At 44.8% G+C, this 288,358-nt stretch overlaps 1 protein-coding gene across 2 annotated transcripts; it reads left to right on the forward strand.

Moving 5' to 3' along the window:
• The first annotated feature begins 4,054 nt into the window (after positions 1-4,054).
• Cobl (cordon-bleu WH2 repeat protein) lies at positions 4,055-233,491 on the forward strand. 2 transcript variants are annotated; one of them, XM_045136083.1, is made up of 15 exons: positions 4,055-4,132; positions 72,036-72,227; positions 85,377-85,587; positions 88,366-88,594; positions 95,814-95,911; positions 98,117-98,191; positions 126,148-126,321; positions 157,230-157,368; positions 160,871-161,041; positions 200,900-201,209; positions 210,391-210,488; positions 212,386-214,256; positions 216,608-216,727; positions 217,106-217,369; positions 232,223-233,491. In XM_045136083.1, the coding sequence occupies exons 1-15, from the start codon at positions 4,092-4,094 to the stop codon at positions 232,238-232,240; spliced, it is 4,011 nt and encodes a 1,336-aa protein (XP_044992018.1). In that variant the 5' UTR covers positions 4,055-4,091; the 3' UTR covers positions 232,241-233,491. The 2 variants fall into 2 exon arrangements, with proteins under 2 accessions (XP_044992018.1, XP_044992019.1); XM_045136084.1 differs by lacking the exon at positions 98,117-98,191.
• The last annotated feature ends 54,867 nt before the right edge of the window (positions 233,492-288,358 follow it).

The raw sequence follows: 288,358 nt of genomic DNA on the forward strand, positions 1-288,358 counted from the left end.
CAGCCCCTGCCGAGGGCGCAGCTCCGGTGATTACTCCCTGCCAGGGCAAAGTGGTGGCTCGGTGCTTTTGTGTATGGTCTAACCAGCGTTTTCGGAGCCAGCGCTGCAACTACACAGGGTTGAAAAGCAAATGGAAATAGAACCTGAACAAGTCAGAGTTCCAATGAATTGATTACACTGGACTGCCAGGCACCACCCCAGACGCTTCACATGTGCTCTCCTCACTCAGAGCCTGGTGACGGAGGTGTTCTTCTTATCCCTGGGATGACACTGTTAGGCACCCACTCGCTCTTTTTCTTTTTAAATAATTTTTAATTTTTATTTATTTATTTGAGAGCAACAGACAGAGAGAGAAAGAAGGAGAAAGAGAAAGAGAGATAATAGGCACGCCAGGGCTTCCAGCCACTGCAAACGAACTCCAGACACGTGCGCCCCCTTGTGCATCTGGCTAACGTGGGACCTGGGGAACCGAGCCTCGAACCGGGGTCCTTAGGCTTCACAGGCAAGCGCTTAACCGCTAAGCCATCTCTCCAGCCCCCACTCGCTCTTTTGTGGTGGGGATGCCACCTTTGAAAAATTGTCATTTGTAATGATTTATTCTCTAATAAATCCACTCAGGCAGCCATGAATTATACCACAGACTGGGTGACTTGATCAGCAGAAATTCGCTTTCTGAGTGTCTTAGAGGCTGAGGCAGCCATAATTGAGTTACTGCTGAGGTTGCGTTTCGGTGAGAGCCGCCTTTCTGGGCTGCGTGCAGCCCCTGCGTCCAGCGTCCTCACTTCTCCTGTGTGAAGGAAGGTGGGGAATACTGAAGTCTTCCTCTTCCTATATGGTCACCTACTCTGCATGATCAGTGACTCAAGATTATCATCTCATTTAGTCTTACTGCGATGGTCAATCTTGTCAACTTGATGGGACTTACAATGTCCACAGAAAGAAATCTCTGGTCACCACAGTTAGGGACTTTCTAGATTAGGTTAACTGAGACCCTGAATGTGGGCAGCTCCTCTCCGTGGGCAGTGTATTGGGTTATACAGAAGAAGGCTAGCTGAGCGTCAGCCCTCACCACTCTGCTTCCCCACTGTGAACCGAGTATGAGTAGCTGCTTCGTGTTGCCGCCACCGTGTGTTCCCTGCTGTGATGGACTGCCACTGAGACTGTGAGCCAAAACAAATCCTTCCGCTTAGTTTGCATCTCGTCAGGTATTTGGTCACGGCAAGATTACACCTCCTGTGATGGTTTATACTGACCTTCAACTTGACAGAACCTAGAATCACCTAGGAAACTAGCCTGAAGACATGCCTGTAATGGGTGAGGGATTCTTGTGGTGAGGTTGAATTGTTGGGAAAAGACCCATGTTAACTATGGGTATCACCATCCCATGGGCTGTGGTCTTGGACTGTAAAAAGGGAGTGTGCGACCTGAGCATCAGCATTCACATGCTCTGCTTCCTGACTGTGACATGGCGTGACCAGCTGTTTCATGTCCCTGCTACCATGCACGAGCCTTATATGATGTACTATAACCTCAAACTGTAAACCGAAATAAGTCTCCCCCTTTACACTGGCTTTTGTCAGACTTTTTTTTTTAAAAAAACACACATATATATATGTATATATATATATATATATATATATATATATATATATGTATGTACATATATACATATATATATATTACACATATATACATATATATATATTACACACACACATACATACATACATACACATACATACAGAAAGAGAGAGAATGAATGATTGTGCCAGGGCCTTCAGCCACTGCAAACAAACTCCAGATGTATGTGCCACCTTGTGCATCTGGCTTATGTGGGTCTGGGCAATCGAACCTGGGTCTTCTGGCTTTGCAGGCAAGCACCTTAACTGCTAAGCCTTCCCTCCAGCGTTTTTGTCAGATATTTTATCCCAGCAATGAGAAAGGTAACTAATATATGTCCCTACAGCCTTTCTCTAAATGTCATCACAGTGATAATTAACAATTCCATCTATGATTTTTTTGAGGGGGGCACAAAATTCAGTCTATGACACATTCAAAAAGAATACCTATCTTGACATCTCAATCCATATCAACATTGTTACTATTTAGTATTGTTTAAACAATCCTTATGTTGAAGTTAAGAGTAAGGCCCTGCACAACTTGGATCTACCCTCGCTGTACTCATGTTACAGAAAAGGAAATGGATGCCTAGAGAGAAGAACTTGCTCCTGGCTGCCCTCCCCTGAGTGCCGGTCAGGCCTGAGGCTAACGTGGCTGGCACTGAAGCCTCACTGCTCTGGGAGCCCCTTGACCAGGAGGCCTTGCAGACCAGGAGCCCATTAGGGAAAAAGGACTCTCGGCTTCACCCCAGGATGGATCATAACCAACATGCTAACAAAACCCCAAGGCCCTAGACCCCACCAGGGCCACAGCTGGTGTCCTTGCCTGTTGGTGAGTGACATGCCACCTCAGAGTACATTTGCCTGGGGACCTCCGTGGAGTCGAGGCCTGATATCTGTTCTGGTTCTTACCTCTGGCCCATTCCAGGTTATCATTATGACAATGGAGTCCAGTGAAAGGAGAGGCCTCAGCGATCCCAGGATGGACTTTCTGATATCCATACTCAGAGCCGGTTGGAGGCCTAGATCATTCGGTGTACTCTTTACGGATGCTGAGTGCGGACAACATTACACAAAGTCTACTGCTCACTGAGGTCATATTCCAGAAGAGAATCCATTACAAGACATTACAAAGTACTGAATATGATATGAACATATGTATATATTTATATTCCATGAATACATAATGAATATGTCTGTATGTATATAAGTGTAAACATTTACATGCATCTTGGTTATAAATATAAACTTAAACGTAAAGTACCAAAAATATACACAGTGAACAAGGGGAAAAAAGTCAAAACAAGAGAAGCAACTAAGGGTTGAGCTGAGGGCGAGTGGGATGTGTTTTGGGACAAAAGGATTAGGAAAAGAGTGGAGGAGGAGCTGGTATCTGAACAAAATCAGTAGATTCCAGGGTTCCAGGACCCTGAAAGCTAATGCGGTGCGAGCATTTACACTCAGAGCACCCACCTGGGAGGCTGTGTGTGTGTGTGGGGGGGGGGGGGGGCTCGCCCGTCCTGGAGGGCCCAGGGCGGCTACAGCTGCGTCTGCTGCTTTGCAGAAGGGGAAAAGGCTCAGACAGTTTTCTTACGCCTGCCTTGGGAACCAGTAAAATTGGTATAATTGTAGGCTGGAATCGCATACCAACCAGGATCTCCTTTTCTTGTTCCTTTGCAGTGAACTCCAGTGGAGAGGCTTAGCTGGGTGGATCTGAATCTTGGACACTGGCTGCCTCTGCTGGCATTTCTTTCTGCTCTCCAGCTCACAAGAGGAATCAAGGCCGGGGCCACCCTGTTGTCCAGCCGTATCCAGCCGAGCAGGCTGGCAAATATAAGTCGCGTCCGGCTCTAGTGGAGTTCTTGCTGGCACAGCCGGTGCTGCCTCGGAGGTTTCTGATTCTGTAGGACACCTGCACATGCACATGCCCAGGCTCTCGGTGCTACAGGTCTGGAATCCCGTTTTAAGACTGTCCGGCCCTCAGTAGCTCTGTCATTGGCATTCACTTCTGCACAGCTACAGGTGCTCAGATGTTTGCCTAGTCCAGACCCTGGGGGGCCAGAGGGAAGCGCCCCTAAGTACCCGGGAATGGAGGAGCGGGAGCCGCGCTTCGGGAGGGAGGGCCAGCGCCGCCCAGGTAGGTGTGCGCGTCCAGGCGGGACCGTGGCCGCCCGGGAGCGCGCGCGGCGGAGGGCTGCGCCGAGGAGCGGGGCCAGGGCGGGGGCGCACGGGGAGGACGGCGGGGACAGGGCGGGGAAGGGCGCAGGGACGCGGGCGGGGGCGGGCGGAGCAGCCTGGGCGGCGGCGCCGCACCTTTCCCCGCGCCCGCCCGCCGGCCCCTCCCCGCCGGCCGCTTCCGTCCTCTCCGCAGGCCGCTGTCCTCCGCCAGCCTCGCGTGGGAGGACGATGGGTCAGCGCGGAACAAGTGGATGACGGCGGCGGCCTCCGCAGAGCCTGTCCGCCGCCGGCACCATGGACGCGCCGCGCGCCACGGCCGCCAGGCCCCCCACCGGGTAAGCGGGCGCGGTGGGCACGGCGGCGCCCTGTGGGCGCGGGGTCGTTGCTCGGGTGACCGTGGGAGGACCGGCCTTGGCGCCCCGAGCGCGGGGCTGTGCCGCTGTGCGACCGACGAGGGCTCGGGGTCCTCTTGGGCCGGGCTGGGGGGTGGCGGGGAGGCAGCGGTTCTCTGGGCCTCCGAACCCAGCCTGACACCAGCTTGTCCCCAGTGCTCCTGTGAAACCGCCCGTGGTGGCCCTGGTGACCCGCTGTTCCCTGCCACAGGAGGGGATGGCTCCCTGCCTGGCGATCAGGGAGGTGTGTGTGTGTGTGTGTGTGTGTGTGTGTGTGTGTGTGTGTGTGGAAGGTATCACCTGAGGCTTCCACGACTACTGTTCCCACCCCTACTTTCAAGCCTGGGTGTCCTTGGCAGTGTGGTGGCTCTGGGTGGGGCCACCCAGGCATGGGACCTGCAAGTCCGGGAGATCTTCCTTGTCCGAAGATTCCTCCTCGGCCCCAACCTTTACGCTTTACTTTCTTTTTGCTCTCCCCCCACGTCTTTGCAAGTTGAGGGTCCGTGTCACATGAAGCATTTTTACTTGTAGAAAGTCTAACTTCCCTAACAAAACAAACAGTCCTGCGAGTTAACTGGATCCTGGCCCGGGCCGAACCTGCCCATGGGTGCCGACCTATCCCGTCCAGGCCACGGGGTCAGCTCTCCCCTTGTGGACTTCATGAGGGCCTGGCCGAACCTTCGACCTCTTGCTCGCTGGAACAAATGTTCAGTGAGTCTTGCGAGTGGAATGAGTTAGGGTGGGCCTGCACCTGCTCGCCAGGCGACCCACTTTCCACCGAGCCACTGCATTGCGCCGGGCAGCTCTGGGGACAAATTTCTTTTGCGGTTATGTCCCACTGACTCACGCCGCCCCCATGCACGTACACAGCTGTTGCCCAAGTACGTAGACGGTTTTTAAACTAATGCTCTATTATTTCCTAAAGTTTCCATTAAATGGTAGCAAAAAGTGAGCTCAATTAGCAATTTATATAATCTTGAAGCCAAGGAATGTTAAGATACGCCTTTTCTCCCAGTGTCTTTAGATTTGGTTATATAATTCTTCGAAAATATATGTGGGAAATCCTTTTCATCCTAGGGAGCATGGAGTAGTCTGAAATAATTACGTCTTTCCTAGAGTCATAATAAACTTATTATTATAATCCAGGGGATTGGATAATTTTGTCATTATTATCTCTCAAGTAAGTATGAAAAAGAGAATGTTTAAGAGGCCTGCAAAACAGCCCAGAGTATGTTATTTTTTTAAAATGTGCAGGAGTCCAGGTATAGAAGTTGAAACTACTCTTCCCAGACTGCGTCAGTAGGGCCAGCTGGTGAACCCAGGTCTCCTGTCTTCCTCACAGAATCGCAGAGCTCCAATTAGCCTGCATTTGTGAGTCACAGAGGGAAACTAAGGCCTTGGGCTGTGCATGTGATAGAAAAACTTAAGGTTATTTCTGATTCATTTGATTCATTCACCTGGCATGCATTCACAGTGGCAAGAGACCCTGTCATGTCCACACACCCACGCATGAATAAAAATAAATTCTTTTTAAACAGGAAAGTTCTGGCTTCAGTCTGATCCCGGGGCTATCAGATTCTGCTGGCTTGTGCCTGAAGTAACTACTTGCTTTGTCTCTTGAGAATAGGCACTGTTTGCGCTGTGCTTGAGTGAAGTTTGTTTTCAGTCTGACATTGCAAAGGTTAGTTATAAAATCAAACTTTGTGTAAGTTATCATTTTCCCACGTGGTAGCAAATAACTGAGGGGAAGAATTGATATTGTTGACAGAAACTGTGAGTTACACGTGCGCTGTGTATGCTGGTGGAAAGGAGCACGTTGGAAATTCTGGAGATTGCACATTATAAAACATTCAATGGGGCATTGCTGACGAGCAGATGGGCTAGTGAATGTAAGCCATCTCATTCAATTAGTTGTAGACATTAGCTGTCTTTGTTAAGAACACAAATGCAAACCTTACATGGTTGAAAAGCATACTTTTCTTAGCAATTTTATCAAAGCAATGACTTATGAACAATTTTTGTCTGGAGAAAGTAGTCTTTTAGGAAAGATGTTGTGCAAAAAATGTCAGGCTTGATGTATTGCCGAGGGAACTTTGGAGCTGTTTCCATTGTGCCCTGCGTGTTACGTGCATGGGATCCACACACCCCGGCATGTTACGTGCATGGGATCCACACACCTGGCGTGTTATGTACATGGGATCCACACACCCTGGCGTGTCACGTGCATGGGATCCACATACCCCAGTGTGTCATGTACATGGGATCCACACACCCGGTGTGTTATGTGCATGGGATCCACACACCCGGTGTGTCACGTGCATGGGATCCACACACCTGGTGTGTCATGTACATGGGATCCACACACCCGGTGTGTCACGTGCATGGGATCCACACACCCGGTGTGTTATGTACACGGGATCCACACACAGGTCCTCATGCTGGCAAGGCAAGTGCTTTGCCAACTGAGCCGTCTCTTCAGTCCCATTTGGCTAGCTTAAAGTACGATTCACTGACAGAATAGTCAGGAACAAAGAACATGGCAAGAACCCCACAGGTGAAACCTTTAAAAATATTTTTCCCTGTACTTGTATGTTTTAGTTTATCTGTTTGGGTGATTGTGGGATGTGTCCGAGCAGATGGTTGGTGTGGGACTGCAGACTGAATTTTGCCCTGGACACTGCATGAAGAAAGAACAGGACATTTGGTATTTGGCAGGTTGATGGCTACACTTTTTTGATTTAGGAAACACTATTGTGTAGAAAAGTTCTCCAGTGATATGAAAGTTCAAAACATTGGGCACATTTGGTGAAGGGCTTTATTCAATTAGTTGGCTTAAGGAAAATCTGGTGAGGGGCTGGAGAGGTGGCTCAGCAGTTAAAGGTGCTTGCTTGCAAAACCCGCCGATCAAGTGTTTCATTCATGAAGCCAGACTCCTGTGTGCTTGTGTCAGCAGACACCCTGCCCTGCCTATACCCAACATAATAAACACAAACACACAAATAAATATTTTAACTCAGTGAGCTTGATAGAGATATGGCTGTAATTTTCAGTACATTCTTATATTTAATCAATTTATTAGAGCAAGAATTAATTTGAAAAAAAATAAAGAGGATGACTTTATTTTATTATTTTTGGAGACAGGGTCTTTATGTAATCCAGGCTGGCCTTGAACTTGCCATCTTGCCTCACGCAGGAAGTACTGGGATGATAGATGTACACCCGATGCTTACTTCACAGTGGGTAACTTAAGCCACTTATCTGCCAGCTGCCAACATAACACCAAGTGGGGAGGGGCTGCCCCTTTGGACAGTGCCACAGTTAGCCCCTGTCCCATTTTGTATCAAACCCTCATCAGTGTTGGGATAGTAAAGAAACCATAACAGCTATACGTCACAATAAAATGTTTATATTCTTAGATATTTGTCTTTTGACTGATACATTTGGAGTTTGTGCTTATAGTCTTACTAACGATAAATGATTTTATATTACATAAAACCTGACCACTGAATTTAAGCCATATTTTTAAAAGATATTACCATGGAACTATTCTTTATTTTGGCAGTCTATTTAATGCCAAAGTTAGGAATTAGGATTATCTCCATATAGTGAGCATGTCTAGGAATTTTTTTTATAGCTGTACTATTTATTAGTAAGAGGACTTGGACATTACCCAGTCACAATGTCAAATCATCATAGAATAGAGCATTTCTGTTACTTTCAGTGATTTTTGTCAAGAAAATGGAACTGAAGGGACAGTAAAAGTTTATACTCAGATACTTATGAAATGTCAAGTCTTTCCTAACTCATGCAGCCCCTCCTTGGGTCTTCTCTCATGACTCTCTCCCATGTGTGATTGAATTTATTGGGATGAACTGTGACCTGGGAAGGGTGAGGTGACAGTCCACATGTTTATGCATGCCTTAATTCTGTGGCCTCTTTAATTTGAGACTTTCAAAATGAGGTCAAAACTTGTGTACACCCAACCAGATGTCTGTAATTACTAAGAAAGCAGTGATTATAAGATACATCTAGATACCACAACTAGCTTAGGAATCTAAGCCTTTTGTACTCTCTGGTAAAATTTACAACTAAGTTTGATTTTGGAATTGATCAAGACTTTTAAAAACTGAGAGGAAATATTTGCTGTCACATCAAGTCTGAAACAGAATAATGTGCTCCTATTGAGACTTGAATTAAGGAAATAGATTTATCAGAGGGCAAGCGTGTTTATTATGTGGCGTCTCCTTGCGTGCCTTCTTGCCCATCCACGTTTAACTGTTGAGTCTGTGGATTTTATGTGTCTATTAATGTTAGTGATGTGTTTCAGTTTTCTTGCGCTGTAGGAGAAACAGCTCTGATGTTGCATGACCCACTGAAATTCTTTACTGCGTCGCCTCTGTTCCTTTCTGTACTGAAGGCACTGAATATTCATTTACATTACTGGCATATTTATAGTGGGTCTTTCTGTTTATTTAAGCAAGTTGCAGATGGTAGCCCTCGACAGCCCCTGTTTCTGTGCTTTTGCTGTCCCTCGTTGGATTCGTCACTTGTTCCGTCGTCATCGAAGGCCTCGTTCTGGTGACCGCTTTCCACTGAGCTTCCACCGCCCTCTGTCTCCCACCCGTCCCTTGCTGAGGTGGAATGACGTAGGCTTGATATGGTTTCTCATTGCTTTTCCCAAAGCTTGCTTTCAAGAGTAATGCACAGCAGCCCAGACTTGCCTTGGCGGCTGTGGACTGCAGGGAACTGACGGTGGGTTCCCAGCGTGCGTGCATTTCCTAGTGCCTGGCTCCAGCATTTTTCTTATGCTTCCGAGCAAGGCCTTATAAAAAGAAGGATTTCCCCAGCTGGCAGAAGCCCTGTGGCCCCTTAGGGTTTTAACGTCTGTCTAGTCTCTCTCAGCAGGTAGAGAGCTCTCCTGGTAGAGCTGTCTTCAGCAGACCAAGTCCAATTAGCATGTGTTCCCCAGCCAAAAGTATTTCAATTAACGAGAAAAGCTCTAAATTGACTGTCAAGATACATTTTCCTTAGGCACATTTGATTAGGCACACTCGAAAATTGCAAATGCTTTTACGTAAATGATTCTTATAGATCCAATTCCCGCCTCCACCAAACCATTGGATGCCTTGTTCACAGACTCCCATTGAAGCTTGGTGTAGTTGGCATAGGCCTAACTACTTGAGAAGTGGAAGTGGGAGGAAAACATGTTCAAGACTAGCCTGGTCAACATAGTGAGACGCTGCCTCAAGAAAGTTGAGGATGTGGCCTAACAGCTCTTTGGACTGTCATCCAGTGGTAAAGCGTTTAGCATGTTGTAGGTTCTGTTTCCCTAGCAACACACATGCGTGAGTGCACACATACATACACAAAACCAATGACAACAACAAAACCTCAGATTGACTCAATGTATCATTGAAGTCCTTATCCTTTAAAAAAAAATTGACAGAATTCCAAAAGATGAGCCCAGAGTTCTGCTCTCCACCTTTCCTCCTCCTGACTTTGGTGCCTGTCCAGTCTTCCCTGCCCAAGACGCCATCTGCTTAGGGATGTCCCCGTGCTGCTGCAGACAAAGGTGAGCCTGCGGGCTCCAGGGAGCTGGCCAGGAGCTCTGTGGGCCAGGCAAATGTCTCTACGTATTTAATCCTGTTTTGTTTTTTCCCCTGTGGGAGGCAGACAAGGAAGGTGAGCAGGATGAACATTGGAATGAGAAGATCTGGGTCCAGAGCCCGCTGAGCACCCTTCCCAGAGGCCCCGTGGGTCAGGCATCTGAGACATCCAGTCACGAGTGTCACGGGTGTTGATCTAGCACTTGCCGTGTGGATGGTGAAGCTAGAGACGCCTATGCCGTCATGTGTGCTTTGTGGCTCCGTAGTGGCCTGTGGTTTCATACTTGCTCTGATGGTATTTTCTCTCTCATGGGTCCCAGAAGACTTCAGTCCACAGAGAATTTCTCTGAAGTCTCTTTGGAGCTTTCTTCTGTCAGGAACCCTCATAAAGGTACCTGCCTCTCTTCCCCTGAATCCTGAGCTCTGTGCAGGCAGGTTTTCCTGCTCTGTGTTTAGTCATCTGTGTGTGGGACAGGGTGTGGTTTGAACCCAGTGAATGGTTTCTGCTCCTCATGTGCTGTGGAAGGAATTGGATAGATGGCTATAGGACTCTTAAGAGCCCTGATGTCACAGAATTTCAAAGATTTCCTAAAATATGATAAGTTCTTCTTTCAAAAAGAACTTTTCTTAAAAAAAATTTGGCACTTTATTTTTTACCAGACTACACGAGAACAGACTGATCAGCTGGCACTAAAACGTTTCTACTTGAACACAGGCTTGAGAGGTGCTGCTGCAGAAGCCTTCCTGAGCAACATGAAGAGATGGCTTCAGGAGGAGAGTGTGTCTTGCTCCTCAGCGTGGGTGGCCCAGAACTGGGACTGAGGTGCCACCTCGTAACGGAGCTGCCGTTTTCTCACGTCTCTCTGCCACGCCCCAGGGCAGTCCAGTGTGCTGCGGCCCTACAGTGTCTTCAGACTTAATGGTTTGGGAGTTTGGTTTAAAAAAAAAAAATCAGGTGGAAGTGATAATTCAGAGAAATGCATACTTCTGTTCAGGTAGCTCATTATCTAGTCTCTAAATATAGCTTTATTTGCTAGAATGCTGCCAATGAAGAGCAAACCTCACTACTGTTCAATAAAGAAACCATGTTGGAAAGAGTCTGGCTCTCGTGTGGCCAGGATCTAAACGCTGCCACTGCAGACAGACGCGTGGCCAAGATGTCCTCTCCGTCTGCTCATCCATCTTGCTGCCTGTCATTCCTGGGCTGAGCGCGTTTTGGGTAGAAGCAAAATCTCGTCGCGTCTGCTCAGCGCAAACCACTTATTACATCGTGATGACTCTGGTGTTCTAACACCGTCGTGGGTGTGCAGGATGAAGTGGGGGTCTCTCTTGATCCTGGCCAGATCACCTGATGTGATTTAAGAAGTGTAAATTTGGGCACGGAAATCTGAGAATTTCTCATGCTGTGTCAGTCCCTAAATTTTCCTTTCCTTTACCACTTCTCAGATGCATCTGATTGTTTCATGGGTTGACCGGCAAAGAAAGAGTTCTCAGTCAAGTTCACATGATAATTTCACAACGTTAAGAAAAGTAATGAAGGCTACTTTGTGAACTAGCCTAACTTTAGGTTGAAAACAATATTTCAATTTGGGATATTGCCCTACTTTTCAGTTTGTTTTTACTTAACATTTTATCCTTTTAGAGCAGTGACACTTTGGAGGTTATAAGTTTTTTTGTTTTTTTTGTTTTTTTTCCTAAAAGGAGGTAACATGTATTCCTCACAGGATGTACATTAAGTTAGCCACTGATGCGATGTTACTTCCTAGCGATGGGAATGGCCTTAGTATGACCTCAGTGTGATGGCATCCCACCACAGTCCTCCGAAACAGCAGGACAATAACTGCTCTCTCCAAGTTGGAGATTAGATTGCCACGTGACACTCCAGCCTGAAGTCTAGCATCCAGCTCATTATCCCTTGTTTATCGCTCTGCTTCAAGTAGAAACAGTTCCTAACATCCCCTTTGCCAAAGCCTCTGCTAGTTTCTGCAGGGCGGCTGCTCATGTCTCTTTCTCTCCCTCTGTACATACATATATACATATGTGTGTGTGTGTGTTTATGTATATATATATATATACATGCATGCACACACACACACACATGCATGCATACATACGTATATATTTGGTTTTCCGAGGTAGGGTCTCACTCTAGCCCAGGCTGACTTAGGCTTGCCTCAAATTCATGGCAATCTTCCTACCTCTGCTTCCCAAGTGCGGGGATTAAAGGCATGCACCACTATGCCAGGTCCCTGTCTATATTTCTGATGCAAAATAGCTTTTTGGCAGACTTTTGCAAGTTCCTCATGCAGGAGACTCTTGATGTATGTCACATACTTGATTTTAACAGTACTGGTGCCTTTGCAGGTTGCATAGCTCCTGACCCTCTTAGGTGGGATTTAAACGTTTATGTGTCGTGTTGTAGGAGAGGATCACACTGGGTAGTCGGCGAGCATGGTAAAAGCATGGCTGACTTGACAGCAGTCCAACGCAGACGCTCCCTCCCCTCTAGCAAGAGTTCTGCCTTGATCCTGGTTTATGAATTAATGAGCATGGCATGCCTCCCTTTGGCTCTGCTGTGGCTTTTCTCATTCTCTTATACTGACCTGGCTCTGCTTTGCCCACTAAATGAGACCTTCCTTCAAAGTAGAAGGTTGCTGTTGAACCCAAACTGATGGCTAGCTGTTTTTTTTTTTTTTTTAAGCAACAAGTCAGTAGGCAAACCGAGCTGAGTTCCACCGACCAGCTGGGTGATGTTTTAACCACCACTTCTCTTGGGTGAGTGAGCTTCTTGGCAAGGGTGTGCTTGGCATTGTTGGGGCCCCTGAGGGCAGTAATCTGCTCTAGGGACTTGTTAAGCAGAGGTCAGGACCATGTGGCATTTCAGTGTGGTGCTTCATATGGTATTTTGCTTGATGTTGTCTGTGTTCATTGGTCCACTGGTCCTTATTTATATTAGTCAGTTTTTCATTATTGTGACAAAATACTAAGAAGGAAAATGGGTTTCTTTTGACTCACAAAGGAAGTGTCAGTTTCAGTCTGTTGTCTCTTGGCCCCATTGCCTTGGGGCTTGTGGCAGCCCATATGGGGCAAAGTACACATCGCAGAAGCTATTCGCTTCATGGTAACTCGCAAGCCAAGAGACAGGCTGAGGTCCCCAGTGACCTAACTTCCTCCTCCTGGCCCTCCACCCACCCACACACTAGCACTAAGTTGAACACTAAGTGTTAACATATGGGCTTCGGGACATATTCCAGACCCAAAGGGTAGCATTGTTACACCTCCCTGCAGGAGACATCCAGGTGAGAAGCCACGGTCTTTTCCCTTAGGGCCAACGCACTTAGCACACCATAGCATTGCTTGGGGAATCTTTAGTGCAGAATGTCCTCTGCGAGTCCTTGACTCTCAGGTCCCTGCAAGACGAACATCCTGTTGTCCTTACCTTCTTCCCCGGGGGCAAAGACCCGACCAAAAGTGCAGCTGGTGGGAGGAAAGTGGTCTTTATTTATTTTGACTTTGGCTTACGGTCTCTAGCGGCAGCTCTGTGATGGCAGGGGACAGCGTGTTATGTGTTATGAACGGCGGCTAGACATTACTTTGGCCACAGCAGGTGGAAAACAGCAAGTGAGTGAGTTGAAGCCCAGCAAAGAGGACCTGCCTGTAACACCCCTAAACCTACCGTCTGAAACACAGCTCCTTCGGCAAGCCTTCACTTCCCAAATTGCCAGCAGTTGGGGAGCAAGCATTCAGAAAACATGAGTTTCTGGGGAGCCCTGATTCAAACTACCACCCATCCCTCACCTTGTGTTTTTCCAACTTGGTTTTCACTGCTCCCCACTCGTGGTGACGAGCAGCCGGAGCAGCACCCCGCCTCCACTGCGTGTGGTCGAAGGCGGGACAGGACTCCCGCTCGGGAGCCGTGGGTTTGAGGAAAGCATCGCTTCTCTACGTGTCCTTTGAGCAGCCGCCCTCGAGGGAAATCTTCTGTTTCAGGGGTTTTCTTCATCCTGACTTTCCATTTTCTGCATTTCAAACTTGGCAAGTTTCTTATGCCAGGCGTGAAAATTTAACTGAAATCTTCTTGGGAAGTAATGGTGATATACCTTTAAACTGGACAGGTTTTCATGATGAACTCTTGCCTGGGAAGGAAGGCCAGCGCACTCTTTGCCTAACATTTTTATTTAGACAGAGCTGTGGGGTTATAATAAGTACGTATTGGTGTGAAGCCATTTGTTTTAAACATTGGAAAGTGATGCATTTTTCCCCGGAGGTTACTCTTGACAAGGTTTTCCTTGTGTCCCTCTTCAGCAGGGTGACGCAGAGGGTCAGGCTTTGCTTTGCTCTGGGCTAGGTGGCTGGCATTGAGAGGGCAGGGCACTTCGCAGCTCTCTGCTCACCTCAGTAGTGAGTGTGCCAGGCTACAGAGCTGCGGGGTGAGAGGCGAGGCCGGTCAGCTTTGGTTCTGCTTGGCGGACCTGGCTGCGTCCTCTGCTCTGCGTCAGCACAGCGTTCTTGGTTCTAGACTTCTTTCAAAGCTTTTGTTCCCCTAGCCGCTGTCTGCCGCCTTGGGTGTAAGGCCAGCTCTTCTAGGGCAGGACGTGCTTAGCTTTTTCTTAGCAAGTTGCCATCCTTTACCCATTAAAATGAGGTGAGAAGAAATCTCTGAGCACAGGGTTGCTGTGACGTCAGTGGCAGCTCTGCAGAGCTGTCCTTGCAGAGGGGTCTCAGAGCTTGTGAGCTGGCACTGGAGGGTGAAAACTGGAAAAAGTGTGGAGTGGTAGAAGGACACAAATTGCCATGGATGGAAGCCCGACGAGAGATGAGAGCGCAGGCTGTTCCCTCCACTGGGCAGCAACAGGGCAGAGACTCACAGTCGGCAGCAGGTCACGCAAGAATAGCAGGTGGCTTAAATGCCAGGATTATGGATACTCCGTGGTGAGTCATGAGCACCCAGGAGTGGAGCTTGGGTTTATCTTGAAAAACTAGGTATGAGGCTAAGGTTTTTAAGTGAAATGATAGTTGTGGTAAAAAGAGAAAGGATTGTGATTAGATGGGACAGCCAGGTTGACAGTGGCTTACCCTCAAGAGACAGAGGCTTGGTTCTGTTGTGAGTGGGAAGGAAGACAAGATCAAGCTGGTATCATAAATCTCCCCTGGTTTGATGAGGTCTAGGTGGTGGGGTGGCATGACAGTACCATAGTCATGATGGAGATAGTGCAGCTGGGCATGTTTAAGCCCGAGTGACTGGAGTGGTCAGTGTGCTGGACACATAGGCAAGTGGATGCTGGTTGGAGGGAGTCTGAAGAACTTCATTCACTTTTTCATTCTCTTCAGTGCTGGGGTTTAGTGTGCTGCATACTGGCAGCATGAGGAAGACCCATGAGACAGGACTCTACCCCCTGGTGCCTGGGTCTCCTCAAGAAGGACAGATGCTGCAGCTAGCCAGAGGATCAAGGGAAAGCAGATCCAGTGTTGGCAGAAGGGGGGGGGTTGTCCTGGGCCTGTGTCCCCAGTGATAACAGTCTGCATTTGTGGGAACTGATAAGAGTAGGAACTGTCTAATATCCTTCATTAAGCTTCACAAAAGCCATGAGATTCTTCCCAGTTAGAAAGTGAGGACCTCATGAGCTCTTGCACTCTCCATGACAGGGTGCTGACAGTTCAAGTCTTATGTAGGTCTGGTTAGGATAATCACAGCTGGCACGAGTTCAAGTTCAAGAACCCGAATGGAACTCACTGGGTTATCTACTGGTCAACAAAAGACATGAAAACATCCGAGAGACAAAAGAATAGGAGGAGGATAAGAAAGGGTAAAAATACTGGTGAGTATAGCCAAAAAATATGTATGTATACATGCATGAAAATGTCATTAGGAAACCCATCACATATAATTAATATATACTAATAAAAGACAAAAATAGTGAGATGGTGGCTTAGCTGCCATGATCAGGATCGGCTAGTTGATGCATTAACCTGGTAATCATATAGCTCCAATCACATGTGCGCCTCAAACATCCACGGATAGGATGCTGGGGGCCTTGAGCCATGTCCCCTTGTGGGAAAGTGGAGAGCAGAGCTGTGTGAGCGGCCGAATGACCTGAGCAGAAGGTGGGTTGTGCTATGGGCAGCGATCAGGTCTGTGGTATGGACACTTTGCAGTTTGTCACTGTATTCTTTCCAGAGCTTCCTTTAGGGAGGCATCCATCTTGCTTGCCCACAAGCCTCCTGAGTATGTCACCACAACCCGCAGGAGTGATGGCAGACAGCAGGGGTGCAGGAGGCCTGGGAATGCACACTGCTTCCTGCACACGGTGTGACCTGCGCCGGAGAAATGGAGGTGTCCGAATAAAGCCAGGAGGTAGGGAGGCAAGTGAGCTGGATTCGAGGACAAGAGCTGTGAAGGCTCGGTCTGTCTGGAGTGAGTGAGCCTGGCAGGGAGAGTGACCCTCGCCACAGCAGCTGTCCTACCCCTTGAGAGTCGCAGCGGCGCCAGGCACACCATTGGTGAAGTTGCCTCTGTGGACGGATGTACGCCCATGGCTGCAGAGGGCTAGAATGGGGCACGTGATGCACGGAGGGCTTCTCAGCAGTTTTTGACACTCTCCTTCTCTTAGTTGACCTGTGTGATGGAACATGGTGGTCTCCATTTTGGAGGTGAGCATACTGAGCCTAGAGACACTACACAAGTGGACGGGGTGTGGCTCAGAAGCAGTGCTCCGTCCTTGGCGCCGACCAGGCCTGACTTCTGACCAGGACGCTAGCCTGGGGTCCCAGGGACATAGTGCTCGTCCTCATTACAGGCAGGCCATGGGTCTGTTCTCTGGTGTCTATGCCAATATGCTATGCATACTAACCATGCAGTGCATTTGAAACTTCAAGAAATAAGGACAGACAGAAGACAAGCAGAGCCTGGATGACTAGCCTTTGTTGATCGGTTTTCTTTTAAGTTACAAAGCAAAATTGAAGCAAAGAATGCACAAAAGTTCTTTAGAATATGATTCTTTCCTGACAGCCAGCTCCACAACTTCCAGGCAGCCTGGCGGAAGGACATGGCCTCATGGGACATCGCCTCACAGCCTCTCTTTGTCCCTCAGTGTCTATGAGGGACAAAACAGACATGGCAAAGTCTATAGAAGGATGTTTCTGATAAAAAGCAAGGCAAGACAAAACAACATGTAAAACTGCAAACAACAGCAACGACAAAAGACAAAACGTGCTGTGCTGAGGTACGAGGATCACTGGGAGTTCGAGGCCAGCCTGGGGCTGCAGAGTGTGTGCTCCAGGTCAGCCTGGACTCTTGGACTGGAGTGAGGCCCTGTCTCAAAAACAAAACCAAACAAAATGACAAAGAAAGAAAGAAAAGTGGGCTGGAGAGATGGCTTAGCGGTTAAGCGCTTGCCTGTGAAGCCTAAGGACCCCGGTTCGAGGCTCGGTTCCCCAGGTCCCACGTTAGCCAGATGCACAAGGGGGCACACGCGTCTGGAGTTCGTTTGCAGAGGCTGGAAGCCCTGGCGTGCCCATTCTCTCTCTCTCCCTCTCTCTGTCCTTCTCTCTGTGTCTGTCGCTCTCAAATAAATAAATAAAAATTTAAAAAAAAAAAAAAGAAAGAAAAGTCAAGCTTTTAAAAAGTTTTATTTTTGACAGTACTGGGGGTTGAACCTAAGGCCTTGTACATGTTAGGGACCTTTGAGTTACACCCCCAGCACTTAAATTATTTTTGATTACTATTGTTAAATCAATTACCTTTAATCTTAAGATAAACTCTAAATTTGAATAACATGTTGCTTTTTCCTGTGCTGGTTTTTATGTTCACAGATATAGAGGCTAAACATTGAAACAGCCTATTTTTACTGGAGAATGACTACTATTTAAAAAATTATTTATTTATTTGAGTGTGTGAGAGAGAGAAAGAGACGGAGAGAGAGAAAGAGAGAGGGAGAGAGAGAGAGAAAGAGAGAATGGGCACGCCAGGGCTTCCAGCCACTGCTAACGAACTCCAGATGCGTGTGCCCCCTTGTGCATCTGGCCAATGTGGGTCCTGGGGAATTGAGCCTCGAACCAGGGTCCTTAGGCTTCACAGGCAAGTGCTTATCCACTAAGCCATCTCTCCAGCCCTAAAAAATTATTTTTAAAGTAGACCATGATTACAAAATAAGCATGAATTAAAACTAACCTGTGCACTGTTCCTTCCCTGACTAAGCTCATGATATAGCGAAAACAGATCTCTAAACAAATAATTGTGACGAGGACACTGACAGAGGTGTGTGCAGAGAGCTTTAGGAGTTCCCAGGAATGAAGCAGCAATTAGTTCTGCTTTATAGGGTGGGACCCAGGTGCATCTGGCTTATTTTTATTGAAGCTTTCTCATAATATAGTTTTGCTGAAGCCGTTCTTAAATATCGCCCTCCTTGAAGACCCACATCGCAGCCAGGCTGGTGAGCTAGAAATGATGTGCCAAGAATAGCTTACGTAGATACCAGAAGCTTACTCGTGTTTCATTATGACCAGAAAGAAGAACAAAACAGCTCAGAGACGTGTAGATAACTGTGGGCCTACCAGGGTCTAAACTTTCAGGAAGTCGCCGGGCCCGGCAGGCGTGTAGGTTGTGCCCCGAGTGTTTGCACACACCATCTCTTTAACACCTGCAGGAGGCAAGAGACACGTGACAGTCAGAGGGAATGGAACCCGCAGCCCAGGAGCACGCCCTGCGCCTCTGACCTCGCACATCCTGTTTGTTTTACTTGGTGGGTCCTGATCCATGCAAAAGGAGGAACAGTCTCCAAGGACAGAAGCTTACACTTTGTTTTTATTTAACCAGGGAGCATTTTTAAAATCAAATTTGAGGCTGGAGAGATGGCTTAGCGGTTAAACGCTTGCCTGTGAAGCCTAAGGACCCCGGTTCAAGGCTCGGTTCCCCAGGTCCCACGTTAGCCAGATGCACAAGGGGGCACACGCGTCTGGAGTTCGTTTGCTGGAGGCCCTGGCGCGCCCATTCTCTCTCTCTCCCTCTATCTGGACTTCTCTCTGTGTCTGTTGCTCTCAAATAAATAAATAAATAATTTTAAAAAAATCAAATTTGAGTGATAAAGGTAAAGCTTTTAATTCTACATAACTTGGACACAAACACCGTGTGGATTGTATTTTCGAGAGGCAACACCAAAGCAGCATGTATGCTTGGCTCCAAAGGATGTCATAGTTTAGTCAGAAGCTATAACTTAGTAAGAGTAAGGAGAAGGAAATGTTGACTGTTTAGACAAGGTTAAGACCAGGTAGCTCCGGTTTTGGTTTCTGGAGACATTGATCTTACTTTGTAGTCCAGGCTAATTTCCTGACCCTTCTTTCTGCCTTAGCCTTTTGGTGCTGAGGTGATAGGCCTGTGCCACCACACCTGGCCTGGAAGTAATTCCTGACTGGTAAAAACCCTACCTTAGTTCTCAGACCAAGCTGCTGAGGTCATGCTCTGGGGTCCTTATCAAGTAGGAAAAACTTGGCTTGTACCTGGAGTTTCTGTTGGTTCTAGCAGGTCCTAATTCTCATGCTATTCTGCTGAAGTTTAGAAGCTTTTTAAGTAATTTCTTTTTCCTCTGTGTGGTTAAAGCACACTAAATTATTTTAAATTTGTTAAAATACAAAGATTAAGGTTTCATTGTGGTGTTTGAAACTAACTTTTTTGTTTCGCCCCCCACCCCTTCACCATCCCAATCGTCCTCGCTGACAGAGCAGCCGTGTGGTGTGAACGCAGAAAGGCTAAGCACGCTGATTTTAAAGCAACTTAGCAAGAGTTTTTTATGTCAGTCACCTGCTTGTATATGAAGATTGTATATGTACAATCTGATGAACGTCAAATTTGACGTATGTTGGCATCATTGAAATTATCACCACAATCACTACGCAGAAGTCTTTTTCTCCTGGTGCCAGACGTTCTGCTCTGCTTCTCTGCAGTCCTCCCTGCCCACCTCCCTGTCTGGCACTGCCCTCTCCCTTGTCCGTGTGCTGTCAGCTTGTGGCAGGTGCATAGCAGTGTTTCCCACCAAACGTAGTGCTTTGATCCTTGCTCCTGCTGTGGCGCGAGATCTGCTCTTCCCTGTGGACATGGCCTGATGTAAAACAATTCGTCTATTCATTTTCCAAGTCATGGAATAATTGGATGATTTTCAGGTGTTGCCCATTACAAAAAAAAAAGCTACTATTGGTATTTGTATAGTCTCTGGGTGACACATTTACCCTTTCTTTTGGGCAAATACTTTGAAGCTGAAGAGCTGACTCATGTAGTGTGTGCATTTAATGTTTTAAGAAATTGCTAGGCTAATTTTTCCAAAACAGTTTCCCTATTCCACATCTTACAAGTCATGAATGCAAATTAGGTATTCAGACCAGTCTTTAATTTTTGCCACTCTGGGTGTGTCAAGTTTATTGTCTTTTACATGTGTTTTGATAAGAGGCATGGCAGGTGTTTAATAACTTCCTTCTTCAATCCCACAATTATCTTTTTCAAGGGGAGGTGGACTCACTGCCTTCCCCACACTGACCCCCGCCCCCATGCCTGGCAGTAGCTTCCTCTGAGGGTACACACAGCGCCTAGGCATGGACTGTATGCCTAGCCTTGCATTTCCAGCCCAGGTTCTCTTTACTGGAACCTCGTGGGGAAACAGTTAACTTGCCTTGAGTAATCCACTGCCGCGGAGCACTTCCCTTTCCATCCCCTGGCCTATGGAATGGAAAGGCCAGAATAGGAGTGCCCCCCACGGGGAAGTGCCCAGCTCCCCTCCCCAGCCCCGCAGTGCACAGAGCCAAAAACTGGACAGAGTAACTCCTCGTAAAGGCCTTAGCAAACAAGCTCTTTTATTCTCAGATGCCTTTTTCTTTTTTTCAAAAGAGGCCAACGTTCATAGAAAGCATACACATTGAGTTAGCATGGCCAAAACATATACTTTTCAGCTTCTGATTCAATAATTTTCTCTTCACACTGCTCTCACTTATGTTTAAACAATGCTCATTCAGAATGATGAGATGAATAAAATTTAGAACAGATCCCTTTTCAGAGGACCTCTGCAAATCCAATAAGAAGCAGCCATTGCCTCCAAGGCTCATTTAATTCCATTTGGTAAATGCCTGTACATGACAAAACAAAACAAAACGAAACAAACAAACAAACAAAAAACCCCACAACTGATTGCTGAAAATTTGAATCACAGTTGTAATCATGATTACAAAACTAGAGAGCCGACTTTACAGGCAGAGCTGGCCTCCAGGGCCTCCCTGCTGGCTTTGCTGTAGGTGTGCTCTCGTGGTTCCTGTCAGTCTGGGTCATGCAGAATCCGTGCTGGGTGGTGGTGTGGTGTAGCCACGATCGTGAGGCCTGTGCTGCCCAGCACACTTCTGTGCTTTTTCCGCATGCGGAGGGGGAGGATCAACCTTACTGCGAGGTCTGTGCTTCTCACCTGGGCCCAGAAGCTTTGTAGCGTTTTCTCTTGACAGCTCCTGGTATTGCCTGTGTCCAGCGGCGCACACATTCACGACCTGACCTTTACCTAGCAGCCCCTGGCATGAATGGGATGCGGGGCTGTTGCGCCCCTCCCGCCAGCAGGAAGAACAACAACAACAGGATTCTTCTCAAGCACACTTTATTGGGAGCTCCAGACTGAAAGAGAGAAGGACCCTGACCCTACAGAGCCCCAAGCTTATATACTAGTGGTCAGATGATTGTGCAGTGTCGTCTGATTGGCTTAAGTCTCATCAGCTGACTATGCATCACCCAATCGGGATAGGTGAGCAGCCATGTTAGGATAACATCATGTGCTCATGCACAGACAATTAGGATACAAAAGCAGTAAACAAGCTGACACAGCAAAGCCTGATAAAGCCAGCAAGGCTTCCCACAGTAGCTGACACAGCAAAGCCTGATAAAGCCAGCATGGCTTCCCACACGGGGCCAGATGCAGACAGCCTGCAGTGCTCTGTGCTGTCTCTGGGAGGCAGATGTGCCCAGAGCCACAGGCGCACAGACCACAGGGGAGGCTTCTGCTTGAGAAAGAGGTCCAGGGGGCTTGTGCAGAACATCAGGGTGCACATGCAGGGACATCCTCGAACACATAGAACGAGCTTGTACATCTTCATGGAAGTGTCATTGAGCATATTAGTGGCTACTGCTTTTAATTTAGTAATTAAGTCTCTCCAAAGTTTACAGAAGGGAAAAGACTGAGCCTGACGGGACTGGCCTTGGGGAGTTCATTCAGGTAAGAGCCTCAAAAGGGTTCAAGTGGGGTAAGCACAGGCTTAGATTGAACTTTGGAACCATGCACGTCCGTCAGTGCCCTTTTTCATTGTTTCTGTTTTTATTTTGAGGGAGAAGGGGTAGTTAACTGAACATTTTGGTTAAGACAAGATGAAAAAAGAAAGATCTAAAGGAAGGTTGAGTGCACATCTTTTGAGGATGTTGACACACTTTCCCCAAGCAGCTGCCTGGGTGGTGACATTCTAGATTTCATGGTGTCTCTACTGGCAAGGTCATGGTGACTTGGAGTCTGGCCTTTCAGTCTGCCAGACCCTTGAGAATCCAAGTGTCCCAGCAATTAATGGAAAGATTTCAGGGGAAGGGAGCTCTCTGGTGGGCTAGTGGCTCACTTTGTCTAACGATTGCCAATAGCACACGGTTTATACAGTGGCATTGTGACCTGCCCCTCTCCACGATTTATGTATACTTGTGTTTGCTCAAGACCCTGAACAGTCATTACCTCTCCAATTCAGGTGGGAATCTGACCACCCCAAGGTGAAGTTGCTGCTGGTTCCAACACCTTCATAATGGATGGCCCTTTTGTCTTCAGTGCTGCCATTTTTCTTTGCACCTCATGTGCTTTCCCTGAGGTGTTCAGAGGGCGTGGACGTAAGGGTAGGAAACGTACAAACGGCGGGGCTGGGCGGATGGCTCAGCAGTTAAGTAGCTTGATTACAAAGCCTGCTGCCCCTGGTTCAATTCTCCAGCTACGCACATAAAGCTGGACAGGCATTCATCTATAGTGATAAGAGACTCCAGGGCATGCATGCAACATGCGCACATACATAAATACAGTTACAAAATTTAAAAATACAAACAGTAGGACTGGAGAGATGGCTTAGAGGTTAAGTGCTTGCCTGTGAAGCCTAAGTTCCTCGGTTCAAAGCTTGATTCCCCCGGACCCACGTTAGCCAGATGCACAAGGGGGTGCATGCATTTGGAGTTCGTTTGCAGTGGCTGGAAGCCCTGGCATGCCCATTCTCTCTCTATCCCTCTGCCTCTTTATCTGTCTGTAGCTCTCAAATAAAAAATATACAAAAATATTTGGAAAAAATACAAAGGGTAAACGGTTAAAGGAGAAAAAGACATTAACCATGGTCACACAGCTCTGTTTTGTGACTGTGCATCAGCTCTCCTCGTGTTTCCCACCAGCCAAGCAAAAGGGAAACAATAATTTCCATGGTTCCTGTCAGGGAAAGGAGGACACGTTCTGAGTCTTCAGAGGAGGCGTCACTTTTCCTGGCACAGAAAGGTAATGACTCGCAGTAGTTTGTTCTGGCCATGGCTCGTCCCTTTCAATCTGGCTTTGTCTCACCATTCTCAACGTGCACGCACCTCCTGTGTGCGGAGTGCGTTGAGCTGGGCTGCACTGCTGTGGGCTTCGGCTGAGCCCATGCTGGGGTGGAGAGAAAAGGCGAGCAGCCCAGGCACAGGGGCACCTGAGGAGGAAACCTGCCTGCGGATGAGGAGGAAGTTGGCGGTTATAGGAAGAGAAGCCAGCAGCGAACATCTGGGTGTGGGTGTACGTGCAATCCCCTGTTCCCCTGTTGCTCTGCCCATTCGTTAGGAGCCTTGGCCTCAGGTAGTGGAGGTGCTGAAGGACAGTCAGCTCCAGGCTTAGGAAACCACCTCTGGCGGCAGTGGAGAGGAGCTTAACCTGTACTGAGGAATGGACTTGGCTGTGGCAAAGCGCGAGGGCGAGGGAGAGGTTTTGATCTGGATAGTAAGGGGTTTGGCACGCCTTAGTGATAGAGCAGAAAGGCTGCAGGGGAGAGAAAGGCAACTTTGGGGTTCTGGATGCTGACGTGATTGATAATAAAGCCACGGAATAGCTACTATTAGAAGGGCCCTTTACAAACACAATGGTACCATATCCAGGGAATCCTCAGCTAAGCACAGCCCAGGTCCAGTAAACCTCAGCCATTTGGGGTAAAGATCAAAGTTGCAACTTCCATATGGGATGAGAGTACAATGGATGTGTGGTCTGCCTGGTCTGCTCAGGAGGAAAAGGGGTATCTGCAGGGAATGCAGGGTCTAAACAGGCCTTGGAGATCACCACGTGGGGCAGAGGCCAACCCTGACCAAAGGCTCCTAAAGCCACAGCATCAACTGAAACTGACCCTCTCATTTTTCCTTCTGATCCAATTGATATTTCTCACTATCTCACTTCCCTTAGGATTTAGTGGCATGGACGCATGAAGAACTTCCCCAATGTCTAGAGTTGTCAGATAGCATACAGGAAGCCAAGTTAAATGAGAGTTTCAGGACAGAAGACGTACAAGTAAAATTATGTACTAAGTATTTATTGTTTATCTGACGTTCACATTGAACCTGGCCCCCAGCATCTTCACTTGCTTCCTACCCATTTGTTTGTTGATAGTACAGACCGGCCAAATGCCTGGGTGAGGCAGCGGAAACAACACATTCACTTCTCACACGTCTGGAAGTCAAGGTGCAGGCATGCACTCATCTCACTTCTTAGGCTCTGTGCTTATGACCTGTGCACCTCCTGCAGCCTTCCCCTTGTAAAAGCATCACCTTGGCACGAGATTACAGAAGAGGTCTGTTGCAGTCAGGTTCACATTGCTGGTAGAAATCACCCAACCCAGAGCAGCTTCAGGGAAAAAGAGGTTTATTTTGTCTTTTAGGCTCAAGCGGAAGCTCCCCAATGGCAGGGAAAAACAATGGCATGAGCAGATGGTGGACATCAACCCCTGGCCAATATAAGGTGGACACCAGCAACAGGAGAGTGTGCCAAACACTGGCAAGGGGAAACTGGCTATAATAACCCAAAGCCCGCCCCCAACAATACACCGCCTCCAGGAAGCGTTAATTCCCAGATCTCCATCAGTAGGGAACTTAGCATTCAGAACCTAAATTTATGGGGGACACCTGAATCAAACCACCACAAGGCCTTTCAGGGGTACAAGAATGTTGAGTCTCGTAGCTCAAGTCACACCACTAAGCTTCCCTTTTGTGTCTGAGTATTCTGAATATGGAGTATAGTGCTTGCTCTTGATGGAGCCATGTCCCAGGGAGAAGCACATGAAGTGAGGACAGAGGAGGGCCAGGTAGAGTTCTGGGCACCCCATCTGCAGTGGGGTAGTCTAGAACCCTAGAAAACAAGGAGAAAAACCACTGCCATGAATCAGATGAGCTATTCATTGCTCACCAAACTCTGGCCCCCCACAAGTCATGGGTACGTTTGGAGGAGACTCAGTGAAGGTCAGACACCCTGCCCTGCCTGGTTTCTTGTTTTGCTGGCATCTGTATTTCATTGTCATTCAGAAGGGGAATAATCATTTTTGACCTTTGTTGACTATTTTCCATTACTCTTAGGGACAAGTTAAAAAAAAATGAATACAGTTAGCCTTTGGTATCTTTAGGTTCCTCCTCTTTAGTTTCAGCCAATTGCAAATCAAAAAAAAAAAATGTTTGGAAAAAGATTGTATCTCTACTGAAAACATGTAATGACATTTTTCCATGTCTTTATTTTCTAATGTACAGGACAAGGTATTTACAAAGTATCCAGTATTCCAAGTAGTCTAATTTAAAATGTGCAGCACAAGTTATGTGTACACAATGCATCATTACCATTGTACAGAAGAGACTTGGACAGATGAAGATTTCAGTACCCATGGGATTAAGGATACCCAGCGTCCCTCCCTCCTCCATTATGAGGGATGACTGTTGCTCCATACAATGACATTAAGTGGGGAGCTCAATTTTCCATGGGCATCCATCTTAAAGATAAGCACTTGAATCAAGTTCTCATATTTTATTTATGCTTGAAAATTTTTACTTTGGGGACTGGGGAGACATCTCAGTGGCTAATGTGCTTGCTGCACAAGCCAGAAGATCTGAGTTAAATCCTTACCACCCACGTAAATGCTGGGTAGATGTTACAGCGCAACTCTAATCCTAGCTCTCAGCTAGGGCAAACTGGCTAACTAGACAAGATCTGCATTCAAATGAGACAGGACAGCTCACACACATGCCATGCCAATACATGTACATCACACATGCATCCACAGGCCAAAACTATTTTAGAGAGAGAGAATTGGCCCACCAGGCCTTAGCCACTGCAGTTGAACTCCAGACATGTGCACCACCTTGTTCACATGGGCGACCTTGCGCTGTGTCACCTTGTGCATCTGGCTTACACGGGACCTGGGGAGTTAAATATGGGTCGTTGAGCTTCACAGGCAGGTGTCTTAACTGCTAAGCCATCTCTTTAGCCCAAAAATTACTTTTTGAGTCAGAAGTCCAGTTGAATTATTTCATTTTATAGAGTCCAGTTGACTTGGGTTTTTTTATATTGGTCTTGGAATTTTAATACCTGTATAAATCTGTTATCACATTGTACATCTGTGTCTACAGTCAGGACACAGAACAGTCCCATGACCCTGTTGACTCCCTTCTCTCAGTTTTGCTGGCAACTGCTTGGTCTGCTCATTGTAGCTTTCCAGTTAGCCACATAGCTCTTGAAGAGTGCATCCCTTTAGTCTTACATTTTTTTAAATTTATTTTTATTTTATTTTTTTAGCCTAACCTTTTCATTATATCAACTTTGCAATTCTGTGTGTCAGTAATTTTTTTTTATTTATATCATTGAGCAACAGTCCATTAGGAGGTCCCCCAACCTATATACCCATCCTCCATGGATGGGAGGCTGAGGTAGGAGGGTTGCTGTGAATTTGAGGCATCATGGGGCTACAAAGTAAGTTCTAGACCCGTTTCAACTAGAGTGAGACCCCACCTCAAGTGTGTGTGTGTGTGTGTGTGTGTGTGTGTGCGTAGGTTCATATGGCTTACTCATGACATCTTCAGTTTTGGTTAACTCTTCCCCAGCCCCTTCTCTTCTCCATCTCCTTCTCCTGACTGTACTTCGACCTTTCCACCGCAGTATTCTGTCCCTCTACTTATATGTCTAATATGATTTTAACTTAAACTCCTCCCCACTTCTGCACCTAGATATTTTTCTAGATCCTGGCCTGTACTACTGACTCTTATTTCAACTTCCATATAAATCCATAAATTCAAAGCTAGGATCTACATATTTACTGTGCTGAGGCTGGGTTTCCAGATTTAGTATAACGTTTTCCAGACCTATCTATTTTCTTGTGAACTCAACAATTTCATTTTTCTTTACATCTGAGTAAAACTCCATTGTGGGCATGTATGCCATGTCTTCGTTGTTCATTCATCTTTTGATGGACATCAAGGCTGATTCCAATTCTTAGCTACTGTAAGTAGAGTGACAGTAAACGTGGATGTTCAAGCATTTATAATAAGGTGTAGACTCCTTAGTATATATGCCCAGGAGTGATCTAGCTGGGTCATATTTTATCTTTTTAAGAAACTCAGAATTGATTTCCATAGTGAGTATACCAGTTTATACTCCCACCAACAGTGGAAAAGGGTTTCTCATCCTCACAAATATTTGTTGTCTTTTGAGATTTGAATTATTTAATGCTTTTATTTATTTATTTGAGAGAAAGAGCTAGCCAGATAGAGAATGAGAAAGAATAGGTGAATCAGGACCTCTAGCCACTGCAAATGAACTCCAGACGTTATGCACCACATGTGCATCTGGCTTACGTGGGTACTGGAGAATTGAACTTGGGTCCTTAGGTTTTGCAGGCAAATGCCTTAAGTGCAAAGACAACTCTCCAGCCCCTCATTTGAGTTTTGATGATAACCATTCTAACTAGGGTGAGATGGAATCGCAAAGAAGTTTCAATTTGTGTTTTACTGATGAAAAAATATGTTGTACATTTAAAAAATATTTATTGGCCATACATATTTTGCAAATTCTCGGTTCAGTTCCCTTGCCCATGTTTTTATTGAGTTGTTGACTTTTTATTGGTTAGTGTTGAGTTCTTTGTACATTCTAGATATCAACCCTTAGATGTTCATGTGGTAAAGATTTATTTCCCATGTGTGACTGGGTCAATGTTTCCTGTGTACAACAGCTGCCTTTCGTTTCTCCTACTCACAAGGTCCTTCCCTATGTTTGCATTCTCAAGTGTTCTTCATGCTTTTTCTTTTAGTACTTTCAGGGTGTCGGGTCTTCCATTTACGTCCTTTACCCATTCGGAGTTGATTATTTTTTCTGCAGGTTGAGAGATAAGGGTCTAAGTTCATTCGTCTGTCCATAAATATTCAGTTTCCCAGCACCATTAGTTGGAAATGCTGTCTTTTCTCCAATGTATGTTGGGCCGTCTCTCAAAAATCAGATGGCTATAGTTACATCGAGTTAAACCTGGATCTTCTATTCTACTCCATAGACCTATGTGTCTGTTTTTGTGCCAGTATCATGCTGTTGTAATTACTATGGCTCTAGTATAACTTGAAATCAAGCATAGTGAAACCTCTGACAGTATCATTTTTTGCTGAGGATAGTTTTGGTGATGTAAGTTCTTTTATGATTACATATGAATTTCAAGACTATTTTTCTGAACTGTTGGAATTTTAGTTAGGTTGCATTGAATGTGTATATTGCTTTTGGTAGTATGGTCATTTTCAGGATATGAATTCTTCCAATCTACGAGCAACTTTGCTATGAGTTGTTTACTTTATTTACTGTTTTCAAGTATTTCACTGTTTTTCTGTGTTCTGGCACCGGATGGCATCTGAAGGCGCTCACTGTCCAAGCCTTGCCCACCTGCATTTCAGCTGCACTGCGTCAGTGGCCGCGAGCATGGCAAGCTGGGTGCGAGTGGGGTGGTTCCCCGAACTCGGGACCTCATTCTCTTTCTACCCACTGCTGTTGGCCTCTCATGGCTGCCCGGTTCTAACAGCTGCACTGAGGACAGAGCAGGATCATTTTATCTCAACTTCTTTTTTAAATTTTCTTTGAAACTTCACATGCTATATGCATCCAAACAATGAAGTTTGGTTCATCTCTGAAAGAAAATAAAGATTCAAACCATGGAGAGGACATGGCTGTCATCTCAAGTGCATACTATTAAGGTAAAGTAACCAGTCTAAAACCACATGATAACCTTCCATGTTTTTGGTATTCTAGAGAAGGAACACCCATGGAGACAGTAAAAAGCTCCCTGGGTGCCAGGGTCTAGGACTGGGGAGAGGGGCGGATGCGCAGAGCACAGAGCGTGCATAGGTGTAAAGGGCTTACGTGACACAGACGAGCGCCGCGTGCTGTTGCGCTTTTGTGCTGTCCCAGGCGGTCACAGTGCAACGTAGTCTTCTACTGACGATGCTCTGTCTCACACCGGTAGGTAACTGTAATGAGGGAAGTGCAGAGAATGGGTGATTTTGTGCACACGTGAGGGAAGAGCCATAGAAAAGTCTCTGTGCCTCCTCTCAACTTCACTGTGAACTAAAACTACTGTTTGTAAACGTGTGTGTAAAAAAAAAAAATGCACATACTAAAGATTACACAGTCAAACTATTGGAAGGCCTTATTTATATAGTTGCAAATTTCCCTTAAATTACTAAAAAGCATAGAGGAGGACTGGAGAGGGCATTTGCTTGCAAAGCCAAAGGACCCGGGTTTAATTCCCTAGTACCCACATAAGCCAGATGCAGAAGGGACACATGCATCTGGAAATCATTTGCAGTGGCTAACGGCCCAAGCATGCCCATTCTGTTTCTATCACTTTCTCTCTTTCTCTCTCTCTCTGCTTTTGAATAAATAAATAAATAACTTTTTTTTTAGGAAAAAAAAGCATAGAGGAATTACATCCATCAAGAAAAGCATGATGCACTTTGGCAGTACATGTAGGCCATGCCTCCCCATGAGCATTAACTAACTTCTTTCACAGATTTCCTGCATCTCTTCTGAGAATTACCAGGATCCAGTAGGTAATTTTGAAGATGCTGAAAGTTGATTATGAATTTGAAGGGCGTACAGTGTCTTTCACAGAAGCATGTCATGTCTTATCTTCTGAATCTCTGCTTCTTAAAGAGCTAAGGCATAGCTTGCTCATGTCTCTGTGCTGGGCTGGGGCACAGGGTGAGGCCCGGGGGTAATTTGAGAATAACAGCAGCTGTACCATTCCTTATAGGACCACAAGTGTCTGAGGAGCGCCTTTCCCTGCCTGGCTCAGGCTGTGTGGGCATGGCGATTAGTCACAACCACAGCCTCAGCCCTGGAGGAGTCTGCAGGCTTTGCGTGTCACGCGTAGCTCTGCTGGGTCTGGAATTACCAGAGTTCCCGCAGTGGAAATCCTCTAGAAAAAACAGGCGGTCCATATTGACAGATATTTTCCCCTGTAGCTGTCATTTCCATGTTGCTATAGTTTTGTTTTTTTTTTTGGTCATTGTTATTGCTTTTGGAAGAACGGAATGTGGAAGAGGCTGGTGTGTATAATCCATTGGCTTGGGAGATCGAGTCAGGGATGGATCTAAATATAGCACTGTTGTCTCTGGTGTGGGTGGAGGAGGCAGTGGGAGTGACCATACATGTACATGGGCTGCACGCTCCCCTGGCCTGCGGCCACGCACCCTCCACCACTCCCTCCCCTCAACCTGCTTTCTCAGTTCAGCTCATCCCCAGATCAGATTTGCCCTCTTCCCCCGTGCGTGCATGCGTGCGTGCATGAGTGTGTGTACGTGTGTGTGCGTGTGTGTAAGAGAGAGGGAGAGAAGGGGGAAGAGACATTTAGGTTCTCGTGTTCACGGTGCTGACGGTCACTGCAGGTTCCCCCCCCCCCCCCCCCCGTGTGCTCAGTACAGTCAGGATTGCCGTCTCCTGGGGCCAGGTGCTTCTCAGACCTTTCTCTGTCGTCGTATGCAGCACAGAGATCACTCACCTTGCCCTGAACTGCCTTGTGGTGCCACAGATCCAGCCCCCTCACTTGTCTCCTGTACCACTCAGAGACAATTCTGGATCATTCTGTGGACTTGAGGAGGCATTTGATTTTCCTCCCCAGCTGGTCACTGTGGCTTTTGGCCTGGCTCTGTGTGGCTCGTTCTTACTGTGGTGAACTGGACACCGGAGCAGCTCAGCGAGGAGTCCGCGCGCCTCACCTGCACAGTTGGCACAGACTGCAGAGGGCGAGGGCACTCTGCCCTGTCGACTCCGCCTCCTTCCTTGACCCTCTTGTCTCTCAGAGGTTAGCCACACACCGGCGACTGAGGGAGACTAGGCAAGGTTACAGAATCGTCTTGATTTTGAATTAGGATGATTGGCCCACAGGGAAAAAAGACCACATATAATAACTATTTTATCCAAAGAGGAGAAGAAAAAGAAACACTTTCCTATGATTTAGCTATACCACTTTTGTCTATATGCCCAAAAGACTATATCCCACTGCAAATATTTTTGCATATCCAATGGTCATTGCTGCTTTTGATACAATGTCAAGGAAATAGAATCAGTCTAGAGTCTCTCAACAGGTGAATGGATAAAGGAGAAATATGACATGCATGCATGGTGGAATTTTACTTAGCCATAAAGAGGAAATGAAATTTGCCGAGAAATGGATGGAACTAGAAAATATTGTGTGAGTCAGATAACATGGGCTCAGAAAGACAAATAACCTGGGCATTCCCTCATGTCCAGGTTGCAGCTTCCAACCTATTTCCTTCTGTATTGCCATAGGCGTATGCGTCAAGGCCTGGGAATCAGAAAGGGGTTCATTAGAGGGGACAAATGAGGCATCAAGGAAAAGGTGATGAAGGTAATAGCATTAATGTGACGTGAAGTGAGAAGGGAAACGCTGGGGGGTTATAAGTGGGGATGGAGCACAGGGCACTGGGGAAGGGAAATAGAGAGCACTGGGGTGCAGGGCCAACCAAAACTCAAATGGTAAGAAAATATCATAAGGAAGTATACTGCTGTATAAGCTAATTAATAAATCAATAATGTAAAAATGGTTACACCCATTATACATATAATTTTTTAATTGGAGCAAAACTCTTATTTGGAAAAAAATTAAATTGCTTCAAATAAAGTTTCTCAAGACATCTTAGATTTAAAAAAAAAAATTGTTTGTTTATTTGCAAGCAGAGAGAGAGGGTGAATGTGGGTGCGCCAGGGCCTCCAACTGCTGCAGATGAGCTGCAAATGCCTGTGCCGCTTCCTGCATCTGGCTTTTAATGTGGGTACTGGGGAAGTGAACTCAGGTCATTAGGCTTTACAGGCAAGTGCCTTAGCCACTGTTCCATCTCTCTAGCCCCATCTTATATGTTTTACCTTATACATCTTAAATCACTAATTAAGATACACACCGAGACAGTAACAGTTACAGATGGAAAAGTCTGGAGGCCAAGAAGCTGGTAGTTATGTGTCTGGAGTACGGAGGGGTTTGGGCCATGAACAGGGCTCCTGCACATGTGGGGGTGTGTATAAGTCAGAAATTGTGATGTTGTGATGTGAAACAATCACGTCTCCATTCTTTTAAAATTTATGTGTGTGTGTGTGTGTGTGTGTGTGTGTGTGTGTGTGAGAGAGAGAGAGAGAGAGAGAGAGAGAGAGAGAGGGAGGGAGGGAGGGAGAAAACGGGCATGCTTGGGCCTATAGCCATTGCAAATAAACTCTAGACACATGTGCCACCTTGTGTATCTGCCTTTATGTGGGTACCAGGGGATCAAACTTTGGTTGTTAGGCTTTGCAGACAAGCGCCTTAACCAATGAGCCTCTCCCCAGCCTTAAACAAATATTTTTAAAATATTTTTTGACCCAAGCTCAAGAGACTGTCCTTTTTTATGCAAGAGAGTGAGAGTTAAAGAGAGAGAGAGAGAATTGGTGTGGGGGGGGGGGCGCTCCAGCCACTGTGATCAAACTCCAGATGTGCGCCCCCTTGTGTGCATGTGTGACCTTGCGTGCTCGCCTCTCCTTGGTGCATCTGGCTTATGGGAGGCCTTACTGGAGCGTCAAACACAGGTCCTTGGGCTTTTCAGGCAAGTGCCTTAACTGCTAAGCCATCTTTCCAGCCCCCTAAACATATTTTTATAATTTTTTAAAAATAACAGGAATGTAGCTCACATTACCATGCAACTCACCCATATATTCCTGTGAGTGTTTTCGATACATAAGCATCCACATCGCTGCAGGCAGGAGTCATAACCCTATCAACGCAGTTACGAGCCCTCCTTCACCACTGACCCTAGGGCAGAAAATGTTTAGCATGCTTTCTCTCCACCTACTTTATTCCTAAGCTCCTCGGAGGAATTTGGGTAAAGGTGGCTGTGCTTCATGCCCTGGGGAGCTGGGAGCTGGGGCAGGGCTACTTGAGGGGAGCTGATGGCCTGTCGAGTGACCTCACACTAGTATGGGCTTGCAGTCAAGGCCCAGTGGGGCTAAATGAAATGTCACTGCATCCTTCAAAGCGTTGGAAAGTGTGTGCTTATGGGATTTGGTTGACCCCTAGTTTTTAAGAGCAGAACTACCTCTCTTGGGCTCAATGTGACATGAACTTAGACCCCAGAGCATGTGTAGGATCTTAGAAGCTAAGAAGAGCACCTTCCTTGGCCTTGGCAACTGGCCTTTCACCCTGCCTGTGGGAGGGATGCTCTGTCCTGTCCCCTGGCTGCTGCCTTTGTGACAAAGTGCTGAAGTGCCAAGCCCAGGAGGCTCAAGGACTGCCTGCCTCTGTGGTGCCATTTGGGCATGATTTGAGGTTCCAGGTCTTCCCTCCATATGGTATCGCCTGCTGTACTTCATAGCTCTTACTAGCCAGGTCTCACTCTCCTACACTGAAGTCTCAGAAGACTCCTGTTTCCTATGTGTGAAAGGCCAGGCATTTCCTCGGGTATCTGGGCCAGGTGCCCTCAAGGCTTGGCTGACACCCTGTCCTGCTTTCCTCTTCCTCCTGCTAATAGTGCCTTGAGGTTTTCCCTCGCTTCTCCTTGGGCGTCCTTCTCCTGGCCCAGCTGCTCCCTCTGCCTCACCTGCTCATACGTCTTACTCTGTTCTCCTCGCACAGAATTCCCCTTATCCTTGGCCAGGATTCACAGCAGGGATCTTTTAACCATTCATGCTCTGCCTGCACAATCCCTGGCCACTTGGAGATGTTCCTTAAAGTTTGCTGGAGGTTTGTGGGCCAAAATAAGAAGGCTCACTGCTTGCAGCATGGGGAGGAAGAGCTGGAAAGCTGGAAAGCCCAGCGTGGAGATGCCTGAGAGCGAATCAGATTCTCCATTTGTGGCGACATGTGTGACATCACTGGCCGTGGGCCACCCTGACCCTGGCAGCTTCTATGGAGAGTGCCTTCCTTTCCAGATGTTTGGTGGCTTTCTTGATCATCAGAGGTATCAGGAGCAGGGGTCCCTAGACCCTATAAGAGTGGGACTCCTGGTATCTCCCATAACGATAACTTAATGGGGTCAAGGGACATTTATCTTACACAGGTTCAGACTATACTGAGGATAGTGTGGGCCATCTAGCCATGACTGAGTACTGATTAAAATATACGGCTGGGAAGAATGTAGCTCTGTTGGTAAAAGTGCTTGCCTAGCACGCACAAAGCCCTGGGTTTGATATCCAGTATCGTATAAAACTGGGAGTGGTGGCCAACACCTGGAAGTCTAGCACACAAGAGGTAAAGATAGATAGGAGTAACAGAAGTTTAAGTCATCCTCAGCTACACAGCAACTTCAAGGCTAGCCTGGGAAACATGAACTCCAGAACATGTCTCAACATGCATATATTTTCCCAAATTCCTGCCTACTGTAACTAAAAGAAGTTGTGTGGCCTTGAAGTCCAGCGCATATTTTCATGTATGAGTTTCAGGATTTTGCCTGACATTTGTATCTTCAAATGATACCTTATTTGGAGAAACCAAAGTGGAATTTGTTTTAACTTTTTTTAATTGACAACTTTCATCCAAGTATATGATATAGTTTGAACAAATCCTCAGTATATTCTTTGATCCCCACTTCCATTATATGTCTTCTTTCCACCAAATCCCTCTTTTTTTTTATTTTTTGTCCCTTTTCATCATATGTGATGGAATGTTGATGGGGCCAATATTGTCCAGGTCCTGGGCAGGTAATATCACAGGAGACCATGAATGCAATGGCCACCAAAGAGTAATTTTTATGGAAAATAATAGGCTCATTGTTATTGAAGATAAGTAACAGGAGGAATATTTTCTCTATTAACTCAGACACGTCATCCCCTCCCGTCTTCCCCCCATAAATCTGAAGAAAGAGATGTCTGCAGGAAGGAGAGGACTGCAGCATTTAGTCAGGCTTCAAGAACAGGCTGTAGGTTTCCCACTGCGAGGCAGATCCTTCAACTACCAGCCTTCGGAGTGGGTCTGACAGTGGATGTGTTTTCACCTTGCTGAGGCGGAAGATGCCCAGGTGGATGCAGGGCCTTTAGGGCACTTGTCACTGATCACGTGGTCGCTGTGCGCCAGGGTCCCTGGGCTTTTGTGTATTGGGGGAAATTTTCGAGGTCACTAGTGAATGCTAAGGTCTGGTGACAGCAGTGCGCATCGCATACTAGCTTCTGGACCTTTCTGCATCTATGTGGTGGGTGTACTTTTTTGTGCATGTTTCTCCATCCGGGACAGCAGGCTGCTACTCTGTTGGGGTCTTGCTTCCCTCCTTCCCACCCTTAAAATCTTCAAAGAGGTAATGTGATGGCCACTTGAGGTTCAGGGAACTCCATACGTCACCCTGTTATAACCTGTCCTCCCAGAGCTGGAAGCAGCAGTTCCCCACCAAGAACCAGCCACACAATGTCCCGGTTGCAGAAGAGGGAATTCTGAATCTGTACAGTGAGGGGCCTTTCAATGTCAAGCAGTGTTGCTGGTAGAGAGGGAAATATAGAATGTCTCCAGGACTTACGCTTCAAAACTGGGTGCGGTTCCGCCGTGCTCTTGCAGATTTATAACGTCCACGGGGCTCAGTGCACAGGCAGGGAGGGGTGCTGCCAGCTCCATCCTGAGGCCTGCCCAGCTGCCTGTCTCCTCGGCCCGAGCTGGCCGCCTCCAGTCGCCATCAAGTGTCTGAAGTGGAACGGGTCTGTCTCCCTTCCACCTTCCCGCAACCTCCCTGCCGCTCGGCAGCCCTGACTGCATGGACTCTCCCAGTCCAGTCCCAGAGGAAACTGGTGCTCAGAGTTCAAACACACAGCCAAACTTTTTTATTTATTTATTTATTTTTTTTGGCTTTCAAGGTAGGGTCTCACTCTAGCCCAGGCTGACCTGGAATTCACTATGTTGTCTCAGGGTGGCCTCGAACTCATGGCTAGCCTCCTACCTCTGCCTCCTGAGAGCTGGAGTTAAAGGCGTGTGCCACCATGTGCCACCTGTTCTTAGTTTAATTTGTTAACATTGGTCATGTTTCATATTGCAGAAAAAAAAAACATATAATGAAATGTCTTACTTTAAAATCAACTCAAATTGTTGGTGTCAATTAAAAGTTTGTAAAAATATTAATCTTCTCTCTTGCATTTCAAACCATGACTGATCAATGGCTTAGGCCCATGTTCACCAGAGTAAGTCGGTTGTTTCAAGCAGCATCTTTTTCTTATATTATTTTCATTTATTTATTTGAGAGAAAGAGGGAGAGAGAGGATGAGCATGCCAGAGCTTCTCCAGCCACTGCAAATGAACTCCAGATGCATGTGTCACTTTGTGCATCTGGCTTACTTGGGTCCTGGGGAACCGAACTGACGTCCTTTGGCTTTGCAGGCAAGCGCCTTTGCTGCTGAGCCATCTCTCCAGCCTGAAGTAGCAACTTTAAATTTGGAACTACTATAGGAAAGTTGTTTGTTTTTACAATTCCCCGACTGCGCAGGGAGCAAGGTTGTGTGGAGCCTGTGCATAGGAGCTCTTGGTATTGGTAGGGTCAGGTCAGACCTTACGTGTAGGTGTCTTCTGCGTCCAGCCCCTCTTCCCACCACACCTGCTCTGTGCGGCGCATTTCTGCCCTCCTTTCACAGATAACTCATGTTCTCAACGTGGCTCCTACAGTTGGGAGCCTGTTGTGACAATAGGACAAACAACTTGAGGGAGTGGTGGCAGTGACTGTGGGTGCTAAAAGTGTCATTGGAGGTGCTTGCTGATGGGGCTGTCCTCAGTGGCTGGCCCAGGTGTGGGCGAGCGCACGCAGGAAGGGGTAGTAAGTACCTGGCTGAGGCACTGAGGCACCGTGAGGCTGACGTGGGGTGTGTTGGGGAAGGAAGGTGTTGGAATAAAGGTCCATGTGAATTTTAATTCCCAGTGGGTTGGAGGGGGAACTGGGAAGGGTCTTATTTGTGGGAGATGAAGATGCCCAGCTCGAGGGACAACGCGTCTCTGTGAAGAAGTTCACTGTGTCCTTTGATGCAAGGAGAAGGCCAGGTCAGGGCACGTGGCTGAGGAAGACTGTGGCCGTGGGAAGTGGCGTCCCAGCAGCTCTAGGGGCAGGAGGTGTAAGTAGAGGAAAGGCTGCTGGGTGAAGAGCTTGGGAGGCTCGGTGACACTCTCAAAAATACGCACCTAAAATAGGTTTTCTGAGCTGCTGGCATTCCAAAGCCACTGAAGTGTTTCAGTATTTAGAACTTGTTTTTTTTTTTTTTTTTTTTTTTTAATTATCAAAGTATTTAGGCAAGTTATTTTCATATAAGTAAAATTAGTTTGTCTCTGGCAGAGCTTGTCCTTCATATTTAGAATCTAGATTTTAAAATGCCAGCTCAGCCTTGCCACTATAAATACACGCTTATGTTGCTGCTCAGCCAGCCAGGCAGAAGCGGGCTTCGAGGGGCAGGGCCCGGGTCCGGGCCACAGCGGAAACCAGGGCGGGCGCTGCGTGCTCGCTCCTCCGTTCTTCTTGGCCCATCGTCTGCGAGATGTTCTCGGGAATGCCACTGTAGGTACCCGTTGCTTTTTTGATAAATGGGGGTTGTAGGTGGTGTGGCCCTAAGTACACTTTCAACAAACTAAAATGTACTAAAATTAATTTCTTTGGAGTTGAGGCACATATTTAGCTGGCTGGCGCTTGATTTTTACTGAGAGCAGAGAGAAGGTTGTGGTTTCGTCGTCATTGCTGTGCGCCGGTGTGCGTGTGTGGTGTTCGCCAGCTGACAGCATGCAGAGAGAGCTGACGGGCCTGTGAGGCATTGAGTCCCGGCCTCCCTTCCCTGCAGATTGCGAGGCGTCAGTCGCTGTGCTAGCTCCCCATTTGTGTCGGGCTTTCACTCAGACATAGCACGACGCCCAGGACGCGTTTTTGCATGAGAACCAATGTCTGTGAAGCATCATCCGCATGCACACCTCCAGTCCCATTGGTCCGACTTGGGTAGCCTCTGACTGTTTGAGTGTCTTCCATGTCTGAGAAAACTGTCACTGTTACTTTTGTATCTAGCGTGGAACTTAGACAGTCTCAAATGAGTTTTTTCTCGAAAGAGCTCGTTCTTAAGGGTTTGAATTTGACTTTGGGAAATTTCAAATTAAAATGAGTATCTTCTTGTATTACCCACAATGAGGGGAGGGGTAACCAAGCAAAAATCTTTCCAGTACTTTTTACCGTTTTAGGTGTTTTGTGGGTCTGGCTTGTTTAGAGAGAGCAATAGAGACTTGAGGATAAGGATGCTGTCTTGGAATCAGATTGAGACTAAACATGCCACCCCTGAGCTGGGAGACTTCGTCAAGTTGAACCCGCACGTAGGAAGTGACAGCAGGAGAAAAAGTCCACCCCACTCAAGCAAGTGCGAGCTTGCGTGGCACTCGTACCCCGACCCAGCAGGGAGCTTAGGGCCCCCGAAGCTTTGATCACTGGTTGGCACCAATGGCTCCCGACTGACCGTGTATTTACATGCAGCCTTGTGACCAAGGGCCAGTCCCAGAATGTTCTGTCTATAGGTTTCAGTGTTAATTCCTCTAAAGTCAGCTCAGAGTAATGCTGATAAAATCTGAGTGTTCAATCCTCCTGGTATGGACAACCGACTTTTTTTTTTTTCTCTTTCTTTACAGTTTACTCTCTATCGCCTCATTTTTAGCCTGTCATGAATTAGCATAGATCACAGCTTCCTGAGACAGGCTGCATCTCTACCTTGTAGAATGAGTCATTAAAGCAGAGAAGTTCAGTCCAATCACCACCTTAGACTACTCTGAGTGCATTATTTTCTGGGCTGGGGGATGGGTGGAGAGCATGCATATGTGTCTGTGCGGTATTGTAGTTAACTGCTCATTGCTGAGATAAAACACCCAACCCAAAGCAGCTGGTTATAGGGTTTTTGTTTTTTTTTTTTTTTTTTTTTTTTTTTTTTTTTTTTTGGCTTATAGTCTTGTGGCTAAGCCTCATCATGGCAGGGGGAAATATGGTCTGAGCAGAGACTGGGCTTCACCTCTGCCATGGCAGGTAGAAAACAGCAGCAAGAGAGCGAGCCAGTCTCTAGTAAGTGGGAGTTGGCTATGATGCCCCTAAACCTGTCCCCTCAACACTCTTTCCAAATTGCCATCAGCTACGGAGCAAGCACTCAACACACTTGAGTTTATTTGGGGGGGGGGGAGATCTGATTAAAGCAGCACAGTAGGCATGCATGCTCTTAGGTTTTTCCTGTTGATACCTAGATATGAATGCTACAGTAAGTAAACAGGCTGACATTACGTAGGTGGAACAGAAACCTGTAACCCAGAGCTCTTCTAAAACCTCCCACTTCCTGGTGGTTCTTGAAGCATGCTCAGCTCTTTAAATATTCAGAGACAGCAATCTGTATGGAACCAGAGCTTATGAGAAGGTCTCCAGGCACAAAGAAAATATGCCAAAGCTTATGGACTAGTGCACCAGACCTGCATGGAGGTGCTCATAGCTACGGGCCTGTGCTGATTGTGCCTGGAAGTAGCAGGTCCTCCTTGACCAAAGAGGATGCATAGGAATCAGGTTGCTGCTGCTGAGGAGAACTAGTTTGCTCGTATTCCCTAGCTCAGCTCCTATACGTTGTCTGCGGAAGCCACTAAAGATAACAAACATGCATACTGTAAGTATTACATCTGTATGTGGTAAAGATTTTAAAATCTGATATTCTTGTTTGAAATAAATAAAAAAAATAATAAAATATATGTATTTACGATGCATAGCAATTTTTGAGTGAACTGATATTAAATTAATACTGAGGAAAAGAACTTTGAATTTCTCAGATATTCCTTTGTGAATCTTTAGTTTCTATATTCTCTTTCCTTTTTGTATCCTTGTTTTTCCTCTAGAAATGTTCTATTGAACTCTATTTTCAAGCTAGAGTCTGAGAGTGGGTTATTAAATTTATGCATGTTATCTCTCCCAGCAGGATGTGTGTTTGTGTGGTCTTTTCTTTGTCCAGCAGCAGGCATTATCTCTGTTGACAGTGACAGAAATATAAGCAGGCCAGGTGTTTGTCCTCTGCCAGAATTAAGGCGATGCCATCTCACCGTCATTTCCCTATGAGACTCCTAGGAACCATGGCTGGCACGCAGTAGGTCCATAGTGAGCGTGTGAATGAATGAGCATAGTAAGGAAATTTCATTTTGAAGTCTTTCAATGGGACTACTTCTCACTGCCTTAGAGCTGTTCCTGGAATAGAGCTTGTCTGTCTTTGGGTTGAATAAGCCAACTTCTCATAATTCTCTGCCTTTATTAAAAGGATGCATTTTATTTTGTTCCTGCCAAGCATAGTCAGGTACTCTTATTGGACTACGATTAGAGGTTATGCCTGGCAGATGGGCCTGAGTGACAGGACAGGTATACTATGAACAATGTCTATTTCAGAAGCTGGCTTTAAAGACTCCAGACAGAAATGTGTCTCTTGGGAACATTTTAGTCTGTTTCTATTTTCAATCTGCTGACTCCTTAAAGTTTTCCTGAGGAGAAAAGAAGAGAAAAGAAGTGAGGAGAGGAGAAGAGAGGAGAGGCGAGGGGGAGGAGAGGAGAAGAGAGGAGAGGCGAGGGGAGGAGAGGAGAGGGGAGGGGAGGAGAGGAGAGGGGAGGGGAGGAAAGGAGAGGAGAGGTGAGGGGAGGAGAGGAGAGGAGAGGAGAGGAGAGGAGAGGAGAGGAGAGGAGAGGTGAGGGGAGGAGAGGTGAGGGGAGGAGAGGGGAGGGGAGGGGAGGGGAGGGAAGGGGAGGGGAGGGGGGGGGAGAGGCCGCCCATGAGGACTCTTCTGGCCTCTGCAGGGCATCCTTCAGCTAGCACAGTGTTGTCTTTGGTGATTTTCCCCTGAGATTTCTAGTCTAAGAAACAGAAGTCACCTTGTCTGTTGACCAGTAACTCTTCAGTGGGAAGTGCTGTTAGAAAAGGAGCATGATTGTCTAATTGAAAAGATGAGCAAACAGATAAGAAGGGTTGATACAGGGCCTACAGGAAAGTAGATTCCTTATCCTGTCTCTGGTCTTCACAAAATAATGAGTAATTGCAAGACCAAGAAGTCTACATGTGCTGTTCTCAACCTTCAGCTGAGAAGCTCTTGTCCATCCGCCTGCGTGAAGAAGGCGGCAGGGGAAGGGAGTGAGGCTGGCGTGGGCTCGCCTGAGCGCGGTCTGCCCAGCCCGCGCCGCTGAGGCAGCGCCAGGCCTGCATTCATGGCTCCTGTTCTGGCCGGACTGGGCAGGTCAGGAGCCGCAGGTAGAGTTTTCATCTTGCTCCTTTTTTTATTTAAAAATTGTTATTTATTTATTTGAGAGTGACAGAGAGAGAAAGAGAGAGAGAGAGAGAGAGAGAGAGAGAGAGAGAGAGAGAGAGAGGGAGGGAGAGAATGGGTGCCCCAGGGCCTACAGCCACTGCAAACGAACTCCAGACGCGTGCGCCCCCTTGTGCATCTGGCTAACGTGGGTCCTGGGGAATCGAGCCTTGAACCGGGGTCCTTAGGCTCCTCAGGCAAGCGCTAAACTGCTAAGCCATCTCTCCAGCCCTCATCTTGCTCCTTTTGATCCTTGTAAGAATGATGTGACAAGCTCCTGTCCTCTTTCAAGTGCAGCACTTCCCTATTCTCTTGTCTTGCAGCCACTGATGGATGTCACTTCAGAGTGGATGGCCAGGTTGCCTAGGGACAGCTTCAGAGCCTGTCTGCACAGATGCATTTGCGCTGCGATCCTCTGTGGATGTTGATGCTGCTTCTTGCAGTGTGGCTCCATAACACTCAAGTCAAAGGGGAATTCCCTTTACATATTATTTGTCGTCCTAGAGTGAAGAGTCAAAAAGCTAAAATGAAATGTCAGATGACACAGGCACCCTGGTGCTCGGTGGTGGACGGCCTGACCTCAGAAATGAGGGGAAGAAGGCTGCCGGAGTTTTATTACTCCGCCACTGGACCAGGACACACGCTTCTCACTTGCTGATTTGTTAGAGCTATGTGCTCCAGAAAGGCGCCTCTCTCTCTCTCATTCTCTTTCTCTCTCTCCCTGTGCCTGCCTTTTAATCCACTGGGCTTAGGAAGAAAATATTTATTGTTTCCAAAGTTCTGTTTATGTAATTTTTGTAATACTCACAATATAGTAGTAAGTGCATATAATTCATAAATAACTAAATCTACGATGATGGAGGTGGAGGCAAATGTCTTCAGCTAGGAGAATGCTGTGGAGACTGGCTCCCTGCTGCCCTTGCCTAGTGACCAGCGTGAATGGCTATTTCTCTTGGATTGGGCCCGTGGGGTTTTTTTCCTTCAGCTCATTTCTGTGCCTCTGAGCACCCAGGAGCCTGTCAGGAAGGAGCACTTACCTATTAGAATATTTCTGGCAGCAGTTAACATAGAGAGCAGGAGAAGCTTTACCACAGTTAGCATGAAAAATCCAATTTAAAGAAATAAAGGGACTACTTTTGTTAGAGGTTTGCCTTCTAACTCTGACCAGTGTGTGGCCTCTGTGTTCTTCTGGGTGGTCAGTGAGATGAGAAGAATGCTTTGCAAATTGGGAGGGCATCCTTGAGCCCTTGAGATATTTGAGCTTTGTTGCAAAGCTCCTTGGACACTTGGACCATGATTCCAGTTGGTATGCATTTTGTTAGTAGTTACACATTATTCAATTTAGACTCATAATAAATCACTAGTTAAAGTTAAGAGCCAAGCAAGAAACACAGATGTTGAAGTGTATATTAATAGGGATATGAAAATAGGTGCCAATTTACAAATTTGCTATACCATGTTCTTCTGAGACCTCTAGGGTGCATTATAGGAAGAAAAATGCCATCTTTCATTGTCGATTTGTTCATAGTACTCAAAATAAGTTAAAAAATAGTGATATGATGGTCATTTGACCTGAAGTTTTTTCATTCTTTCCCTTTGGGGGATAGGGTGTGTCTTCATACAAGCTGTGCTGTGTGTGTAAAGGACTTGCAAGCAGGGGACGGAAACACCATTTCTCTCTTTGCCATTTATACTAAGATCCAGTTGATTTGTAAATCAAACAGAAAAATAAAAGTCTAAAATTCATATAAGTGCAGCTTTTGTTCATAATACAGATTTAATTTCAGTCTATATTTCACTATGCATTTGCTTAGGGCAAATTTCTGTAATTTTCCATTATAGAAAAGAAAAAGTATAATTTTCTTATTAATTTATCCACATATAGGATTGTTACTCACTGAATTAAAATCCTTTATGAGCATATGTCACAGTTTGTCTTTGTGTCTTGTGAATGCACCATATTTAGTATAACTATTAAATACTGAATCAATCCAAGAAGATTGATAGGGTTATAAGTTATTGAAAGATGAATACTGAGTCAAAATGCAAACAAGGGTGCATGAATAGCCCAAAGCCCATCTGTTCCTGGTTCGTATTTGAGAGTCAGCGATTAATTCATAGGTAATGGGAATTTCATGATGCTGTTTTCTTTGGCTTTGTTATTAGATGCACATTCTCTCATATGGTAAAACTAATAATCTGCCAGGCCACATGGAATGTTGATTCACAGCAGGGGGGGAAGGTTGAATTAAAAACAAAAAACAAAACAAAACAAAACAAAACAAAACAACGAGGGTGTAGCCACTTCAGCAGTCAAGGTAGGCAGGGAACAGCTGTTCTCCCATCTCATCCTTCTTTGTGGGACCAGGCAGAATCACCACCAGAGATCTATCACAGCAGGATTTTGTACATGACCCTGACGGCGTTACAGTGTCTTCACTGTCTTCTCCCACACTTCACTTTGGACTAGGATCAGCTTTCTTACCTGGACCTGTGTCCTTGCTAGAGCCAAAGCGAGACCTGTGCCCTCCCTGGTGAGTCTTCTGCCCTAATGCTCTTGGTGGTCCTTCTGTGGGACAGGGATGCGTGCATAGGTCAGCGGCTGAGGAGAGCTCGGCTCTGGGCTTCTCCCTGTTTACAGAGGTGTTTAAGCACTGCTCCGCTCCTGGCTTCCAGATCTCAGAAGAGGTCAGGATCCAAATGTCATTGGGAAACCATGTGCTGCTGTAGCAGGTGAGCGTGTGTGACGATGCTGGGAATGATAAGAATGCTCCTATGGTGGATTTTCTTGACTGGGGCATTAGAAGTGCTGCTGGTGGTGAGGAATGGCTTCCTGGACCATGCAGGACATAACATTTGAGGCAGCTTTGATTCCAACACTTTGCCTGTAGCATGTTTTATGTAATTGTGAAGCTTAGTTTTACATATGTGTGCATGTGAGAGATCCCTCTGTAAATATGTTTTGTTTCATCCCCACCCACTGTAGCCCAAACAGCACACTTGATGTCTCCAACTTGACGTGCAGGTGAACGCATGGTTTCAGGTGTTAGGGACAGAATCTTTATTGTGCCTTGTTCTGTCATGAGCACCTCTGGAAGACGGAGCTGCACAGATCCTCACCCATCAAGTCATGTCGACTTTTGACTTTACCTAAGACTCAATTTCATCTATAAAAATGAAGAAATTATCTCTCCTTTGTGGGCTGTCATGACGAATAACTGAGACACTGTTCCTGGGAGCCTATCACAGCTCCATGCTCATAGCTAGCATGCCATTGGTATTAGTTACCTCCTTTACCTTGTTTGAAATGGGGCTGGTTCTCCTATGTCAACTATTTTTGTATAGAGACACTTATGAAATGTTTGGAAGTTTCCAAAACAGTGTTCAGTAACATTAGAAGTATGTCACCATCTCTAGTACAATCCAACAAGACCAGTCTAGCCAGTTCACTGTCCCAGGCCTCCCCCGGCAGTTCTTGAACTTAGAGTAGGCTTGCCCACTGAAACCCTGAGCCAACAGACATACCTGGGTTGAAATTTCAACTGAAAACTCTTCAAGTTTTATCTAAAATCCCTGATATGTGGCTTTCATAATTAACTGCTAAAACAGGGTTCTCTGACTCCTGTGTGACCAGCTCACCTACCAAAATTGTTGTTTTTCTTTTTGTCTACAAAGAAGTGCTAGGTAGCATTAGGAGCAGTTCCCTGACAGCGGTCCCCTTAATCTCTCCGTGGCCATGCGGCCTATGACGTGTGTAACGGCCACGCGGCCTATGATGTGTGTAACGGCCATGCGGCCTATGAAGTGTGTAACGGCCACGCGGCCTATGAAGTGTGTAACGGCCATGCGGCTTATGAAGTGTGTAACGGCCACGCGGCCTATGAAGTGTGTAACGGCCATGTGGCCTATGAAGTGTGTAACGGCCACGCGGCCTATGAAGTGTGTAACGGCCACGCGGCCTATGAAGTGTGTAACGGCCACGCGGCCTATGAAGTGTGTAACGGCCACGCGGCCTATGAAGTGTGTAACGGCCATGTGGCCTATGAAGTGTGTAACGGCCACGCGGCCTATGAAGTGTGTAACGGCCACGCGGCCTATGAAGTGTGTAACGGCCATGCAAAGTGAGCCGTAGCTGAGCAGTAGGCGCTGGTGCTTTGGTCTTCTCAGTTCTGCTCCACTCTGGTCTCACCTGCATTCATTCATTTATTTGGCTGCCTAGGTTTATACCCCATAGCTATAAATCTGACAGGCATGGTCTCCCCGAACCCTTCAGCGGGGGAGACAGGTAGTAGATATTCTAATGGAAATGTAATTTTAGGAAGTGATGAGTGAGCTAGAAAAAGTTGCAGGCTACTGTTGGGTGGGCTTGCAGGAGAGCTCGGAGAAGACAACAGGGAGCCACGCTGTGGGCAGAGCGCGTGCGCATGCCCTGGGCGCAGCTGGTGCGGGCAGATGTAAGGCAGGAGAGCCAGTCATGTGCCTGGGCTTCCAGGGAAATGGCAGCAGGGAGGTAGGACAAGGTTATGAGATTCCCAAGGTGGCTAGAGAAGCCCTTAGACCTCCAGAGAAGTCACGGCTAGATCCTCATATGATAGTCTTCTCCGGCCCCTTGTCCTCCATTGGCGTTCGGCCTCCTGTAAGAGAGCTGCCTGCCTTCTGCGTCTGGTTCCTGTGTCCCTTCCCTGAGAGCCGTTCTGCGGTCAGTGCCCAGCTGAGGTGCCCGCAGTAGCCGAGGTGCACACACACCTCCTCGGCGCTCTCCTCTTCTCTCCGCGCGCGCCTTTCCTCCGTGACGAGTGTCCGCGGTCCTCGTCCGCGCGTACCTCAGAGAGCAGCTCAGGCTCTCCTCCAAGGCACCCCTCCCCTGCTTAGGCAGAAATTGCTCACGGCCATCTCTGGAGCTCCTGATGGGCATCAGAGTTTCCCGTGGCACACACTTTATTGTCTAGTACACGTCTGTCTCTGCAGTTTCTACCCGCAGTGGGCCTGGCCAGGAAGGATCATGTCACCCTCTCTCAAGAGTCTGTTCTGCCTTGGATAGTGGCCTATGTCTAGAATGCCAGTGCTCAGGAAGTGGAGGCAGGACAGCCTGCTTTGAGGCCAACCTGGGTGACTGTAAGACCCTGTCTCAAGCAAACAATAGAAGCAAAACAAAGAAGTCTTTTAATTTTTTTAACCATATCCAACACAATTTTGAGCCTTTTAAATTTTATATTTATTTTTTATTTTATTTATTACAGACAGAGGGAGACACAGACACACACACACACACACACACACACACACAAAGAGAGAGAGAGAGAGAGAGAGAGAGAGAGAGAGAGAGAGAATGGGTGCCACAGGGCCTCTAGCCACTGCAAACGAACTCCAGATGCATGTGCCGGGATGTGCATCTGGCTAACGTGGGACCTGGGGAATTGAACCTGGGTCCTTAGGCTTCTCAGGCATGCACCTTAACCGCTAAGCCATCTCTCCAGCCTTCAATTGTTTTGAGACAGGTCTGCGTATGTGGATCATGCTAGCTTTTTCTTCTGAAGCAATACTCAGCAGACTTCTAAATATACCAGGTGTTTTGTCCAGTTCAGCACATGTGTCCTCTGTTATGTTTCTCTGAATTTTTCAAACAGAATACCTTTCCTTCTCAGTTAAGCCTAGCCAGAGGATGACTGAGGCTCTGTTCTGACGATGTGTGGTAGTTTCTCCTGAGGCGGTGTCAGACCGATTTGATTGAGGGGAGAGGTGGTGGCTGACGCTCGGGATATTCCCTGCATTTGGCATGCCACGGGGCCTGGAACTCACTGTTTCTCACCATGTCCTCGCCTCCAGGGTCGGTAGAAGTGTGATCCTCCAGGGCGCTGGTTCCTCATTCTTGGGCCTGCCTGTGCTGCATGTCTTTGGTATGAGTGTTCAGGATGCTCAGAGTCCTGTTTTGCTGCTGAAAGAAGTGAGTTTATGTTGCATCATTCACTAATCTTAGTCTGAGCTTTAGTTTCTCTCTCCAGGTTTCCTCTGTGCATCTATACATATGCATGTGTAAACCTTGCCTGTGTTAATAAACAACATAATGAGCCAATAATTAAAAATTAATAAAGGAAACTTTGCCCCTACTTTGGTTCATGAAGAAAACTCCAGTCTAGGAAAAGTGATAGTTGTTTAGCTGGAGTGGTAGCTTGGGGAATCTGGCTTTCAAACAGGAAATGATTTGGAGCTGAACAATAATACAGTGAGATAATGAAATTTCTCCCCAGAGCACCTGTCATCAGTGAACCTTCATCAAATCCCAAAGTTTCTCAGGGGAGGCTTCTATTTCCTTTAGGCCAATAGTGATGGTGAAAGCAGCCCTGCCTGGTGTTGGCTTCTGTAGGCAAAACCAGTTATGTGCTGGGAACAGTAAATGCACAAGGAAGGAATCACTGGGGGATGTTGGAAGGGATCAGCATCCCCACAATGGTAGCCAGCCCCCACGAGAGCTCTTCCCAAGTATTCTGGCTTCTAACTTCTAACACTGACCTGTGTGGGTGCAGTCATTTTCTCCAAGGTATAAAATGGGGCCCTGCTTCTGTGGCTGGGCGTGCTGACAGGCCCCTCCATCAGATTCCCTGAAGCACAGAGGTTTTCTGGGAGCACTGCAGGCTCACTCAGGATCCTGGGCAGGAAAGGCGGGAGCAGCTCCTGCAGAAGTCACTTGGCCACATCTCTGTGCCTTTGGCTTCAGCCCTTCACTTAGTTTGCTTCTAAAGTGTATATAGAATGAAAATGCTGATGTTTTCTTGTCAGGTAAAGTACTCAGGGTCACATGAACAGAGCCAAATTAAAGGACACATGTCACTGGTGAGGAATACTCTGCTTTGTGCTGGGAACAGACACTGCAGCTGCCAGGATATGGAAGTCCTGGTCATAGCTTTCTAGAGTGAGTTTCTGAAATCCTTATACCTATGAATGTCTTAGTGCCGGGTGTAAAATACCCTCCTGTCCTGTCCCTTGTCACGGGGAGATACCTATGTGCTGACACTGGGGTCAAGGACACTCAGGGCATTGTGGCCATGACTGCATGGGGTGAGCTTCTTGCATTGAGGGACCTCAGGGAGTGAAACAGTGGGCTGCAGTCCCTCTTGGTTAGCCTAGTGGCTGGATAGGTGAGAGCACCTCCAGAGAGAGCCTGTGTGAGTCGCAGGGTCACTCTCGGCACCTCATATGCTCGTCTGCCATGAGACAGTGTGCGCTAAGCTCCTGGCTTGTCTCAGCTGAGATCACCCTGAGCCTCTTATCTCCACCGCAAGAAAAGGAAAAAGCAAAACAAAACAAAAAACGGAAGACTTGTGGACACCTGGTCTTTCCAGGAAGAAGTGCACTATTCTTTATAAAGTACAGTGAGTAGGTGCAGTATGTATCTCATATGGACATGAGTGTGTATCATGTGTGTAACTGACACAGTGCTACGTGAGTGTAGTGAAGGAGGAGCCGTGTGTGACACGTGTGTAGCAGACTTCTACAGGAAGTGCAGTGAAGGAGGAGCTGTGTGTGACACGTGTGTAACAGACATCTACAGGAAGTGTAGTGAAGGAGGAGCCGTGTGTGACACGTGTGTAACAGACTTCTACAGGAAGTGCAGTGAAGGAGGAGCCGTGTGTGACGCGTGTGTAACAGACTTCTACAGGAAGTGTAGTGAAGAAGGAGCCGTGTGTGACACGTGTGTAACAGACTCCTACAGGAAGTGCAGTGAAGGAGGAGCCGTGTGTGACGCGTGTGTAACAGACTTCTACAGGAAGTGCAGTGAAGGAGGAGCCATGTGTGACGCGTGTTCAGCAGACGTCTACAGCAAGTGCAGTGAAGAAGGAGCTGTGTGCGATGTGTGTGCAACAGACTTCTACAGGATGTGCACTGAAGGAGGAGCCGTGTGACATGTGTGCAGCAGACGTCTACAGGAAGTGTAGTGAAGGAGGAGCCGTGTGTGACGCGTGTGTAACAGACTTCTACAGGAAGTGTATTGATAGACGGGCCGTGTGTGACGCGTGTGTAACAGACGTCTACAGGAAGTGTAGTGAAGGAGGAGCCGTGTGTGACACGTGTGCAGCAGACTTCTACAGGAAGTGTAGTGAAGGAGGAGCCGTGTGTGACACGTGTGTAACAGACTTCTACAGGAAGTGTATTGATAGACGAGCTGTGTGTGACACGTGTGTAACAGACGTCTACAGGAAGTGCAGTGAAGGAGGAGCCGTGTGTGACGCGTGTGTAACAGACTTCTACAGGAAGTGCAGTGAAGGAGGAGCCGTGTGTGACACGTGTGCAGCAGTCTTCTACAGGAAGTGCAGTGAAGGAGGAGCTGTGTGTGACACGTGTGTAACAGACGTCTACAGGAAGTGTAGTGAAGGAGGAGCCGTGTGTGACACGTGTGTAACAGACGTCTACAGCAAGTGCAGTGAAGAAGGAGCCGTGGGTGATGTGTGTGTAACAGACGTCTACAGGAAGTGCAGTGAAGGAGGAGCCGTGTGTGACGTGTGTGCAACAGACGTCTACAGGAAGTGCAGTGAAGAAGGAGCCGTGTGTGACACGTGTGTAACAGACTCCTACAGGACGTGCAGTGAAGGAGGAGCTGTGTGTGACACGTGTGCGGCAGACATGTACAGGAAGTGCAGTGAAGAAGGAGCCGTGTGTGACACGTGTGTAACAGACGTCTACAGCAAGTGCAGTGAAGTAGGAGCCGTGTGCGATGTGTGTGCAGCAGACGTCTATAGGAAGTGCAGTGAAGGAGGAGCCGTGTGTGACGCATGTGCAGCAGACTCCTACAGGAAGTGTAGTGAAGGAGGAGCCGTGTGTGCCACGTGTGTAACAGACTTCTACAGAAAGTGCAGTGAAGGAGGAGCCGTGTGTGACGCGTGTTCAGCAGACGTCTACAGGAAGTACAGTGAAGGAGGAGCCGTGTGTGATGCGTGTGTAACAGACTTCTACAGAAAGTGCAGTGAAGGAGGAGCCGTGTGTAACGCGTGTTCAGCAGACGTCTACAGGAAGTGCAGTGAAGGAGGAGCCGTGTGTGATGCGTGTGCAACAGACTTCTACGGGATGTGTAGTGAAGGAGGAGCCGTGTGTAACGCGTGTTCAGCAGACGTCTACAGGAAGTGCAGTGAAGGAGGAGCCGTGTGTGACACGTGTGTAACAGACGTCTCTAGGAAGTGCAGTGAAGGAGGAGCCGTGTGTGACGCGTGTGTAACAGACGTCTACAGGAAGTGCAGTGAAGGAGGAGTCATGTGTGACGCATGTGTAACAGACTCCTACAGGAAGTGCAGTGAAGGAGGAGTCATGTGTGACACGTGTGTAACAGACTTCTACAGGAAGTGCAGTGAAGGAGGAGCCGTGTGTGACACGTGTGTAACTGATGTCTACACGAAGAGTAGTGAAGGAGGAGCCGTGTGTGACGCGTGTGTAACAGACTTCTACAGCAAGTGCAGTGAAGGAGGAGCCGTGTGTGACGTGTGTGTAACAGACTTCTACAGGAAGTGCAGTGAAGGAGGAGCCGTGTGTGACACGTGTGTAACAGACTTCTACAGCAAGTGCAGTGAAGGAGGAGCCGTGTGTGACGCGTGTGTAACAGACTTCTACAGGAAGTGCAGTGAAGGAGGTTCACTGTGCATCTTGAATGTGATGCACTAGTTTATGCATGAAAAGTTTTATGTAAATTAGTGGCTTGTTCCCTACTTGTGAGTGGTTGTTATATCTAAATCCTGAGAGCTGGTGTTGAAAACCAAATTTTCTCATTGAATAGTGACTTCTTTATGCTATCGTAAAGCTATTTAAAAATATCTTTATGTGGCCTTTTGCTGTGGTTCTTCGGAGCACTATCCTTTTTACGTGTTTGAATTTGGTACTGCTTTATGTAGCTGCCGGCACCCTGAAACCAGTGTGTAGAGTTGAGTATGAAAATTTTCCCAGAGTAATGCAAAAATTTTAATGTTTTGCCTTTACTTCTAGAACACTGCAAACTAACCAATTTTTGGCTATATTCTGTGCTTTGAGCCGTGGGGTAAGGAACCTTGAGTATAAGGAAGCAAGATACTTGGCATGCCACTTGCATTTTGTTGCTGTCTTTTCTTCCATGTAGCGTATTCTCCCTCATTTGCAGGTGTATTCCCTGCTCCTCTGCCTTGCAGATGGCATTGAGGGGGTGTTTGTGGCACAAGATGCTGCCAATCATTTACTATTTAGAATATTTCCTACAATCTGTTATTAGAATATGACCATGCCCAAAACCTCCTCATGAGAAGTAATTGGCCATTTATGTTGAAAAGTCATCTGTGGCAGGAAATAATAAAATATAATGTATACAAACCTTTTATTTATCAAAAAACTGTTTAGAGTACATTTATTGGCAAATTCGGAAGTGTAGGACTTTGTTTGCTGGCTGGTTTATAAAGAATAGAAGTTTAGCCGGGTGTGGTGGTGCTCGTCTTTAATCCCAGCACTCTGGAGGCAGAGGTACGAGGATTGCTGTGAGTTCAAGGCCACCCTAAGACTACAGAGTAAATTCCAGGTCAGCCTGAGCTAGAGTGAGACCCTACCTAAAAAAAAAAAAAAAAAAAAATCCCACAAAAACAAACAAACAAACAAGCAAAAAGAACAGAGGTTTATTTTGGTGTATAGTTTGGGTAGCCCAGATCAGCAACTGCGCGTCAATCTGGCTGAATATAGAGTTGGGAAATTAAACCTGGGCTGGAAGAAGGCTTTGTATGCAGAGACCTCTAACGAGTGAGCCTTTTTTTTTTTTTGGTCTGGCCACAAGTTGCAAGGTTTAATGTCAATAACAATTATTAAAGGGGCTTCATCTCACTCCAGCCTATTCATGGGCAGGGCTGTTTGTACTCTTTCTTCCATCCTTCCTGAAGCTTTGGGTTTCCCTATTTCTAGGAACCCAGATGACCTGGGCATGAGTTGTCTTCTTCATCTTAAGTTCTATCTACAATCTAAGAAAACCTATGAACTATTAAAAAGAAACCCAATAATTATTTTTAAATGCCCATGCTTGAGTAGTGCCATGTGATTTTCAAGATGCCTTTGTGCATTTCACATCACTTACTCATAGTTTAAATAGTTAAGTGTGTTTGTTATCTCTAATATAGGAATGGCTTCTACAAAACCTGGGGCCATATAATACAGGATGATTTAGGTCACAGACTGTCTAGGGAATCTCCTATAAGTGAAAGGTTCTAAGTAGTAAACCCTCGGCATCCACGGGGAACCTAAATACACATGATGAGTGTCTTCAGAGTCTCTGCACATCCTCCTGTCTGCTTTAACTTATCTGCAGGTGACATGTGATCGCTGCGCTATGTGAGCAGTGAATATTTTGTACTGTTAAGAGAATTGTGATAAGTTCAGTGAAGATGCGATTATCCTTTTGGGACAGGGTCTTGTTATGTAGTCCAGGATGCTTGTGCCCATACAGTCCTCCACGTCTTGGGTGCTGGCACTGACGGCAGTCAGGAACCACTGCCCCTAGCTTCACCGCAGGTTTCTTAACCAGCGTTTTCAATTTGTACTTGGTTGAGCCCATGGACAGAGAACACATAGATACAAGTCTGTTTTGGAATACAAGAAGTTGTAGTGTGCTATTTTATACGCTTTGGAGCCATTTCTTTTATTAATGTGATTAATTTGCTTGTCCATGTATCTTGGCAGCTCTGCGGGGCGCAGGTTTTGGTGAGAAGACAAAGTCTGGGCTGCTCGGCAGGGAGGAGATGAGGGCAAGCCTCGCCGAGCGCGGGAGAAAGTGGTTAGAAGGGCAGATCTGGAATTCTAATTGAGAGTCTGCATAAGTGGCTTCTAATTTGGGCAGAAAGTGGGGAAGAAGTGAATGTCAAAAGACATAGAGTGGCTTTTAGGAAGAGCTAATTTGGGAGGCATCAGAGAGTATTTGCGGCATTAAGCAATGCGGTGCATGGAGGTGAAAGCAGGATTGCATTGCGGCAGGCAGCGGAGCAGTGTGTTAGCTCTGGATGAAAGGGCATGGTGGCAGGCCGCTGCTGAGCCGTCAGCAAGAGGGGGACTGGCCTTGGAAGGGGGGGCATGGCAGGTTGCCACCTCCTGCAGAGGAAAGGTTCCTAATCTGATCAATTAGGAAGCAGAAGTAGAGGCCTGGCTCTGAGAAGTCAAGATGAAGTTGCGGGGGTATGTGCAGAGATGCCTTTTGGGTAAGGTCTTGCTTTTAAAGGAATTGGCAGTTCTACCTGGCTGCCACTGGACAGGGGGAGATGGGCTATAAATCCATGTCACAGTCAAAGTTACTCTTTTTTTCCAATTTACTTAGCAAGTGGATTCCTATGTAGTACAAGCTTTTGTATATCCTCTTGCATTTCATAAACATGAGTTATGTTTTGTTCTGTTTAAGAATGGTAAGCTAGTATTCCTCAAAGTTGACGTCGAGAACAATAGTAGTGTCTTCTTTGGCTTGGTGTTAACTCTTTTCTCTTACAAGGGGTATTTGAGGAAAACTCAGACTGACATAGTTCTAAGGTATGCCCACCATACTGGTGTCCTGGGCACTGCAGGGAGAGGATGCTTACTCTTGTGGGCAGCACCTTCGTGACCTGAGATGTTCCTGTGTCCCTTCACGCCTAGTTTCTCACCCTTGTTGGGTTGCTTCCTACCGAGAGCACCCAGCTGTTTCCTTTTGGAAGTATACTCCACTTTGAAGTGGTTACTGGGTTTTCCCTCTGCCCTGATGTGCTGTGTTGGCTTAAGGAGGCCATGGGGAGCTGATTTTGGCCTCCAGGAGAGGAAGCACTGACCCATGCCATGGTCAAGAGGTGCCCCGGTGCAGAGCCCATGTGGCCTAGCTTTCAGGGCAGAACAGGTAGCAGGTGGCAATTTGGTGTTTGGAATTTCATCACCCGCATTATAAACATGGGTCCAGGAAGGGGCCTCAAGCTGTGTTCAGATCCCAGGGTAGTATTTCCTGTTGGTTGGTTGGTTTGTGGATCTTGTGGTACATTAAAACCATAAAATGAAATAGTAATAAGGAGGTGACCACAGAGGCCTTAGACTTTGTTTTAGGGTGAGGAATCAGAGGTGCACAAGTCAATAGCCATTGTCATTCTGTAGCATTCTGGAACTTTCTGGTATCTTTTTTGTACTGTTTGGCATGGGGATGAGTCTGGCCAGGCTGTGGAGTCCCGTAGGAAGGATTAATCCTTGAGCAGCCATAGGACTTCTTCATAGGGTAGACGTTGTTCAAAGTGCTTGATGACTTTTTAATCATGTGTGGAATGAGGAAATATTTACACATAGCAAAGGGCCACCACCCAATTTAACCAGTTTCATTTTCTACTTGTAATACATTTTAGTTTGTCATATACACAAACGGACTTTATAACACAGTTCTCCTAATTACAGTGACTGTTATGCTTTATTTTTTTCCTAAAGCAGGAGATGAGCCAGTTTATTTAGAGTGGGAGTCAGAAAGTATGTGAAAATGCAAATAAATATTTTTGCAGTGTTGGGGTAACTCCAAAATCTTTTGCATACTGTGAAAATGCTATGGAGTGAGTGACACTCTGACCTAGTGATCCAGTGACTGTGAAGGAGGCCAAGGGGCTGCATTTCACAGGGTCTGGCCCCTGGAAGAGTGAGGGGCTCCTATGTTCATTTACCTCTACCTGCCCTGAGTGCCTGGCAGGAGCGTCGTTCTCACTGGCATTTAACTAACTTAGGTCCTAAGACGCATTTAGATGTGGATTTCCTGTCCATCACTGTGGTACTTTCAATGGATGGTCCCCAGTATATTCAGGATTTTATTAAAGTTCATAAATTACATCTGCAGCCACCTTGCTGGACAAGGTGTCACTGTGCCCTCAGGTGGGGGGGTGGATTTGGAATTCCAGTCTAAAGGTAAGCAGAGTGTCTGAGCTTAGCCTGGAGTTTCTTGAAGTGTGCTTGCTTGCCTTTTGATGGTGCTGGTGTGGCATTTTGCTGTCCTCTCTCTCTCTGTTTGGACCTGTGAAGGCAGGCCAGCTTCTTTTGCCATTATGAAACTTTCCCTGAATCTGTAAGCTTCAAATAACTTCCCTTTCTCTGTAACTGTGTTCTGATCTGGAAGTTCACCTCAGTGACATGATCCTGACTAGTACACCCAAAATATGTGAAAAATATAATTTGTCTTCAAATAAGTGTTGATAATCCTTTATCTGAAATGCTTGGGACCAGAAGGTCTTTAGAATTTTTGGGATTTTGGAACATTTTCATACAATGAAGATCTTGGGAATGATACCCATGTTTAAACACAAAATTCATTTGTTTCATGTGTACCTGATGCTAACATCACACACAAATGTAGTAATTTATGTGATATTCTTAGGGTGCCTGCATTTTATATGAGATCAGATGTGGGATTTTCCATTGGTAAATTCATCTTGTTACTCAAAAGTTTCAGATTATATTGTGTTTTGTATTTTAGAGTTTTGGATGAGGGATGCTCACGTTCTCAATGCATAGTAAGTACAAACAAGTAGAATGACTTCTGTAGCTTTTTATATTCTCTACTTCACGTGTTATTGAATGGGCAGGGTGGGAATTTATTGGAATGTTAGAAGTGTGCTCTTCATGCCTCCCAGGGATCCCTGAAAGACAAGGCAGAAGACTGTCTGGACAGGGAGGCCCAAGGTGCTTTCTCCTCCCCTGTGTTATGGAGTAACCCTGAGCAGAGGCCCGTGACTCTACCAGGAGCTTTCCTGGGGAGGTAGAAGGCTGCATGAGCCAGGTTTACCTTCAAAGTGCTCACTGGCTGCACATGGGTGAGCGGCCAGGCCTTCTCACTGTGGGCAACTCTGATGACCCTTGGGGAGAGGGCAGGGGTGTGCTGGCAAATGGTCACCTCTGAGAAAATGGTCGGTTAATTATACATTTGTGCAAGTAAGCACAAAGCATGTTTGATACATAAGTCACAATCACAGTGAAACATTCCATACTCTTATTTAAGCTGCCTAACGCAAGTTGATAACCACATACACCTTTTCACATCTGTGTTGACCTCTTTCGGCCATCGCTGTCCTCTGCTTATACTGGGGAGCGTGTGCTGCTCTGATGTGAAGGCTTACAGGTGTTTTCTTTTATGACTTGTGCAAAGGAAGTGGAACAGCAAACACTGGACTATCACCCTTTCTTTAGTGACATGAGAGTCTTTGCTGAAGTGGATACAGTGTATGAATGCTGCAGGAACATCTCAATTTTTATGCCATTCACAGTGGGATGGCCTCCCACGCGACATGCTTGTAAGTACAATCTGCATTTCCTCCATCGCCTCCTGAAGCTTAAACCAAAAGTTGGCAAACTCTCGTCATCAGGCTTGATACTGTTTTGATATAGCCTGGCCATCTAAGAACCTCCATGTCATTTTTTTTTTCAATCCAAAAGAAAATGACATTTTGTAATATGGGAACCTGATATGAACTTCCTAGCTCAGTATTTGTAAATTGAAGTTGAATTGGAATACGGCCAAGTTCATTCATTTGTATATTTCCACTGGTACCGTCGCGCAGGATGGAGAGCTCTGTGGGACTAGAACCCTCACGCCAGCAGTTCTTGGATTCTAACAAAAAAATTGTGAAGACAGACTCGGAGGAGGGTAAATTGTGAAATTTATTTTATGGAAAGTTATGAGGAAAAGCAACAGGAGGGTCTAAGCCAGATTGCACCAGACTCCAGGTTTGGTGAACTGATGAGTTTATGGTGATTGCTTACAAAGTGTGGGTGAGAGTTGCTTACAGTAACCTGGGTGACCCAAAGATAGCCGCGTTGCATCAGAGTGCCACCCCGTCCTGGATGGTGACCTCCTGGACGCTGAATCATGGAGTCTCCCTTCTAGTTAACACACTTCCTATAACACTGAGCTTCTCTCAAGAACACTTGGAGCTGAGGGAAGGACAGGAAGGAACAATGGCTGGAATCCCCGGCAAGGGTCTTGTGGCTCTCCCCTCCACAATCTGATGGGAAATGTCAGGGTGTCAATAACTCCATTATAATAAGCCTTGTATGACAGTATTGTTTTGTCCCAAAGTTGGCACGGCTACCAGGTGTCATGTTCTTCCCAGAGGAAAAATTGCCATACAACACTCTACCCATTGGCTCTTAACTTCTTTCCACCACCTCTTTTCTGAAAAGTTCCTTGAGGCTTGGAAGGAAAAGTGTGTCTGCTGTCCTTTGGTGAGCGCTGGGCAGACTTGCTCCTTCAGCAGTCACCTGTTCTGAGCAGTTTCAGAGACTTTTCCACATCATCACTGACTACCAGAAGTTCTCCACAACCAAGGTAGCTGCATGGGCGCAGGCATAGACAGTTAGAGGTGATTTGAAAGGCACATCTTATCCACCTCATACAACAAAAGTAGTTGCTTCCCCAAGGCGGGGGTGTCTATGACCTCTCCCACCACAGACTTTTGACCAGGTTTACAGTTATGGATGTGAACTCCCTCTGTTGGCGTGGGCCTTGCATACAGTCAGAAAGCTGTTGGCTGTACCTACAACAGCTGTGCGATGTTATACCCATGGGCACCTCTTGCCTGGCATGCTGGCAATGCAGTACAAGGGCCCACAGCTTAGCAGGACTGCTGGCTACGGCGCTCCCACCAGAAGCCTGCCTAGCACCCTCGGGCCCATGAAAGTTAGCCAGTAGACAGGGAGCTGACTTCTCTGTCTTGTAGTAAAGCTTGCCGTGTCTTCTGCAGTAGGGTCTTAATATTCGTTCTGGAATGCCACCAACAACAGCTGTGATAACCTTTGTTATTTGGGGCTTCACGGGCTCCCTGCCAACGGGTCACAGCCCATCTCTGACACTGTCATCTTTACTGCACAACTCCACAGCTGTTAGCAGTGCCCTTTTTCATCCATGAGGACACTGTCCTTTAAATGCTGACTGCCGTCATCATTGTTCTTTCAGGTGCTCTTCTCGCTCCATGAAATACTCAGAGTTTAGCGTTCAAGCATCCAGGTAGAGAAACCTGCTTACCAAGCAGGGGCAGATTCTCTGAGGCCAACCTCTATTCATTTCAAGCAGGCACCAATTGTTCTGAAGTCAGGAGTCAGCAGCAAGGGGACACTCAAGAAGAACATTGGTCAAATACAGCATGGCAAGGGGCCACTGCTTGCATTGTCTGTTTCGTTTTTTTTTTTTAATTTTAATTTTTTTTATTTTTATAATTAACAACTTCCATGATTGTAAACAATATCCATTGGTTATTCCCTCCCTCCCCCCACTTTCCCCTTTGAACCTCCACTCTCTATCATATCCCCGCCTCTCTGAATCAGTCTCTCTTTTATTTTGATGTCATCATCTTTTCCGCCTACTATGATAGTCTTGTGTAGATAGTGTCAGGCACTGTGAGGTCATGGATATCCAGACCATTTTGTGTCTGGATGAGCACGTTGTAAGGAGTCCTACCCTTCCTTTGGCTATTACGTTCTTTCTGACGCCTCTTCCGCAATGGACCCTGAGCCTTGGAAGGTGTAACGGGGTATTGCAGTGCTGAGCACTCCTCTGTCACTTCTTCTCAGTACCATGATGCCTTCTGAGAATACTCCATAGACTTGGGCTGAAGTTCACTGAGAAATCCTGCTGGAACTCAGCTGAAAACCTCTGCCATGTACACCAGCTGACAGAAGCTGGAAGAAAGCCACACTGCATTCAGCTCAATGGGAGAGAGAGAAATCACCACTGAAGATGCTCCACAGTGGACACTACAAGCCTTAAATTTGGCCAACCAGGCCAAATGAACCAATGGGTACAGTAATGGCATGTCTGTTATTGGAGAAACCAACTACCCTCTAATTTGACTGGAGGCCTGTTCTATAGGAGGGACGACATCCCTGATACTGAAAACCTAAAACAGGGGTAGTCATGAGCCCTAAGGGTATAACATCTGCTGCTATCTGGCTAAATGTATATACTGTGCTCATCAAACTGCCCATTAATCACTTCTCTTAATGTTCATACCCATATATTAATGCTACTCTCACTTTTTCATTAGAGAACTTTCTCTTTTCAGGTGGCATCATCTGTTTCTTCAAAAGAGCAAGTTGGGGATAGCAACATGCTATGGGAGGTACTCTTGCCCTTCCATAATACACAGACGTTTCCATGAGCTATCTTGCTTTCTTATACTAGAATACTCCCATGTGCCTCCTTGCATCTCCCCACCCCTGGTGGGCTCACTGGGGCCCACTCAAGCTGTTTGGCCTCATCTATGGTCATAGGAAAGTGAGGCTGCTCCCCAGCCTGACAGGGGCTGGCCGGCCTTAGAAGGTTATGATAAAGAACATGCAATACAATTAAGGGGGAGGGGGAAGACATCTCTTTTCTTTAGAATTCTAGCCACGTGGTAAATTGAAAGGAATTTAATGTAATCTAGCAATTTTAATTTCTGGGAATACTCACTTACATGCCCTAGTGTAGGAGAGGCCTATGTGTTATGGGGGAGTGGTGAAGTCTTTGTGGTTTCCACTTCCAAGACCAGTTAACATCTCTGTGTAGCAGCCACGTGAGGACAGAGGGCGCTTTTATAAGCTTCAGTTCAGTTCCTGACAGGTTAAAGAACGCAGGCTCCCTTATTCAAAGAGGAAGCCTTAGAGGAGGGAAGAGACACCTTGAAAGCTCCTGAGGGAAGAGGACAGTTTCAGAACCCTTAGTCTGGATTTGTACAGACGGGTTAAGAAAAGCCCACAGTTCACATAGCTCAGCATAACCCCCAAGTGATATAGGGCATTGGAGCGCATTTTTAAGTTCTTGGTAAACTCATTAAAGTCACATCTGTAGCCGGTGACAGTTGGGCTGGTTTTTCATAAAATGCAGTAGAATGCAGACAAGGGAACAAGCCAGCTAAAGCCGGCCAGAGGGAGGGACTGCCATTGCATTGCGCAGAGCATGTGGCAAGAGACCCATTGGGGATGGGTCCTAACTTCGGAGCTGCGCAGCTCCAGGAAGGAATCTGAGGGGCTAAGCTCTGTGAAGTCAAGCAGACAGAGAAGTCATGGAGGTGGGCATCCTTGCACCTCTCAAAATCTCGAGTGGACCAGGGTCACTTGGAAACTGTGACAACAAATGTCTTCGTGTCCAGCTAGATTTGGGGCTATGATGTCCTAGACCTTGCCTGGGGGAGAAAAGCCATGTGACTCAACACTGAGAGTTTGGAACAGGAATGAATGGCGGGTCTCCCCGTGGACCTGATTGACTCACATGGAAGAGTGAAGGGTGGGGTGGTCCAATGGCAGGAACAGGAGGAGAAACAGGGTGAAAGGGAGCCCAAGAAGGCAGGCAGTCTCCGTAACGCCTCTACCCGTCATGGCACTGTGTGTGTCAGGTTCAGATAGACTCTGAAATGGCTTCCCCAAGGCTTATATTTTAAAGTTTTACTCTTTTAAATTTAACACCATTTTATGGGAGGACAGGATTTATTTCAGGCTTATGGCGTTGAGGAAAAGCTTTGTCATGGCAGAGGAAGCCTGGCTACTGGCTCAGCAGCAGACCAGGAGTGAGCTAGTTCTGAGTATCTACTGGGCTGGACTAACCAACACCAAGGTCTGCCCTGGCATCACACCTCCTCCAGCGAGACTCTGCCTTCGGGAAGGCTGGAGGCTGCAGCATCTGGGAACTGAGTAGGAGCTCAGCCACAGCACTTGGAGCTAAGGCGGACATCGTACATTGAGCCCGCTACAGAAGTGCTCCCTTTCCTAACCGTGCACAGCAGGAAGGGAAGGAAGTGCGTGCTGCCTGGGCACACAGGGCTCCTCCTCCGCTCCGACACCTGCCCTCCCCCACCTGCCCTCCCCAGTGTTGGCTCTCATCCTCAGCCCTCCCCTCTTTTGCACTGATCACCCCCTCAAGGACACTTTGCTACCCAGCTGTCTCGATTCTAGATAAAGTGTTCATTTCCTTCACGTTTGGAGTTCAAACTGGGACAGCGCTTAGATGAGGACAGGCAGAGAGAGGGAAGGAGCTCACTGAGAAGAGAACACAGGGAAGAAAACAGCAGACTTTTTGCTAAGTTTCTCCTTCATAAGAAAGGAAGTGAATGATTTTTTTTTTTTTTTCTTTTCTTGACTCAGCAAACTGAAGTGTGCTGCCTTTGGGTGGAATAAAGGGTTGAAAATCAGGCTGAATAGGGCCGAGCGATGGCCACTTTAGGCTAGGACGAATGCAGGAGAGAATGGATCTTGGATGGGTGTAACCGTGGCATGTGCCTTTGCTGAAGCTTAAAGCCAGTATGGCCTCTGTGTTAACCATGTGGCTCAGCTTCTCATTTCTGTTGGCTTGGAAGGTCAAACAAGTGCAGCCATTTCTGTACCCTTAACATGAAAGTAGTCCTCCTGCATTGCAGAGGGCCGCCCTCTTTGACTGCATGCCCCGCTTTGGGAGGGATGTATGTGGGGTGGTGAGGGAGGAAGGAGACTCTATTCAACTGACTAGGTAAGTCACACCCAGCCTGGAGATCAGTGGTACGACATGTCACAGGCAGATGATCCTCACATCTTTGAGATCTCATTTGTTTTTTTTGTTGTTGTTGTTCCTTTCCTCAAAACGCCCTTCACCCTTCCATCCCCGCCAGACAGCATAATCCGCAGGCCCCCCCAAACCAGAATATTCCTTGTAGGTTGGTAGGTTGATGCAGACAGCAAGAAGTGTTAGATGGTGGACCAAAGGAGAGCTTCATGCGGTTAAAGGTTTCAAACGATTGGCTTCCATTGAGGTCATGTCACTGTGGCTCAGAAATCAGACTTGAAGTAAAGTTGAAAGTTCTGGAGGCCCTTTCTGCAGCTTGTTTGGGATTGTGGGGCTGGTGGTATCTAAAGGAAATGTGCAGGACTTTACCCTTGGAGCAGGATGGGAGCACAAGGTGACTAGATTTACCCAGAGAGCTCATGAGGAGCAGTCTACAAGTCAAAGGGCAGTACCTCCAAGGCTTGCAGCTCTTCAGTAAGATCAGGAGAAAAGGAAGCATCAGGCAAATGCTAGCTGCCAAAGTCTGAGCCGTATGAAATGGAGAGGAATTAACAAATGTAGGGTTAGGATACAAAAGGTACTGCATTTCTGTGTGGACCATAAACAGAATGGACCGACCCACAGGAGAGTGGTAAGATTGGAAACTCAGACCCATGGGGGAAAAAATGCCATGCCCAGGAGGTTTGAGATATCCATAAAAACAATAAGAATGTGTTGAAGTCTGTAAATGTCCTCCCAGTCACCAGAGCCAGAGCCAGGGAAGAGACAGGTTTAGAATGTGAACATCTGGGAGACAAATTCAATCTCGCCTTTCTATTCTCACCTTTCTTTCCCATTTTTTCTTGTCTTCCCTTCCTTATTTCCTTCCATTTCTTTTCCTTTGTTCATAACTCTCCTTTTTCTCCCTCTTTCTTGACAGAATTAATAGGCCCCGCAGCACCCTTGCTTTTTATAGGGGGCTTAGTGACTTAGGCAGCCAGTCCTGATGATGGGAGCACTGAGTCCCCTTGAACAATCTAGCATACTATTTATTGGGGGGTTTTCTTTTTGAAATATTTGTATTCACTCATTTACAAGGAGATGGAGGGGGAAGGGAGAGAGAGAGCGGGAACCTCGTGGCCTCTAGCCACTGCCAATGAACTCCAGATGTATACGTGCCACTTGGTGCACCTGGCTTGATACGGATGCTAAAGAATTGAACCCAGGCCATCAGGCTCTGTGAGCAAGCACGTTTAACTGCTGAGCCATTTCTCCAGCCCCAGTATATTGTTTTTGAGGGTACCTTTTGATAGCAGTTACTGTTTACCACGGGCATGCCTAGGCTTGGCCTCTCGGAAGAGCTCTTTACTCCAGAGCTGAGCGGCATTGGGTCTGAGACGGTAGACTGAGGGCCAGGAAGGCTTTGCTGGCCGCCTCGCAGAGCCTGCCAGGCCACACAGCTCGGGTCTCGCCAGCCCTGGCAGCTGCTGGGAGGCCCAGTCCCTGTTTTGAGCAGCAGTCGCAATGAGGTGATCTAGTGTCCTATTTTCAGTGGAGAACTAAAGGTCCCCAACTCCTGGCTGTTTTTCTTCATCCATAAGTGCCCTGCTACTCCAAAAATGACCATATCAAATCAACCCGACTCTGGGCTACAATATCTACATGTATTTTCCCATTGTCTGAACCTCCTCACTGCTTTTGCTGTTGTTGTTGAAGTTACCCTTGGATCACACCATAATATCACCCTCATAGAATGGATTTTCCCTTTCCTTTAGGTAGCAAAATTTTTTGCTTAAGAACAAATGCAGAAATAAGATTGTGAGGTGACTAAATTGGGGAAAGAGATAGATGGTATGTTTTTAAAGCAAATATATGCTGTTTTACTAGGATTATTACAAAGGTTTATGTCCAAATAGAGGCACAGAAATCAGATTTTTCCTGTAGGACATGGGCACAGGGCATCACGTGGACATTCCTTCTCTCTCTTAACTATGATGTTACCTGAGTCCATGGCCCTGGGTGCTGGGAGCTGGGCTCATTTTCCTGAGAAATTCTCTGAACTGGGTCTTGTTCCCATCAGCTACTGGCCACATGGAAAGCTAGGTTGTCAGATTTCACTGCTTTTCAGTTATTTACAAAAGTAAGTAGCAATAGAGCGGGCTTATCAGCGAGCAGCGGCGATGTGTTTCGCAGTGCGCGGCTTCCTATCTAACCACAGGCTCTGTGGTCCTTATCTTAGGGCTCCGACTCAGATGGGTTCTTTTCTTCACACTTTTCTAGAAGGAACTTGATACGGCTCTGTTTCTTTTTTCCCACTGAAGGAAGGAAAAAAAAAAAAAAAACCCGCCACACATCGTATGGCTGATTGAAAGCAAATGGCTAACCTTAATATTTTCTTGTCTTTTGGATATGGCATTTCTTGCTTACGTGTGACAAGGGACAAATTTTTCTTGACCTCGACAGTTCTCCTAGTGATTCTATTAGTGACTAGAGCTGTTGATTTTGCCCTAGGAGCTAAAATGAGGCTAATTCAGCCAGCACATCTCCTCTGATACTGCTGGGAAACCAAAGGTTGAAGGCCATGAATAATTTGATGAATTTTGTTCTAACTATGTTTTCAATATTTCATCTTGGCATGGTTAAGAACTTACTTTCTCTTTGTAATTTTTCTAATCCCTCTTGTGATATGTGTAGCACTTTCAAAGTTATGTGCTGTATGATTTACTTATGGTGGTTTCCATAGCTACCTATTACATTTAACCGTATTTAGTGACCACATACATAATGTTCTTGGTACTTTCATGGATGTGGCCAATAATAATCAAACAGCCCAGGAAGAAATTAAATAATTATTCAAGAAAAGGAACTTAAAAATTGGATTATTTCTTAAGAATATCCCTTGCCACCAGACCACAGTTCCAGAGTGGAGGTTCCATTTTGGTTGTGAAAATGGTGATAATGAGGAAGCTGATAATGTGTAGATACTCATGGAGGGCCAGACTAGGCTCTGTGGTCACGTTCCTGTCCTAATGATGTCTGGACAGGCCCCAGAGCCTTTGGTTTGGCGTCGTCTGCTAGAATGGCCCCATTATTTTGGGGGTGGGCAGCTGAGCTAAACGATGGCTCCTCTCTGGTGTCCCACGGAAGCTCCCCGCTCACTCCTGACTTCCCGCCATGGGCTGGCCTCAGCTGTGGAGGTCTGCAAGGAAGCTGCCACTCCTCTCATATTTCCCTTCCCTCCTTATGATTCTGCCTCAGTGGCCTGGGTGGGGACATGGGAAAGGGATGTTTGTGTCGCAGCCTCTGCCGCTCTCTTGCTGGCGGCCTGCCTGGCACGCTGCACGCTTGTGCAGTAAGTGAAGGACCCACTCCCACTGCCCTTGTCCTTGAGACATCTGCTCAGCCCTTTACGTGCCACCTTCTTGCCCAGGCTCCTTCGAGGGTCTCCCGATGGCTGATCCCACAGCCTCTGCCTGCTTCAGGCCGTCACATGCTCGTAGGGGCAGCTCCCCTCGTCACCCTCACATGGGCAGGCAGGCACCAGCCGTGGTTCTCTTGCCACTCACGGCATTCTGGCACTGTGCTCTGGGCCGTCCTAGGCCTGCAGTTTTCCTCTGTCTCCTGCCTCTACCCCACTCCCGCCTTGAGTGGGGTTCTCTTGGAGCCCCACCTAGCTTGCGGGCGGCTGGAGAAGCAGCAGGAGAGGAGGGCGCGCTACGTCCCTACTGGGCAGAATGCCAGCCCCTGGGATTCTTGCTCCCCGGTGGGTCTTGCACTTTTACTGCACCGTGCTAGTGTGTGTGTGTGGGGGGAGGTGAATGCTTGCTGCTGTGTACTGGGGATCCCCTGGGAGCTCTCCTGGCAGTAAGTGCGGCATTCTGCCTTGGCTCCGAGGATGTGCAGGTGTGGAACACAGACTACGATGCTTCTGTGCTGCACTTGCTGGACACTGAGTACACTAAGCATGGACTGCGAAGAATGATGCCGTTTAAGCTCTATGTGATCCTGTGACAAAGGGAAGCCATTATTCCCACCCTACAGAGGTCTCGAAGGGAGGTGGCAGGAGGCTAAATACGGTGCTGTGTTAGTTCATGAACTTCTTCCCAATGGTGCTGAGATTTGAACCCAGCCAGTGCTGACGTTTCACCAGTTGCTTTTCCCGCTCACACTTCCTTTTGTTGACAGCTTCCATACCTACAGACAATAAACCATGATAACTCCCTCCCCTCCCCTGCTTCTCCCTTCACAAATCCACACTCCATATATCCCAGTCTCTCTTTTGTTTTGATGTCATCTTTTCCTCCTATTATGTGGGTGTTGCTAGGCACTGTGAGGTCATGGATATTGAGGCCATTTTCTGTGTGAACGATTGCACTGTAAGCAGTCCTAACCTTCCTCCGGCTCTTCCATTCTTTCTGCCACCTCTTCTGCAATGCACTGTGGACATTTTGACAGCTAAGATTGTGTCTCTGTCCTTTGTCACTTCATTCCTGTATTCGTTCACTCACTGGAGTCCGGGAAGGGTTGGCAGGTAGAGATGGACCATCAGGATTGGAGACCGCCCTGTGCAGAAACACGAAGGTTCATGTCATGGGTGATATGGAGCATGGTGCATGCAGCGATGGGGGCCAAGGAAGAGCTGTCAGAGAATTCATCACGAGGCATTTGTGCTTGAGAGAGATGACCTAGGGATGGTCAATCTTTAGCTTGTGGAGGTGAGATTCATGAACAGATGAAGAAAGTGATGGTGGAGACACTTGGGGAGACTCTCCTAAGGGTCTAGGAGTGAGAAGAACATTGCCTCACAACCAGTGGAACAGGGAGAAGGAGATATTAGTGTGGGCTGTGGCAGATTTGGGGTCACACTGACGCACGCCGACTTGCAGGGGGGAGTAGGCGGAGGAGGGCGTGGGGTAGAAACCACCAGGTGGTGAAGTCGAGGTGGAGACAAGAGGCAGGACCTCAGCTCGCTGCGGGCTTGACGGGGCGTCCCCAGAGCCTGGAGCATGGCGGACCCATGCGGTCTCGGGTCCAGAGTGCAGAAGTCTGGAGGAGGAGAAATACCAAGACTCCTTCAGGAGAGGGTGATGCCCGGCGGCAGAGACGACGGGAAGAACTGCTGTGCGCAGATTGAGCAAAACTGAAGTGCGCAAAACTGGCTGGCTGGTCAGGAGAGCTGATTTGGCTCTCCAAGGATAATTAGGCTTTCTCCCCAAGGAGACGTCGGCCAGCTCCTAGCAAGGATGAACTCTTACTTGGAGGAGGAGCTGCTTGCCGCCAGCCACCTCATCCTGTCCAGCTCTTCTCTTCCTCCTGCACAGCTCCTGCCCTTTCTGTGTATTCTCAGGCCTCAGAGTGGGGGTGACACAGACCAAAGGAACCAAGACAAGTCCCTTGCTGTCATTCTGCAAAGGGCCTTGTGAGCCCATGCAGCAGCAGCTGGCCTGTGAGGTGCCGCGTCAGGTGGCACTGGTGAGGAAGTCGCCGCTGGCTGTGGGCGAGGCAGCACTCCTCCTCCAGTCCTGACCAGACAGACTGCTTTCTGTCTTTCCACCCTGGGAACTGCCTTGTCTAGAGTAGCCAGCCCCTCACTCACCTCTCGTGGGCTGACAGCTTGAAATGCATGCAAATACCATCTGCTTTGGGAAGCAGCGAACCTTTCCCCCTCCAGTTTACTCCAGTTCATTTGTTAAGAATGTTCAAACGCCACGGCCCGGTTTTGAAAGGAGACTCCGCTTTTCTGTAGTAGTCAACAATGCAGCAACTCTAGATTTTATCTGATCCTCCCGGCAGGAGCTGCCCTGCCGAGACCCACGGTGGGTGGAGTTTTTGCCAGCAGCTTGGTCATACACACCTATGGGCTCTTTCTTAACCTAGATGGAGTTGGGTAAAAGCTGTGGGACTTGGCTCTCAAATGTTCCTCTGTGCGTCTGTGCTTGATGCGCAGTAAGATAGCAGTGTGCCCATATGTCCTGGCCTCTGAGCGGAGTTTGGTGAGGGTTATAGACAGCTCTTATTATGTCTCAGAGAATCGTATCAGGAAGGCTAATCTTCTATGCTGAACTATATTGAAAGCTCCTCCTCCTCCAGGTCAAAACTGCAGTTCTCTTATGAATAGGATTTCTTAGTTTTCAGTGCATTGACTGAGTAAATGAGCTTTCGTTGTATTTCTTGAGAAGCAAATACTCTATCCTTACAAAAGACGTTTTGTAATGGGAGTTTTGGGGTTCCTTGCCAATACACCAATATGCCAGTGTACTAACAAATTTAGAGTACCTGGGTTTCTGTCTTGTAAATTTACAGAATAAATCTATACACCAGAGAGAGGGTAAGGCTTAAAGACTTTATTAGACTAAGAGAAGGCAAGAGAAAAGAAGTTTGAGCACACTGCTGCTGCATGGGAGACAGGAGTGGGTAGAGACCCCAAGTGGGAGTGGGGTCACCCACTCATCTAGGCCTAGCTAGACTAAGACGGGGGTGGGGGCTTACCAGAGCAGGGACCTGGGAGTTCCGGAGAGGTGAAAATCCAACCTGAGAGGGCCCTACCTGCCTGGTCAGGGTGTGTTTATGATCTTTCTGTGGTGGGCTTTCTCCTCCCACACAGGGAGTCTGAGAGAGAGAGAGATGATTGGTCTGAGCTGGCTGGATCAAGAAGAGATCAGTACACATGAGTAAGAGGCAAGAAAGAGCTGATTGGTCTGGGCTCAGGGGGCTAGATCAGGAAGTGACCAGTACACACTCCAGTAAGAGGTAAGAGAGAGATGATTGGTCTGGGCTCAGGGGGCTGGATCAGGAAGAGATCAGTACACTTGAGTAAGGGGTGAGAGAGAGCTGATTGGTCTGGGCTCATGGGGCTAGATCAGGAAGTGACCAGTACACACTCCAGTAAGAGGTAAGAGAGAGCTGATTGGTCTGGGCTCAGGGGGCTGGATCAGGAAGTGACCAATACACACTCCAGTAAGAGGTAAGAGAGAGCTGATTGGTCTGCGCTCAGGGGGCTGGATCAGGAAGAGATCAGTACACTTGAGTAAGGGGTGAGAGAGAGCTGAGTGGATGAGGTTTGATCAGCCACTGAATTCTGGTTCTGCTGGAGCAGTCAGGAGGTGTTGCATCTATTTGTTTACACCTAACTAGCTACCTGACTACTTGTTCCTCAGTTTTTCTTTTAATTCCATAGAGTAGGAATCCTTGGTGAGGGTTAGAGATAGCTGTTGTCTTGTGTGTCAGAGAATTGAATCAGGAGAGCTTGAACTGAATGCTGTCTGTGTCCTCATGTCATGCTTGGACTTCATGGGAGCAGTCCAATAGAATTTTCAAGCAAATCTGGAAATTCTGAAATTGCCTTCTGTTCTGCTCTTAGGGAAACCAAGGGCTACAAATGGTTTATCCCAACAGAGCCATTTGCTAGAGGACCCAAAGCTTGGCAGTGTCTTAGCTAGATTTGGACTGGTAATCTGGTGACTGTAGCCCAGAACCAGGACTCAGGGAGTGGCGTGCACTTCTGAGCGTGTGGGGGCTGAAAAGACAGGACCTGCCTATTGTCTTGACACGTGATGGTTTTATGGGTAAGGCTATAGTCTGGTGTTCATCTTTTCAATACACAGCTATTCTGTTTAGCTATAGTTTGAATGTGGTATCTTAACCTTACAGTACCATGCATACATAATCCAACCCTTACTTTTGTCTGGATCTTATCTTGTCTGAATGTTTATGTAGATTTATCCTTTGTTTGGTTTGGCTTCACCTGGGCTGACCTGGAATTCACTATGTAGTCTCAGGGTGGCCTCAAACTCACAGAGATCCTCCTACCTCTGCCTCCAGGGTGCTGGAATTAAATGCCTGCACCACCACACCTGGATTATGTTTTGTTTTTAAAGGCTGGGACAGCAGCAGACACTTTGGTAAATTTTTCTTGATCTCTCCTTTTCTAAATTAGTCTCTTGTCTTGAGCTTGGGAGATGCTGAGCTCTGAGAAAGGTGTTATGTGGATTCTTATGCTGTCAGTCTGGTTTGCAGAAACTGAGTGTACGTGCAGAATCCTGGGAACCTCTTGTTTAGTTAGGCGATTGCAGGAGTCCCTGGCCCCAGAGGCATTGAGGAGCCTTCAGGGCTGGCCAGGGCCTATTCCAGCTCAGCTGCCTACCTGTCATAGTCTGAGCACAACGTTCCATCTCCCAGCAAATCCAGCTCTTTCTCCATTGCCTGAGACAGTTGAGCACAGTCCTGCCATTGTGTCTGAATCACATGGAGCTCTCAGGAGCACAATTGCTATTACAGACTTTGTCCAGAGAAGAGGGGGTGTCAAGACTGTGTGGAAACCCTGACAAAAACATGACACTTCCCCAGCCCAGTTCCTCGCAGCGACTGTCGCAGGACACCCCGTGGGACAGGGCACAGGGTCTGTGCTTCCACTTCAGCTTGTTAGCTACCCCAGGTTGTTTGCTTTCGAGAAGGACTTGAGTAGACAGTGTCTCCCTGTTGCCTACTTGGCAGAAGCAGTTTCCACAGATCCTTAAGACTGCTCAAAGTACCCCAAGGTGGACACTGCACCCCTGCAGTTCCGTGTGCTCTTTCTCCCAATGAGATTGTGCATGAGGAAAACATTCCTAGCTCCGTGACTCGTGACTCCTCCACTCCGCTCTTAAGCTTTTGTAAGCTCAGGGGCACTAATCTGAGACTCTGATATCCCCTAAAATCAAAAACATTTTGAGTACTGATTTGACACCATAAGTGGAAAAACCAAGACCATGAAACCTTTTGTTAAATGGACAAAATTAATTAAAATGTTGTATAAATTGGCATTGAGGCTATGTGAATGAAGTTTATATGAAATACAGGAATTTCCTGTGGACTTGAGACCCATCCCCACAATACCTTATTATATATATGCACATACTCCAAAATCCAAAAACATCTGAAATGTAAACACTTCTGGTCCTAAGCGTTTTCGATGAGGGTTACTCAAGCTGTACCTGTAGGTATTGAGGGCCATCTGATACATACTGCGATCACACACAGCCTTAACAGAGCATCTCCTGTTAGTGAGGTTCAGTAATAGAGAAATGAGGTGCACCCATATTTCTAGAGTTTACTGATAATGGAAGTGAGGTGTCCCATGCATCCTATATTTTATATATTCTCTCTCTCTCTCTCTCTCTCTCTATATATATATATATATATAGAGAGAGAGAGAGATTGAGAGAGAGAGAGAGAGAGAGGGAGGGAGAATATAATACATATACACATTATGGCCAGTTGCCTTTCTTTATTACCTGGATTGAAGCAGAATTTCTAAAAATGACATTCGCCCTGTGTCTCATGGTCAGGGGTTTAGAAATCTCCTACAGGATGAAATGAACATGCGAGTTGGAAGTCGGGTGGAGGTGAAGATATTAGGGCACCACCACTCACTTCCTGTCATTTCCTGTCACTTCCTGTCACTGCCTCTTAGTGCATGGCTGCAGGATAACCTAGCTTGTGTTGACATGGCTCAAGTCATCTAGGATCTTGGATTTATAGGTCACAGGTCTCAGAACTGGCTTTGGATCTTGAGCTGGGGCAAGATGGAAGCAAGAGCCTTGCAGACCGCCAGGGCCATCCACCTATTTAGTTGTGGCAAGTCACCATCTACACTTCAGGAGGGGTGACGCCAAGCAAACCACTGCGACCACATACCCAGGGTTGTGCTGGCTGTGTTTCTCCCAGAAGTGACCACATTTTGGGGTTGCTTCTTTTCAGGAACACTCACTTTCAACAATGCTTCCTGTAGTTTTCTTTGATCAGGTTTACCTTTTGCTTGTTAAGGGAAGGTATGAGCCGTGAGTACTGAAGATGCTCATATACTTCCTTAGAGGACCCTGCAGCTGCACAGGACTTCTGAAACAACACGTGGGTGCTTTTCAGAACGAATCATTGTGAAACGAGTAAGGAAGCCTCACCAGTCCTTCTGTGTTGCCATTTCCAGGAGGAAGATGAAGGCCCGTGCCCCACCGCCTCCTGGAAAGTCTGCTGCCCAGAGTGGACAGAAGACTCCCCACGAGGCTGGTGGCTCACAGCAGAGCCTGGTTCATACGAAGGAGGCCTTACGGAACAGCTCCCTGGACATCACTGTGGTTCTGCCCAGTGGGCTGGAGAAGCAGAGTGCGGTCAGTGGAAGGTAAGAACCCAGTGCCTGAATGGGGGTCCCTGGGCTCCTTCACGTGTGAGGTGGTAGAAGCTTGTGGAGGGTAGGTATGGGCATCTCGAACCTAACTCGACGTTGGATCTGACCCAGGTGAAACTGCCTGGTATGCACGGGACCTAGGGACACCCCAGGAGATCCTGAGCAGCTCGGCATGGAACGAGCATGTGGTAACTGGTCTGGCCAGGCACTCAGTACCTTTAAGGGCGTGAGGACACTAAACCCATCCTGACTGAGACTGGGCTTCGAGAGGCCAGCAGGCGTAGAGCCTCACCTGAACCTCCAAGGAGGTGACCAGTGGCTTCAAAGTCAGCCAAGCCACCCCAGCCTGCCACAGGCAGTCTCAGCTTTAAACTGCCCTGTAGGAGGGCAGCCACCTGAGTGAGCAATTTCAAGGAACCGGTTACATACAAGTTGGCTTATGTGTCGTCAGCAGTCAGCTTTTACGAGAGAGAGCGCTTCAAGCTTAGATTAAGGAATAAAGCTGGACTCGTGCACTTCAGGTTTAAAAGGGTTGATTTTCATGTCCTAACTACCTACAACTTCACCCTTAGCGTACATCTGCCTGTGGGGCACCTGTGCGTGAGGATCACCTTGCTCACAGAGACTCCTCACAGAAGCAAGACAGAGTATCCTATAGCAAGAGCAACGGGGCATTAATTACCACTGGAATTTTATATTTGACACTGATCAAAATATATCATAGTCAGGTGTGGTGGCACACGCCTTTAATCCCAGCACTTGGGAGGCAGAGGTAGGAGGATTGCCATGAGTTCTAGGCCACTCTGAGACTACAGAGAGAATTCCAGGACAGACTGGGGTTAGAGAGAGACCCTGCCTTGAAAAACCAATATATATTTACAGTAGCACAAAATTGTCCAATGAGATATATAGATATATATGACGTATATCACACTGGGACAGTTTTGTGCTACTGTAACTATTTTTACTGAGGAGTTCAATAACTGGGCATATTATAATTTGATCATAATCCCCTCCTGTTACTCTCTTTTGTCCCCGTCCCCCACACCTGTTCCACTGAGCCCCTCTCCCCTTTCCAAGCAGCCCCTGTTCTATTTTGATGTCTCATTTATTTCCCCTCCTCTATACTCTGTTAAATTGTTGATTAACTTAATATCATGCAGGCCTTATGGGGGTAACAACCTCTACTTTGAGATTTTTAAAAAATTTTTCTTTGTTTATTTGAGAGTGACGGGGTGGGGGGGAATATGGGCGTGCCAAGGCCTCCAGCCACAGCAAACGAACTCCAGACGCGTGCGCCCCCTTGTGCATCTGGCTGACGTGGGTGCTGGGGAATCGAGCCCCGAACCGGGGTCCTTAGGCTTCACAGGCAAGTGCTTAACCGCTAAGCCATCTCTCCAGCTCTACTTTGAGATCTTGAATGCATCAGTCAGTTCGTGTATACAAGATAGCTCCCCAAGTCCTCCTTTCTACCTGTGGCTCTTTGGCCCTCTCTGTCCCCTTCTGCAAGTTCTCCGAGCCCTGGAGGATGTGAGGGGCGTCGCGTCCAGCACTGGGCTCTCAGCAGCGTCTTGCTTTCCGCACGTTGAGGAGGTTTTCAAACCTCCTCACGACTGGCTGCCACACACGCAGAGAAGCTCGTCTTTCCACAATCTCCTCTGGGCCCTGCCGGGTGTCGCGGGACCGATGTGCCATGTGCTGCCAGCTGCTGGACTGTCACCGCTCCTCTTCACCTTAGGAGTCTCGTGTTTTTCTGGGATTCACCACGATTTGTAATTTTCTATACCTGAAAGTGAGGGTAGCCCTAATAGCCCTGTGGTCATAAACATAGCCGTACATGGAGCAGTTTGATGAGCACTTGTATCCATTTAGCCAAAGAGCAGTGGTAGCTTCTCCACTATGACCTTCGACCTTTGACCCTCTAAGCCATAAACTTTGAGTTGGTTAACAGTACTAGGCCTGGGTCTCTCCCACCGCCACACGAGGTATGCAGTTCGGAGTAAGACTAGCCACTGCTTCACCAGTAGACACTACTGTAACATTGCTGCTGCTGCTATCTCAATCCATAATGAAATGTTAACAACAAAGAAGTCAGGCGTGGTGGCACACGCCTTTAATCCCAACTTTTGGTAGGCACAGGTAGGAGGATCACTGTGAGTTCAAGGCCATCCTGAGACTACATAGTGAATTCTAGGTCAGCTTGGGCTAGAGTGAGACCCTACCTTGAAAAAACAGTAATAGTAATAATAATAATAATAATAATAATAATAATAACAGTGAAAAATGTGAATGTTTGCACATTTTATTGCAATTTTTTTTGTTTTTTTTTTTTCAAGGTAGGATCACTCTAGCCCAAGCTAACCTAGAATTCATTATGTCATCTCAGGGTGGCCTCAATATCATGGTGATCCTCCTACTTCTGCCTCCTGAGTGCTGGGATTAAAGGCATGCGCCACCACACCTGGCTATTTATTGCAATCTTTTATAGTATGGTGGGGTGATCAATTATAGAAATTTACAGGTAAATTAAAAAAAGACAAACTTTCACATATAAAAATACATTGTGTACCTGGTGGAAGTATTATTTCTAAGAAATACAGGAAAATAAAAATGTTTAAGTTTTAAAGAGCGGTTTGGTAAGAATCACTAAAGTAGAGAATGGAGGAAAACACTGCACTCTGGCTGTTTCTGTTATCAGGGATACATTTGAGATAATAATGAAAGAATTTTATAATTGTATTTTATTTATTGTAAGGTGCCAGCATTTGACTATTACCAAAATTTACCCATTCTATTGTGTTTATTAGATTAATTAACACACAATTAAATCTCAAAGAGATTTTTTTTCTTATTTTTTTTGTGTTGTTTGGCACATGTGTTAAACAGAGTGCTTTACCACTGAGCTCTAAGTAATAGTTCAATGTCAAGGGTATAGACAGGATTTCAAAATTATTTTATGGGATATATGAACAAAATCTTGGGAAAAACTGATCCTGTTCTTGGTCAGAACTGAAACTGCTACATGACAGGATATGATGTTTTTGGCTGTGCTAGGTGAGATTGCACTGCTTTTGAATGTGGTGTCACCTGATTGGGTCAGGAGTAGCTTCTCTAGGGTCCTCCTTGCGCCATTGTCAAAAGCGCCGGAAGGTACTCACACTGGCACTGGTGAGTAGGGTCTGAAGATGCCTTGCGGCATTTCTCAAGGCCCAGCACAACTTTGCGGGCCAACAAGTCAAGATATCAGAGTCCTGTGTGCTGCTTTCTTTACAGGATGGGCTTCATTGGTAAGTACATGTTTCCCACCAGTTTAAAAATGACTTTAGAATATGCATGGACTTTTACCATTATTGTGTTTGCCATTCTTACATTTTGACCCAATTTCTAGTTACTGTTTTGTTTTTTTTTAAATAAAATCACACTGTAGATCATGCCTTGATATGGTAATACATGGGTCTGCTTATGAAAACATATGAGAAAAATAGAATTACTTCCTGGAAAGTAAACATATTGCTTTAAAAAATGCTTTCAAAGTGAACACATTCTCCTTATTATACCTTTAGGTATTTTTCTTCCCTGTAAAGCAGAAGATAACACTGTGCAGTTTTCTAAATATTTGGTAAGACTAGTAAACTTTGTAAATGATTAGAAGTTAGTTTCTGTTTCTTTCTTTTTATAAGTTTTATTTATTTATTTTTATTTGAGACAGAGAGAAAGGGAGACAGAGAGAGAAATAGAGAAAGAAAGAGGGAGAGAATGGGTACACCAGGGACTGTAGTCACTACAAACGAATTCCAGACACATGTGCCACCTTGTGCATCTGGCTGACATGGGACATGGAGAATTGAACCTGGGTCCTTAGGCTTCACAGGAAAGCACCTTTACCATTAAGTCATCACCCCAGCTTTTTTTTATTAAGTAGAAACTTTATATGGACACATCATGTGTTGGTACCATCATTTCCCTCCTCCCTGCCCCCATTCCACAAAGGGTCCTCCTCAGTGGGATTGCTGGCATTCACCGTGGGGTTTTGGGTTAGGAGTTGTGAAAGCAGCAGTCATGGGGGCCAGAATCTCTGGAAATTCCCTCCCACCCTGTGGCTCTTAAAATCTTTCCACCCCCTCTTCCACCATGCCGAGTGTGTTGTAAGTCTGCTTTAGTGCTGAGCTCTCAGCAGCTTGTGGATCTCTGCTTTGGTCATTTTGAGTCTCCTCAGTGTCTGTCTCCGTCACTCTGGCGCTGGTTGTCAGGCTCGCCAGGGAAGCAGCGCTCTTGCTCGTCTCTCCAGTTCCTCTGTAGTTGCACCCAGACCCCAGCTGATGTGTGAGGGGTGGTTCATCTTCTGCCAGGCGACCAGCTATCTTTTCTTGTCCTGTTGATGTTGTTCCTTATTCTTGCTGCCTCTGAGAAAGAGAAAGAGATTAGCCAATGGAGAGTGAGCTCAGCATAGGTTAAAGGGGTTAAGCATTGTTAATTTAGGGAGATTTTGAAGGATGTAGCTTCTCTTTTCGCCAAAAACTAGGGGGAGCTTCTTCTTGGAGCCCATAATCCTGGTCTCCTTAGGATTCTGACTTTTTCCCAGTTCCAGCTGTGGGTTCCTTTCCCCTGAGTGGATCTCTTAGCCAGTCAGAAAGCCATTAGATACCCACCTAGGCTGGGTGCCACCAATGTACTGGTATGTATGTCTTGTCAGGCTGGCTCCTTTCACACAGCAGTTTCTCTTGCTTGCTCACATTGTTGGCTATTTTCCCCCAGCAGCTCACATAGTACCTTCTCACACTATATAGACAGCCTAATCCATACACTTCCTTGAATACAAGAGCCTCCTAAGGAAAACATCCTAGGGATCGGATGCTTATGATCCCATTGTGCACAATAGTTGTTTGAAAAACATTTGAGTTTAAGTTTGAAAAGAAAGGCCAGGGAATTAGGACTCTCCTAACTAAGGAGGGTGGCTGGCCAGGCCTTTCGCTATTATGCTACCAGTCCCTGGTTGGCAACTGGAAGGAGCCCAGTGGTCCCATTATTTCAGGTGGAAAAGAAGTGATTGAAAGACTGTCCTCCTCCTCAGAGAACTTCACAAATGGTTCTAGGCAGCGAGTGCTGGGCTGTCATTTGGTATAGAAATGAATCACATCCACGTGTTTCACATAGGCAAGGTGCTGGTGGCAGAGAGAATCATGTTCTTTTTAGAATAGAAGGACTCTTTCTCCAGTGTTAAGTCCTGTGATATCCCACAATAGACCCAGTCACACTTGTGCAGGGAATTTTGGTTTTGAGCCTTGCTGAGCAGAAAAGGACTCTCAAAGCAGTAGTCACTGAGCTTCTGAGAGACGCCATAAAAAAAACATTGTGATGTATAGAATGGAAGTACCACATCCAAGCTTTAGGATTTTTAATTTTAAAAATACTTATTTACTCATTTGCAAGAAGAGAGAGGTAGAGAGACAGAAAGAGAATGGGTGTGCCAGGGCCTTCAGCTGCTACAAATAACTCCAGATGCATGGGCCACTTTGTGCATGTGGCGTTAGGTGAGTACTGGGGAATTGAACCTGGGTAATTAAACTTTGCAAGCAAGTGCTTTAACCACTGAGCAATATCTCCAGCTACCCCTTTTTAATATTTTCTGTCAAAATGTTACATGATTAAGAAGCAGGCTAGAAATTTTAAAGTGTTTGCTCTCTGAAAGCAAGGCATGGTTTTACTGCTTTGGCATTTGCAGAAGGTTCTCTGGTGCTGACAGTGACCAAATTCAAATCCTAGTGAGGAGCAGCCTCACTGGGCAGGATCTTGATAGGTTAATAAATATTAAGACATGGGTGTGTCTGCTGAGCTAAATATATGCTGATTACTGAGTCTGATGGGGCACCGGGAAGAGGTCATCTCAGCAGTAGAAGAAATGCCTCATTTATTGAGTGACCAACATAGGAGTGGGCAGCTCTGTACAGGGAGGGGAGGTAGATGAGCCTCCTCCATAAAAGGCAAGTTCCAAGGAAGCGTGCTTCAGAGTAATGATTTCATCCAAGCAGATGGAACAATAGATGGACATTTAAAGTAATGTTCGAAATTTAGGATACTTTCTAAGACAACATGAACAGGTGCCTTTAAGAGTAAATCGGGCTGTATCCAGGTGTGCCAGGTTAAACTGCCTCATCTTGTGAGTGAGGATCATGTGAAGACACCCTTCTTCCCCATAACTGTTGGGGTTCAAAGCAGAGGCTCTGAGACCATGCCCTTGCTTGGGACGGCGAGTTGTTGGTGGATTCGTGGCTGTGCGGCGTCAGGAAAGGAGGGAGTGGAGCCAGGGCCTGGACAACAGCAGCAGCCCAACTGCTGGGAAGGGAAGCAGGCGGTCCCTGCGAAGCAGCCTGGGTGCCAAGAGGCTGCCTCCAACACTTCTCTGCTGAGGTGCCCTCAGGTGGATGGGCATTAATGAAACTTGGGGCAGATTCGGGAGGGAACAGGCTTTTGGAAGACAGGTCTGCTGGTGGAAGCTGCTGCCTGTCTGAGAAGCAGCGCCGTGACCTGTGCTGGGTCACTGGCGCAGGCAGGCAGAGGAATAGGGACTTAGGAGACCCGGTGCAGACTAGCAAGAAAAGGGCAGAAAGGGAACCGGGTTTGAGTGGAGAAGCAGGGCGGGGGTGGAAGGAAATGGCAGGAATGAGTGTGATGACGCAGGATGACAAGATGAGCGGCAGGAAGTGTGTGTGGCAGGACAGGCAGGAAGTGCCCGAGATAGGAGGGCCGGTGATACCCCTTGCTCCTTGTTTCAGAAAGAAGCTGGCAGGAGACCATGAGGTGTGTGGAGGGCATTCACACCCATTCCTTGGGAGCAGGACTGTACTGCCATGAGAGGGCCTTGCGAGACCTGTGGTGGTTTGAGCTGGTGCTCGGGGAAGGACCCAGGTTGCCTAGATCTGCCCTTGAGTGAGGCCTGTGAAGACTTGGCATTTGGCCGGGTGGGGGCGGGGCAGGGAGTATGCAGAGCCCTCTCTTAATAATCTAACAGTAACCTAGACACAGAAAGTTCTAGACTTTTAAGAAAGGTAACCTCCAAGACACAAATCAAAGACGATGAAGCCAGAATTAAGAAAGGGCACATGTTACTGTGGTCATCAAAGGAATTGAACCTGTCCATACTGGTTCACATGACCCATCCCAGGGTGTCACTTTTGGGTAGTATAACCATTAGGTTTTCCTGCATTCCCAGCATCATTTCACCTCCTCTCCTCAAGCCTGAAGGACTCCAGCCAGTATGCTCTTTCCGACGGTTTTCAAGTTTAAATGGCTTTAAGAAGGCAGGCAACATCACCTCTCATGGAAGAGGTGTTGCCAGACCTTGCCTAGGTGAGCTGCAGCTCCATGGCTCTGAGGGGTCACGTCTTTGGGAATTTATTCTCTTCTGGCTGTCTTCCAAGTATTAGTCAACTAGTATACAGGCTTCCAGGGGACCGGATTCTTGATGTAGAACTCAGCCTCAAACCTGGAATTTCCACCCCTGGCCAACAGACTTGTCCAGCTCTGAGCTCCTTCTGATTCACTGGCTCATCACGGATCCTTTCTGCATTCTGCTCACGTGCTTCCTTGAAAAGGTCCTTAATACAGACGGCCTACTGAACACCCTGACTTTATCTTGCCATAGTAACCTGTCAGACTGGACTTTCTCCCAGGACTTGCTCTGACCTTGTGTGCCTCACCCAAAGCTTAAGGCTACATGTTGGCTTTGGTCCATCACAAGAGACTAGGTTAAAGTGTTCAGCTTATTTTATAGTACATGGAAATTCAGTCAGGAAATAGTGACTTCAAAATAATGTACATACCTGGCACTGAGCTGTCCACTATTAGTCCATTATTTACTCAAAACACAAGTCTAAATGTTCATGTCTTAAGTACTTAGGCTGCATTTGTTGTAAAAGTGGGTTCCTGGACCTTTCACATCGACATAACCTGAAAACTTGTTAGAAATGCGTTTTCCAGCCCCATCTCGACCCCACTGACTCAGAAGCCCTGGGGTGGAGCCTAGCAAACTTTTTCCACAAGCTTCCCTGAAATTTCACATTCCATGCCTCATGGTGCTCTTCTGCTAGTGGATGTGCCCCTGGCACTGCCCGAGTCAGACACGCCATCTTGAAGGAAAGCTTGGGCTCTCACAACCTCCATGGCACATGGAAGGGGACTGTGGCACGTGCACAGCCCAGGAAACGTTCTCCTCAGCTTCATGATCGCAGACAAAGAATGCTGTCGGTCCACCTGGCATCCCTGAGGATGTGGTAGAATAGGAGGCCATGGCACAGAGAGCAAGCCCTTCCACTTCAGGAGGGCAGTTCACTAATAGCCTGCGTTTATCAGGCCCTGGCCTCTGACCTCTGACCTCTGTGTCCTAACTGAGGGCTTCGGTGCCCAAGGGTGGTGAGTGACTCGGGCTCTTTTCATTTCTTGTCTTAACCTGACATGCAAAAAGACCAGTTTGAAATATTATTTATTTATGTGTTTGTGTGTGTCCGTGCATGTGTGTTGGGACTGTGGGGGTGTGGGGGGGGCGGTGTGTGTGCGTGTGTGGGGGGAGGGGTGTGTGCATGTGCGTGGGTGTGGGTGTGGGCATGTGTGTCCGTGTGTGTGTGTGTGTGTGTGTGTGTGTGTGCGTGTCAAATGGGTAGCTGGGGAACTGAACCTTGGCAGGCATGTTTTGCGAACAAGTGCTTTAATTACTGAGCCATCTCTTAGCTCCCAAATCATTTCTTATTAAAGTCTTTGAGGCAAAAGTAGTTTTTGAAATACTATTTTGAAAGTAGTGTTTTTAAGAGAAAGAATTATAAAAAATTGTATTCACTTTTAAAATTAATATATACATATTAAATTTTATTTTTATTTGGCCGAAAGAGGAAGAGAGAGAGAGAGAGAACGGGTGTGCCAGGGCCTCCAGCTGCAGCAAATGTACTCCAGATGCATACAATACCTTGTGCTTCTGGCTCATGTGGGTCCTGGGGAGTCGAACCTGGTTCCTTTGGCTTTACAGGCATATGCTTTAACCACTACGCAATCCCTCCAGCCCTCTATTAACTTTTAAAATTAAAAAAACCCAAAGGCCGGGCGGGGAGATGACTCACTCAATGAAGCACTTGCCCTGCAAGCGGGAGGACCTGAGTGCAGACGCCCCTCGTGGCAGCTGGTCGTGGTTGTGAGCCCCTCAAATCCCAGCCCCGGGAATAGGAGAAGGAGAGCAGAGGATCCCCAAGGCACACTGGATGGTTACTCTAGCCACAGACAAGTCAGGGATCCCAGTTTTAGTGTAATGCTCTGTCTCAAAAAAGATGATGCAGAGCAATTAAGGAGACACCCAACATCAATTTCTGCCTCTATGCGCACGTGCATATGCACTTGCACACGGATCTGTACATGGACATGCACGCACACATCATACACACAAGCCACCCCCAAATAACCCAAAGTAAAAATGAACAAAAGCCAGGAGTATTGCCACACACCTTTAAACCCAGCCCTTGGGAGGCAGAGGTAGGAGGATTGCTGTGAGTTCAAGGCCACCCTGAGACTACAGAGTGAATTTCATTCAGGTCAGCCTAGGCTAGAGTAAGACTCTACTTTGAAAAAAAAAAAAAACAACCAACGAACAAAACCCGGGTATGGTGGCACGGGCACTGGCAATCCTTTGCTAAAGAGACAGGATGTCCTCTAGGCCTCACTGGCCAGTGTAGCCAAATTTGTGAGTTCCAGACCAACTAGAGACCCTGTCCCCCCAAAATGTGATGGTGTTGTTGAGGACGACACTTGAGGTCGCGGTTTGGCCTCTCACGGGCATGTGTGTGTACACATACTCACACACCCACCCCAGAGACCACACGTTCCAGAAAAGAATTTCATCTCTTTGTTATGAACTTAGGCATTTTGGAACAGAGGGGAAAGAAGATAGAAGAGAAAGGACAAGTAGAACAAATGGGTGAAAACAATGAAGAGAAGGCTCAGCTGTCATAAGCAAGCCCTGATCACCCAGTGTTAGGGTAAAGATCCATCTCCTTTATAACTATTGTACTTTTTTCTACTGAGCGTATGATTTCCTTAATGTAGACAGAAATGAGAGATAGAGAGAGAGAATGATATTTTCTTTAGGTCCTTAATGTTCTTATGTGGTCATCACTAAGTCCAGGATGTCTCTAGCCCTAGCTGGTTTCTTAGTATGGTTGTCACTTCCTTTGACATTCGGAACACTGTTTTGTTGTGAAGTGTCATTCCTTGTGAGACGGGTATACTGTTCTGCAGTGCCCTGCAGATGCCCCTTCCAGGTTCTGCTGTGTTGACGCTTGCTGAGAGAAGAGTGCCTCTGCGCCTCACTCGGGCAGCATTCTGCCTGAGCTGGGTGAATTTCACCAAACCAAATCCGAAAGGAGAAGACAGCAGGTAACTAAACTGAGCAAGCTCTGACATGGTGCCAGCCTCAGGCCTGGCTCTATGCCCAGTGCCTCGTAGGTATTAATTCACATGACTCCAACTATGCTGTGAACTAGGTTCTAGCGTGACGCCCCCATAGCGAGGGAACCATGGATCAGTATAGCCAGTTGCCTGAGGCTGGTGATACCAGCATCCCGAGTAGGCTGCTCCTGAGTGCCCCTGCAAACACAGGCTGCCACCGGAAAGTGCCCTTCCCCAGAAGAGAACTGTCAGTCAGGGCCGGGGACTTCGCCATCACAGTGTGGTATGGAGGGTGAGGGGAGGACGGATCCCGTAGGTGGTGAGAAGTCCTAGCAGTGGCCAAGCAAGCTTGCCAGTCTCTGGAAAATTCCCTGTGGCCCAGTGGCACAGTGACCTACTAAGCCCTGTGGAGGAGCAGTATAACACCCAATTAGTGAAGTCATTAGTCCTTTGTTCGTAGGCAGCAGGAGGCAAGTCGGAATCTGATGGAACATGATGAAAACCCTCAGGGACTCCTGGAACTTCTGACCACTGTTGGCTCTCTCATAATGCTGAGAGCTGCCTTTTGCTTTCTGGGGGAGGTTCTCAGTGGGTTCCAGGAGCATCAAAGGAGTTCTGATAGAACTAAAGGGCTTTAAAGTTTAAAAATGTCAGCCAGTAGCAGCTTAATAGGTGTGCTGCGAAGTCGGAGAAGCCTGGCCCCAGTCATACCTTACTTCACACAGGCTTGGTAGCAAAGTCATGACATTTTCTCTTCAATAAAAAATGTTTTTATCATATTTACGACAGAGACAGAGAGACACCAAAGTCTCTTGTCCCTACAAGTAAAGTCCTGATCTTGTGCCACTTTGTGTGTTTGGCCTCATGTGGGGTACTGGGGAATTGAACCGGAGCAGGCAGGCTATGCAAGCAAGTGCCTTGAACTGCTGAGCCATCTTCTCTGATCCCAAGTCATGACTGTTTTAATAAAGTTTCAGGACCCACATAACAAGTTGGCCCTGGCTTTTTGTGTTCAGACTTTCATGGCCAGGTTCCTTCTGTAGGTGAGCTGGTCCTCAGGAGAAAGCAGTGTCCACCAGGGACTCACAGCTGGAGGAGGCTGATGGAGGAGAGGACAGCTGGCCAGGCTTGCACTCCTGCTTGTCCTCAAGCTTCCAGGCCTCCTTCAAATAGCCTTTCTGGGAGGATGCAGGTTTCAGCCATCATGAAGAATTGGGGTCCCATTTGCTCCTTCAGGCTGAATTAGTAATGGCTATCATGATCAAACATTCATGTTAGCCCATGTGTGGCTGGTCATGCTCCACGGTATTTGGCTTTTTGGTGTTGCCTTGCTGTTTTTGTCCCCATTTTCCCCTCCCGTCCCCTGCCATTTAAAGTAAATTTGAGCAGGTAAATTGTTGACAACTGCCTGCAGCCTCTGATGTTGGAATATAATTCCTGCTTCCAAAGGGCAGAGTCTTCCCAGAGAATAGCGCATCCTTCGGAGATGTGGGAGGCGGAGGCAGGGGAGCAGGGGAGCTGCTTCAGCTGGGAAAAATACCGACGCTGCCTGACACAGAGGCTGAGACTGGACGTGTTAGCTCGTGTAGTTGATGCGTGCTCTTTCAGTTCCTTGAACTGCAAGTACTGACTTCTCTTATGACAGAATGGGTATGTTCTCTGCAGTGGAGAAAAAGCCCCAAACCTTGTATGTTCCCTCTAAGGTGTTTCAAGCATGCTGCCAATTACTGTACCTTAAAGCCAGGGAGGAAACATGAGTGGTGCTTGTGTGCTTTTCCTGTGTTTGTACACATGTGTGTTTGGTGGGAATGGACTCTGGGTGGGGATAGCAGAGACTAATCTAGAGCTGCATCAGTAGTGCAGCGTGTGCGCTGAGGCGTAGCTGCACCGCCCCATCGTATTCCCAGGATGACGGTCTCCACTGCTCACACTGGACGGAGGAGGGTGAGTGGCCCTGGAACTGCCGGGCAGACAATGAATGGAAAATGAGCAAAGTGATGGATCTTATTACATGTTAATTTTTCCAAGTGCTCGTTGTTAAACCTGGGACTTCCTACATGCTAGGCAAGAACTCAACCACTGAGTGGCAGCCCCAGCCCGGTGATGTTATTTTAGCACTTCAAAGAGGTCTGTACAAAGCTATGCAGTGATGAGTCTTGTCTTTGAGTATGTGATGGCATTACTCCGTGTGTACTTATGACACAGTTTCTCCAACTTTAGAGATTTCCTTTGTGCACCTTTGATGTTTCCTTGCCTCTCCTCTTGGCACATTCCAGAAATCCTTCCATGAGGAAGTTTCTCCCTCAGCTTCCTTCTTGTAGGCTGATGGATTCAGGTTTTGCATTTAAGTTATTACTTAATTGTGTGTTGATTTTTGTATATAATACGAAATAAGGTTCTGGTTTCATTTTTCTACATGTTTGAACACTATTTTCCCAGCATCCTATTGAAAAGACAATCTGTGTTATTTTCTTTTCTTGTTGCTGTGACCAAGTCCACAACCAGAAGTTTCAGTAATTTTCTTTGTTAGCACTGGCAGTGTAAATCTGTTGCTATACAAATGTGTGTGAGACATCTGTGTGCTGCCTTTGGCCTTTTCTTGTTTCAGGAGCATCTACTCTTTCCTGTCCCTGCAGGCTCATTTGATCTACCTGACTTGGCATGGCAGAAGGGAGAATGAAGACAATCCTAACCATGCCTTGTTTTTTTCTTTTTTAGCCATGCAATGATGGACCTCCTCGTTGAGCTGTGCCTTCAGAACCACCTGAACCCTTCCCACCATGTCCTGGAGATCTGGTCTTCAGAAACCCAACAGCCTTTGAGTTTTAAGCCAAATACTTTGGTTGGTTCCTTGAATGTGCACACTGTGTTTCTGAAGGAAAAAGTTACTGAAGACAAGGTTAAACCTGGCTTACCCAAGGTGCCTGAGGTTAGTGGTGCCAGCTGTTCTTTGATAACACAGAGAGAGAGGCCTGAGGACGAGTGTGGTGTGTGTGGGAAGTGCTGGAGAAGGCAAACGTTGATTTCCTCCTGAGGACCTAACACAGAGAATTGCACTGCAGTCTCCACAACCATGCTAGGCAAGGTTAGGCACTAAACTCAATTTGTTACTGGAGATGGAAATTTCAAAATTTAACTCTGCCTATTGTAACATAGCTCCTTTCATTATTATGTAAGTGGGATCACTGTATTGCAGTGCTATCCATTAGACCTATCTTTGAAGAGGAAATTTGTCATGAATCTGAATTTTCCAATATAATAGTCACATGTCACATGCAGCATTTGAGCACTTAAATTGTGGTTGTGATCTAGAACCTGAATTTTCAGTTTTATTAGTTTTAATAAATTTTAATTGTATGGTGACTATCTTCATGCACTGTGTAGTTCTGGTGTTCTTCTGGCCCAAAGAGACAGTTGAAATCCATAAAAATGAGTTTACCCTTGAGGACAGAGAGAGAAGAGTGGGCCCTTTTAAAAAACATTGTCAGGAATATTTACCGATTGCATCCAGAGAATGTCTTATACACAAAGCTTTATTTCAGGCTTTTGATTACTAATTACAATCAATTCTAAGTTATTGCTGTTATTACTTATTAATTCTAAGTTGTAGCTGTGCTTCCTAACCAGACTTTGAGATGGATCTTTTAGCTCACACTAAGAGCAGTGCTACCTCACTCACAGGCTTCTAGAAGGTAGGCTCAGTTTTCTTGCTTTCAAAAATGAAAAGTTGTGGGGCTGGAGAGTAGCTCAGTTAGTATGACAATTGTCTTACAAGCGTAGGACCTCAGTTCTAGCTCTAGAACGCTTGTGAAAATACCAGGTGTGGCTGTGGGGAGATGGCTCAGCAGTCAAAGGTGCTTGCTTGCAAGTCTTCTGAGCCCAGTTTGATAATCCCTAGCATCCAACCAAAAGCCAGACGCAAAGTGGCATAAAGTCCTGTAATGCCAATGTCCTTAAGGCAGTGGGACGCAGAGCCAGGAGAGTCCAGAAGCTAGCAAGCAGCCATAGTAAGAAAAATCCTATGTTGAAACAGTGGAAATAGAGGAGAAACACCCCAAAGTTGTCCTCTGACCTCTGCATTCATGCCATGGCACATGCACACCTAAGCACACTCAACATACACACACTGAGGTGCGTGTGCACTTGTACTCACGTGCGTGTGAACACACACACACATTAAAACAACTGAAAAAAGATTGCCAGGCCTGGTACTCCAGAGGCAGAGAGAGGAGCATCCCCTGGGGCCTTGTGACCATTTACTGTAGCATAGTTGGTGAGCTCCAGGGCAGCGAGAGACCCCATCTCAGACAAAAGCAGGGTGTGTGGGGGTGCGGGGGACTGCATTCCTGAGGCATGGCACGCAGGGCCTGCTGTGCCTCCACACCCTCAGGTACACAGACATATAAAAACAATGGCGATCAGATCAATAAAGCCTCTTGTGAAATTCTAGGTATTAATAATGAATAAAATATAATTGTTAACCTTCAGTATAGGAGGATCGCCATGAGTTCAAGGCCACCCTGAGACTACATAATGAATTTCAGGTCAGCCTGGGCTAGAGTGAGACCCTATCTTGAAACACAAAAACAAACAAATAAAGTGCAAAGGCCAAGAACAAGGCTTACTTTAACTACCTCGATTACAGGGATAGTTAGACTCAAGGTGTGCGCACACATGTGCATACACCTCTGTGTGTGTGTGTGTGTGTGTGTGTAGTTGTGGAAGCTAGGTTAAAGGCAATGTCCTGTCTTTCCTTCCAAATTTCACATCAAGACCACTAAGCCCATCACTCAGACCAGAAAGCACCTGTGACATTTCGTAGTCACTCTTAACACACTCCACGTTGACCCCATCCACTTTTGCCAAGTCTCAGCCTCATGTGGTGGTGGGTAAGGCTGGACTAAAGTAGTGTGTGTGAGCCTTTGAACCCGGTGAGTTTTTTGATGGCACACTTAGAATCACAGTCTTAGAATTAGCCAAGTTTAGAGAAACTCATTTTTCTTCATGTTTATGATATGCCTGGTGGAGCACGCCTTTAATCCCAGCACTCGAGAGGCAGAGGTAGGAGGATCACTGTGAGTTCAAGGCCACCAAAAGACTACAGAGTTAATTCTGGGTCAGCCTGGTCCAGAGTGAGACCCTACCTCGAAAAACAAAAACAAAAAAAAAATTGTATTCTGTATGTACACATAAATATATATATCTGCATATATTATCTACATGTTTTATGCATCTAGTGCCCTATATATACTTATATGTATACATGTGTATATGGATATTCATATATTTATGTGGATATTTTGATTTCTTAAGCACACAACTTTGTGTTATTGAGGGTTTCTTTAAAATATTCATACCATTGCCAAACAGTTTTCTATTGTGTATGTCCTGCTATCTGATCAGAATCTTGAAAAGACGGTACACATATTAGATTTTAATTGTAGAGGCCTCACTATGGTCCAGTTCTCTCCTGCTTAGCAATACGTTCATTGGTAAGAAAGATGCTAACATACATTTAATATTATGGACATTTATTTTCAGTGTTCAGTATGTCAGTTTTCCCAGGATTCACTGAATTTGTGGATGATCGATCAGAGCTGAAAGAAAGAAGTCCTGCCATATTTAATGAAAAAGGATAAAATCAGAAGTTGAAGCCACTGCAGTAAGATGTTCTCACAGAATTCTTTGTGGCCGCTTCTTCTTCCAGAAATCTGTGCGCTTGGTAGTGAACTACCTGAGGACACAGAAAGCTGTTGTGCGTGTGAGCCCCGCTGTGCCGCTGCAGAGCCTTCTGCCAGTCATCTGTGCAAAGTGTGAGGTCAGCCCAGAGCACGTGGTCCTGCTCAGGGACAGCCTCGCAGGGGAGGAGCTGGAGCTGTCCAAGTCCCTGAACGAGCTGGGGATAAAGGAGCTGTATGCGTGGGACAACAGAAGAGGTGAGGCTCCCGCTGTTGTGCGCACCCGACATGGGGTGACTCCTGTGTGAGGCATGCCACCGTCTGTCCTGGCAGCTGTCGGTGGCTTTGGGGAGAGGTAAGTGTGGGGCGTCTTCAGCACCTCAGGTTTTGTCCAGTGGTGAAGTATTTGGCTTGTCTTCACTCCCTGTCTCTCTAACGCCTCCCCCTCTGTCCCTGTACGTCACTTCTACTTTCAATCTTTTGAGCTTGGTAAGAGAGCACAAAGGGGGGGAGGGTCCTGAGGTGCGAGGAGACCTCATGCTCCACCTGCTCAGAAACCACGCACAGTTCTTGCCCTTGACATTTCTTTTTAGTTGTCACTGCGCCTTACAGGCTGGAGCCATTGCTTGTATCCAATACAAATGCACAGGGTGCACTAATTGTCCTCTGAAACCAAACCGATGATGGTTAGTGTGTGAGATCCACTCCCCTTCCATCACTGTTGCCGGTGACATTGTACCCGAGGTGTTGAATTTGGTGCTTAGTTTGAGGTCATAGATAGAGCTGCAGATGAACGACAGCCCCAGTGTAAGGTTGGTATAGAGACCGAGACATTATGGAGCAAGATTTTACTGCTTCATGCTGATGTAGAAAGTTTGGAGTTCCTTGTACACCAATGCACCAATAATTCAATGTGTTCCCGGATCCCTGTCTTAGGACTTTGAATAATGAAATCCACAGACCAGAGGACAATGTTCAGAAAGATTTTATTATAGCTTAAAGCTTTCAGAGGAGGAAATAGAAGGAAGGGCTTAAGCCGAGAGAAGGAAGCAAGGTGGTGATGTTGCCCAGAGAGGCAGGAGGGGGTTTGAGAAGCCCACCTTGATGTTCAGTTCTGGGCTTTTTTATGGGCTACGTGAGGAAGGCCAAGCTTACAGGCTTTTTATGAGCCCCATGGATAGGTTTAGACAATTTACTCCTGATACCAGGAGTCTGGGGCCAGGAACTTGGGGATTCTCCAAGAAGGGCATAGAAGGACTCCCCAAGGGCGCAGAGATAAGGAAAGGCCAGATCCTTCTGATGTTCCTGACCTGCGGTCAATAGTGCTGACTTAGCTTTTCTCCTACATGTTCAGGAACATTGCCTGCAGAACCTGTGGGGTCCTGTCACCCCTAAGCTTCTAACCCAATTTCTGTTTCTTATCACTACCAAAAATCTACAGGATTAGATAATTGTCAGGTCAAAACATAATGTTTAGTTTTTGGCTTTAGAATTTAATAAAATTGGATTTTATAAATGTGTTGTGAGCTGGCCTGTAAAACCAAGGAACCCAGCTTCAATTCCCCAGGACCCATGTAAGCTATACCCACAAGGTCACACATGTGTCCGGAAGTCATTTGCAGTGACTGGATGTCCCAGTGTGCCCATTCTCTATCTGCCTCTTTCTCTACTCCCCCCCCCCAAATTTTTAAAATGTGTGTGGAACTCTGTGGGGCATAGCCATTGTAATCTTAAAAATCAAAGCACTATAAGACCCTCACAAAATTGGCTCCATTTCCATTCCCTTCTGGAGGGAAGAGACAGCTCAAGATGCAATGCATTCGACCCATGAGGCTCTGCCCCTTCCTACGGACATGGAAGTGATTGGCAGTTGCCAAGGAGAGTGTGTTGAGGGAAAGACTTTCTTTGATAGTCAGGGCACCTGTAAGGTGGCCATGCTCCTGCAGGTAAATCCAATTAAACTAATGTGTTCACCAAGCTAGACTTGCTTCCTTGGTCTGTTGTGGGTGCACTATCGGGGGGGGGGGGTGTTAATAGGTATTGATTAGTTTCCCCAAGAAAAATCAAAGCAAGAAGACTTTCTGGATTAGTGAGGGAGCCTCATTGAATATCTGCTGTCTGTTTAATTTATTCTCAAGATATGATTAGGTTGGACTTTTAAAACTATAGTAGAGCTTTTCATGTTTTTCTTTTTAAAAAAATATATTATTTATCTGAGAGAGAGAAAGAGAGAGAGAGAGAATGAGAGAATAGGCTTGCCAGGTCCTCTAGCCACTGCAAATGAACTCCAGACGCATCACCACCTTGTGCATCTGGCTTTACGTGGGTACTGGGGAACTAAACTCGGGTTCTTAGTCTTTGCAGGGAAGTGCCTTAACTGCTGAGCCACCTCTCTAGCCCTTCTTGTGTTTTCTATAGCCTCTTCAACGCATTTTTATTACCAAATGTATTGTGAAGCCATTAGCAGTAGCCACCCCTTCTAGTGTATATGCCCCCCATCATCCCACCTCTTCCCAGGGGTTCTGGGACCATCATCTCAAATGACATCTAAGGCAGGATTTTAGTTCCGTGGAGTTTAAGGAACACAGACCAGCTATTACCTCAGCCAGAGTGCTCTGACGCTTGAGAACAGCGCCTCTTGTGCTGCGTCCGGCTCTGTTGGTGGGGCGGTGCTCGGGCACGTGGCCCTCCCAGAGGGCAGTGCCAGTGCCGTCGGCCGCAGCTGGGCAGCCCCTGTGCTGCTTGTGTGGCTGGCTGGTTACATTTAAATTTGGATTATATGATGTTTTAGAAGAAAGAAGAGTTTTCATTTGGTTAGACAAAAGGGAGAAAAGGAAAAGGAAAGGAAAACTGTGACAAGAGGCTAAAGGGGAAAGAGGGAAACTGGACTCCCACACTTAAGAATTAGCAAAAGGCTCACACACTGGGCGCTTCTGTTCTCGCGCTCCCCTTTGGACGTGGGCTGCAGGGCCCAGGGAAGGCTGGCTGCGGAGAAGCCGTGCAGAGCAGCCTCTGCTGCCCAGAGCCCGGCTGCCCTCGCTCCTGTGCAGCAGGAAAGCTGCATCTCCCCGGGCGTCCTCCCACGGGCGGACTCTGCAGACTCCCCAGATCCGGAGCGTTCTTCCATAGTCATGGTCACTGCCTCCCCCTTGGGGTGGACTTCTCCAGCCCAAGGCCAACAACATGCCCTCACCTGGACCATGCGGCTGTTAGATCGTTAGTCACCACCCCTGCCACCTACCTTCACCTCATCCTGCTGACCTTCAAGTGTCTGAGGGGATCGCCCCTCCAGAACGTGCCCTGAAGACCCTTCTCTCTTCTGCAGCCCAGCTTCCGGGTGGTTTGCATGCAAGTGGAGGGCCTCATTGGCTGCTCCTCTTTTGATACACCGAGGAGAGGAGGAACATGGCCGTCCTCTGCTCAGCCTTGCAGTTGGGGAAGAAAATCAAGCAGCTGGCAGGCGAGACAGCTTGGAGAAGTGCAAAGGTTCTGCTGCCCCCTGTGTCCAAAGCCGGCCTCGCAACCTGGGCAGCCGTGGGTCCTGGGAGGACAGGCCTGAAGGTGCAGGCCAGCGCTGCACACGTGGTCTTGTCACCTGAGGAGTGGCCAGAGCTTTTGGGTGTGGCTACAGATCTCAGAGATGGTCCTTATGCTCTTATTGTCTGCCTTTTCCAGTTCTCCTGACCAAAACGCAGTCTGAGCCTTCCCTGAGCTGCCAAGGTACAGTGAGCTCACAGGCTGAGCTTTGCATGGCACTGGCTGGACGGCTGCATGGAAACGATGGGTGTGTGCCAGACCCAGGAGACCCAAGTTTGGCTTAAGGGACCTCAGGGGGACTTGCTGGATATGGCTGTGTGTTTTGGTTCCCTTTTTGGCTCAGGCAAGGATGTTCCTTGTTTGGGAATATGCTGTGTGATTTAATCCGCAGAAATGAAGGAGGCTGTTGTAGAAAAGAAATTCTAGAATTTTATTTTTAAAATGTCTAGAATTTTAGGGCCGAGCACACGTGATTTTATTGCAGAAAGAGCACTAGCTCCCTTCTTCCTCGCTTGTAGGTTCTTATCCGTGCTTTCTTGCTCAGTTCTATTCATGCTGAAGAGGTTGAGCTAGTAAAGGTTTTGAAACTGAACCCTAGATAAATACGCCAATGACCAGTCCAGATTTAGCACCTATTCTGATACCAGTTTCTTATAAATTCTCTCTGTGTACATATAATTATGTACATGTTAGTACATGCATATATAGAGACATTTACACATACAACATACATAAACATGTGAGTATATAACTAAGTGGGGGATCTAATGGGGCGTTTGAAGTATGTACATGACATGTAAACATGTGCACAGCAGGTTCATTACTACTCAGTGAGAAAGTTTTGTCATGTTTGTTAAAGTACTTAATTGCAGCTTTTATTTCCAGAAGGACAATTACTGAAAGAAACGTTCAACATTGCGGCCCCATGATCGCCCATCTGGAGCTGTGATTCTAGTACTCAAAGCACATGTTGCCCGGAGCAGGCTGAAACCCTCAGCTCTCAATGCCCCGACAGTACGACCTGGCATCCTGTGGAGACTGTCTGTGCCAAGGCCGAGTCCTCTGGTCTTTCTTTCCCACTGACCCTGCTGCAGCGCCTACATTCTGCTGTGGCAGGGTGCCTGTCAAGTGTCCCCAGTCAGAGTGCCAGCAACGCCTCTCTAAGAACAGACTGTCAGCTCCAGGCCTTGCATGAACCTGTGTGAATTAAGACTTTGCCACCTCCAGGCAGCTGTTGGTCAGTGGCAAGACAGACTGCCTCTCCAGCCACTCTGGGTCCATTCTGGTGCCAGGGCTATACTGAACCTTTCTCATAGGGTGGCTTCAGTCTTGTGACCAGACACTGTCTCTGTTAAGGAAGAGGAACTAGTGCATCACTTTCAGTGTGGCTTTCTAGTTCATTCCCTTTCATGCTCGTATAGTGTGGCCTGTGTGCTACTTCTGTCTCTTACTTGTCTGTGGGGTATTACAGTGCTGTCTATATTAACATATCCATGTCACACACTACTCAGTGCTAGAAACGGCACAGGCTGCACATGTACAAATGTGCCCATTAATAGATGCTCTAGTCTAGATATGGTATTACTCTGTGGTATAATGTATTTTATTCTCCATAGCTTTCTGCACCTAACCAAGCCAAGATTTTGCTGTGACTAATTTGGAAGTATATGTGTGCATGTATCACCTGTGTAGTGGAAGTAGTGTGTGTATGTCTGTGGAGCATATGTAGTGTATGCTGTCTTTATAGTGTATATATATCTGTGTGGTATATGTATATCTGTGCAGTGTTAGTACTGAATGTATATCTGTGTAGTATATGTAGTGTATCTGTATATGTGTATAGATATATCCATTTATATATATATATTATATATATATATAAAATATATATATATAAATATATTATATATATATATAAAATATATATATATAAATATATTATATATATATAATATATATATATATATATATATATATATATATATATATATATATATATATCTGCATAGTGTATGTAATGTGTGTGTACCTGCATCATGGAGTAGTGTATGCATGTCTGTGTACTATGTGTTTGCATGTGTGTCTGTGCAGTTTCATCCTGTGAGCAAGTCCTCCTGGTTTGAGTGTTGGGTGCCATGGAGCTCACTAATCTTAACAGGAACCCCATGCATGTTAAATGCCCCAGCTCCTATGAACAGGACAGAAGTCTTTGATCCTTGTGGAATGGTTTAAGAAGCTTGGCTTTTGCTTTGCTGAGCAGATGTTGTTATAGGTCACGCATCTTCTGTGTTGTTAGAAATGGCTTCATGTATGAGCACGTACAGATGCGGGTAGATGCTCACTGCATTGAGTTAGATGGCAGACTTTCTCAAACCCCAGTCAGAGACTGTTCTAGAGCTCTGGCTGTCTCACACATGGTAGTGATCTGACGTGGGAAAATGGATCTTTGTCCCCTTCATGATTACCTTTTCCTTCCTGTCATGTCTGTACGCATTGGAAGAGAAGGGAAGGTTGAAATGAAGAGCAAAGGCCCAGAATGGCCTTAACGGGCAAATCCGTAGATAGTGAGCACCGGTGAGTGCTCTGGTGGAGCGGAACAGCGTCCCGCCCGCTCTCAACCCGCATCCGAGGGCTCCGCGGCCCAGGCGGCCTCACCTCATGGTGTGCCGGGCTGTCCGCCACGCGGCAGGGGCTTTGCCTTTCCACATGGTCTCCTAGGTGAGCTTCCATACCTGTCTGGCTCTGGTAAGCAGTGTGAGCAACACGCCATGGGTTCTAATTCTGGAGGTCCAGGAGGCCTGAAGTTGGCCTCTCTGCAAGTTCCCAGTGGTGCCCTGCTCTCCTCTGGCCGTGGGAATCACTCCCTTGGCTTTCTGCCAGGTCTGGCTGCAGGTCATTGTCTTAAACAAGAGAAGCCAATCCGAGCCAAAATCCTGATGAAGAACTTCCAAAGACAGAATACTTAAACCTCAGAAAGTTAAATTAATTAAACACCTACTCCCTGGAGAGACAATGGTGTCCCTGGAGGTAGGAGATGATTGTTTTAAATGCCACCTGGGTGTCCATCACTGTTCCTCAGTGCTCTAAGAATGAGCAGGAAGGTTCTCAATTTATCTACTGTTGTTCATAGTGCAGGTATTTTGGACTGATGTCATAGTCCTTTAAACTTTGCTGTCTGGGCAGTGACAGGCTGTGTGTGACTCTTGGGACTTCAGGTAGCTGCTCCAAGTGGAGATGTGTTGCTAGCCTGAGGGGAACACTGACTCAGAACCAAAACAAATATAAAATACCTACTTTTAAAATTTTTATTTTAAAGAGAGAGAGAGAGAGAGAATTGGCACACCTCAGCCACTACAATCAAACTCCAGACACTTGCACCACCTAGTGGGCATGTGCGACCTTGTGCTTGCGTCACCTTTGTGGGTCTGGCTTATGTGGAATCTGGAGAGCAATTGAACATGGGTCCTTAGGCTTCACAGGCAAACTCCATAACCGCTAAGCCATTTCTCCAGCCCATCTATAATTTTTATATTGATCATGTGACAAAATATGTTCAAGAACTTGAATAAAATAAAATTAATTTCACCTATTTTTTATATGCAGCTACTAGCAAATATAAAGTAACACATATAGTTTGCACTCCTTGTCTTTTGAGCAGGACTGCCATCAAGCCTTATTGGTTTTTTTCACCCCCATCTTCCACAAGGACAAAAGCACACCCAGAGAAAATACTGCCTTAATCACTAAAAGACTGTAAGAACTTCATGGATTCCCTACTTGGGCCTGAGGGCTTTAAGGCTGCTCCAAAACCTTTGAAGGAAGTAGTGAAGATTTTCTTCTTAGAACTAACAGATTAAAGGATTCATTAAAATGAAGTGTTTAATCTCTTCTTTCAAATGCTAAAAAAATAACAGTACTTTTTCTTTTTTTCTTCCCTCAGAGACATTTAGGAAGTCATCTCTTAACAATGATGAGACGGATAAAGAAAAGAAAAAATTTCTGGGATTTTTCAAAGTTAATAAAAGAAGCAACAGTAAGGTAACAGCCAGCCCACATTCACATGGAGTTTTCAAAGTATAAAGTAATGTCTTATGCATATTTGTACTAAGCCTATTTCGGCATTTTTCTAAATAATTCTCTTTAGTGGTATTAGTTCAGAGAAGAGGACTTCCTAGAACTGGCTGACATTGTGCTGACCCTAGAGCAGTCACTTTAGGAGGTGACCCTGGAGCAGTCACTTGAGGAGGAGTTGTTTTACTCACCAGCAGAACTCTGAAGGCCTCAATGAGCCCCTCCTTTGCTGGGTGCCTCCACCCATGTGGTGGAATTCAGCACACAACCTCTAGGTGGATAAATGAGTGAATGCCTGTTTTGGTTAAGCTTAAATACCAGTGACAGTGTCCCTACAAATGAGCTGTGACTTTAAAAGTTAACCCATAAATTCTGGAGAAGCAGGAGTTAAGTCCACTTTGCAGGAAAGAGTACCCATTATAGAACTGATCCATTTTTCTATTCTTTGGTATTTTTAATATGATCTAGGAACATACAACATTATAAGTTAGTTGTTTCAGCTTATTAGTCTTTATTGAATAAGTTTCCATAGTCACACTTTAAATGTCATACTACAGGATAAAGCCAAAAAGATAAAAAGATAAAGCAAGGAATCAAAGCGAAGATTTCTTCCACTACTCAGTTATCAGTCAAAGCACCGCATGCCTTGTAGCCGCACAGCAAAGACATGCCCGCTGTTGAAGTTCCCTTCATGTAGCGTGCATGCTGTGCTGATACATACTACCTTTTTCTTAATAATAATGAGACATAAAAAGACAATCCACTAACATAAATAATTGGCACTAGTCCCCCTCAGTTGGAAAGAGCTTTCCCTCTGTGGTTTTATGAGGTGAGAATGGGCTTACACTTGTCCAGGAAGCGTCTCAGCTCCACAGCACTCAGTCTCAGAGGTGCAAACATGTCCTGCCCTGACCTTCCCCAAGCCCAGGCTTAGAATTAATGATTATCCCCAGGCTTGCTAATGAGGATTCTGGAACGTAGAGAAATGAAGTGTCTTGCTGAGAGTCCCAGGGCTCGAAGGTTCTGCCTATGGAGACACCTTAGAACCTCCTGCTCCAGCAGAGTCTGCCTGCATTCAGAAGTTTCACAAACCTCAACTTCTTTCTTCTTCCTGATATTTTGCTAATAGTTTTCTCATTCTCTTATGTTTATCGCTGGGTGTGTGTGCTTTTTGCTGTGTTTCTATCTGTCCTTTTTTTTTTTAAATTTAAACATTTGTACTCAGTCTGCCTTACCATTGAGATCTTTTGAGCCTCAAGCAACTAGTTTATTCCTCCACCATTTCTCTTCCTTCTCTTCAGTCCACATTTGCCTTTTGTAAATTGTATATTTTCTTTTAAAAGTTTTTATGTATTTACTTGCAAGCAGAGAAATCGAGAGAGATTGAGAGAGAGTGTGTGCAAAGGCATACCAGGACCTCTCACCACTGCAAATGAATTCCAGATATAGGTGTCACTTTGTACATCTGATTTTTTTTTTTTTAGAAATTTTCTTTCTTTTTAAAAAGTTTTATTCATTTTTTAAAATTTATTTGAGAGTAACAGAGAGAGAAAGAGGCAGATAGAGTGAGAGAGAATGGGTGCATCAGGGCCTCCAGCCACTGCAAACGAACTCCAGATGTGTGTGCCCCCTTGTGCATCGCTAACGTTGGGTCCTGGGAAATCGAGCCTTGAACGAGGGTCCTTAGGCTTCACAGGCAAGCGCTTAACAGCTAAGCCAGCTCTGTAGCCCTGTAAATCTGATTTGATGTGGGTACTGAGGAGTTGAACCTGGGCTGACAGTCGTAAGCAAGTGCCTTGAACCTCTGAGCCATCAACTGCTCAGCGCCTCAATTGTGTATTTTCTAAGTCAAAGATACGCTTTGAAAGAAAAGGAAAGGAGAGAGGGAGGGAATAAGAAAGGAAGGGGGGTAGTCTGTGGAAAGGAAGGCCAGTCCTTCCCCTGAGTTGTGGATTTCACCGTTGTGATTTTGAAATCAGATTGCACTTTGGAAATGATCTGTTTTAAGGAGCTGTTGCAGGAAGTGGCATGGACCAGTGTCTACAGGAACACATTCTGTTGCCTGGACGTTTGGTCACACTGGTTCTTTTGCTTAATGATCACTAAGATCACCTGTTCCTGTTGGACTGACTTCACTTGGAACTGATGGGAGGGTGCATGTCTGTGTTCCAGGCGGAGCATGTCGGGCTGTCGGGTGCAGACAGTGACGAGGATGCCTTGAAGTCAGTGTCTGGAAGGGGCATGAACGTGAGTACTAACAGCCATCAGGCGCTCCCGCTAACTCCGCAAAACGCGCTGATCGTGGGGCCTCGCGGGTTAGGGCGCTGCAGACCTGCTTCCGTTCGTTTGTTTGCCTGCCATGTGTAGTGGTGGCTGCGTTAGAAAACGTGTGCTGTTTTAGTTTCTGTTCTTCTCTGTCCCATTGAACATGATCGGGAGAATCCTTCGTTAAGGTAGCTGAATGTGTGCTTTCTGAAATCCTTTTCGCACACTACCAAGAGCACTCTGGTGATTGTAGTCACACAGTCCCATCTGCCGGTGTAGAGCCGGCAGTTCCTAAGCTCGGTGGTGTGACCACGCCTGCTCACAGAGCCTTAAAGGAATTTTCAAACTGCCTTTGCCCTCCCTTACATTTCAAAGTCAGCATGTAGAAAGTTTCTGCATAACTGTAAGTACTTATAACAGTGTAACTCATGACAGCTTGTAAGTTTAAGTACTTCAGGTATATCTAATAAAGGTTAAAAATTTACATTAAAATTTTTCTGGACAAGGTTTTTCATATCAGTAATAAACTGTATTATGACAGTTCTTAATTTCTTATTTTTGCACCAGTTCCCATGTCAAATTTCATTCTATTTGATGTGTATTTTACATTTGAAAATCTCTTATAAAAGCTTGAAATAGGGCTGGAAAGATGGCTTAGTGGTTAAGTGCTTGCCTGTGAACCCTAAGGAACCCAGTTCGAGGCTCGATTCCCCAGGATCCACGTTAGCCAGATGCACAAGGGGGCTCACACATCTGGAGTTCATTTGCAGTGGCTGGAAGCCCTGGCATGCCCATTCTGTCTCTTTCTCTCTCTCTCTCCTTCTCTCTGTCGCTTTCAAAAGAAATAAGTAAAAATAAACAAAAAATGAATTTTTTTAAAAAGCTTGAAATACGTCAGATATAAAATTCTAAGATTATTTTCACTTCTTGTAATTACAAAGCTATAAATTAGCATTTTTTCTGGATTGAGTTTTTATTTTATTTTTATTTTTTAAATTTTAGTTATTTATTTGCAAGCAGAGAGAGAGAGAAAGAGAGAAGAGAGACTGATGGAGAGGGAAAGGGCATGGCAGGGGCCTCTAGCCAATGTAAACAAACTCCAGACAGATGTGCCCCTTGTGCATCTGTCTTATGTAGGTCCCAGGGAATCAAACCTGGGTCCTTTGGCTTTGCAGGCAAATGTCTTAACCACTAAGCCACCTCTCCAGCCCTGGACTGAGTTTTTATAACATTAGGAAAACCAATAAAAACTTTAAAATAAGACAATTATTGATATAGGATAATTAAGCATGAAAAGTAAGTTTTTCTGGAATAGGCATTTCTTAATAAAATTATGACACTTTGTCTTTCATTTATTCCATATGTCACTGAGATTTATGGACAAAAACTAGGAAATGTTCAGTATTATTTTGTGCCTCTTTCCATTTTAACTGATGTACCCCAGGAACGTTTTACATAACTAGTATCTGAGATGGAAAAATTATATTACACCAGTACCTTTTGATTCTTAAATGTTGTTAAGTGGCATAACAAAACCTTAGTGATCTATGGTCAAAAATGCTTCTAAATTTCTTTCCTGTAAGCTAGGGAAATAGCTAAATCAGTAAAGTGCTTGAAAACCTGAGTTTCACATAACAGAACCCACATGAAGATGCTGGGTATGGGGCTGGGGAGACAGAGACAGGTGGATCTCTGGGGCTCACTTGCCAGTCAGTCTAACGTAGACAGCTGTCAGCCAGTGAGAGGTGCTGTCTCCAAATGGGGGGTCTCACCTCAATGGCCTCTACACCTGCTCCTGCCTGCCTAGCTGCCTACAAAGACTATGTATATGTATATGTATATGTGTATATGTATGTGTATATATATACACATACATATACATATATATATAATTTTTATTTATTCATTGAGAGAGAGAGAGAGAGAGAGAGAGAGATAGAGGGAGGGAGAATGAGTGTGTCAGGGTCTCCAGCCATTGTAAATGAACTCCAGATGCATGCACCCCCTTGTGCATCTCACTTATATGGGCTCTGGGGAATATACAAAATTTTGACTAAGACTGTTTGATTACATATAGTTTAACAAGCTTCAAGCAGAAGCTGGTCATCAATAAACTAAAATGGCTTGGTTTGAAAACATCTTTTTCTTTTTTTTTTTTTTTTTGCCTAAGTTCAAAAAAATACAACTCTTGATCAACTTGCTTGCTAGAGAAAACACAGTTAGACAAGTGATATTCTTTGATTACACGTGAAAAATAAATCTCTAGTAACAGATCTTATGTATATTAGAGGCGTTTTGATTAGCATACAATTTTACGTTTTACACATGATTACTGAAATAGAAGAAACTGAGATATGATACCTAACATTTTATGCTTAAAAGCTATGGACATTGTTTATGCATACCATATAACTTAGAGTTAACTGACAAGGAATTACGGAAAGGCCCCCAACATGGTTTTAAGGAAACATAGGAGTTTCTAGAACATGGATTCTTCTTTGCGTCTTCAAGAACCAAAGTCACAAAAATTAAACCAGATTATTTCTTTTATGAAACCCAAATGATAGATTCAGCAATAAACAGTGTGTAGAATTAACACAAGTGAGACAGGAAGTTAGCTACCTTTAAACTTACAGTGCTGTCATATATGATACTTAGGTGCAATCTTATAAAAGAAACGTTAGCAACTAATGAATAAATCATGATCTTCAGACTCAGTTTTCTGAGTAGTTAAATACTTGACAAATAGAAGGATATAGTTACTTTGATTAAGCACTTTAAAGCCAAATTTTTTATAACTGTTATCATGAGCAGATCAGCATCAATGAACTAAATTGTAGCCTTTACATTATGAGGCGTAGTGACATAAACAGATTTTTAACCTGTATGACATGGCAACTTATAACAAGTTAGGATTACCTGGGTTAGCAAGCCTTTCCTAAGCCTAGTGGTTGTTCTTCATCCTTTAAGTGCCTTGTACACATTTTAGTATTCCATCTAACAAAACTCTTTTAGCAAGAAAGAATAGAGCATCAGTGACCTGAAGGAGAGATGGCTTTTAAGTAATCAAAAGCAAGAAAGAAAATTTATAGTTATATATCACCCTTAAGCTATTTATTGCTCCTCTCCCCCCCTTTTTTTGTCACTGAGCCAGAAGGCCAAGGCTGTCTCAAGAGAAAGAAATGGTAAGGAAAACATGAATTAAATTAAATCATCTTGGATTAAGGCAAGGAACACTTCACTCGGAATTCACAGGCAGCTCTAAGATGTTTAAACAAAACATGGCAATCTATTAATATACCTTACATTATCAGGAGTTAGAAAAAGTAGAACAGAGAAACAACACTCTTAGCATGTTCATCTTGCAATTACAGTCTTGAACACAGGCCAGTTAAGCAGTGGGACAGAGCAAGATTAGAAGTTTACTTTAGGTTTTGAGGTGCAAAAGAATCTCAATTCCTGTTTTCAGGCTTGTGTCCTGAACTGTGAGCCTGTCACTTGTGCTGAGAGCCTGGTACCCACATAGAAGAGTGGTGACCAGAGATGTTTCTCTTAAATCCCTAACTTCCAGTCAGCTGATATATTAATAACAACTATCAGAGATAAAGGAGGAGAAGCTGAAATCAGATTAACTAGAGTTACTGATTCCTGACAGTTCTCTACTCTGCCTTAAGATCTCCTTTGTCCTGCTCTTATTCCTAAAGAGGTGGTTTTGGATATTCCCAGAGAATATCAAAGAGTGTAAGAGCCAAAGGAAGGGTAGAACTGCTTACAATACAGCCTTCCAGATGCAAAATCGCCTAGATATCCATAACCTCACAGTGCCTGACACTACTTACACAAGACCTTTGTAATAGGAGGAAAAGATGGATTAGGCATCGGATGAGAATGAGCCCCTGAAATTGAGAAAGAAACAAGAATCTCTTGCACTGCTTAGGAGGAAATAAGCCTCAACCAAACACAAGTTCTAGTCTTGTCATTTTTTTTTTAATTCTTTTTTTTTGCCAGGCATGATGGTGCACGCCTTTAATTTTATTTATTTATTTATTTATTTATTTAAGAGCGACAGACACAGAGAGAAAGACAGATAGAGGGAGAGAGAGAGAATGGGCGCGCCAGGGCTTCCAGCCTCTGCAAATGAACTCCAGACGCGTGCGCCCCCTTGTGCATCTGGCTAACGTGGGACTGGGGAACCGAGCCTCGAACCGGGGTCCTTAGGCTTCACAGGCAAGCACTTAACTGCTAAGCCATCTCTCCAGCCCTAGTCCTGTCATTTTTTTGACACACTTTACCTCACTATCAGAGAAAGGTATCTAGCTCCTATTTCGGGTCAGTAAAGTTGCAGAGGTGAATTGGTGGATCAAATCTGTTGAACTTACTTGCATATGTATTCTGGTTGTATCTTCTTTAAAAATATTAGTATTTATTTATGCAAGAGAGAAAGGGAAAGAGAGAGAGGGACAGATAGACAGGCATAGTGAGTATGAGCATGCTAGGGCCTCTTGCAAATGAATTCCAGAAGCATGCGCCACTTTGTGTGCCCGGCTTTAGGAGAGTGCTGAGGAAGGAAGCTGGAGCCTGTATTGGCAAGCTTTGCAAGCAAGTGCCTTTAACTGCAGAGCCATCTCTATAGCCCTATTCTTTCTTTGTTATACTGGAATTACTAGGGTCAAATCTTGGACTCTTGCAGTCCTAATTGGCTTATTAAGTTTGGGAGCCTATGCTTAGTAGTCTGGCTAGGCAAAGTAATAGTGAAAAAGCAGAAAAGAAAAGAGAGAGAGAGATTTACTCAATGTGGCAGCAATGGAAAAATGAGCAAAGAAATCCCGGGACAAACCTCTCTTCCGCCAAGGTCCATCATAAAGGCCCTAATATGAACTTAGCTTTGGCAAGACGTATGCATAACTCAGCAGTTCTGGCAAGGTGTGGTCGTGCACGTCACTGTCTGTCCTCCAGTCTCTCCTGCAGGATGGTCTGACTAGTTGTTAGAACTGTGTGAAATTTCTTTCCATGAGCAAACTCCTCCTCAGGCTGACACCAGCCTTTTCTTTGCCCTTATAGCATTCCTGGGAAATTCCTATTTCTTGGGAATCCATTGGTTCAGTAGTCTGATAAACAGAGAAAGGGCCCTTCATTCCTACCAGGATGGTTGCATTATACCATGCTTCTAGTGTGGTAACGTTTCTTAAGATGCCATGCTATAGGTTTGTAACTTTCCTGTTGATGTCCGGTCCTTATGGGACATTACATCTTTCTAGAAGGCAGAACCAGAGGGCACCAGCAGTCAGAAATCACAGAACTCATCATAGCTTCCATTGTTCAAGGGCTCTCACTTCAAAGGGAGTAAGAGATAGTTTATTTTGGAGCAAATATGAGTTACCATGGCCTGAGAACACAGATTCAGGTTAGTCTAAATTCCATGTTCCCATGTGTTAACAATTACATAAAGTTTTTATAAAACATTGTGGAACAAAAGAAAGTCATAAATCAAGGCTTTTTTTAAAAAAAAAAAAAAACATTGGTGGAAATAATCAGTTAAGTGCATATAGCCAACAGAAATCTCTGCTATTGGTTTCAATCTGATGACATTCTTATCTTTCAGGATGGTGGAAGGAAGGGGGTCTGTTCATACATTTCAGTGGTATTTATTTGATCACAGGACGTTAGATTAGACACAGAGGTGGGTGTTAATTGGCCCTTAAAGAGGCTAAGATGGCCAAAGATAATTTGGCTATGGACCTGTGACATTCCAAGCTCTCCAGCTGAAATTCTCATAGGTTGCAGGGTCTCTGAAGTATGCACAGCTGTTTTTTTCCATGAACTTTAGTTCGTAGCTCTTCTTCCCCTAGTTGTTCTGTGTAGAAGGAGAATGCCTTCTAGGGTGTAGATCCAGCAACAGAGGTCAAGAGCTTCCTCTGCTTGTGAAGTTCTTCCGCCAGCACCCTCTGTGTGGCTGTGTGTGGCTTTACAAGGTGTGTGGTCATGACTTAGGGTGCTCCGAAGGTAGTGGGCAATTCAATGCCTTTACATTGCTTTTCCAGCTACGGTCAATGAAAAACTCCTTTCGAGGAGCAAGGAGAGGGAACAGGGAGTATAGCCTGGGGGAAAAGTGGATCACCTCTCTGGGGATGTGAGTGAGGTTTAGATTCTAGTCTAGCAAGGGGAATCGGTCAGTCTTCTCTTCCTTGTCTATAAAGCAGTATTGTCCATGCAGGATCACTGTTAGGATTAGTAACTATGTGGCCTACCTGATACCCACAGAAAGCCTTCTGAAATGACTAATGAAATTGACCAGCGCTTTATTAGAAAGGTTGTAGATATGATTGTTTTTTTTCGTAAGAAACTTTAACTGGTTTGTCATGGCTATAAAACAGTCTGTGAGTATAAGTTTGTTCTACAAAAAGATCAATGTGGAGAGTCCAAATGATCCAATCTTTGCAAATGATTGAATAATAATAAAATACTGCCTTCCAAATAGCTTTAAATCGTTTTCTTGGAACCTCTCAAATTATTCAGGAAACCTTTTTTTTTCTCTATATCTATAAATGGGAATCTGCTTCAGAGTTTTGTCATTACCCGAGGAACATTGAGAAAGTTGTAATAGAATTAACTCTTGGAAATAAGTGAACTGTAATGGGCCACATCTTTGATTAAAAACACATTCTATAAATGTAATCATTAAATTGATTAACATGAACAATGTCAGCTGCCATTTTCTTGCTTGCTACAATAAAGTCTTTTGACAAATGATTTGAAAACTCACTGACTCAGAAAGCAAGAAAAATAAAATCCTGATGGCATTGTGTGCATTTTTCCTGCTCAGGCAGTGGTGCGGAATCCACTGTCGTGGTTGTTTCCCTTGGACAGAAGAAGTCTTCCTCGTATTTTGAAGTGGGTTCCTTATTCAAAGCCCTAGTAAGGGCTCAGGAATCTGGGGAAGGGTGCCCCTCCTCATCCGGTTGCTGATGTTGGGAGGGGTTTAGGATCTCAGGAGGTAGCAAGGACACCCCCAAGTGCAAGGACACGGTTAGAAAAAGTTATGGAAATTCCATCCTTCTAACGCTCATGCACCCTGCATTTTAACGTGGCTGTCTTCCTTTCCAGCTGGCACTGGTCTCAGGGGGACCAGGTTGAACTTGTAAGTGCTGCCCAGAGCATGTGTGGGGCTGGCTGTGCCACAGGACGTCAGTGTTCCCGCAGGCGCAGTGGCACAGAATAGTTCTGGCCTTGGAAAGCTCAAAATACACCACGTCTGCAAGTCCGCACATTCAGAGTCAGAACGTTCCCCTGGGGGCTGAGCCGCATGCTTGTGGGGTAGACAGTTTCTTTTATGTACAATAAATTTTGTAAAGCTATTTGGAAAGTAAAGCTTGCAGCTTTAGAAAGTGTTTTGTATTCAGAATTACAAAAGGGATAGCATAGATAATTTTTTTAAAGGCTTCTGAGAAAGGGCCTTTTTAAAAAATTTTTATTTATTTATTTTTTTGAGAGCGACAGACACAGAGAGAAAGACAGATAGAGGGAGAGAGAGCGAATGGGCGCGCCAGGGCCTCCAGCCACTGCAAACAAACTCTAGATGCTTGTGCCCCCTTGTGCATCTGGCTAACGTGGGACCTGGGGAACCGAGCCTCGAACCGGGGTCCTTAGGCTTCACAGGCAAGCACTTAACCGCTAAGCCATCTCTCCAGCCCAGCATAGATAATTTTTACACATAGAATGGGAATCACGTTAAATACTTGCAGCCTCCCAGGGCTTCTTGGCATTTTGAAATTTTCTCAGTTGTTACACTGCCTCTGACCCACATAGAGTGTGGACATATCCCCTCTCCAGTTAGGCATTATGTCATTTACAATATTTTCTAGTTCCTTCATAGTTAAAAGTATGTGTGGTCTTCCATAAAAGGGAAGAAAGGATGCATCTCAGTGGTAGTTTGTCTAGCACATACCAGGTCCTGCGATTCATTCCCAACATAAAAAAGAAAAATGGTTTTGGTTTTGTGTGCTTGAATTTGGATCCTGACTTAGGCACGTACAATTCTTTGACTTCCTGGAATCCTGAATTCCCCTGCATGGGGATTCAGAGTAGTCAACATGCAGCCTCTCAGAATTGAATGATGCCAAGTCAGCGGTGAGCACAGGTTGGGGCTATCAGTTTTATGAAGGTTGCACATCTGCCTTTCTTAGATCTTGGGTGGGCTTTTAACTCAAGAGTTGAGGTGCTGGGCACTTATCATCATACAGAACTTACTCTTAATCAGTTGCTTCTATATTCTTTTCTTGTGAATTCAGCGAATAATTCCACAGACTGTACAGGGTGGTGTTCAGGAGATTTTATTATAGAGCTTGAGAGAAGGAAAGAAGGCAGAGCTTCTGTGTATAGGAGGCAAATGCACTGCTGCTGAAAGGTGCCACCGTGGAGTTACTGAGGTTTCGCTGGACGGGCACATGAACTCAGTCCAGTTCCGAACCAGATATCCAGGTGTCTCGCATTTTTAGTCACATCCTCACATCTTGTTTCCAGGAAAGAGTGACACTTTTAGGGAAAAGAGATAAAGAAGAAACATATTCCCCAAGGACATTTCCCACTTTTAGACAAGAGAAAAAAAACTCTTCAATTTCTGGGCCCTGCTATCTTAACTGATTGCTTAACTAATTTCTATTTCCTGTTCATCATTAATTTTTTTTTGTTTATTTTTATTTATTTATTTGAGAGCAATGGAGAGAGAAAGAAGGAAAGAGAGAGGGGGAGAAAGAGAGAGAATGGGCATGCCAGGGCCTCCAGCCACTGCAAACAAACTCCCCAGATGTGTGTGCCCCCTTGTGCATCTGGCTAACGTGGGTCCTGGGGAATCAAGTCTCTAACCGGGGTCCTTAGGCTTCACAGGCAAGTGCTTAACCACTAAGCCATCTCTTCAATCCCTGAATTTTCTTTTCCTCTGGAATTATAAATAGTTCCAGACCCATCAGTGTCCTCACATCTTTTTCATTAGGCAAAATGAATGAGTCTTGCAGAAGAACTTGTGAAGACTCAATGCGTCTGGGGACTGTATGGCTTCCAGGCCATGTTACACCAGAAGGGAAAGTACAGTTCCCTGGGAAGCCACTGTGTTTCCATTTCTGTTCATATGCCTTGATTATAAAACTCCAATGAAATTAGAGATAAATAGAACTTAAAGGGTAGTTTGGTGGGGGTTTGTTTTGCCCTTTGCAGACCTGCATGGCCATGAGAAGTCGTATTTAAAACATTCACATCTTGCCACTTCTTAGGGCAAATGGGGAAACTATCAAAAGAGGCATTTATGTTTAAAGCTTCCATGAAGTTTTATACAGGGGACTTGATTCTAATCAGAAAGAGCAATATCTGTTGTGGTGCACAATATGTAAGCTTTAAAATATAGTCAGCACCCAAAATAATGTGGGGCTTGAAAGCATTTTAGATGATACTCTGTTACTTACCTTTGGTTACTAGAACAAAATCTCTCAGGCAAGTCAGTGATAGAACTCTAAGTTTTAGTGTATAAGGCCCTGAGTTCCTTCCCAAGAAACAGTACATGTGCACACACACCTGCATGTACACACACACACACACACCAACAAATGAGATTGTCCCTTTACAGCCAGTACATCCCATCCTCTCCTTTTGAAGTTCTGCATTCTCCTTCCCCCCAGAGGTAACAAAGCAACCCTTTCACAATGCTTACATTTTAACAAGCACTTTGTACATTGTAACAATGCAGTGATTCTTTCTCTCTAACTGGCAGATACAATTTGTATTACTTCATTGTACACAGTTTATTGTCTGCATGCACATAGGCATTGTGAAGTAGCTGAATGAAGCTAATTAATATATTGATTACTTTGTTGATTTTTTTTTCCATGGTGAGCACATTGAAAACCTACTGTGAGCACTTTTCAAGTATATGGCATATTGTTAACAGTTGTTACGTTGTTGATTCTAATCACTCTGGTGAAGTATAGAAAATGACCTTCCAAGATGATTTGCTTTCTAGCGTCTGAATCTCGACTCTTAGAATAAGAACAGTTAATACTAAGGGAGAAAATAAGGGAGGGAAAGAAGGGGGGAGAGAAGGAAGGAAAAGGAAGAAAGTAAAAATGGAAATAAACTCTCAAGAGAAGCAGAGTCAAAGCTGCAGGCCATCACACAGGCATGTCTGCTGTGACCACTGGCCAGCTCCACTCCAGGGCACACTGACTAGGCTTGTTCTGGAAGAATTTCCTTGAGCCTCTGGTCATAGGTCACAGCCCTGAGCCCAGCCTCTGCTCTCAGGGGAGAAACTGCAGAGTTCCCTTCACCTATGCAGATCAAACCCCAGTGTGATCGCCAGACATCAGCTGCACACATGGGTCTCGGGACCTATAAGACGTAGGCTTGGGACCTATGGCAGGTGAGCTGTACTGCTGAGAACCCAGGCTGGAGGACACAGGTCTCATAGAGAGGAGGAAGATCTGAACACAGAAGCTTGTTTCCTCTGGAATTCATATTCTAACTGGGTTCTCTGTTTTGGGGGATGGGGGTGGGGTAGGGCCCCTGCTTCCATGTCAAGTGCAGCCCAGTTAGAAGGGAAGGGAAGAGATGAGCTGAGAAGTATAATTTATAGTTCTTTGGTAACTGTGTCTTGTAATTTGGAAGCTCACTTACATTCCTAATCTTGCCTGCGGTAAGCATGTGTTGTAAACACATGTGCGTGTGTACCTGAGTGTGCACATGTGTATGAAGGGTGGGCTTTAATGACTTTACATTGGAGCTGTGTATTCAGTCACACTGAACACATATCTTACTGCTGCTCCATATTTGACCCTCACTCCAAGGTGAAAAAGACCAGAGAAGTCTTTTTATCTCAGTCAGGATGACTCCCTTTGCTTGTCTAAGAAGGCTTGGTGCCTTGATGGTCTCCTGTGCCCCTGTAATTATGTGATGAGTACAGTCCCTTTGAACTGTGTTCTCCCATAACGCTGGACGGTTCTCTGTGATACTTCCAGCCACAAGCTCACTAGAGCCTGCTGTGTCCTTTGAGACACACTAGGATAAGATTTCTGGACATGACATATCCAAGGGATTGGCGTTGAGCTGCATCCTGAAATCAGTAGACTTGGACAATAGCTTCTCTGTGGACATTGTGAGGGGATATAAAAAGGAAGAAAACCCAGGGATAAAGGGTAAGAACAGAGTTGCTTCCCTTCTTGGCTTACAAAAATTTTATCTTATCTATCTATCTCAGAGTATTTTGGTTGAACTAAAAATACATATTTAGTTATATTTTCTAAGTTATTATTTATGTTCTTTTAGCATATGAATTTTTTCTTAGATAGTATAGATATATTTCTAGTAAATAAATAAGTAGATATATACATATATATGTATACATATATGGTGATAATTCCTAAATTGTTACTTATTTGCTTTTAGCATAGTGGATTTCTGTTTTAGGTGGTCTAGATACATTTCTAGCATATATATGCTATAGACTTCCATCCATACACACACATGCACACACACACACATGTATGTATGTATGTATGTATGTGTACACAATGATTGTAAAGCTTATTCTTTTGGAAACACAATGTTTTACAGGAAAAGAAATGTAAGTTGCATTTAAATTTGAATATTTCTCCTCTTTCTTGGCATGACTGATGTGAATCCTGTTGGTTGTGTGTAGTGGCAGGAATGAATGCTAGTGGTTTTTGACTCATGATTCAGGCTGTCCTCTGCAGAAATTCTTATTATGCCTCAAGTAAATTCTAAATTAGTTAAATAATAGACTTAAAGATTACCAATCAGATCATGTTCCTCTCTTTATGTTCCATTAAATCCAATACTGACTCAATACTTAGGTGCTGGTCTGCCTTTGGGTATTCCCTAAGTCATGGTGAGGGAGGGAGATTACAATATGAAGAATGAAAGCTAAAGGCTTATGTGAACTATGAAGTTCATTTTACTACCAACAAAACTGTATTTTCTACATATTGCATATCTGATGGCATTGGCAAGGAACGATTCTAGCCTTCTTTTTCCACCCACTTACCTGGACTTGGCTATGCCAAATCTACCTCTGCTGGTTGTCTTTGAGTTCATCTTCTGGATTCCACGCACAGTGGAAGCCTGCTTTTGTTGAAACATTCAAGTTGCTTTGTAGCACATGGGGGAAATGGCTTGAAACTACAGAGCAAACAGAACTTATTAATTAATTTTCATTGCATTATACAATGCATGGTTTGGGAACTAGAATAAGGAGTGTGAAAAAAATCATTAATTATATGCTTCGGTGTCATGATCTGAAGTATATAAGCAGTGGGAATTGATTTCTGTTCTGACCTGTCAACAGTTTAGGTCGTATAGTAAAGTGCTTCACAGTGTCAGAGTACACATAAACCAACGAGATGGGCGACTGTTGATACACCTGGCACAGTCGCACAACACTATCTTACTTCAGAGACTGGGGCAAGGAGTCCCTCCTTGGGAAGGGGAGAACAGCACAATCAAAACTGCCAGCACCCATTTCTCTCTGGGAACTGCTCTGGGAGCACACACAGAGGTTGACATTGGGATGTGCAAGAGAAGTGCCAGGGACCCAGACCTTGATGGCACCAAAGATGCCAGCTCTCTTCATGTCGAGGACACTGGCTGAGAAGGCAGAGGATGCCCAAGACCCATAGCGCGTCTATGGGACAGAGGCTTATGAGGAAGGTGCTTCATTTTAAAAGCTTACCTTGAGTCACCTGGTTGCTGAAGGTTATGGACTGTATGCTTTTAAGTCCGCATTACCACTTCTGCTGCCTGAACACTGAGGAATGACTCCCATCCGGCATCATGGCCACATATACCAGCTAACCGAGAGGTCCTGTCCTAGTGTGACTCCTGGTCACTGGTCTGGACCTTTCCAGACTTCTTTAGGGCAGCTGCCTAACACTGTGGCTATTTTCCCTTCTCATGCTTCCTTTTGAAGGCTCAAATCCATAACACTCAAACATGTCTCACTGTGGCCTCCATGTTAGTAAAGGGAAGATAAGCTGCTATAACAAGTAAGCTGCCAACCTTCAGAGGCTTGGATCCCGCTTGCATCGCACCTCCTGGTCTCAGTGGTCAGGAATGGAGGCAACAACATTTTGGCACCACAGAGTGGACTGTGGTCATGTGTGTCTCTCCAGGTGGAGAAGAAACCATGAAAACCATGTCCTTGACAAGGATTGTACAGACTGATTTAGAAGTTGTGTGCAAGTCTTGTCCATTTATTGAGGAGAACTTAAGGGCACATCTGCAAGGGAGCCTGGGAGATGGTCACATTTGGCTGGACAACATATGAGAGCATTGATGTTGGAATCAAAGGAAGGAGAATAGTTATGCATATTACCTTTCCAAAGACCCACAGCCTTCTCCCTGTGTTTGACTTCGCCATGTCCCACATCCCTTTCCCAATGACAAGAAATGGTGGAAATGGAAAAAAATATAGTTTGAGTTTAGCAGTTAGAATTATTATTTACTTTGTAGGAAGATAAAAACTTGTTTTTAATCATTATTATTAATAACTTTTATTATTAATATTGTTATTATTCTTTTTAATTTTATTTATTTACTTGTGAGAGAGAGAGGGAGAGGGGGAGAGAGAGAGTGAGAATGGGCATGTCAGGGCCTCTAGCCACTGCAAATGAATTCTAGATGTATGCGCCACTCTGTGCATCTGGCTTACGTGGGTCCTGGGGAATCGAACCTGGGTCTCTTGTCTTTATAGGCAAATTTCTTAACTGCTAAGCCATCTCTCCAGCCTCCCCTCCCCCTTTAAAAATGATTTAGTCTGTATGGTTTTGAAGCAAGATAAACATGCTGTTAAAAACAGAAACAAGGTGCTAAGAAGATTGCTTAGTGGTTAAAGGTACTTGCTTGAAACTCAGCTAGAATCTCTCTGGAAACTTGGTTTTGTCTCCATTGTCTCATTCTCCACAATAGAAGTCAGTTTTTCTGTTTTCTTCTGGAAGATTGAATTTATGTACTCCCTAGGGAAATGTTATCTTCTGTGCTGATGACAATCAAGGTACAGCAAGAGACGTGAGACCATTTTCAGGAGCACTGTATCTCAGAGGCCTTATCCAGAAGCTGAAGGCCCCCTGTCCCGCATTGTGCTGGCCTCGAGCGGCATGCTCTGTAACCTCCCTTCCCTTTGCAGTGCCTACCTTCAAACACATCCTTGCCGGAAATGAGGAAAGACACCCAGACTGCTGTCTTGATGAATGAGTGCAGTAGACACAGGCACTTTTACCCTCACAACTGACCAGAAGGTGGGAATACTCTGCAAGTCCGTGAGGTACTTAGCTGAAGAAGGAGCCCAAGGCGTGCCCGCCGTTGTCTGACTTGCCAGTGTTTGGTGCACCACCTTCCTTCCCTCGTCCTTCCCTCCTCTGTCTTCTTTCGCCCCTCCTCTGCCTCCTTCTCTCTTCCTTTGGCCTTCCTTTTCCTCTTCCTCTCCCTGCAAAGCCAGTGGATTGGGGGAAAGTTATGACAGTTTTCTGTCTGCAGCAGTTTGATGCATGTAGTACATGCACCTTAACACACGATAAATGAAGATCAAGAAATGGGAGATGTTCCCAAGTAACCAACACTTTCTTTTTAATCTATACTAAAGAAGGTAGTGAAATAAGAACCGGATAGTGCCTCAAATCTTGGAAATAGCAATGCCAAACAATCTTGAAAGCAACATGAAATGAACAGCTCACATGTTCATTTCAGCAAGTGTACCATCCAGTTTAAGAATTGCTCAGAAAGTGAGAAGGAGTACTGTGGCAATGTGGGGAAATTGTTTTGCCGATGGGGTGAAGACAAGTGCGAGAATGCAGCACCCTTGAAGGAGGTGCTGTGGGAGAAATCCAGATCCAGGTAACACTGCCTGTGACCCCACGTGGGAAAGTCCCCTCTGCATCCCTAAGTAGCTCACCTCTGCTGTCCTCAGAATTGGGTATTTTCAACCTTTTTACAGTCATCAGGAGAGAACTAGTCAGGAGAATTGACATTAAAAAAAAAAAAAAAACATAGAAGGCTAAGAAATAGTGAAGGATTCAGAGATTAAAGAAAGATCATGCATGTACCAAAGCAAGAAAGCACCCCAAAACAAGACACACACGTAGAAGGCAAAGAGGAAAACACCCAGGCGGAAGGACGTTCTCCCCTTCCGAGCTTGACTCAGAGACTTTCACACGTATTCAGGAGAAACCATGGAAAGAGCAGAGAGCTTACACACTTGGTTAGGCTCCTTTATATGGATCAGACATCCAGTTAGGGGGGTTAACAGTTAAGTTTGTTTTCTGACTCAGTTCTTTCTAGTTGCCTATACTTCTCCAGGACTCTGGGCTGTAGCCACCTCCTGTGCCTTCGCACTTGTAAATTCGTTGGCATATCCTTCTTCTGTCACTCTTTTTTTTTTAAATTTCTTCCAGGAGACAACATTTCAGTGGGGGATGCTGGTATGCATTGCAGAAGAAGCACAGGGTCTAAGCCCTGTGTGTCGGGCCAGGGAAAGGAGAAGGGCGCATGGCCACATGCGTTCACACGTGCTTGCACGTCCCTTCCTCGTGTTCTGATCCCTGCGCTCAGGTTCATGCATACCAGGACCTAGCCTATTGTAGCTTGTTATTTCCCTGCCCATTCCTTTCAGTGTCCTTCCTCCGTACCCTGCCTGCTGAGGGATACCGGGGGTTGTGTCCATTCTCTCACACTTCGGTACCCTCAGCGCCCCTGTGGCTTGCGCTCGGTGGTTCTTGGCGCCCTTCCTGTGGTCTATGGTGTATTCTCTTCTGGGACCTTTGGTCTACTTGAGGACAGGTATCACATATGTCTTAAATTAGTCAGGTACTCATTTTCATTTAATTCATAAACTTTTCAGGATTCTTAAATGGTTTTTAAATTATTAATCATTGAAGCATCCAAATGCCTGCCCCAAACCAGTCTGTCCACAAGTCAGTCTGTCTGCCTACAAGTCAGTCTGTCCACAAGTCATTCTGTCCTTTCAAGCATTCTTAGGCCACAGGACCTAAATACTAGAGTGTAGCTCACCCTTAATCTGTCCAGTGAGCTGTAGTTTTATTTTGTTATTTTTCTTAATTTTTGTGACAGAATCTCCCGCTCAGGCTCACCTGGAATTCATTATCCTCCTGCCTCAGCCTCGTGAGTGCTGAGATCCACTGAGTTTTATAAGAGGAACTTACATACCAAATAATTTTGGTTTAGTTTTTATAAAAAGGTCCCGCCTGTAGAGAAGTGACTCCAGGCTTTCTAATGCTTTTAACCATAGGAGCATTTATATTACATGGCATTTTGGGGCTGAAATATGTGTTCAGACCAAGTAACTTCTGTAGCTTCTCTTTTGCTAAAACGTGACTATTCCATCCTTCCAGCTTTCTATACAGGTGTGGTGGTTTGAATGCAAAAGTATTCCCCCCATAACCTGAAGGAATTTTGTGTGTGTGTGTGTGTGTGTGTGTGTGTGTGTGTGTGTGTGTGGTAGGGCCTTTCTCTAGCCCAGGCTGGATTGGAATTCACTATGTAGTCTCCAGCCAGTCTTACGCTCGCTCACAGTGATCCTCCTACCTCAGCCTCCCAGGTGCTGGAATTAAAACCATGTGCCACCACGCCCTGCACCTGAAGTATTTTTGATTAAGCTTGCAACTTATGTCTTTAGTGAACAGAGCCCTGGGGTCAAATCTCCAGTACATCTCCAAGGTACATAAAGAACCTGTTTGAGCTCTGGCTCTTTATTTGCTGGCTAGTCTCTCTTCTGGGGATCTATGGAAGGGAACAAGTTTCTTCTGTCGTGATGGAACTCCCTGGATTCTGTAAGACTGAAAGAAATCCTTTTTTCCTATTAGCTGCTTCTGGTCAGATGTTTGTTCTAGCAGTGAGGAAGCTACTGCAGAAGAAGATTGGTACCATGAAGTGTGGCTGCTATTGCGATGAATCTGACCCTGCAGGTTTTGATCTTTTACAATATGTTTGTGGGAGGACTATGGAAGGACTTGGTACTTTGGACTAGAAAAGCCTTGTGGTGCTACTTGATGGGACATTCTAGTGAGAGTTTAAAATTTCTAAATGTAGAGAGAGTTGTGGCCTATGAAGGCTTGGCTTAAGAATTTTTGAGGGGGAAAGAGAGAACTTCATTGGAAATGGGCTGCTGGCAGAAAGGCTAGCTGCATTCTTCCACCAGTGCCCCGAGAATATGATCCAGGTAGAATTTAAAAGTAATGGACTAGTGTGCTTGGTGGAAGGTATAGAACCAGAAGGCATGAAAGACATATGCTGTAGTTTGAAGTTATGGGCACAGAGACTGGTTGTAGGTACTTAAGGATACAAGTTGTTAAGCAGATTACCACCATTAAGGATGGGTCAGCTGGTTTGCATCAGGACAGTGGAAACGAGGCCCTGAGTGTGAGCCACTGAAGGGAAGTGACTAGAAGGAAGGCTGGAGGACTACCCTGTGCTTTTAAGTCAAGGCTTATCCCCCCTGGATTTACAGAGTTGGCTACGATTCATACCTTGGGCTGGTTTTAGAAGCATGGAAAATGCAGGGAGGCATGTCATGAAGTGTAACACAACTTTGTCTTTTGGAAATTGCCCCTGGGCAAAGTGAAACAGGGTTGAAATCTCTGTGTGGAAAGCAAGGAAGGATATTGTATGGAGCTATGAAAATGAAGAATGGTTTCTAGTATAGATCCAAAATTGATTTGGATGTACCAGGACTGTGGAATGGCTGCCATGGAGAGCTGCTGGTTCAGGTTAGAATTTTTCTTGGGCTGCTCAGCCCAGCTGGAGGGGCGATATTGGAATTCAGAGACTTTCATCACTGGTTATGAATGTTGAACTTGAACTACAGATATATGATGCTTGCCTACTGGTTATTGATTTTTTTTTCATTTGTCCAGCTTTCTATGCCTTTTTGTAATGGAAATGTTTACTTTGTACCATTATGTGTTGGAAGTATTTAACATGTGTTTTGATCTTGTAGTGTTCAGTTACAAAATAGTCTGGAATCTCATATAAGACTCTGGACTTTTGAATAATGTCAAAGTTGATTAACACGATGGATGCCTTTGCAGTTGAACTGAAGGCAATTAGCATTGTGAAATGGTCATAAGTCTGTGGGGCCAGGAATGGATTGTGGTGCTTTGAATGCAAATGTATGTCTGCAACATAAGTCACCAGCAGGTGGAGCCCTGCTGGAGAAGGCGTCCCTGGAGGGTGGACCTTCAGTCCAGCACCAAAGGTGTGTAAAGAGCCAGTTTGAGCTCTGGCTGTTTGTGTTGAGGTCTGTTGGTGGTGTGTTTGCTGTGGATCTCTGGAAGTGAGCCAGCTTCTTTCACCATAATGAAGCTTCCTCTATAATCTGTAAGCCTGAAATAAGCCCTTTCCTTCCAAGGAGAAAGTAACAGGAATATGGCCGCAGGCAATGATTGCTTTCCCTTGCCTCACACCCCTTTTCTTCCCATCTGTGGTGGGCCCTTTACCTAACTTGGGACATGTCATGCTTCTCAGTGTGTCATTTATCCAAGTGACACAAGTTCTTCAGGGTAGCCGATGCGTTGCTGGCTTGGCCAGGAGATCTCTCTCTGGGTGAAATGCAGGCAGAGAATTCCTTATCGGGAAAATAACTTGGCCTAACCCCTTGCCCAGCCCTCTGCTGGCAGCCATGGGAAGGAAGCAGAATTTCATCCTGTCTTACCAGAAAAATGTCAGGCACTGGGATGGACCTGGGCTGTTCTGCCCAGCACAGCCCAGGAGGCCAGACAGGAATAAGGGTTTCCAGCTGCCCCTCTGCATGACGTCATGTAGCCCTGTTTTGGGTCCCCCAAAACCTTATTGAAAGAAATGCATAGCAAAGGTGGAGTGGATAACAACTTCTGTATTGAATCTTCTCTACCATTTATTTTTCTTTCTAAATGTTAATTAGATTTTAATGACATATTCTAACTGCACAAACTCACTGGAAAAATGTGATATTTGTATTCATACATGTTTTGTGTGATGATCAAATCAAGGTGATTAGTATATCTATAACCTCAAATATTTATAATTTCTTTGTGGAAAACATCCAAAGTCCTCACTTACAGCCATTTTGAAATATACAGTACATTATGGTCAACTATAGTCAACCACTGTTCAGTAGAATACAAGATGTTATTTCTCCTGTCTGCCTGCTGCTGTACCCCCTGACCAACCTCTCCCTGTTCTCCCTCTCTGCTGCCTGCCCGACCTCTAGTAGCTAGTATTCTACTCTTTATTTCTGTATGATCAGATGTTTTAGATTCCACATGTGATGGGAGTTAGATATTTATTTCACTTGACAACATGACCTGTAGTGCCTTTTCCTACAAATGACTTGGTTTAATTCTTTGTTATGGCTAAACAATAATATTTTATTTTATATTATACTTTCTTTAAAAATGCTTGTAGTATTTTCTTTCTTTTTAATTTTTTTCTTGATTTATTGTGTGTGTGTGTGTTGTGTGTTTATATGCTAGTGTCTCTTGCTGCTGCAAACACAAACCCAGACCAACAGGCTTTGCAAGCAAGCACCTTTAACCACTGAGCAATCTTCCCAATCTCCTTATTTTTCTTTTTAATTGACACATGATAACTGTGCCTAGTTGTGGGGCACAGTATGGATGCAGTATGCCAGTGCAAGTCAGGATTACATCTGTCCCTTTACATGCTCATCCTTTCTCACTGTCTGGAGCCTTCAACCCCTTTTCTATTTCTTCATAAAATAGATCTGAGAATGTGGCAAACTAGTCACCTTTCTGTGTGGAAAACCCCAGAACACATTTTCTTTATTTATTTATTGATGGGCATTCAGGCTGAGTCATAATTTGGTTGTTGTAAATAATCAAGGGAATGCAGGTGTCTTTGAGGCATGCTGATTTTATTTCCCTTAGATGAGTAGTCAGAAGTAGGATGTCTAGATCATATGGAAGGAAGTTGATTTCTAGTCATTTGAGGAATTCAGTAGTGTTGACAAAACATGAAAAATGTATTAAAATCTTCAAAAGAGGCTGCATGGTGTAATGGAGGGCTTGGAAGCATAGTTCTAACTCAGTGCTGTTGCTAGATCTGACCACGTTTCAGTGGCCCGGTTCCATTTAACATCATTTTACCTCCCAGTAAAACACTATTTTTTCTAATAGACAAAAGTCTGTACTAATGGGATTGTGGGTATAATTATTGAACCAAAATATTTTCCTTAATCTTTTTTTTTGTTCATTTTTATTTGTTTACTTGAGAGTGACAGAGAGAGAAAGAGGCAGAGAGAGAGAGAGAGAGAGAGAATGGGCGTGCCAGGGCTTCCAGCCACTGCAGATGAACTCCAGACGCGTGAACCCCCTTGTGCATCTGGCTAACGTGGGTCCTGGAGAATCGAGCCTCGAAATGGGGTCCTTAGACTTCACAGGCAAGCGCTTAACCACTAAGCCATCTCTCCAGCCCATTTTCCTTAATCTTTAAACAAGCATCTACTTGTGTGTTCATCGCGAGCTGTGATAAAAGATCTCCTCTAACTCTTGGTATACTTAAATGCACTATTTATTATCTCAGTTTACAAACTTATTTTCCAGAAGGGGTAATTTTAAGAATTGGAAATAGGATAATTGTCATTCTAATTTTTTAAAATATTTTATTTATTTGTAAGCAGAGAGAGAAGAGAGACAAACAGGACGGACACACTGGGTCCTCCAGCCATGGACAACACCCTCCAGATGTGTGTGCCTTCCTGTAAACCTGGCTTTATGTGGGTTCTGGGGAATCGAATCTAGTTATTAGGCCTTGCAGGCAAGTGCCTTAACTACTAAGCCATCTCTCCAGCTCCTAATTATTTTTTTAAAATCACTTGATTATAAAGAGAAAGGATTTGGGGCTGGAGAGATGGCTTAGCAGTTAAGCGCTTGCCTGTGAAGCCTAAGGACCCCGATTCAAGGCTCGATTCTCCAGGACCCACGTTAGCCAGATGCACAAGGGGGCGCACGCGACTGGAGTTCATTTGCAGTGGCTGGAAGCCCTGGCATGCCCATTCTCTGTCTCTCTATCTGCCTCTTTCTCTCTCTGTCTGTCACTCTCAAATAAATAAAAACTTAAAAAAAAAAAAGAGAAAGGATTTGAGTTTAACATTTATGCATGTGTGTATAGAAACCTGTTATAGCCATTGTTCATTGAGCCCTTTGCTTTCTGTGTAGACAGACAGTAAATATCTCACACTGTAAAATGGCATGTTTTCCTAATAGCTGTGTGCGTGCATGAGAAGGCCTGAAGCTGAGGGAGGGAACGTGGCTGTTTATGCTGACTTGAACACTGGCATAACTAACTATCCATTTTTTACTTCCAGATGATTGCAAGTTATTCAGCGAGGGAGAAAACTTTGTATTGCCCTACCTACAAACCCTAGTTGGGCTAGAGCATGCAACACTCCTAGAGCAACAGGGATCTTAGTGATTCCCTGCTGCCCATGGCAGGTTCTACAAAGCCTGTGTAGAGCCCTGAAGTGTGTGGGAGGCAAAGCCATATCCCAGAGGCCAAGCTGAGCTTACCAACTAGCTGCTTAGTCACCTAGGGCTTTTCTGAGAGGTTAATTTTCCTTATTAAAACAAGGATATGTGTGTGTCATATAAGCTTCATCAAAAGAAGTTGCAAATGTTGACTGATGTGCGTAGGAGGTGCCTTGTCTCTCCCAGCATTATGCGACGCCAAGGTAACTGGGAAAATCCAAGGAAATACAAATAGTAGAAAATGCAAGGAAAATATGAGTTTCAAGAGCTAGAGAGGTGGCTCAGAAGTTAAGCACAAGCATGAGGGCCTGAGGGGTCTGAATAGGATCTGAAGCAAAATCGGGATAGTAATGGTGTTGTTTGGAGTGGGCAGGCAGAACGACAAACGGTCTCCTCTTCTTCCTCCATCCTCTCCCGGTACACATGGGATCAGATCTGGCCACCGAGATCTTACACAAAATGAAATAAGTTTGGTATGGTGATGTGGTAGGGTTCTATGTTGAATGTGTCAGGTGGCACCTGACTGGAACATTCCTTCCCTGACAGCAGATTCTCCGGGTAGAAGGTTACGCCCTATAGACCAAAGTCTCCCAAAAGCTGATGCAAGGGGTGGGGCATGGCCGCATCTGTTCATCTGTTCATCTGTCTGTTGTCCATTTATTTTTGTTGATCTGTGTAATTATGCTCACAAGTCCGGAGGCTGTGTGGTAATATCCTCATGGCTGATTTGTGGCAGAATGAAGGATTCACCTCTGCACATGAATGGGATTCAGTATACTAAACAATGAGTTGCACTGTGGTCCAGGAACTAGAGGCTGGACTGCTCTGCCCCTCTCACAGCATGGCCCTGTGTAGCAGAAGCCAGCCAGGGAAACCAGGAGAACCAGCCTGAGCTGTTTGACCCAAGATTGTGAAAGACAAAATCTGGGTTTTCTGTTTTGTCTCATGTTGCTGTGATTCACTATTGTGTGTGTGTGTGCGCACGCACATGCGCGTATGCATGTGTGTTTTCACACAGGTGCGTGTATATATGTGGGTGTGCATACATATATTTGCATAGACTTGTGTAGGTCAGAGGACAATGTCAGATTTTATTCATCAGGTGCCATCTACCTTTCCCATCTTTTGTGAGTGAGGGTCTCTCACTGACCTGAAGGTCATCAGGTTACCCTGGTTAGACAGTGAGATTCAGAATGGACCTGTCTGCCTCCCCAGTGCTGGGATTACCAGTGTGCACGACCATGCCGGTCACTTTCATGTGTTCTGCAGATTTAACCCAAGCCCTCCTGCTTGCATGGCAAACACTTTCCTAACTGAGCTTTCAACCTAACCCGTGACTTTGTGGTATTTTAATTTTTTTTATTTATTTACTTAAGAGCGACAGACACAGAGAGAAAGACAGATAGAGGGAGAGAGAGAGAGAATGGGCGCGCCAGGGCTTCCAGCCTCTGCAAACGAACTCCAGACGCGTGCACCCCCTTGTGCATCTGGCTAACGTGGGACCTGGGGAACTGAGCCTCGAACCGGAGTCCTTAGGCTTCACAGGCAAGCACTTAACCGCTAAGCCATCTCTCCAGCCCTGTGGCATTTTAAAGACAATCGGATACATAGTGTTTTCCTCCTACATTATTCCTGGATTGTTTCTAAGTTCTGTGTGCAAACCCAAGATTGGGAAAAAAGGAAAGACAGGAGGTAAACTATTAGAAGGTTGGGCTGCCCAAACTTTGAAAGTGCTTTGAAATGATGTTGAGTATTCTCATACAACACTGGAAGGGCAAGCTCCAATAAGCATTATAGTTGATTGTGGTCTGAATTGGGAAGAGATGTTAGTTGACTGTTGAGCAGATTCAGTATAAAAACACACTTACCAGCTGTGCTATAATTAAATTACATTCTAGAGGTGCAGATGATGTAATGTGAGGTGCCCACTGCCTAATGCAGGTGGTGTAATGTGAGGTGCCCATTGCCTAGAGAAAGGTGATGGCATGCTTTTGTAGGAGTTTTTAGGTGGAGTGAACTTTGGGCTTTTGGCTCCTGCTTGCCCATCCTACTGAGGTCATGATTAATAAACATTTATCAGGAGTAAAGGAAGCCACATTCAGTTGATTCTTCTAATGTTACAGAAATATGCTAGGTGTTTTGTTACAGGTATCTCATTTACTGCCAGTAACTATTTTGAAGCAAACGGAATTTTCCCCATTTTAAAGATGATCGTAGTCCTTACTTCAGTTGTGGATCAGCTCAGTCAGAATGCTGGGAGGGCGGAGGAAAGCACAGATAAAGCTGGGCAATGCTCTTTCAGTGAGTCACCTGTGTAGAAGCTCTTAGAAGGCTCACTCCCTACGACATTTAAAGAGCAAGCGTAATTTCACAGGAATGCTGAGTGATCAGCCAACCACACGTAGTGTTGTGAGGACTGAGGACAGAAAGTTCTTCAACTGACAGGGTGGTGGGAAGAGAAGCCGTTAGATGCAGAACTGGAAATGCACTGTTCTGAGAAGGATGTCATGGGGATGCCGAAATGTTCAGGAATGTAGTTCTCCAGAGAGTGTCTTAGCTGAAACCGACCTGTGTAACAAGAGTGTGCAAGCACACTCTGTGTGCTTAAAGGCATAACTGTGTGGGGGTATGCATGCGTGCGCATGTGGTTGTGCACAGGTGTATGTGTGTGTGCAGTCACCGTCAGCACACTCTGTGAATAAGGAAACCAAACAACATGGGAGTTCCCAGTGTCTATCTATGCTTCTGGCTGTTGATGAGGTAATGCTTGCATTCCCCTTGAACTTGGAGGTATTGGACTGAACCAGTGATCTGTGAAACATTTTCTCATCTCCAGCCATTGGATGACCAAAGTCCCTTCTCTGGTTTGTTTCATAATCTTCATTTACTCATCTGGAAATTAAGCTATTAGGTTCTGTGCCCAGGAGTCTTCACAGTTACTGAAGGTAAATGCAAGCCAGAGGAAATTCTTAATTTTGTATTGACATTTTTGCTTAGTGATGAATACAGTATGTCTGCATAACTAAATGGCAGTACTTTTACTTTTCTTTGGGAGTGCAACTAGGTGTAAACTGAAGAGCTTTCTGGGTTCCAGATTGTTTGCCGCCTCATTCTTCATGTGTTCCCTATGGGAATTTTTAATTTTTTTTTTGTTTTGTTTATTTCTTTCATTTATTTGAGAGCAACAGAGAGAGAGAGAGAGAGAGAGAGAGAGAGGGAGAGGGAGAGGGAGGGAGAGAGAGAATGGGCATGCCAGGGCCTCCAGCCGCTGCGAATGAACTCCAGATACGTGCGCCCCCTTGTGCGTCTGGCTAATGTGGGTCCTGGGGAATCGAGCCTCAAACCCGGGTCCTTAGGCTTCACAGGCAAGTGCTTAACTGCTAAGCCACCTCTCGAGGCCTCCTATGGGAATTCTTCATGTGATGGTTAAGGTCTCAGATGTCTTTGGCTCTCAGCTTTTCCTCAGGAACACATGAGCTAGCAAGATAAAGCAACAGGCCTGAAAGGTTTCCCCTTTTGCTTTCATAATTAAGCTCAAAAATGTTCTCAGGAAGCCTGGGGTGGAGCTCGGTTCTTGAGCACTTGCCTGGCATGTTGAAGTCCTTGGGCTCAATAAATGGTAGTGCAAAGAGGTGAGTGAGCACGGCACTGGGCTGTTGCTTACTCTGATCAGTGTCTTGTCTACTTCTTCTTTATGATTTTAAGAAAGGAAGACTTTTCATCGTAGTGAGAAAAGCATAGCAGACTCAGGCAGCAGCTGCACAGAGTCAGGACAACAGGGACAAGGGCGAGAGCGAGGCAGCAAGCTGCCCTGGGCTGTGGTGCCGCCAGCCTCTCGCCCAGCAACCTGCTTTCTCGAGCAAGGCTCCGCCCCCTAAAGGTTCCACAGCCTTCCCAAGCACACCACCAAGTAAGATGACGTATTTAAGCCTGTAAGTCCACAGAAGACATTTTACATTGAAACACCACATTTTGCCTCTGGTCCCCATGCACTCATTGCCGTCACATGATGCAAACATGCATTCATCCCAACTTACATGTCCTTACAGTGTTTGCTATTTCAAACATGCTTCAAAAGTCTCATCTGACACCTAAGACAGGCTCTTAACTCTGATCCCTGTAAAATCAAAACACAAGTTACACACTTCCAACACGTAAGGCCACTGATTCAATATTCTAATTCAAAAGAGAGGGATGGGACATAGCAAGGAGATACTGGACCAAAGCAAGGCCAGAAACCATGAGGGCAAATACCAAGTCCTGCAGCTCTGTGTCCATTGTCTGGGAGTTGTGATGAAATCCTCTGGGGACCAAAAGTCTTGAGTATTTCTTTCCCTCCAGTTGTGCTGTCTGTATCTCTCTTGGGGGGCAGATCTTCCCCGAGCTTCTCTTGGCAGACACCCCGTGGTCCTGGCATCTCCAATGCCCTGTGGGCTCCACTGCAACTTGCACTGCATCGTCACCACTTTATGCAGTGGTCTCACAGAGCCCCTCCGTGTGGACTCTGGCCCTGTCTCACTTTGCTTAGCCTCAGCAGGTTTCTGGAACCAGAGTGCAGTTCATGACCCTCTATTTCTTGCATGTTTCACGCCTACAGAGCCACCACTGTGTGCGCTTCACACTGTATTGCCCAGTCAGAATGAAGCTTGAAGCATCCTTGTAGCAACCTCTGTTTACTTACCTTGGGGAGCAGAGAACCCTCCATTTTCCCTTCAGGCGTTTTCCTTTCAAAGAACTTGCATTTTAACTAGATCAAGTCTTTAGTAGACTGGGTCTTGCCCTCAGGGCATCCTAGCTGGGTTTTCTTTTTTTGTTGTTGTTGTTTGTTTGTTTGTTTTTTCCCCAGTGCAGAGCAGTCAGCTTCTCTTTAATGGTGGTCATCTTTTTAACAATTCCAACCAAAGTGACTGGAGCCTCTGGGCCTGGGACTTTGAATTTGATTTCTTTTCTCTGACAAAAAATCATTTTTCACATATTTTTGCTCTGTATTTTCTTCATCTTGAGTGTATATCTGAATAAGAGACCAAACCTGATATGCTTTTCTGTCTTAAAATTTCCTCCACTAGGGCTGGTAATATGGCTTAGCAATTAAGGGTACTTGCCTGCAAAGCCAAAGAACCCAGGTTCAGTTTCCCCAGGGCCCTATGTAAGCCAGATGCACACAGTGGCACATACATCTGGAGTTTGTTTGCAGTGGTTGTAGCTCTGGCATGCCCACTCTCTTCCCCTTCAAATAAATAAATAAAAGTTTTAAAAAATCCTTCACTAAACACATTAGTCCATTGCTTTTAAATGCAACCTCACTCTAATTCCCAGGACATGGGCAGAAGGTACCCAGATTCTTTGCCATATTTTCTCATGAATACACTGCCTCTAGCCTATTTCCTGACACAGTACTTATTCCCTTCTGATGCCTCATAAACCAAAACTCTATAATCCACATTTCTGTCTGCATTCTGGTCTTCCAGACTCCCGCCAGAATGCAGAATGGCCTATTAAGCTCTGCTTACAACATGTAAGGCTGCTCTAGTCCAACAGGCCTAAGCCTTCCAAACCATTTCTACAAAGCTAAAGGCATGTGCTTGGGTTTACTGTAGCAACAGACTACTTTTTGGTACCGGCTTTGTGTATCAGTTACTTTCTCATTGCTGTGACAAAATGCCCAACCAGAGCAGCTTAGGCAAAGAAAAGATTCATTTTTTTCCCCCATTCAAATGCACCTAACATCAGCCTTTCTTTTTTCAACATGTAAGAGCTCACTCTTATCACAGGGTTAAGTTTTAAAGACATTAATTCATACCTGCAAGGCAGATGGGAAGATTGAATGATTCTAGCTATTAAGCATTCATCTCTAAAGAAAATAGATCTTACAACATAAATCTATAACGTAATGCCTCTATTTAAGTTCCCCACTGCGGCGAACCCCCTGACCAGCAGGAGAAGAACGACCAGCAAACGAAGATCCTTCTTGATCACACTTTATTGGAGAGCCTCTTGGTTAACAGGAAAGCTGATGGCGAGGGGTGAGGGGGGCAGGAGTGTAGCTGCTTTTATAGGGCAGAATACTATGGGGCGCCTGCTGATTGGCTGCCATAGGCTCACCCGCCCACAAGAGCCACGGGATAGGCTCGGGACAAGGTGCGTCAAGCGCATGCGCAACCTCAAGCGAGGATGGCGCCAAGGTGCTGCCTAAATAAGGAATTGTTTACTTCAAGACTGGCAGGAAGCCAGCGCCATCTTGTAATGGCGTTTGCATTGGCTCCCTACACCCCACAAAAGTGAAAACTAGTGATTTTACACCAGTCTTTCAAGCTCTTCACTGGAAATAGATGCTAGTAAAAGCTTGAATGGATTGTCACTTCAGAGAGAAGTTGTCTCATAGATGTTTTCCTCTTCCTCCCACAGGGCTGCTTAACAACACCCAACTCCCCGTCCATGCATTCAGGGTCACTGACACTGGGTCCCTCCCTCTCACTGGGCAACATCTCAGGGGTAACTGTGAAGTCAGACATGAAGAAGCGCCGAGCACCTCCTCCTCCCAGCCCAGGGCTGCTGCGTCAAGACAAGGCATCGGAAAAGGTAGGGGAGCTGTGCCTGTAGTGATCAAAGCATCTTTTAGTGTCCCAGTTAATTCTACTGTTGCCCTTTGGAAAAACTGACATTCTTCAAATTTTTGGTTTTAGCAAGTAGTGTCCAAGGCACGTCTGTGCTGTATTTAGAAGCAGAGGTGAGATGCCACTGTGCTTCAGTGATTGAAAGCGAAAACTATTTTGAGGCCTTTGGTTTTTAAGTGCTTGCCGATTAGCATGTGTTTTATTTTAGCACTGAGACTTGGCAGGTGTCAGGGAGACTGCATTGAAACCTGTGTACAGGGAAAGATGCATCAAGGGATCTGCAGATTGTGAAGGAGATAAATCCACATCACAACATAGATGCCCCAAATAAATCAGGCTTACAGCAAAGCCGAAAGCACATTTACATATTCAGTCACTTTCAGAATGATACAGGGTTTTTCTTCTGGACTTAAGAAGCCTCCTTCCTGTGTTTATCTTTAGAACAGTTGGATTCTTTCAAAGGTTATGAAGTCACTAAGTTCGGTCCTAGAGAGCTCTGACTTCAGCAGTGGAGTTTCTTGTCTGGTGGTCTCCATATACCTGGGTCTCTTTCCTTTTTCTTTCACCAGCACCTGGAGGCATTATTTGAACTTCCCGAGCCTCTCTTTTCAGGGGTAGGACACCATGTCAAGGTACCATGGGATTTCATTTTTTAAAAAAATATTGTTTTAAACAAGGAAATAGTATTTTTTAATTTATTTGAGAGCAACAGACAGACAGAGAGAGAGAGAGAATGAGCGCGCCAGGGCTTCCAGCCACTGCAATGAACTCCAGATGCTTGCGCCCCCTTGTGCGTCTGGCTAATGTGGGTCCTGGGGAATCGAGCCTCGAACTGGGCTCCTTAGGCTTCACAGGCAAGCGTTTAACTGCTAAGCCATCTCTCCAGCCCTAAAAATATTTTTAGATATCAAGTCAACTTACTCTACTACTATTAAGTAGAAAATTCCAAAATCAGTTTATACATTTAAATCTCCATTTCTTCTGAGTAGGATGAAATCTCAGTCATATTTTGTCCTCTAGAACATGACTCTCCGCTTGTCCATCACACACACTGCCTACCAGCCACTGCATGGCTGTCTCCATCATGATTCTCGTGATATTACAGTGCTATGTCCAAGTAACTCTTACTTTACTCAGCAACAATCCCACAGGCAAGAGTAGTGATGCTAACGGATATGCCAAAGAGAAGAAAAAGTCCTTCCACTAAGCAAAAGAGTGAAACTTTTTCGTAGGTACATGTGTGTCAGGAAACACAGGCTTTGGATAGATAGGGTTTGGTACACGTGAGGCTTCATACATCTATGAAGGATGTTGAAATGCGTCCCTCCACCCCCACGCCACAGATGCGGCGATAACTCTGACTACTCTTATCTCAGCTCTGAATGTGACTATGAGAAAAAAAAAAAAACACGAAGTAGACTTTTACTGTTGTCAACTCGTTCTTGTGGGGATGAAGTTTGGTGGAGAGCATAAAGAGGGGCAGTTGGGAAGGGCTCATACTTCAGGCTCTGCAAGAAGCGGGACTCGCCAGGGTATCACACCGTCCCTGTCCATCCGAATGGCGAGGCGCAAGGCGAGGCTGAGGGTCTCTCCTAGCTCGCCAGGCTGCCGCGCTCGCTCCTGACAGCGCCGCACCTCAGCTTCCTGGCGGGCAGCGTGACGAGCGCAGCCGTCTCCCAGGCGCGCTCTCAGGGGATTTCTCTTCTTCCCTGCTCTCTGCTGCTCTTGACTTGCCTCTGCCTCGCAGAGCTTGAAGCCCTAGTGGTCTTTAGGCATGACTCCTTTGTTGTATAGTTATAAAATGTCTTTTCTTAGGATATTCTAGAAACTTAGCCGTATCGCCCAGGTTTGAAGTTGAGGTCCAGGGTCTTTTTTATGGCAGCAACTCTCTATGGTAGTGTCTCTGCATCTCGCTTGATATTTGAATTAGCTGCTTGTTTCGTTGCTAACACAAAATATCTGACAAAAGCCTCTTAGGCAAGGGGGATCTTATTTTGGTGATAGCCCATCCTGGCAGAGAAAGGAGCGTGAAGCCACTGGTCACATTTTATCTGCACTCGGGAAGTAGAGAGAGAAAACACTGGTGCTCAGGGGGCTTCTGCCTCTTCATGCAGTCTCGGAGCTCAGACCCTGGACAGCACTGCTGCCCACGGACTGGACCCCAACTCGTGGAATGGCACTGCCCACAGTCAGAATGGATCTTCCCTCCTCTGTTAAACCTTTCTGAAAACACCTTGTTGTCAAGATTCTAAATCCAGTTAACAATGAAGACAGCCATCTTCCCCAGTTAATTGTCTGTCTTCAGATCTCTGTGTCTCTACAGTACTGCCAGAGTGAGTCTTCTGGGTATCTTTATTCCTCCAGAAACATCCTTAACCTTGCATGTCAGAAGACACCTGTGCTCATCTATAAGCCTTCTCTCTCAAGATCCTATAAGGCAATACATCTGAGAAGAAAATACTCTTATCTCGTGTCTCAAACACTTTCCTGTTTCCTTTGAGATATACATGATACCCAAACTCTAGTCTGATCAGAGGAATTTAGTCGCAAAGGGCACGTCAGTTTGTTTCACACTTGCATGGTTAAGTGAGTCAGATGGCATTTAAGCTGTTTCCCGTCACTGTAATTAGTTTAGAGTCTAAAATTTTTCACAACATCCACACTGTATTGACAGCATTAGCTTTGGGATGTCCTTTTCATTGCAATCAATATGTATATTTCTTTAATAATGAAAACTATGAATTCCAGAATCAATATTATATAAACTCTTCTTCAATAATAACTGTATTTTCTTAATGTGACAGCGTACACATGAACTGTATTAGCACATAAAGATTTCTTTCTTCCAAATATGTTAATTTTTTTCCACCTTGAATGTTGTCATCATAGTTGATAAAGCCTGTATGAGCAGTAAAACATATAGTAAGTAGAGAATTGGGAATTCTAATGCAAAATAAATACCACATCCTACCCTTTACAATGAACAGAGTTTCTTCTGAGGCAGGAAAATCTTTTTTTTACTGAAACCTTTTATTTGGCAAAGGATAAGAGAAGAATTTGGCCCAAGGAAACCATCTCCTTTTTAAGCATTTTTTTTTTCAAGGTAGGGATTCAATCCACCTCAGGTTGACCCGGAATTCACTAGGTAGTCTCAGGGTGGCTTCAAACTAATGGCGGCGATCCTCCTATTTCTGCCTCCTGAGTGCTGGGATTAAAGGCGTGTGCCACCACGCCTGGCTTAAGCATTTTTTTTTTCATTTTATTTACAAACAGAAAGAAAGACACAGAGAAGAGATACAGAGAGAGAGGGAGGGAGAGGATGAGAGTGCCAGGGCCGCTAGCCACTGCAGATGAACTCCAGACGCATGTGCCACTTTGTGCATCCGCTTTATGTGAACATGGTTACTGGAGAATTGAACTCAAGTCCTTAGGATTTGCAGGCAAGCACCTTAACCACTGGACCATCTCTCCAGCCCACATTTAAACATTTTTAGTCACATGGCTTTTTAACATGAATGAAATGTATTTTGTTATTTACCAATTTCTTAGAAAGAAACCCAAAACTATATTATCTTAGCTTTTGGAAGAGAACTTTAATTCCTTCTTCATGAACTTCCTTACATAATAAAATAAGATTGGTCTGAAAACCTTATTTATATGCAATTACTACTAACATCAGTATCCTGAATAAGGTGGAAAGGTTTATTTACAATGATACGTGCAATTTATAAGAGGACAATATTTAGATTTTTTTATTTCATAAGATATGTTTTTATAAACTAGATGGAAAAATCCAATATTTATATATTCATTCCTTAAAGGTAGAATAATTTAGTCATGTGTCATGTTCCAGTTAATCTAAAACTTTTTTTAAACAATTTAAATTTTCTTTTTGTTGTTTATTTTTATTTATTTATTTGAGAGCAACAGACACAGAAAGAAAGAGGCAGAGAGAGGGAGAGAGAGAGAGAGAGAGAGAGAGAGAGAGAGAGAGAGAGAGAGAGAGAGGGGAGAGTGGGCGGCCAGGGCTTCCAGCCACTGCAAATGAACTCCAGATGCGTGCGCCCCCTTGTGCATCTGGCTAACGTGGGTCCTGGGGAATCGTGCCTTGAACTGGGGTCCTTAGGCTTCATAAGCAAGCACTTAACCGCTAAGCCATCTCTCCAGCCTAAAACTTTTTTTTTAATTATTGTATCAAACAGGTGTGGTGACACACACCTTTAATCCTAGCACTTGGGAGGCAGAGGTAGGAGCATCACCATGAGTTCTAGTCTACCCTGAGACTACATAGTGAATTCCAGGTCAGCCTCAGGTAGAGTGAAACCCTACCCCCCAAAAAGCAAAATAAACAAAAAACAAAATTATATATATACACACACACATACATATATAAAATCAGAATTGGTTACATGATTTTGTTCTCATGACAATCATCAGTATTTATTTCTGATATGTTAAGGTATTTTGAAGAGATTCTTCCCAGAAGTATTGCAGCTGGGAAATAAATGATGCTAGGTACCTGTATTCAAACCTGTTTTCAAAACATTTGAGAAGATAGGTGGATGGAAGCCATAGCACTCTGCAGGAAGGTGTTAGGGCCTCCTTGCCTTGTTTTCAGCGCCCCAATACTGTGGTTATGACGCGTCAGTCAATGTCTGTCATGAGGAACTTTCAGACACAACGGCACATTGCTGGTCTGGCCCTGATGCTGCATCACTGCTCCCCTCACCTGCGCAGGCACAGTGTCTCTCTGGGGCAGGTGAGAAATGTCTATGCCAAGCTCCACCCCAGAGCCCCAGAGCTTTAAGTCCAGAGGGAACCTGAGAATTGGCATTTCAGCACCTGTTCTGCTGTTCCAACCAGTGACACTTTGAGAGTCACCACTCAGCGTCTTAACTCACCAGATGTATCAGATGTGGAGAGTTTCTGCAGCAGAAGATTTACGTGAGCATGAATGAATCCATGCCACCGGTTAGTAATTACACAACAGCGTGCCCTGCATATCCGCAGATTCTGTGTCTGCAGATCCCACCATCCCTGGTTCAATAGTGACTGGGAGGTGTGGCAGTTGCGTCTGTGCTGAGCACATACATTGTTTTTGTTTTGAAGTCATTACGTCCTAAAAATACAATGATTGCCCTATCGTTTACTTTACAGTAGGCAATCTAGGAATAATTTACGATCTATGGAAAGATATACATAGGTTATACACTGACACTATGCCATTTTATAGAGGAGACTTGGGTGTCACAGATGTTGACATTCTTGGAGATCCAGGAAACAATTCCTTATGGATCCTAAGAGACAGCTATACAGATACGTTACATACATACCATACAGAACATTGAGGCCTAAACTTGTATTTTAAAACACAAAAATTGGTTCATAACTCTTCTAGCTGGGACCTAAGGAGTACAATGAAGAGATAATTGTCTGTTCTAGACAGAATTTCCTCCTCCCTTCATCCCTGGGATCCACGTGGTCCCCTCCTCCCTGGCCTATGTGGCAAGGGCTGTCCTTCCGATGTCTCTACCGGGATCCTGTGTGCTATAGCTGGCTCTAGGCTGGAAATCCTTAAGTGACTTGTTCCTGGGGAGAGTTTGCATTCCTCCATTTGTTAATGTGTTCATACTTTTGTTCTGCCCTTGGATCAAGTAAGTTAGTATTAGATTATGAGCAGGGGCCGCAGACAGCCTCCACACCCTCCCTGGTCCCCAGCCTCCATCTCTGTCTAGTGGAGAGTAGAGGCTGCAGACAACCTACTGAGGCAGACAGCCTCCACACCCTCCCTGGTCCCCAGTCTCCATCTGTCTAGATAATGGAGACAGGCACGAGCTGCACTAGTCAGAAGGAGGGTCCTGGCCCCGCACCCCTGCAACCTGACCCCAACTCTGTCTTTACCACATTACCCTGTGTGCCTTGTGTCCTTAGGTGTAAGGTCTGGACGAAGGAAGGCAGTGTCCACTGAGGGACAGTAGCAGCTATGTGCCTGAGGTAGGACTGGATTGTGGAGCAGGAGGGCTCAGTGGCCCAGCCAGAGCCCTATATTTTCTAAACATACTTAAAAATCAAAATAATTACTACAAGATGGTCAGTGTTCCATAAAAATGTCACCAAGCCTCTGGATTAGACTTAACATGTTAAAAAAAAAGAAAACATTGTTATTGGGCAAAGAAGATATCTCCACTGGTAAAGATGAAGATGAAGACTCGAGATCAGATCCCCAGTACCCATGTATAATGTTAGTCATGGCAGCACACATGTGTAATCCCAGTGCTAGGGAGGCAGGGACCAGAGGATCACCAGGGCTGGCTGGTAGCTAGTCTAGCTGAATCAGGAACCTCTGGGTTTCCTGAAAGATCCTGTCTCTAAATAAGGTGGAGATTGAAAGAGGAAGATATCTGATGTCACCCTCTGATCTCCACACGTGTGTCCACCCATGCATATGAAAATGTGTATGCGCGCGCGCACGCACACACACACACACACACACACACACACACACACACACACAATTTTCCTGCTGTATCAGTATGACTTGTTCTCAGGCATGTTAATACAAAACCCAACAGCTGCTATTCCAAGGGTTGTTAGAGACAGTTGAGCCTCTTACAAAAAGTTTTACCTGATTGTTGAAAGATATTAAGATGACTAAAGACAGCTTAAAACAGTTTTGATTCTTTTGGGAATGGAGAGATGGCTCAGCGGATAGAGGTATGTGCTTGTAGTGCCTGAGGGACTGGGTTCTATTCCCCAGTACCCACATAAGAGCCAAATGCATAAAGTGGTGCTTACATCTGTAGTTTGTTTGCGGTAGCAGGAGGCTCTGGCATGCCCATACTCAGTCTCTCTCTCTCCCTCTTACTCTCTTCCTCTTTCTCTCTCATACCTATGCTACGTCCATGGCGGCATACCTATAAATAAATACTAAATAGAAAGTAATAATTTTGGTTCTCCATCTGTAGCATCCTGAGTCTCCACTATCAGAAATTATAATCCATCATCAGACTACAGAATCTTCAGCAGAAGCATGACTTTTTTTTTTTTTTAGAGAACTTCAGTTCACATCCTTGAAAGAGAGACACTCTACTTACCATTCCATCCCTTCAAAAATTATGGGGAAGAGCAGGCATTGCTCCTCTCCTTAAATCCTGTTTATCAAGTAGGGTAGAAAACTGTCAAGACATCCCTTCTTAGGTGCGTCCGTTTTCCTAGTCAAGATGGAAACAGCGCTGTACTTCGTCAGCTCACACCTTCATTTCTGGGATACTTTGTACAGTACAGAGTGGGTTTTCAGTTTTATATTTGTCAGTAGATTAAAGATAAGTAACTTGCAGAACCTTACTAGATAAGGCTATGTTATATAATGTCAGTTATTATCTATCTTTGTGCCTTTAGAGCTCATTCTCTCTCTCTCTCTCTCTCTCTCTCTCTCTCTCTCTCTCTCTCTCTATATATATATATATATATATATATATATATATATATATATATACACATATATACATATATAGATAGATAGATATATTTAAATATATCTGCCTATCTCTATATATAAACAATAAATCCATTTTATTATAATAGAAAAGAAATTCAGAAAATACTTTAAAGACATTTAGACTTCCTTGTATCCCTTTTTACTTGAAATTTTGTGTTTATTATGTTCAGCACCATTAATTTCTAACATGACAAGTGCATTTCAAGTTATCTTAGGTTTATTGCCTTATGACTAAAATAACTAGTGATAATCAAAATGGTTGAGGTTTATCTTGTGATCAGGTATTAATATAATCAAAAGTAGTGTTTTGTGAAAATTTTGCTTATTTATTCAGTGAATAGTTGTTGGCCAGATACTGTATGCAAGCCTCTACACCTGAAAGTGAGAATTGCCATTCACTACTCTTAACACAGTGAAGTGTGTTCATGAGACCATGGTATCTCATACCACATGCACATGTAGGATGATGTTGTTTGGTAGAAATTTACTATAAAGCATCATTATTTCATAGATCTGGTAAAAAGGATATTACAGGAAATCATAAATTTCTGTTGAATGAACCACCAAAGGCACATTTCACTAAGAACAGGACATCCATTTGATTATCAAAGATTTTAGTAGAAACATTATAGAAAGGTTTGAATTCAGTTGCTTCAGGTTCACCTGGTTTTGAAGCCAACAGATAAAAATGTAAGGGAAAGCTGGCAGCCTGACAGATGCTTATGTCTGTGATCTGGGCCCCAGGCCAAGGAGAACCATAAGATCTCTTTGCAATGTTCGTGGACCTCTGGTGGTTGAAAAGGACTCTGCCTTTATTTCTAGATTACAGATACTTTCTCATGCAGCCGCTAGAAAACTGTGAAGGATCTACAGAAATATGCTGATACTTAAGATAGTTTAATATGGAATATGTCAGCCAGTCGCGGTACATTTCAAAGGATTTACATCATATGGAATATTTAATTGGAAATCGCCAATAATGTGTCTAATTTGCAGAATCTTACTAGATAAGGCTATGTTATGAAATGTTAGTTATTATTATCCACAAATATATAATAAACGGCCATTCATTAACTGAGTAATACTTCTAAGTGACCTATTGCAAAGAGGGAAGCATAGAAAAATTTAGAAACTATTCTGAACTAAATGAAAGTGAAAACAAAAACACATTAGTAGTGTGTGTGTGTCCCCAAAGAAGAGCCTATGAGAAGTCAGAGCGCCGTGCATGCATTTGTGCTTTTTTTGTCCTTCCGTCAATACCTGTGTAAAGCAATCATGTACTACCATTTGATAGGAATAGTATTAGTATGGTTTCGGGCTAACTTTGATTTCTTTGATCATTTGAATTTTCCCTTAAGTGTGAGGTTTTTGTTTTGGAAGAAGTTCCAATGTAAAAACCACTTATTATTTGTGGATTTGCATTGCATAAGACCCAGCGCTTCAATATGTATTTCACCAGGAGAGCTATAAAAATACGGGAGCCTGTTCACATGGACTCACCTTTAATGTATCCAGCAGAGATCAAGGCTTTGCCTGTAGTAAGAGACCAAGCCCTTTTGATGAAGGACCCCGATTGTGGAAGAGGAGGAGAGCTATTCTGCAGAACCAGGTCATGCTCAACAATTAAGAGTGTTGGTCACAAATTATAAGCATCTCACTGGCAGTCTGAGGAGGATCCCAGACAACAACCTTGAAAGGTTTCTCATGGAAGGCTACTGCCAAGTTTGTCTTTTACCTGAAGAGAGTATATGCTAAGTGAAGTTGTGTGGAAATGCCTCAACCCAGTCATGGAAGTTAATTTTTTTAGAGCATCAATATAGATAATCTTGGGTTATACTGGAAATACACTGAGTCCTAGCCAATCCAAATTTGTTTCATATTTCTAGTGGACAATAACATTTCTAATAAACTAAAATCTGCTGATAACAGCAAATAAATATTTCTGATTTGTAAGGGAAATTATTTCAAGTAATATAAATTACTATAGGACTGGTTTCTTTGTAAAGGACTTATTGAACAAGAGAAAATTACTTCTTCAAAATCTATTGGATTTATAGGTATGATTTCAACAAATCAGGCAATTATCTTTAGGTAGGGATTATGTAAGTTTTCCTATTTAGCCTTTTATGTTTCCCAAGAAACATAGAATTAAGAAACCAAGTTAGCAATTTTAACCTGTGAAATCCAATGACAGTAATAACTTCCTATCACCAAAACCTTTTTTTTTAAATTTATTTTTATTTATTTAATTGAGAGAGAGAGGGAGGGAATGGGCATGCCTGGGCCTTCAGCCAATGCAAAAGAACTCTAGATGCATGAGCCCCTTTGTGCATCTGGCTTAGGAGAGTCCTAGAAAGTTGAACCGGGACCCTTTGGCTTTGCAGGCAAATGCCTTAACCATTAAGACATCTCACCAGCATGCCAAAACCTTTTTTTTTTTAAATCAGTGTATATATGTAGTGTGTATAGGGTATGTGTGTATGCATGTTCATTTATGAGGCATAGGTGTGTCGAGGTGCTTGTGCCTTTGGAGATCAGAAGTTTGCATCAGGTGTCTACCTTGTTTACTGAGACAAGGTATTACCTGAGCCCTGAGCTGACCATAGGCCCAAGCCCTAGGTAGTAGTAGTAGTCCAGGAAAAAATAATGATGAAGGCTTTTGTAAGAGGATGTTGACACAGACCACAGCTCTCCTATCACAGGAGTAAAGGGTAGTTCATTCTGAACCAAATAGGAGTGACTATGGCCGAGAATGAGACATTACAAATCCATCAATTGACCAGATGCATCGGTGGTGACAGCAAGTAGGTGGATACAGCAAAGCACAAAAACAACATCTCCGATGCTGTGTGATGAGACCCTTAGCTGCTGACTTGGTCAGAGCTAATGCTCTGCTCAGTTAATACATTCCAAAAGTTTTACCTGATAGCTCAGATGGTGCAAGATAAGATACGGAAGGGGCAATAAATAGCTATTATGGGGACTAAAGACAAAGCAAGATGAGTTTGGCTCTCCATTTGAAACATTATAACTGTACAGTAATGAAATTCTAATCAGTAAAGCTTATACAATCTCAATGTAGGTGTGACTTTTTTCTATAAACTTCAGTTCACTGTTTACCATATTGCCCAGGCATCATACTTTGTACATGCAGAGACCAAATGTTGTTTTATGTCTCATGATGCAGAAACACACATTCTGATAGAAAGATGATAAAACTTATATTAAAACAGACATAAGAAAAACAAATTCACCAGTTTAAAATGGGTAAAAATTCAAAACTTGTAGCAGAATTAAATAAATTAAGGTTATCTGTTTATTTGAGCACACTTAAACCTTACATTATTGCAACTTTAAATTGGAGGTAAAACTCTCTGACATTTAGATTTTAGAGTGCTTCTCCTTTTCATTTTCTTCATAATGACAAGCCAGTTTGATAATTATCTCTTGTATGTCTGTACTTTAGGAGAATGGACTTGAGGTATTGGTCTTGAATATCTCTCTTCTTAGATGCATTAAGTTTGTTACAATCCCTCTATATTGTCCTCTCATCCATAAATATACTCACAAAACAAGAATATCAAACCATAGAAGCAGGTTAATGGCTAGACTAACAGACAAAAATGACATATAAACAATTACATGAAACCAGCATTTTTCAAGAAGACAGACTAGTAGAACACACAGCACATTTACATTAGCTCCAACTATGCTCGGTAGAAGCAACACCAGAGCTTCACCCAATCAGCAACAACACTTAATAGGAAGCAAAAAGGGTAAGCAACGCAAGCTATATAGACTTAAATTGATGTCTTTTCCCATTTTAAGAGCTAATCAGCAGAGAGGCAGCCTTGCAAATGGAAGTTTTGAATTAATTTATAAAAGTCAAAAAGGGTTGTAGTTCAATAGGGTGATTTTAGAGGCTCTTGCTATGGCTTAGAGAACCTTATAATCAGAGTTTTCAGTCAAAAATTTGTCTGGGGAATATAGATGGGAGCTCTTCTGTCAGCATTGTCTATCTTAAAGGGACCAAAATGATGTTTTTCTTTGATACAGATTTTTTTTTTTTTTATGTTTGGGGACTATTCGAAGGCCAAGTAAGAAAGAATATAAAGAAGGTAGAAGAGGCAGGTGCCCTGTCAATATCTGGCCGTGGTGGGTGGGCAGCGAAGAGTGGGTCCTCATGTGCTGGGTTATTCGCTGCACAATAATAAGAGAAGGACCTGTCTGTGGTTTCCTATGGCAACAGACTATCTCACTGAGTGAAGAGGAGCCTTAGATGGACAAAATGAATTCAAACTCCTGCCACCAGGTGGCCACAGGGAATCAGAAAGCTTGAAATGCTTTGAGGCAGAGGCCAGGAAAGCAGGAGGGGCTCTCAGGAGCTGGCAGGCCTAGGTCTCCAGGGGGACCAGGTCTGCTGGTATTACGCCCCCAGGCGGGTTAGGCAGGTGTTGGCAGGGGAGTTTCTGCCTTTTCCTCTGGAGATCTGGGCTTTAACTGAGTGAGAGTTTAGCCTCAACTGAAGTGGAATTGTGGGAGCAGTGAGACCCAGAAAAGGAAGAAGAAACCATGGGATGTGTCCTGGGCTACTAGCAGCAGTTTCAATCAGGGGAGGCCCTGTTATAGACCCTTGCTCGTTTCCATATCATCACTTCTGTCTGTTAGGGAGACTCTCTAGCACATTTGCATTCTGTTAGGCCTGCTTTCTATAGCCTCAGCCCAGGTCCTTACTCACAGCCTGTGGTGGTCCTGCCTCCTGCTCAGCTGGAGCTGCGATTTTCCAGGGTCCTAACTGCAGTCATCTTTCAGAGGAAGCGGCGTTTACCCACAGTGACACATCACTAATGATTTGCAAGGTTTTATAGTACATTGGTGTGAAATTTTAAAACAAAAAGGATTTTCCCCTTATCTTTTTAAATGGTAAAGAGATTCTAAACTTCTACAGTTATCTCTAGCTAAGACAATTTTAGCATAAAAATTAAAAGACACTTGTCAAATTGGCATGTTCAGAGCTGAAAGCACATGTATGCACATGTGTGTGCGTGCATGCACGAGAGCTGGAAATACATTAGTGTTCTGTGTTCAGAATTTTGTTTCAAGTCAGGTAAGAAGAAAGTGTTTAACTGACAAGTATTGTTTATTCTGATAGTTTTCACTTATCTATCTAAGAGAGGAGTGAGAGAATGGGTTCACCATGGCCTCTTGCCATTGTGGATGTTCTCCAGTTATGTGCACCACTTTGTGCACTTGGCTTAAATGGGTTCTGAGGAACGGAATCCAGGCTGGTGGGTTTAAAAGCAAGTACCTTTGGTTACAGGACCATCTCCCCAGCCCTATTCGTTTAACCTCCTGTGAACTGTGTCTTATTTTATTTTCATGAATTAAGATTGTGATGATATATGTGGTTAGTTTTCCCTGCCTGTGCCCGCTTATGAAGATGTTCTCATTTTGGCAAATACAGTCAGTATTTAAAAAACAAAATCAAGGGAACCATTTTGCTGATCTGAGGCATCTGCATTTGGTTGGAATCCTTCCAGCCTTTCAGACAAGCCTAGGAATAAAGCAGAGTGCCAGATACGTGGTGAATCCTGGGCTTCAACCAAGCAGCACTGGTGTGTGCACGCCGGCCTTTATGTACTTCTTGTTTGCTCGTGAAGCTCTTCGGCCCAAAGAGAGCCAGGCCTTTGAACTCTGTCTCCCTCCTCCCCTCCTTCCTTCCCTCCCTCTCTCCCCGTTTCTTGCAGGAAATCTTCAGTACTTGTCTGAGCTCTTGTCTGATCTCTGTGCGTGTCTAGAACAGTCTGCTGGGGCTCAACAGCTGAGCCCCCATAGGTTGCGGGGGTGGGGGGGCAGGTCAAACTCCTTTCCTACCTGACACCAATCCTAACCTACAGAAGGATTTCACTTCTGAAGTTCCCCTCTTCCTCAAAAAGAGCTCTCCACACCTATGTGGTATTTTGTTGATAGTGCACAATCAATATGGGAAGGATAGCTCAACATCCCATCACATTTGGGGCCACTCATTTGTAGGCCTACCCCTCCCTACCTTCCCTGAGAGGAACAGGTGTCTTACCTCCTGCACCTGGCTTCCTGCCTAGTCTGGCATCCTGCCTGCTGGGAGATTACTCCCTCCCTCTATTATTTCTTCCTCCATCCTTCCATTCCTGGTTCTTTCACCTGTATTCACCCTGTGCATTCATTCACTCAACAGGGGTTCACTAAGTCCTGACTTTGGGTCAAAATGGGCACCAAACATGAAAAACCACCTCTGACACATCACATCTCTTGCCCTGTGTGGTTTATACCCATCTCCCCTGACTCCCCCAGGAACACCTACTGGTGTGGCTTCACCTGCCAACATTGCTCTCCTTTTCTTCTCAGTGCTTCACACGTAGTGGGTAGAAAACAGTCATATCAATGTATCTGTTCAACTGATGTCTTGCTTTGGTCTCGTGAATGCTGTTGGTAAGAACCTTCACTTATTCAACAGATCACCAGACGCTGAGTGGACAGCGTGGATGGGCTAAGGGACAAGGAATGTTCCAGTCCAGTGGTCAGCCACAGCCTGTTTCCCTTGTGGAGGGCACACAGTGGGAGACCCGCAGGCTGGTGAAGCTGCCTCCGCCCCCACCCTGCATGTGCCCTTGTTAAGCAAGAGCACAGCCGAGGATCCAGTCAGCAGGCTGGGCTGCCTCACCCGGCGGCCGCCCAGAGCAACTGTCTTGACCCCGTTATGCTCTCTCCCCTTTCTGGCACAATACAAGTCACAGCTGCGTCACTTCTCAGGGTCTTTGCTATGATTAACCACGATGGTGACACACAGGAGACACTGAGCGTGGGTCTTGCTTTGGTAGGCGGTAGGTATTCAACAGTCGCTGGAGCCGATGTTCTTCCCTCTCTTCCGGCAGGATGGATAAAATGTCATTGGTTTTCAAAACACTCTTCACCTTCCAGCTTATCCTTTCTCACCTAGAAAATGCAAGAGCTAGAAGGCTCACCATGACCCTGTGTCTCTGACGTCATCTAGCTGCTTTTCCGTTTATTCCATGTGCACGCAGAGTATAGTATTTTCCTAATGGCAAATGCAGAAGCCAGGGAGCTTTCTGAGCACTTGTTTATTCTTACATTAACCCCAGGAGATGAGAGCCATCACCCTCACAAGTGAAGTGGGGAAACCAAGGCATCGCCAGGCCATCCAGTTCAGACCCAGCGCTGCCTTATTTTTTCTGTATTGCATTACCATTGATGAGTTTGACTTGAGGTAACCCAAGTAGAAAGGCAGAGATGGAGCAGCATGCGTGTGTGTGTGTGTGTGTGTGTGTGTGTGTGTGTGTGTGTGTGTGTACGCGCACATGCACACGTGTGTGTGCCATGGCAGGTGTGTGGTGATCAGAGGCTACCCTCACGTAGCAGACAGATTCAGGTTCGCTGAGATAAACTTCCAGACCAGGCACAGTTATGGAGGAAGATATTTAGTGAAGCTTACAGATCCAGGGGAAGTTCCATAAATGGCAGAAGAAGCTGGCCTACCTTCACAGGACCAAGCAGAGACAGAGAAGTACAAGCCTAAAGGTCAAAAACCACAGCACACTTCAGGAACTCCACCTAGGCACACTTTGCATATCTTTAGATTGAAATCTGAAACCCACTACCACACCTTAAGACCCACCCAGTGATATTGCCTCCAGCCAGGTGGCTGCAGAATGCAAACTACAAACAAATAAACAACTGAATATATTGGGGGCCATCTATTCTGTTCAAACCACCACACCTCAGGTACTGATCCTGACCTTTTACTTTGCAAAGGAACTCCAGACACATGTACCACCTAATGCACCTGACTTTACCTGGGTACTAGGGATTCAAACCTGAGTCCTTGGACTCTGCAGGCAAGTGCTTTAGTTGCTGAGCCATCTCTCTAGCCCTGTAATATGCTCTTGATAAAAATTTTCCCTTAATCAGTATGAATCGTCCTTCTTTGTCTCTTCTGACTAGTTTTGGTTTGAAGTCATTTTTTTTCAGATATTAGAATACTGATGCCTGCTTGTTTCTCAGTTCCACTTTCTTGGAATACCTTTCTCCATCCTCTTACCCTAGGGTGATGTCAATTTTAGTGGTGAGGTATATTCATGGAGGGCAGCCAGTGATAGATCCCGTATTGTAATCTATCCCGCTACTCTGGCTCCTTTGCCTGGGGAATTGAGGCCATGAATATCAACACTATTGAAAGATCTGTATTAGTTCATGCCATTTTATTGATTTATAGTGTTTGGTTTGATGATTTCCTCATTGCGTTTGTTCAGTTCCAGCATCTTTTCTTTTCCCCGTGTAGCCTCTGGGATGTGTTTATCCTTCTTTTGAGAGTGAAGACTTCCTTCCAGTGTCCTCTGTAGTGCTGTCTAAAGGCTGTACACACCTGTGTCCTGTCTTCAAAAATTTTTATTTTTTATTTGAAAGGTGTGAGAGAGAGAGAGAGAGAGAGAGAGAGAGAGAGAGAGGGAGAAGTCAGACAGAGAATGAACATGCCAAGGCCCTCAGTGCTGCAAACAAACTCCAGCGGTATGCACAAAGTGGTGCATCTGACTTTACATGGGTGCTGGGAAATTGAACTTAGGTCATTAGGCTTTGAAAGCAAGCCCCTTAACCACTGAGCCATCTCTCCAGCCCTGTATCCTTTTTACATTTTTTATCTTTTTAAATTTATTTCTTCACATCAATTATGATAGATAATTTTGCTACGTCTAGTAGTCTGGGCTGGTGCCTGTGGTCTCTCAGAATTCGAAACGCATCATTCCATAACCTGCTGACTTTTAAAGTTTCTTCTGAGAAACCAGTTATTTAGTTTGGTCTGCCTTTATGCGTAATTAAGTGTTTCCCTTTGGCAGCTTTCAGTGCACTTCCTCCTTTCTGGTTGTAAATGCTGGCCCTGTGCCTGTGCCCTGTGCCATCCTCAGAGACTGCGAAAGTTCCCGTGTGCACTTTGGTTCCCACAATGCAATGCGTGCTGTGTGGATCTGTGTTTCCACATTGCACAGCACAGGCTGTGACTCAGCGGCGAGGTGCACCGCAGAGCCCTCAGGCTCAGAACCACCACCACGGGAGTCCCTGGAAGCCAGCATCTTGCTTCTGCCCTGCTGGAGACCAGTGTTAGACACACTCATAAGCTTTCCCTTCTACTGATGCTTTTGCTGTTGTGGATGCAGCCTTGCTTGATGCCGTTTACAATGTCTGTTGCTCTTCTGAAAGCCATTTTTCAGCTGTCCTCCGAGCAGTCCCTGAAAACCCTGGCAGACTGTGCCCAAGTGTTTTTGGCCATTTTGGATCTCCACAAAGTGGATTCTAAGACACAAGGTCAGCAGATGTTTACCATCTTAAACAGCAAGCTCTCCAGTGTGACTACAAATGTGTTCTCTTCCATAGCCTCAGTTTATTACTTTCTAAATGAGAGAGGGCAGACTTACCTTTTGGGAGTGGATTTTGAGGTAGTCCCATAAAATACAATTGTCAATGTCAATAAATGTCTAATCAATGTTTGTGACTACCCATCATTAACATTTTCTTGGTGTCTGTCATTTCTTCTACCTGAAGCCTTTGTTTTATGTGTTAAATCACCAGAGGTTTCAGAAAACTTTTGCACATTAGACCTTTTCTTTGTTGTACAGTTCTTGACCTTGTGAAAGCTGTCCATTATACTACCTTCATGAGCTCACTGAGAGTCACAACGTGGTTGGAAGCCTTCTCTCTTCCATAAGTGGTTGCTGAGTGTGGGTGATTGGCTTCCAATTAAAGAACATGGGATGTCTTTCTATTTTTTGTATCTTCTTTAATTTATTCAAACATTGTTTCCTAGGTTTCATTCTTCCATATTTTTTTTAATATTTTATTTATTTATTTGAGAGCGACAGAGACAGAGAGAAAGCTAGATAGAGGGAGAGAGAGAGAGAATGGGGAATGGGCACGCCAGGGCTTCCAGCCTCTGCAAACGAACTCCAGATGCGTGCGCCCCCTTGTGCATCTGGCTAACGTGGGACCTGGGGAACCGAGCCTTGAACCGGGGTCCTTAGGCTTCACAGGCGAGTGCTTAACCGCTAAGCCATCTCTCCAGCCCTCTTCCATATTTTTGTTTAAATATTTTTTTTTATTTTGATGCTATTTTAAATAGGATCATTTCACTGACTTCATGTTCAGATTACTTACTGTTAACTTATAGAGACATAGATAGTTCTAATATTTATTTTTTATTCTCCAACTTGTTTGAATTCATTAGTTTTCACTGTTTTTTTGGAGGTTCTCTTCATATATAGAATCATGTCATATACAAAAGAGATAATTTCATTGCTTGCTTGCTTTCCAATTTAGATGCCTTTTATTTCTCTTTCATGCATAACTAGTCTAGCTTGAACCTCCAACACTGTCACAAGCGGAAAGCTAGACCTTGTTTCAGATCTTAGAGGGAACATGTTCAGTTTCTCCCCACTGAGTATGATGTTAGCCTTGTGATTTTATATATGGATTTTATAATATATTTGAGGTAAATTCCTTCTATTCCCAGCTTACTCAGTGATATTTTTATCCTGAAAAGATTATGAATGTTATCAGAATCTTTTGTGCATGAGATGATGTGGTTTCTGCCCTTCATCTTGTTAGTACAGTTTATTATATTAGTTGACTTTTGTTTTTCTTGCCAAGAGTAAGTATGACTTGAGCATAGCACTTTATATGTGTATTATGGCTGCTGGTTCGATGAGATATATTTTCTTACCCTTTTCCTCAAAGCTACCTATATCTTTATATGCGAGTAAGTCTGGTTTGTGGATAGCATAAAGTTAGGTCTTGGCCTTTTGTTCCCATTTAGCTACAATGTATCTTTGGGAATTGAACCCAGTTGTATCTGTGTAAGTAACTGCGGGCAGAGGTGGACTCGGATGGGGTCTCTTTCTGTGTGTCTTGTACCTTGTTACAATGTATCTTTGGGAATTGAACCCAGTTGTATCTGTGTAAGTAACTGCGGGCAGAGGTGGACTCGGATGGGGTCTCTTTCTGTGTGTCTTGTACCTTGTTACAATGTATCTTTGGGAATTGAACCCAATTGTATCTGTGTAAGTGTGTCTTGTACCTTGTTACAATGTATCTTTGGGAATTGAACCCAGTTGTATCTGTGTAAGTAACTGCGGGCAGAGGCGGACTCAGATGCACTCTCTGACTGTACACGCGGGTCTGTTTCTGTGTGTCTTGTACCTTGTTACAATGTATCTTTGGGAATTGAACCCAATTGTATCTGTGTAAGTGTGTCTTGTACCTTGTTACAATGTATCTTTGGGAATTGAACCCAGTTGTATCTGTGTAAGTAACTGCGGGCAGAGGAGGACTCAGACGCATGCTCTGCACACGCGGGTCTTTCTCTGTGCATCTGCACTTTGCTTCTCCTTTCCTCACTGCCTTCCTTTGCATTTTATTGAGGTTTCTGTGAGATGACCTACTTTGATTTTTTTTCCCTCCTGCTTTTCTGTGCTTTTCCCGTCAGCATTTTCTTTGTGCATCACATGGGGATTACAGAAAACATCTGGCAGGTATGACTGTGCTTGCAGTTGATAGCAGCTTGACTGAATAGTATTAAACTCTGCTCCCTTCACCGCTCCCCACTTTCTTTATTGCTGGCATAAACTGCGTCCTTTTCCAGAGTGTACCCATTGACACCATTCCACATTTACATGGCTTATGCTTTTACATTGATTTTAAGTTCTAGAATAAAACTGGCTTGCCCATATGGTGGTCAGCTTCCACATCTCTCTGCACTGTTACCTCACCAGGACCTTTTCCGTGTGCACATGCTCTCATGCTACCATCCATGTTCATTACATTCAGCTGAAAGGATTCCTTTACCATCAACACACAGATAAACCGTAATGTAGGTGTGGTGATGGCAAACTCTCTCAAATTCTGACTATCTAGTAAGGCCCTTATTTCTTCCTCATTCTAAAGATTCATTGATTTTAAATTGACAGATAATAATGCATGCTTATGGGTACAATGTGATATTTTATATGTTATTGAAATAGTTGATTAAGCTATTTTTGTGTGTGTGTTGGGAGAAAAATAACAAAAATCTATACTGTGGGTACTTTAAGAAATATAGTACCTTGTACTATGCTGTGGTCAACATGTAGATAATGGATCACTGACTGTGGTGGTTTGATTCAAGTGTCCCCCATAAACTCAGGTGTACTGAATGCTAGGTTCCCAGCTGATGGAGATTGGGGAATTAATGCCCGCTGGAGGCAGTGTATTGTCAAGGGTGGGCTTATGGGTGTTATAGCCAGTCTCCCCTTGCCAGTGTTTGGCACACTCTTCTGTTCCTGTTGTCCACCTTATGTTGGCCAGGGGGTGATGTCCACCCTCTGCTCATGCCATTTTCCCCTGCCATCGTGGGGCTTTCCCTCCTGTCGATAATCCAAAATAAACCTTTTTTCCCCATGAGCGGCTCTTGGTTGGGTGATTTTGGCCAGCAATGTGAACCCGCCTGCACCACTGACACTTATTCCTCCTGTTTACTTGAAACTCAGTATCCCTCCCTGTACCTCCCATATGGTCTCAGATTATGGTGACCACCTTTCTGTATTATCTTTCCCAGAAATTGACACTTTAGATTCCATACATAAGAGAGATATTGCAACATTTGTCTTTCTGTACCTGGCTTATTTCACTTTAGCATAATGCCCTCTAGTTCTGTCCACATTGTCCAAAAGGTCATAATTACAAGATGTATAGTATTCCATTGCATATTGATCCCACGATTTCTTTCTCTGCTCATCTACTGACAGACATGGTATCTGAGAAAAAAAAATACCACTTCAACATACTGTTTTCCCTTCCTTTGGATCCATATTCATAATTAAACTGGCTAGATCCTGTAGTTTCTATTTTTAGTTTTTCGATTCACCTTCTCAGAGTGACTGTACTGATTCACATTCCTCCCAACAATGTGCAACAGTTCCCTTTTATTCCCCCATGTCTTCCTCAACATACATTATTTTTTTATGTTGTTTTTGGGGTGTTTTCAGTCTAGCCCAGGCTGACCTGGAATTCACTATGCACTCTCAGGCTGGGCTCAAACTCAGAGTGATCCTCCTACATTTGCCTCCTTAGGGCTGCGCTTAAAGGCATGTACCATCTCGCCTGGCCTCATTATCATTTTTATAATAACTATTCTAACTTGTGGGAGGTAGTATTGTGGTTTTAATTTGTATTTCCTCAGGGATTTCAGTTGACTGGCTTTTCACATGTGTCTTGACTATTTTTGTTTGCCCTTAAGATAGTGTCCCACACTTAACCCTGGCTGGGTGGGAATTCACTGCATAGCCCAGGCTTCTCCCACACCTGTGGCAACCCTCCTCATTCCTCCCACTAAGTGCTGGAGATCCAGACGTGAGCCACTGTGCCCAGCTGCTGATAGGTTCTTTGCGAGGATGTTTGTTCAAACCTTTGCCCATTGTTTCATTGGGTTATCTGTTTCTTGATGTTGAGTTTTTTGATTTCCTTGTATATTTTTATATTATATCTTTATCTGCTATATACTTTCAAGCATTTTCTCCCAGTCACGAGTTTTATCTTCTCTTAGTCTCTATGCTTTGCTTTGCAGTGCAAACGCTTTTTAATTTGGTGTAATTCCACTTGTTTCTTCTTACTTTTGCAAATTTAACGAAGAGGGACAATATCTTTACTTTGAAAATTATAAGACATTGATGATAAAAATTGAGGAAGACACAAATGAAGAAATAGTGAATATTTATGGATTAGTAGAATTAATATTACTAATATGTCCATAATACCCAAATAACCTATAGCTTAAATAAAATCCCTATCAGAACTCCAGTGTGGAAATACAAAAGGCAACCCAAAAATTCATGGGCAGCCACAAAAGACCCTGAGCAAGCCACCATGAGCACAAGCCAGCAAAGCCAGCACAGCCGGCAAGGCTGGAGACGTCATACTTCCTGGTTTCAAAGGACATTATAAGGTGTTGCAAAGCAATTATAGCCAAAACAGCAGGATATCAACGTGAAAAATCAATATATTGATGACTGGTACAGAATAGAAAACCCAGAAATAACCTGAAGGTCTTAGAGTCAGCTGGTTTTCAACAAAAACTCCAATATCATTTAATTAATAGGAAAGTTTCTTCAGTAACTTGTACTGAAAAAAAAAAAACAAACAAACTGGACATCCAAGCATAGAATAATGAAGCTGGGCCCTATTTCATTCCAAGTATAGACATCCATTCAAGATGGATAAAAGACTGAGAAGTAAGACCTGAGACAAAGTTTCAGGAGGAAAAGAGACGAGGAATGACACAAGGAAAGGCGTTGGTGTGGGCGGTTATTTTTAGGTGGATCTTCATGTTTTTAATAGAGAGCTTTAGCCACCTGTGTTGTGCACACACGTGAAGGTCTGCGGACCGCGTTGACACCTGTGCTCCACCTTCTGCGCGGCACGGTCTTCTGCCCCTGCAGATTGAATGCTAGACTGCAACTGAACACTTCCGATTCTCCTGGCTCCACCTCCCCACTCTCGTCGCATCAGGATCACAGATGTGTATGCCACTTTGTGCCCGTGTTACGTGAGTGCTGGGCACAGAACCAGTTCCTCTAGTCTTCGTCAGCTGCGCTTCTTCTATGCCATCTCCTCCAAGAGGGTTCTTGGTCAAAACCTTCTTTCACAACTTTGCACCATCCCATCTACATCTGACCTGCCACTTCTGAGAGACCAACTAGAGTCTCATGGTGTGGTCTGTATAGCATTATTACTTTCCTCTTGCTGCTTTCAAGTTTTCATCTTTGTCCTTTTAACACTTTCATTGCATAGCCTCTTGTCTCTGGCCTTTTTGGATCCATTTAAACTGGGATCCTTTGAGCTTCTTGAATTTGCATGTCCATTTTCCTCTTCCGAGTGGAGAGCTGTCTATTATTTCTTCAGATAAACTCTCTGTCCCTGTCTCTTCCTAAAGCCCCTGCAGTGCGGTCACCTTGTCTCTGCTGTTGTCACCCAGGCGTTTAGGCTGTCTTCATTTTAATTCATTTTCAGAAGTGCCTTTTGACTGAGTCATTGCAAATGGCTTTTCTTCAACTTTGCTCATTCTTTTTTATGCTTAATAAAGCCTGCTGGTCAACCCTAGAAGCGAGCTTTCACATTTATTTTATTTTCTAACTCCAGGATTTCTTCTACGTTTGTTCTCTTTCATGGCTTTGTCTCTGCGTGGATCCAGTACTTTTGCTCATGTGCATGCTTTCCTTACGCTCTCACCAGACACCCGTTCATCCTCTTAGAATGCATCAACTTCGTCTAAGACAAGAACTTATATTGTGTTCTGGTCACATATGTCCATTTCTTTGGGATTGCTTTCTGTATATCTAATTTGTTCTTTAATTATGCTTCACTTCTCTGGCTTCTGATGTGGTTTGTTGAATTTTTATTTATTTATTTTCAAGGAGAGAGAGAGAGAGAGAGAGAGAGAGAGACAGAGAGACAGAGAGGGAGAAGAGAGACAGAGAGAATGAGCGTGTCAGGGCCTCCAGCCACTGCAAAATCCAGATTCATGTGCCACATTGTGCACCTGGATTTATATGGGTACTGGGGAATCAGACTCTTGTCATTAGGCTTTGCAGGCAAGCACCTTAATGGCTGAACCATCTCTCCAGCCGGGTTTGTTAGTTTATCTTGTAATTTGTGCATTTGAAATAAATAGTTCCTTCTCTTAGACTATCTTGTTAAGGGCACATCACGTCAGTGAGTTCTGGGAATCCTGAGGACATTTCAATCTTCCCCTCCTCCCCTCATGCATCTTCTCTGGTCTCATATGATTGGTTTCCCAATTGGAAATGCTTGTGAATTCCTTTTTTCAAGCAGTTTATAGTTTCGCCCTCTTGTGTCTGTCTCTGGTACTGCAGATGTTGTAGCCCATTAACCAGCCACTGAGCTGTGAGCTGTGCAGTCCAAGGGTGGCCAGCCAGCCCCTCTTGCTAGTATTCCGAAAGGCCGGAGCATAGCTTGCACGTCTCACTCTTTTCATCCCTTCTAGAGAGATAGTCCGTTGCAAGCCAGTGTTTTTTCCTAATTATATGTAGCTGTGCCAGCCGTTGTCAGTGGCAATACCAGGCTTCTAAAGTCCTTATTTCTTCAGTATCATGTCCTCCCACACCCAAAGACATCAGCTCTCCCATGAGCACTCCCAGTCATGAAAGAAAGAGCTATTCCCCTCAGGCAGTGCTGGAAACCTGACAAGAGGCCATGGGATCCCTCCTTCCCTTTCCTTCCGAGGGGTAGCTGTAACCGTGAGGGCTCTCTTGGTTGAAATGAATTGGCTTTCCCTAGTCACTGCAGTGCAGCCACTCTCCCGGGTACTGTGATTTGACCACGGACTACTGGACTGCTCATAGAAAGCTTTTCGGACTACAGATTATTGTTGTTAAGTCACTGTTTCTAAAGTTCTACTATAGAAGGTAGGTCTAGAGCTTCCCTATTTTGTCACCTAATTGATGTCACTCCTCTGTGAGAATAATTTTTAGAATTGGGATTATAAGTTTAGATTCAGGATCTCACATCTTTTTGCTTACAAAGGTACAATAAGTGAATTTACTGTAAACCTAAAGGAAGAAAGGAAGGGAGAGAAAGAGGAAGGAAGGGAAAATATAGGAAAAAGAATACTGTAAGCATGTTCTAAGAAATTCAGTTTGCAATAAGTAAAATCAAACATTCTTAATAATCAACTAAAGAAAAGAGCCTAGACTTGTTATGCTCATCTATCCAATGCAATAATATTCTCTTAATTAAGTTTTTGGAATTTTGCTTAGAAGAGAGAGAATAAAAATAAAACATTAACTTTGTGAAGTGGTATATATGTTAACTAGCTTGATTGTGATTATTTCACAATTCATACATATATCAAATAATCAGTTTGTACTCATGAATTATATACAATAATTACTTGTTAATTATGCCTCGATAAAGCTAAAAGATATAGAAAATGGCTACTATTTAGTTTACATCCATCTTTCTTTCTTTCTTTCTTTCTTTCTTTCTTTCTTTCTTTCTTTCTTTCTTTCTTTCTTTCTTTCTTTTGAGGTAGGGTCTCCCGCCAGTCCATGCTGAGCTGGCGCTCACTCTGTAGTCCCAGGCTGGACTCAAACTCCTAGCGATCATCCTAGCTCTGCCTCCTGAGTGCTGGGATTAAAGACACATATCACCATGCCTGGCTGTGTTTCCTTTTAAAATCCTACCCTAGTAAAATGAATAACAATGGTTTGTTCACTGAGGCAACAAAAAAGAGTAATGCATTGACAGTTTTCAGAACACAGTTGGAAGCACAAACATGTTTGATAAATACTTAGTAAAAAGGAAGTAGTTGAATGCTGACTTTGGGGATCAGGGAGGATAGTAGAAGGGTCCAGAATCCCACCAGTCTGAGAATCTCGGCCACTCCTTCCTGTGCAGAGCTCTGGGACTCCATCTGTCAGACACCTCTGAACAGAGTCTGCAGCAGTCAGTGAGTTCAGCTTGCTGTAGGATCCCCTGGGCCTTCTGGCCGACTCTGCCCTGTACTGGGCTGCCACCTCGAGGCAGGTGACAGAAGGACCATGTGGGTGGTGGCTGACTGAAGAGAGAGGCTTTCCCATCCTCTAGCCAGATAAACCACAAGCAATCCTATTAGAGTGGGAATAAACTCTGTCTGTGTCAACTATGTATAGTAAACAATCAGCAATTCCAGGCAGATTAAAATGTGATAAATAGAGGGAAAAGAGAGGAAAATATAGCATGTAAAGCTAAAGGCAGTTGAAAATAGAATATTTTAAAAATCTGTATGTGTGTGTGTTTATGAGTGTATGTCTGTCAAGAAAATAATATACCTAAGAAAGAAGACCATGATGCTGTTTTTAAAATACATAATAAAGAATTCTTGGAAATTAAATATATAGTAATTACTTTCAAAATTTGTAAGTTAGACCTTGAAGTAAACTTGGACAAGACATTACCAAAAAACAAATGGAGAATCAGAAATTAAAATAGGTAAGCGTATTCAAGAAATATTTGTTGTTTTACAATCCTCATTTACAACCCTCAATGTTCAACTGGTTGAAATCCCAAAGGGAGGGGAAGATAAGAAAAAAAAAAAAACTACAAAGAATCACTAGAAAATTTGGGAGACACACAAATCGTTAGGCCCAGTGAAAGCCAAGAGTGAACGAAAAGTACCTGCCCAGGTGCATGGAATGTCAGGACAGGCAAGTGTGAGAAGATCCTCAAGCCAGCAGGAGAGAAGACAAAAGCACATTAAAGGTGGCCCTAGGCTGGCTGTAGGGTTCAGTGGAAGGTGAACCTAGGGGCCGCTGGAGTCTCGGATGTATGGTTTGTTGGAAGGTGAATCTAGGGTGGCGCTGGAGTCTCGGATGTATGGTTTGTTGGAAGGTGAACCTAGGGTGGCGCTGGAGTCTCGGATGTATGGTTTGTTGGAAGGTGAACCTAGGGTGGCGCTGGAGTCTCAGATGTATGGTTTGTTGGAAGGTGAACCTAGGGTGGCACTGGAGTCTCGGATGTATGGTTTGTTGGAAGGTGAACCTAGGGTGGCACTGGAGTCTTGGATGTATGGTTTGTTGGAAGGTGAACCTAGGGTGGCACTGGAGTCTCGGATGTATGGTTTGTTGGAAGGTGAACCTAGGGTGGCACTGGAGTCTTGGATGTATGGTTTGTTGGAAGGTGAACCTAGGGGGCACTGGAGTCTTGGATGTATGGTTTGTTGGAAGGTGAACCTAGGGTGGCACTGGAGTCTTGGATGTATGGTTTGTTGGAAGGTGGCACTATGATTGCGCTGCCATCTCTGCTGAACAGTTCAGTAGAAGGCAGATCCTAGCATGGCACAGCCATCTCCTCTGCACAGTTGAGTTGCCATTCCCAGTTGACAAGAGAGAGCTGGGCCGGTGGTGTAGTGTTTTCAGAATTTCATAGTCAGTTATTTCTTCCTTGGGTTTCTGCAAGTTATCTATGCTGATATACAATATTACAATGTAAAACATATTTATATTTTCAGGTCTCAAAAATAGTTTCCAGGTGCATTTTGTCCATGAAAACAAAGAATCAAAACAGAACTGAACAGAAGTGAATTTCCTGTAAGTGTAGCTAGGGTCAGAGAAAACAAATCAGTCACCCAGCACAGGAAAATCAAGAAGGAAATAAAGTGCTATTATCACAAACATGATGCATCTCAGCTAGGGAAAATTCTCCCTTAAAAATTCTGTTTTAGGGGCTGGAGAGATGGCTTAGCTGTTAAGGTACTTGATTGGAAAGCCAAAGGACCCAGTCTTGATTCACCATGTAATCCAGATGCACAAGTTGGCACAGGCATCTGGAATTCATTTGCAATGGCTGGAGGTCCTGGCATGCCCATTCTCTTTCTGCCTCCCCACCTCTCTCAAATAAATAAATAAATGTAAAAGAAATATTTTTGAACATTATATTTTACATAGTTATGATATCTATTCTAACTGTGTTCAGAAGTCCCCTTGGATGCCTGGATCCCAAAATGGTATAGTATCAAAGCACACACACACACACACACACACACACACACACACACAGGCTTTCTTTTCTTATTCACATCTATCACAATGTTTAATTTGTAAATTAGCCATAGTAAGAGATGAACAACTAATTCTGAAATTACACTTCAACTGGTATGCCAGTATCTCTTCTCATTTACTCCGGGGTCATTATTGAGAACAGTTAGGGTTAATGGAGCCGAAGCACTGTGGTCTTGCCACAGCTTATTTGATAAACAGATGACTACTAAGGGATCACTAGCCTGGATGCCCTGACCAGGATGCTTCATTGTGTTTTTCAATGTAGTGCACGATTGGAAACCTAACTGTTGGTTGCTTTCCACTTAATCTTTTTAGACAACAACTGAGTGTATGGCGCTGAGAGGGGAAACTAAGGCTGTGCGTAAGGGTGGACAACTGCGTAGGTAGATGGCAAAAAGCAACCTGATGCTGTGATCTTAGGGGTGACGGAGAAAGAGAATGCCAGCGTGTGTGCACCTCAAAGCCCTAAATTCCCACCTCTGGCATAATAGACAAAATCCACTGTGCAAAAAGTAGCAGACAGCAGAGGAACAGGATTATGGAGAGAGACAGAGTTCACCTTCTCAGACAAGTGCTTGGAGCATCTGCCTCTGAAAAGAAAGTGGTGAACAAGAAATCACTCACTTTGATGCAGAGTGTCCTTTGCTTTTATTCTGGGTCCACATTTTATGCAAAATATGCTGCAGAAATTTAAAAATATGGGAAATGGTTATAGTATATTACAGTTACAGGAAGCTGTGAATTTTAAAGAAAAGAAAACACAAAGATGATAAAAAATGTATGCCAAGTAGTAGGAGTTCATTGTGTCTCACCATGCCTTCCCTGTATTCATGGAGTATATATCCTAAAACTATAAGCTAAAACAAACTTTTCTGGTTTAAATTGCTTTTGTCAAGTACTTGCTGTAACAATGTCAAAAGTAATTAATACAGAAAATTAGTAGTGTGGGTTGGTCCATTGCTATGATTAGCCTGAGCATGTAGTTCATAGGATTTTGGAGATGGAAGAGTTTAAATGTTGAAAAGTCCTAGAACACCATAAATTCAGCTTAATTGGCTATTTTGCTGGGAGTTTGGAAAACCAGAATACTGAGAGAAATGCAGACCATGGAGGACCAACTTATGAGGTTTCAGAGGGGAAATGACCACTCAGAACAGAGCTGGCCATTCATAGGATTTCTGGAACAGAATCTGGTTGCATTCTGCCAGCCTCCTGAGAATTTACATGAGCTAGCATTTAGACCTAATGGACAAGTTTGTTTGATGGAGGAAATTTCCTGACAGGATAGCATTCAGGCTGTGGAATGGCTTCTGTTGACTGACCTTATTTTAATCTACAATGAGAAAGAAACAAGCAGCTCAGAGCTGTGAAAAATGTGAGGTTTGGCAAGGAGAGAAGTGAGAACAAGTTTAAAGTTTCCTATACGGACCATGCTAAGAAAGTAACTGTAATTATTAAAGAGAAACCTTATGCACTGGGACAATAGAAAGGGTTCTCTAAGAGCAAGAACCCACCCATAGAAAACTCTAACTTGTGAGAATGCACATTGTTCTGAAAGGAGAGAGCCTGAATAGAAAATGAATAGAATACCACAGAAGAGGCCCCCTGCTCCAAAACAATACCTGGAAAAATATTCTCAGAGGTTCAACACACAGACGATACCACAGCTGTGGTTGGAGGGAGTCCAGCCACCTCCCAGGCTGGCAGCAGGACTTAGCAGTGTCATTCGTGTGGTCCCAGACTTGGAGACCCGAGAGCTAGAAGATCAAGGGAATTATGGAGTCTTGCTGCACAGTTCTAGGGAACTGCTGAGACCAGGCAATATGTGGCAGGGTTAGAATCCCCACTAGGAGGCCCTGAGAGGCCACTGCATGGAGCTAAGAAGGTGAATCCTAAGTTGTTATAGAGAACCCAGGACATTAGACATACCAGAACCGTGGGATGTCTGCCAAGAAAAAAGCTATAGGCATGGGAGCTATCCCAAGAGAGAGGAGAGAGGCAGTGGAGGTAAGGGAGTGGGACTATCTAAGCACAGTGAAAATCCAGGTTTCCTGTATGGTGGCAGGGTTTGTGTTTGCCCTGGTGGGTTTTAGTCTTGCTTTGGTTTGATATGTCTTTTCTCTGCCCCCGTCCCTCCCTTTTGGAACGGGAATGTGTCATTTTAAATGGTAGTATGTGACTTGTTTGCTAATTTTGGGGGGATCAGTTAAACGATTTCTTTGAGTTTCAGAGGAGACTTTAAATTTTTAAACAGTACTGGGACGAGTAAAGACTTCCAGCCAAGGGGTAGAATGTTGTGGCTTCAAAATGATGTATCTGAGTCAAGTTGACAAAGGATGGGGTTGTGATGGTCAATCTTATTAACTTGATGGGATTTAAAATCACCAAGGAAACAAACTTCTGGGCATTTCTGTGAGGGAGATTCTAGATAATTGAGGTGGGAAGTCCACTGTAAATGTAGTCGTCACCATTCCCTGGTTTAGGAATCCTGGACTTTATAAAAAGTCACTTTCTCCCTTCTGACTGTGGGTGAACGTGACCAGCTGCTCCTGCTCCATGCCTCTGCCTCCGTGCCTCCTACCATGGTGGACTACCACCCGGCGCTGTAAGCTGAAACAAGCCCTTAAGGTGCCTTTGACAAGTATAGTGAGCAATATACAACTTCTGTTTAAACTACTTTAGCAATTAATGTGCATTACTGATAAAATTTAAAAGGATGTTTTATATCCATGTTTCAAATACCATGTCCTTTCAAAAAAAGGAGGTGATTTCAGTGTGTACTGAATTCAAGTATACAGGATTGTGCACGAGTTGCTATACCAAAGGTCATCCAGATCCAAGCTGAGGTGGCAGAGGGTGGTGGTGTGCTCGGCTCCATCCCAGTCATGGGGTCTGATGATGCTTGATGTTGGCTATGAGCAACTCAGGGCATGAAGCGAGCAGAGGCATCATTTCCATCATTGGCACAGACTCATGACTTGCTCTTAAATGAGTTAAAACAATGAGAAAGAGGAATTTGAGTGCAGTGAGGAAGGGAGGAGAAATAAGAAATCCTTTAGAAACAAAGAACTGTAATTAGTGGATTCAAGTTTATATACAAGATGATTTTACCTTCAACCATGGTACCTGCCCAAGCTGGACAAACTGGCCTTTAGACGCTATAAAGGTTGAGCTGGATTGCTGTTCTTAGTGGGAGACTGGTAACCTATATACTGATTTAGGGTCCTGGCTATTCTGAAGTGTCCTCATGCAGAGGCAAGCAAGCAGTCTGCTCTCTGGGCTGCACCCACACTTCTCATCCTAGAAGGAATACAACTGGTCTATCAGCAGCACCTACCCTTATGGTCCCATAGGGATATTACTTAAGTAAGGGTATGGGTCACTTTCTTACATATTCCTGAGGAATTTCAGCAAGTCTCCAGACTTTCCCAGAGTCTTTAGAAAACAGAAGCTTCCTGCACTCATAGTGTGGGGAGGACGCACCAGGGGCCTGGCACAACACCATTCTGATACCCTGGGGCTGCACTGGGGAGGTGGGCCAGCTTTCTGTCGCCTGCCCGAGAGGACCCGGCATGGGCATGACAGTGTGACAGCTCTCCTGTCAGCAGCTGGGCTACATTGAGTGGCTCCTATGTCCCAAGAAGATGTTGCTCTTACAGGGGCCTAACTATTTTCCCCCCTTCTGAGTGCTCCCTGCACCTCACTGAGCTCACTTGCTCTTGTCTTCCTTCTTGGTGCTCCTAGACCTCACTCAGCTCACAAGGTGATCTGCAAAAGAAGAAGCGGCAAGCACCAGCTCCCCCTCTGCCACAAGCACCGCCACCAAGCCCTGTGGTCCCCACCCGCCTGGAGGGCAAGGAGGAGAACAGGAAGAGCACAGCGGGTGAGTGGACTGGACCTGCTTCTGCATGCCTCTGGGATGCCTGCTGTGAACTGTGTTCACCCTTGCACTGGTAGCTTTAACCCAGAAGTGTTTCTGCTAATGACCGAAAGTCTAGACATGAATACTTACGCTCTAACTGTTGAGGAAGGTACTGAGGAGGTGAGGATGGAGGCAAGGTCTGGTGAGAAGGTAAAAGATAGAGCATGAGTGAATGTGGATGTGGCATGTGTCTCTCTGACCGGACAAAGATAAGTTCGTAAGAGGATGTCTATGGAGGCTCTTTTGAAAGGTATCTGGCATTTGAAAGACACCTCAGGCCTCCATGTGGTCTCTACATGTTGTCCATTCCTATCTGAAATTCTCCAAAATGAAACTCTTTGAACATCAATATGATACTACAACTGGAAAAATCCCAGATCATGAAGCTTGGTTTCATGCTCACAATTATTCAATATTTGCATACAATCACCTTCAATTCTATATTCAAGGTATATATGAAACATAAAATAATTGCATATTTAGGATTGAGTTCCATCCCCAAAATATCTCATTATGTATATGCAAATGTTCTTAAATTAGTAAAATCTGAAATCCAAAACGCATGTGGTTCTGAGAATTTCAGTTTATGGACATTTGGCCTGTGAATGAGTAGTCAGCATGTCATCTGGTTTGGAACTGATTTCCATTAACATACCTTTTATACATTTATCCCAGTCTATGTTAAGTCAAACAGACTCCCCAAAACAGGAGCGTCCTGACACCTGTAAGTAGAAAACAGCCTAAGAGGACATTAAACACATTATGCCTTCTAGACATTGTTTGCAATAGGGGAGGGGGAAGAGGCTAAAAGCTGGGCTTGTTCAAGATCTCCCACTGTTTGCTATTTCACTAATACAGAAATAATTCTTACATCAGAGGGTTCACCCATTCCTAAGCCTGAGTCCCCAGTGGTACACAGCCCATCAGAGCTGATTTCTGATGTCAGCCACTGGCCATGCCCTGTAATTGGCCCAGGGAGTCGTACATTTTCCTTTTTACCTCCAGGCAAGGTATTCCCAAGGACAAGTTGTTGCATTTTCAATGTCCAAAACCATTGTTTTTGATTTTTAAAATACCACATTTTATTCAGGTTTTCCAAAAAGGCGTGCAGAAAGGGGAAGTCTGGGAGGTAAGGGGAGATAAAGCGGAGAGAGCAGAGTTACACCACGTGGAGCCCAAAAGCCCATGTGCGCCACGGGTAGCTCAGGGGTCCACGTGACCAGATATGATCTGGGTAAAAAGTGTGGGGGAAAAAAAGAGAAAAGAAAGTTCAAGGAGCTACTGCCATGTGAGAAGCTGGAGGAGATAAAGAACCCATGCGGAGAGTAAGGGCTGGGGTGGCTTCCCAGCTGGGCCTGGGCCTGAGCCTCTTTGGGAGGAGCCAGCCTAGGCCCTGGCAGAAAGACAAACTCACCCACAGCTGGAAGTTCCCAAGTGATCAGAGAGCCCAGTGTCTGAAATTTTAATAAGAACTACTTGACTAGTGGTTAGCATGTTGCCTTGTAGTCAGTTCCTCACATTCAATGCCTAGCACTTCACAGACTAGGAATCAGGTACCCATGAAGCAATAATCTATATTTCATAACAGTTCACTCCTCTTCCAGGGAAATGCACTATAAGACTGGAGGAGGTATATTACCAGTGGATTGTCCCATTGAACAGAAGTGTTCTATTCATGATGAGTGCACCTTCCTCCCTTGAAGCCTCTCCTTTCTCTAAATATGAAAACCCTCTTAGACTTAGACGGTTCTTTGTGGAGATTCTCAGAAATACCCACTTTAAAGTATTTTTTAATATTTTATTACTTATTTATTTATTTGACAGAGAGAAAGAGGGAGAGAGAGAATGGGCATGCCAGAGCCTCCAGCCACTGAAAACGAACTCCAGACATATGCACCAATGTGGGCATCTGGCTAATGTGGGTCCTGGGTAATCAAACCTTGGTCCTTTGGCTTTGCCTTAGTAAATGCCTTAACCACTAAGCAATCCCTCCAGCCCAGAAATACTCACTTTAAATGTACTCGTGATTGTGATTGCATTAAGCCAGACTACCCATTTGAAGCCAGGAAAGTACCCTTCTTTTTTCAGCGAAAAGGACCAAATCCTTGTGGCACATGAGCTTCTGGTTCTGGGTAGGCATAGGGGATCAAGCTGGCACCCTTAGATGCTGAGGAGATTCCAGGCAGGTCACCTGAAATCTAAAAGATCTTATGATGAGGCGATGTGAATAGTAACACTTTGCTATGCTTCTCCCTTCTTGGCCCATAACTTGTCCATAGGTCTGTGAAGGTCAAAACCCTCTTTCTTGCTAAAAATAATTTTGGACATTATTGAGGGCAGAGGATGATGGGAAAGGTATTGGTGGCAATGGCAAGTCACCTTTCCCTCCTCATCAGAAGTCCCCATGAATTAAAGGGACAGGAAAAGCAGCTCACAGAATTCATAACACAAATCTAGGCATTAGGTTGACAATAAAACAAGTGCTTCTGCTAACACTTGGGTACCTTCTCAACAAGTACATTACTGAGGGCCCATAGCACTGCCCACCCAGACTGAATTGGGCTTACCTATATTTTGGGGAACAAGTGTTATTTTGAAACGGAGAGGTTAACATCATCCCACCTCTAGAGCCATATCCCAGAGAAGGAATAAGGGACTGTATCTCTTGGGTCAAGAAGGTGTTTCTTGGGCTTTATTAATAACCTGCTGGATGGCGCAATGCACAGACCGTTACCATTAGAACCCAAACTACAAGGTTTGTAGAAAGTATTATTAAAGAAACGATAATAAACAGAAATTGTGATGCTGGCAATTTATATCATGTATTATCTGAAATCACCAGCTTTGAAAAATTTCACTAGCATAAGAAAACTATTTCATACAAAATTATGAATGTACCCCAACATGTAGCAAAGCACACAGGGCTATTCCAATTCCGGAGATAAAGTAGAGGTAGGTTCTGAACACCTAACTTTCTGCAACTGGCCTTGAAAGAAACGCTGAAGAGTGTTGTCCTCAGTAAGTGGGCTAAAAAGAGTTGAGTCACTGGCCAGCCCATCCAGATTAGGTGACTGGTGTATAACAGCAAGCGCAGCGAGAACACGGGGCTTAAGCCTGGGAAAGGCAAACGTGAGGAGGAGCAGGGTTCCTTCATGTTGGCAGGTGTTCCCTTGTGGATTTTCTGGCCCAGAGTTTATGTAGTAGAACCTGCTAGAGACAAATGGAAACCAGGCAGATTGTCCCAATTCTAGTTGATGTAGAGCACTGTCTATGTGGACTGCTGAAGTCTGAGTGTGACCCGATGTGGAGTCAGGAAAGCTTGGATATGGTGCTGGATGAGCGTGGATGTGATGTTGAGAGTGGCTGGTTTGGTGTCTGCTGAGCAATGGTGGTGGTGTGCCTCAATCGGAAGGCAGGGCATCTCTCGGCTTAACCTTTAAATCCTTCCATTGATTTCATGTAGGTGTTGGACGACAGGTGCCACAAAAGCCTCCCAGGGGTGCAATTCGGGGCGTACCCCAGTTAGTGCTCCCCCCGCCCCCACCCTACCCTCCTCCTGACACAGAGGTGGCAGAGCCTGTCCGCTCTCCTGAGGAAGGCGCTGGTTCCAAGACCTCAGAGCTGAGACCCAAACGTACGTGCCTCTGGCTTCCGTTCTAGCTGGGTGTTGACCGTTTGTCTCTCTGGTCCCTACTGGTGTTGAGCTGGATTTATAGTCTTTTCTTTCTTTCCTGTGGATATTTGGGCCTGTCCTTTCCCACTTTTCTTTCCAAATGCGCAATGCAATGTGTCTGACTTCACGGGTGCTTGTGAGTCATATAGATGTCCATCAAAGTGATGTGATGAGTCAGTCTCTCATACTTGCTGTTGGACTTCAGCTGCTCTATGTAAAAAGTCAGAAAGGTGGCTGGAGAGATGGCTTAGCAGTTAAGGCACTTGCCTACAAAGCCAAAGGACCCAGGTTCAGTTCCCCCTGGCCCATGGAAACCAGATGCACAAGGTGGCACATGCGTCTGGAGTTCGTTTGCAGTGGCTGAAGGCCCTGGTACACCATTCTCTCCCTCCCTCTCTCTCTCTCTCCCTCTCTCTCTCTCTCTCTCTTTCTCTTTCTTTCAAATAAATAAATTTTAAGGAAAGTCAGAGAGGAAGTGATGCTCAGATTAAGAGTGTATGGAGAGCAGCCACCTGCAGAGCAAGTGGCCTGGGATCAATGGAAGTTTCCCTCTCTCACTTTGCTGCTGCTGCTCTCCATCAGAGTCTTGTGCATCCAGTGTGGAACTATTATATTGTCTAATTAGCAGAACTGGCCTGCCTGCTGTTTACAGCATTGGAAACTGGGATTGCTGGCCCAGCTCAACCGCATACAACTCTTCTTTCATTTAGGATATTAAAAATAGCCAGAGAAAAATCAATCCTTTGTATTCTTTTATTGTTTTTCCTATAATATGGAAATCCTGTTGGTCCTGTTTGCTTGTCTCCAGAGAGGCATACGTGGTTGGCACATGAAGTTATCAGGTGTGAGTTTGTGCCCACGTCACGTGCTTCTCACCTATTCTCCCAATCAGAGCTCTGCCTGTGTTTGGCTGTGTGAAAGCTCAGTGCAGACACTCTCTTGCCCACTACAAGCTACTGTGCTTCTCCTCCTGTGCTGTTTGAAGAAATGCCATACTCCATGTGGGAACTTACCCTGAGCACCTCCAGGGCCCAGGTGGTATGCCAGGAATCCCACAGAGTGGTCTCATGTGTTGCCCATGGCAGGGCTGTTTCAGGGAAACTGAGCCCGAATGAACTCCTCCATAAGTGGCCCAATGGAGTTTGTCATTACAGCAGCTCAGACCCCCAAACCTGTCCATCCATCACCTCGTAATTTCTCTCACTGCACTAAAAGCTCATAGCACACCTTTGACTTTAGCAAATCATTGTGACTTACACTACAGATGGTATATTCCGGTCAGGTTGATGGGGGGGGGGGGTGTCTCTGTGCTTTCCTCAAACAGTAAGCAACTACCATTCCTTCTTAAGCTAAACACATGCAAAAGCTGGTCAATGACAGATCTGTACAGATTTCGGAAGATGATGCGAAAATGTGAATTAGTTCCTCTGAACTTCACCTTGTGTTTCAATAGCTCCCACGCTGGGCTCTCTGTTTCAGCTCTCCCCTGACTTCCTCCCTGTTCTCTGTGGGATGGTGAATCCACTCCTGAGGTTCTTTCCCTCTGGCTTCTGCCAGCCTTCCTGAGCACTGAGCCGCGGCAGACCCCGCAGTACCACCCTCATGCCTAAACTGGTATCAGCACTTGATCCCTGGTGAAGAAAACACGTTGACTGGGAACAAAGGCAAAATGAAAAGACGGTATCCACGTGTTCACTGCAACTCAAATGCCCGGTTTATGATCAGGGGCTCCTGAAGAGAGAGAGAGTAACTGTGCCCTCCTTAAGAGGCCACCTGTCCCCAGACTGTTGTCTAGCCCACCCGAGGCGGCCCCCGCCTGGGGACAGCTGACGCGAGCCCCGTAACTCCGGCCGCAGACGAGAAGGGCGAGCTCTCCGCGCGTAGTCTGCTGCCAGCTCAGAAGTAGCCATGCAAATGTCGGCCCTGAACTTCTCCCGTTACCCTGTAGGCATTTGGCCCCTTTCCCCCTGTTGCATGCACCTGATGCCCAAGATAGTTAGAGGCTTTTGGCCTTATTTGTATCTGCCCTTCAACTTGGTGCCAATCAATGGCATTCAGTATTTCATCTGGCTTCAGTAAACTGGGGTGTACTTGAAGCTAAGGGGTACCCAGCCTAAGGACACCATCATTAGATCAGTAGTGTGTCAGAGACTTCCGACCATTACGTTGAGAAAGGTGTGAAAATCCCGGTGGAAACCTGACACCCGCCCTCTGCTTCTTTCTTCTTTAGCCCGTTCATTATTTCTGTGGTGGGCAGTACTAGAATGGCCCCTGGCGACACCCGCCTTCAGTGTTCATGCTGTTTGTGGCATCAGTGACTCCTGTCTCAGGAAGAGGATGTGGCAGAGTAGTATGGAGCCCTTGGTTACTTCCCAGATGAGCACAGACAACATTGGTGGCTTCTATCTGGGGCACCCCTCCCACTGTTCCCTCTGTGGAAAGCTATCTGCCGTCGAGAGCTCCTCTCTGCAGACCCCTGTGGAAAAGAGCTGAGGCCCTATGTCAACTGACCATGAGGATAGATCCTTGTAGCTGCTCCTTTCGTCAGGATGGAACCAGATCCCCTCACAGCAGAGCCTGCAGAGGAGGCCACAACTCTGATAAACCCCATGAGTACAGTCCTGTGTCTCTTGACACAAGTCTTGTGTCTTGTGACTTATGCTTGGACCATTGTCACCCAGCTAATTGGTGCCCAGATTCCAGACCCACAGAAACTGTGAAGTAAGATGATGCTGTTGCTCTAAGCCGCTCAACGTCGAGACAGTTTGTACTGCAGCTCAAACCAGAAGTTAAAAAAAAAAAAAAGAACTCTTTTTTTTTTCACAAATTGACATCCTCAGTGAGTTAATCTGTTATTTCATGGATCAGGAATTGCAAAAGATGAGCCCAAACCGGTCAGCAGGGATCCAGGTTATTTCTGTTCCCGGTCTGTCATCTTTGAGGTAGCTTTCTGTTCAGGCTGGCAGAATGGAGTCTGTGGCTATTCCGTGAGTCATATTCACACATGAGACTCTTCTGATGAAGGTAGATTATGCAAAGCACTTCACAGGAAGAAGGAATCCCCACTGAAGAGCCTCTCCCATGATTCATGGACCACACCAGCTAATGTACTGACCCAACCCCTAGCAAGAAGAGCAGCATCTTAGATTATCCAGGCCCATCTTGACAGATGGGACCTGCTCTCCCTGAGGAACGTGGGCATTTCTGGACAACACTGGGGATCAGACACTGGGTGGCATGATCAATCCTGTGTATACAGCCAGTAGGCACAGGTGTCTACCATGCTTGGGCGAAAGCCCTTGGTTAGGGCATAGTCTAGAGAACATAAGACATGCTGCGAGTTGGAGAATGAATGTGGATAATTGAGCCCAAAGTTAGTACAGTCAAGCCTCCAAAAGCCAAAAATCGCCAGGGAGTAGTTCTTCTTGAGGGTCGTCTCAATGCAAGACTGACCACCTCAGGCATGGCCTCTACCTATAGCTCTCATGTTCTGCATTTACAGTCCAGAGGAGCCACTGATAGAGCAGCTAGCTCTGAAGCAAGACAGCACTTCTTATCTTGTTTCCTTCCCATAGTTTGTTACCTGTAGTCAACCAGTCTTACACTATCAACTGGAAAATTCCATAATTAATTTTTGAAAAAAAAATGTTATCTATTTGCAAGCAGAGATAGACCTCTTTCTTGTTACAAATTAACTCCAAAATCATGTGCCACTTTGGGCATCTGGCTTTACATGTGTACTGGGGAATCAAATCTGGGCCAGCCTGCTTTAAAAGCAAGCACCTTTAACTACAGAGCCATCTCCCAAGCCCAGAAATAATTGTTGAATTTTAAACTGTGGACTCTTCTAAGAGTGTCTCATACCCACCCGCTCCATCATGCCCCAGGGTCTGAATCATCATCCCTGTGTCCCAAGACCCCCACTGCTGGTGCCACCTGCCAGGAGTGTCCCCTAGCAGCACCAGTTTGCAGACTGACTACTGAGGTGTTGTACTGCCTCTGTTCAAGTCACGATGCCCTCAAAGTGCCCTCAAAGAGGGGTGATGCTGCCAGTTCAAATGCTTCTTTCAAGGGAAGAGGGAAATAAAACAAGCAAGCAGAAATCATGTGCTGAAATTGCTACGGTCTATGATTTAAAAAGAAGAAAGAAACATAGTATGTAATGTGTAGTGATCAGTATTACCAGCGTTCTCCTACATCTGCTGGTGGCTTTGGAGCACGCTCCCTGTGGCCCGGATAAGCAACTGCATTATGTAAGGGAGACTGAAGGCTCTGCATCTGGATAATCCTAGTAGTGATAAAATAAAATAGTACTGGTAAAGTAGTATATTCCATTTACAAATATTTTTATTATTTTTATTTATTTACTGTGTGTGTGTGTGTGTGTGAGAGAGAGAAAGAGAGAGAGAGAGAGAGAGAGAGAGAGAGAGAGGGAGAATGGGCCTCCAGCCACTGCAAACAAACTCCATCCAGATGCATGCACCACCTTGTGCATCTGGCCGGGGAATCCCACCTAGATCCTTTGGCTTTGCAGGCAAGTGCCTTAACTACTAAGCCACCTCCCAAGCCCCAATCTTAATAATGTTGGTTCACATTCAGAATTACTCCCTGGTGTCGAAAGCATACTTTGCTATCCTCCTATGTGAATTTATTATAATCATGGGCTGGAGAGATGGCTCAACAGTTAATTGTGTTTTCTGTGCAAGCATGAAGGCCTGAGGGGACCTGAGACCCTCCCCCCCCCCGCCCCACAGTTTAAATCTCTAGATCTCTAGAACATCAAAAGTTGGGTATGACCATGAGACCTGTAACCTTAATCCCATAGAAGAGCAGAGACTTAAGAATCACTGGAGCCCAGCAAGCTCTAGAATCAGTAAAAGGAGACAGGCTCAAAATGAAGACCAGGTGGAAGAGCAGTTGGAATGGGACACCCTGTCTTCAGCTCTAGCCTCTGTAGGCGGTGTTCCCTGCTACCAGCGAGCATGCAGAGCATCACCCCAAAACACACACACACACACACACACACACACACACACACACACACACACACGATAAAGAAAAATATATTAAAAAACACACAACCTTTTTAAAGCCAGAAGAGGGCAGAGGTGAAGTTGCATGCACTGGAAAACAAGCACGTGCCCTCCCTACAGCCTGCGCCGAGGTGAGGCTCCTTGTGTTGGGTCCACACAATCCCACATCTTGCACATTCTGCACGTATAAATGCCACATGTGTGGAGAAAGAATGACTAAGTTCTGTAACCTCTCAAAGCCTCCTGGAACAAAATCCATCCTCAATAGGACTGAGTGAGGTTTGTTAGCATGTTTATAAGTGCGGGAGACGAATGGTTCTCTTGTGTATTGCTTAACCCTCTGCTTCTTACTAATAAGGTGTGTATTAATCATTAGGTATCTACTCACACATGCAAGTGTATACCTGCTGAAATCAATAGGATTGTGTGTGCATTTGGATTTTGAGTAAAACTTTCTAACTGGCTTGTGTTCTGCCAATGTTTGTTTTCAGTTCAAACTTTGCTGAGTTGCTTTTGAAGTTATTATTTCAATTAGAAGACCATGGGGATTTACAGGTCAATGCATACGGAGCTCAGAGTGCAGCACTGCTTTAATTTCTTTAAATTAAACTATCTAATCATTGTCAATTTCTTATACATTTTCCTATACTTGGCATAAGGAAATAAATCTTTCTTTGGAGAATATATAAAAGCATATAGGAAAGATAGTTCCTATTCTCATCACAAATGATGACCATCATGTTATTACTGTGGTTGATTTAAAATTTGTGACCGGTATCCCATTCTAATGTACATATAGGGAACTCTAAACTAGGGCAATGATACGGGAGAAAAGAATACCTTTCTGAATTAAAATAAGATAATGTAAATTTGATAGATGAAATATTAATACTAATAATAACACACACTCTAGGCAAGTGACCCAGCAGAGATGCTAGGGTTATTTGAGGAGCACCCCAGTAGTTTATGGGCACATGTCTGTAGTCCCTGTTCTCTGGGAGCAAATGCTGTGGCCATTGACAGCATGTGCTGCCTGAACAGAAAGCCTCAAACAGGAGCAATGGGACAAGGCTTTTGAGATTCCCTGATATTTGTTCCAATCTTCTAAATCACCTTTCTCTTCCATTTGAGCCCAAACTGAACATTTTTCCTGTTTTAAACCAAAGCCACAAATTCCATAGCTCCTGACAAGAGCCTGGTACTGTGAGCCTTGCGTCTCCCTGGAAGCCCCCAGGTGTGCGCAGATCTGAGCAGTCACAGGGGAGCAGACTTGCCTTTGCCTGGTGTTTATTCGCCACTTTCCTGCCCATGGCAAGGGAGCCAGACACCCAGCTGCTTCTGCTGCCATGGCAACACGAGAAAAGCAGAGTATCCGGGAAAACAGGAAATGGATCATGTGCAAGCAGCCCTTACCATAAAATGGCAGGAAATTGTTGACTGTTGGAGCAGAATGTACCTGCCTGGATTTGCAATCTGTCTTTTTTTGTGTCTTGAAAACTATGAACTCCACGTAGGTTGGATAAGATGAATGCTACTTAGGAAGAAAGCAATGTGAATCACAAAACGTCTAGATTGAGGGTTTAAGAAGAAGGAAACTGGAGAATTTATTTGTTTTTGTCCTTAACTTTTTAGCCCTTCATAAGGTATGATCTCTCTGACTAGAAAGAGACTTAAAGAGCTTAGCAGCATCTCAATTGAATGGGCCTGCCTGCTCTATACCAGCTCATGTGAGCAGATGGTTACAATTTTAGGAATTTTGCAAGCCAAACGATCAATAGACCATTATTAAAAATGAAATAACATAATCTTACAATTAAATACATATTAAAAACAGAGATAACAAACATTAGAAACTTTTTGCTTCCTAATTATTTCTGATTTTACTATTTCTATGTATTTCACATTATTCACATCTACCAAGTTTGTAGGAAGTACCAGGAAGCTATTGTGCAACAGTGTGCTCTTCTTACGTAGTAAAAAATGCTATAGTCCTGCTTTTATTTTCACCATGACATTAAAAAGTGATGAATCTAAATTCATACTGAAATTATACTTACTTCCTAATAGTACTAATAGGAGAGCTATAAATCAAAGAATTTGGCAACATTTCATGAAAGTATTTTGTGAGAATAAATTGGTTATATAGAGTTTACAAAAATGCTATTGTATATTTCATTACTTCATATACATGTTGTCTTTTCCATCCTTTATATAAAAATTCATAACCATTTTATGATTGTTTACCAGCATATCAGTGTAAAAATATAAATAGAATGCAGAAAAGAAGAAAAAGTGTTTAATTAAACTGGGGAAATGTTTATATTTTGACTTTTAGAAGTCAATCAAGCATTAAGTTGACCCAAATAATTAAAACCTTGGCCTGTGTTTCTGGAAGCTTTAATCTGAAGTCAAGTTGGGCATAAACTCCCATTTTGTAAATATGAGGAGTTATGAGAACTTCTTTCTGGTTCCTGTGAATTGAAGCCCTTTCCAGAAATAAGGCATGGCCCTTATTATTTTCAAGAATGGTTCACAATTTTATTGGGTTCCATGCATTCCGTCATCAGTTCAAAAGTAAACTGAGTAGTCATGTACACTGTGTGTGCAGGGCTCTATGTGCAGTGATGCGAATTCAGTCTGTTTTTTAAAAAATATTTAATTAAATTAATTTATTTGAGAGAGAGAGGCATAGAGAGAGAGAGAATGGGCGCGCCAGGGCATCCAGCCACTGCAAACGAACTCCAGACACATGTGCCACGTTGTGCATCTGGCTCACATGGGTCCTGGGGAATTGAATTGAACCGAGGTCTTTGACTTTGCAGGCAAGCGCCTTAACCACTAGAGCCGTCTCTCCAGCCCTGAATTCAGTCTTAATTTGAGTCCCCATCTTATAAGGCCACTGGGGACTTCAAACTTCTTTCCTATGATGGTCTTTATAGGAGAAGCCAGTAGCACACTGGAAAAGCAGCTGGGCTCAGGAGGCTTTGCTTCATTTGAATAGTGAATCATAGTACATGCTTCTGTCCATCTGCAAACCAACCGAGAAGCCCTGCTCTCTGAATTGATGCTTGGACCCTATCTCCTTCCACCAGAATCACAGTGAAAGACCGATCTTAAAATGAAGATATTACAGAGTAATATTATTTATTTTTCCCTGGTTCACCAGAACTTAAAAGTTTTTTTTCAAGGGGTAGCCTTCTGCCTACCATCCAAAGGGTGTCACTGCTAATAAGGGCACAAATGTTTCATATAAAAACAATGTTATTTAATAATTTGAAAACCCTTCATTGAGAAGAAAGACACTTATGATTTTTACAGGAGACAAAATTCTTCTGATGGATTAACAGACCTTTCTAACGACAGTCCTAGACAGAGACCTGAAGGCAATGGGAAAGCAGTGCTGATGTGACTTGGCAGCACCTTGCTCTCAGTGCAGTGGTAAATCTCCAGGGCCTTGAAGGTGCATGATGCTGGCAGGCGTTTGCCTCACAGGATTCTGTATTCACTTCTGCCATCTATTTTCCCCACAGTGTATTGTTGTGCATCATTCCCTACTCATGCCAAGCGCGTCTGATGGACAGGCCTCTTCCTGTTGTAGGCCTTACCAGTGTCTCTGCTGTCCTGGCTCTGATGATGCTGTCATTCTACGTTCTTCCTCCTCTCATTTATACACCCTCCGTTTGCTTTCCTTAGTGTTTGCACATAAATGCATACGTGACAGATATTTGCTTGATGTTCACATTTTATGTAGGAAGTAAAACCTTTTTTGTTGTTGTTGTTTTTTTGAGGTCGGGTCTCGCACTAGCCCAGGCTGACCTGGAATTCACTATGGAGTCTCAGGGTGGCCTCGAACTCACAGCGATCCTCCTACCTCTGCCTCCTGAGTGCTGAGATTAAAGTCATGCGCCACCATGCCTGGCATAAAAACTTTTTCATGTACATTTTAGGTTGATAGTCTTAACCTATGTGACATTCATTGACAGGTGGGACTGTTCTTGTGAAGTATGTTCCTTCCTTTGAAGTCTTTATTAATGCATACTGTTCTTACTCAACATTCTGTTCCAGAGTTGATTCTAAATTTTCCTCAAAACTATCTTGTCGCTAAACTTTGCCCAGTGCTATCACTTTGGGTAGAACAAAAATACTCCACTGACGTGGTAAAAGTTCGAGCACAGCAAGTGCACAATGGAAGCAGCCCGCGGCATGCACCTACGCCACTAGGGACGCGTGGGTCTCTCTGCTTTGGGTTTCTCTAGCTTTCTTATTACTGCGTCCTCTTGTCACTTGGCTATTTTACAAAAAAATAAAGAGGGCGAAGGATTTTCCTCTTCATGTGTTCATTTTTCATCCTTCCTTCCTTCCTTCCTTCCTTCCTTCCTTCCTTCCTTCCTTCCTTCCTTCCTTTCTTTCTTTTTACCAGACACTGATAGAATTTAATGTTAGCCATTGTCCGAACATTTCGGGCAATAAGCATGAGTAACAGACACCTGGCGTTTACTCACCTAATGATCTTCATACATGTGAACGAAATTACTAGCATGCTACTGGATGACCCTGTCCTGAGTCTTGTTCAAATGGCAAATGCATAACAGCTGTACCTCCAGGGGTGTGGTAGCTCGTGGTCCCTGGACATGAGACCCCCCGCACTCTTGTGGAAGCATACTCACTTTCCCTTCTGCAATCCCTGGAGAATTATCTAATATGTGATGATTCGGGGTTTAGGAAAAAACAAAAACACCCTGTTGCTTCCTTTGCTTTTCTTTATTATTGTACAAACACACATTTTTTAAACTCCAAAAGACCTTCTTTAAAAAAAAAAAAAACAGAAGAATTTTTTGCTTCTAAGACTGTTGTCTGCTTGATTGCAACGGAAGCGTTAGCCGACAAGTGCGGGAAAGGATGCAGCAGGTACCAACACGCGTGATTAGAACTAAGTGTAAGCCCGAGCTACGTAAACCCGTTCAGTGCCGTGTGCTGGTGAAACAAAGACCAAACTCAACAGACATTATGAAGGAATGAGTTAGAAAGTGTCCCCTTCTCTTTTTGCATTGAAAAGCAGTAGTCATTTCACCTCCAATCAGGAAGCGGGGAAAATCTAAACAAGAAAAGGTGATGTATGCAAAACGCTGGGAAAGCATCAGGGTTTATGACCCTGACCTTACAGGTCATGGAGAGCTGTATGCAGTTACAGTGACCAGCATCTGTGTGTGAAGCAGCCCTGGAGCTGAAGGAAGATGGTGGCAGAAGTTCTCAAGACAAACATGAGCACAGCAAGAAGGCTGGCCCTGCTTGTGGAGTCTCTGGTTGGAGAGAAAGAAGATAAGGTACAAAAAGTGTGTTGAAGGCAAGTGAAAGTAGGGGCTACACCCATGTAGGAGAGGAAGAAATCCGGTATATTCTGAGCATGGTTTGACCATGGCAAGAAATACACTTATATTACCACGAAGGTCACCAGTGACGTGGATAGCCAGTCTCTGATAAGACCTCCTGTATCTCTGAGAGCACCTGAAGATCTGACACCCAACCGAGAAAAACTTGGACAGTTCAGTTCCAAACAGCACAAAAGATGCATATATGCCAAGGCATTATGCTGGTCAGTGTAGATTCTTCTACAGATAAAACAAGCTAGAAAGATCTTTAAGGGTTGGAGAGATGCATAGCGGTTAAGGCACTTGCCTGTGAAGCCTAAGGACCCAGGTTTGACTCCCCAGGACCCACATAAATGAGATGAACAAGGTGGCACATGCATCTGGCCCATTCTTTCTATATATCTGTCTCTTTTCCTCTCTCTCAATTAAATAATTTAATTAATTTAATTAAATAAGAAATATCTTTAAATGTTTCCTCAAAACACTTGCATGTCAGAATCCACCCCTGACCATGTGGGTTTTCTCTTCCTGGTTAGCTAACCTGGTTTCTTTAACATTGCACATGCTATCCACAAAGCACAGTCATAGTTCATTCATCCTGACTACAGACACACAAATCAAGCACATTAGTGACTATCCTGTACCTATGCAATGTCCTGGAACAGAAAGCACCATTGGTTCTGTAGTTAAGGTAAAAGAAAGATTAACTCCAATTATGTGTCAACTACAAATGCTTAAATTTTTGCATTTTTAATAGAGATCATATCCACAATGGACAGTAGAACATGTTTTAATTTCTGAACTCCACTTCATATGATAATGCATGTCATCACACTTCACCACCGCTCCTGACTTTTCATGTGAAAATTCTAAATTTATATATATATATATAAAATTATATATATATATAAAATTATATATATATATATAAAATTATATATATATATATATATATATATATATATATTCCTGCTCTGTAGTCAAAATTTGGAGAAATTTAAAAACTGTTTATTCACTGATATTTCATTTAGTTCCCAATATAATCAATCCCACATTGCATCTGTGTTTGTGGTGCTATCAGCTGCTAATTTTCACAGTTTTCTTGCTAATTTGGATCCATTATATGGTACAGTTTATTCACAACTTTCAAAGTTCATGTAATCAGATTCACAACATCGCTGTATGCAAGCTAACATTTCCCATAGCCAAACAAACTTTTCTACAGTGATGGTAGGAGTATATTTTCCAGAAATGCCAGAAGGAAATAGAAGCCTTCCACATAAGGTTATGAAGCATTACACTTCAATGAAATCAAAGACCTAAATCCAAAACTAACTAAAACAAGGTTCCAGCATCATCTGTGTATTGGGGGATTTGTACTTTAGTTTTCATCAATAGCAACATATAATTGGTAAGTCTTATGTTGTATATTCAGTGGAAGTTGTGTGAATCAGATTGGTCATTGCTTATTTGCTGTTTTCTCTCTTTAAATGACTTGCAGCTGTCCTCTTCCTTCTTACAAAAATAATGCATTTTTATTACAATGAATGAAGCTACATGAAAGTCAGAAGACTAGATCTGGAAAGACAGGGAAGTGAGAAAACCTGAGAAAGAGATGAGAATATTTACATTATTTAGGTTGGATACGTTGTCTCCAGATTTGAAATATCTGGATAAGGCAGGAAAATGAGAAAGAAAAAACCTAAAATATAAAAGCTGAGTCAAGAGAACTGAGCTGGCATTTACCACACGTTCTTCTTTGGCATGGAAGGGACAAAGGTTACAGAGAAAAGATACCCTCACTGGTGTCCATAAAGAAATGTGCGTGAAGACTGTAAGTGCCTCACATAAATGCCAAACCAAAGAACGCGGGTAGCAGGGAACACTGTGCTGCTGACAGCTATGGCCTCGTTGCCTGGTCATGGTCCCGTTGTTGAAAACTAGGTCTGAGTGGAAATCTTGGTCCATGCTAGAGTTAAGGAGCCTTCTGCACTGGCTAGGGTTCCTCCAGGGCAGCTGGGCAGCAGGTGCCCCCTGCTCAGGCTAGGAGCTCGCCACCCCGCATGGAGCTCACCCGTCCCCAGAGCCCAGCACAGATGGACTTCTGGCCTACTATCTTTCCGATAAGAGAGCCAGGGTGAGTGGTCATGTCTCTTGTCAAGTGCAGAGTGATGCCTACTCCAAGAGAAAAGGGTGGCTCTTGGGAGAGAGATGAGCCTCTGCATTTCCAGGCTTCTCTCCCTATGCTGGCTGCTGTGTCCCGCCATAGCACACCGTTGACATCTCGCTGCCTCATTTCTCTTTCCCAGCCTTCTCCTGGGTAGATGCACCCCGAGCCTGCGCCACAGCTCCTCAGAACTTCACTCACATCACGTGTAGCTGTTTTTCTCTGAATATGTGCTTTATGCACGAATAAAATATTATACATGTAGCTACTTATATTGCCTTATCGCAGTACTACAAACCTAATTGGGACAGTTAGCAAGATATATTGCACGTATATGTAATGTGCGTATTCAAATTTGTGCTGCAACATGTGTGCATGTGTGTTATGTGCCTACGCATGTGTGTACACATGTAGAGGCCAGAGGACAACCTTGGGTCTTGTTCCTCAAGCATGTCATCTACCTGTTTCTGAGACCGAATCTCTGGTTGGCCTGGAGCTCACCTATAGGCTATACTGGCTGGCCTTAGCCCAAAGAATATGTCTGTGTCAGCCTCTCAGGTGCTGGGATTACAGGCATGCCCCACCACACCTGGAATTTTTACATAGTTACTGCTATCTTAAATGGGTCCCCATGCTTGTGAGGTAAGCACTTTACTGCCTGAGATATCTTCCATCCCCCCAAAATACATTTTAATGACAAGTTTGTTAATAAATTGAGGAGTAAAGTTTCATATTATCTAACTAGGAATAGGTTTAAATATGTACCATCCCATGTTAAAGGTGATGCACCTGCTGGGTGTGGTGGTTCACACCTTTAATCTCAGAACTTGGGAAGCAAAGGTAGGAGGATCACTGAGTTTGAGGCTGCCCTGAGACTACATAGTGAATTCCAGGTCAGCCTGAGCTAGAGTGAGACCCTACTTCAAAGAAAGAGAGAGAGAGAGAGGCGGGGGGAGGGAGGGAGGGAGGGAGGGAGGGAGGAAGGAAGGAAGGAAGGGAGAGAGAGAAAAAAAATAAATAAAAGAAAGAACAAAGAAAAAGAGAGAGAGGAAAAGAAAGAAAGAAGAAGAGAAGAGAAAGTAAGTGATGCCTCTAATGATAAACCCTGTTGATCTGTGAAGAAGGGAAACAGGAGCAGTATTCTTATACTCCAGGCAGTCATCTGAATTTTTTTAAGATTTATTTTCATTAATTATAAACTTTGTTGTATGCACAAATCATGTACTGGTCCCATTCCCCTCGTATTATCCTATTATATCCCCTCCTCCCCACCCCCCTGCTTTGTCTGAGGGCCCTCCTTAGTGAGGTTACTGATATTCACCGTGGGTTACGAGTTTTGAATGCAACAGTCAGTCCCTCTGGGGGGGGACAGTGCCTCTGCATACTTCTTCCCACCCTGTGGCTTAAAAGTGTTATTTTTATAGAAAATGTGAGTACATAAGCACACATCCACAAGAGACTGACCTATGCTGCCCTGCCAAGGAGACATGAGTACATTGTACACACAGGTCAGCCAGCTTTCCATCTGGGGAGCATAGAGTGCTGGTGAAAAGGGGGTCTCTTCCTTAGCCAGTGTGGTAGATCAATAAGTAGCCCACCAAGCCTCAACCTTAGGTATCCAAGGGGCCAGTTAATTGAAGATTGCATCTTTGATAACAAATCGGTTAACCTCATTTAAACCACCAGGGGGAGCCCTGGTCATCCTCTTCGTGATCAGCTTTACAGAATGGGAACAAAGATACAAAAAATAAAAAAATACCAGAGCTTTGCTTTGCTGCCAGTATTATGTTGCAGCCAGTCACACAGAACAGGCATGCTTGGTGGCTCCAGTCACAGGGCTGATCCCTCTGCTGACATGCGAAGAGAGGCACTGACCCTCCTGAAGTCAGCGGAACGCCTGGGCTCAGCTTAGCAGACTTTACCCACTGTTGCTGCAGTGACTGGTGGATAAACGTGTGTAGACGTATGGTATGTGCACACGGACATGTGTGTTGTGTATGGTATACATGTGTATACCTCAATCCCTGTGTGCATGTGTACATTTTCATGCGTAATTTCTAAGCACACATATATATTACACACTTGTACATTCACACCCCATATACTGTATGCACACATGTAAACACATCACGGATGTGGGCATATTGTGTGTGTGGGTGTGTGTATCCAGACACGTACATACCACATGTGCATGTGAGCACGTCGTCGAGTGAAATCAGTACCGTGCGTGATGACGTCAGCTCACTGCTAATGCTCACAATACTCCCGAGCCTGTGCTGGACTCGCGGGCAGGGTCTGCACGGACAGACTGTGAACTTGTTCCCTTGTCCTCCCAGAAAGCCCGAGTCCTCTTGGTGCTGATGACCAGATACCTGGCAAGAAGCAACTTAGGAGAGGAATGGCTCGCATGCTCGCAGTCTGGGGGCCACTGAACATCGTGATGGGAAGGCTCAGCAGAGTGGGGGGGCAACTGCAGGCAGGAGGCAGAGTGGCCAGGAAGTGGAGCAGCTGCAAAGCCCCAGGGTCAGCCGCTGGCGGCCCACGTCCTCCAGTGAGACGCTGCCTCCTAACAGGTTCACAGCCTTCCAAAAGAGGCCCACCTCCTGGAAGCTAGGTGCTGAAACATTTGAGTTTATGAGGCACATCAAACTGCCACCTTACCTGACTTGCCACCAGAAAGGAACTTAAAGACTAAAGAGGACACGATGAAATGTTGCTCAGGTGAGTAGGGTTGTAGTCCCCTGTCACCGGGTAGCGTGCTGCAGCCTTCTCACTCGCCTCCTTTCCGTTTGCTAGCCACCTGGTACCTGGCCCAGAGTGCAGGGTGCACCCTAGCCTGCAGGTGGGAGTTGGCTGGAGATGGGCGGGGCTTTGGGACTGCAGATTCACTCCTGGTGCAAGCAGAAAATAGTTAGAAGTGCCCCATTTTTTTTATAGATTAACCATTAATCTTTGCCACAGCCCTATCAAGCCAGTGTTGCTATCGCCTTCGTTTTAACAAAGAAGAAAGCCATGGCACAGAGATGATAAGAAACTTGTCTGATGCCAAACGCAAGTTGATCTTAAGTCAAGACTTGCTCCTTGCAAGCCTCCCTTCACTGTGCCCACTCGTGTGTGGGCAGGTGCTGTGCATCTGCTCTGGCCTCTCCTCCTGACCGCAAAGGTGTTCTGGCAACCATGGAGGGAGGAGAACATGGAGGGTCTTCCCGCTGGAGGTCCAGGCAGGGAAGTATGTCATGCAGTAGGCTACTGTCCTGAGTGAGCATCCACCAGCTCAACTGTGCACCGAAACACACGTGGACACATCTCAAAAGTAGGTGCTCCGCTTGACTCTTCTCCCCAGAGTGTACTGGTACAGGGCCTTTCTGGGGCTGCTAGCCAGAGCACCAAACTAGTGGCTCAAGTCAGCCATCTTTCTCTCCTCGCTCTGAACTTTGCAGGTCTGAGATCAGGTGTCAGCAGGCTTGGAGTTTTGCCAACACCCTCTAGTTGATTCGTGGAGTCCATGTTCTCCCCTTTGGCCCTTCTGCCTCTGTGCTCTGGTCTTTTTTGTTTTAAGGATACTGGTCAAATGCAGCCACCTATTAGGGTTCACTCGTATGACCTTATTCTCTCAATTACTCCATTAACAATAGGCTTTATGAGTAGAATGATGCGTTCTGAATTTACTACAGGTTCAAACTTCAATATGTGGGCTTTTGAGAGCATAGTTTGGACCATAGCTATTGCTGTTTATGGTCCCAAGGGTGCTGAAGAAATGGCCCAGTCTGCAGTGAGTCTACTGTGCCCTGTGTAAACACAGGGCAGCACCCTCCGATGCCCAGGGTCACTCCATGTTGACACTATACCATCTACGCAGGTAGATATACTGATTTTTTTTGTACAAATTTTGCCACAGCCCATGTTCTCCTGGCCCTGAGAAGCCACCTATCCTGTACAGATTTTCTCCTTACCCTAAGACTGAATTCCATCCTCGCCCACAGCTCCTGGAGCAGCCGAGGATCTCAGGAGGCATACTTCCAAGAATGTGTGAGGGCTGAGGTTTTCTATACACGATGCACAAGCCAGAGCTTCCTCCTCCTTAGCTCTTCCACTCTCCACCATACCTCTCAACCTTCATTTGGATCTTCCAGACATTTGTGAATACATAAAGACCCTTAGTGCGAGCATGTGTGTGTGTGCGCACGCACACACACCTACATACACACACATGCACAAATTGTTCCTCAGCAGCACTAAAATACTGCAGCTTCACAGGCCATCATGTTAAACTCATCATTTGATTCTCTTCATCCTGCTTGCAGACCATTGGCAGGATGTTTCATGTGGACTTCCAAATGTTCTCCCGAAATCCGTTACTCACACCATTGTAATGTAATGAGCTCCATCCATCTTAATGGCTGCTGTGTGGTCACTGATTGTTCCCTCTAAGGCTCCTATGAAAACGGGGCCCACGATTTTAGCCATTAGCTACAGACTGCATTGCAGACTTCCCAGCCAGAAGGGCCTTGGAGACTGCCCCAATCCCTAGCAGCCTCTGTATTTTGCTGGAAATTGTTTTGCTTGACCGTGCGTGGCCATCTTAAATTGTTTGAATAAACTGCTGAATAAGTTAGTATGCTTTTAAAAATTACAACTTCAAAAAGTTAGCTGATTCCCAGTATCAGTTATGTCCAGTGTCCGGTTCTGAGGTGTCCATGTATCCGCACAGCTGCGCAGACGGCCTCCAGGAGCATCACGCACACCTACCATTCTGTATCGACTGCTCACCTTCCCCAGCCTCTGTCAAGCACACCCCTGCCTTCTTTATCAAGTGTGACAACTCTACCTTCCTCATAGACATGAAATCCCACAGTATTTGGTTTTTGTGGCTGATGTTAGTGTCATGTCTGCAAACACTATTCATATACTAACATGTGGCACAACTGCCTTCCTTTTAAGATGAGATAACCTTCCATGTGTTTGTCTATCACACTTTTCCTTGTCCATTCGTCCCTTGACACACATGAAGCTGTTTGCACCTCTAGGTCATTATGCAGAGTGCTGAAATGAGCAGCACGGGTGTTTGGAGCATGCTTTCCTTTTTTTTTTTTTTCCTCCCTAATAGAACCAGCAGTAGGTTGTTAGTGCATCATTTGGTGAGTCTTTTGTCTGAGAACAAATTATATGTAGCTGCAGAGGTTGGGCTGGCTCGCTCACTCAGAATAAAACCCAATCTAGCTCTGGAATCCTTCACAGAGGCAGAGGGAGAGCCGCAGGTAGTCATTCAGGCTAGAATGCACAGACCAATCAGAAGCAAGAAGGATGAGATCACTATGTTTGATTGGGTGAGTGGGGTCTATCTCCTAGGAAACTGGGCTGCTCCGCAGTGAGGAAGCAGCACACAGGATGCCGAGGAATCCACTTGTGTCTGGTGAAGCGTATCACAGGACAGGAGCATGTGCGAGGCCGTGGCTTGGACTCGGGTCTTAGCTCAGCTCCTGAGTAACCCCAGGTACCTTGGCTGAACCTCTGTGCCAGAGTCTCTTTGGAACAAAAATGGTTTAGAGAATTATACATGCAAATACACATACGTTTTTTTTTTTTTTTCCTTGAAACAGTGGCAAGTCCTTTACACACCTTCATCAATATGAAAATGGCCACAACTCTAAGTGCAGGGAATTGCACATTTAAATCTAGACTTCTGCTTATTTTGAGGAAGAGAGATATCTGTGAAAGTACAGCAGGGTACAGTAGTGGCTGCTGTTCTGTGGGAACCCTGTTAAGCCATGCCATCTCTCAGCCATCACAGAAGTCCTCAGTGATTTAGTTCAGCTAGAAAGATGAAATGACACAAACGTTCATTTAAAAGAATCAGAAAAAATATTGATTCTACTGTAATATAAGGTAAGTCTTAATAAAAGTGATTTCCTACCTCATATGCCTCCCAAGAAATACAGGGACACCTCCACTTTCCTCCTTCTTAGGGGGTTGGCATTGCACACCATCTTAAAGAGGGCTCTTAAAAAGTCTCATGGAAATAAAATGCCCTGCAACTTGGGAGTCTCCACCACTTCTCTTGGGATTTCTGACCCTCCCCACTGTGGCAGTGACTTCTAGATTTCAGGTCTTTGACGGATGTGAGTGGAAGCGCCACCCCTCAACCTTGTGACCACTTGTGCGTGTGCCCCGAGCCTCCCAGGTGTCTTAGTGTCTATCAGAGTGCTCACCTTTCTAAGAGGCAATGAAACAGAAATCAACTAGTCCTGATGTCCTCTGGGGGGGGGGGGAAGAAGCCTGAACAATTTTTAAAATTAGATAAATAATACAGATTTTATGAAATGAGGATATTTTAAACTTTTCTGCTGATTAAACCTAACGAGATATATATATATACACAATATTTCCTTAGTCCCCACAGGGAATTGGCTCCCAGATTCCTGTGATTACCAGACTATGTGGGTACTTGAGTCTGTCATAGAAAATGCGATAGTATTTTCATAGAAAGTCCATAGTCCTCCCATGTGGTTTAAATTATCTCTATATTATTGATAATGCCCAATACTATATAAATATTAGATAAGTACAGTGTTTCACACATAATAATGTTTTTCTTTTTTAATAAAGTATTTTTGATCCACTTTACTTGAACTCATGGGTATGGGTCACATAGATACAGAAGACTTTCCCTGCCTTCCTCTCTCGGACGCAGGCACATGTTTAGAAACAGAGTACATTAAAATTGAGACTAGCTCTTGTGACTATAGACCAGGAAGTCCCATGGTCTGCAAACTGCAGACCCAGGATTACCAGAGACGTGACTTAAGTGTGAAGGACCACAAGCTAAGAGCTCTGCTGTCTGAAGGTCGGGGGGACAGATGTCCCCGTGTTGACAGGGCACACTCACTGACCTCCACCTGTCTCCTGCACTTGCCCTCTGCAGCTTGGAGCTGTCCCACAGCACCACTAATGGTGAGCTTCATGGGTCCTTTATCTATCAGTTTAATGTTAATGTCAGCTTCCTACACCCCCAGAAATATTTTGCCCCTTCAGCTTGACAAATAAACCACTATCTGGAGTCTACCTCTTGTCAGCCTCATGCATGTATTTAGATGACATCAACTCCAAATAAAGATAATGACATGGCCATAATTCCAAGTAACACAGAAAACTATCTTGCACACATTTGGTATCATAGAATTCCCCCTACCCAGTGAAGCAGACAATAGAGAGATGTTCACACTTTTCCTGATTCCCACTTTCACATACTATGGTATAAAAGTGGCATTATTTAAACCCGAACATAACACATTGGCAACTATGTTGCATGTCAAAGAACAGGACTGGAAAGACTATTTTTTTCAGAAAAAAAAATTCATAACAAAATTAGGATGAAATATAACAATTATGGTCCTTCTTTTTTGTAGTGTCACATGGCCACAGCTAATATTTCTAACTTCCATATTTTTTCTGTATTCCCTTGGCCACAAGAAAGACCCTCCACCAGTCTTGGTTCTTTACCTGGTCAGATACCCACACTTTCATCCTTGAATGTCAAGGCTTTTAGTCAATTGGCTTGAAATGGGTTGTTGTAATTTTCCATTAACATTAATCATATGACATGGTAATTCTAGGAAATTCCCTAAGGGACGCTTTTCCTTACTCCCATTGTGAGAAGTCCGTTTTTCTTTTGGGTAGTCTATACCCCTGCAGGCATTCTTAACTTTCTCCTTGCCTTGTTGACTCAGAGGCATGAGGTACCAAAGTAGTGGAGTGGCCTCAACATTTGTTATATTCAGTACAATTATTGTGTTTAGCAACGGCAGCCTTCTTCCATCTGGACCTAAGAGCCTTAGGCCTGCAGAGCACAAGGCGGAGGAAACAAGTAGCAAATGTTTTGCTAGTGGGTGACTTAGAGCTAATAGTGTAATGCTGCTACTCCAGTTCTAGCCCTGGATCCCTGGAGCCCCGAGTCTTGGCTGTGGGAAGGACAGCACCATATGCTGGGAGCTAACTCAGCATATGTAACCACCTGGAGAGTCTTGCTCAGTCCTGAAGTTTTTGCCACCTAACTAGGGCTGCCTATGTCTCAGTCAAAGGCTACCCTGAGCTTGGAAGATGGCTCAGTAGATGAGAAGAACATTTGCTGTAAAAGACCCGAGTTCAATCCTCGGCGCCCACATGGAAAGCTAGTCAGGGCTGCAGGTCCCTGAGACACTAGATGGGAGGGCCACTGAGCTTCACTAGCTAGAAGCAGGGAGCTCCGGGTTCAGTGCGGGACCCTGCCTCAAGGAAATGAGGTAACAGAATGAAAGAGGAGGACTCGTGATGGACTTCTCTGGCCTCCTTACCCGTGCATATATGGCACACATGCACATACACCGCACACACTATACGTAGTAATGCACTGCACGTCAACAAAAGCCATCTCAGTTCTGTCTGGACGTCAGGGACCATGTGAGACCAGTGAATTCTGCGAGCATGGGTCTGTCACTGCACAGCATTGCCATGGAGTGAATTCCTTCATTAGAAGCAGCACACTGTAGAATGCCATGATGGTGTGCAAGGTACTCTGTGAGTCCACAAGACACCTTTGGCAGAAGCATATACAGAGGTAGGAGAGAGAGGCAACTGAGAATGCTGTCTTCCCATGAGGTACACTCCCCTTGAGACACGAACCTCTGCTTTGATCATCATGCGGAAAATTAACCTGCCAAGGCACTTGGTTGTGGTTAGGTGCTCAGCCTCCTGAGGTGTGAGCGAGCACTGGAACTTTCTGGAGTGTGGGCCTGACTTTCCAGAAGTCCAGCATGCCCTGAAGAAAAAGCTAGGCCCTGGGAGACATCTAGGAGCTTTCACCATACAGCTGGAGGTGATGGGTTTGTCCCAGAGTCTCCATTCCAGTCCTACATGGGCTCTCTCCAGGAGGTGAGATGAATGTGCAAGCTGATGAAACCGGGTAATGCAAAGAACCAAAGCAGGGGGAGTAGAAGTGAACAGCCAGCAGGAGAACCATTGCTGGGGTGGGGAGAAGGGGCAGATTTATCCCTGGAGTTGCTGCTAAGAAGAGATCAACATGCTGTTGGGTGGACGAAAAGAGGGTGCAGACGAGCAAACACAGAATGGAACCGCTCCAGCAGTGTTCTGCGACCGTGCTTAGACTTGCTTATACACTGGACCACTAACCACATTGGGGCTCATCTGCTCTTCATATGATTTCCAGCTCACGGCTTCCTAAGCCTTCCCCCTTGTAACTAACAGCTTGGAGCTGTCCCCACTCCTGAGGCATAGTGATGAATTTTCCGTAAGGATAGTTCTCCAAAGTCTGAAGATACCAGTTCCTGAAATCCCCACGTAATCCATCTTGCGCTTAGACATGCCGTGTTTTGTTTTTGTTTAAAGACGGTGAGTTAGCTGTCTAAAAGCTGATGGCAGGAGAAAATGACAACGACAAAACACATGGTGACATCCACTTGCTGTCCCCACCTGCTGCAGATGCCCTCACGCTACTTACGCTGCGCACGTGCATCTCGGGCAGCCCGAGCGAGTGGGGTTTGCAGTACTCTTCCTCCTGGTTTTATAGGTGAGCGACTCAGAGTCCATAGACACAAGTGTGCTCAGCACACAGCTGAGTGAGCACGGGGCAGCGCAGTTGTTTGCATTGGTGCAAACGACGGAGGAGAAAAATTGTCTTAAATGTGTTGAACACAAAATGAGTACATAAACATCATAGTTGGGTGAGATATCTTAATTTCCTCATATATTTTAAAACTGTTATGCATGAATCTTAAGGAAAAAGAAAAAAGAAAAGAAAAAGGAGAGGACTAGAAGAAAAAGCAGCAAACATAAGCGATGGTTGTCCTCGGCATGGTTGTCCTAAAAATGAGTGATTATTTTCATGCCAATTGCTCCTGTTTTCCTTATTTTCTAGAAAATATTTTAAACCTTGAAAGGATCACAACATAAACTCCCAGGTAAAAATTCCTGGCAGGATGCATGTCTCTAAGCCTAAGTGGAGTGGAAGAAACAAAAGCCACCCTCTTGGGACAGGCAATGAGGGGTGCTTACTTGTGCAGAAGAGAGTATCTGACCTCAGGCCCCAGGACTGGCCCTAAAAACCCAGGGCTGGACATCAATGTCCACACAGGTTATTTTGAGAATTGGTGAGTTTTGCTGAGGTGAGTGTTTTCTGGCCAATGAAGCCAAGTTATTTTGGGCCACCATAATTGTGCGTTAGACAGGTGGTTTGTGTATGAAACATTTAATTTACTGGCTGTGTAGTCTGTTGACTTTGGATAAGGCTAGAAACAATTCTATACAAGTTTCCCCAAATGATGGGCTCAGATGCTGATCTTGTCACTGGTACAAGCAGATACACATCACCAAGCAGGCTGGACTGGGTAAGAGCGCTCCGTGAAAAATCATGATGTGACTTTCCATTGTCTTTAGGCTAACCACTCGCTGGGTTTGAGTGACCTTTAGGGGGTAATTTTGCAGTGTGTGTGTGTGTGTGTGTGTGTGTGTGTGTGTGTGTCTCAGAAGAGCACATTATATAAGCAGAAGTATTACTAAGCTTTTCTGTATGTTTTAATGACACATTAACATTTTTGTTTCTGTATTTCTTAGAAGGGAATAGCACCTGTCAGAATGGTTTTACAATATTAAATATTATAAATGTTTATTCATTAGTTCATGTTCAGGTTTGAATAAATCATTCTCACAGTTTGTGCTATTTCATCTGTCCTAAACTTCAGGCAGTTTACACAAGTAAAGAAAAAAAATAATTAATAAATTAGCCAGCTAGTGGTGGTAGACTATAGCTGGAGATAGAAGCCATAATGTGGAACTACAAGATGGGTCAGAGACCCAGACCTTCACTTTGCCGCTCCATCAAGGAGCTCTTCTCTGCCCTCACCCACCTTGTCCCATTTACAGATGTTCCTTGATGGCTTGTGAGGAGAGGCTTAGAAGTAGATGGAGGCCAGAAGTCCAAAACATCCGTAGTGACTCTTCCAGCTTCCAGGGATGCTGAACGTGGTTTCTGTGCTTGAGGCAACTTCATCCTTCATCTGCATGAGCGGTTCCAGCTGTCTGACAGTCCCCTGTCCCCTGTGACCTGAGCCACACCCAACTCTTCCATGTCTCAGGACTCCTCTGACCTCTGGCCCCGGTGCCCTGCTCTTATCCCCGCGGCCCTCGCAGGGCCCCTCCCTGCTGCTGCCTCCATCGGCCCCTCAGCCAAACCCCTGCTTTGAGTCTTGGTTTAGCGTATTTTATAAGCATTTCATATGCATTTTGTGTTGTCGTTCTCTTCCTCATTCTGTCTTTCTGAAAGTTTTCTCATATACTTTCCACAAATAACCATTTCAGTTCCATCAGGAGGAAAATGCCACCTTAACTCTACTGGGGACATTTTAGGATGACTTCCAATGAGTTGGCAGCTACATGGAGACTGAAAATGTCAGCCAGACTGGCCTTGACCTGATGAGGCTTGGCCCTGAGTTGCTCGGTTTCCTCTGTACCATCTTATTTGACCCTGGGATCCTATGAGAAGCTAGTGTTTCACCAGGTGGGCCTAAAGAGGAGCCTTTCCATGGAGCCACTGAGGAACGTAGCTTGAGGACAGAGTCACCATCATGGTGGCAGAAAGAGTGCGTGGGCATGGCAAGTTTGGGGATGGGGTGTAAACTGAGGCTGCTGGGAAGGCCATCTTTCGGAGGTGGGCACACTGAGCTCCCTGCAGAAAGATGACAGCAATGGGCACATGCTTGCAACAGCTACTCTTGAGGTGTAATTACTTCTCCTACTGGCTTTCTCCATGGTCCCCTCTCCTCCTGAGGCTCTCCAGTCCTTTGCAATTCACGTAGCTGCTCCATGGAGGGTAGGGAAGCTAGAAACTTTCTCCCACAGTTGAAAAGAGAAGACTAGGACCAGGAAGTATAATTTAAGTACCAAGTAAATTCTACTTATTGACATTGTGTTGGGTGGAAAGAGGGAAGTCGTAAGAGAGGGTGAGAGGAGCTGCTGAGCCTTGGGGCTCCAGAGAGCAGAGCCGGCCGGGACGGGGTCTGGACCTGGGACTACTTAAGGGACAGAAGAGAGGAACTTAAAAGGATTCTTAAAGAGAATTGGGAAGAAGCAACATCAGCTCACAGAGATGCCATAGACAACAAAATCAGGCAGTCATTCATCTCTAAGCCAATTAGAAGACAAATACTAGTGAGTCAAGCCACACGAAGCTGCTCAGTACCTGATGAGTCATCCACTTGTGCCACCGAGACACTGCAGGGCTCCGTTCAGTCGGAGGCGTTGAATAGGAGCCAGAGGATGTCTTTGTACTGATCACCTGAAAAGATCTACTGGGTAGATTTGATAGATAGTAAAATTTAAGAAGCCATCCAATCCGAAAGAAAAAGACACAGTTGGTGAAGAAATGTGATCTACATGAAAAGAGAAAGCAAAGTCACTTTTTTTGTTTTGGTTGATTGATTACTTTACTGATTGACTTACATATATAAAAAGGTTGTATTCTTATACCACCTTAGAACTGCCTCCCAATTATGCTGAAGGTCTTTGGTGGGGCTATTGGCGCTTGTTGTGGGGACCAACCTGCAGAGGGGGAAGGGGAGGCATACAGTACCTCAGGCTATTTGCACCCACCCGGAGGCTCTTAGAATCTTTTTGCCCTACTATTTCATAATGTTCCCTGAACCTTGGTGGGTAATATAAGGATCTGGTTTAGTACTGGTTTCTCTGTAGCCTCTGGAGCTCTGCTTTTATGAGGTTTAGGTGACTACAGTGTCTGTCGCCATCTCCTAGAACTGGTTTTCAGGCCAGCAGTGAGAAGAGAACCTGTGTCACTGCATCCTCAGTAATGACTTCCCGGCTGGGCAGATGAGGTGAATGTGGTCCAGCTCACGACAGGCAGCTGCATCTCTGTTAATGATGTACTGACGTATCGTGGTTCTCCCCAGTGTTCTCCATCTGAAAGATAGAACAGATTATCCAACCCAAAGTGAGAGAAGTTTGAATTAAAGGGGATAATTGTGGTTGCTAGAGAGATATATTGATGTTCTCTCTGGAACCTGTTGGTTTCCTACTCTAGAGAATCTGGCTTGGTTCCCAGAGCCAGGTGTAAGTTCTTCCCCTCTGAGTGGGTCTCACTTCCAATCGGTGAGCAGTTGGTTACCTACATCAGCTGTGTGCCACTATTGCACAAGTGTGTACTCCTTGTTCAGCCTGTTGATTTTGTATCTGGCGGGATCTCCTGGTTATTCAGTCTGTTGACAACCGTCATTCTCCACATGCTCCTACTAATACTTTCCAGCGCTCTGAGGGTTAGCTGGGAGGGAAATGGATTCCCTCTCACTTCCAGCATAGTCACTTCGTGTTCTGTGGCCACAGGTGGTGGTGTCTTCAGCAATGGACACTTACCCCTTTTCTCTTGTCAGGAGCCAAGTGTTTTGACAATAATCTGAAGTGATGAACACTTTCAGTAAAGTGGAAGGATAAAAAATTAGCATGCAAAAACCACTAGCCTTAGCATATCACAATGGTGACTTTATGAAAAATAAATCAAGGAAGCTGTCCCATTTAAAATGGCCACACACACACGCACACACACAAAACTCAAATACCTTGGAACCTTCCTAACCAAGGAAATAAAATACCTATACATTGAAAACATAAAAAAACTTTGAAGAAGAACTCAAAGAAGACATGAAAAGATGGAATGACTTTTTATGAACATGGAAGAGAAGAATTAGTATTGTTACAATGGCCATCTTACTATATATATATATATATATATATATATATATATATATGTATGTATATATGTATATATATACATATATATATGTATATATACATATATATACGTATACATATATATATGTATACATATATATATATAACACCATATATATATATATGTATACATATATATACACACACACACACACACACACACACAGATCCAATGCAGTTACAATCAAAATCCCAGCAACATTCTTCACAGAGGTAGAAAAAACTACTTCAAACTTCACATGGAAGCACAAAAGGCCCCAGATAGCCAGAGATTACAGAGCAAAAGGAATGCCTCCAGTGGTATGGCCATATCTGATTTAAAGTTATACTATAAGCCCCCTAGTAGTAAAAACAGCATGGTCCTGACATAAAAAGGGACATATAGATCAAAGGAATACAAGATCCAGGTATGATCTCAAGTAGCTACAGCTACCTGATCTTTGACAAAGAGGCCAACAATGCTCACTGGAAAAAGGCAGCATCTTCAGCTAATGGTGCTGGAGAAACTGGACAGCCACATGTAGAAGAATAAGCTTGGACTCCCTCCTCCCACCTTACACAAAAATCAACTCCAAATGGACCAAGGACCTCAGGATAAGACCTGAAGCTAAGTAGACTAGAAGAAAAAATGGGGATGTATGGCAAAAGGAAAGAATTTCTGAGTAAGACTCTAGTAGCCCAAGGAATTAGGCAAACACTCAACAACCATGAAAATAAAAAGCTACTGTATAGATAAGGACATGATCAACAGAGTCAACAGACAACCTACTGAATAGGAATCATCACCAGCTATACCTCTGACAAAGCTTTGATACCTAGAATGTACAAAGAACTCAAAAACTTCAACAAGGATTGGATAGGTGGCTTAGCAGTTAAGGTGTTTGTCTGCAAAGCCAAAGGACCAAGGTTCTATTCCCTAGGAACCATGTAAGCCAGATGCACAAGGTGGCACATATGTCTGGAGTTCATTTGTAGCAGCTAGAAGTGCTCTCTCTCTCTCTCTCTCTCTCTCTCTCTCTCTCTCTCTCTCTCTCTCTCTCTCCTCCCTCCCTCCCTCCCTCCCTCCCTCCCTCCCCTCTTTCACAAATAAATAAAATAAATAATCCTAGATAATAAAGAATCATGCACCTCTCTCTCAAAAAATGGGTCAGGGAATTGAACAGAGAGTTCTTAATGGGTGAAATACACATGGCCTCTAAACACCTAAAGAGATATGCAACATCTCTACTCATCAGGGAAATGGAAATTATAAGGACTATGAGAATGCATCTCACCCCAGTCAGAATGGCAGCCATCAAAAAATCACATGCTGTCAGGGGTGTGGGAAAAGAGGAACCTTCATCCACTGCTGGAGAGAGTGCAGACTTGTACAGCCACTCTAGATGTAAGTATGGAGACTCCTCAAAATGCTGAAAAAAGAACTACTCTTAGAACCAGATATACCTCTTTTGGGCGTATACTCCAAGGAATCCATTACATAGCGTAGAGTCACGTGCTCAGCCATTTTTATTGCTGCTCTATTCACAACAGCCAGGAACTGGAATTAGCTCAGATACCCATCAAGATGAATGGTTAATGACGATGTGGCACATATACATATTCTGAAAAGGCACTTTTAAATGTTTTATTTTGAGATACCTGGTAAGGGGTTGAGACGATGGCTCGGTTTGTAAAATGCTTGCCATGCAAGCATCAGGGGCTGAGTTCAGACCCCCAGCATCCACATAAATGCTGATCATGGTGGCCCATGCATGTAATCCCAGGACTCGGGAGGCAGGACTAGGCCGGCTCAGGGTAGGCTGGCTAGCTAGACTAGATGCCTGTGTAAGTGCTGCCTTCAGTGAGAAACCTCGTCTCAGTAAACAAGGGGGAAAGCACTTGAAGATGAGCAACTGAGCTTGACGCTCAACGTGGACCTCTGACTGCCACATGCATCCAGAAACACTTACGCACGTGCCTGCACACGTGTATGTCCACACACATACACCATGCACACACATACACACACACACGTGTGCCCACACATGTAGGCACATCATACACATGTACATGTACTAATGAAAAGGTCTGCTGCAGGTGAGCAGCGCAATAACGAGGAAGGATTTGTGGAGATGAGGGGTGGCTGGTGGGAAGCAGGGGTTGTTGGGAGCAGGTCAGGCTGGCTCCTGGGATGTTCAGCATTCCATAGTGGCACTGCAGGCCACATGACGTCTTCTCTGAGGTGGGGATCAGGACTGATGATGGGGAGTGTCCTTCACTGTCCAGGAGAATAGGCTTTGAGGAGGAAATTCTCAGATTTTGTCTAAAATTGCTCATTTCATTTATTGAACTCTAAAAATATGCATTATTCATCAGGAATCGCAGGAGCATGGTTTCCCTATGCAAGGAGGCCCTCCTTACTACGGGAGATGCCTCACGCCTCATTTTCATGGTACCTACATCAGGGGTTCCCGAGATCAGGGCTCGGCTGGGCTGGGCTGGGTACATGCATAGTACTGTAGACTGCTGCGGGTCAGGGAAGGGTGAACTAGCTCCTTTTTTTTTTTTTCTTTTGATGCAGATATCTGTTTTATTTCAAAATGATGTTGAATTTCAATGTGGATCGAAAGGAAGTTTGTTGTATCATAAACGTTATTCAGATTTAGAAGAACCTATAATGGACAAAGTTTTTGCTTTAAATGGTGGGAAATAAATTAAATTTTTCCAAAAATGGCTAAAAATTGAGCAGGAATGCTCAGAGATGCATGTTACAGGAAGTGAGGTAAGAAAGGGAGCAAGAAAGAATCACTCCTAACCTTCCTGGAAGCCTGAGCACAAACTTTGAGAGAGGAGCCTGGGTGAAAGTGAATGGTTCCTTCCATAGAAACAGGGAAGTAGGTGAGGAAGAGAAGGTCAAAACTTGGAAACATATTGATGAAGCAACGTTATTTTGTTTTGCGAAGTAGGGTCTCATTCTAGCCCAGGCTGGCCTAGAACTCACTATGTGTTCTCAGGTTGGCCTTGAACTCCTGGTGATCTTCCTTCCCACCTCCCAAATCCTGGGACTAATGGCGTATGCCACCATACCCGGTCTGGAGAGGCATGTTTAAATCATAGACACTGGGTGCTTGGTAAGTAATAGTTCCATCAGCAGTTCAATATAACATGCAAAAATGTTCTTTATTTGGCCAATTTTATATCAAATTGAGATCAAGTAATAACTCCACAATGCAGACAGGCAACTAAGCAAAAGTAGGTCACAAAACTGTCTCTCAAATTCTAATGGCAAAAGCATGGAATTCAGAGGAACTGGAAATGCATCCGCAGGATTTTCGTAGGTCGCCTGGCCACAAAGCACATGATCCCCCACTCGGTGCCAGACCCGAGACACAGTCGGTTCCAAATGGAGGCCCCAGCAATTCGGCAAGTTCTGAATGTCAGCTTTTCTGAGTTGTTGGCTAAGTAAAATTTGCATACGCTACTGCACTAGACAGCTGGAGACATGGTTTCTAATTTGACGATGGAAGTGAAGGCTTCTTGTGGTTCTGGACAGCTGGACTGCGCTCCACACTCCCATTTCCCGCTGCTGTAAAAGGCGAGCCCTGGCAGCGTGTAAGAAAAGCTAGTGTTCTTTTTTTTCTTAAAAAACTAGTTTCAAGTATTCTGAAGTCCCTGGACATGTGAAGGAAAGATTTGTTCCCTTATATATAAGAGGATTGTTTGCTTAAGAAAAATTTAAGTTCAGGTATTTTCAGTGAGATTCTGAGAACTTTCATTCAAGTCTTCAGAGGTGAATTTTTGTGATTTTGAAGGGACTTGTCCCTTCAAGCCTGGCAGAGTATGTTTCTGCCACACATACCCTTAGGGGACAAACAAAAAAGTTCATTGGCTGAACTTCTTTTATCATTTGCAAAATAGGAGGTGCACATCTTCCTGGAGGGGCATGAGGGTTTGAGGAGGAGGCTGGTAAGTGCAGTCCTCTTGAACTACATGGAATGTCAGAACCTTGTGGATGTCAAGTTGACATGACTTACTGCATAGCAACTAATCAATACTCTGGTATTTTAGAGGACTCTTAAAGCTCTGATGTTTCCATTGACCAAGATTTGTGCATGGCTGTGTTTAAAGGGGTACATGAAGACAAGATGAAACTTCTACTTCAAGGGGATGGAGTGCAAGCGCCAGCAACTTGGGAAAACATGATATGCATCCCAGAAAGCCGACTGCACCTCCCTACCCAGAGGTGTGGCTTAGCCACTCCATGCCACACCTGGGGCTGATGTCCTTAGTTTCTTTATCCCAAAGTAAGGAAACAGTGATGATTGTGTGTCAGAGAAAACCACTTCCTTCCACTGCTACCACCCTCATTTAAATAGATGAGAAATATGCAAGGATTGCCATACCATTTTTAAGTGCACAAAAGCAGGCAACAGACTGATCAAAGGAAATAGTTGCTTAGAACTTGGGAAATAAAGCAGAACTTTAAATGCTTTTAGCCATTGCCTTGGGAACTTTCAATAGATTATCACATACCTAAAGCAAGAGCACATTGTTGCTGAAAAAATAGACATAAATGTTTCAAAACATTCATGGAAATTCAGTATTCAAAACACATATTATACATTCTTTGTTGGCAAAAGACTTAAAACACACCCAATATGGCTCAGGGAATTCTGCAGAAGAGGGGGCCAGAAAGAGTGTAAGAGTCACAGGTTGGGACATCACGCCCAGAGCATTGCCTCCCCCAGCAGCTGACTGCTGCTCCCACAGCACATAACAGACAACCCCAAGGGAATACTTACATCCCTGCTGAGGAGCAACCCTAGCAGAAGGAGTGCAGGGACGAGGGAAAGGGTGGCGCCAACTCATGATGTACCCATACTAAGTATGTCTGCAATTAATTAAGTAAAAAAACTTTGACATCTACAAGTAAATAGTAAAATTTTCCAGTCTTCTAAAGATAGGTTATAGAAATACATAATGCTAGCCTAAAGGTTGTCATGTATCAGGCAAGGTGCTAAAAAAGACAAAGCGTAGAATATGGTCTCCAGTGGGAATGGTTTTCCTCTGAATATCATGGTGGCTGCTCCATTCTTGGACTGATGGGTGATGAGTATGGGGATTTAATATCTGGTGCAAGAGGAGAGGGAATATTCTCCAGGTAGACCCTTGAGCATGCCCAGGCTTGATCATTTGGGTTGGATTCTATTTGTGTGTAATAAAAAATCATAAATCTAGGACAGGAAAGGCATGTTATGTAGTTGCCAAATTATACTTTAATCTAAAGGTTCCTACAACAGAAACAGCATTACGTAAAGTACATATTAAAATATATCTGAAAAGTCAGAGAACCATAGACATTTATTAAAATACTTTCATTCTGAGAAACAGAAATATATCTTGAATGGATTAGTCAAAATGGGTTCTGTGTGTCTTTTTGTTTAGCTCATATAGCTGGGAATTCCAAGAACCCAACTTTATTGTGGGTATGCTTGGCACCATCAACTGCAAACTTTGTTAGGGCTGTCTTCTTTTCCAACCAGTGAGAAACCTCACACCAGTTCATATGTCCAGCATTCATCCGAAATTCACCCCCAGTCCATCTGTCCCAGATCTATGAGAACAGCTCCTCCATTAACTCTGATGAGGAGGTCATGAGAAGGCTTGTACTGGCCCAACTCCAGACAAACGTCCACCATTGGAACTGTCATTATATCCATGGTTTTCACATTATCCACGCTTTGCTTCATATTTTGCTTATCCTTTGTGGCCAGATTTGGTTAAGAGTTGTGGAATCACCCAGAAAATGAGAAATCGGTTTCCCATGAGAGGATGGAATTCATTGAACATCAACAGGGAGGGAAGCATAACTGGAGAAAGCAAAGAAACATTTTCTAATTATATTTTAAAGGAAAAAGTAATGGAAATTTAGTTCTGTCCTACAATCATATAAGTTGGAATCTTCTTGGACTAAGATTCTAATAGGTATATTAGTATTTGAGGAGTAGAGTTCAGACTGTTTAAGGGCACCTTGAGGGCTGGAGAGATGGCTTAGTGGTTAAGTGCTTGCCTGTGAAGCCTAAGGACCCCGGTTCGAGGCTCGGTTCCCTAGGTCCCACATTAGCCAAATGCACAAGGGGGCGCACGCGTCTGGAGTTCATTTGCAGACGGTGGAAGCTCTGGCACGTCCATTCTCTCTCTCTCCCTTTATCTATCTTTCTCTCTGTGTCTTTCACTCTCAAATAAATAAATAAGACATTAAAAAAAGGGCACCTTGATACCAAGAATCCATTATTTGATTCTAAGCTAATCCAGCTCTGTTTCTGAATCCATCAGTGCTTTCTAAGTCTTCATCACCTTGCCTTCCTGAAGTGATAGAAATATAAACGTGCCAGTGTTCTGGCATGCGTTTACGTTGCTGTTCCCTTCACCATGTAGTGTTTGTGGGAGTGTTGACAAGCATATTCATATAAAATGCTAAATGAACAAGTTATCTTCACTTTGCGAAAACTGCCTAAGGAATAAATTAGAAGGAAAGAAGAAAGCAAATTTTGGAGCCACTCGATAGGGCAGAGTCCACAGAGCACTGATGGCAAAAGCTCTCTCTCAGAGGCTCTTATACACCATCTCCTGAACATGTATACTTGTGTGTGCATTCATGTATACAGCATGAGACTCTGGGTCCAGCCCTGACTCCATCTCCCCAGCATATGTGTGCATTCACATATATAACGTGAGACACTGGGGCCCTCCCTGGCTGTCCGGCGATAGCCACCAGCTCCCATGAAAGGTCATGCACCTACACTTGGTCCACTGTTCTGCACTTGACAAAATCACGCTTGTTCTAAGACCTGGTTTGGTAGTCAGCTTCCTAAATTCTCTACATAGAGTGGGTTACCCGTCTTCTACATTGCCTCGTAGTTCTCTGTGGAACCACACCCTCCGAATCAATTCTCAGAAACATTGTCTGTCCATTTGTGAGTTTAACTAGAGCATGTGCTTCCTTGGGAGGACAACAAAACTCTGTGAGGCAGCACTGTTCCAGGTGTTCTGCTTCCGTGTGTACTTTTCCCAAACCAGGTAGACCTGAGAATGACCAGCATCACTCAAGTCTCCTTTTCAACCTTTGCCAAGGCCCTTCTCCCTCACATCACAGTTATTTTCACCTTTGGAGAACCTCACTGGGGTGCAGCTGCCTGAGGCAGATGAACCTTATTCTTGGTACCTAATAGGACGGATGGAAATACTGGCATATATGTGGTGCACATAAGTAGTGCCTTGCTGACAAATCCTTTTGACTATCAGGTGTTTTTCAATTTGTCTTTCCAACCCAATTCTCCAAGGACCTACCTGAGCTGTCCAATTGTAGATATTAGGCATATCTTTTTTTTCTTTCTTTTTTTTTCCAATTAATTTGTTGTTCTTAGTGAATGCAGTCAAGTTGGTACCATTGTTAGCCTCCTCCCTGTTCCTTTCCCTTCCCCCTGCCCCCTCGTTGAGGTATATGGGCCATACTTCTTTATGGCAAATCAATTATTTTGACCCATACTGGAGGAAGAATATTTAAAATTGAGTGGATTGAGATAGCTATAACAAAACTCCATTATTTCACCTCTTATATTGACGGTGGCACTTATATCTGGCAAAAGTGAAAGTTATGAATTGAATTTATGCCAAATCTGCTTCATTCAAGCAACAAACACTCCATTCCTTTCTAAGAAATCATTTGAAAAGATACCAGGCTAGAGAGATAGCTCAGCAGTTAAGGTGCTTTGCCAGGAAGCCTAAGAGTGCTTGTTCAAATCTCCTGGTCCCACATAGCCAGATGTAAAAGTGACACAAGTGTGCAATGTCACACATGCATAAGGGGGCACGTGCATCTGGAATTCGATCACAGTGGCTGAAAGGCCCTGGCATGCCCATTCTCTCTCTCTCTCTCAAATACAAAAAAAAAAAATTGTTTATTTTTATTTATTTGAGAGTGACAGACAGTCAGAGAGAGAAAGAGGCAGATAGATAGAGAATGGGCATTCCAGGGCCTCTAGCCACTGCAAACTCCAGATGCACCACTTTGTGCATCTGGCTTACATGGGTCCTGGGGAATCGAGCCACAAACTAGGGTCCTTAGGCTTCACAGGCAAGTGCTTAACCAGCCCATATTTTTAAAAAATCATGTAATTCATTATAGAACACATATCCAATGGCATTTTACATCTTTAACAAATGTCATTTTCTTATATGTGTAAGCAGCTAGAGATGTAGCTCATGATAAATGTGCTTGTCTATAATACACAGATCCTTGCAGTTGATCATAGAAAATAAAACAGAATATTTATGCAATCTTTGTTGTCTACTAATCATCACAGTGATAATTCAATATACAAAAATAATATTGCCTTATAGTTACAGGAAATAAAATTTAAATTTTTACTTGTGAACACATTTCATACAAAAAGATTTAATCTAAAGTGTATTGAAAGCCAAAGTAAAATGTTAAAATAAGTTAAAATGGGATTTCATTCAATTTTAGAATGGAAATTAGTTTAAGGGAGAAGAGACATGGCCTAAAATCAGGTCTCAGAACAAACTTGATTTCAGCAGGCAGAGGATGGTGGAAAACCGCCTATTCATTTTTACATGGGAAGTGCTGGGCATGAAGCATGGCACCCAGATTCCTCATACTGCATTTCTAAATGATCAAGCATTCATATGAAAACATCACTGATTACCGCACAGTAGAAATGTGTGGCATACATGTGCAGCCACTTGAATTGATGAGGAAATTTTCAGATACTAATTAAAATTGTGAGGCCTACAGTTCAGAATCATTTGGGGTATGTTCTTATTGAAATGCAGCATGTAAGCTGACATTACTAGTTCAGCATCACGTTGTCTTGTCCCTGGTTCCTGACACGTACAGCATAGAGAAGTACATCAGGGTTGAGGTGAAGATCAAGCGCTGTTCGCCAGCTATGAGGATTGTTCAGAATCCACCAGCCTCTGTGGCCTAGAGGTTTTTGTCTGTCTTTGAAATATGTTCTCTGGGTCATGTGAGCTTAATGAGATTGACTTTTGACTCCTTTCATGATGGCCAATAGAACATATAGAAGGAAGCAAGACTTCTTCCTTTACTAAAGCAACAGTAGAAATGAATCCATTAAAATGTAAAGTTGCTTCTCAGCTAATGGGATTTCTTCCTGATGAAGACATGCCAAATTGAAATCTCGGCAGTGGAAAGATGCCTACTACAGCTGACCGGCCAACACCCTGACTTATCAGCACCGTTCACGCCAACTGTCTTCATTCCCTACCTGGACTTGTATCTGACTGGGAACTGCCTCTCCCCGCCTCTGCGCAGCATCACGAGAGAGCACTGGGCACGGCACGCGCCCCAGCAGCAATCAAGTCAGGCCATTTCTACCAAATGTCTACCATCTTTGCATTGTTAAGTTAGGGACTGCCTTTGGAAGATTTAGGGTTTGAAACTGTGTAAAAACGTTCTTGTAAAAAAAAAAAAAAAAACAATCATTTATTTGCAGGGAGAGAGAGAGAGAAAGGGTGAGAGAGAAAATGGTCCCACCACAGCCTCCAAACACATGCCCACTTTGTACATCTGGCTATGAGTAGGCACTGGGGAATCAAAGACGGTTGGTTAGGCTTTGTCAACAAGTGCCTTAAACTGCCTAGCCACTTCCCCAGGCCCCAAAAGACAAATTAAAATTATACTAGTAGGGAACTGAGTGAGGTAGTTTAAATTTAGGTATTAGTAATACTTTGTATTTTATCCTTAGACTTGTACTGGGAAAATTTTCAAAGCTCCCATTTAGATTTGGTGATTTTCGAACCACAGGATTACACACTTTACATGAGCCTTGGAAGGGTTAGTATCCCTTATGTAAGTAAGCTCTGTGGCTACCCATCTGAAAGAATTCAGTCATGAACTTACGTTAACTTTTGGCTAAAGACAGTATGAGGATTGTAGAAATTCTGCACTGATAACTTTTGAATTCAGGAAAGATTGTTTTTTTCTTTTACACCTTCGGAGAAGAGTAGACGTGCTAACACACTAATTAACTTAAAAATAAGGACTGATGGGCTGGGAAACTGGCACGGCAGTTCAGAATGCTTGCCCACTGAGCATGAGGGCCTCTTAGGTCACACACCCCATCCATGTATGATTCAGTCTGGGGAGGAGCAGATCTGAGATCAGAGAATCACTGGGGCTTCCTGACAGACAACAGCTAGCTCCAAGTCAAGGGAGAGACCCTGATTCAAGGAAGTATGCAAATAGATGAGGAGGACACTCAGGGATCCATTCTAGCATCTTGTGTACATGCACATGGGGCACACACATATGCATACACACATCACCACACACACACTCACACACACACACAGTATGGACAGAAAATGGCAGAAAGGATGGAGGCAATGTTTTATGCCCTTTTCAGATGCATAATTAGTTGTCAATCTGTTATAAAAGAGTATTTAAACCCTGTATCTTGTGGGGTGAGAAGAGGGCTGGTCATGAATTTAAGACCAGCCTAAGCTACAGAGTGAGTTCCAGGCTAGCCTGAGCTAGAGTGATGCCTCAAAAGAAAACATAATAAATCAATTAGTCAATCAATAAAACCCTATATTTTGATTTAACATGTCAAAGGGCATTATAGATGTAGAAGAGATGGTAGGTCTCAGCAGCACCCAAATATGATGAGTTTACAGACCAGAGAGGAGCGACGTAAATTCAGAATGGAACCTGGATTCCAGTACAGTCTTTGGACTCCTTTTTTCAGTGGTCCCGGAGCCCCAGTGTGGGCCGAGGGAAGACGAGAAGCCACCATGGAATATGTAGAGCCCGGGAAGCTCCTCACAGCCAGAGATCCTCCAAGTACTGCGATATTTGTTATTCTGTTGAAAATTGATAACAGGGGAGTGGGTTGCCTCTGTACCATTATTTCATTCTAGTATTGTCAAAACATGTTAATGCTAATGGGGTTAATCATTGGAACAGGTCAAAAGAAGGAAGGAGAATTAAGGTGGGGCGGGGGAACCAACCCATTCATGGCCTCTGATTTAAACAGCAGATTCCCAAGCTGGCGGCTAAAAGAGATGAGAAGTTGTCTGGAAAGCAAACCCAGCTGGCCCACTGAGGCACATTGGCACTCCCTGTAACTCTGCGCTGCTCTGCTCCCATAGAGGCCCTTCCAGAAAGTTGCTCACATATCCCTGGGGACTCCCGACGAAGACTCTCCAGGCACAGCCTTGCGTTGGTGGCTGCAGTCCATCACCTTAAGTCTTAGCTGTCCAGACCTGGATCAGTGTCCCAGGGTTTTTGTCACTTCTGTAGTGTTCTGTCAATTCCTGTGCAGCCACCCTCATGAGATCAGTCAGAGCCTCAACAGGTTCCCTTACCTGTACCTGCATGGCTCTGTCTGCCCATTCGCAGGTGGAGGTGGTAGGATGTGACCGATTGCAAGCCACAGCCTGTGGGTGCATTACCCTTGGAAAATGGCAAACCTGCCCGGGCAAGAGGGCAGCGCTGGCCTTGTCACCCCATGCGATGTGTTTAGCATGTGGGTCCTGAATGCACTTGATTTAAGGCTTTGCAGTTGGCTTAATTTCAACACCACTGACTGTTAATCTTCTTGCTTTTTTTTTTTTTTTTCTTTTTGCCTCAAGACTTCTGACAGATCTAAGACAAGCCCAGGCAAGTTTGATGTTCCCATAACTGGCTAGAAAAAGGGTATAAGTTGGTTGACACTTTCCCTCCACCACTGATGCATTTGAGCCTGCATGCGTTGCATGAGCCAGGGAAACCACCTTGCCCTGGGCAGTCAGAGAAGATTGCTGTCAGGAACAGGCTGGGTTTGAATCCACAGGCTGTATTTCCTTGTGGTTTGACCTCAATATATTAAGAGTTTTCCAGCTGGGCATGGTGTGTCTGCATTCCCAGCACTGAGGCGGCTGAGGCAGGAGGGCCCTGTGAGTTACAGGCAGCTGAGGAAAAGCCAGACACTTCCCATTCGGCAGCACTGTGCATCAGCGCATTGCCTTCTGCATTTCTGCTCTGCAAGACCTCTGCTCTCTCGCCGTTCTTTCACACTTCTCTAGACTCCTCTCTTTCTCTCTCTCTCTTTCTCTCTCTCCCTTGTGCTGTTCTGTGAAATTTGTATTCTTTTAAATGTTTGTTATGTTTCTTTCATACCAAATCTCACAACATGAGGGATTTTCCTTTGGTTTGTTAAGTACATGCTGCTAGTTGCTGTCCAGAATAAATATCTACAGATGTGGAGGGTGACATCAAGGCCTGTTGCTGACCGTGCACAGCAATGCTATTGGAGATTTCCTTACACACATCAAAGCCTCCACTCACATCACAGTCCAGGTTCTAGTACTTATGGGAAGAATAACTTTGGAACAGTGCCCTGGAACTGCAGTAGGACTGTCCCTGTTCCTGGACTCGGGAACATGCTTGGATCATATTCCTTGAAGTGTCTTAAGGCCTAGAATCTATCTTTAAATTAATCAGTGGAAACACTGATCTGCTACAGTCCCAGAGTTATAGGTTTCTGTCCTGCAAACCCTGGCTCTGTGCATAGAATTTTCCATGTTTCAGAGAACCTGGGCACTCAGGAAGAAAAACTTGACCTCACAATACTTGCATTTAATGTAACGTGGAATTGGTGGGTGGAGGCAGAACGGCTGTTGTGTTCCTTGCAGTATAGGTAGAGATGATTGATCTAAACATCATTGCTTGACAGCAGTAATGGTTCTGGATCTTGTCCATCTATTGCAGCAAACTGCCCTTACTGTCAGGCAAGGACCTCAGTCATCTCTTATTCATACCAAAACTTACTGTCTTACACAGAGAAACTAAGAGTCCAAAAACAAAACAAAAAGAAAAGAAAGACTGTCAACATTTTAGGACCATAGTTCCATGTGAGTCTGTGAGATACTGGTCAGAAGATCTCATGCCAATGTTATTTGTTCATCCTTAATGTTCATTTTAAGAAGTCATTTCAAAGCAACTTTGGTTCATCCAAGAGTCAGACCAGAAACAATTATATTCACCATGTCATTAGTTTGACTATTCAAGTGCATTTGCCATAGTCACCTAGAGAGGTCACATTTAAGGGGATAACCAAGGGGCTGGGAATGTAGCTCAGTAATACAGTATTTTCCTAGCTTGTGCCAGGCCCTGGGTTCCATTCCCAGCACTACAAAAAAATATACATAAATGAAAGGCTTATTGGCCAAAACGTCTGAGTTTTGAGGTGAAATCTGCATTCTGTGGCATATACACACATGATTTCTTCAGAGTTAAGATATTTCCAGAGAAGGTTTTGTTGTTGGGTCACAGATCCTCCTTGTTTGGAGCTCTGTGGATCCCACATTTCCAGAGAGTCAGGCTGTTGCTACTCTAGTCGGGCCGTGTGGCTCTTGAAGTGACGTGTGCTGACCTGTCTTTACGTGTCTTCTGCAGTGAGCCTGCCCCTGGGTCCTGGCGGCCATTGCAGCGTGGACGGCATCCCACTGTCACTGCCAGAGACAGAAGCAACATCAACTGTAGGCAGCTGCTTTGCATCAGAAGACACAACTGAAGACTCAGGGGTGATAAGCTCCCCATCAGATAACATCTCTCTGGACTCGCAGCATGACAGTGTGAAATCCAAGGATAAGTGGTCCACTGACCAAGAGGACTGCAGTGACCAGGACCTTGCTGCCACCCCAGACCTGGGTCCTCAAAAGAGCCCATTATGGGGAAGAAATGGGTCTCAAAGCTCACATCTCAAGTAAGTCATAGGATGAGTGGCAGAAATCCCCATGCCCTAAGGTTTTGTTTGTTTGTTTGTTTGTTTCTGTTTTTGTTTTGTGGGGTTTTTGTTTTTGTTTTGTCAAGGTATGGTCTCACTCTAGTCCAGGCTGGCCTGGAATTCACTATATAGTCTCAGGGTGGCCTAGAACTCGTGATGATCCTCCTACCTCTGCCTCCCAAGTGCTGGGATTAAAGGTGTGCGCCATCATTTCTGGCTCACCTTCCTGTTTTTCAGGTTGGGATTCTTTGTTGGGATAACCCAATTAAAGATCACTGATACTCATATATAGGGTACTTTCCAAAGAAGCATCCCCACTCTGATTTGGCATTTTGTTATCGACAGCTGTGTCGGCACACTGATTATAGACATGCATGTATTACAAACTGTGTGTAACAATCAAAATATGCTATATTGGTATACCTTCTCAATAATATGTTATTTTTTTTTTACATTGCCTCCTACTCATAACTGATGGCTAACCCCACGATACATGACCCATATTCCACAACAAGGAGGGTCCCTGCAGAAGGGGGAGGTCAGGAAGGAGGCTAACAATGGTACCAACTTGACTGTGTCCTTTGAGTACAAAACTAATAAAAAAAAAGCATGTTCTTAAAACTTATCCACAATAATGTACTTGTTGTCCATTCACTTATTAATAAGTTTTTCTGTTACTGATTCTTTGAGTTGTTCTAGATTTTTTTAAGGACTGGACAAAATGAGAAAATTATAGATATTTCTGTTTAAATATAGAGAGGCTTATAGAGGAGAAATTTGGCCACCAGAAAGAACCTTGTTCAACTTCATGAAACGTGCACCTCTAAAGGAGGTGCTTTGGGCTCTGTGGCACCTGCTGTTCTCCATCCACTTAGGCGTCTTAAGCTTTGCTGATCTCCTACATGTCAAACAACATCCCAGCTGACTTTAGTCCACACACCTGTGGTTAATGGAGCTGAGCATCCATTCTATGTCTATTAACAATTTGAGTTTGTTTCTGTGCATCATCTTTTTGTATACTTTACCCTTAAAAAATAGCTATATGCTTACATTTTAGAAAGCATTCATTTCTCCTGTGTCAGTTAATTAACCTTGGTGTGTGCCTCAGGTTTAGACTTAACTTTGTTATTTTTAGTGCTATAGTAGTTAGGCTCTAACGTTATGACATGAACATGAGTCCCTGTCTTCTGAAGATACATGATCTCTGCATACTTATGAGAGTACCTCCTTCACCCTGAGAACTAACTAGTCTGGACTACTTATTGCTTTGCCAATTGGGGCTCTACTGGACCTGGCATTTATTTTGGGGGGGGGGGTGTTATGAAGAAGAATTTATTTTTCACTAGGCTCCTACTTCCACTCTGGCCTGATGTCAGGTCTCCATATATACATCGGTCTACATGTGTGCTTTTTTGCATAGAACTGCCTTTCATCAACCTACAGCTGCTTCCGCATCGAAGGCAGCATTATGGACTCCCCCACAAAGTGACCTTGAAACCCAGGCTTTAGGGAAATACGCCTAGTAGTAAATTTTTGTCTTCTAAAGACAAAGAAAGTGCAGTATGTTGTGGGTGATACAATTTGAAAGGGATGTATTTTCCATCAGTTCATTTGAATATAACAAGTTATACATTTTCACGCCTTTGAATTCAAACTTGACCATGTAATTGGGCCATTCTATAGTCTTTTTCCAGATTTAATATACTAAATAACATCCCTAAGAGGAATTCAGACCAAAAGGTGAATATACAAAGTGGCCCATTATTCTGGAAACATCCAGAAGTAGGACACTTAGAGAATCCTTTGAGCCTCACTGGAGGCTCTGCTCTGTGCAAATGGGCACCATTCATTTATCTATCCTCCATATGTGACCTGAGCCCACATTTCTTATTGTTAAAGAACAGTTTAATGTGACGACCAAAAGCACCTGTCGTTAGACTTTGTTATCGTTTGAATGTAAACTGTCTCGCACAAGCTCTGGCATTAGAATACTTGGCTGCTGGAGGTGGCCTGTCTGGGGAAGGTGCGGAAGCTTTGGGGGGTGCAGACTCTGGGGAGGAAGCAGGTCACTGGGAACGGGCCTTAATATTTCCTGGCCCAACCCCACTTTCTAGTTGTCCTCTGCTTCCTGCATGCTGAGGTGTGACCAGCTCTGCTCCCTGTGGTCCCTTGATTCTGACTCTGCCATGATAAACTTCCCCTGAACCTGTAAGCCCAAAACAAACTATCTCCTTCCTAAATTGGCCCTGGTCAGCAATAAGAAAGAAACTGATACAACTGCCTGGAGAAAGTTAGCCTTTTGCTGACCAGCGAACATACCTCTCCCTTCTATGTCTTCATTAGTAAAACTGAGAAATGAAGCCTTTCATCTTAGAATAGTATCTGACACTTTGCCAGCTTTCAAAACTCATGACTGATACTATTGTTGTTGTTGTTGTTACTGTTTACAACTGATGATGGATGAAGAAGAAATTTGATTTGTTGGATAATATTTTCAAAAATATTTTCAAGGACAGAGCGAGAGACAGAGAGAATATGAAAGGATGTACCAGTTCTTCCACTATTGCAAATGAACTGCAGATGTATGTACTATTTTTTGTACACCTGGCTTTATGTGGGTACTAGGAATTGAACCCAAGCCACCTGGACCGACAGGCTTTTCAAGCAAGCACCTTTATAACCCCTGGCCCATCTCTTTAGCTCTTCTGCTTATCTTCCCTGTTAAACTATTTATAACATCTTTGATTGAAAGAAAACGGTTGGCAGATGGGGAGGGATGGAGAGGATGCTACTGCCTCCTCATTGGAAATAAGTGAGGTAAAACTAGCCTTATTTCTAAACTCTTGGATACCATAGGCAATCTGGTTGTCATCAAGCAGTTTATCTGCTTGTGTATAAACATTGTGGGACTTTGCTTTGGAAGCATCACTTTGTAGGGATGTGGTGATAAAATCAAATGGACAGTCCCCAAAAGTACAAAGTACACAGCAAGCTTCTGAACGTGAAGAGGGGCTCCTTGTGCTACCTCCTGCCTACCTGCCCTCTGACTCGTGCCTCCTTAAAGGCCTTTCCAGCCCCAATGTGTTGGTGAGTGGTGGGGTGATGGTCAGGGTCCTGCTTTTGATCATTCCTGGCATATTCTGCTTCATAGTCAGACCAAGTTCTCAGTTGTTAAGCTGGAGAGGAATGCCAGCCATGGATTTCCATGTCATCCAATCTCTGAATCCCTGAAACTAGAAACACATGAACTGTGATCATAAAACAATGTATCCCGAGGAAATATATGATCACAGAACCATGTACCAACATTTAATGCCATGTACAACCCCGAACCTTTATAACCACCACTATGAAGAAACATGTTGTACGCCCCAGACACCTTCAGAAGAGCATCAGGACCCATTAGAATGTGAATAGCACCAGAATGGAGTGCTTGCCCTATAGGTATGAGACCCTGTGTCTGATCCCCAACATCTCCAGAAGAAAAGAATGTGATAATTGGGCTGGAGAGATGGCTTAGCAGTTAAGACATTTGCCTACAAAGCCAAAGGACCCAGGTTCATTTCCCTGGGACCCCCATAAGCTAGATGCACAAGATTGTGCATGCTTCTGGAGTTCATTTGCAGTGGCTGAAGGCCCTGGCATGCCTATTCTCACTCTCTCTCTCCCCTTCTTTTCTCTCTCTCTCTCTCTCTCTGAAATATATAAAATAAAAATAGGTTTTTTTTTTAAATAATACTGTGATAACCACTAGTAATCTTTGTCTGCTGAATACTTATTTGCCAAGTAGTTCATCCAAGTTGAAATGTATTTTAAGTATAAAATATGCACAATCAAGAAATACCATCAAATATAAATAGTTAAAAGTTAAAGTAACTAAAATTAATTTCACCTATATTTCGGCTTTTTAAATTTTTGTTTTTTAATACTTTTATTTACTTGTTTATTTGAAAGCATTAATGAGGCAGAGAGAGAAAGAGAATGGGTGTGTCAGGGCTTCCAGTCACTGCAAATGAACTCCAGATGCACATGACCCCATGTGCATCTGGTTTACGTGAGTCCTGGGGAATTGAACCCAAGGTCCTTTGGCTTTGCAGACAAGTGCCTTAATGGCTAGCTATCTCTCCAGCCCTTTTTTTGTGTGTGTGTGAGGTAGGGTCTATTTATTTAGTTGCATGTGTACATACCAGAGCCTTTTGATACTGTAAACAATTGCTCATCTGGCTTTACATGTGTGGCTGAGGAATTTAACCCAGGATAGCACACTTTGCAAGCAAGTACCTTTATCCAGTGAGCAATCTCCCTGCTTCAAAGTTATTTGTTTATTTTCACAAAGGGGGTGGATGGGCAGGCTAAGTTCTCTTACTATTGCAAACACTTTTTGGGTCTGGATTTTTTTGGGGGTGCTGGGGAATTGAACCTAGGCTAGCAGGCTTTAACAAGTGAACAATCTCTCTTTTTTTGAACTTTTTTAATGTAGCTACAAAAAAGCTTTAAAGAACGTGTGTGTGTGTGTGTGTGTGTGTGTGTGTGTGTGTGTGTGTTATTGTACTAGATACCAAGATCAAGGATCCTGAAATGTTGTCAGTCAGTAAGTAACACTTACATATGGAATGACAGGTCACATCCATGTGACTGTTGCCTAGCGTTTGTCTTTAGTCTATCTAGTACGCATTTTGCAGTCACAAGGTTGATTTGGGTGACATCAGCAGATTGAGTTGCTCCCAGAAAACATCATGGTTTTCCTCTTGCCTTCCTTTTTTACACATTCTGTCATTGTGGACATTTTTTTTTTTTAAAGAAACTCTTTTAGCCACATAAATAGCAAACATGACTTAATGTGCTATATTTATAAAGTTGACATAGGTCAAATTCAAGTTATTCACTTTTTCATTCCCATAGCAAATGAAAACTAAAGCTCACCAAGCTGTGGCGGTGATTGGCCAGGATGTTTCCTTATTCTCACTTTGCCTGAAGCTGTTGAGTAAGTGCTGAGGCCAAACTGGACTTGTGTCCCCTCAGCAGGATAGGGGTCCCACCCTCTGCACTCAAGTCCCTAAAGGAGAGTTTGTAGGAGGCTACTCAGCCTCCTAGGAAGACGAGTTTGAAAGTGCGCAGTGCTCTGGTCTGTCCTGCACATTCTGTGTGGCAGTGGCCTGAACATTATTGTATTTGGTGCAGCCACCCCCTCCAACTCTGTGTGAGAAAATAGCTGTGACAATGTTTATTCAACATGTGCAGCCTGATAGCAAGATGCCTGCCCCGTGTTTGTTTACTTTCTATTTCCTTGGCCTTCAGCCACCGCAAACTGCCAATCAGAACTCTGTCTGAAGATGACTGTACGGTTGGGGAGGGGAAGGAGCCAGGGAAAGCCGCAGCTGTGCGTGTGCACATGAGCTTGGCGGCCGCACCGGCGTGGCCCCGGCCTGCGGCGGCTCTTCCGTGACGCCGAGCTCGGCTCTCCTGCGAGCGCAGGCGCTGCTCTCAGGGCCATGGTCTAAGGGCACCAGTCCGGAGGATTTTCACGAGAAACAGATGGACAGTCTATCAGTAGCCCTTTCAGCAGCTGGGGAGGAAGAGCATATGCCACTAGATCCCACCCTCACACATCCTAGATTGACAAGTACAACTGAAACCTTGCCAGGCCTTGGCCAGCCAGCCTGTGCGGAAGCCCTGGCCTCTGAGGTCCGTCAGAAGAACAAGGTGCAGAGGCTGAAAGAGGCTCCCTCTGCCTCATTCGGGTGGCAGGGCCTTGGAAGCCTCATAAGAAATACCCACACAGGGCCTTGGCAGCCCCGTAAGAAATACCCACGCAGGGCCTGGGCCGCAGTGGACAGCTTGACCTACCCTGAGGGAGCAAACCCGTGCGAGGGTCCTTGTCTCTGGAACTGGGAAACTAACGTCCAGAGCAGCCGAGGCAGAGCCTGGACACGAGGAAGATTGCCAGGGAGACCCTGGGGTCTGAGGCTCCCATAGGAAGGAAGGTTGTGCTTAACCATGCAGATAAAGGAAAAATGTAAACTCTTTAAAATGCAAGAATAATTATTGTTAACTAACGATTGAACGTAGTATTTTAAATTTTCATCTCATTAATACCACCTTACCACTCAAGCTATTTTATATTAAAACAAGAATAATTCTATATTAAAATGATAAATATTCACTGTAGTTTTTCTTGCCAGCAGGTCACACTGACTTATCTTCTGCTCTCTGGGTTTTTAGTCCAGCCTTGTCCACAGGCATATACTGTTTTTATGCCATCATGATTATCCTACATGCAGTTTTACATCTAGATTTCATCAGAAAATGTACTGGAAGAAGCCTGGCCTGTCTTTCCACATAGACCGTCTGGTTGTCATAGTTACTGATTTTGTTGCCCTTTTCAGAGTAGGTGATTCTCCCTATTGCTGAATATTTCAAAGTTCTTTACCTGAGAACAATGAAAATGGCTGAATTTCTCTCTCTCCTATTAGATTCTTTCCTTAGAATTCATTATCAACATAGAGGCTAATGAAAAGTGGTTGCAAAGGTAAGGTGATAACATGCTTGTTGATATATTTTCAGTTAACCAGAGTAACAGATTCTTCTCAGATTAATCTTAGTTTCACCAGCTGAGTGATTTTTTTAATAGCTTAACATTTTAAAATAATCAGTGGGGTATGATTTTCAGTCTTACTAATTTTCTTTTCATTTGTCGTCTGAATAATGTGATCATGCACACTTTGAAGTTAAAGTGTAATTTTGTTTCACTAGGCTCTAAGCATCCTAAAAGGGCTTGTTTTCTACCTCAAACACTATTTTTGTCTGATAATTTTCATTGTTTCCTCTGCTGTCTATTTCACGAAATATTTAAATCTATTTATAACATCACATTCTCTGAAGTAGAAAAGGTTTTAGCAAATTGCATTCAAATAGATAAAGACGAAGGCCAAAGCAATGGGAAGGACAATCATGCACCTCTCTTGTGATCTTTATTAATTGGTCCACATGCACAAACATCTCCTTCTAGCCCTCTTTGTCTGGCCTGTCAGAGGACATTAGCTAAGACTGATTCTGAAGCCACTTCCTGGCTCCCAAATGGACATAGTCACTAAAAAAGAAAGACTCATTTATCAGAATAAAAACTTTGCTACGTAAGTGAAGATTGTACAAGGCACATTTCATGCATCATTATCTGGGCCTGATTAGCAATGATGGAAATTGGTCCTCAAATTTGACAATCAGCGGCGAAGAAACTTCAGCTCTCACTGAAGACAGACAATGACGGTAGACATGTCTCTGCACTCTGTGCACAATAGGAAGCTAGAGGCAAGAGCCCTTGCAGAGACAGCTTTCAAACTGTTCTGGCAGCAGTTGTTTCCATATGCCTTTGTCCCTGTGACGCAAGGAAAGCCAGGCCCCCACCCGCTTGAACAGTAAGCTGACATCTCTAGGACGCCCTATGCCACAAAAGGCCACATTTTCTTTCTTGGCCTCAAACGTGGTCAGGCTGCCTAGTCAGTGCAGACTGTCCTTACTCAGGGTTTAGAACACATGTTAAATGCGAATGTGATCTTACATGTGTTTGTTGGTCTCTCTGTACAGTTTCCTAACTGACGATGGCAGGGCCACCTACCTTATAAGTGATTTGTACAGAAACACATGATTGCAGATCCATCGCATGAAGGCTGCCTTCTTTTCTGTCGCACTTGGCATGTCTTTATGATCACAGCAAAAGAACTCAGTAGATCTTTAGGTAGCACTGCGGGTGACACGATCACCCTCCCCCAACTCCTTTTCCTGCCACCACTGCCAAGTGCAGGAATCCAGCTAGGGAAGGAGTGTGAAAAAGGGATACCAAAGACAGTGCAGGAGAGCCCCCATTGTGGATTAGGGAGATGATTCTCCCTTCCTAAATGTACCTCAGGCAGTGCAGGAGAGCCCCCATTGTGGATTAGGGAGATGATTCTCCCTTCCTAAATGTGCCTCAGGCAGTGCAGGAGAGCCCCCATTGTGGATTAGGGAGATGATTCTCCCTTCCTAAATGTACCTTAGGCAGTGCAGGAGAGCCCCCATTGTGGATTAGGGAGATGATTCTCCCTTTCTAAATGTACCTCAGGCAGTGCGGGAGAGCCCCCCATTGTGGATTAGGGAGATGATTCTCCCTTTCTAAATGTACCTCAGGCAGTACAGGAGAGCCCTCCATTGTGGATTAGTGAGATGATTCTCCCTTTCTAAATGTACCTCAGGCAGTGTGGGAGAGCCCCCCATCGTGGATTAGGGAGATGGTTCTCCCTTTCTAAATGTACCTCAGGCAGTACAGGAGAGCCCCCATTGTGGATTAGTGAGATGGTTCTCCCTTTCTAAATGTACCTCAGGCAGTACGGGAGAGCCCTCCATTGTGAATTAGGGAGATGGTTCTCCCTTTCTAAATGTACCTCAGGCAGTACAGAAGAGCCCCTATTGTGGATTAGGGAGATGATTCTCCCTTTCTAAATGTGGCAGGTGGGTCACTGATAACGTTTAGCATAGGTGAAGGCTGTAGCTTGCAAAGCCACCAAGGTTTCTGGAAGAAGCTTCCATGCAGCCTGACTTCCTCCTTCCTGATGTTCTCTTAACAACATGGGCAGCCTGGACGTGCCCTGTGCCAGAGCCTGCAGCTCTCTTGCTATGACCATGAGGGGTACTGTGAGAAAACCCATGCACAGTGCTGGAGCACACCCTGGCTGTGCAGAGTTCAGGCAAGACACCCAGGCTCTGGAATCATGCGGACATGCATCCAGGTGCCCCATTTCTTATGCCAGGTGTCAGATGTAGTAGCACACTCATACGCACCTAGGGCTCACCAGCACCTTTACCTACCCAGGTACGGAAGAATGGGAACATGGGCTTCATGCTTCAGGCTTGGCCACAGCTACTTGTGATTCACCTGTTGCTATAACTCTGGGGCCATATGCATGTAGACCCCAAACATGCCACATATGACATACGTCACATGCATGCTGCACACACACGTACATGCACACCACTCACACAATCTGTCTTGGTGGTCGCAAGGACAACAGTGTTCCAGTGGATGTGAAAACACCTAGCTTGGATAAAAACTGGTGTTTCTGGAAGAGAGTACTTTCAGCCAGCACTAACAGAATTGTGTTTCTCCTTTCTCGTTGGGCTTCACTAGACCTGAGAAAGCTGCCGTGGTCCCATGTAATGATGAAGAGCTACTCACATCTGGACAGGTCCAACAAACCCTGGCAGAGCTTGATGAAGATCTGGAAGGTAAGGGTCACCTACCTCCCATCTTACTCTGTGAGACTGTAGGTGGGTAGTGTTACTTTTTCTGAGCACACTTTTGTATGACTCCACAAGGAAGAGGTTAAGGAATTCTTCTCGGTTCAGATGGCCTGGATGCGAAGTTTGAGTGCAGGTCAGCACAGGCCTGGGGACTGAGCTTTCTCCACAGTTTTCCCTGGGGCTCCAAAGCAGTATCAAGGAACCTCCAACATGACTATTTAAAATATATGCTGAATAATGACTTCTGAACATTAAATTCATTAAAAAATTTTCCATGTACATTAAAGATAGAAAGGTCCAGAATATACAAATGAGCTAAGGAAATTCAAGATGGAACAAAGAGAAGCAAATGGCTTTATTAGGACTTGAACCTCTTTCTTACGCAGTGGTCCACAGCATGCCTCTCAGTAGGAAAACCTGTTGTCCATGGCAACCCTCCTAGAATGGAGTGCTCAGCCGCACTACTGTTCCCTTCATACTCTTGCTCTTTTGAAAAAATATTTTGGTTTACTTTTATTTATTTATTTGAGAGCAATAGACAGAGAGAGAGAAAGAGGCAAACAGAGAGAGAGACTGGGCATGCCAGGGCCTCCAGCCACTGCAAATGAACTCCAGACATGTGTGCCCCCTTGTGCATCTGACTAATGTGGGTCCTGGGGAAATCAAGCCTCGAACTGGGGTCCTTGGGATTCACAGGCAAGTGCTTAACTGCTAAGCCATTTCTCCAGGCCCTTCCCCCTTTTTTGATGATTGCATTGTGAGGTCAAGACAAATGCAGATAGTTTTTTTTTTTTTTTTTTTTGAGTTAGGGCTTTAGTCCAGGGTAACGTAAAACTCACTCTGTAGTACCAAGCTGGCCTCAAACTCACAGCAATCCTCTGCCTCCCAAGCGCAGGGATTAAAGGCATGCGCCACCACACCCAATTGGATGCAAATGGTTTTAATAAATAAGTATGAAATCTGTTCCTGAAATTAAGTTTGAATTTAGTTAGCAGTCAGGCCTTAAGATGGAACATGAAGAAGAAAGCAGATATAAGACTGCTTCATGTTTTTGTCTCACTCATGTTTTAGTAACTTGTCATTATTGTCAGTATTGCTAGCAGAGCTGGGAATCGGGGCTATCTATGCAGCATCTCATGGCCTGTGACCACTTAACTCACTGCATCATTTAGTGCTATGAAAAGTCAGTGTAATTATGAGGACCTCAAGCCTAAGCCATCCCTCTTTATTTAAGGTTTATTTTTACTTATTTATTTATTAGAGACAGAGAGAGGGAGAAAGATAGAAAGAGAGTGAGAATGGGCGAGCCAGGACCTCTAGCCACTGCAAACAAACTCCAGATGCATGAGCCACCATGTGCATCTGGCTTATGTGGGACCTGGATAGTAGAACCTGGGTCCTTAGGCTTCGCAGGCGTGAGCCTTAGTTGCTAAGCCATCCCTCCAGCCCCTAAGCCATCCCTCTTTAAGAAATTAAAGTGAGAGCAAGTTGTTACACATCTTGCTGTGCTTCTGGTGGATTAAAGAAACAGAAAGGTCCCAACCCAAGTAGATATATTTATGTTTCCGTGTTGAGAACATATTTTCCAGAAAGTTGAATTTAGAAATCTTTTTTTTTTTTTTAATTGAATGATGCTTGCAAAATGTGCCACCTTACCTAGAAACATCTTGGATCTGCAAATGAGCCTGTGTCATATAATGAAAGTTGAGATTCTGGCCCCAGGCATATGTCAGTTATAAATCAAGATAACATTTTAACATGTGTATTTTAAAGAAGCACATACAAAACTAATCCTCAAGACATCAGAATCATGGTTATGGTTAGGGTAAGTCTCGGTGCGGGGATTCTACAAGAAATGACTTGTGTTTATTCTTCTCTGCAGAAATGGAAGATAGTTATGAGACAGATACAAGCTCCGTATCCAACTCCATAAATGGTGTGTCTAACCACTACCTGCGAGAGGCCATAATCCATGCTGGTGACACGGATGTCATCCCTGTCACATTCATCGGGGAAGTTTCTGATGACCCTGTGGATTCAGGGCTGTGTTCAAATAGAAACAATAACGCTGGGTCTTTTGACACGAGAAGTGTTGTGAGTGAAAGAGCCAGCCTATCTCCACAGCAGACTGAGCACAGCCAGCCATATGCTAGGACAAGAGAAAGGGGGCCTGGCCCTTCTCTGCCTTCCGGGAGCAGTAGAAAGGTAATCCAGGGTGCCTTAGCCAACGTGTCTGAAGATAGGAATCCAGTTGAAATGGGCCCCAAGCTGACTTCTTTTGCTTCAAGGCTTCACACAGATGACCTCAATGCACAGAAAAGCAAGATGCTTGGTTTTGCTCACAGTGAGACGACGCAAGCCATTCACAGAGTAAATTCACAGCCAGTGAGTCCAAAGGACAGCGAAGGTAAAAATCCTGCCTCAGGACCACCACCGTGGTCTCAGCCTGGCCAGGCCACAGCGGGAAGTTACGGGCTTAAGTATGGCCTCACTACATATAAAATTGTTCCTCCCAAGTCCGAAATGAAGTGTTACGACAGGGGTGTGTCCCTTTCCATGGGCGCAATTAAAATTGACGAGCTGGGGAATCTTGTGTGTCCCCACACGAACAGCAAGACCATATCCCAGTCCCCAGCTGTTCCCGAAGGAGACACTCAACCCCTGGGGAAAGTCAAAGAGTTCTGGAGGTGCAACTCGATGGAGAGGCCCGCGAGCCAGTCGGCCGACGTCTTGGGCCAAAGAACGTGCAGCAGCAGCAGCAGCAGCAGCAGCAGCAGCAGCAGCACAGCCGCGCCAGTGAAGCCACAGGAAGACGGCGGGCGGACGGTGGCCCTCACCCCGCGGCAGCCTTCCCCGCAGGAGCGCGAGGCACGCCTGGACCAGGGCGGAATCCAGCCGCCCGCCGCCCGCCCTCGCCCCAACACCACGGAAGTCACGTTTCTCAGGCCTCAGAGAAGAACTTCCAGTCAGTACATGGCTTCTGCTATTGCCAAGAGGATGGGACCCCTGAAAGGCCACTCTGATGTGGCAAGGCCACAAGTCAATGCTGGGAAGAGTCATGAAATCAAAGGACCAAAGCTGCCTGGGCCACCTCCCACCCTGAGAGACGAGGCAGCTCCCAACTTCTCAGAGGAGCAGCCACATGAGCAGGTCACGAAACAGCCCAATGTCTACCTTCCCAGCGACCCTAGGGCAGTGTCACCAGTGAGAGACCATCTCAGAGGAGCAATCGGCAACCCACGTGGGAAGTCATCTGCTCAAGACTGTCCTGCAGCTGTCCACAGAAGTTCCTGTTTCCCCCCAGTCATTTCTTCCCAGAAGGATCATGTTTCTGTGGGACAGAGCTGCGGTTTCAATAAAAAGCAAAGTGCGAGTAACCCAAAGGCCAGCTCAGCTTCTGACCCCATGCACACCCTGCGTGGGGAGAGTCCTCCCTCTCCACATGTGGCCGAAGCCCTCAGTTCCAGGAAGGCACTGGTGAATGGCTCTGCGTGGGCCCCAGGCAACAGTAGGCCTCCTCACTCTCCCAAAGAGGCCTGCCCTGCCAGCCATATCATCTTAGAAACAGAGGAGAAGCTCTGTCCCTTACCTACAGATATCCAAGTCACAGACGGTACTTTGCCACACAGCATTTTTGGGCCAAAGAAAAAATTCAAGCCTGTTGTTCAGAAGCCAGCTCCGAAAGACACATGTCTGCATAGTGCTCTGATGGAGGCCATCCACACATCTGGAGGGAAGGACCGGCTTCGAAAGGTGAATGTGGTGGACGTCTGGTATCAGTGCGGGGAGCTCTTGACCAGGGCTTCCACACCTGTCCTAAGTCCTTAGAATTTGGTTGGAGGAAAGGCAGAGAAAGAACAGCCGTGAGTTTACGGCTTCATTGTAACTGGAGTGTATGTCCCTTTCCTCTGCAGCATTGGAACGGGACCACTAGAAGGGCTAGCCACCGTAGGTGTTTGGCTTGTCAAACTCCAGCTCGTCAGCCAACACATGTCCATCCACTGAGCTAGGGTAGTGGCAAGGCCAGGTTATCCCAAAGTGCTATTCACCTTTCTGTTACAGTAACAATCTGTAATAACTTACAAAGGAGAGATTCATCTGGGTTCATGGCTTGGAGGTTCTGATTCACTGTCAGTTGTCACATTGTTTTTGAGCCTGTGGCAAGGGCCACAGTATGGTGGGAACATGAATCAGAACAAACAACTTACCAGGAAATAGAGAAAGAGACCAGGATCCCCTCCCCCATCCCTTTCAAGAGCAACCTTGGACCTCCCAGGAGGTTCCACATCCTAAAAGTTAGGTCACTTCCCAATAGTGCCAAAGTGAGGACCAGGACTCTGATGAGCTTCTGGGGACATCTCAGCATGATAAGTTGGGTAAATAGAACCCAGGCAATGCCACTGCTTCCTTGTGTGGTCAGGGTTGATGGCACGGATCTGTTTGGAGAAACGTGTGGCACGTCAGTTTCATCATTTTGCTAACATCATGGCGTGTTCAGCAGGGTAAGCCTGGGTGGTACAATCCAGCCCTCGAAGGACCTCTGGCCTCGGTCAACAGACACAAGCACAAGATCTGTAATGCTGCTTCGAGTGTAGCCTAGCTCATTGTTTTCCAACAAGATCAACTTCGTCTGAAAAGCGGGAGTTCACCACGAAATAGCCATAGAAAGTTAGTAGAGTGAATGCTGACTCAGTGACACAGCCACTTACTAAACACTGTATGTGATTGTCCGTGTCATACGTGACTGTGCATGCTAGCGCACGGGCTTGCGTGTACCAGTGTTGTCACTAACCCCTGAGTCGTGCACTGCACTAGACATTAATTAGCATGACTACAGCATTGCTATGTGATAGGAATATTTTAGCTGCCTTTCTTGTGAGACAGGGTCTCACTATGCAGCCCTAGCTGACCTGCAGCGTACCAGGGTGGACCTGGATTACCTCAGCCTTGTAGGGAATCTTCTTGCCTCTGCTTCCTGAGTACTGGAATTATAGGCATGAGCCACCCATATTAGGCCCTCTATCACCGATGTGTTACAAAAGTGACTGAAATGTTCTTTGGCATGGGGCTTTGTAGAATCCATGTGCTATCGTTCTCTGGCAATAACAGGAATTTTACATTGTTCCTCCATCACCAAGTCACTTAGCACATCAAAGGTACTACTAAGGGCATGATGATGCATCCCTTTGGTCGCAGCACATGAGGAGCTGTGGTAGGAGGATCACTGTGAGTTGGAGGCCAGCCTGGGGTTTCAGAGTAAGTTCCATGTCAGTCCGTGCTTGAGTGATATCTTCAAAGAAAACAAATATATGTATAGCCAGGCATAGTGGCACACGCCTTTAATCCCAGCAGCTGGGTGCAGAAGTAGGAAGATTGATGTGAGTATGAGGTCAGTCTGGGGCTACATAGTGAATTCCAGGTCAGCCTGAACTAGAGTGAGATCCTACCTTGAATAAAAACAAAAATGATATTGTTTAGTTGCTAAGTCATAGATGATAATTAGGAGTCATTTCTTCCACTTTGTAGATGGGAGACAGGCAGAGGAAAACTAAGTGGCCTGGCCCATTTTCACACGCTAACTTTCTCTTCCAAGTTAGCAAGATTTCAGCACACTTGTCACTGGGGAAAGACAGGACCGGTAACAGGAGGGACATGACCCTAAAACACACACTTGATGCTACCTCAAGGCTCTAGCTCCTAGTTTTTATTCGGATTCCCCTCTACCTCCTAGGGCGTTATATCACAGCAAGTTGAAAATATCCTAAGTTGTGGATGCCTTTTACGTACCTCACCCAGCTAGTGTCCGTCACATCAGCCTTCCTGTGCTCAGAATATTAAATTAGCCTACATTTGAGCAAAGTCATGTAGCCCAAAGCTAGATGAGTCAGCTTGAACACGGTTCTGAAAGTGGAAGACAGGATGGTTAGATGTGTATGTTTTCACATATGTTTTGGAGAAACGTGTGGCACGTCAGTTTCATCAAAGTCCAAAACTCTGGAGGGACCATCTGAGTGTAACTTTTGACAGACAGGTTTGATGCGATAGGCCTTACCTGATAACGCCAATCCTCAGCATGAAATATGTTGACCCTGTTAACGTTCTAGACTACGGAACCCACTTTGGATGGAAGACCAAAGAAACTGTCATATATGGAGACAGAGAGTGAGCGATCTGCCCTGCTGGCAGCCATCCGGGGCCACAGCGGGACTCAGAGCCTCAGGAAGGTAAGAAGGAGGGTCTCCCGTGTGTGATGAGGTCAGGGACCTGCCCAGCCCTGCCCCCAGCAACATTGACGTGTGCTGCTAAGTTTCTGTGACTCTAACTGCATGTTAAACCATCGTCAGAGCCACCAATGCCACCTGCCCAGCACACTGACCCAGCAGATCTGGTAACTGTGCAAGGTGGTCTCCCAGCTCATAGATAGCCTCACATTCTGTATTCTCCTGATAGAAGGCGCAAGGGACTGTCAAAGAGTGCTGGTTCCCTGTGTGGTAATTCCTCACTCATGACCTTATAACTGCAGGGACTAAGCTGCCACATACGTAATGAAACGATGTGAGCATTCATTCCATTAGAGTCATTTTGAACTGTCTTCTTGCTAGGTTTCATCCCTTGCCTCTGAAGAGCTCCAGAGCTTCCGGGATGCTGCACTCCCAGCCCCGGGATTAGAAAACCCTCAGCAAGAACCCGTAGGCCTTCCACCTCCACCAGCTCTGCCACCAACAACCCGTCTGGCCTCCCAGGACCCCTCTGCATCAAAGACAGCTTCTAGGCTCAACGAAGGCACCCTCAGCAGCCCAGTGGATGCCAGGGAAGCGTTGATGGATGCCATCCGCTCTGGCACAGGGGCTGCGAGACTGAGAAAGGTGAGTTTTGGTGTGGACGAGAGTTGTGGAGAGGAAGACTGTGAAAGCCAGCCTTTGGAGGTGTCTTCACTTGGGACTGGGATAGAGAGCTGACCCAGAAGAAAGCCATCTGCACATTCTACCTGCTGCCCAGGGGATAAGATAGAGGCTAACCCATTTCTGTCCCCAGCCACTTCCCACCTCACCCACAGTCAGTGCTGCCCAGGGACAGTGTAGGAGAGAATCCGCATTCACAGGGCTCCTAAAGCCCCCCTCAGGAGCACAGGGCCTTCCGCCAACAGGGCCACCATCTGCTGTCCTTCCAGCCACCCTTTCTCCTCTTCACAACCAATGCAGAAGCTCTTCATGAGCTTCAGGTCTCCCAGCAGAGCTTCCACTTTCTTCTTTCCCATTTTCCTTTTTGGCCTGATGAATACAGGCTTTCACACTTGTTCCCCACCTCAATCTGTAGAATTTGTGGCCCCTGTAATACTGTTTCCAAATTTAGGAATACTAGGGCCAGACGGATTCCAAGAATGGCTTCAGTAAATTCACTAGACCTCTATTCCTGCACTTCCCTGCCAAATATGGAGAGTTATGCTAGTAACATGGAGACTGGGGCATTTTGGACAATGGTGTGTGTGTGTGTGTGTGTGTGTGTGCAGATGCACGACCCCCTTGTGCAAACGCGCAAAGGCCAGAGGAGACATCAAGCGTCCTCTCATCATCACACTTCCACCTTTCTTCCTTGAAACAGAGTCTCTCACTGAACCCAGAGCTGCCATTTCTGGTTAGACTGGCTAACTAACAAACCCCAGGGATTCCCTGTTCTCTGCTCCCCACAGGACTGGGAGTTACACAGACATTCCTGGGCATATCCAGCTGTTTTTTGGGTGCAACACACTCAAGGGAATCAGGCCTTCATGTTTGTGCAGGAAGTGGTCTTTCCTGCTGAGTCACCTCCCCAGCCCTATTTTGGATTTTCTGAGAGATTATTTCTACACTTAAACTATGTCTTCTATGTCCATGGAGTTTATGTGTTGATGAATTTATGGACTTGGGTAAAATGAAGGAAAAGCGAAGAGATGTAATGAATCACTGATATAGACTCATAAAAGTCAGACTACAGAAATAAGTACTGCAGAAGATGATGTCTTGAGTACAGCTCCAAGGTTCCACTGGGCCCCAGGTTTTTCCCAGTGACAGCGTTCCACGGCTGGTGGCTCAGAACCTCGTTGGAGAAGCTACTGTTCAGTGTCTGGCCACTTGTAAGCCTCATATGTAAGTTCCCAAACTCACATTTCCCAACATGAAGTCCATAGGAGACATCCGCGTGCTGAGTCCAGTGTTTCAGATGTTTGCACTGACCGTCTGTGTGTCTAATCATTTATCAAGGGACTCTTGTGTCAAGCTGTGATATGATTATCTACTTCATCTGTGCCTCTAAGGCATCGTGACTGGCACAGAGTGGCACCTTGTGTGTGTGTTTCCCTTCCTGTCATCAAGTGAGCCAGTCCACGGTGGTCTGTAAATATTAAGTGGAAATTTCCAGAAATCAATCATGAGTTTTAAACACCTTTTCTTATAGCATATTTTTGTTAACGTTAGCTATAGCTGTTGGATCTCTCACTGTGCCTGACATACAAGGTGCACTTTTCAGGTGTGTGCATGTCTAGGGCACAGCAGAGCGCACATGGGGCTTGGTGCTCCCTGCAGTTTCGGGCACCCTCTGGGAGTTTGTGAGGAAGGGACAACCAGTTTGAATGCTGGTAACACTCTCGTCTCACTGCCCACACATGTTGTCTCACTAGCTGGTTGCTGGAACTTTTCAAAATCCCCACCTGCGGCAATGCAGAGCACACTGAGCCCGTGAGCTGAATGGCTCAGGGTCTCGTGGCTAACGAGTAGTGGGCTACAAACTTACACCTGGAGCCTGCCTCCTCTGAGCGTTCTCTTATTTATTTATTTATTTTTTTATCAAGAACATACTTTTTATTGGCACATCATGTGTTGGTACCATCTTTTCCCTCCTACCTACCCCCATTTCACTGAGGGTTCTCCTCATTGGAGTTGCTGGTACCCCCCCATGGGATTGTGGGTCATGTGACAGTAGAAATCATTTACTGGGGGTTGGTCTGAGTATGACACCCCAACCTGTGGCTCTTATAACCTTTCCACCCCCCTTCCTCAAAATTCCCTTGAGTCTTTCTGGGTGTGTCTTATCTTATGTGTCCTTCAGTGATGAGCTCTAAAGAGCCTCTAGATTTCTTCTTCAGTAGGTGTTGAGTGTCCTCAGGGTCCGTCTCCTTCACCCTGATGCTGACAGTCAGGATCGCCATGGAAGCAGGATTCTTGCTCATCTCCCCAATTTCTCTGTGGTTTCAACTGGGCCCTGCCTACAGTGTAAGGCTTTATCTCCTGGGGACCTTCTAGAAAACAAAAACATATTCTCCAATGGAGAATGAAGTCAGCATAGGCTAAATGGGATAAGCATTGTTAATTTGGGGAGACTTTGATGGATGTAACCCCTCTTTTAGCCAAATGCTAGTGGAGGCTTGTCATTGGAGACCATAATTCTGTTGTTATTATTTTTTTGGGGGGGGTGTTTTGAGGTAGGGTCTCACTATAGCCCAGGCTCACCTGGAATTCACTATGGAGTCTCAGGGTGGCCTCAAACTCACAGAAATCCTCCTACCTTTGCCTACCAAGTGTTGGGATTAAAGGCATGCGCCACCATGCCCTGCTAGAGACCATAATTCTTGTGTCCATAAGATTCTGACCTGGTTCCCAGTTCCAGTTGTGAGTTCCTTTCCACTGAGCAGAACTCTTAGCTAATCAGGAAGCCATTGGTTCCCCACGTTGGCAGAGTGACATTGTTGCACGGGTGTGTACATCTTGTGAGGCTGATTACTCACACCATTGTTGGCCCCTTTACCCAGTAGCTCATGTAGTGCTTTCCAGCACTAAATGGGCTGTTTGGGGTCTGGCACTCTTTCTGATTCCAGCCAAGTCTCTCCATGTTGTGTTGGCAGCATATGGTGTCTTCAGCAATAAGTTTTTCCTTTCAGCCCAGGTGGGAAATCAAGTGCTTTGACAGAAGCCTGTCTTGTCTGGGGGACCTTGTAGGTCTCTCCAATCAACAGCTCAATGTGGATACCAATGAAATTCTGGCCTGAGAGTTACAAGCCAGAGCTAAATGTTTTAAGGTTAGGCTTCACACCACCTTCTCTAGGCCCCTTCCTTCCAATTCTCCTCCCTCTACTTCCTGAAAGAAGAAAAAAAAACAGAGTTGGAAATAATCTGAAAACAAAAGAGAGAGAGAAAGATGCTGTGCTATGGAAGAAATAAATGGACAAAGAGTAAGAGGGTCTACACCAAACCAAGCCAGTTGAACATTTGGGGAAGAGGAAGAAATTGTCCAGTATGAACTCCAGACATGTTTGGATAGAAGGTCACCATGACAACAATATCCTGGCTAAGTAGAATTCCAGGCTGACATTCCTCCATGACCTCAGCTTTCTGATGGCTTTGTAAAGGATATTTAGAAGATGAATTCTTGATCACTTTCTGGTTCTTACGCCTACGTGTTTTGAGCTGTCTTATCCAACCTGGAAAGTTCTGGTCAGCAAATAGGTGTTGTTAGGCTGAAATCAGGTTCCTGAGTGTCAAGGGCACACTAACACTGAGCAGGTTCTTGTCACTCTGTCTGTCACTTAGCCAGCAAGATGAGCTTCGCCATCTGACCCAGGAACAGCATGGCCCACCATGATAAGCACCCCATTCAGCCTCTCAGGGATCCTGAGCCAAGCTGTCCTTTCTGGATCCCACACTGGCTTCCCTGAGAAACTCACCTGCATTTCACCTCACTGGGGTCCCACGCTGGATTCCCTGAGACACTCAGCTGCATTTCATCTCACTGGGGTTCCATGCTGGATTCCCTGAGACACTCACCTGCATTTCATCTCACTGGGGTCCCACGCTGGATTCCCTGAGACACTCACCTGCATTTCATCTCACTGGGGTTCCACACTGGATTCTCTGACTCACCTGCATTTCATCTCACTGGGGTTCCACGCTGGATTCCCTGAGACACTCACCTGCATTTCATCTCACTGGGGTCCCACGCTGGATTCCCTGAGAGACTCACTGCATTTCATCTCACTGGGGTTCCACACTGGATTCCCTGAGACACTCACCTGCATTTCATCTCACTGGAGTCCCAGGCCAGATTTCCTGAAACACCACCTCCCTTTGCAGCCCACTTGCTTCTATTGCTCTGCCCTTTTGGCATGAGCACTGGGGCATCAAGGGCTGCATTTGCCATTCAGGGAACAGCTCATCTTTTGTCTAACCAGCTGGTCAGGTGTCACTTTCCTGCAATGTGTGGACCACAGGGGTTTGTGATGGCTTTGTGGCAAATCCCTGGAATGATAAATCACTAAAACTTTGCCTCATTGCTTCTGTAGCTTCCTTTCACCTTTATGTCTTGTGTTTACTTATTTCCTTTAATTACTTTTATTTACTTATTGTGTGTGTATGCATGTATATATGTATATTCACGTATGTGCAGGTGCATGTATATGTGGAGACTAGAGGACAACTTCAGGATTGTTTCCTTGGGTACTATTCACCTTTGTTGAGTCAGGGTCACTCAGTAGCCTGAGACTTAGATAATTAATTAGACTAGATTGACTGGCCAGTGAGTCTTAGGGACCTGCCTATCTTTGCCTCTTCAGCACGGGGATTATAAGCCCACATCAGCCTTCTTTTTTCTTTATGTGGTCTAGCGATCATACTATCCGTCTTCCAGGTGAACTGTCTCCCAGCTTCCTCTGGTCTTTAAAACTATGCTGACCACAAGGAAAATGCCACAGATTCAAGGCTTTTGCTCTATGGGCTGAGTTCTCCACAAGCATCAGGTGTGGTGATCCTTGTACCTGGGAATTCAGTGCCAGCTCTGGCACAGGTATTGCCAGGAAAGAGTCATCTGACCTTCCCAGGGTTGACCTGGATGGGGGAGGGGGTCTGCAGTTCACTTCTCACATCATAGGTATTCCTCCTCCCCTTAGAAATGCTACCTTCTCCTTTCAACTTGGAGGCCAACCTTCCTGGAGTCCTTCCCATGGATTTGGAGTTTTAAGTACAGGAACCTACAGTTGCAGGCAAAGTGGGAAAGTTGGTCATCCTATTTGTAATGTCACTTCCCCATGGGCAGGATGCCACCTATGAATGAATACAGAAGGGTCAACTTGATAGAGAATGAATAATTACCAATTAAGTCATTTTTAAATTGTTACCATCTTTCAAGGTAGTTGCAATGACTGTTGCCCTCCCAGCGTGAGTATAAGGGGCAGGGAGCTCTGCAGCTGCTTCACTTTCCTCCCACAACAGTGCGGGCACGTGCATTCCCTCCCACAGCGGCCCGCTCGGGCTTCAGCGCACTCAGAGGCCAGGCTCCATGCTTGCCCACCTCCCACAATCACTCCTTCTTCCCCTCAGTCCTTCATGAACAGTAAAGGTAAACTGTGCACGTTTCCTTTAACTACCATGAGTGATCTGTGTTAATGCACATGTCACAGGGCCTGGAATGCATACCTCCTCCCTTTTTAATCCCTGTTTATATGTAAACATGAACCTGGCAGTGCTCCATTCCCTATCCCTTCCAGAAAAGCCTGCCAGGGTGCAGGAGCTGGAAAAGCTGCTGGGGTAGACAGAGGAATGAAACTGCATTATGCTTGCCAAAGCTCTCTGCCAGGGACAGTTAGAGATGGGGGAACTTTTCAGAACAAATGAACAACTTGGTGAAAGTTCCAACTTTGTACCTTGCAGGTTCTCTTTGGTCCATAGAAGACAGAACACACTCCTGCTTCTTATCTGCTTAGGAAGGAAGGTTGTGCTTTCCACTGCATGACGGGCAAGTGGGATACAGGTGTCCTAAGTCACTCATCCTGGCCAGCCCTTCCTGGGTCATGGCCACGACTGTACCCAGACATCTTATCAGCTCCTGGCTGTCTTGAGCCACAGCACATGGTTAGACCCCCACAGGTGCCCTCTTTCCCACTGCAAGAGTCACAGGTGCAGCTATGCATGTCACACAACTTGGTCGTGACAGGAAGTCCCAAGAATACTGATTAGACTTGTGACACAGGAGGCCCCAAGTCAGGGAGGATGAGCTACAGTAGACTTGTTCTTTCTCAGCCAAAGAGAACTCCATGTTCCTAAGACTAGGGAACAGGGATTTATGTCAGCCCAGAACCAGCTCGAGAGAACAGCCACATCACATACCATGTGGCTGCTCATGAGGTAAGTCTGTGTCTGCTTAGACTGGAATAACATCAAGACACTAGAAGTTGGTTTTGTCTCTGGAAGGTTTGGCCCAGGATCTGGGGACTGCTCTCCTGACTTACCTGTCGTCCCTGCACCAGAAGCCTGGGGCTTCACAGATGCTGTTCCCCATACATTATTCCAATGAATTTCCACTCAACCCTCATGCTCCTGTACTAATTCAAGCTCTCTAAAAGGCTCCCGCAGGCTGGCTTAGCTTTCCTCTTTCATTGCCACATAGCTTGACTTTCCCTTGCTGATCATAACTATTTTCTCTAAGAACCAGTGAACTAGTGTGTGCTTCTCCTTGTGTAGCATGGGCTCGTTGGATCATCAGCACCTTTTATAGCTGCTGGCGCAGAGCAGGTTTCCTTCATGCCCTGGAAGGAGCTCAAGGACACCACCCCACATGCCATGAGTTCGACCCTTCCGGGCGCAGCTTACTGCCTATGTGCTCAGAACTGACTCTTTCATAATTGTTTTGAAATCTTGCCTGGAATCCACGTCAAGTTGTAAGCACATACCTTCTTCCCCTTCTGGAAGATAAGATGATTTTTTTTTTTTTTTTGAGTATTCAGGCTTCATCCCTGGCCCATTTGCATCCTGCCCTCTGCAAGCAGCTGCTGGCTGTCCTGTGAGTTCCTCCTGTGCCTGGCATCTGTCCACCCAAGCTGGGAGAGAAGCACTTAGCAAGTGAATTTCTTGCTTTCCTGCCTACTTCTTTGCCCTTCTCAACACTATTTCCTATTGGTTCTGTACATTTTACTGCTTTCCACATAATGATTGTTCTTGTTGGCAGGCAGGGAATCAAAAATAAAACTTTAATTTTTAAAAAATTTTTTATTTATTTATTTGAGAGCGACAGACACAGAGAGAAAGACAGATAGAGGGAGAGAGAGAGAATGGGCGTGCCAGGGCTTCCAGCCTCTGCAAACTCCAGATGAGTGCACCCCCTTGTGCATCTGGCTAATGTGGGACCTGGGGAACCGAGCCTCGAACTGGGGTCCTTAGGCTTCACAGGCAAGCACTTAACCGTTAAGCCATCCAGCCCAAACTTTAATATTTTTATAGCTTTGTCTGTTGGCCTCCCATGGCAAGCCTTGGCCATTGGAAGTTGTTCTTTTTGTTGAACAACAACAACAACAAAAAGAAAAATGAAAAGAAATTATGTTAGCAAGCTTGACCCTTGTAGGGTGCTCTGGCTTCTGGCTTCTGGCTTCTGGCATCTGAGCTGAGCTCTGGTGCACAGCCTGCCTCCTTAGGCAGGCACTGCTCATTCCTCTTCCCACACCGGTCTGCTCTCTCCTAGCCTGGCGCAAGCCCTAGACCACAGACCCATATCTTGCTTCAAATTAGATGGCAGTCACTCTCCAGCACATGATAAGGCTACGCTAAAGTTACCTGTCATGATTTTAAGTTTAAACTATGCTGGTGGTTACTCTTCATTTTTATTTCTTTGGTTTTAATATTTTATTTATTTATTTATTTATTTGAGAGAGGCTGATAGAGAATGTGCATGCCAGGGCTTCCAGCCACTGGAAATGAACTCCAAATGCATGTGCCACCTTGTGCATCTGGCTTACACGGGTGCTGGGGAATCAAACCCAGGTCCTTAGGCTTCACAGGCAAGTGCCTTAACCACTAAGTTATCTCTGCAGCCTGAAGGTTACTTTTCTCTCTAAGCTCTGTTTTGTGGAATTGTTACCTTGTTGGTTCTTTCCCACGTTGTCCTTTATACTTTCTCAAATACCAAATATCTGGAGTATTACTTTCCCCCTTCGAAAGGTTTTCTTGATTTGCCTCCATATTTCTGTTCCTGGAGGTGAGCACTGACTCACATATGTGCCTGCCTGGGCATACAGCAGTGACCTCAGCTGACCAGACCAGTCCAAGCAGGGCTTCTGCCCCCGAGAGCAAAGGACGAGCAGCCTCTTTCCAACACTGTCTGCCTTTGGCGTTTCTTTGCTGGACCTACTCCCGCTTACCCCATGTTCCAGGCAGGTTCACATTGCGGGTAGAAATCTCCCAACCAAGAGCAGCTTGTGTGGAGAAAAGAGGCTTATTTTTGCTTACAGGCTTGAGGTGGAAGCTCCATGATGGCAGAGAAAATGGCGACATGAGCAGAGGGTGGACATCACCACCTGGCCAACATCAGGTGGATCATAGTAACAGGAGAGTGTGCCAAACACTGGCAAGGGGACACTGTCTATAACACCGATAAGCCCCAACAATACACTCCCCCCATGAGGCAGTAATTCCCAAATCTACATCAGCTGGGAACCTAGCATTCAGAACACCTAAGTTTGTGGGGGGACACCTGAATCAAACCACCACACTCCATGTGCTGTGAGAGGTTCATGCTGCTAAGGCATCAGCCTCCCAGGGTATCTCAGTGTGCGGGTGTGAGTTCAGTGGGGGTGCTCCCTTAGTCTACAGCCTCGTGTTCAAGCCTTTTTACAGACCACCAAGCCCAGCTCTCAGTGTTCTCGTTTGGATTTGGGGAGTCCTCCCAAGGCCCACATATCAAAGGGTTGGTCCCCAAGGTGTTACTCTCGGATGGTGTTGGTGCCTTTTAGAGGAAAGTCCTAGGAATTCTTCTGGTCATTGTTGGCCTACCTCTGGCCTTAAAAAGGATTACAGTACTCGAGTCCATTCCGATTTCCTTTTTGCTTGTCTGCCGTGAAGAGAAAGCCTTGTCACATGCTGCCACCATGATGGGCCTCAGTAGGCTCACAGTCTTGAAGCCAACCAGACATGGACAGAAACAAACAAAACTATGAGCCAAAATAAGCTTTACTTCTGTCTAAGTGATTCACCTAAAGAATTTTCCTTTTAAAAAAAATATTTTATTTTTATTTATTTATTTATTTGACAGAGGGAGAATGGACAAGCCAGGGCCTCCAATCACTGTAAACGAACTTCAAACTCATGTGCCCCCTTGTGCATCTGGCTAATGTGGGTCCTTTGGCTTTACAGGCAAATGCCTTAACCGCTAAGCCATCCCTCCAGCCCACCAAAGAATTTTCGATATCAGCCAGCAGCATGGCTAGCACACAGCTCTGGAATGGTGCAGCAAATAATGCTACCAGCCCCTTGTGAGATGGTGTTGGCCACTCTCTGGGGATTTTCTCTCATTTCACCAGTGAAAGAAATGGGTTAAGAAGATATGAGCCCCTCTTCCAGATGCACCTAGCTAGGGTGCAAGTCCACACTCTATAATATGTACACTTAACTGCCCCACATATTCTGATCTGAAATCTAGGTACTATTTGGTGTGTGTGTGTGTGTGTGTGTGTGTGTGTCTCCTCAAAGCCAGCAGCATTGTTTGCTGGAACACCTGCCACGGGCTCACAGCCATCTCTTCTCTGATTTTTGATAATCCAATTCAACTACCCCCATTTTTCATGTGTGAAGATTTTTTTTATCATTTCTTATGTGAAATACCAAATGGAAAAGTTGAAATAATTGTACAGGAAACACCCTTAAATATAATAACCCCAATAATTTATCATAACACATTGCATATTATTTGGTCTTGTATCTCTCCACCTGCATTATCTCCCCTTCCCCTGCACAGAGCACTGTTCTTTTCTAAGAAAGGATCTCACTGTGTATCCCAGGTTGGCATTGAACTCATGATTCTCCTGCCTCAACCTCCCAAGTACTGAGACTACAGGTGTCCTACCAATATACCTGGCTCCAATTTTATTTTTATGCGCTTAAGGTACATTGCAAACCTCAGAATATATCACTTCTAGGTAATTTAGCCTGCATAGCTGTGGAATTTACTTTATACAGTTGTTTTTAGGTAAAAGCAACTGTATGCAGGGTTATGTACGTATTTTAAGGAAAGTATTTGCTGAGCTCAAATCAGTTTAACAGTTCTCAATCTCAACAAATTTGAAATTGGTTCTGAATAAACCAGTTTAAAACAAAAGTTAAACATAAATTTTTATATAGACTTTATAGGTGTTATATACAATAAATATACTATAATAAATATGTATTCTTAATATATAACACTAAAATAAATATATGAATATGTAGTTATATAAAATTGTCAGGATATACTACTGTGCCTGTTTTGGAGTGATTTGTAAATATTTGTACCATAACACAGCAGGAGAAAAGTAAAGGTCAAAGCGAAAATCAGTGAAATAAAATAGACAATATAGAAAAATTAGCTAAATCAACAATTAATCTTTAACAAGAGTAAATTTGATAAAGCTGTGACTAAATATGTGAGGGGAAATACTACTTTTTTGGCAGTTCCGGGAATAAGACATGTGGCATTGCACTGATTCTGAAGATATTGAAAGAGAATATTACCATGAGGAATGTCACAAACAGCTTTATATTGACAAATTATGTTAAACACAAAACTGAAAAGTACAAACACAAAACTCAAAAAATACATATTCTGAATAGTTCCACATCTGTTAAGCTGAATTTTAAGTATACACCACACATACACACTTCCATGCCCAGATAGTTCCAAAATGTAAAGAAAGTGAAAAAATAGTTTATTCTGAAAACTGAAGAGAGTATTCTCAACTCACTTCATAAAAGATTAAAAATACAGAAAAATGGGCTGAAGAGATCGCTCAGTGGTTAAGGTACTTGTTTGCAAAGTCTAATGACCAGAGGTTTGATTCCCCAGTACACTTGTTAAACCAGATGAACAGTACTACATGCATCTAGAGTTCATTTGCAGTGGCTGGAGACCCTCTCTCTTCCTCTCTCTTCTGTCTCTCTCTCTCTTTGCTTACAAACAAACAAATAGCACTTTGCTTTTAAATCTAGATGAAGATATGACAAGGAAGAAAAGAGTATATAAAAGGAAAGTGTGTGGTGATAAAGAGCCATTTCTTCCCAGAATGTAAGGTTGGCTTAAAGTAGTTAAAATCAGTCCCCCATGTGAACAAACTACAGAGCAAAAGCCCATCTTAATAAATACCTTAAAGGCACTGGACAATATCCAATGTCCATCTCTTAGAATAACTCTAAAAAGAAATGAACTTCCTCAAGCAGATGGAGAGCATCAATGAGAGCCTGACAGCTGATCCCATCATAAGGGTAGAAGAATGACTACTTCCCCAGATCAAACACGAAGTAGGGATGTTTGTTGTCACTACTCAATAGTCATGGAAATTCTAGTCATTGCAACTGAGCAACGGAGGCAGGGAGAGCTGGAGGACAGGAGACTGGAAAGGGGGAAGGAGGGATCTATATTCACATGCTATATTTGTAGTAGTTTTATATATAATTGCCCTGAAATTGGAAAGAACTGCCCAACAGCAAAAGAGTGAATAAACAAATGTGGTATCCGTGCGATGCGTCGCCGCCCAGCACTGAGGCCGTGCTGGCATGGGCAGGAGCACAGGATGGACCTCAGACTGATCATGCTGACGGTGGCCGGGCCACAGAGCAAGTGCAAATACATTGTTCTGTCTCTGTAAAGTCTAGAAATTACAAAGTCTTCTACAGTGTTAGAAAATCAGTAGTGTCTGGGGACCTTGAAGGCGCTCTGGGGGAGTGACACAGTCATGATCTTGACTATGGCAATGACTTCATTGGTACTTGCATTATTAAAACATGCCAAGTTTAGCCTGGCGTGGTGGTAACACTTGTAATCACAACACTCATGTGGGAAGCAGAGGCAGGAGTTTTATTCACAAGTTCAAGGCCAGCCTGGTCTGTATAGTGAGACTTTTTTCTCAAAAAGCAAAGCAAGCAACAGGAACAACAGAGGTCATGCCAGGATTCAGGGCGGATTTGGACATTGGGTGCCCTCTTCCGTCACTCTTCCACCTTGTCTCCCTCAGCTTGAGTCTCTTCCTGAGCAGGAGGCTCCCTGTTATTTAGCTACACTGGCCGACCAGGGAGCCCCAGTGCTCCTCCTGTGTCTGCCCCCTTCAGGGCTTGGGTTACGGGTCTGCCCAGCCATGTGTTTTGTTCTGTTTTATGTTTTGGTTGGTTTGTTTTGAACATAGGGGCTGGAGACTTAATTCAACTGCCCATGCTTGTGTAACAAAATCTCTTACCCTGTGAGCTGCCTCCCCAGACCCACAGTTACATTTTAAATGTACGCAGACATTTCAGTTAAATTATTAAAAGAAAAAGAGCAATTTAAAAGAAAATCTTTCTCCTTCTTCTTATAAACCTCATTCCAAAAGCTGACTAAATGCTGTACACACTGGCGTGGCCCTTTGCATCTATACCTTCCTTCACTTAGTTCTAAGCTCTCCTCCAGCTAAACCCCTTCACAGTCAAACACAAAGCAAGTTCACTGTCACCCACTTCCCCTTTATGGTACAGATGTCCACTGCAGAGAATCAGAGGTGAATTTCAACCCTGGGTTTTCTTCCATCCCTCCTGCTACCTGTCTTGCTAGACTTCCTGTATCAAATTGCTTGTGCGGATTTTGGATTAGGAATTTAATCCACCCTTGCTCTTTGAAAACTCAGGAGCTCCACTCCATGAGCCTGGGTTTCTGTCATTCCACCTGCACTGCTCTGACCTCCCTGCCCATCTACAGGGTCCCGAGGGTTCTGGTCTTCTATGCCAGTGTCTCCAGAGGGCCAATGCCACTCTCCCCATCTCCACTCTGGCCCTGGAGGTGGCTCTTCCACATCACATCTCTTTCCCTGCTTCTCCTGCGGCTTGTGTCGCCATCAGCTACTAACAGCCCTGGCTTCATCTCCTCTAGGGTCACTTGTGAGCAGGCTCTGCTCAGGATTGGACAGAGGAGCATCCTTCAGAGCTCCTTCCCTTGTCTTACCTTGTCCCTTCCTCTTACACTGCAATCTGTAGCACCTGTTGTGCTGGACACAGTCCACATTCTGGTCCTTAGACCCGTGAACACCATCTTTCTGCAAATATTGTTGAGCTTGTCTGTGGTGCGGATTGTGGCCACCGCTTCTGTCCTATGCTCCTGACCTCTGTCTTGTCTTTTCATACCTTCTCAACCAGCGACAAATACAGTCACGTCTCTCACAATTTCTGGTGGCTTTCTGGCCCCCGGGACAGCTTGCAAGCTACCATGGACCCTGCGCATGCAGATTCCAGCATCTCTTGCAGCTGGCCCTCCGCCCCCTGAGGCCCTGTGCACTGCACTCCTTTTGCCCAGACCCCTCCCTCTCCGGCACCCCAGGGTCTTTGCACGAGGGGTTGCTTCTGCAGGAAATGCTCCCAGATCAATTTCTACTTTTCTATTTCAGACCTCCAGTTGGATGTCACTGCTACAGAAAGTATTTTCTTAACCCCAAGTCTTGGCTATCTATCCTGAGTGCTCTATCACAGCTGCCCTTTATCTGTCCTGTCACTCAGCCCACAGAGTCACCAGGCACACTCCCCACCTCACTGCATATCACGAATGGGGAGCAGAGAGTCACGTTATCCCCTTCGTTCACAGTTCTCAGCAGCAGCCCAGGAGCCTGTTCCCAGACAGGGTACATGACACTCAGGGCAGCGGCAGGGCTAAAGGTGCCAGGGGAGCCTCCCCCCAAGGACCACGCTGGCTGCTGGGAGCCATAGGCAGTGGCTTCTCTTCATGAAAGTCTGGGACTCCAGAGTGGGCCCTGGCCATCTGGGAGGATGAGGGTCTGCCCCGTGTACTGAAGCGCTGTGGGGAAGGCGTAAGGTATGCCAGGGCTTCAGTCCTCAGACAAGGGCGCTAATCCCTGCAGAGGCCCCACCATCCTGAGGGTCTAGTCACATCGCCAAGGCTCCACCTTCCAGTGCCATCCCCAAAGACCGAGGCTCTCAATTTAAAAATCTGGGTGGGGGACAATGTGCTTCCACCCCACAGTGTGCCTGTTATTCTGAGTTACAGTTGTGGGCCTTTGGGAAAATGCAGCCAAGTGCAGAACCAGGACCAAGCAGAGACCCTGCACCTACGCGATGCCTCTCTCAGTCCAGTCCAGTCACAAGTGTGCTCAGTTCAAACACTAGTGAGGGAAAGTATTCCTTTCACACAGACCCTTTTCTTTAAGACACACTTATTTTTTTCCATCAGAGGCAAGAGAGAAAGTCCAACAGATCCAGTTTTTTTTGGCCTGGGGCTATCAGGGGAAGGGGAGGGCTGAACTGATGGTGGAGGTGTGACCTGTCCTGTCAAGTGGAGTGTGCACTTCATCATGCACGCGATACACTCTTGCAGAGTGCCTGTCGCTGGGTGTCTTCCCGCCCACACGCACTTTCTAGCAGGAGAGAGCATGCCTGCAGAGCACCAGAATAACACGTGGGCAGTGTCTCCAGAAGAGGGTCTGCAGACAGATGCCATTGCACTCCATCCACAATACTTCCCCACTACACAAGCACACACACACGCTTTTGTTTTCTCAAACGCAGTAGCAAGCCATTGAGAAGCTTTAGTCCTAACAATATTTTGGAAAGGCTGCTGCTGGGGCAGTAAACGCGATGGCTGTCAGTCTAGCTGCCGGGGTGCTCCCGTAGCACGAGGGTGGCCTCACACACCGCTCTTCAGCACCGGCCATCTGCAGCACTGCTGCCCACGGGACCCAGTAACTTTACTTGTCTCCATTGCAGGTGCCCCTGCTCGTGTGAGTTGTGAACAGAGGACTGGTCGTTGCAGAAGCCTCCTCCACGGCACCCAGAGCCATCATGGGAGGAGCCCTCATGCCAGGAATTCCCTTCGTGTCTCTAGAACGGCTCTTCTACGGTGCATTCTCAGTGTACCCTGGAATGGGCAAAGGGAACGTACTAGTCTGCTGTGTGGCTCATGTGCCAAGGACATGTGCGCTGCCTCTGAATGCTCACAGTTGCCAATAAACTGCTCCCGGTGGTGAATGATGGGCCCAAAAGGGCTGGAACCCAGCACCATGCACGCTTGATTCGTAGAGAAGAGTCATGCCTGACATTGACTTTGGACCTTTGAGGCTGACCACATATACGTGGTTAAAGTCATTTACTCGTTTAAAATCTTTTTAACTGGGGGTGCATAAACAGACAGAAGCAATGAGAATGCCGTGTGCTGCATGATGCTGTGTGTCGGGGGGAGAAGAGTTGGAAAGCAGTTTCACAGGTGGCCATTGCTAGATTTGTGCCCTCACTCAGGAGCCGCTCCCACCTCACAGAGGGCCTCAGACCATGATCAGACCAGCTAGGCTATGAAAAGTCCACCCGTGCTGCCTGGAACACATCCCCACTTGACTGTCGATGGGGCGTTTCTGAGTCCTCAAAAGGTGGTGGTTGGCAGAGATGAGAACCACACAGGTCATGTCCTATATGTATAGCTGGCCCCACGTCCACCAATGGGCTATGAAGTGTGGCAGGCCACCCCCCGAGGGAGCCTGTGTGCCGAGCCTGTGGCTTCGCGGGGAACCTCCTGAGCTCCTGAAAAGGGCCAAGGAGCAGTGAGTTGGTTGCCTCTCTGTCAGGGAAGGACAAGTAAAGTGCTGCATATCACGTGACTTGCGCTCCTGCCCTGTGGTTAGTCTTCTCGGAGCACATGGTGCTCAGCCACCATATATATATATATGCATATATATATATGGCAAGCTCAAGCACAGCAGTGGTTTTTCACTTACACGTATTTCTAAAACCTTTTGTTATATAGAGAAAAACAGCAGTAGAACCCAAGTTCATGAAATAAAATTTCTATCTTAGTGAATAAAAGAAAATCATGTTACTGCTTCACACCGTTCAGGTGTCAGCATCAGGTAGAATGGGGACTTGGTGTCGTGTGATTAACGTTCCTAAGCTTTCTCAGTGAGGCAAGAGCTACCAGCCAATTGCTCTTCGTCACAGCTGTCTGATCTCTTAGTGCCACAAATAAATGCAAATCAAATCCTTTAACTGTCATGTGGGTTTCGTGCTAGTGTGCCGGGATACCTTCGGAGTGGAAGGATTCATTTCTTTAGCTAAAAACTATTTTGACTCTTGTCTCAGCTTTCCATTACTGACTAAACTCCTGAGATAAGCAACTTACATGGGAGAACGGTTTCTTTTGGCTCAATTTCAGAGGTTTCTGCCTAGGGTCGTTTGGCCTTGTTGCTTTGGGCCCGTGGCATGGCTGTGGTAAAGCCGCTGCTTTTCTCGTGGCAGCAGGAAGGAAGGGAGAGAGAGAAGACTGGCCTGGGGTCTCAGTATTCCCTTCAAAGGTAGACCCCAGTGGTCTAGCTTCCTTCACTACAACACCGTCTTCAAAAGGTTCCACCAACCTCCCCAAAATGCCACAGGACTGGGACCAAACCGTTAGAAAAATTTAATGTCTAAATGATAACTGCTTTACCATCCCTCTGACCCCTGGGTTTCAACAAATTATACAGACAAGGGTCCTTATCCTCAGAGAGGTTAGATTGAGCAGAGCAACTTTAAAATAAGCAAGCAAAAGACTGTATCTCTATACACGTTAAGGAGAAACATCACTGGAAAAAGAGAAGAAAAAGTCAAATGGGATGAGGAAGAAATTTGCAGAGACATTTATCATACCAATAACTGGGGGCTAACTCCACAATGCACGACCCATTTTCATTAACAAGGAGGGTCTAATGGGAGGGGGTAGATCACAGATGAGCCTAAATAATGGTACCAAACTGCCTGTATTTACTGAAAAGAAAACTAATAAATTAAATTAAAAAAAAAAAAGAGAGAGGGGGGGGGCATTTGAGTAAATACCTGAAGGCAATGAGAAGTCACACTGGATGCGTAACTCCCCCGCCCCTCCCGCAGCCTACGGAGAGCAGGCGCAGAGGCCACAGGGAGATTTCCGTGGGCGGCAGAGGACCAGGCGGAAGCTACTGCAGGAGGGGAAAGCACGCACTGATGCGCAGCTTCCCGGCCAGCAACTGCCCCTCCCGGCGCAATCCTGCCTCCCAGCCCAGGTGCCCAGGTGAGCCTCCCCGGCCTACAGGACCAACGTGCCACGCGCAATTGTGCCGCCTTCTGCTTGTCCAGCTCCGCAAGCCCCCGGGCTCTGAGGGGTGGGGACGTGGAACACTGGACGCTCGCTCCTGACTCGTGACCTCCGCCTAGGAACCCCAGCCCCAGTCTTCCCACTGTTTCCTGGGTCTGGGTCGGGTGAGCTTCCCCCACCTACAAGTGAACGGGTGCAACCCAGAAATCATGGGTTCGCTTTATTCCTTGACTGCGTCTGTGGCTGGCGGCGCCGTGCTCAGAAATCACGCCCCGTTTCGCTCCAGACCGCAGCCTCACACCCTCCCCTCACCTTCTGGAAGCTTCCGTCACCTTCCACTCCATGCACCTGGCTCCTCTCCTCTGACCTTCCCGGCCACAAGGAGGGGGAGGCGTCTTGCAGCAAGCAAGAAGCTGAAAAGCCTGGCTCCCATGGGGAAAAGACGCCAGAGCCCTGGCTGGGGTCAGCAGCCTGCAGGAGACCTGTGCGGCTCATTGCAACCAGAAGGAAACCTACACAAATCCTCTGGGGCTTCCTGCAGGGCTGCTGGCCAGAACAGAGGCTGGCAAGACTCTTCCCCGGTGAATACAGCATCAAAAACTTGCTGGTCACCCCAAATAGGAAATCCTTTAGGACCCCCACCTGGGCTTCGAGGCTCGGTCCTCTTCAGCCCCCTCGGAGTGGCTCCCCACCGTGGGCGTTCATCTCTTCTGTCCCGAATGCCACGGTCATGTTCACAGGAAGGCTCAGCTTGCGGTCTTTGAAGCTCTTGCTTGTATGTCCTGCCTGGGAACTCGACCCTGGCATGCATCTCCTTGGTGTGTCCTGGTCGGGAAGAGAGAACTGTGCGGGCGGCCCCTCACCAGATTATTTTGTGCTTTTCTCCCACAGCCACAGGAGTTTGCCTCGTTTCTTCTGATGCCAAAACGCCTCTTACCATCACCAAATCACTCCAACTGACAGTTCAGCCAGATCTCCTGCCACTCCCTTACACACACACACACGCACACACACTCACACACACACAGAGAGAGAGAGAGAGAGAGAAGCAGAGCTCCACTGCACACAGGCTACCACTGAGGGTGCCAGTGGGCAAATCACACACTAAGCCACACTACCATCCTGGTGGCGTCTATGTCAAATGTCTCCATTGGTTTGGAGCCTAAAAGGAACAAGAATAGAGTTATTCTATCCACTGTGGAAAGAAAGAAGAGGAAGAAAGAAGGGAGAGAGAGAGGAGGAGGGAGGGGAAGATAGGGAGACAGATATAAAGCCGCCAAGAGAAGAGTAAGGAAACACTGAGGTGGGCAGGGCCGGTGCCCCACTGTCCTTGCTGCCCCAGATGCACAGATCCATCCTCCGGGAGAAGAGGCTGTGTCTGCAGCTGCGTCTCTGGATGCAGCTCCCACCAGGCCATCCTGAGCAGAGGCCCAGGGCCACCAGTGCCCGCTGCATCCCCTACTGCAATGTGGCCCAAGGGTCGTCGTGTGAGATGCAGCCATCACCTTGACCCTCAGAAGTGGGCTCTGGTGAGGGGAGAAGCGGCAGTTTGACAGCTGGGCGCACGGGCCTCTGTTCACGGAGGTGCAGGCTGTGGATTCCTCCTGGTGTCCACACTTGCCCCAAAGTGCTTCATTACAGTGAAGATCCACTTCCTTAACTTGAGATTTTTATTTTATTTTTCTTATCACAAAGCAGCTCATTGTGACTGGAGAGGGGATTGGACTGGCTGCCAGGAAGTGGGGGAAAGTGCAGATGGCATGTCTAGAGAGGAGACAGTGATGCCTCTATTTGGGCAATTACTGGAGAAGGTGAGAGATGGCAGAAGCCAGAGGCTGGCACAACAAGGTGTCTGCGTGGCTCCGTAGGAAAGAAAGAAGAAGGGAAACGTCCTTTCCAGCAGCCCAAGACACCAGCCATGCTGCAGCTCTGTCCAGGCAAGTGGACATGTGTCCACACTTCTCTCCTCTCGACAACCCTAGAAGCGTTTGTCTGCCAGTTTGTTCCATCACTCACACTGTTTTCTTCCTCTCACCATCCCTGTCTTTTTCTTCCATCTAACACTGACAACAAAGCTTGGCCAAACTGAAGGTGCTGGTAGGTAATGAAGACAATTATAAATTAACCAGTGTCCCCAACTTCCGATAAGCCCACTAGGCAAGGGACCCCATGGTGTGCCTGCAGGGAGACTCAGGTTAGAGGTTCTGAATCAGGGCTCAGTTCCACTGCAGACTGCTACTGCTTCCCACTTCTGTATTCCACCAGAAATTCAGGTGTGTTCCAAGCAGAACCAAGACGTGGTTCACCAGGTCAGTGCCTGCTCTTTGAGGTTTGGCCATGTTTCCAAATGGAGTGTGCATGGAATGAGTGTATCCAATACTGCCTGGCCCATTTTTCTGAAGTGAAGAACAACATACTGTGGTTGCTTCACTGACATCCTGGGCTCTTCATTTACGCTCAGAGACTGCAGGAGTGTGAGTGAAGCGGCAATGTCGGGCTCTCAGCCCAGCACTAAACTTTGCTATGCACCTGGTTCCTGAACCCAGGCTCACCAGCTCTCTAGAGAGCAGCCATGTGAGCCACGACTACTGCCCTCACAAGCAGGCTCCCTGCAACTGAGGTGGAGCTGACCCTATCGTCCACAGAAGGTAAAGGGCCTGTCCAGAGCACAGACAATTGACCACCACACTGTGTGTCTGGTGGCCCTCCTCAGCTCGACTATGGTCTTTACCACTCATCTTTCACACACTCTAAAGGCTGAGTATCTTTCATGTGAAGGGTTCACTCTCCCGTGTTTGATTACAACTCCTGCTCACCTTCCAAAATCATGCCACCTCTCATGGGAAACCTCCAATAGCCACCTCCTTCCTGTGGTATGTGATACCTCTTGTTAGTATGGACGCATCTCGTTGGAGTGAATTGCTTTGGGTGACCTAGAACTCTGTAGGCCATGTCTTATCCATGTGGGAATGTTAGGCCTGAGAACACAAGATTAATGTGTGGCATTTACTAAATGGCACTGTGCCTGCCCCAGCCAGACTGGCAACATATTCTGAGTACAAAAGTCTTGAAAGCCTGCTTGGCCAATGGCTAGTGGGCAGATGCCCAAGTGAGAGAAGCTGTCAGGTTCCTGTGAGGCAGATCAGAATCCCTGGAAAGACTCCAGACTGCAGGAACAACAGTGACAAAGAAGAATGGTTTTTCTAGCAGCTTTCCAGCTCATGGGCATAGCTAGCCAAGTGCCAGGCCAGGGAGAGATTTGCAGGCACCAAAGATGAGGAGTTGGCCAAGGTGGGGCTCTGAATATGGCCTGTCACCGCTGCACAGAAAAAGGTGCCGTGGATGCCGAAGCCACTGCGTGGCTGGTGTTTCCGTAGACACTTCATGCTACCCACCAGAGCCTCTGCAGAAGGGAGACTTACATGTGAATTTTGAGGCCCCAGCCTATAAAGCTGATTGGCATTTTCATATCAACTTGTGTGTACTCCAGCAGATAGTCCCATTTCACAATCCCCAGTCCCCCTGTGATAAGGATGTGGCATTTACTGTCCCCAATGTTTCCTGGTGGTGTCATATACGCTGAGACAAAGTGATGCCAAAAGTGAAGCGAGAACACGTTTGGAGTGACAAAAGCAGCGGACGTAGGTCCCTACCTGCCCCAAGGGTCTTCCAAGGCTCCGGGACCCTTAGTCCTGTGCTGTCAAGCAGGCAGCTAGCAGGGGCTGCATCTCTCTTCTGATGTCAGCTTGTTTTGTGATTTCTTCTCCCTTGTGGGATGTGGCAGAGCCTTCTTGATGGGTCCTCTGTCAAGCGCCACAGGGAGGAGAGCCCTTTCTCCCCAAACACAGGCATCTTGACCATTCACTTTGGTGGAAAACATAGCAGCATTCCCCAAAGGTGTTTTCTTCACTTTTTGTTTCTTCCAGTTTTTCTTTATTAAGCAAGTAGTAATTTTTATCATGTTTAAAACAAGGACAGTTACATATAATTCTTTAAACATTGTTGTCATTCAAAATTATTAGTTCTATTTTTTTGAGACACGATCTTGCTCTTTCTTACACTTGTCTTGAACTCATGGGCTGAAGCAATCCTTCTAAATAATTGGAAATCCAGACACATCTCACAGCTCTGGGCTTCACTTTCTTTTTCAATCATAGATATGTATGAAGTAAACAGTCTTTACATAAATATAATGTGTAATGATGAAATCACGCTACTTAGCATTGCTCTCTGCCAGGAACCTTCCAAATCCTCTCTTCTAGTTATTTACAAAATAATGTACAATTGTTCTAAACTACAGCCACCTGCTGTGCCACAGAGTGCCGGAACTTATTCCTCATAACTACACTTCGGTACCCGGTGTTCGCTGGACTATTTCACCTTCTTATCCTTTCCAGCTTCTAGTTCTCTCTACTTCTGCAAAATCAACATGCACAGTATCTGTCTTTCTGTGTCTGGCTTTTTTCACTTACTATAATGTTCTGCAGTTCCACCCATGTTGTTACAAACGATAGGATATCATTCACTTTTATGGCTCAGTGGCCACATTTTTATTTAACTATTCACTGTTGATGGGCACCTCAGTTGACTCCATAGCTAGATTGTCTATAGTGAGTAGTGCTGCAATAAACATGTAAGTGCTGCTTTCACTTCTGTTAGACATATCTACAGGGTGGGGCATCTCCATCATATGACGAATCTACTGGTGCTTTTTTTTTTTTTTTTTTTTGGTATTGCTGTAGTGGCTGGTGACCAGTTTGCATTGCACTATCGGAGCACAAAGTTCCCCTTCTCACCCTTCCCAGCACATTACCGCATACGTTTTCAATGATTGCCTCTCTTTGCCAGAATGGTATAATATGTCATTGAAGTTTTGATCTACAGTACCCTGAAGATGAGGGGTACTGATCATCTTTTCACATACTTGCTAGGGTGAGTTCTTAGCAGACAGAAGCACTCAGTATGGGCATCTAGGCTGCTTCCTGGCCATAGGGGGCTGAGCAGAGCACCTGCCTATGAGTAATTCTTTTAAGCCTTCCTGGGTAGGAGGGACGAGGCAGCTATTAGTAATATCATGCCCACGTGTGTGCCTGGGTTCCTAGTTTCCCGGTTCCCATAACCTTGATAGCTTCCTGGCTCTGACTCGGCTTCCATGTGACTCCTACTTTAGGACGAAGCCCTGAACATCCCTATGGACTCCCTGAGAGCAGCTATGTCTGTTAGCACATGGCCTCTGTTTCCTCGGGGCCATGGCCTGAGGAGGGTAGCGTCCAGGCTGAATGCTAATGGAGGAGCTCCACACAGGCCAGTCTGCTGTGCTGATGCCTCTCTGCTTGCGTTCATCTGTCGTGGCTCGGACACTCTTTCCATTGGTCTGGCCTCTGCCACTCTGTTTTCATTTTGGATTCAGCCCACATGATGGACTTTGGTCAAAGGCAAATACAATATAGGTTGATTCTTCTCAGGCTCCAGTGGGACTCCTTCTCATCACACTTTCCCTAGGCTGTGTGACCAGTTTAGCCCCTGGTTTTCCTCAGCTGTGACACTTATAAATGCATAGTGTGGATATCAGGAAATCAGAGACCTAAAGGCGATAAACATTCCTGCTCAGCATGTAAAAGCTTCCTGATAGGAGAGAGGTAACGGTGTTACTGATAGAGGAGCACAATTGTTCAGTTTATGTTATTGGCATCAGACAGCAGACCTGTGCCCTGGGTAGTGAGCACACATTTCCTTTCAGTGGTTTGGGGAGCAGGGGTCTTTAGCAAGAGTCCCATCTCTGTGAGCCCTGCTGTGTTCCCAGTACAGTCCTGATATATTGGAATTATGTTATTGTTGTTGTTTCCCAGAACATTAAGATCATTGATGGTGGTCAACTAGAGTTACAGAAATACCTGAAGAGACTAATGCTGGGCTATTCCCAAAGGCTAGGGCACAGCTCAAGGGAGTCATCCAGCCAGTTTTGTAACAAACTTGGGCCAGCGGTGGTCCCTGGAGTAGAAGAGATAGTGAGTCACCATACCCTGGAGAAAGTTCTATACTCAGCAACTCTTGGCCAGCAGATGGGCCTGCATGACAAAACAAACAAACAACAACAAAAAAAAACCTGCAGCTTACCTCCACATGTTTGGATAGCAAATGTCTGAACGTTTCCCCTGTCTACAGTTCCTTCCAGTGTTTTCCTTTATTTAGACCCTGCCAGACTTCACAAGGCAAGAGAATTTGTACTTGCGGTCCAAGGTGTCTTCTCAGTCAATAACGCTCAGCCTCCTAGGTCCATGATGGTGAGCTTTCCATGTCCATGGTAGTCAGACTCCCAGGTCCATGATGGTGAGCTTTCAAAGTCCATGGTGGTAGGCCCCCCAGGTCTATGATGGTGAGCTTACCAAGTCCATGATGGTGGCCTTGCAGGTCCATGACGGTGAGTTTACCAAGTCCATGGTGGCCAGTCCCCCATGTCCATGATGATGAGCATTCCAAGTCCATGGTTGTCAGCCTCCCAGGTCCATGATGGTAAGTTTGTCAAGTTCTTGGAGGTCAGCCTTCTAGGTCCATGATGGTGAACTTTCCAATTCCATGGTGGTTGGCCACCCAGTGCATAATGGTGAGCCTTCCAAGTTCATGATGGTCGGCCTCCCTCATCCATGATGGTGAGCTTCCCAAGTCCATGGTGGTCAGCCTCCCATGCCCATGATGATGAATTTTCCAAGTGCTTGGTGATTGGCCTCCCAGGTCCATGACAGTGAACTTTCCAAGTCCATGGTAGTCAGCATCCCAGGTCCATGATGGTGAGTTTACCAAGTCCATGGTAGTCAGTCCCCCAGGTCCATGATGATGAGCATTCAAAGTCCATGTTGGTCAGCCTTCAAGGTCCATGATGGTGAGCTTTTCATTTCCAAGGTGCTCAGCACCCCCCGCCCCCATTCCACCATGGTTAGTTTTCCATTTCCATGGTGCTCAGCACCCCTGGTCCACAATGTTGAGCTTTCCAAGTCCATGGTGGTCAGCCACCCAGGTCCATGATGGTAAGCTTTCCAAGTCCGTGGTGGCTGGCCTCCCTGGTTCATGATGGTGAGCCTCCCAAGTCCATGGTGGTCAGCAGCCAGGTCCATGATGGTGAGCTTCCCAAGTCCATGGTGGTTGGCCTCCCATATCCATGATGGTGAGATTTCCAAATGCATGTTGATCATTCTCCCAGGTCCATGATGGTGAGCTTTTCAAGTTCATGGTGGTCATCCCCACAGGTCCATGATAGTAAGCTTCCCAAGTCCATGGTAGTCATCCCCACAGGTCCATGATGGTGAGCTTCCCAAGTCCATGGTGATCTTCCTCCCACGTCCGTGATGATGAATTTTCCAAGTGCTTGGTGATTGGCCTCCCAGGTCCATGATGGTGAGCTTTCCATGTCCATGGTAGTCAGTCTCCCAGGTCCATGATGATGAGTGTTCAAAGTCCATGGTTGTCAGCCTCCCAGGTCTGTGATGGTGAGCTTTCCAAGTTTTTGGAGGTTAGCCTTCTAGGTACATGATGGTGAACTTTCCAATTCCATGGTGGTGGTCAGCCTCCCTGGTCCATGATGGTGAACTTTCCAAAGCCATGGTGGTCAGTCCCACAGGTCCATGATGGTAAGCTTTCCAAGGCCATGGTGGTTGGCCTCCCAGGTCCACAATGGTGAGGTTACCAAGTCCATGGTGGTCAGCCCTCCCAGGTCCATGATGATGAATTTTCCAAATCCATGGAGGTCAGTCTGACAGGTCCATGATGGTGAGATTTCCAAGTCCATGGTGGTCAGCCTCCCAGGTTATGTTGCTGAGCACCCTAGTTATTTAATGGTCAAATTCCCAGTCCTATGATGACAAGCTTTCAGGGTTCTTGAAAGTCATTCTCCAAGCCAACAGAAAGAGAACAGGAAAAGTGTACATGGTCAAATAGAATAGTCCACCCAATGCCTAATTATGGAAAGGAAAGGAAAACAAAATCTGTGTGCCCTATCATGAGAGGAGTACTTTGAGATTCAAAACAATTTCAGTAAACACCAGTGAATATCAGAATCATTGTGAATTTTTAACCTTCCCAAACAATACAGGGTTTAATCTCTCTTTATACTAGATACACATTTCCAGTTTGCTTTTCCTCTGGCATTACTACAAGAGAGAAAATACATGTTCACTTCACTTATTTACTAAAAGTTATAGTAATCATTTATTCACTGCCCTTCCTAAATACTATGTGTGGCTTGAGATACCAAAACACTTGTAATTTTCTCTGATTATTCATCTTATCTGAATGAGTACATAAAGGAATAATCATGTGTTTTACTCATGTTTTAACAAATTACATTATTCCTGATACCTAGAAGCCCCAAATGACTCATGTTCCAAAAGGAAACAAGTGTTAAGAATTTAGATAATATTGATAAACTACAAATTTATTGTCAAAGGTAGCAACTCTGGAGTAATGAAGAATCTCCAGGGACAAGGCTAGAAAATGCTAGCAGAATTGATCAATCACCAGAAACTTTAGGCCTTTTAGAGATGTTGAGAATGAAGGTAGAAGAGGAAGTTTGGAGCAAAGTCAAACAGGAATGGAGACCTAAGTAGAATAGTAGCCCACTTCCACGTCGTTGAAGGTATCAAGTGCTAAGCCATGGGTACACACACCGTCTGAGATGCAGGTCCTCCTCACACAGCACTGGACGGAAGCCGCAGTGTAGGGTTATGTAATGGTTATTGTAGGTGGGAGACACATGGGACCTGCATCCCCAACCTCAGCTAGAACCTCAAGAAAGGTCCCCAGGAGGTGACTGTGCAGTGGACCCAGAACCAGAGGGCAAAGTAGTCATTCTGTACAGCATACTTGACAAGAGAAGTAGCTGCTCTAGACAGTGCTTGGCAGAGCCAGAGTCGTCATTCCAGTGTGTGTGACCAGAGAACTGCTCACTCTAGAAAGAGTGCTTGGCAGAGCCAGAGAACCAGTCCCTCTAGACAGCATGCTTGGCAGAGCCAGAGAACCAGTCCCTCTAGACAGCATGCTTGGCAGAGCCAGAGAACCAGTCCCTCTAGACAGCATGCTTGGCAGAGCCAGAGAACCAGTCACTCTAGACAGCGTGCTTGGCAGAGCCAGAGAACCAGTCACTCTAGACAGCGTGCTTGGCAGAGTGTGCCAGGCAAAGCCAGAGAACTACTCACTCTAGACAGAGTGCTTGGCAGAGCCAGAGAACCAGTCACTCTAGAGAGCGTGCTTGGCAGAGCCAGAGAACCAGTCACTCTAGACAGCGTGCTTGGCAGAGTGTGCCAGGCAAAGCCAGAGAACTACTCACTCTAGACAGAGTGCTTGGCAGAGCCAGAGAACCAGTCACTCTAGAGAGCGTGCTTGGCAGAGTGTGCCAGGCAAAGCCAGAGAACGACTCACTCTAGACAGCACGCTGGGCACATCCAGAGAACCAGTCACTCCAGAGAGCGTGCTTGGCGGAGCTGAGGCAGTTGGGGGGATACGTACTTCAGTTTAAAGTTTGGAGAGTACAATTAGCATTGATGGCTTTCTAAGCAACAGACTTGGAAATCCTCTTAAAGTCAATGAAATCTTCAAAGAAGGAGTAGTGGGTGTAATTAGGAAGCATCATGCTTTCTACATAGAAGAAGAAAGCAGATCCTCAGGAAGTGAGCTCTGGCAGTCTGAGCAGTGAGAAGAGAAGCAGGAACTAATAAATGATATTTCATGAAGATAATTAAATTTGTCAGTTTAGCCATGATGGAGCTCACACAGAAGATCCATGGATGATAGTGTTAGAAGTTGAGTATTGGTACCAAGTCACTGGGAAATCACACATATTATCAAGAAAGGAACCCAGAACCAGTGGCCGCAGATGAGATAATATATCATAAATTAAGCCATGTGACTTTTTTGTCTCCACACAAAAGTAATATTGTTGCACATTACATTGCATTAAGTTTTCTTATTGTTTTGTTCCAATTATAATAGTATTTTTTCTACTCAATATTTCTCTCAATATTCCAATAGCAACTAAAAATGGGCAATAGGTAATGCAAACATCTAAGTCACTTTTTTGTCACACCACATATCCCATGAGCCAGAAATTCAGGAAACATTCTGGAAATCCCCTGTCTCTGATATTCCTCACTAGCCTGTGACTCAAGTGCTCCATTTTGTTTTATAAATTCAGAATAATTTCATTCTCTACATTTATTTGAGTCTGTCCATATGAATATCATTTCTTAACTTCTTCCTCTGTTTTATTGTCTTCTGTAAAAACCCCCTTCGCCCCTCCCCCCCCCCCGCTTTCCCATGGGGAAAGTTGATCTGTCTTGCTATTCCAGCCTTCTGCGGTTTAGAAGAGACCCACTCATATGATGATATGCAATCTATTTTATTAAAGTAAACCAATTTAGATGCAAATCCCATCCAAAAATACTCTCACAGAAACATCTAGAATAATGTTTAGCCACACATTGGCACATAAAATTAACCACAATAATTAGGCTTTTAAAATCATAGGAATTTTAATAGATGTCTACTGGTATCTCAATTTCATTCTGATTTGCAATTTCATAATAATGTTGAATATTTTTTCAACTACTCATATGACACTAAAGATCTTTGATAAGTTACTACTCACATTTATGCTCCACTTGTAACTGGGTTTTTTAAAAATTAGATTGAGAGTTATTTATATTATTGCACATGCAAGCCCTAAGATGAATTTCAAATGTTTTATTAGACACAGTTTCTGTTAGAGTGATATTATTATTAGTAGTAGTAGTAGTAGTATCCACTATACGGAAGAGTTAGGCCTCCAAAATAGCTCTTAGTTTTCAGGATTTCCTGACAAAGCACGATCATTAATTCTTGAAGATAATTTTTTAATTAACTCACCAAATTTCAGAAAGACAAAGAAAAACAAGAGTGTCTTTAAAAACTTATAAAATACATTTGAAAAATATGTGATATACAAAGATATATGTGTCAATGTGTGTGTGTGTGTGTGTATGTTTATGGATTGGTTTTGTTTTGTTCACATTTTGTTTTGAAACTTCTTAAAGGCGGGTTCTCACTGTGTGGCCAGGCTGGCCTCACACTTGTCATTCTCTCTCAGCTGCCCAAGCAGTGGGGCGTCGTAGGCGGCAGCAGCTATGCTCACCTGTTCCCTAGTGTTGACTCAACTTTCCACTTCTGGAATAAGCACCTTTAGGTCAAGATAAATTCATACTTAAATGAAATGTTGGGTTTTACTTAATATTTTGCCTTGGTATTAACTGGTTAGACCAGTTGGTGGTGATGTTTTCATATTGCATTTGTCAGGTTTTAGGGTATTTGTCATAATTGTTTTGTTGGATTTCTTTGTTAGAGATAGCACTGCCATTTTATATGTATCAGCCTATAAAAAAAAGTAACACTGCAATTTGCTGATTTTTAGGTTACTTGAGAGACTTTTCTTGAGATATTATCTGGTCAGGTAGTGATGGACTGTTTGCTTAGCAAGCATAAGGCTTGATACTGGGTTTAATCCCCAGTATCAAAGAGAAGGGGGTGGAGGCGGGAGGAAGGGAAGTTTGGTATTTATGTGTTTATTTGTTTTGTTTTCTCTTGGTGGGGTCTAGCTCTATCGCAAGCTGACTTGGAATTTTCTATATAGTCTCAGACTGGCCTCAGCCTCCCAGTGACGCTCCTGCCTCTGCTTCACACGTGCTGGGATTAAAAGTGTCCGCCGCTAGCATTTATTTATAAGGAAGCATTTATTAAAAAAATTTTCTAGTGTTTATATGTTTTAAAGCAATTTTTTTCTCTTTCTTCTATAAGAATCAATCCTTATTAAACCTTTTATCTCTAATGATAGGAAATTAAATTTTTTTAAGAAGTTACCAATTTGATCTAATTTATAAAAATATCTGCAGGACGTTCTGTTAAATGCATTACTTCTTTTTTATTTCTTCTTCTTTAATGCTCATTTTCTTGTCAATGTTTGATAATTTTTTGCTGGATGGTTTTTGAACTTATTGTTTTGTGGTGGCATTTTTTTTTTTTTTTGAGGTAGGGGCTTGCTGTAGCCCAGGCTGGCCTTGAGCTCACAGCGACCTGCCTACCTCTGCCTCCTGAGTGTTGGGATTAAAGATGTGTACCACCACACCCAGCTTGTGGCTTTTTGTTTTATAGATAGGGTCTTGCTATGTAACTAAGGCTGGTCTGGTGCTTCTGTGTATCTCAGGCTGGACTCAAACTCTAAACCATTTTGCCTCTTCCTCCCAAGAGTTGAATGTGAGCAGGTACTGCTATAGCAATGCCTGCAGGCTTTTTGTATGTTTGTTTGTTTCTTTTAAGATTTTTTAAAATTTTGTTAATAACTAAGTTTATGTGTACTATAACGTATATTTTAAAAAAATATATGTTTTCCAGCTAAGAAGGCTAGGAAGGTGGAGAGAAACAGCATGCTTCCAGCAAGGGTCAGCATCAAGAGGCTCTGGAGAAGGCAGGATTCTCACTCCCTGGTACCCATTCGCAGGAATGTGACATAAACCACCTGGGCATTTGGGATATCCAGGACAGATAGAGTGGCCAGAGTGGCCACATCTTAAGCTACAAAGAGAACTTTCTACCTGCCATACTCCATTCTCCTTCCCAGTGGCTTGGGCCAGTCTGTTGACTCATTTAGAGAAGAGTTATGCATTCCCCTCCCTGTGTCCATCTTAGACATCTTCTGTAGAGCTCTATGCCACATGCTGTCATGGATGCTTTCATGGAGTCCTTCACAGCGGCTTCTGAGTCAGTCTTCTTGGGCTGTGACCACCCCCACACCTGTGTACCCCACTCTTGCACAGTGTGGGACACCATCATTCCATCATCTGGGCATTCAGGGTGCAAATTCCCTCACACGCCATCCCAGTCACGTGTCATCGTGCTGGCCTCCACATCCCAGGATAAGTGCCTTGCTCCTCAGGAAGCCGGTTTCTTTCTCAGTCCCTTCACACCCACTACTGGGTGGTTAGAGCTCCTCCACTCTCAGAAGGGAGTGATTGAAGCAGGGCTCACAGAAAAAGCTCATGTCCATTCTAAGCAGAAAAGCAGGAAAAGAAAGTACACACCCTGTTGAACTGAGAGAAGTAAACTCCAGAAGGGACCCAAGATTTCCTCCCTTCCCTGGTGAGTATGTCCATTATTCCATTAAGGTTTAATATGCATCCAGATTACTTTTACTAAATAGTACACCATAAATTTTTTGTTATATATTAAATGTAAACTGAAAGGAATGTAAACATATGTATTGTTAATTATAAATATAGATAAGCATTGACATAATAGATGAAAAGTTCTTACCAAATGCATCACATTCATTTTACATTACCCACCTATTGTCGCATGGTAGAGTAGTTTTTTTTGTCTCTGAATATGTGAATAACTTTACTTGCATTGATTTTACATATTTAATTAAAAATATATGGTAAAATCAAAACAATATTTTTTAATTTATTTGAGAAAGACAGAGTGAGAGAGAAGGAGAGTGGGTGCATAAGGACTTCCTGTCACTGCAAATGAACTTCAGACACATGTGCCACTTTATGCATGAGGCTCTGCATGGGTGATGTTGAATTACATCTGGTCTCTCAGGCTTTGCATGGAAGCACCTTTAACCTGTTAGCCATCTCTCTAGCCTCCCAGTATTTAAAATATATATATACATGATTTTAATTTGGCAGGCTTTTTTGTGTTGTTATTGTTTTGGCACTTCAAAAATATTATTCCATTATTTTATCATCTCAATGGTTTCTTTTTTATTCTATTTAAAGATGTTCATACAAGCATATATTATAAATTGAGCAGCATGTCCCTGCTTCCACCCCCCACCCTCTTTTTGTATCTCTCCCTACTTATGTGAGTTCCCTTTGTCCCCAGGAACATTTTTATTTTCATATCATATAAATATAGACATGATTTTATGTACCTGTATAAAATTCAAGATGAGATAAAATGAAAGACATCACAAATGAGAGTAAACATACAATATTTGTCATTTTGAGGCTGGACTGTCTCACTTTATAAGGTCATCTCCAGCCACATACGTTGTCCTGCAAAGGCATTACTTCATTCCTCTTCATGGCTAAAGAAAGTGCCGTCATGTGTATACACATCACATTTCCTTTTCATTCCTCTGTTATTCAGTACCAGGTTGGTTCCATAACTTAACTATTGTGAATAGCTCTATAGTAACCACTGGTGTACAAGTACCTCCGATGGAGCTTTTGTGGAAATATCTGGCCACAGTATAGCTGGGTTGTGAGGCACACACACTTTTAGCTTTTTAAGGCATTCCACACCAGCAGTGTAAAGGGCTTCTATTTATCCACATCCTTGCCTGCATTTGTGACTGTTTCCTTAATGATTAGCATTAGACTGGAGAAGAGTGAAATCTCAATTAAGTTTTAATTCTCATTTAGCTAATGTTCAGTAAGATCAAATATTTTTTTCACTTGTTTATTGGTCATTTATATTTCATCTTTTGATAATTCTGTTGATTTAATTAGCCACTTGATTGATTTCTTGTTGTTCAGTATTTTTTGAGTTGTTTATATAGTCTACATATTAATGTTCTGTCACATATATAGCTAGCAAAGATGTTTTCACATTCTGTAGACTGTTTCTTCACTCAATTAACTGTTTCTTTTGCTGTAAAGCTTTTGAACTTCATAGGCCTTATTTGTTGCTTGGCATTATTTCATGAAAAAACAAAATTCTATTCAGAAAATCCTTTCCCACTCCTATATCTTGAAGTGCTTCTCTATTTTTTTTTTCTTTAACATCTTTAGAATTTCAAGTCCTCTATTAAGGTTTTCAATCCATTTGATTTGATTTTTGTAAAGGGTGGAAGATTGGGATCTAGTTTCATTCTTCTACATGTGGATACTCAGTTTTAGCACCCCATAAGCTGAAAAGATGATCTTTTATCTAATGTGAATTTTTGGCATCTACATCAAGAATCACATAGCTATAGATGAGTGAGGTTATATCTGGGTTTTCTATTCTATTCTATTGTTCTTGGTATCTATTTTTTTATACCAGCACCATGCTGTTTTGTTACGGGAGCTCTAGTATAACTTGAAATCCAGTAAGGTGGTACATAGCTTCCAGTTAAGATGGTAGCATAGGAGCTTCACCAAAGAAAATTGGGGGAGGGGAGCAAGATACCACACAGTTCACTTTTTCTGTCCCTTTTCAGCAAAAGTCAAGGTCTATAATAGCTTATTAAGCCAGGTAAGATCTATGCAGAGAAGCAGGAGGGAGCTATTGGCATGCATCAAGGTCCTAGCTTCATAAAAACAAATAAAAAAGAGAAAAATAGGACAGGACCATGAACAAATTACAGTGTGTTTATGTATTAAAGTTCTCGGTAGAAATATCTTTTAAAAAAAGACCTGGTTCCAGCCAGCTGCCAATGAGAAGTGTTTTCCTTCACCTTGCCTGCTTGGGCCAGCAGGAGTCTTGGAAACTCCTGGGCAGGGAGTCTTTGCCATTCACCACCCCTGAGAAATCAGAAGAAGCTGAAGGAGAGAGCAATAGAGACCAGGCAAGCAGCACTAGAGCGCCTCCACATAGCATCCCATGCTGCCTGCCCTGTACATCAGCACTAAAGCCATCCAGGAGTGCCAGCAGCCAAGGGATCCCTTTGGTACTTCCCATATATAGCATCCAGATAAAGCCAATCCAAACCTCTGATTGACCTATCCAGCTGAGACATAATGTACCATAATGTACCAAAGTTGAAGCCACATTCACAAATCAACGTGAGACGGAAACTCACCTGAAGAGCTCCGTTCATTTGCCCACCAGAGATTTATTATTCAACTCAAAAGGACCACTGTTGTGAATTCACTAATTAGGACATTTACATAGCAGGAATATCTACCAGATTGGGCCACTCTTCTAGTTAGACTTTTCCTTTGGGAGTTACATAGAGGCCACACCTGACACCTGAGCTTCTACCCTAAAGAGTACACATACACGCTCATACACATGCACATGCACACACACACACACACACACACACACACACACACACATATGATCATGGCATTTTTTTTCTTCTGAGCATTACAGATGCCATTTTGAAGTTAAGAATGTGTTGGCCCAGTATTTAAAGAAACTGTGGAACAGAACAATACTGTGATACCAGGTCTATAGTCACAGTAATGGAGCTACTGACACTCCTAACATTCCCTAGTAGATGGAGGAAGGGAGGGTCACAAGACCCTCATCTAAATTCCAGCAATTTTTCCCTCCTTCACTTCCCTTAGCTGCAAGTGATCTGAGAGGCTAGACTATACAAGAAGTAGAAAGTTCTCTGGAAGGGATTCCATGACATCATTGCCAAGAGGTCGCCATTCAGGATGCTCTGGGGCTTTGCAGTGATGCAGCTCCCTTTGAGCCACCCACACTCCAGTAAGTAACCCTTCACCTGAGTTCTGTAAGTAACCCCAGTAAACTCATAGATTGGATCATTATATTTGGATCTTGTTGCAATTGTGCCTTGGTCTGTGTCAGTCTCAGAACTCCCTCCCCATCCCAGCTGACTGAAACTCAGGCCTTCCTTCAAAGTGAGCACCCTCTCCACACTATCCCTGTAGATACCCACCAATTTATCTCCCCTGAACACTGGTCCCTTCATCCTCACAAACCTTGTTTGGCTGGCCAGTCCACCAAACTCTGAAGGTGAAGGTGTGGACATAAAAGCCCTGTCACCACTTCCTTCTCTCTCTCCTGGGACATAGGTCCATTTATTTCTTTGTCTAGTTCTCAGCTCTGCTCCCACCTCAGGTTCCTGTTCTATTTATGTAAGCACGTCCTTCCACTCACTCCATGCTCTCTCTCTCTCTCTCTCTCTCTCTCTCTCTCTCTCTCTCTCTCTCTCTCTCTCTCCGCCCCCCCTCTCCATTCTCCCCTTTCACTGTCCTCTGCCTCTCTCTGCTCAAGTCCAGTTCCTCCGCCTGATGGTGCCTTTTGCATGTGCACCAGCAGCCACCTCCAGCTTCTGGTTCTCTTTCTCCCTCTTTTTCTGTGTGTATCTCTGTCTCTCTCTTCATTACCATTCTTTCTCTATCTCTGTCTCCATCTCTCACTCACGTCCAGGCTGGCTTGTACCTCTTACTACCCCCGCACCATACACACACTGGCCCTCCATAAACAGCCTCCCATACCGTGTGATACGAATTCCTCTCCCTCCCTCTCGGAAGCCCACTGCCCTGGGCAGTAGCACCCAGTTCTCCAGAGCCCTAGGACAGGCCATAGTCTTGCCCCATTGAATACCTGACCCCCAGTCATGCAATTTTTTGGCAGAGAATAAGCCATGCTTGCCTGGCCTCATGCTATGGGACCTAGAGAAAATAAATGTCCTTTCAAAATTCAAAATTCTAGGGGTTGGAGAGATGGCTCAATGATTAAAAATTCAATCTGCTAACCCTAAAACTGATAAATTACCACTTTATAAGCCACGATCAATTTGGCGTTTATTGGGGTCTTTCTGACCAAGAGTATATGTTGTCTATTGGCTTATAAATGAATATCCATATAATATTAAAAATATTAAATTAGCTCAAATTCCTTTCAGTTTTCAATGTAACCGGAAGTTTAAGGACAAATATTTCCTGACTATATTACATGTTTATGTTAGTGTAGAGCTGGCCAGATACTATGTCCATGTGTGTTTCATTTAATTAGTCTTTTAAAATGCCTATGGTGTGTGCTTATATTTCTGTCTAAGTTATGTTTGGTGTCCAAGAGCTACTTAATTAAATCTGACCATTAAATGTTGTAATTTCAAAATGTTTACCTAGATGTATTTTAAGTTGTTCCTGAATTACAAAATCAATTCTGCACTTAAGTTACATTATAGATTTGGTTAAAAGCCAAAATTTTTCAGATGGTTCTCAAAATGCTTACTATTTTGGCTTATTAATTAGATAATCTCAAATATTTATTAGATGTGTTTTGAGAAGTATACCAAAAAAAATTGAATGCTAAATGCTGAACTGTCTACAGGAAATCAAAGACATGGTTTAAATGAGTCTATTATGATTCCCTGTGATTTTATATTGAAACAAAAGGTAAAAAAAAAAATCATTAGACACGTGTAAAATGTTGAATTCTCTGTTCTATTACCTTTCTTGTCCATAGTAAAATTTAACTCACTGATGTTAGTTTGCTCATGATAACAGTTATAAAGAAAACTGCCTTTATGGTGTTTAGTCAAGGTAGCTATATTTCCCTGTCTTCCAAGCCAGATTACTAGAGCCATCAAATGTCATAATTGGAGGAGGAAGAACTCTCCATGACAAAAGGAGGCTGAAGGAGCATGCAATCACTGTCAGCTCTATGGAGTCGTGTTAAGGGTCGTTCAGGCTGAAGAGGCAGAGCAGCACATCGAGGAGGCCACGGGACACAAGGAAGAGTGCCGGAATGAGACATGATGCATGGGAGAAGTACCACCGTCCCCACCATGACAACATCAGCAAGAATGGCAGGAATTAAGACACACCTCTCAACAACAACCCTTAATATGCCTAATCAAGAGACACAGATTGGCAGGATGGATTGAAGCATAGGCTCCTTCTGCATATGCCTCCAAGAAACTCAACTCTCCAGTAAAGACAGATGTGACTGTGGGGGGAGAGGATAAAAAAAAAATTGTATTTCAAGAAAATGGTCAGGGGAAAAAAGCTGGTATTGCTGTTCTAATATCTGTCAGGATAAACTCCAAGCCAACATTAGTAGAAGAGATAAGTAAGGCCACTTTATACCAATCAAGAGAACAATCCAACAAGAGCACATTACAATCTAAACATATGCACTGAACATGAATACATGGTTTCATTAAGCAAACAGATTAACACAAGCACAATAGCAGTGGGTGACTTTAATAACCCCAATCTCAACAACTGAGAAGTCATATTTCAGCAAATAAAAAAATAGAGAAACATCTAGATTAAATAACACCATAGAATAAGTGGATCTAACAGACATCTAAAGAGGTTTCCATTGAAATGTGCCAGAATATACATTCTTTTCGATAGCACATGGAGCTTTCTGTAAAACAGATGATCTATTAAGACACAAAGCAAATCTTAACAATACAAAAATGATTCTTTGTAATCTGCACAATTGTGGTGCATAACCTTGGAGTTATAGAAATGAATCCTTGAAGTCATTTACCCAGGAGTAGGCCAGCTGCTTATTACAGAAGGGTCTGATGGAGAGGAAACTGTCCCTTGGGGTTATGTCAGAGTAGGCCAGCTGCATCTGGAGTACAGCCTAGGAGAAGAGAAAGACAAGGGGACCCGGGATTGGTTTGAAGCAGGAGTCGGCCTGCCGCATCTGCTGCTGCTGCCGCTCGGGTGCTCCGAGGCTGCAGCCTAGTGACAGGCATGAACCGGGACTTTTATTGAACAGCCAATGAACAGTAATATGTGAACAACTTGAACCTTGCATGGCCAAAAGGTAAAAAGCTTTTGATTTTAGACAATCTTAAATATATGTTAAAGGAATGGATATGATCTCTTGGACTCTGATGATCTAGAGCATGCATACATACATGTGCATACATGGATGAGCATGCACACACACAGACACAAGCACACACACATGCACACGCACACACACTCCATTCACAAATGAAATCACACTAAGCCCACCTGTTGTCTTCAACAGATCTGCGGACAATTCTTGACTGACAATGTTGTCTTCAGTGCTACGGTGAGCACTTCTCATGCCTGTTCTGTGTCAAGAATCTAACAAGGCTATTGAAGAAACTGGGCAGAGGGGCTGGAGAGACGGCTAAGCATTTAAGTGCTTGTCAGCAAAGCCTAAGGATTCATGTGCTGCTCTCCAGGTCCCACATAAGCCCGATGCACAGTGATGCAGGCATGTTTGCATATACGTACTTGGTGATGCACATGTCTGGAGTTAAGTTGCAATGCCTAGACGCCCTGGTGTGCCAACTCTTGCTCTCTCTCTCTCTCTCTCTCATATAAAGAAAAAATGTCAGTCTGTTGGACTTGTCTCAAAAAAATGAAAAGAAGAAGAAAGAAAGAAAGAAAGAAGGAAGGAGGAAGGGAGGGAGGGAGGGAGGGAGGGAGGGAGGAAAGGAAAGGAAAGGAAAGGAAAGGAAAGGAAAGGAAAGGAAAGGAAAGGAAAGGAAAGGAAAGGAAAGGAAAGGAAAGGAAAGGAAAGGAAAGGAAAGGAAAAAGGAAGGAAGAAAGGAATGAATTGGGCAAAGAGCGGAGCTTAAATTCATTCAGCATCTCAACATTCCTTGTCAACGTTGATTATTGGTCCTGTTCAGGCCAAAAGTACATCAAGGGACAGGAAACCTTGTCACAATACTGTAAGCAGGTAGATTACATGGTTCAAAGATTAACTTTAAGGCAAGATACAAATCAGGAACTTAGGAGAAAAAGCATCTTATAGGGATATCCCCAGAAAAAATAATTTTAAGGTCCATAAGAAATATTTTACTAGTAATTTTCCATAGTTAATTCTTATTTTTAATTTTATAGTTCATTCCCACCTTAATTTATCTGACAACACTGAGATAAAACTATAAATTAACAGCAAAAAGACTATGGAACATATACAAACCCATGAAAATTAAAGAATGTATCATTTAATGATGAAGGAATCATGGAAGAAATGAAGAAGAATTTTTTTTTAATTCTATAATCAAGTGATAATGAAAGCACATGTCAAATCCTATGGGATATCATGAAGGTTGTCCTAAAAGGATAATTTATACCTTTAAATCCCTATGATTAGAAATTACAGCAATCACAATTAAGTAACTTAATGATATAATTTGAAACTTTGGAAAAAAGAAGAACAAGCCAAACCAAATATCGGTAGACAGGAATAAATAGTGAGTATCAGGGCAAAAATTAATAAAATATAAGCAAACAAAAATACAAAGAATCATCAAAGTGAAGATTTGGTTTTTTGAAAGAATAAACATGATCAATCAACCCTTAGCAAATCTAACCAAAAAAGTGAGAAGTTAAAAATTCATAAAATTAGAGATAAAAAAAGAACTATTGTAACAAATCAGATAAATTTCAGAAAATTTAAGGGCTTAGCTTAAAAATATGTATTCCACTGCATTGGAGTATGTTATGGAAAGGGATGAATTTCAAGATATATGTGGCATACCAAAATTAAACCAAAAAGAGATAAATCTTTTGACATGACCTAAAACTTAAAGCAGTTATGAAAACTCTCCCAACTAAAAGTGTCTAAGCACATGGATTCACAGGTGAGTTTTAACGACCATCCAAAAGGAATTGACTGCAATGCATCTCAAACTATTATATAAAGTGGAATAGGAAGGAACACTACCAAACTCTTTTTATGAAGCCAGTATTACCATATGCCAAATCCAGACTCAAGAAAAAAAGAAAATTACATAGCAACCTTCCTCATGAACATAGATTCAAATATTCTCAAGAAAAATGTTACATGCAAAAACACATCCAAAATGTCATGTACCCAGATCAACTGGGTTTTATTTCAGAGGTGCATGGATGGTGCAACATATGCATTTCAATAAACATATATACCATATAAATGGACATATGGACAGAAGTAACACAATCATTGAAACAGATGCAGAAAAGGCCTTTGACAAAATCCAACATCCCTTCATGACTAAAGGCCTGAAGAAACTTGAGCTAGGAGCATACCGCAGCATAGTAAGACTACTACATGTGACAGACCTGTATCCAACAAAGTGAGGAAGACCGCGAAGCATTTCCGCTAGGACCGGGAAAAGAACAGGGCGTCCACTCTCTCCATCTCATTCAACCAGTGCTTGTGGTCTGCTGCCACAGTGAGACAGGAACACGGCAAAAGAGAGACAAGTCGGAAGAAGTCAAATCACATATCTGTAAATGATATGATTCCATGTATGAAACTATACCAGAAAACTTAACAGCCACTTTCAGCAAGATACAAAATTAACACACATAAGTCAGTAAACTTCCTATCTACCAATAACATATGTGCTGAGGATGAAATCAGGGAAACAATACTATCCATAACTGGCTCAAAAAATAGCATCTTGCGGGTTGGAGAGATGGCTTAGCGGTTGAGCGCTTGCCTGTGAAGCCTAAGGATCCTGGTTCTAGGCTCGGTTCCCCAGGTCCCACGTTAGCCAGATGCACAAGGGGGCGCACGCGTCTGGAGTTCGTTTGCAGAGGCTGGCGCACCCATTCTCTCTCCCTCTATCTGTCTTTCTCTCTGTGTCTGTCGCTTTCAAATAAATAAATTTTAAAAAATTAAAAAAAAATAGCATCTTGGAATAAACCTACTCAAGGAAGCAAAAGACCTCTACAATGAAAACTCTAGAACAGCCAAGAGAAAAATTTCAGAAGATACTAGGGAATGGAAAGACACGGCATGTTCATAGATTGGAAGAATCAACATTGCAAAAGTAGCTCTCTTTCAAAAAGCAATCTACAAATTTAGTGCAGTGCTCATCAAAATTCCAAAGGCATTCGTCACTGGAATAAAAAAGTAGCACCCTAAAAGTCACTTGAAAGCACAGAAAACCACAAATAGCCAAAGCAATCCTGAACAACAAAAGTAAAGCTGCACCGGATCTCAAGGTGCATTATAGGTATAGCATTGGTGGTATGGTGGTGAGCATAACTGCCTTCCAGGGTGTACTGTGGAGCCACAGCAACAAGAAAGCATGGTACTGGCCCAAAACAGACATGCAGGTAAGCGGAACAGAATAAAGGATACAGTTATCAACCAATGCAGCTGCAGCCATCTGACTTTTAATAATTAATTAATTAATTAATTTTTATTGACAACTTCCATGATTGTATATAGTATCCCATGGTAATTCCCCCCCTTCCCCCCACTTTCCCCTTTGAAACTTTATTCTCCATCATATACCCTCCCCATCTCAATCAGTCTCTCTTTTATTTTGATGTCATGATCTTTTCCTCCTATTATGATGGTCTTGTGTAGGTAGTGTCAGGCACTGTGAGGTCATGGATATCCAAGCTATTTTCTGTATGGAAGAGCACATTGTAAGGAGTCCTGTCCTTCCTTTGGCTCTTATGTTCTCTCCACCATCTCTTCTGCAATGAACCCTGAGCCTTGGAAGGTGTGGTAGAGATATTTCAGTGCTGAGCACTCCTTTGTCACTTCTTCTCAGCACCATGGTGCCTTCTGAATCATCCCAATGTCAATGCCATCTGAAAGGAGAAGTTTCTCTAAGCAAAAGTGAGAGTAGCATAAATATATGAGTATGAATGTTAAAAGAAGGACTTACTGGGCAATTTGATGAGCATAGTAGATACATTTAACCAGATAGCAGCAGACATTATACCCCTAGGGCTCATGACTATCCCTGTTGTAGAATTACAGTATCAGGGATGTATTTACTCCCATGAAGAGAGCCTCCAGTCAAATTAGAGAGTGGTTGGTTTCCCACATAACAGATGTGCCACTATTGCACCTGTTGGTCTGGGTGGCCAAACATAAGGCTTTCAGTGTCCACAGTTTGAGTATCTTCACTGGTTATTTCTCTCTCTCCCATTGAACTACATGCAGCATGGCTTTTCCAAGCTTCCTGTCAGCTGGTCTACATGGAGGAGGTTATTAGCTCAGCTCCAGCAAGGTTTCTTAGTGGCCTTGTAGCCCAAGTATGTGGAGTCTTCAGCAATAGGGTCTTACCATCTCTTTCTGGTGGGAAATCAAGGGCCTCAGCAATGGCCTGTACTGTTCTGGAGGGATCAGGGGCCTCCCTGGCCAACAATTCATTGGAAGGTATCCCATCCCTGGCACTGAAAAATTTCTAGGAACAATCTATGGCTTCTGTGTGTTCCATTGTCCAAAAAAAGGTAGTTTCCATATTACTTATTTATATCCTCTTAGATTTTGATTAGTGCTCCCTCCACCTTTCCTTTACTCAATCTCTTCCTCTGACCTCAATTAGGCCTTTTCACACCCACTAATCTGTTCTTCTACTAACATATACACAATATATACAATTTTCATAGCCATCTGATTTTTGACAAAAATACAAAACCTGAGAATAGGCATCCTATTTAACAAATGATGCTGAGAAAACTGGATACATATACCTAGAAAGATTAAAACAGATCCTTATCTCTCCCAATGCACAGCAATCTATTCCAAATAGGTTAAAAAAACTCAGAAACTGCTAGAGGAAAGGTTGAAGAAACATGTCCACATTTAGGAGTAGGCAAAGACTTTCTAAATAGAACTCTACTTGCTCAAAAACTAAAGCTAACAATCAACTAATGGGACTTTGTGAAATTTAAAAGCCTTTGTATAGTAAAGGACACTGTTAACTGAGCAAAAAGTATCCCTGTAGAATGGGAGAAAATAGTTTCCAGCTATACATCTGACAAAGGATTAATAGCTAGGACATACAAAAACTCAAAAAAACAAATAATAATAAATCAAGCATCCCAATTAAAAACGGTCTATAGAATTGAACATAGAGTTCTCATAAGAAAAAAAATCAAATGGCCAATAAATATTTTTTAAATATTCAACAATTTTAGCCATAAGGGATATGCAAATTAAAGCTACTTTGACATCCCATGTCACTCCTGTAGAATAGCTACCATTAAGAAATCAATTGATGGTACATGCCAGGGAGGGCATGCTGGAAGACGAAACCTTACCCACTGCCGATGGGAACGTGATCTGTTGAAGCATTTGTAGAAATCAGTGTGGAGGTTTCTGAGACAGCTAAAAATAGACCTATCATATGAGCCAGCTATACTACCCTTGGGCATATACCTTGAGGACTTTGCATTTTATTATAGAGATACTTGCTCACAAATGTTTATTGCTAAAAGTTTTATGAATAAGCCATTTAGAAAATAACTTCTTTTTTAGCTAATTAAAAATATAAATTAAAAAAATAGTTTTGGTTAAAAGCACCCTGTAGATGTGAATAATGCTCCACCCAGAAGCCATAAGTTGCTGCAGAAAGATTTCAGTGCCACAATTAAGGCACTTTCCAGTTAGTTGCTTAGGTGAGCCTCTGAGGCCTCCAGTCAATACACTCTGTTGCCAAGATTCTTGGTTGCACACCGTAACTGGTTGGTAATACCCTACTACTGAAAACAGCGCATGTTTTGGCTGTGGGACACTGAGAAGTCACACTAGAGCAGAGCTGGACGCCTCCTCCCTGATGACCACCCTTCACAGAGCTCAAAGATGCTGTGCAGCCCGCTGGAGGAGAAAAGATATCCACAGAATTAACCAGCAGTGGGTTTTGCAAGCTACACGACTGACCGGCCGGGCGAGATAGGCCTGCTCCTGCAATCATGCCGCATCTGCTATGCGGGTAACGAACTGCACTCTGACTAGATTGGAGGCTCTGCCATAGGAACTTGTGCCTCACACTGAAGCCCATGGATGAGAAAGCTATAAACCCTAGGCAGGGAAACCACTACTTTGTTTTGTCTAAACGGATATATTTTGCCCACAAAATCGCCCTCTAAATGTTTATTATTAGTGCTACTCTCACCGCTTCTCCTTTCAGATTGTAGTGACCACTACAAAGTCTCAAAACACATCAAAATGGGCTGTAGAGATGGCTTAGTGGTTAGGCACTTGCCTGTGAAGCCTAAGGGCCCCAGTTTGAGGCTCGGTTCCCCAGGACCCACGTTAGCCAGATGCACAAGGGGGCGCACACGTCTGGAGTTCATTTGCAGTGGCTGGAAGCCCTGGCGCGCCCATTCTCTCTCTCTCTCTGCCTCTTTCTCTCTCTGTCTGTCACTCTCAAATACATAATTAAAATAAATTTTAAAAATATTTAAAAAAACACATCAAAGTGTTGAGAAGAAATGACAATTGAGTGTTCAGTACAGCATGAGACATTTCTATCATACCATCCCATGGACTATACTGGAAGAGGTGAAGAAAAAATTGTGAGAGCCAAAGAGTGGAGAGGAGTACTTTGGTAGTCCAAGTGTTATCCATTGCCCGACAGAGCCAAAGAGGAGTACTTTGGAATGCTGTCTTCCAGACTCAAATTATTTGCTGCATTTGTGTCTCCAGAGTGGCTGTCATTAACTGACAGGCCCTTAAAAATAATGGACCTGCTAAGAGTTTGTCATGGATGATGGTAGAGGGAAAAGAAGACATCAAAATATAAGGGAGAATAATAAGAGAGAAGAGTAGATTTAGTGATAGGGATGGTGAAAGAGACAAATAAAAGGATGGTAGAGAACTATGTAACTTTTTTAAATAAAGACTTAAAATTTTAATTTGTTAAAAAAAACTAAGAGACCCTGTTGAAAAATCAAATAAAGCACTCTCAATCGGTCTATATAATCACCTGCATTTGCAAGGGATAGAGCAGGCCAGACGAGTGATGAAGGAAATAAAGTGATACTTTGAATTGTTTCCCCTCACCTGCGCACACACACACACACACACACACACACACACACACACATTCACACTCAAACTCACACACACATAACCACCACCGCCACCATGCCACCACCACACTGTAATCTTTATTAAAAGAATTTGGGGAGTGGAATTTATATTAAAGTACTTTCTTTTTGTTTGTTTGTTTGACTGACTTTTGGGGTAGGGTCTTGCTTTAATACAGGTTGACCTGGAATTCACATAATAGGGTCTTGCTTTAATACAGGTTGACCTGGAATTCACTATGTGGTCTCAGAGTGGCTTTGAACTCATGAAGATCCTCCTACCTCTGCCTCCCAAGTGCTGGGATTAAAGGCATGCACCACCAAGCCTGGCTATATTACTTTCTTGAGTAAAGCATGAAACAACTTTTCCTTCATTCATTAAGAAAAAATAAAATAAAACAATAATAAACTAAGAAGTATGGTGATACGTCCAACATTATTCTTTTTGCTTTGATTACCCAGAGTATTTTATGGTTTTATATAAATTCTAAAATTGCCTTTTCTACTTCTGTGAAGCATGGCATTAAAATTTTGATGGTGATTGCATAGAATCTGTAGACAGTTTGGGGGAAGATAGCAATTTTCTCAATGTTAATTCTTCCAATCCATGAGTATGGACATTTTTTTCTATTTTCTAATGTCTTATTAAATTTCTTTCTTCATTGTTTTAACTCTTTTTTTGCAGAGGCTTTTGGTGGTTTGAACCAGATGTGCCCTACAGACTTACGTACTCTAAACGCTTACTCCTACTCTGTAGAGGTATGGTTTGGAGTGGGCCTTGAGATTTATTAACCCCTAGCTTGCCAGTGCTCAGCTCATTCTCCTGGTGTTGATGTTTACTAATTTTATTCAGGAGGTGATGCTCAGCCTCTGCTCATGCCGCGCTGTCCACTGCCATCATGAAGATTCTCCTTTAGACTGCAATCCAAACTAAGTGGGTTTTCTCCCATCAGCTGCTTTTGGTCAGGTGTCTTAACCCAGAACTAAGAAGGTAACTGTGGCTAGCAGAGGAGTGGGGTTCTTGCTGCTAAAAACCTGACTACATGCCTTTAGGACTTTTGGAACTGATTTGTAGGAGGAATGTGGAATGATTCGAAACCCTGGACTAAGAGATGCCTGGTAGTGCTGCAAGTACAGCAGGATGGAGTCTGGTCAGAATTTAGGAGACCTAAATACAGAAAGAACTCTGGACTGCGTGGGCCTGGTTTCTGAAGGGAAGAAGGCTTTGTCTTGACTTGGCTAGAAGCAGTTTGTGTGAGCTTACTTCATTCTTCCTGTGTCTAGAGAACTTGTGCAGGGTTGCATTATATATAAATAGACTGGTGTGAACAGAAGGCCCCGAAACAAATGAAAGCTTCAAGTTTGAGACAGCACACTTCCCGCTGTAATGTTTTGAAAGATCGCCATCATTAAGATTGAGCCAACTGAGTTGGGCATGATGGTATACACCTTTAATCCCAGCTCTCTGGAGACAAAGGAAGGAAGATTGAAGTGAGTTCAAGGCCAGCCTGAGACTATATACTGGATTTCAGGTCAGCCTACGCTACAGGGAGACCCTACCTTAAAAAAAAAAAAAAAAAGAGAGAGAGAGAGAGACTGGCATGGTGGCGCACGCCTGTAATCCCAGCACTCTGGAGGCAGAGGTAGGAGGATTGCCATGAGTTCGAGGCCACCCTGAGACTCCATAGTGAATTCCAGGTCAGCCTGAGCTAGAGTGAGACCCTACCTCGAAAAACCAAAAAAAAAAAAAAAAAAAACTCTTTTGAAAATAGCGTCCCTGAATGCTGAAGGAGTGTCTTGTATCTTTCTCTTTAAAACCACCCTTATTACCCCTTGGATTAACAAATTTTTAGCCAACCCGTTCTATGAGAGTATAACAAATGCAGGAAAGAAGGATTATTGGAGTTATAACCTGGTAATTTGAAGATAGCCCCTGGGCAATGTGGAAGAGGGTCATAGTTCCTGAATAGAGGCCACAGAGACCATGGCATGGATGAGCCATGGGTTGCAGTGGAAACTAGTAGTGTTTTGAAATGCCAGGACTATCAGATGGCTGCAAAAAAAAAAAAAAGGAACTGCTGGTAGGGAATGGAGTTTTCTGCAGGCTGTGAGTGTCCCAGTGGGGGTGGAGCAATCGGAACTCCAGAGACTTCATCACTGGTTGAGATGTCAGACTTGGAGCTTCAGGACTTGATACTTACCCTGGTTATTTCAGATATTGCATTAGTTCAGTCTTTCCTGGCTATTCCCAATGCCTTCTTCTGCAGTATGCATGTTTACTCTGTGTACTATGTGCTTTTGGTTCCACAGCTCACAACTAAGAGACCTTGGACTACGAATATTGCTGAGCAACGTTGGGATTGATAGAAGCTTTGGGGACTTTTTAAAGATGGACTCAATGTATTGCATTTTACATCATAGATTGTAATTAGTTTATGGAGGACAGAGACGGAATGTGGTGATTTGAATCACGTTACCCATAGACTTATGTGGTCTGCATGCTTGCTCCTGAGCTGGTGGCAGTTTTGGAGATGGATCCTTGCTGAAGAGGTGCATTGATGGGGGTGGACCTTGAGTTTTATTCGCCCCTAGCTCACCAATGTTACCATCACTCTCCAGCAGTTACTTTCCATCTGCTGTGGCAGAGGTGATGTCAGGCCTCTGCTCATACTATGCTGCCCCCGCCGATATGAAGCTTCCCTTCAAGATTGAGAGCAAAGTCAATCCCTCCTCTCATGAACTGCTTGTGGTCAGGTGCTTAGTGCCAGAAATGCAAAGGTGATTATAAGGTCCTTAACATCTTTAGGTAGGTATATTCTAAGGCTCTTTTGTTCTTTCTGCTTTCCCTCCTTCCTTTCTTCCTTTCTTTTTTGATGGTTGGTAATGGTATTATTTCACAGACTTCTTCATCAGCATTTTTTGTTAAGGGCTTACAGGAAGGCTTCTGATTTATATATGTTAATTTTGCACCCAGCCACTTTTCTGAAAATATTTATCATGTCTAAGAGTTTTGGTGGAGTCAGAGTCTTTCATAGACTCATACTTTCTGTAGTACAAGGGTACTTTGACGTTTTCCTTCTAAATTCCATCCCTTTTATTTCCTCCCCTTGTCTTATTGCTCTAGCTACTACTTCAAGCCCTATATTGAATAAAAGGACAGAGTTGATACCTGTCTTCTTACTGGTTTTAGTGAAAAGCCTTTGAGTTTACCAACCTGGTATAGTGTTGAACATAGGTTTTGTCTGTGTATAGCCTTGATATATTGTGACAATATTGTTCTATTTCTAGTACCTTCTGGAATTCGTTTTTTAAAATTTTTAAAAATTTTTTTATTAATTAGTTTTGTATTCAGCAAATACAGTCAGTTTGGGACAATTATTAGGCTCATCCATTACCTATCCCCTCCCCTTGGCCCCTCCTTGTTGAGGTATATGGGTCATGCATTTTGGAGTTAGCCCACAGTTATAGGTAGGATAAATGTCTGCATATCATGACCCAACGTGTGGCTCTGACATTCTTTCCACTCCCTTTTCTGCCAAATGTCCCTGAGCCATGTTGGGTTCATATTTGTTCTGCTTTAGTGATGAGGTGTTGGGGCCCTCTGAGGCTCTGGCTCTCTGATTTGGTAGGAATTGATTTTTCTCTGTGTTGATCTCCTTTACCCTTGTGCTGGTACCAAGTTCACCAGGAAAACAACACCCTTGCTTGTTTTGCCAATTTTTCTTAGTTTCAGCTGGGGCCATTTTGAGGTATGATGGGGTGGCTCTCTCCTTAAGATCTACATCTATCTGAAAAAAGAGAAGCAGATTCTCCAACAGAGAGTAAGTTAGCACCAGGACAAATGATATAACTCTTACTTTTTTTATAGAGAATTTAATAGGTGTAGGCCCTCTTGTAGCACATGGTTGATGGTAGCTTGATAATGGAGAGTGGTCTTATGTTTGGATATGGTTCTGACATGTTTCCCAGCTCCAGCTATGGGTCCTGTACCACTGAGGGGATCAGTTAGCCAAATCAAGAGCAGTTGGTTCCCCACCATGGCTGTGTGCCACTATTGCACTTGTGTGGGTATCACAACAGGTTATTTGCTGCAAAGTAGGTTAGACCATGAGTTGCTTGGACAGATATTGCTCATTTTCCCCCAGTCGCCCATGTAGCACCTTCTGGTACTAGAAACACTGACTGGGGACTGACTCTCTTTTACATTTTATCTTTTCCATTCCTGACTAATTTTTGTTTGAATTCTATTTTGTCAAATATTAGAATATTAATGATAGTTAATGTCTACTTATGTTTACTTGGAATGTGTTATTTCACCCTAAGGTTGTATTTGTCTTCACTAATGAATTACAGATCTTAGAGGTAGCAAGCAGAGGTAATCTTTGTTTTAGTCTAATCTACAAGTCTATGTTTTTTGATTGGGTAATTGAAACCATTAACATTCAGTGTTATTATTATTACTGAAAGACTGTTAATTCCTGACATTCTTGTTGGTTTTCTAGGGGTTGAGATTTTAATATTAGTTTTCAAGCATGGCTTATTCTTTCTTGTGACCTCATGTATATGTTTTTCCTTTTCTTCCGTTAGTTTGTATGTTTGGTTTTTGTGTTTGTTTTTAAAGATAGGGTCTTGATTTATTATTCTCTTGATTTAAAAGGATTCTTTTAATTATTTTTCTATAGCACTTTCTTAGTGATCGTAAATGCTATTATCTCTTAGTACTTGAAATGCCTCATTCTAAGCTCTCTTAACTTTTCTATTTCAAAGTAGGGTCTCATTGTAGTCCAGACTGACCTGGAATTTACTATGTAGTATTAGGGGGACTTGAACTCTTGAAAATCCTCCTACCTCTTCCTCCCATGTGCTGGGATTAAAGGTGTTCATCATCATGCCAGGCCTATCTTAGCCTTTAAAGTTATTGTTAAGTAATTTATTTCTTTTTAGTAAGCCTGACTTTATAGGTAATTTGGTGCTTCTATCTTGCTTCTTTCAATATATTTTTGTCTGTATATTTAGTACTTCAAATATTGTATGATGAGAGAAAGGTCTTTTTCTGGTCTTATATGTTTGCTATTCTAAATGCATTCTGCACCTGGATAGGCATCTCTTTCCCTAAATTTTGGGAATTTTCTTCTTTAAGTTTAAAAACAGTGTTTTCCATAAATTTCACATGAAATGCTTCTCCTTCTTCTATGCTCTTTATTTCTAGATTTAGTATTTTCACAGCTTTCCATACATCTCAAATGTTCTGTTCACATGCTCTTATTAATCTAGCTTTTCCAGTTTTTCTCCTTTGTCTTTGACCCTTGATTTTCTGTCTTCCCTTGATCCTCTACTGGTGATGCTTTCCTTAGAGCTTTTCATCTGACCTATTTTTTTTTATTAAACAGAAATTTTTTATGGACATATCATATGTTGGTACCATCATTTCCCTCCTCCATTTTCCCACTCCACTGAGGGTCCTCCTCAGTGGGATTTTTGTTATTCACCATGGGATTGTGAGTTATGAGTTGTGAGAACAGCATTCAGAATTTGTTCGGTGGGGGCAATGCATCTGGATAATCCCTCCCACTCTGCAGATCTTACAATCTTTCACTCCCATTACTGCAAAATTCCCTGAGCCTTGGTGGGTGTGCTTTAGGTCTATTGTAGTTTTGACTTACATTTTCATTTCTATGATTTTAGTTTGCTTTTTGCATCTGTGTTTCGCTTTCATATCCCGTATTAACTTCCTTATTTCATTCAGCCGTTCATGTTCTTTTAGAATTCACTTGGGATTTTACTTGTATCCTCTTTGATGTCTATGAACTTACTTACAATCAATCATTCTCTCATTCTTTTGAATTCATTGTCTGTAATATACTTGGAAACCATTATTGTTGGGTTAGTTATTTTTGATTTTCAAGTAGTTTCTTATGCATGGCATTAGATATTGAACATACAGAGGGTTAGGTCATTAGTTGAATTTTTTAAATCACCCTTATTCTTTCACTGAAAATATTTTCCATGTCCAGGACGGAATAGACTTGTACTCAGGTTGAGATGTTGTTTTCTTCTGTTAAGCTGGTATTCAGAGCAACAGGATAAACTCCTAGTACTATTATGAGAGCAGCACATCATACTTTGGGTGTTTCTGGGAAGGAAAACGAGCAAAGTTAGACCAATGTTAGGTTGAGATTAGTTTGTGGATAAAAAGAGGGGATAAATGTAAATAGAAGGGTGATAGTAAGATAAGATGAAGAGATAAGGCACTTTTGGCAAAAAGTGGAATGAAATTAAAGTGTTAAATAGATATAATTAAATAATTTGGCACAGTCCCTGCTATATGGAGGCTGAGACATAGAGGCCCAACAAATCAAGCCCATTTATGTTCTTTGTAAAAGCCTACAAATAGAAAAAAGCCAAAGGAAAGAATATGGGACAAGAAGAGATAGAAGACAAGCACCATGTAAGACAGAGATGTTCTGGTAATCCGACTTTGGGTATCTGATAAGAGGAATAAGTGTGAAATCACGAGGGCTGGGTGGGTGTATAGTGTATGAATGCAGTCTGGTGTACTTGCTGATTTCAATGACACACTTATTCCTGTGCACCCAGAGTCTGGTCACACCTCTGGATGTTCCCTTGCAAGGTCAGGTCTTGGATTTGCTCATATTTTAGGAAGTCCTTCAAGATTTTGGGTTGCAAATACTCCTTTTACCTCCATGTGGTCTTTTGGAAGAGTTGGTTACACACACTGGTCCAATTAGTGGATGATCTTTTATTGGTTTATTCAGATGTGCCAATCACACCTCTGAATGGTCCAATTGCTAGTGCTTGGTTTGTGCCCAGGCAGACTTTTGTAAGGATGGATCACAAATGATTTTCCTTGCTTCATGGGTTGGGGTGGGAATGCTGGTACAACCCCTATACGATCCTTTCCGATATCCAGTGGGCAGATTGGAGCTTAAGTGTATGTGTGTCTGTGTCCCCTGCAGACTGCGACTCCTAGCGCCTTGCTGAGTTCTGGGTGATTCAGAGTTTCTTCTTCAGTCTGCAGGTGTTGTGCTGGTCATGCTTCAGTGTAAAGTCTATGGCACATGCTCTGAATTTCCCAAGAATGTATTCCCCAGAGGTTCTGGGGATACCAAACTCCAGTGCTGCAGCAATATTTTAAAATGACCTCCCATGGCCATTCCAGTTTAGTACCAAGTACTAAGAAGAAAGGATTAGATGCTTGCCTTGTATGTTTTAGATCTCGTATTGATTTAACCTTTGTTTGCTATACCAGATGCCATCTTTTTTTAAATTTATTTATTTACTAGAGACAGAGAGAGGCACAGAGAGAGAGAAAGAGAGAAAATGAGAATGGGTGTGCCACTGCAAATGAACTCCAGACACGTGCACTTTCTTGTGCATCTGGCTTACATGGGTTCTGGGGAGTCAAACCGAGGTCCTTTGGCTTTGCAGGCAAATGCCTTAACCACTAAGCCATCTCTCCAGCCAGATGCCATCTTTTGCAGTGTGAATGTTTACTCTGTGTCATTATGGTTGCTTTTTCTGCTTAGGTGTTTTTAGACAGGTTCACAGTGAAAAGACCTGTGACCATGAGGACATTTGAACAGTATTAGTATGGAAAGGACTATGCGACATTTAAAGTTGAACTGGATGCATTGCATTTTATATCATGGCTGGACATCAGTTTAAGGAGGAACATGGGTAGAATGTGATGCTTTGAATTAGGTTCTTGAATAAACTCATGTGTTCCAAATGTTAGGCCTTCAGCTGATAGAAATGTAGGAATTGGAGCTTTCTTGGAGAAAGTGTGTTATTGGGCGCAGGCTTCTGGATATTATAGTCCTTCTTCCCTTTGCAGTGTTTGGCACACTCCTGCTGCTCTTGTCCACCTGATGTTGGCCAACAGATGATATCCAGCCTTTGCTCATGCCACATGGTCCCCCTGCCACCACTGAGTTTCCCTTTAGTCTATAAACCAGAATAAACCCTTTTCTCCTATCAGCTGCTTTTGGTCAAAAAAAAAAAAAAAAAGTGCCAGCAATGTAAAGCACACTGAAACACTTACCACCTTCAAAACTCCACTGGCCAGGGCTGGAGAGATGGCTTAGTGGCTAAGGTGCTTGTCTGCAAAGGCTCAGAACTCATGTTCGAATCCCCAGGTCCCATGTAAACTAGATGCACAATGACACAATTATGCAATGTGGTATTGCACACAAGGGGGCACACTCATCTGTAGCTCAAATACAGTGGCTAGAGGCCCTGGGTCACCAGTTTTTTTCTCTCTCTCTCCCTCTTTCTTTCTCTCACTCTCAAATAAATTAAAAACATCCACTGGTCAACTCATTTTTTATGTATTTGTGTATTCTGTCTTTCATTTATTTTTAAGTTGCCATTATTTTCAAAAATAGTCATTTATATTTTCTTATATAATTCTTACATTTATATATAATTCTTATACAATAAAAAATAATATAATTCTTAACTTATTCAGTAAAGAATTCTCCCTTCTTTAATCTGCCTTTATTATTATTGATTATTTTTTCTCTTTTCACTTTACTTTGTTCATGTTTTTCCTGGCATTTTGACTTGGCAAATTCCTCATGTGTTTCTATTCTATAGTAAAAATATATTTGGTATTATGAATTTTAGAGTCTGATGTGTTGTGTTTCCATTATTACTATTTTCTAGAAGCTCTGAAATTTAGTTTCACTTTTCCCATTTTTATTGAGTTAATAATCAACAACTAACTGCTTGGCAAAATGGCCCCTGAAATGAAAAACAGTGAAGAGAGCCTTACAGTTGTCTCTTACTGCATTGAGAGTGACTGAACTCGTTAGCTTTGGTCTTTAAAAGATGTCATTAATTTGTATTTTATTAATTATGGCCATAAATGTTATGAACATTTTTTAAACATCTTGAGATTTTTATATGTGTCTTAAATATAGTCTATTTTGGAAAAATGTCTTTTTCTCTTAAGAGAAGGTAATCCCATGCATACTAATAAAGCAAAGCTAATTATGTGGTGTTTTATTTTCTTAATAAATATGTCTACTACATCTATCTTAGACAGAGAAAAGTTTTCCTGTTATGAATGTGTTTTGATCTACTTCTACTTATGTTCCCTCTACTTTATGCTTTACAAAAATTATTAGTCTACTACTTAATGCATAGACTTACTGCCCATATTTTTTGCACAACTTTGAATCTTGAACTTGGCATGGAGGCACAAGCTTAAAATCCCAACTTTTGGAAGGTGGAGGCAGGACAATCAGGAGATAAAAGCCAGTCTTGGCTACTTAACACATTCAAGGTCATGCTGGGCTATATGAAACCGTGTCAAAACCAAAACAAAACCATAGGTTTACATCATTAACTGTACTGTTTGTGATAACCTCTTACTTTGGACTTCCTTGAAGTAGATGCTGAGACAAGAATTTTTACTTGAGTGGTTGAGTTGGGAAAGGGGGAGCACACCGGTTCGGGGAGGCAAAGTGATCGAGGGATGATGGGAAACCAATCAACGGTGAACCAAACGCCATTTGTGACCATAGAACTCATGCAGCTGTAATCCACATATGCTGCTGTTCTTTCTCATTGCTGGGGCAAAATCCATTTCCATCTAGGCAGAAAAGGCGTGACAGAAGGAGCCCGAGGCAATTTGTCACATTCAGTCCACAACGAGGAAGAGTAGGGATGAATCCTGATACTCAGACAGTTCTGTCATTTTTATACATTTCGGAACCTCACCCTGTCAAATGGTGCTAGATTGCAGTTAAAAGTGTGACTTCCCACCTCAACTAACCTAATCAAGGTAATCCCTCACAGACATCCCCAGAGGCTAATTTAATCTAGATAATCCCTCACTGGGCATTCCTTGTCCTTTCAATTTGACAGCTATTACAAACATTCACAACAAAGCATGAGGGAGCTAGGTACTTTCATGTCAACTCCCATCCCTGGTTAGAGACTGCTCCAGGGGGTTTTCATTCATTCTCCAGCAACACCAGTCTGCTATGTGATGGCCAAAGAAGACACTGGCTGCCAGAGGAAGTTATCACGCAAAGAAGAATGAGATGCCCAAGGAGAGGCAATAAGGACATGTGGCCAGGGCCCTGAGGTGCAAGCTCCAGCAACCGCAAGCATAAACCTGCTTTCTTGTCATTTATATTACACTAGCATTTTATCAGCCATAACCTTTTATGATGAGATTTTTGATATATTTTTAAATTGTAGCTGTGTCATATAGAACCAGATTTGGCCTTGTCCATCTCACAGTCCTTTTTGTTAAGATACTTAAGCCAATTTATATTCAATTTAATCGATATGTTTGACCTTTAATTTTTATACTATATTTTAAGGATTTAAAAGTTTTTATTTGTATGTGTATCTGTTCATATATGTTAGAACGTGTGTATGCATGTTCATGTGTATGAGTGTGTACAAGGGTGTGCATGCCATGGCATATGTGTGGAGGTCAGAGGACAGGTAGTTCTCTGCCTTTCCACCTCATTTGAAATAGGCCTTCTCACCACAGCATTGCATTTTGCTGAGCTTGCTACAAGCTTCTGAGAACCCTCCTGCCTTACCTCCCATCCGGCCGGCCGCGTGGTGTAGAGCGCCAGGCTACAGAAGCCCACCGTGACGCCCAGCTCTCTCCAGGAGACTTGGGGACTGAACTGCAGCTTGAGCACGGAGGACTTTAAGCACGGAGCCATCACTCAAGTCTTATGTCTCAAAATTTTTAACTGTTACACTAAAACATAAAAATTGTACATATTTCAGAGGTGTCATGTGGTGTTAGAATACACTTACACATTGCACAGTGTTTAAATATGGTTAAACATAAATATCCCTTCAAATATTTACCGTATCTTTGTGGCAAAACACGAAAAGTCATTTCTTGTAGCTTTTTGAAATGTGCATAATCGTGCCCTGTACCACAGCACTTCCCACCTCTGGCCAAGTATAACTTGATGCTCACTGATAAACCTCCCTTCCATCTCACCCATGCCTTTCCCAGACTCTAATAGCAGTTATTACCTCCATTCCTTTTCTTAATTAGTAAATATTTATTGTACAAAATAACAGCTTGCAATGTGACATTTCTCCGTATATACTGGCAGATTTGATCATATTCATGTCCTCATTCCCTACTCTTACTGTTTTCTTTCAACTTTCACATCCATGTGTGTGCATATGTTTTATATGCAATATTTATGTATATGAAATCTAGATTCCACATAAATCTATGCCCGACTTCTATGAAACCAACTCTAAAAATATTCCTCATGTAAATGTGACATATATTTGTGCTTGACTTTGTTCACTAACAAAATGGCCTCCAGTTAAATTCTTGTCTTTTAAAATTTTTATTTATTTGTTTGTGTGTGGGTATGTATGCCACACAATATGCATGTGGAAATAAGAGAACAACTCTGAGGCATCTGTGATTCACCTCCTCTGACACATGGACGCTTGCTACTACAAACAAACTACTAGGTTGAAAACTAATGCCACACCAGCTTATCTGTGACTTTGTCTTCTTCTGTCTCCACCTTAGTTGTGCAGGTATTTTGGGATCACAGATGCCACGTGACACTTCGTTTCTAGCTTTATGTAGGTGCTGCAGAATTGGCTTCAGTCTGGCAGGCATTAACCACTCGACCCCATCCTTGTCTCTTAAACTGAAATGCAAACTTGCACTTTTCATTGAAACCTGCAGCACATGCAGCAACGGCAGTCACAGAAACTGATTCATTCATGTGATATCGTTGGCCAAATAAACAAAGGAGGGTGACTCTTGAGGTTGCCCATCTTCCAGGAAGTGTATGTCCAGAGAGCCAAAAAAAAAGAAAGAAAGAAACCAGCTGGCGGTGATGATGGGGCTGGGCGTCCAAGATGGACCGCCGGCGCTCGCAGGAGGGGGCATTCACAGAGCGTGCCAGGGTCAGCAGGCACTCCCTGCAGTTCGCCAGCTGGGTGAAGGTACTAGCTCAGTAAACCACGAACCCGCGAGTGGATTAGCCCACTAGTTGTGCATCAGTCATGCACTTACCGCCTCTTCCACGACTCCTGGTCCCACTCAACAACACCTCAGTGGAGACTTAAAACTTTGCCTCCGAACCGCAGCGGTGACCCAGGCTGCGCGGGAGAAGGGGCTCTCACAAGCCAGGGCGCGGGGCTCCCTACTGTCACCAGGACCCTGTGGTCCGGCTTTGGGGAGGAGGCTGGGCCGCGCAGGGGCTCCACTCGGGGACCACGTGGCTGGGGACTGTTCTGCTCTCCTTTCCTCTGCCTCTTGCCAGCTCTTGTGCCCGCAAGGCCCACGTCTTTCTTCATGACTCTCATCTAAATACATTCTTTAAGGCGTTCGCATGAAAATGTATTGACTCAATAAAAATGATGACCGGAAAAGCTCAACTCAAGTGGGGCAGCGCCCCTCGGCTCACGGCGCCTCGCCTCCCAGGAGCGCCTGCCGCTCTCGGGGACGGAAGCCTCCACCACGACGGGATGACATCAAAGACAGTCGGGAAGAGACAGGCGGCAGACGCTGAGTCCACAGCTGCAAGAAGGTGTTTCACGACACACCTGCACGGCCGGATGCAGGACTCTTCAGCCAGGCCACCAAGTCCTGCCATTGCAACAGTGCAGATGGAGCAACAGAAAGGCCCCGTGAGTGTCACAAACAGGGACAGGCAGCTTGCAGTCTCTGCCCTGTGGAAAGGCTAAGTTGGCCTCTGTGTCTCCATTTCCACGCCAGGCTGATTAAGATGATGCAATTATGCAAGTCTGAGCACTTTAAATGAGTGTTAGACAAAAACAGCCTTATCCACCAGGGTAAGACTTAGTACAGCCAGACCTACTCATAGCCAGTGAAGTTAGGTGTCCACAACTATCCAGGATAGGCCTATAGACACCCACATGGGCACTATTTCAGAGACAAGTTGTCCCTTTTCATTTGGGAAAACCTGTGAGTTTGACAAGCATGTGCTCATGAAGTAATTTGGGGGTATACAGAATGTGCTCTGAGAACCCCATACTCCCATGTTGGCTGATGTAGATGGAGAATCATCCAGGATGTACATGCTGAGTCTTAAGTCATACCATGTTCAAGTCTTCCCTTTAGATTGAACAAAATAAAACTATTTCATGCCCGCTATTGTTAATCAGTGTTTTCAGATAATTAAGAAGCTGTTAATTCTTGGCAAAAAGTGTAATTAAGAGGCTTAATTATGTCTGTGTGGAGTTAGAAGACTCAGTAGGGCACAAGGCATAGACTCTCAAACTTTAATTGCATTAGAGTTACCAGGGGAGCTTGTTAAAAATGCAAATTCCCTGGCTCCTTGCCAGAGCCTTCTGATTCAGTGGGTGGTGGCAGGATTCAGGAACACACACAATTTGTTCTACATGTAAAACAGGGAGTTCTGGCACCTGTGTATATGACCACACTTTGAAGATGGCTCCTAATTGAAGGCAGAAGAGATCTTTTGCTAAGGATTCACTAACAGCTCCTGTTCAGCATGGCCCAAGGCGGCCTCCAGCAACAAGTGTACACTTCGTATGCCATAAATGCAGTGAGGCCACTACCATCAAAACACAGTGCATTCTTGGGGGCTTCAGGAAACTCTTCTCAAAAGCCCCCATTTCTTAAGCTCTCCTCAGGGCTCTCCACAAAGCACGGCCTTCCCCCCTCACAAACGTGACTCTCCACAGAGCACGCCTTCCCCCTCACACACTCACGTACGTGGCTCTCCACAGAGCACGCCTTCCCCCTCACACACTCACGTACGTGACTGCTGGCACTAGCCATCATGCAGAACACACTCAGACTTAGGGAGGAGCATAAATCATTTTATAATGATCTGACAGATATTTAACTTTTTGTGCAATATGACTTATTTTGAATAGATTGTATGAGTTGCCCTAGAATATAATACTGCCCATACTAATATAGTGAACACATTCCTTACATAATACACTTATTTTTATTAGTGTATATTAATTGTCAAAATGGACTATATTTTATAACATTTTTAAGCATTTCCTAATATGTATATGATTATAGGACATATTCACTCTCTCTCTTTTCCAAGGTGAAGGAGGTTATTCCGGCTTACTGTATGAGGGGATGCGGGCAGCATAGTAGAGAAGACACGGTGGCAGCACCATGAAGCAGCTGCTCACATTCAGACTAGTCAGAGAGACAGAGAGAGACAAATGCTCGTGGCCAGTTAGATTTCTCCTTTGTATGTAGTCTAGGATGCACAGCTCAGAAGGTGGTGTTGCCCACAGTTACAAGTTAGAGTGAGTCTTTGCACTGCAAATAGCCTAATCTCGAAAACCTCTCAGGGACACAGCTAGAGATTTGTTCCTATGGTTGTTCTAAATCCTGCAAATTTGACAAGTCAGACCAGCCATCACAGGTCCCCAGCACCACACAGACAGGCAAAGGTAGCTCATGCTGCAGGGCCGACACTGTGGAGATGGAGACAGGGTGAGCAGAAGTTCAAAGTCTTCTTTGAAGCCAGTCTCAGCTACATGAGATCCTGTCTCAAAAAAAATAAAAATCACTAAATTACCTTTGTTTGGTTCATTTTATGTTCTTTGATGCAACTCAACTTACTGAGAAACAATTATCATGAACTATTTCACCTTTCCACTACTGATGGTTGCTCATTTTTTTTCCAAGTTTTTCAAAATGTTTTATTAACAACTTCCAAAAATAAACACAATGTACCATGATCATAATCCCTTCCCACCACCCTCTCTTTTCCCTCTTCCAACCCCCCCTCCACTGAACCCTATCTTCTTTCCAACTAGTGTCTTTTCTATTGTGATGTCACAGTGCCCTCTTTTTACCCTTTTCACCTCCAGCTTGTTTATTTCATCTTCCCAAATAGTCTCTTCTACCTTCAGGCCTTTTCTTTTAAGGCAGATTTTCCATACTTGAGGACAGAAGTATTAGTAAGGGATTCTTCAAAGTAGAGACACGAGTGTGTGTGTGTGTGTGTGTGTGTGTGTGTGTGTGTAAAGATCCAGATATGGACCGAGAAGCAGCCAATAGGCTAAAGTCCCACTTTGAGTATAAGTCTGAAAGCAAGGTATCAGAAGACTGATGCTCAGGTCAAAGACAGGAAGAAAGAAAGAAGTTGTTTTGTCATCTTATTCTGTTCATCTTTACAGATTGAACAACATCCAACAACATCCAGGAGGGAAGTCTGCTTTACTCAATGTCTGTCCTCTGGAATCTACTTCACAGACTCTTTTGGAAATACTATTGAACCAGATATATAGACCCCCTGTGGAGCAGGCAAAGTGTCAATTAAAATCATAGAAATCATCAGTTAAGAGGCAGGGTTTTTGTTACTCACCATGTCCCTCTGCAGATATCACATTCATTTACAGACTCCTCTTTTCCCTTCACATGCTACACAGAATGTAGGTGTGACTGTGCTAGGTGCAGGTTTGTGCACAGATTAAAAAAAATGAAATATTTTTATTTAGTTGTTTGAGAGAGAGAGAGAGGCAGAGAAAGAGAGAGAATGCCAGAGCCTCTAGCCACTGCAATCGAACTCCAGACACATGTGCTACCTCATGAATCTGGATTATGTGGGCCCTACAGAATCGAACCTGGATCCTCAGGCTTCACAGGAAAATGCATCTAAGCCATGTCTTCAGTCCTGTACACAGATATTTTGCAATGTGATTAGACCTCTGATCTTGCCTATGGGCTCAGTTGTCTGAGCTGGGCTCAGGATGGTATATTCTTCCTTCTTAATGTCTCAATGGGCTGGCTCTATGAAGTAGATGCACCTTTGTGCTTATAGTGTTGCTAGGCTAATTACAGAGGTCCATAGAGCAGCCATGAGGAAGAGAAATGGGGCAGAAAAAATGCATTCAGAAATTCAGGCCATCCCTACTCCTGTGTAGAAACAGGCCTTAGAACTGTTCAGGGAGGAATTTGTTGTGCTATTAGGAGCTAAAGGAAGGAGCAACCATTGTAATTCACTGTCTCTATTATTGGTAATGTTATATATTCAATGGGCTCTGTCACATACTGTCAGTATTTGAGGCTCACAATAAAAGTAGGCTGGGGATATAGCTCAGTGGTTGAACACCTGCCTAAAATGATCAAAGCATGGGATTCAATCCCCAGTATGACAAGAAAATAACAAATACATGACAGTAAATATTATTATGCCACCTAAAGATGAGGAGACGGAGGTAGAGAAAAAAATTGAGACATAGTCAGCAAGTGGGACAGGCAGAACACATATTTGGACTTCCCCCACTCCTAATTCTTTTGATGTTTAGGGTTTAACTTCATAGAAAATCTACATGATAATGGGAATTGTGGACAGAACTTTAAGTAATATTGTGCAACAGGTGAAGTATGAAGATGGGTCACAGCCAGCACTGGGACACCGTAGCTGAGATCAGAGAGAGGAGACAGTGCTTATGTGGAAACGCTCTTCTGGTATAGTGGCAGCTGGTGGGGAGAACATGTGTCGGGAAGATGCATGGAACTCTGCACTTGGGGAAAGCGGCGAAAGCACATCTTGTGATCCTAGGTCATGATAGGCACCCACGCAGAGGCCAGTGGCGAATATTAGGTGTTCTCCTCTCTCGCACTGCCATGCTGTTACTTTGAAAAGAGTTTCTCTCCAGCCTGAGAGCTGGTTTTGGTCAGACTCGCTGACAAGCAAGCCCCAGCAATTCTCCTCTCTCGGTGCTCTGCAGGACTGGGGTTACAGTCATGCATGTCCACACATGACCCATTTTTCTCCTCGAGGACAGGACACTGAACATGGAGACCTGAGGTGCTCACACAAATTCCTTATTGAGGACAGCTCAGCATCCTGTCATCAGGAAGGAAGGTGAGTTAGCACCTCTGATCTCTGTGCTCAGCTTCCTGTCCTCGAGGAGGACAATCAAATGACACTGAAATTCATTCTCACCTCTACTCATTCCATATACATCATATTGATCTAAACAGTAATTTATACTTTTCCTCAGAGTAATAAACATATTCTTTGTACAAACAGCAATGTGAAACATAACTTACTATGATATCGCTCCTTGGTTACAACTATTTCTTGAGGTCTTTGAGCTGCAAATGCTCAGCCAAACTAGCCCTACCTGTAGAGGACTTCAGTATTACACAGCTGACAGGATGCAGGTGTTGTTTTCTTAAAGCAGGTGTGTTCGATACTTATGGGGTTTTACCTGTGGTCTTGTTGTGGGGCCCACTACCATGACCTAGTTATGGTGTTGAAGTTAACCCCAGTGCCACAAGGACAACCCAGCCCAGCTGAATTCCTTTGACCAGGCTGGCTGGTGACTAGAATCAATTCTAGAGCCACATCAACACCTCTGGAACCTTCTATTTATAGGCATACTACGGCAATAGGTTATCTATCTGTAGTCAGGGTCACCGGTGCATTTTCAAATAGCCTGAGTGAAGCACTGTGATAATTCATATTTACAATAACAGCTGAATTAGATGATCATCTCCAAACACCCTGTTGTTTTTTGCTTTCTGATGCTTTTATTTGCATGTTACACAAACTCCCGAAAAACAATCATTCACTATTAAACCTGAAGTTGGAGTTGGGAAACGGCGCAGCAGATAAGAGCAGTTGTCATGCACACATGAGGGTCTGAAGTGGCCATGCCTAGCACGCATGACCCATAAACAAGATGTGTCAGCACCTCTGGTCTCCATGCACTGAGCCGTGTCCTCGAGGAGGAAGATGTGTCAGCACCTCTGGTCTCTATGCTCAACCTTCTCTCCTCGAGGATGTAAAAGTGTCAGCACCCCAGGTCTGCATGGTCAGTGCCCTGTCCTCAAGAATGAAGATGTGTCAGATGTCAGGTCTCCATGCTCATGGTATGGTCCTTGAGGAAGAAGATGTGTGAGCACCTGAAATTTGCAGTTTCAGCATCCTGTCCTTGATAAGGAATATGTGTGAGCACCTCAGGTCTCCATGGTCAGTGTCCTGTCCTTAAGGAGGAAGATGGGTCAGCATCTCAGGTCTCCATGTTCAGTGTCCTGTCCTTAAGGAGGAAGATGGGTCAGCACCTGAGTTCTCCATGGTCAGTGTCTGGTTCTGGATATGAAGGCAATCTGGCTGCAACATCTGTCACCTCATTGATTGCCAGGGTTGGTTCGGCTGATCCAGCTGGCTAGGTGGGTGTCCCCTTCCTCCCTCACCACTCAATGTACATCCCTCCTGAAGCTGTGCACTTGGTCGAAGAGGACAACCTTCCCCAAATAAAGGAGGACCGGTCTTCAGTCAAGAATATACAAATATACAAATAGCTGCAGTACCCTATTAGAACCTACAAACAAGCTCTCAGGTCTCCATGCTCAGGACACTGTCCTCATATAGGAAGATGTATGAGCACCCCGGGCTCCATGTTCAGGACACTGTCCTCAGGGAGGAAGATGGGTCAGCATCTCAGGTCTCCATGCTCAGCATCCTGTCCTTGAGAAGGAAGATGGATCAGCACCTCCAGTCTCCATGCTCAGTGTCATGTCCTCTAGTAATAGTGAGAGCACCTCATGTCTCCATGCTCAGCATCAGGTCCTTAAGGACAAAGATGTGTCAGCACATCAGGTGTCCGTGTTCTGCGTCCTGTCATCAAGGAGGAAGATGTGTGAGGACCTCAGGTCTGCATGCTCAGCATCATATCCTAGAGAGGAAGATTTGACAGAACGTGAGGTATCCATGGACAGCGTCTGGTCCTCAAGGAGGAATATGTGTCACACTTCAGGTCTCCATATCCAGTATTCTGTCATTGAGGAGGAAGAAGTGTGCCTACCTGAGCTCTCAAAGTTGAGCATCATATCTGCAAGGAGGAAAATCTGTCAGCACCTCAGGTCTCCATGCTCAGTATCTTGCCCCCAAGGAGGAAGAGGCGTCAGCACCAAAGGTCTCCATGACCTGCATCCTGTCCATGAGGAGGAAGTTGAGTAAGCACATCAGACCTCCATGCTCAGCTTCCTATCCTCAAGAAGTAAGATATATGAGCACCTCAGGTCTCCAAGCTCAGCCTCTGGTTCTTAAGGACAAAGATGTGTCAACACACCAGGTCTCCACACTCTGCATCCTGTTCCCAAGGAGGAAGATGTGTCAGCACCTCAGGTCTCCATAGTCAGTGTCCTGTCCTAGAGGGTGGGGGGATATGTCAGCACTTCATGTCTCCATGCACAGCTCCAGGTCCTAGAGGAGGAGGATGTTTCAGCACCTCAGGTCTCCATGTTCAGCATCCATTCCTTGAGGAGGAAGATGTGGCAGCATCTCAGGTCTGCATGCTCAGCGTCCTGTCCTCTTGAAGGAAGATGTGCCAGTACCTCAGGTCTCCATGCACAGTGTCCTGTCTTCAAGGAGGAAGATGTATAAGCACATGAGGTCTCCATGATCAGCATCCTATCCTCATGGAGTGAAATATGTCAGTAGCTATGGTCTTCAGGGTCAGTGTCCTGTCGTCATGGAGGAAGAAATGTCAGCACCTGAGGTATCCAAGCTCAGCATCCTGTCCTTGAAAATGAAGATATGTGAGACATCTTGTCTCCATGCTCAGTGTCCTGTCCTTAAGGAGGGATATGTGTCAGCACCTCATATCTCCAAGCTCAGCATCATGTCCTCGAGGAGAAAGATGTGTGAGCACCTCAGTTCTAAGCTCAAGGTCCTGACCTCAATGAGGAAGATGTGTCAGCACCTGAATTTTCCTGTTTACCTTCTTGTATTCAAGGAAGAAGATGTATCAGCACCTCAGGTTCCAAGTTCATCATCCTGTTCTGGAGGAGAAAAATGAGTCAGCATGTCAGGTCTCAATACTAATCACCTGATCCTCATTGAGGAAGATGTGTGAGCCCCTCATGTCTCCTGCTCAGCATCCTGTCCTCAAGGAGGAAGATGTGTGAGCACCTCACATCTCCATGTTCAGCATCATGTCCTTGAGGAGAAAGATATGTGAGGACTTTACGTCTCCAGGCTCAGCATCCTGTCCTCAATGACAAAGATGTGTGAGCACTTCAGTTCTCCAAGCTCTCTGTCCTGTCCTCAAGGAAGAAGATGTGTTAGCACCTGAGTTTTCCTGGTTACCTTCTGGGATTCAAGGAGGAAGATGTGTTAGAACATCACATCTCCATGCTCAGCGTCCTGGCCTCTTGAAGGAAGATGTGCCAGCACCTAAGGTCTCCATGCTCAGCATCCATTCTTTGAGAAGGAAGATTTGTCAGCACCTGAGGTCTCCATGCTCAGCATCCTGTCCTTGAAAACAAAGGTATGTGAGACATCTGGTCTCCATGCTCAGTGTCCTGTCCTAAAGGAGGAATATGAGTCAGCACCTCAAGTCTCCAAGCTCAGCATCATGTCCTCAAGGAGAAAGATGTGTGAGCACCTCAGTTCACTAAGCTCAGTGTCCTGTCCTCAAGGAGGAAGATGTGTTAGCACCTGAGATTTCCTGGTTTCCCTCTGCTACTCAAGGAAGAAGATGTGTCAGTACCTCAGGTTCCAGGGCCAGCATCCTGGTCTCGAGGAGGAAGACGCATCAGCATCTCTGGTGTCAATGCTAAGCACCTGGTCCTCATTGAGGAAGATGTGTGAGCACCTCAGGTCTCCGTGATCAACCTATCCTCATGGAGCAAAATCTGTCAGCACCTCAGGTCTGCATGCTCAGCGTCCTGTCCTCAAGCAACAAGATGTGTCAGCACCTCAGGTATCTGTGATCAGCATCCTGTCCTCAAAAACTATGATATGTTAGACATCTGGTCTCCATGCTCAGCATCCTGCCTTTGATGAAGATGTGTGAGCACCTCAGGTCTCCAGGCTCACCACCATGTCCTCGAGGAGAAAGATGTGTGAGCACCTCAGTTCTCTAAGCTCAATGTCCTGTCCTCAAGAGGAAGATGTGTCAGCACCTGAGTTTTCCTTGTTACCTTCTGGTACTCAAGGAGGAAGATGTGTCAGCACCTCAGGTTCCAAGTTCAGGGACCTTTCCTGGAGGAGAAAGATGTGTCAGCATCTCAGATCTCAATGCAAATCACCTGGTCCTCATTGAGGAAGATGTGTTAGCACCTCGCATCTCCATGTTCAGTATTCTGTCCTTGAGGAGAAAGATATGTGAGGACCTCACGTCTCCAGCAATCTGTCCTCAGTGACAAAGATGTGTAAGCACCTCAGTTCTCCAAGCTTTCTGTCCTGTCCTCAAGGAAGAAGATGTGTTAGCACCTGAGTTTTCCTGGTTACCTTCGAGTACTCAAGGAGGAAGATGTGTCAGCACCTCAGGTCTCCATGCTCAGCATCATGTCCTTGAAGAGGAAGATGTGTAAGCACCTAATGTCTCCATAATCAGTAACCTATCCTCATGGAGGAAAATCTTTCAGCACCTCAGATCTGCATGCTCAGCGTCCTGTCCTCAAAATGAAGAAGTCATGTCTCCATGCTCAGCATCCTGTCCTTGAGGAACAAGATGTGTCAGCACTTGGTCTCCATGCTCACCATCCTGTCTCTGATGAAGAAGATATGTGAGCAACTGAGGTCTCCAGGCTCACCACCATGTCCTCGAGGAGAAAGATGTGTGAGCCCCTCAGTTCTCCAAGATCAGCATCCTATACTCGAGGAGGAAGATGTGTCAGCGCTTGAGTTTTCCTGGTTAACTTCCAGTACTCAAGGAGGAAGATGTGTCAGCACCTCAGGTCTCCATGCTGAGCGTCCTGTCCTCAAGAAACATACTGTGTCAGACCTCATTTCTCTATGCACAGCATCTTGTCCTCAAGAGGGAAGATGTGTGAGCACCTCAGGTCTCCATTCTCAGTGTCCAGTCCTCAAGGAGGAAGATGTGTCAGCACCTCAAGTTTCCATGCTCAGCATCCTGTTCTCATGGAGGAAGATGTGTCACACCTCAGGTCACCATGATCAGCATCCTATCCTCATGAAAGAAAATATGTCAGCATCTCTGGTCTCCAGGGTCAGCATCCTGTCCTCATGGAGGAAGATATTCAGCTCCTCACATCTCCATGCTCAATATCCTGTCCTACAGGAAGAAAATATGTCAGCAACTCGGGTCTCAAAGCTCAGCTACATGTCCTCAATGAGGAAGATGTGTCAGAATTGCAGGTCTCCATGCTCAGAGTCCTGTCCTCAAGGAGAAAAATGTGACAGCACCTCAGGTCTGCATGCACAATGTCCTGTCCTCAAGGGGGAAGATGTGTCAGCTCCTCAGGTCTCCATAATTAGTGTCCTGTCTCCAAGGAGGAAGATGTGTCAACATATGAGGTCTCCATGATCAGTATCCTACCTCATGGAGCACAATATGTCAGCAGCTATGGTCTTCAGGGTCAGTGTCCTGTCCTCATGGAGGAAGATGTGTCAGCACCAGCAGTATCCATGCTCAGCATCCTGTCCTCAAAAATGAAGATATATCAGATGTCTGGTCTCCATGCTCAGTGTCTTGTCCTCAAGGAGGAAGATATGTCAGTGCCTCAGGTCTCTGTGCTGAGCATCCTGACCCTAAGAAGCATGCTATGTCAGACTTCAGTTGTCCATACTCAGCATCCTGTCCTCGAGGAGGAAGATGTGTGAGCACCTCAGGTCTTCATGCTCAGGGTCCTGTTCTCATGGAGGAAGATGTGTGAGCACCTCATGTGTTCATGATAAGCATCTTTTCCTCATGGAGGAACATGTGTCATCACCTAAGATCTCCATGCTCAGCGTCCTGTCCTCATGGAGGAAAATATGTCAGCACCTCAGGTCTCCAGGGTCAGCATCATGTCCTCCAGGAGGTAGATATTTCAGCACCTCGGGTCTCGAAGCTCAGCTACCTGTCTTCAATGAGAAAGATGTGTCAGCACTACAGCTCTCCATGCTCAGAGTCCTGTCCTCCAGGAGAAAGATATGTCAACACCTGAAGTCTCCATGTTTAGTGTCTGGTCTTCAAGGAGGAAGATGTGTCAGCACTATAGGTCTCCATGTTTAGCATCCTGTCCTCAAGGAGGAAGATGTATCAGCACCTCATGTCTCCTTGCTCTGTGTCCTACTCTTGAGGAGGAAGATTGTCAGCACTTCAGTTCTACATGCTCAGCATCCTGTTCTCAAGGAGGAAGATATGTCAGCACCTCGGATATCAAAGCTCAGCTTCCTGTCTTCGATGAAGAAGGTGTGTCAGCACCTCAGGACTCCATGCTGAGAATACTGTCCTCAAGAAAGATGATGTGTCAGACCTCCTTTCTCCATGCACAGCGTTGTGTTCTCATGAAAGAAGATGTGTGAGCACCTCAGTTCTCCAAGCTCAGTGTCCTGTATTTGAGGAGGAAGATATGTCAACACCTGAGTTTTCCTGGTTACCTTCCAGTACTCAAGGAGGAAGAGGTATCTGCCCCTCAGGTTCCAAGTTCAGCATCCTTTCCACGAGGAGGAAAATGTGTGAGCACCTCAGGTCTCCATGCTCAGCTTCCTGTCCTCAAGGAGGAAGATGTGTCAGCACCTCAGGTCAACATGTTCAGCATCCTGTCCTAAAAGAGGAAGGTATGTCAGCGCCTTGGATCTCGAAGCTCAGCTTCCTGTCCTGGATGAAGATGTGTCAGCACCTCAGGTCTCCATGCTCAGTGTCCTGTCCTCGAGGAACAAGATGAGTCAACACCTCAGGTCTGCATGCTCAGCGTCCTGTCCTCAACAGCAAAGATATGTCAGACATCATGTCTCAATACTCAGCGTGCAGTCCTCAAGAAAGATGATGTATGAGTACCTCTGATCTCCTGGCTCAGCATCCTGTCCTCAATGAGGAAGATGTATGATCACCTCAGTTGTCCAAGCTCAGCATCCTGTCCTTGAGGTGGAAGATGTATCAGAATTACAGGTTTCCATGCTCAGTGTCCTGTCCTTGAGGAGGAAGATGTGTGAGCACCTCAGGTCTCAATGTTCACTTTCCTGTCAAGGACGAAGACGTGTCAGCACCTCAGGTCTCCAAGCTCAGCATCCTGATCTCGAGAAGGAAGATGCGTGAGCACCACAGTTCCTGTCCTCAATGTGGAAGATGTGTGAGCACCTCAGGTCTCCATGACCAGTGTCCTGTCCTCAAGGAGGAAGAATTGTGAGCACCTCAGATCTCCATGCTCAGCATCCTGTCCTCAAAGCGGAAGCACCTGAGTTTTCCAGGTTACCTTCCAGTAGTCAAGGAGGAAGATGTGTCAGCACCTTAGGTTTCCATGCTCAGCATGCTTGTCATCAAGAAGGAAGATGTGTGAGCACCTCAGGTCTCTATGTTCAGCATCCTGTCCTCAAAAATGAAGATATATCAGATGTCAGATCTCCATGCTTAGTGTCCTGTCCTCAAGGAACATGAAGTGTCAGCACCTCAGTACTCCATGATCAGCATCTTGTCCTCAAGGAGGAAGATATTTGGGGACCCCAGGTCTCCAGGCTCAGCATCCTATCCTCAATGAGGAAGATGTGTGAGTGCCTCAGTTCTCCAAGCTCTGTATCCTGTCCTCAAGGAGGAAGATGTGTCAGCACCTGAGTTTTCCTGGTTAACTTCCAGTACTCAAGGAGGAGGATGTCAGCACTGTCTCCATGCTCAGTGTCCTGTCATGGAGTAGGAGGATGTGTCAGCACCTTGTGTCTCCATGCTCAACATCCAATCCTCAAGGAGGAAGATAAGTCAGCACCTCAGGTCTCCATGCTCAGCATCCGGTCTTCGAGGAGGATCATATGTCCACACCTCAGGTACCCTTGCTCAATGTGCTGTCTTCAAGAATGAAGATGTGTCAGGCGTTAGGACTCCATGCTCAGCATTCTGTACTCAAGGAGGAATATGTGTAAGTACATTGAACTCCAGGCTCAGCATTCTGTCCTTAATGAGAAATAGGAGTGAGCACCTCAGTTCTCCATTCTCAACATCCTGTCCTCACTGAGGAAGATGTGTGAGCACCTCAGATATCCATACTCAGCATCCTGTCCTCGAGGAACAAGATGAGTCAGTACCACAGGTCTTCATACTCAGCATCCTGTCCTTAAAAACAAAGATATGTCAGACATAGGTCAGTTCTCCAAGTCCTGCCTTCAAGCAAGAAGACCTATCAGCACCTGAGTTTTCCTGGTTACCATCCAGTGCTCAAGGGGGAAGATGTGTCAGCACCTCAGGTCTCCATGATCAGCATCCTGTCCTCATGGAGGAAAATATGTCAGCACCTCAGGTCTCCAGGGTAAGCATCCTGTCCTCATGGAGGAAGATGTGTCAGCACCTCAGATCTCCATGGTTATCTTCTGGTCCTCAAGAAGGAAGATGTTTGAGGACCTCAGGTCTCCATGTTCAACATCCTCTCCTCAAGGAGGAAGATGTGTAAGCACTACAGGTCTCCATGCTCAGTGTCCTGTCCTCCAGGATGACAATGTGTCAGCACTGAGGTCTCCATGGTTAGTGTTTGGTCCTCAAGGAGGAAGATGTGTCAGCACCTCAGGTCTCAATGATCATTGTCCTGTCCTCTAGGAGAAAGATGTGTGAGCAACTCAGGTATTCAAAGTCAGCATTCTGTCCTCAAGGAGGAAGTTGTGTCAGCACCTCAGGTCTCCATGATTAGCATCCTGTCCTCAAGGAGGAAGATGTGTCAGCACCTCAGGTCTACATGCTCAGTGTCCTGTAATCAAGTAGGAAGAAATGTCAGCACCTAGGGTCTTTAAGCTCAGCTTCCTGTCCTCAGAAGGATGATGTGTCAGACCTCATTTCCCCATGCACAGTATTTTGTCCTCTAGAAGGTAGATGTGTGAGCACCTCAGGTCTCCATACTCAGCATCCTGTCCTCAATGAGAAAGATGTTTCATCACCTCAGGTCTCCACACTCAGTGTCCTGTCTTCAAGGAGTATGATATATCCATACATCAGGTACCCTTGATCAATGTGCTGTCATCACAGATGAAGATATGTCAGATGTCAGGTTTCCATGCTCAGTGTCCTGTCCTTCAGGAGAAACATGTGTCAGCACCTGAGTTCCTCATGGTTAGCATCTGTTCCTCAAGGAAGAAAATGTGTCAGCACCTTAGGTCTCCATGGACAGCGTCCTGTCTCCAAGGAGGATATGTCTGCACCTCAGGTACCCTTGCTCAATATGCTGTCCTCAAGAACCAAGATGTGTCAGACGTCAGGTCTGCATGCTCAGCATCCTGTCCTCAAGGAGGAAGATGTCAGAGCACCTCAGGTCTCTGTGCTTAACATCCTGTCCTCAAGGAAGAACATAAGTCAGCACCTCAGGTCTACAGGATCAGTGCCCTGTCCTCATGGAGGAAGATGTGTCAGCACCTCATGTCTACATCCTCAGAGTTCTGCCCTCAAGGATGAAGATGTGTCATCACCAAATGTCTCCAAGCTCAGGAAAATGTCCTCCAGAAAGAAGATGTGTCATCACCTCAGGATTCCATGCTAAGCATCCTGTCCTTGAGGAGCAATGTGTGTGAACACCTAGGTCTCCGTGCTCAACCTCCTGTCCTGGAGTAGAAAGATGTGTGTGCACCTCTCATCTCCGTGCTCAGCCTCTTGTCCTCAGGGAGGAAGATGTGTCAGCACCTCAAGTCTCTGTGCTCAGCTTTGCTTTATTTCACTAACACTCAACTCATGCTTTAGTTTAGGTGGCATCTTGCTGATGTCAGCTTCCTGCACACTTGCTCCCTAAGGTGGGTTGGCAGTGGTGAACTTGAAATCCCACCATTATGCTGACAACTGCTTTGCATTCCCATCAGCCTCTATGTCCAGCCTTCAGGTACTCACCCCAGTTTTGTTGATGCATCAGGTATAATAGTAGCCTTATGGGTTGTTGGCTCTGAGATCTGCGCATCTCTTAACCCCATCCCAAATAAACATACATCCTAAGTAACACAATGTTCGTTATAATACTAGAGTACCTCTTTTCCAGGGAATGTGACATCAAAACCAGTCCATGGAAAAGGTCAGGAGATGCTACTGTGTCTGTAGCTCTGAAGGTCATAGCGCTGATACATTAGCGTCCAAGAGCTCTTAAAAGAAATGGCTCAGACTGGCCAAGTGCAGCAACAAAAACTCTACATTCTCATTATTCTGGAGAAATGTGGCAGGTTTGGCTTTTTCTGAGGCCTCTGTTTGGATAGCAAGTGGCTGTTCTCTCCCTCTGTATCCATGTGGGTGACTTTTCGTGAGTACTCCCATCTTATCTCTCTTCTTATAATGCCATGGTCACACTTTGTTGCTTCTCGCTCAAACGGCTGAATTCCACGTCATTATGTCCACCACGGGCGTAATGCAGCCTAGACCTGCGGCTCTGAGGTGAAGACTTCAACACAAATTTAAGAGTAT

The sequence above is a fragment of the Jaculus jaculus genome, chromosome 16 (assembly GCF_020740685.1).
Source record: "Jaculus jaculus isolate mJacJac1 chromosome 16, mJacJac1.mat.Y.cur, whole genome shotgun sequence".
In the NCBI taxonomy this organism is placed as follows: domain Eukaryota; kingdom Metazoa; phylum Chordata; class Mammalia; order Rodentia; family Dipodidae; genus Jaculus; species Jaculus jaculus.

What these genes read in the sequence shown, in the direction of transcription:
- Cobl (XM_045136083.1), top strand. Translation starts at nt 4,092, where the DNA reads ATGGACGCGCCGCGCGCCACGGCCGCCAGGCCCCCCACCGG. An exon ending in AAGACAAGGCATCGGAAAAG is followed by an intron (nt 126,322 to 157,229) that starts GTAGGGGAGCTG and finishes TGGTGCTCCTAG; the next exon opens with ACCTCACTCAGCTCACAAGG. An exon ending in TCTCAAAGCTCACATCTCAA is followed by an intron (nt 201,210 to 210,390) that starts GTAAGTCATAGG and finishes GGGCTTCACTAG; the next exon opens with ACCTGAGAAAGCTGCCGTGG.